The sequence below is a fragment of the Tinamus guttatus genome, unplaced genomic scaffold (assembly GCF_059628265.1).
Source record: "Tinamus guttatus ecotype Peru unplaced genomic scaffold, ASM5962826v1 Tinamus_guttatus_pri_ptg000716l, whole genome shotgun sequence".
Classification (NCBI taxonomy): Eukaryota; Metazoa; Chordata; class Aves; order Tinamiformes; family Tinamidae; genus Tinamus; species Tinamus guttatus.
This window is the reverse complement of record NW_028289250.1, coordinates 3,020,698-3,304,617: the sequence shown is the minus strand read 5'-3', so window position 1 is coordinate 3,304,617 and position 283,920 is coordinate 3,020,698. Positions and strand designations below refer to the sequence as shown.

General features: G+C 39.0%; 3 protein-coding genes across 5 annotated transcripts; 1 reads left to right on the top strand and 2 right to left on the bottom strand.

Annotated features, from left to right (window-relative positions):
- Window positions 1–4,010: 4,010 nt before the first annotated feature.
- On the bottom strand, window positions 4,011–15,836 carry FBXO30 (F-box protein 30). Its single transcript, XM_010224619.2, has 3 exons — window positions 15,575–15,836; window positions 6,856–8,941; window positions 4,011–5,952 (listed from the first exon to the last, which is right to left on the bottom strand). Exons 2-3 carry the CDS (start codon window positions 8,923–8,925, stop codon window positions 5,749–5,751), a joined length of 2,274 nt encoding a protein of 757 aa, XP_010222921.2. The 5' UTR covers window positions 8,926–8,941; window positions 15,575–15,836; the 3' UTR covers window positions 4,011–5,748.
- Window positions 15,837–47,703: 31,867 nt separating this feature from the next.
- On the bottom strand, window positions 47,704–87,223 carry SHPRH (SNF2 histone linker PHD RING helicase). Its single transcript, XM_088537059.1, has 29 exons — window positions 86,555–87,223; window positions 86,038–86,167; window positions 84,474–84,692; window positions 84,024–84,102; window positions 83,065–83,215; window positions 82,118–82,223; window positions 81,311–81,567; window positions 80,195–80,884; window positions 76,893–77,144; window positions 76,087–76,165; window positions 73,817–73,980; window positions 73,450–73,706; window positions 70,877–70,998; window positions 68,940–69,028; window positions 67,190–67,282; window positions 64,613–64,720; window positions 63,719–63,861; window positions 61,782–61,955; window positions 61,415–61,477; window positions 60,605–60,830; window positions 58,381–58,524; window positions 57,476–57,577; window positions 56,750–56,821; window positions 55,405–55,593; window positions 51,473–51,565; window positions 51,152–51,238; window positions 50,598–50,776; window positions 49,316–49,396; window positions 47,704–48,018 (listed from the first exon to the last, which is right to left on the bottom strand). The coding sequence occupies exons 1-29, from the start codon at window positions 87,194–87,196 to the stop codon at window positions 47,922–47,924; spliced, it is 5,088 nt and encodes a 1,695-aa protein (XP_088393185.1). The 5' UTR covers window positions 87,197–87,223; the 3' UTR covers window positions 47,704–47,921.
- A 16,624-nt stretch (window positions 87,224–103,847) lies between these two features.
- On the top strand, window positions 103,848–277,096 carry GRM1 (glutamate metabotropic receptor 1). 3 transcript variants are annotated; one of them, XM_010224617.2, is made up of 9 exons: window positions 103,848–104,779; window positions 139,969–140,218; window positions 215,123–215,358; window positions 235,741–235,987; window positions 241,458–241,626; window positions 243,391–243,517; window positions 249,558–250,488; window positions 266,002–266,086; window positions 276,213–276,393. In XM_010224617.2, exons 1-8 carry the CDS (start codon window positions 104,068–104,070, stop codon window positions 266,060–266,062), a joined length of 2,733 nt encoding a protein of 910 aa, XP_010222919.2. In that variant the 5' UTR covers window positions 103,848–104,067; the 3' UTR covers window positions 266,063–266,086; window positions 276,213–276,393. The 3 variants fall into 3 exon arrangements, with proteins under 3 accessions (XP_010222919.2, XP_088393162.1, XP_088393161.1); XM_088537036.1 differs by having other exon boundaries at window positions 276,178–276,393; XM_088537035.1 differs by lacking the exon at window positions 266,002–266,086 and having other exon boundaries at window positions 276,178–277,096.
- The last annotated feature ends 6,824 nt before the right edge of the window (window positions 277,097–283,920 follow it).

Here is a 283,920-nt window from a genome sequence, read left to right as displayed (position 1 = left end):
AACGTTTGCTATATTGCACCAGGCAGAGTAGTCTGATTTCAATGGAAGAATTAGAGAGTCAAGTATTAAAAAGTTAACTACATCTGAGGTCGGCAACAATGACCAGCATCTTAGAAGGACCTCCTAGGATTACAAATAAAATCAGTGGTAGAATCTTCTACTTGAAATGGTCTGAGCCCTCTAAGAAAGAAAACACTGAAAACAGTGGGATTTTTCTCTGCCATTCACATACTAGAGCTAGTCAAATAGAACAATGAACATCTGGATATTAAAAATAGTAATTCTGACATCGCCATTTAAGCTTCATTTGAAAACTAAAGGGACAGTTAATAATCACATAACTCTGCTTTGTTCAAATGAAGCTCACCCCACATAGACAAGAAAGTGCATCATTTTCATGCAAAATTACCATTTATATAAAGTTATTTATTTACTTGTCAGGTTCTCCTACAAGCATTAACGAACACACTTTATATATGGAAGCAGGGCAGAAATCCATGAATGATTGTTTTATTTGTTTTTTGACTCAATCATAAATGCTCCTGTGTTTACCCAAAATGGCATTAGTAGAAAAAATCCAATTGCAAATCGTGACTGCAGCCCGAGCGACGCTGCTCCACCGCAGAGGTGCGAGCAGCGGTGCCGGGCGCAGGGCCACGTGCTGCCCTGCGGCTCTTGCTGCCCTGCTAAGCCCAGGCCGCCCGCGCGCCCAGCGAGGCACCGCGCTACAAACTCCTGTTGCTGCCGGAGCGAGGCGGCACCGCATCCGTTCCCCTCTCGGGACATACAACAAAGCGAAATGCCTCAAACAACAGATGTTCATAAATACCTGCCATGCTACCCAACTGCTTCAAATGTTTCAAGCTTAACTACTCACTAAGCAACTATTCTCTCCGTTTGCTGCAGAGGCTTCCAGAGTTAGGTGTTAAACACAGCAGAATGATTCCAATACCAAAGAGCACATTCATGAAAGTATATTCCTAAAGATACATCATATATTAATTAACACTTCTCAACAAAGTCCAACATATATTTATGCCAGGTCCTGGACTGCTCATTTTACCTAAACAGTCATGGAATGGAGCAGACTAGTTTTGTTCTGCAGCCTACCCATTTGCTGGGATGTTCACATGAAAACAGTTTACCAATGTAACTTAACTTTCATCCTCCTAGGAGGATTTTACCCATTACACTCATAAGATCGAAGATGTATTTTCAAGCATATAACCAAAAAGCTATCTTTAGAGGGTGGGAAAGCTTCTCTTAAAGTCAAAAGCATGTACTTCACTCTGATTTGTTGTGTTCCCTTATTTGAAATCGCAAAATACTCCATTGATACTACATTCTGATACTGTCAAAATGAAGTTCTCCAATAAAGTCATTGCAATGTTTCCTGATACTTCCCCTCCCCATCTTCCCCACTTCAGTTTTTCATTCTTCTGCTTTGGTCACTTAAGTTTTTGTGACAATTTAGGATGAAGCTAAGTACAAGAAGAGTGGAATATCACTAGGGCAGAAATAATGTTTTTCCGATCAATTCTACGAATCCTGCCTTGTATGACCTTGGGAAATTCTGTTTTTTTTTTTTTTCCTGCACTTTGCAGTTAAAACCATACACTATCATTGTGTATATATTTTGCTATTACATGAGGCTATATATAAGCAGTGTGTAGATCTTCTGCTGCAGGTGTTGCAGAATTTGGTTTATCAGAGTGGCACGTGTGGTGTGAACTTCTGTTGTCCCATTTCACAGCGCATTTATCAGTGATAAAGAACGCCTCCTAGGCTGCTATTCCATTATCAAGATGCATTCAAACCTACCAGTCTATTTTGTGCCTTCCTTCTATCTCCTCACTTGTTTTTGTTTCCCTTCTTTGGGAAATACTGACGAAATATTCTCTGCATCAGAAGAACCTTATTTTCCTACCAGCCTTCCCACACACAGCCCGACACCCCCAGCACCCAGACTCTGCACCAAACCAGCATCTTGCAGCTCAGTAGCGAGGCCTAAATTTGCTTTACTGCTACAAGATTTACCGTGTGCAGAACAGCTCTCACCACAAAAGCAAAGCACCCAAAATATTCTTTAAACCCTGTCTTTAAGTGCCTTAACTTTTATAAGCACTCAGATATGCTATTCTCTCTCTGCACTGTAAAACAACCGCTGCCGTCTATGGATCACCTAAAGATGATCAAAAGACACTTCAACAGATTTCTGACTTAAGGAATTCAAATCAGCCTCCTGGTATCACAGAAAGCAAACTCCTCACTGACCTTAAATCACAGTTTAGTAAGAGCACTTGAAGATAGTTTACCAGTAGTATTCTTAATAATAATAATAATAAAAAAACAGGCTAAAACATTTGAAAAATAGCAACAGACAAATCCTCTGGAATATTCTGAACATCAAGAAACTTGAAAAGAAAGACACACACACACAAAAACTCCTTACACAGCAGAGTATCTAAATCCACTTATGGAGAATGGAAAAGCCAAGGGCCCACTCTGCACATTAGGCATGTCTGTCTAAACACTGTAATAGCCACAAGTTCGTAATGGTGGCTGAAATTAAACTATGAGTCACACCACATTACTCAGTACAGTTTAGACCCATTTATTAGATAACAGATTTATGGACTATAGGTACATTTTTATTTTTAAATACTATCAATACGCTCCCACTAAAAAAAGGCAGAGAAAAAGGTTAATGCCCAGACAGGATCTTCTGTTGTAACATTTTCTTTCGCATTTTGCAATTCCGCATACAGTCTGAACCACCATTCTCTGAAAACATCTTAAGTTGAAAGCACCTCCTTTTGGGCAATGGCTTTCTACAGAAAACTGGAAGCAATATACTCAGAAAGATTTTCACAAACTGGTAGCATGAGCGTATATTAATTTTTGACCATATTTCCTACTTATCAAGCAGGGAACCTCCCTCCCCCCCAAATCCCCAAGGTACAACTGGAACCCTTAGTGTTGAGCACTGAAGGACTGGTGATGAGCTTTAATTAAAAAAAAAAAAGAAAAAAAAAAAAAAAAAAGGTACAACTGTACTAAAAGAGAAACTCCAAAAGTTTTATTAGGATTTTAACAGACATTGCAAAAAATATTGCATAATGATTGAAAACATAATATTTTAAACAAAGTAGCAATGTGGTATCAAGTAAAAGAAAGTCTGGAACAACTGTCTACATATGCTGTAAGGAAGATGTACCAGGAAAGGGATATGACATTTTTAAAATTCAAGGGCAAATATTAACAAGAAGCCACATTTTGATAGACTGACTACACACCACAGATGTTTTACAAACTGCATAGCAGCGTTTAAAAAAAAAAAAAAGTGTTATCCTACTGTATTTCTGCGTTTGGAGCAGCTTACAAGGCAGAGATTTTGTTTATAACATTGATATTTTAATAGCTCTGGATTCTCATAAAAATAAACTACTTTAACAAAAAAAAAAAAAAAAAAAAAAAACCTGTATCTACATTTGAAAACAAAAGTGCATGTTCTGAGAAATAGTGTTATCTCTGAAGAAGAACACCGAGTACTTTAAAGGTTCATTTGAGTAGATGGTCAGTGGATGGTACTTTAGACATCGACCTGCACTGTGCTGCAAGCGCGGTTCTTCCAACACCAGCTCCTACAGCGGGGCACCCTCCTCTCCTAAGCAGCCAGGACACTGCTGCCTGCCCCGAGACAAGCGGGGTCTTGGGCAGCTACCAAAGCCCCCCGCGGCGCTGCCCCCTGGCCCAAGCACTCAAGAAAAGAAAAGGAAAAAAAATCAGTAACGCGTGACTGATACTTTGAAGTGGATTTAGTCCTAAAACTTCAACGTCCAGGAGCCTTCCAGTCGGACAACTGCTTTTAAACACGGCAGAGCAGCAGCAAGGAGCCGTTAGAGCTAAGAGACGAGAACTGCTGAAAGCTTCTCTCCTGCCTTGTGCTGAAGGATTTGTGGGTTTATGCATCACGTGTACTCCAGAGCACACGGTGGTTTCTTTATAAATCCACCTAAAATCCAGTTGGCGTGGCCAGCTGTACATAGACCCACATCCTCCTTTCCACATTACTGTGGTGACAGCGAAGAATTACCACCAATGCCAGCAACTTCTGTGGAGGGTTCACTCCCTTTCTCCCGCCAGCCAGAAAAATGAAATGGTGGGAAGAGGACAGAGAGTTTTAAGATCCAGGCAGAGCTTTGGCTTAAGCTCTCCAGTAATTTCAACTCATGGCACTAAAGAACGAGATTTAATTTCTTTCTGGGCACCCTTAGCACTCTGGATAGAAAAGGCAGTGCATGTTTAGCTGGACCAGCCCCAGGATGGGAAATGCACAGATACCGAAGTTGTGAACTGCAGCCAAACTAACCATAAACAAGTGTCCAGTACAGAAATTACGAGCAATAAATTCAGCTATTTTTGTAAACATCTCCTCCTTACCAATCTCTTTATTTTTTCCTATAATGGAAATATGTGCTGTATTTCTTTGTTCCAAGCACTGGTCTGTTTCTGTTTTAGCTTTGTGGCACAGTTGCTAAGTGCAACAGGCTAGAGACACTAACATTAATACAAACAAGGTGGAAAGTCAGTTCAAGTTACTACAGTCTGCTATACCAGGGCGTTTTCATAGCTCGTGTGCTCTATTCACAAATGCCTTGTAAGATCTTTCATTATGGAAGACTGGAAGCAAATTGGAGCCGCTTGTTTAAAAAGAAGTGGTTGAATATATATTTGTGATATGCCGTATGCAATTAATGAATCATGCCTCATCTTATGAAGACGATACATTTAATATTCATGTCAGTAATTTAAAATGCTCCTCAAAAGAGCAGCATTTTTATAGACAAATTAACAGAAAGGAGACAACACATTTCACGATACCATGAAACAAGTAAAGCCCTTTCGTTAGCTGCATTATAAATCCATAACTGTTAATCCCATACTTCAAATTCTGACTGCTCAAGCAATTTAACTCTCAGCCAACTGCAGGACAAGGAAAAAATGTTAAATCAGGTGTCACTGTAGGTGTGAGAGTAAAAACTAGCTTTCCATGTTTTAACTTTAAAAGTTTTGCTCCCAAAACTGAAATAACTGTTACTCGTTTTTAAAAAAAATAATAATTGTTCATAGGTCAAAAGCAAGTTTTACTAAGAATTAAGCTGCTGTAAATCAGAGTTCACTTAGCTCATGACTAACATTTTTAAATGCTTATCCTGGATCAGCTGTTAACCAGGAAGAGCACTAGAATACTGACTTCATGAGAAAAGATGAATGTTGGTCTGCTTTGACTTTTTCCTAATTTTTCAAATATTTGGATGATAATTTGTAATTAAAAAAAAGGACCTAATACAGAGAGCACTTTTGGTCAGGATCTTGTCCCACTGCAACTCAATGTTTTCTGTATAAATGTGCACACCATTAAGAGGTCACTTTTGAAATGCTATCAGTCAACAAAAACATGGGCACCGGTGAATCAGAAAACACACCTTAGGGTTTTGTTTTTAAATTATATAAGTTAGATAAAACTACCCTGTCCAGCAAGTTCTGAATTTTTCAAACGTTAAGGCAATTACTTTCCAGCTAAACAGTATTATAAAAAATAAATGTCACTTCAAACCTTATATACACAGTGACAGAATAGGTTTAGCTAGAAAGTATCTTTAGTACATTAATAAAGTGTCACATAGTATTACCGAGGTTATATCAGGTGCTTGAGTGGATGTGCAACTGGCGTGGCTTCAATGTTTAAAGTACAGGTTTCAAAACGGAGCGCAGGGACCGTCCCTCTTTAGTGAGCTCTCGTGTCACGCACATACAGGGCAGCGGAACAGCCTCCTCTCTCCTCTCCACAGCGTTATAGCTACACTTCTTCAGGTGGTCAGCCATGCTGACGATGTCCGCAAACTTCCACTCCTTCACGGTGCAGAAGGCTGTGCTGAATCGCCAGACCTAGGAAACAAGCCACACTTAGGCTCAAACATACCTAGACAGGTGCAGGATCAGGGAACTAAATGTTTGCTATCACCTTCAGACACACTTCGGGGCCTGCTAGAACTTTTGATGAGATTCAAAATGACAAAGGAACATACAATGCTATTTTCTGCATGGCCCTTTGCAGGCTCATTCCTATTCCATGTTGAAGGCGGGCACTCTTTTTTGTGTCTACAAATTAGATCTGATGAGCAGTTAAATGATAGTGCCACAAGACCATAAAACACAGGGGAAGTCCATTTCTGCAGTGATACATTTGTGCAATTCCAAATTACTGCTGCAGATACCCTGGCACTTCAGGGTGGAGGGCAGGCAATGGTGAAAAACCTGCTACACAGAAGTCACCACCAAAAGATTTAAGAATTATTTACATACTTGACTAAGGCACAGTATCATGTCAAGGGATCTTAGCAGATCATAGAAACAAAAAGAGAAAGAAAACTGCTTTAAACAGTATAAAAGCAAGAAATGCAAACTTTGTAAGTAACTTTCCTGCTTCAGGGAATATTAGCCTTAAAGAAAACCGTGACGTGCATATTGCTAGATAAACCTCCAATTTTCCCAATATTTTAAAATATTATTTTTACATCAAGTAAAAAAATCTGGACAGACTCCTACTCAACTCCTACTTGTGGAAACACAGAGAAAACTGAATATACCAGTAGCAACTGAAACAACCAGCAAGCATTCTTTGCAAAATGCTTTTCTATGAGACATCCTGTTTCCTGAATTGGTAGTACATCTAAAAACAGTATTACTAGTGGTGACCACACAAAATAATAATGCTCAGGGAAACAGCGGAGACACAGACAATTTAATAGCCTTTCCCTTTCATCTTCAAAGGAAAAAGAAACAGCTTACCTTTTCTTTTATTTGCCAAGAAGAACTTCCATCTGGGTACCTCCTCTTCTCCCAGAGCAGTATCACCATTCCTCGTGCTTGAAGCAAGCTTCCACACACATCTCTCATTAAACGTGACACTCTTGAAAGCTGACATAAGCTGAAGCCATCTAGAAAACTAGCAATATGCTGCAGAACCTCAAAAGGCAGACTACTCAGGTGGTCGTTGTGTAGTCCAATTAAGCAGCTTTTTGCTGGTTCTACTAATACTGTGGATATGCAGGGCTGAACTCCAAATGACCGTAGGTGGCGATCATGAATAATTTTTGCCCCTTGTGTTGAAGGGCAAAACCTACGTTGAGAATATGTGCACCCATAATACGCCAGCGGACACCTCTGCTCCATCCAGCCATTAAGGCCAGCATGAATGTCACCATGCACATTCTTAAAATGTGAAGAAAACTCATTCCTCCTAAACAACTGTCCACAAACAAATGTAAACATTGAACGCTGTTTTGTTTGGTATCTAGCCACATATTCCAAAACCAAATCCAGCCCAAGGGTCTGGAATGGACTTGGATTTGAGAGCTGTGGGTTGGCATGATCACACGCAGAAGCTGAAGCTATCTCCCCCACCATTGTGTTTGTGGCCAATATAGCAGATGGGAGAGAAAATGTTTGGGTCCCAAAGTCAACGTGATACACGTCGACACTGCGACTTTCTGATATCCCCCTGCCTCCGGGAGAGTCTCCTAGACAAAACAGCAAAGCTGCTGTGATTAGATCAATCCCTTGAAGACCCATGGGATCTTCTGTTATCTCCAAATCTGATGTATCAACAGCTTTGTCTTCTTTTGGTGCAGACCAATAGTGATTAACGAGGAATTTGTAGGATCGATGCCGTAAAAGCGAAAAGGGATCTACATTTCTCAATCTTTCTTGCTCCACCTGCCTCTCTAACATTTCTTCTTCATTAGCATGATGTGGTGCTACATGACTAACACTGCCATTAACTAAGTGATCAGATGGTCTTACTTCTCTAGGCTGTGCTGCTGCAGGGAAAGGACAGCAAGGCTGTAACATCTCACTCTCAGGAGACACGGTACATTCACCATTTGCTACACTGGATGGTTCTGAATTAGACACACCAAGATCTTCATCCTGGTCCAACACCTTTGAACTTTCATTTTCTACATGAAAGCCATTACACAAAAGTGAAGAATTACTGAGGTTTAAGTCATGTTTTTGCACTAAATCATAACAATTATCACTAGAACCATTTTGCTCCATTTGTGAGTTTTGACTCAGGCTATCGAAGTTGACTCCACCAACTGCTCCTATGTTATCTTCATCGGAATATTCATGGTCAGACTTTTTATCCTGAATAACTCCATTAGAAGCTTGTTCTTTACTCTCTGTGTCTTCTCTCCTTTCGTACGGCGAAACGCAGAGCCTGGAACTTAACATACTGATGTCCCGTGTAGCACTGTTCAGGATATCCAGGGCAGCAGCCAAGCTCCTTGTTGTTTCTACAGTAGCCTGATAAAGAGCACCGTAAGAATCTTCATCCACAGGCATCAGGCCGTTTGAATGCACTGCATCGGGGGCACTTGATCTGACAGGAGTTTGCTCTCTGGGTTCAGATATCTGATCTGCTGCTTTTGACATCATGGTTGCTACCTTAAGTGATTCTAGTAACATGCGTTGGTCTTGAAGGGCTAAAGCCATATCTAGCTGCTCCACTTCATCAACATCTTTACTCAGATTTTCATAAGATTTTCGGTCTGCGTAACTGACTGGCCATCTATTCCACTCCATGGTACAACATACCACGCTCGCGGGACAAACTTCTAGATGATCAGCAATTTTATTTCGGGCTACTATGAAGGGACACCCAAAGCCACTGTTCAAACAAGGCACTCTTTCAAGTGGACACAAAATGCGATGCTCCTCGGCTTTGCATGAGTGAAAAACTGCTCCACACACCAAAGGGCATCCAATCAAATCACAGGAGGTGCCAGGCTCTGGTCTGGTCATACAGCGACGACTGACGCAGTTTACACAGTGCAAATGCTGTTGATGCTCCTCCATGACTGTAAATCCAATTCTGAGAGAAGAGAAGGGAGACAGAAAGGGGAAAATATTAACTTAATATATCTCATAGTTACTAACACTTATTTGCAGTTTTGTATTCTCTGTATGAGTGGCAAGATGCACATTAACACAACATGACCTGACCAGTAGCTCTTTTAAGAGAACAAATATAACATTTTATAATAATAAAAATAATAATAATAATAATAATAATAATTAAAAAAGAGTGTTTAAAAGTTCCACTGAAGATTAAGGACACACATTTATACAAGAATTCAAGACATGTATTCACTAGATATGAAATATGCAACTCAAAAGTGTTCAGTACTTCCCTCTGAAGTGCCTCTTGTGCCCCTTTCCATTTCAAACAGATAACTTCAACTAAAACTGAAGCATCACCACTGACTCCCGTCACTAAGAAATCCTACACTACGTGATTTTACAAAGGAAGGGAAGAAACAGAGGAACTCAAATTCATTCTCACCCGTATTTCATCTTCAGCTCTCCAAAGAGGCACCCTGATTGACAGGCAGCTTGCGTGGCCGATGCCTCTTGGTCCCTTTTCACACAGTTCCATGTAAGGGAAACTGCAACGTGCACTGTGTGTCTCTAAACCTCCTTGTGTGCCACACTCCATCACACTCGCACACTTGTACACAGGCAGCACTGCTCTGCAATGCTTCTTACTTTTTTTTCCCCCTCTAGTCCATACTCTCTAGTTCCTCTTATTTTTATAGTAGCTATTGTACAAAGGTAGCAATTACAGCATGCATTAAAAAAGAAAAACTTCATTTCACTGAAAGATTTTACACTGAACCCCAGTGCCTGACATGGCTCTACGTGCACCTTCAGCTCTACCTGCAGAAAGACTCCCCCCTACACACTCTCTAATACAACAGGGGCTTACAATAGCTCAGAGTATAAGGGTAACATGGCAACTTCACGTAACCAGGCCAAACAGCAATAGGAAGCTAGTTAAAAATCCACGAGTAAACTATTAAAACAAACTGGCGCGCACACACACACAGAGAGACACAGAAAAGAGCAATGCTTGTGCCTTTGTACCATACTTCCAGAAGCCCTGATACTCTTTATTAGTCTGAGTGCACAAGTGTCCAAGCTCTCTTCTATGCTCTAATATGATACTACTCTCAGAAATGATTCCACTGGGGAGGACAGTTCAGGGATATCTGAATGAACTACACAGAGGCTGAGCTCAAAACATTTTGCTAAAATACATTGATCAGTTCCTGCTTTTGCTTATTGCCTACCTTCCAAAATTACTTTCCTTGAAAAATAAAATACTTGAAGAATTTTAACAGAAATATTTCCTTATTTTATTTTCCTGGTCTTTCCTATTCTCATGCAATGTCTTCAGTACAAACTGAATTAAATGAATTGAAACTTCTTAAACTAAAAATATTCAAAATTGACTGTAAAATAAAACCAATTAGTACCACTCATTTTACTCAAGCTGAAAATATGAAAAAAGAAAATAGGATTTTAGTCACTCATCTTTAAAGTTAAATAAATTTCCATGTAATGTAAAAGTCTATGTACATACCTCAGATGTATTCTTTTAAAGTTGGCATGAGTTTCAGAATATTAAGTAGCAATCAGACCTCATCCCTCTATCCCTTATAATGTAGATAGCTCAAATGTTTTAGCCACCCACTCTTCTGAACACTTCTAACAAAGAAGCATATGTACTATGCTTAGCAGGCAAAACACAGCTGAATTTATATAGTGAATAGCAAGTAAGTTTCCTCATCACACACTGGCAAGTGTGACACTCACTGAACTCCACGACTGATTTGCTAAAGGTTTTAGGAAATCTTCCTGCACACAACCCGCTTTAACCTTCATATTGAGTCAGAGAGCACCTACAGCCAAGAGCTGAACCATAGGGAAAACTACTGGGCTTTTGTGGGAGAGCAATCCTTATCCTAGTTCCTCTACCAAATACCTCCTTTAAACAATTCCTTCAAAATACATACACATCTGCACTAATTAATCTATTTTCTTCTATTAAGAAAACTTCTAATATTATGAAATAATACCCTTTTGCAATAATAAGTTACTTAATGCTAAAGATATTATTTTATCATATAGACTTTTTTTAAAAAAAACGCCAGCTCCTACCTAGGTCCTACAGCCTACATTCAACTTTTAATATTGTATAAACAATCCCACAAAGGACGGGTCTTGCAGATGGCCATACCGACAGTTTAGTTGCAAAGTCAAGAAACCTGCATCTGTTTTTTTTTTTTTTTTCTTTTTTTTTTAAACAAGGTAGTCATTGTACACTAGTCATCAAAAGTACATCAAAAGTACAAGATAAGTACTGGCAGAGATATACATTTCATATATGAAAGGTATAAGCCATTTATATATATATAAAAAATAAAATTGCTGAGATGATTTGGTTCCTACTGAAAAAACAGGGAAATTTATGGTGCCCTTTACTGAACAGTACAGAGTTATATACTAGTAACTGGGAAAAATGTACTGTCCATTCTGCTTTTATGATGCTTTGGTGGGCAGAATAGCATTGCAAAAAAGGGTTTTGTTAAAACTGCTGTGGAATTGACCACAGAGTATAGTCATGATAATAACACTCATTGAAAGCATGAGATACTTAAGAACACATACCTACAACTCGAACTCATCAACAATCCCAAGAAATTCTAACTAAATTCAAAAGCTTCCTTTTTTCTTTTTAGAGATAGTCCATACAATCCACAACTGAACATCTAGCAGCTATGAAGGCTCAAAAATATCAAACAAAAACATCCCTCCCACACACACACTCTTCCTCAGTCACTCAGGCCTTTTGAGTTTTGCATCAACACTGAAGTCAAACACTAGTTTTCTTGGAGTTAGCAAATGAATGGAGATAAGGAAAAAAAAAAGTTATCTGAGTATGTGCACATTTTAAAAATACTTGACACATAAAATGGAGATACACTGAGTCCAGAAAGACAATTGCTAATTGCTAACTCACAGGCCACATCATGCCCAGCACCCACTCCATCAACTTAAAAGCAGTCCCATGTCAGTAAAGCCGATTCAGTTTCCCACAATTACGTTTAAAGCTGAGGCCCACATGCACCACCACCTTGCCCGCTCGGAGCGGCCAGCCCGAGGCCGTGCAGGGCAGAGCTCAGGCCTGCCGAGCGGGGTCCGCTCTGCCGCTCCGGGGCCACGGCTGGCTCACGCTCACGGCTCCGAGCGCTCGTGTCCGCCCGCACCGTTTGTGCAGACATACCCTAAATTAGTCAACCATCATTAAATGCTGTCTTTAAATAGCCTGTGTGAGCTTACACAGAAGAACATTCTATTAAGACACTAAAACATCCTCCTCCCTAGCACACTATCTTGGTCTTTACAAGCCAGAATCTGAAACCCGAGTTGTGTGACTACAGCAGCTTTTATCAAACTCCAGGAACTCTTTCAGGCACTGGCTAATGCTCACCAAAACTTAATTGTCTCACACACAAAAATCAGAGTTTGAAGAGTAAAGAGATAACTGTTAAAGATGAAGAGTGTTGCTGACAGACAGTGTACAAAGGCCACATCAGACACTAAAAATACCATGTTTTAGTTAGGTAGATGCTAATTTAGTCCTGTAACAGATGCTTGTGTTTGTTTTTATAAAGTAGTTACGCATGTGATCAGTTAAATAGCTGAAGTAACCTATTCCCTTAGTTTGCTCAAATCAGAATATTATAGATCACTAAAAAGTTTGATACTAACTTCCCGTTAAATATTTTTTAAATCTCTTTGGACATCAGTAGAACATCTGCATGACATTTACCAAAATTTCTATGCCCTCCTCAGGCCTTAATTTCATAGCAGTTGCCATAGAACTGCAGTTTATTTAGTCAGAATATCACAGTTCAATTATCGCTTACTGTAAAAGCCCTTTAATGCTTTCTAAATGTCCTTCTCACACATTTTTTTTAGTGTCTGGCCTTCAAACCCCACAACTGCATTGTGGAGTCACGAGTTCCTGGACTGCTTAACTGGTTAAGGCTTTTCATACAATTAAGTTATTCAAACATAAGTTTTAAATCCAAATATAAAAGTCAATCAAATGACCATATCAAACAGGCACCAGGTGAAACAACTGGATGTTATCTCTAAAATGAGAATGCTCATCATTCAGCTAATGGTCACTTTCTTTAATTTTGTGAATTATGTATTCTTGTGAACCACAATTTAGCATCTTTTGGATTCACGGATTAAAAGCATCCACACATGAATCATTTTTCTTTGAATCAGCACATCTAATATATCCCTACTATGCCACGAACAACTATAAGGGGCACCTTCTTCCCAAACACTGCCTTGCAAAGAAGAAAAAAATAATGGGGGGCAAAGTAGAGCTCAAAAAAAATCTTGCTGCAGGTAACAATGTCTAAACTTGTACTTCAAGTTGCTCTGAGATTCAAACTGGAAAGAGCTAGCAGACACAGTAGCTGTTGACCAGAAGAAAAATACCAATCATTAAAGCAGGCTCTGAAGAGATTTACAGTGTTTATACCCTGTTGGGTTCCGTAGCAAAATTTGGTAAGAAGTTAGAGGGTAAAATCAATGACTATAGCAAGAAAGAACAGCTGTCCTTTCCTGATAGCCTAATGTCAGCAACTAGGCTGAGTTCATATGAGATGCTTAAGTATGCATACTTGACTGTTACTAGCAGAGAAACCTAAAAATACATCCAGTTCCTGTGAGGTGATCACTGCTCTCAGAATTTGGGCGATCACTTGATGTTATTGTACATGCTATACAGTCAGCTGACCAAATCAGCCAGAACATGCTTTGAAAATCTGTCATAATTAAAAGGATTAAAATTCCAGCTGCTATAGCCACATGATTTTCAGTTGCTGTTGTAACATAAATATTAAAATAGCATAATAAGGGTTTCAAGCAGTCACTACATAATACTTTAGCTGCAAGTGGGAGCTCTCACCATTTCCTCCACTGCAAAGCAGAAGACGCCAGACTACTTATTATTAAACTCAATTTCTGCTTACTTACTTTCCCCTGAATAAATTCCTTTGCACCAATAAGATATGAAATGACTGTTACTGCTGTTGGAATTCTCTGTTACTCAGCCACATTTTATGCACTGAACCTATAAAAGCTCAACTGTCTTTGAGACTCTTTCCTCTATCATATCTGATTAAATCGGCCAACAGTTTCTTAAATTACTGGCTTAAGGAAGCAGATGAACAGAGACACACAAACAGTGCTGCTACAGGTTAAATTCCTAGGGGCCCCTGAGACGTCGCATGGGCAGCCAGATACACACAAAACACTCAAAATGTTTTCGAAGGTGCAACAAACAAAAGGAGGCACTGCCAAATTACTGAAACTCTCACCTTTTACCCAACATGTGGGTGAAAGATTGGTAGCTGTGGCTAACCAGTCTTATAACATCTAGAAACTATGTGTTTTAGAGAGTTAAATGACAAGATCAAGTGACTTTAAGTGACATTAAGAGATCATCAGGACAGCCCCAGCCTCAGCTTCCATTACAGCAAGGCAGACTGAAGTGGTTAAAAACTATATTCAAAATATTTGTATAAAACATCATATGCTGTCTTCTTACATGGCATAAAGTGATTAATAACAAAGAGAGAATACTTAGAATACTTCAGCTGGTAGTGGCTGCAGATGTATGAAAAACTAATGTCACTAATGTTTTCTTTTTTTTTTCTTTTTTTTTCTTTTTTTTTGTCTGTTTGGTTTTAGATCACTGAATTTATAAGGAGCTTCAAATACTAAAGCACAAAGTATTACACAAGCAGCATGCTACTTTCACCATGATCATCACAGGCTATGATAACTGCTAGATGCTACACAAAAGCAGCAGAAAAAAAGGCACGCCCAAAACAGCTTCTTAGTGCAAGAAAATACACATGGGGATACACACTCTTGTTTTATCAGTGATCTAGCACCTGATGAATGAGCAGAGCATTCACACGTATTGACTGAAACACTTAAAAAGTTAAAAAGGACTAAAAAAAAAAAAAAAAAAAAGACAAAAAACCCACTCTATCTACAGCAAAAATAATGATCAGTAGAATTATAAAATGTAGCTTCTGTGATTTCAACCCTAAAAAGAATGAATTTTCCATATCTTACCCCCTACTCCATCCCAAACTTCCTAGTTATGGGAGCTGACTTGTATTCTTTTCAGTAACCCTTTAGAAGATCAATTTTCTCAGGGCTAAATTCTCCCTCACGTTCAAAGAATTCTGCTAGGTATTTCCTCCCAAATAATTTCAGTTAATTAAAAAAAAAAAGAATTTAAGGGAAAACAAAATAAAATACTGGTATAATTAAAGTCAAGCTCCAATGATGCTCCATCTATCTGACTTGTGTACCCTCCTTGCATCAGAGCTTGCATTTTGAAACAGAACTTCTCTCTATCCCTATCAAATCTATGAATGTTAGAGATAAAAAAGCTTTTCCTTCAAGTACTTTTGTGACAGATGTAGTATGGATTCTTGACTCTTTGACACCTTCCCCAAGCAAGATGGCCAGAAGTCTCAAAGAGCCTTTAGCAACTAGCACAGGACCCCCACACCAAGAACAGCTACGCCTGGTGCATGGCTCAGATACAAAAGCACTCTACCTGCTGAGATGGTGACAGGACAGAAATAGCTGGAGAGACAGCAGATTTCATGTGTAAAGCACCTCTGAAGCTGAATTCAGTACGACTCTGTGACTGCTGCAGACTCTGCAAGAAATGAGATTGGAAATAAAGTTTCATTTCAGGAGTACAGATTGCTTTCAATACATACAATCCTTTGAAAATATGACATGCTTACAATATCTGGAGCTGCAAGTGGTTAAATGTTTTGCAGTTCTAGGGAAACATAAAAAAAAAAAAGAAAAAACAACAGACGTTGTAACCACAATACGTGCTCTGTCATTCGAGTTCATTACCTGCTGTCAGTCAGACTAGATGGTTACTCATTACACTGAAGGCTCGAAGAGACTATTAAAAATTATTTACTATGACCTGCTTCACTTAGTTCTTCCCTATAACTCACCAGCAACCATTTAAGAAAAAGAAAAAAGCATCAAGACTCAAGACTAATTTTAATAACTAAAAAATTGTTTTCAACTTTAATGATTTTATAAACTGCATTTTATCTTCAATAAAATTTATTCATCTTCCATCTTGAGACAGGAGAATTTATTTAATAGCTGCTTCATGGCACCAAGTATCTTTTTTCCATGTGCTCATATCCATGGATTATTATTAAAACTTAATAGATACAGAACAGAGGTGAAATACCCTCAGAAAACCGACACCCTTATCCACGGATATCAGATCTCAAACATTCTAGAAAAAAAAGAAAAAAAAAAAGGAAAGGAAAACAATCAAAAGTTTCTCAAAAAAAAAAAAGAGGCAAAACAACTGCCAAAAATAATTCATTCTATTACAGTAAGCAGACTTAGCCACCCAAAAGAAGCCAAAAATAAATCCTTCATGTTATATAATATTTTAATTCATATATGCTGCAGCAGAACTCCTGACCTCTATATTTATAGCCATCAGGCCTGAACTCTTGCTGATGCACTGCTTCAGGTCTTACTACACAAGTTCACCTAGTTCACATAGCAAAATGAGAAAACAAATTTAAAATACATGGAACATGCACAGATCATATGCGGAAATACAGATGTAATACATTCTGTAGAGGCGAAGGTTTTGCTTTGTTTTGTTTTATTTAAAACATACCCTTGTTAGTAGCATAAGGCCTGACACACCAAAATATTTAGAAGACCAAAATTCTAACAGGATCCCAACTGGATCAGATATAACACTAAAATTGGAAATTATTTTAGGACAAAACTCTCTTCAATTTAAACGCACAATGGAAAAGGTAGAAAAACAAAAACATAGATGGCATTCAGAACATCAACCTTTTCTATTTTCAGACATTTAACTTTCAATGCAAGCAAAGACAAATTTTTTCAGCTCCTGTTAGGGCTTTTTTGTTCTTCCCATCTCCCAACTACTTGGCTTTTAGATTGTCTTAGATTAATTTTATGCCCTTTTTAAAAAAAAAAAACAAAAGAAAAAAAAATCCCAAACAGTTGGCAGGAAGCTGGGAGCATATCTTATAAAGAGCATGCACTGCTAACTTTCAAAACACCAGCTCTGCAATGTTTTGACTCAAACCAAGTAGTAGGGGGGCGGAAGGAGGGGGTAAGAACACACAGATCTGCACTACAACTTTGTAGTTTTGGGGCATACAATGAGTCATCAAGTTCTGATCTCTAATACAAATGTACACTGTCTTTTCCAAATGTCAACAGGCATGAAGCTAATATATTTTTTTAAAGGCTCCAGCTGAACTTTCCCATCCAAATATATTCCATAGCTGGTGATAATAGTGACTCAGCTAAAACAAGTTTTGTAAGAGCATTACAACTATAAAAAACCACACGCACAAGCACACCAAGCAAGATCTTATTTGCTAAGGACCTGTCACACTAACTAATTTCTCTCTTCCACAAGACTTTCAGACAACTACAGTTTCTACTGAAAATGCTTCTAAATAGACAAATAGGAAGTTTAACCTCAAAAGGCAAACAAACCAACCCACCATTCACCTTCAGGCACTTATATAAAAAATTTGAATCAGGTATCAGTATTCAGCGAAAATATGAACCACCAATTTAAGCTTTGTGGCATAGTTGTAACTGTGCCAATCAGAACTTTACTTCACTGTGTCTCTCCTGTGCTCATGCCTTGAGTTTAAACCTATCAGGTTTTCAGCACGATTTCACATTAAGAACTTAGCTCAATCTTTGGCATTTGGTAAAGAACAGTGCAATCTTCCAAACAGAGGTTCTATAGGTCCTAAGGAGTTGAAGGATATTTTAGATTCAGATCGTATGAACAGATTGCAATAAAATAAAAGCACACACCGAGAGTCACAAGAGCACGTAGTGCAGGACTTGCATCAAAAACTGCTCAAAAGGGTATGCTGCAAAGTAAGTCAAAATCTACATCTTCCCTTCAATTTTAATCATTATGTCCTGTTTTAGACCAGGTTAAATTTCATCATTTTTCCATCTTTTTGCTTTAGCCAATATAGAGACTAGATAGTGCTCAGAACCATAAGGAAGCCTGTCCAGAATTTCTTTTTAACCCTCAATAATATAGCTATTTATTTATGCTCCGTTCAGTAACATATTAATTATACAATCTAAATGACTCACCAGCAAAAACACCAGTTATCTTTACTCTTGCAGTGCAGAAAAGGAAATGGAAAGCTCCTTGTCACTAATGCACTGACCACTAATGAGGGCCTGATGCTCTGTTCCCATCTCTGTATCACTGGATCTCATTGCTAGAGGCAAACAGCATCTGCTTCACTGAGAGACAGCTCATCAAATAGACAGGTTCACCAATTTGTAAATAGATTTAATTTTTTATTTTAAGGCCAGGTCCATCTTATTGAATATAAAAGCATAGGTTTGTTACTGAGATGAAATCCACCACTCTTTCAATAATTTAATTGAAGACAGCAGTAACATTTCTGGGAACTTGCAGGAGGATCTTTAGTACCTAGGTCAAAACCTGGGTTTTCCAAAGACCAGCAGAAATCTTGCCAGAAAGTTTCCAAATAGACATTACTGGCTGGAATAAATGTAGGAGTTCTTTTGCTCATTAACTTCCCAACATCAAAGCAGAAGACAAGAAAAATAAAGAAAGATTAAGAAGCAAATTGACCAAAAGACCAATTTTGTGCCTAAGAGAGGAGCCAAGAGGCAGAACAAAAACATTGCTTTTGCCCATTCTGCTGGGATTCTCCTGTTCTCTGAGCACTTTCCAACTTGTGAAAAGACTGAGACAGAGATCTCAAAAAAAGACTCAGCTAGCTACATAACCCAAATTCAACCTATGAATCTATTTCTTTTCTGGATGAAACTGGGCTACCACAAAAAAAAAAAAAAAAAAAAAAAAAAAAAGGTGCATATTCATGTGTGAAAAGCACATGAAGGTTCCTGGTGCACTTTTGCATCTTCTTTAACTAGCCTACCAGTTGAAGTTCCTTTAATATTTTTGCAGTCTTGGGAGAGAGGGGGGAAAAAAAAAATCACACACACACACAAACAAGCACCACTATCATGCTCCTCATCACGCATCCCTGGAGAAGTGCAAGTCCTTCCAAACCACGGCTCCACGAGAGCACAGCAGCAGAGCACCGGCCGGGGAGGCGCTCACCTACCTGTGCCACCCGGCGAGGCCGGGAAGGCAGAGGCTTCCCCGGCAGCCGCAGCGAGGGGATGTTACGTTGCAGCAGCGCAGGCCCCGCTTCGGAGCCCTTTGCTAACGCACACTTTGGCACACTAACAATAAAGAGGGAAACGAGGATTATGAAAAGCTCCTCAGCCAAATCCGAGTAGAACTTTATGGAACAAAAGAAAAATGCCGCTCCAGCCCATGGCTTTTCCTCCCTGGAGCGCTCGAGCGCTCTGCTGCAGACAGCGGCGGCACCGGCAGCTCCAGGCGGGAGGCTGCAGGGCTGCTCGGAGGCGGGTGCCCTTCAAAGGGACTGTCACCTCCCGGGCTCGTCTGGCCGCTGGCCTTTCGGGGTGCGGGAGGACAGCGATGCCACCTGCGACACCTTCACAGAGGGGAAGGAGCTTCAGGCTCGCACCTACAACCCACCGAGAGGCACGGAGAAACAAAAGCCCCTAGAAAACACGTCCCCCCACACAGCCCGGGCGCAGCTCCGGGCACGACGGGCTCGGGGCTCCCGGCGCCACCTGCCCTCTCCCCCGGCACCGCAGCGCCGGCCCCTGCCCCTCGCCGGCCCCGGCAGCCGCAGGCCCGGCCCGCGGCGCGGTACCCGGCGGGACCCGTGCGGCCTCCGCGCCGCCATTTGTTTACCGCCCGGCTGCCAAGCAGCCGCGCCGCCACCGGCCGCGCCCGCCCGCCCGCCCGCCGCTCACCCGTCGCCGCTGCTCGGCGCGCGGAGGTGCCGCGGAGAGGCTGCGCGCGCGGCGCCCCGTCCCCGTCCCCGTCCCCGTCCCCGCCGTCCCCGTCGCCGCCGCGGCGCTCCCCTCGCCTCGCCCCGCCCGGCCTCGCCGCCAGCCGGGCCCGCGCGCGGCCCCGCGAGCCGCGCCCCCAGCGGCGGCGCGCGCGGCGGGGGGAAGGCGGGCGGCGGGAGCGCGCGCGGGCCTGGAGCGCGGCCCCGCGCGGCCGCTCCTGCCAGGCGGGGCGCGGCGCGGGGCCCGGATGTCGCCGCCGCGGCCGCCCGCGCGCATGCGCCCCGGCGGCGGCCCGGCGGGGGCGGGGGGTCTGCGCGTGCCCGCGCGGCCGCTGGGAGCGGGGCCGCCCGCGCTCCCTGCGCGGGGAGCGGGAAAGGGCCCTGGCCCCGGGGAGCCCCGCGGGCAGCGGCGTTAGCGCGTTCAGGGCTCTGTGAGGCCGCGGAGCGGGCACGGCTGCTGTTCTGTGTGCGAGCAAAGCCCGGCTGGCTTTGGCGGAGGCCGCGCTGCGCTAAAGCGGTTGCCTCAGCAGAACGCTTCCTGCCAGCCGGCTCAGAAACGCCTTTAACCTTGCTAGCGGAGCCTCGTAATGGCTTTCACAGTGAATCCTTGCCTTATGGTGATCCTGAGGGCTTTTAGAGCACTGCAGCGCTAAATTTTTTGTTTTGTTTCTGGAATCCAGGACTTGCTCCTAGAGGTGCAGAGTGCTGAGCCTGCCCATGCCAGCCAAGCTGTTCAGATTGGAGCCTAGATGTGCAGGGGGCTAAGGTAGAAACAGTGGTGAAGGTTACGGCTGCAGTAAGGGTTCTTCGAGCGTTATTTCTTCCTGATCAACCTGCCATGCTTTGAGGGGATATAGGGTATCATGTGCTCCTGGGAGAAAAGCAGTTTTAGGTTGACCTTACACCTGGTTCAAAAGGAACATACTGATATAAACATACTTCATAGCTACAAAACAAACAACAACAACAACAAAAAAAGGTTGTTAATACACGAGCAATAGTGGTATCTAGCTTTAAAGTTCTTTTTAAAAGCTATGTTTTTCTACACCCTGTTTCTGAAGGCCACATTCCTTTGCCGGCTGTGTAGACTTCTCTTTAAGGGCAAGCCTGCTGTTGGCAGGTGTGCTATGTTTCTTAGGGTTTAATACAAGTTCAGTGAAGAGTAAGGAAAAGAAATGTTGACTGCTAAACATCTAGAGTAGTAGAAGATTTACAAGATCTTTTCTTACTCTAGCTTGAAAGCAATATGCACATAAGCCACCATCTTCATGCAAGGCATGTATGAGAAAGCATTAGATGACCTTAATACTAAGCATCTGCTCTTACTATAATAAGTATTTTCAGGTTTGCCCCACCCTTGCATTATAGCCTTGATCTTCCTTGATCTCAAGCAGGTCCATTTCTTTCCTCATAGGTTTGATTATAGGATCAGGACATAATGATCTAGCTAAGGGAGTTCCAGAAGACATTAGGGATTTGCTTCATGACTCACAGAAGCCAAGCAAAAATATTTAATCTGCTCAGCAAGCAATTATACAAATTGCTGGGCAGAATCCATGCAGACGGTCGTTGCTTTCACAACTGCTTATTGGTACTGGCTTCCATGGGGCAAGTGGAGTTTGCTGTGCTCCTTGTTCTCGCCGTGGTAAGGTGTCCTCTGCAGCTGGCAGAGTTCAACCTGCATCAGCAGTATTTATTACACAGGGTGTTGTGCTGATATTTTTTTTCTCTAACCACCTGGGTACAGGGACCGACCTTTTGTGATAGAAGTGTGGTTTCTTATTTAAATTGATTTTTTTTAATTAAGAGTGAACTTCTATGGCTCGCACTTTTCTGATACCTCAGTTGATCTCATCTGATCACTGAGTCTTTCAGAGAAGAATCTGCTGCTTCTGTGCCATTAGTGAAGAGGCTTGCATACAGTCCCTGGGTTATCTCCGTCTACCCCACCTGATAATCACCCCACCTGATAATCATCATCCTTCTCATCAGCTGCCATTTAGGGTAATCAGGCAGGGTGGAAGCATGCAATTTGTCATAGTAGCAGTGCCCTACAAGCCAGAAGGCCTTTGAGGATTCAGTGGATGAACAACTGTAGAGACTCTCTTCTACTGGCTGCAGTCCAAGATGAATGAAACTTCATTCTGATTACTCACAAATGGAAAATGAGTATCTGTATCCGCTCCAGTATTGTGCTGTACACGATGCTGTCACTGAAGTCAATGGAAGACTGAAACATAAATTGATTCTCAATGCATTGCAATTCACTTCTTTCTCCTAGGCTGAAGTAAAGCCTATATCAAATGCCAAGACAGTTCCTGGCGCGTGCAGACAATTTCTTGTTAACTAGTAACTCTAGGTGAAATAAAATGCATATGTTTCTGTTGCTAGAAAAAGGTGTGGTTTGTTGACGCACTTTCTCATAAATGTGAATTATTTAAGCTCTTTCTAGTTTTGAGTCCTAGTGATCTCGGTGGTTTTTGGCTGGCAGGCATTTGTGCCTGGAAATTCTTTGTACATGGAGATAACGGGGAAAAAATTACAAATGTTTCCGAAACACATTTGCGAGTAGATGCATTAATGTGTGAGTGTTCTTATTTAGCAATGTGTAAAAATAAACAGCTGATCTGCCCACAAAGCCGCATGTGCAATTTACACTGCACAGATCTGAGAGCAGAATGTTTCCAAACAACAGAGACCTCAAAAGAAGTTGTTTGCATGCTAGGCTCACATTTTCTACCTCGGCATACCAAGATTTGATGCTTATTTTAAAAATTTTATGGTTATCCTTTTCCAAGCAAAGTCTCTCTTCTCTTACAGGGCACCTCTTCCACCATTAAAAAGTTGTAAATAACCTGGAAACTTGACCAAGGGGGAGTCAGACTGTCTCCTGTAAAGCCTGTGGAAAGTAGTAGCAGCTGAGTGCATCTGGCCCACAGATATTCTAAAAGAATCAGAGAAACTCTTGCATATTTGGGGTTTAGTGTTGTTTTGTCATATTCTACCTTTAATTAAGGGAAGGATTTTTTGGGGAAATGTACACTGACATGGTTCTCAGAGGGTCAGGAGTCTCAACTTCCACATGGTTGCCCACCTATGTACCACTCAGAACCATTCCAACCATCGTGGATGGAACCAGGTTGGTGTCCTAGTACTGCGCTATAATTACCTTCAAGTTCATCTAGTCATAATCTTACCAAACTGGACTTCCTTTATCAGTAATAGCACTATAAAGTAGCAAGATGGAAAGATCAAAGGATAAGCCAAGCTGAAAGCGGAAAAAGTGCATATGAAAACTTCTCTGAAGTGGATTTGTTTGTTGCCATTATGGTCTTTGAAGCTTAATCCTGCTAATGGTTTGAGTCGCTGATCCAAGGCTGCTCAGAGTCACTCAGCAGTGGCTCTGTGCAAAAGCACTTGCTCTTTGTGTTCAAAATTCAAGAGTTACATCTGTCAGTAGTAGCTTTTCATACATTAAAAAAAAAAGCACAACATAGATGTAATAAATTACAGTATTTACACCTCCTATTCTTCATAAACCAGCCTGGTCTGGAGATAAGCAAAACTGTGACACCATAGTTCTCCTAAGTCTTTATAAATAAAGCTGCTCCTAGTGAGCTATTGGATTGTGAAAGTAGAAGAGAGCCTAGCTAGATTGATTCAGTTGATTCAGAAAACTTGAAGATTCAGTGAACCACCAGTGCTTTTCCCATCATTGCTTTTCAGTATCCAGTTCAAAACCAAGTTGATGATAGTGTGATACATGTCACTCCAGTGCTAGAACCTGAGAGGGAGAGGAGCTGTAGGTCAGATCCCTATATCGGGTGATAGAACTGGACAGTGCCATGGAGGGCTGCAAGGGGAAGCAAGGGTCAAAATATCATATACCCCCTATTGCCTGTAGTGCAGCGTTGTCGCTTATTTCTGGCTTTGGCAGTAAGGAGAGGAGCAGCAGCAGCTAACTGGAACACATTTAGAGCTGATTGCTTCCCCAGTAAACTATCATAAAGTAACCACCATATGAGTAAAAAAACTTCAGTTTCAGTTTCAAGCACAGGTCACTCACAGGACGTGTGCATGGTAGCGCTCTGTAATTGAGCCTGGTCAGGAAGCAGTTTATTTGTAGTCATGCAGAAACATCTGGTTGGGTTGTGCACATACATGCTAAGCCAAAAGAGCACCCTGCAAAAAAGTCCAGATCCTTGAAGGCATGTGTGCATATGTGTGCATTTAAGTTCTCTGATTACAGGAAATTTCAACTTTAATCTCTTCAAACAGTGATTAGAATCAAACTTAAAGGCAGTGTGACATGCTTTGCTTTAAAAACATCAGTAAGTTGCACCAGGCTATGTAAAACAGTGTTTAAAATGAATCACTTTATGAATCCCTTACTTGGATTTGCTTCCCTGTTGTTTGCTGCCTTTTGCCTGACGGGGCCCTAGTAGACCATGTGAGTAGGAAATGCAATTGTGTCTCTCTTATTTTTGGCCATTCTGCCATAGTTACTACAGTTTAATAAAAAGAAGAAGAAGAAAGCAATATATTTCTCTAAAAATGGTCAAGCAATTTATGGACAACAGTGCTTGCTTAGAAACACAAGGTCACTAGTTAAAAGCAGGAACAGCTCTACCAGCTCTGTGAGGCCCTATGGAGGAACTGTTTTCTTTCTGACATGCATATATGCAAACAAATATATCATTACACCCCAGACACAAGACACAGCTTGTCCTGGAGCCGAAGGAGGAGTATCTGCTACTCGGAGGACTTGTTGTGGAACACTAACCTTTTCTGTATAGCGACTGATTCGGAGTCATCTGAGGTCAACAGTGGCCTGAACCTGCACACAAAGACCAGGAGCTTCTCCTTTTCCTGATGAGCTGTGTAAATAATTCAAAATTTGACCAGGGCTAGTCCTCCAGTAGCTAGTTGATAAACAAATGCAGTTAATTTAGACATCTCCACTTCCTCTACCAGACAAAACAAATCACAAAAATGCAATCCGTTCACTACTGCCAAACTGTTTTGTACTACTATTACTGATTGTCCTTTCAACCACAGAGGTGGGTCCACACAGGAACAAGAGCAACAAGGGAAAGTCACAAAGTTTTTAAAAGTTGGACATGTGACTGTAGCACCATGGGATTTTGACTGATTGCTCCATCCATAGTTATGTTTCAGAGCATTGTTATCAGCAATGCTAAATACATTTGCCAGTCACAATAAAAATGGGAAAGGTTTCTTGTATTTATTTTATATATATATTTATATAATTTTTTATATATATATATTTAGGTATTAGACAGTAGAATGATGAAAGATATACTAGAAAATGCATTAAGAATTAAGCTGAGGTTTGAAACATACACCTTCGTATGCTTGAAAGATTTCTGTTTCTTAGTCTCTAAATTGACAGATACGACAAAAAGAAATGTCCATACTGGTTTATCCATGTCAAATGTAGTTGTTTTGTTACAGTATATTCTCTCATGCATAATGAATATCTACAAATCTCTATGGATTAAGTTTTGGTGCAATAGCTGCTGTGGCTATTAGAAAGAACGGTTAGTTTCTCTTTGGCTCTCCATGGCAAAAGCGAAGCAGACATATCAAAAGCAGATAAATCAGTGGCAGCTTTGCTGTTGCAATGAAAGACACAGTGCTGTCAGTGCAATACTGAGAGAACAATTCTGCTAGGAAAAGGGTGTAGCTAGGAGAGGAATATTACAGAGAATGCTCAGATTTAGAAGCTTGCTGAGAAACAGATTTACATTAACGGTGTGTTTTTATGCTAATTGCAAATTTTGATCTTTTAATTGCCATCTTTCCTCGCCTTCTTTCCCAACAGGCTGACTGAGCCAGTACTGTCTGCAAAGAGAAGCTAGGCTACTTCTCCGTATTTAATACTTCTGACTACAATCCCAGGTCAAATCAGGCATCCTGCACACTCCCTTTTTCCAACAGCAAAACCTTCCCTCTGTCCAAGCCCCATATATAGTATCTAGTTCTTGAGAATGATGCTGGGGAACTCCACTGAGCAATGCCAGTGAATCTTATCATCCTGGTTGGAGTTGGGTAGGGAATTCCCAAAGTGTTCAGTCATCTGGGGAGAGACCTCGCAAAGCGTGGCATCGTCCCAGGACAAACTGGTCCAGGTCTCAAAAAAGAGTGAATTTCAAAAGCAAGGCTGGGGATTAAGGGAAAAACTTTCACCATCCATAATAAAACAGATCAGGATTCAGAAATTCTACCCGTTTCACACCCTTGCAACATACCCAGAACTGGACATCCAGGTCAGCTGCAGAGACGAAAATAAAACCTTGCTTCATTGGTCGGGCACCCAGCCCGTCAGTCACAGCTGTGCAGGGAAGTTACTAGGGCTGCAGCTTCATAAACACATGTACTGGAGGTTTGGGAATGTCCCAGTTAAAGATATTGTGCAATACACGTGGAAGAGGTCTGCAAAAGGAATCGATAGGTAGATCTTTATTTGTCGCCATAAAGTTCCTGTGGCAGGCCAGTTTTGTGACTGGGAGTAGGGAACTGCATCCTCTGAGATTTTTGGATGTAGCACATTGTAAACCCTAACAACGGGGTAAGCCACAGAAGGCCTTGTCATGTATTACATTAAGAACACTAAGAACACATATTACTGTTCCAAAACGAAAAAAAAAGGGCAAAAATCTATCTTGTTCTATCAAAGAGAAAATGAACATAACTGCAGAAGATAGATGCTGCCCTTAATGAGGCTGCACATTTCAAAGAAGTTCCGAGGCTGGCCATGTATTTTTAAGGCTTTCTTATCCTGCCTCATCATTTTTTCCCATGTGAGTGAGTAAATGCAACAGAGCTATGATTTATACTAACGCATATGAAGGGATTCAAGTCCCTCTTAAAAAACGCCAAAAAACCCGCTGCCGGATGACCCTCTAAGACCAACTGTGCGGGTTTATCCTGTGGGAAAGCTGAGGAGTTCTCCCATGACATCCTGCCCATCGCAGCAGTCACTGTGGTGGTCCTGGCTGTGGCTGTTTGGTCCTGCCTGCCCCCCACCATTAGATGAGATTAGATAAGATTAGGTCTAAACAAAATTCCTAAGAGCATTCAGGGAAAAAAAAATCAGGTGCAGTCATGAGTTATTTATGCTCTTTAAAATATTTTATTGATCTGGTGACATTGGGCTGCCAAGTTTTTGAATCACAAGATAAGCCAGGGGAGTAATTTAATAGGATCACTTGTTGCTTAAGGTTTGGTGCTTTTGTTTGCAAGAGAAGTCTGTGCTGTTGTGTGGGCAACTTTTATGATGAGGTCTGAAGCAATAGGTGACACTTGTTTCCAGAATCCAAAGCAAACCCGAACATTGTTTTGACAGACTTTGTTGGGTACATTTGCAGTCTTGTGACTTTCAGACTGAGCATCTGGTTTTGAGGCAGTTTCTGAAATGTCATACTGATTTCTGCTTCCAGGTCTTGCTTTGCTTAATGTCGGTCTGGTGGAATTTCAGAAACTTTCGTTTAAAGAAACAAACTAGTTCACAGAACATGGTTATCAGGAGGCAGTTGCCCTTAATGTCTAAACCTCCTGAAATCATCTGCAACCAGTCAAGTAGATACTGCATTTCATATCCTAATGCCTCACAAGCACTGAGAATATGATGTAATATTTTTCTTCAGATGTAAAACATATTTTTCCTCTTTGTTGTGAATAATAAATCTTCTTCCTATTACCGTAATGCTGTAGGATTCCACATCAGGAACACTTTGAAAGGAATCTCCTCTTCTGGAGGGAATATTATATTGCTCCCATTAGAAAACTTGTCTTCTATTTCAAGAGCCCATAATTCATTAGCTGAATGCTTGTAAATGTCGCCAAGTTACAGGTCCTCTAGGATCAAGTATTATTCCCAGCTTTCTGGTACCACATTACACTGCCTGATCAGGGAGAGACAAATTCTTTGCTATTTGTTTTCCTTCAGGATTACAAATGTGTAATTTAAGATGTAAACTGCCAGCAGCACAGAGTTTTTTTCTTTTTTTTTTTTTCTTATGCATAACACTGGACATGCGGCTCTAAAAATAGTATGAAATATCAGCCCAAACACTGTAGGCCAAACACAGATGGGTTCCAGTGGGACTTTTGCTTCTTCAATCATGATTAAATCCATTTGATTTCTAGCTCTGAGTGCAAGGCGACCACTGTGCCTGGGGATCGTGTCTGCAGGCCAGGCCGTGGGCTTGCAGGGCGAGTTGTTACTCCTGTTTCGTAGATGGGGATGCGACAGCCCTGTGGTTAAATGCCTCACTCAGGGCTACACATGGATTAAATGAGAGCAATTAGGATTCAGAAGCTCCCAAGAAAGGAGCCTGCACTCAGCCTTTTCAGGCTGGCTTCCTCATACCCTGCTTTCAGCTTTATCCTCCTGTTACAGGCTTGCAAAATGCACTGGCTTGCAAGCAGCAAACAGTTCGGTGACAGATCTGAACTGTGCAGCGGAAGAAACTCTAGTTGTAAGAGTCAAGAACAAATCTGAACATCTGCGTCCTACATGTTGCTTCTGCACCTTCTCCACTCAAGAATATAGACTGTTTCATCCTTGGCAACCCATGGCAGTTCTGTAAAATAAAGAGTATAACAGAGGTAGAGCCAAAGGTCACAGGTCTTTACTCTGTGGAACTGACAGTATCAGGCGTCAAAGGGGGCAGGATCTAGTGGCTAGACTTGACATTCAGGCATCCCCTGAAATAATGAAAATGGTTTGATACTGAACTAATCCATTTGAGAAAAGTAGAGGTCAGTGGGCGTGGGCTAATTTCTTAAATAATAAAATTGTTTCCTATTGATAAGGCTATTTAGAAAAGGATACGAGACCATTTCCATATTAAAAGTCCCAGTTAGCACTTCTTTTTTAAATAATATTTTTCATTCTCATAACATTTTAAGTATTTTTAATTTTTACAGACCTTCCAGGGATAGAAAAAATGACAGACTGCATTCTCTTATCCTTTCATCTGTTCTCTATGAGCCTTAGAATTAAGCGGAGAAAAGAGACTTAAGGGAGAAAATGTAAATGCTTTGAAATAAAAATAATAGTTTAATTTCACCAAAAAAGAAAAATCCTGTAAATGTTCAATTTAACTAAATTGTAAGACTGGGCAACACTGCAATTGCCAGAATGCTAATCATGAATGCAAAAATTATTTGAGCATTCCCACCAAGAAGTTACATTAAGGATTGTATGTATTCAGTCCCACTTCCTAAAGGAATGGTCATGGAAAGGGAATTGTATGTGGTAAAGAAATATATTGGGGACAGCCTCTGCTAGCTTACCAGTTTGTGTCTTCAATCATAAACCTGCTTCTGTACAGTGCTCCAAATTAAGGCCACCTATTAAGCTATTTAAAATGTTTGTTTTATTTCTTAACAGAGATTTTTATAGAGTTGTGCCAGGGAGCTCTCAGTTGAGCTGTTAAACCAGCAAAGATGAGGATTTGAAGAGGGAGCAGCTGGGAGAGAGCAAAATCTTAACCTGGATCAAGAGCAGCTGGTAGGATCTCAGCCTACTACCCACATCCCCAGACTCGCAGCCTGCAAACCCAGCTATTTGTCCATCCACAGCTTGTCATGCCATCCATTACTGGCAGATAAACACTTCAGCGTGGTGTTTCCGCTCAAATTATTGCCAGTGGAAAGGTAATTCATTTGAATTATTGTCAATCTTCATTTTACTAATTCATAGAGATGAACTACAAACTCCTTATAGTTGGTATATGGAGATATTACAGTGCAAATCTGTCCTTAGTTAACATGTTTAAGGCTTTTCTTTCCACCTGCATTAATGTTACTGTTTTAATTTAATTAATTTAATTATTGTTTAATGAATTCTTCAATTCTGGAAAAAAAATACACAGGACATTAAAGTCATATATAAGGCTGCATATCCTGACTATACCTACAGTTCAGCTAAGATACTTTTAATAGCATTGGTCAATATTTAGAATTTCTCTTCTCTGGAAAACTTGCAGTTTAACTGCAGCTGCAAAGAGGCTTCTGGGATGAAGAGGTCCTGGGAGCGCTGGACCCGCACTTGTCTGTGGAGTGAAGGGCAACAGGACATAGGAGATGGTGAAAGAGGGCTCCGTAGGGATGCAGCAAAATCTGAGCCTGTCTGTGCTGGGCCTTCTCCGCTTTGCTCCAGAGGAGCTGCGGGAGCTCTGACCCAGGGCAGCTCTTGCTCGTAGCTCCTGAGCAAGAGAAGACAGAGCCAAGGTGCTTCCACTGACCTAGCCAGGTCCGTCAGGATGGGAAAGTCACAGGGTCCAAACATGACTATGTTTGGCTACGTTGCTCCATCACTCACTGTGCACACCTAAAACATGACTTAATAACCAGCTTTCTTTTGAAAAGGGAAAGCTGGAGGTGCCAGAAAGGCCCATGAATAAGGGAAGAAGGAAAGGCCTAGAGGGACCTATGCAATGTGCTCTACGTGCCCCTGCTTGAGCAGGGGGGTTGGACTAGAGTTTTTAAAAAGAATCAATCACAAAACATACTAAATCAACTCAAGCAAAAACGTTGTCTTTCAGAGTTAAAATGAGTATAGTAATCCACCTGTCTTCAAATGTCAGATGTATGCACAACATGGATAGAGAATTTCCCATATTCTGTATTAAATGTGGTTGTTCTGTGAACAATTGAGATGAATCACATAGTTGCAGTGAGACAATTTGCAAACAGATGGTAAGAAGAAGCATGTGTGAACTAAACTACTCTTTGCATACCTTATAGCTATTCCTATTTGCATGATTTTAATTTTAATTTTGAATGTCTTTCTTGTGTCTTTGAAGAGCTTTTTCTTTTTGGAAATAAAATCACCACTTTTCAAAGCAGCTTATTTTCTGAAATATGGTGGTGCCAAACACACGGTGCTCCTGATGCTGTTATTTACCAGATGATACATGATGTGGACTTTCTTCCAGGGCCAAGTCCAGTTAAGCCATAAATTAAAACTCAAATCCTACTCAAGTCGCTGGGACACATACTCTTACTTTAACTGTGGCATGCACTCAGGGCTTTTCTGAATCAGGATCTGTGGTATGAAAAGCAACACCGAACTTTTCACAAAAATATGGAAGTTCGCCCAGGCCTGCCCACACTGTCAGATCTCAGTAGAGTACGGCCAGCCAGTCTTGCTGTCCTCGTATCACTGCCTGTGCGCACCCAGTAAAGCAGTCCAGTGCACAGGTCCAGCAGTCCCGAAGCATATTAGGACCTCGCATATTAGGTCATCCTTTATCCAGCAAGTGGCCAGAAGTTCCTTGTTGAACTGCAAGGCACCGGATTATTGCTCAGACGTGGTGGGTGTGCTGAGTGTTTCGGTCTTGGTCATGAGCAGTGTCTAGGGGTGAAGAGAATAGCACAGGGCAATGAAAGTGCCCCTGCAGTGTGGCCCAGCAGCTCAGCCATGTCCGTGTTGAAGGGGTGAGGGAGGTTTGGGGACTTTGGGACTTGTCTCTCCTACCCTAAGGGGGCAGATGTCTGACCAGCAGTTTGTAGATGTTTGTGTCAATCCTTCCAGCAAAATAAAGCATTATTTCAAGATCTTGTCTGGCTGTGAGACCTGGATCTGCAAGATCCCAATAAATGTACTGATAATTTGCAGGATAGATGCCATAACTGAAGCTGGAACCCTCCGTGCATTAGGCACCAGAAGTACTTAAAGCAATATCATAAAATCTTAAGTATGAAACAGACCAAAACAAATTTGATTAGCATTATACTTTATTATAGCAGATGGGGAGCTGAGTCATAGAATCACAGAGTGGTTGAGGTTGGAAGAGACCTTTAAAGATCAGCCTGCTCCAGGAGGGTCACCTAAAGCGCAGTACTCAGGCCCATGTGCTTTTGAGTATCTCCAAGGAAGGAGATGCCACAGCCTCTACCTTCACAGCAAAAAAAAAATGTTTTTCCTGATGTTCAGACAGAATTGCCTATGTTTCACTTTCTGCCCATTGCCTTTTGTCCTGTCGCTGAGCACCACTAAGGAGGGTCTGGTCTCACACTCTGCACTCTCGCTTTGTATATTTATACGCACTGATCTCCCCCTCAGTCTTCTCCAGGCTGAATAGCCCCAGTTATCTCAGCCTTTCCTCGCATGAGAGATGCTGCAGCCACTTCATCATCTCTGTGGCCCTTCACTGAACTCTCTCCAGTGGCTCCACGTCCCTCTTGTACTGGGGAGCCCAGCACTGGAGCTCCAGCTGTGGCCTCCCCAGGGCTGAGTAGAGGGGAGGGATCCCCTCCTTCAGCGTGTTGGCAACCCTCCTCCTAATGCTGATGAGGATGCCATTGGCAAGCACAGTAAGATTAAGCAATTCATTTTAAGCTAGACAGCAAATCTATAGTAGAGTTAGAGTGCAGACCTGAGACTCCATGCAGGCACTTAGCTGGAAAACTATTAGCCTACTCCAAACAGTATCAGTATATGTGATCTAGCACAAGAAGCTTCACACGGAGGCTGTGTAAAAAAGTACTCTTTTGTTGAGGAATATCCCAGACTTAATTTTGTTGGTGCATTTAGAGTCTTCAAACAGAGCGGTTTAAGAACTCAAGAAAAAAAATATTACCTGGTGTCTACAATGATCTTATTCTTCCCATTAGGCTGTTGCACTGTGTAACTAATGGGATATTGGCGAGCAAATGTCCTTTTGATAAAAGGTTCTTGCAACTATATCGGAAAATTACTTTGTATTGTGTTCACAGAGATGGCATGTGTACCATCAGAAGACCGACCGTGCCAGGAGACTTGTCAGCATGTGCTGTTTCTACAAACACAACATAATGGGGACATTTCTGTCATTGCGCACCACATAGCTCCATTAAAAGTCATTATCATTAATAATAGCTGTGTTTATTTGGGTAGCACTGAGACCCTGACAGAGAACTCTCCTCCCATGCGCCAGGCACTGTGCAGGCTGCCAGATGGTCCCTGTTCTGGACAGTTTACAGCCTTAGTGTACGGGCCTAGCCGTGACACTGCAAATGGAGAGTGAGTTTTGTCTCTCCCATGTTCACAAAAGGCAGTAATTTGAGGGAGGTCTCAGGCAATGGCCTTGCTTTTGCTTTCACACTAATACTTGTGATGGGGAACTTGGGTACATTGCAGTGATGAACCCAGAGATCTGGGCAAGAGCCGTAGGATGTCTCATTACGCTGTGCAAGTCATGCGATCCATCTGCCAACTCAGTCCATACAGCTTTTGAGCTTACAGGCTGGTCTGCCAAAGCTGACAGGAGCGGAGGTCCCAGAGACAGTTCAGGTTCCATGGAATAGCGTGTAATAGATGAGAAAAAGCACCCTTGTAAATGCTGAGAAGGACCATTATACTTACGGTTATTAATCCAAGGAATGTAACTGGAGAAATCTGTTGTGCTTTTTTGATTTTTCTCTAAGTTATTCTGAAGGTAAATCTGCTCAATTTGGACTTTTTATAGCTGTGACATTCCTTCTTTAAGGTATATTCTGAAACAGCATATATAGGGTTTTTTCCTTATCTGTGGGAAGATCTTTTCCCATGGAGTTGAAGCAGTGTTAGCTTTTTGATCAAAGTCATCACTTAAAAGAAAATTCACAAATTCACAAAATACACATAACTGCTTTCAATAGCTATTCAAACTATACATTAAGTTTATGCAAACTCTACATTATTGTAAAAATTCTTGGAGACATCAATACTCCTCAGGGATGATCGACTGAATAATGTCTAACTAGTACAGGGCAGCAGTAGCAATAAAAGACAGAAAATACAGAATTGTTTGTTCCACTATCAAACGTGTACTATTCTATAGCACAGCTGCAGCACCAGGAGGAGTAAACATGGCATTTAGGGAAAAAAAAAAAAAAGGTTCCTTCCCAACAGCAGGCTTTTGTGCACATCACGGCTCAAATTCCAGTCTGTCAAAGTGGTTTCATTGGTTGAAGTGCAAACGCTTCCGTCTGCAGCACCCCGGCTCGCAGCGTTGTTCAGATCTAAGATCTGGAGTTAAATAATAATTTTGTTCATCCACATTCATTATGTTTTTAGTGCCAGCTCATTCTGTATGTAGAAAGTCGCTACCCTGTCTAATACGTATTCCAGGCTCTGAAATAGTACATTACATTTCTGAAGACTAAAGCAAACAAGAAGCTGTTAATTTCAGGTATGTGCTAGAGCATAAAAGGCACCTGGCAGCGTCGTGCCAGGCACAGCGGCCTGGCTCTTCCGCTAGGCTCCAGCTCTTGGCTCTTGGGATGCAAAACAGAACACGCAGAGCTGGAGGAAGCACCTGAAGGCCAGGAGCCGCATTAGTGAAGACCACTAGGTAGCATTTTTATATCTCTGTTTACCCAGAATTGCTTTGGTAGCTGACTGGGGCGCCCAGTGAGGCGTATACAGCTCTGTGGTAATGCAGGCAGAAACACCGTGGTTTTCTCTTGCTGTTTTACTGTGGAATCACAAAGGGCAAAGTTTTTTCCTTTCTAATCATCTGCTGTGTTGGAAGGCTGCCATAATAAAATCCTCTGAATTTGAGTCAAGGACCTTGATCTTTTTGATCTCCTTTTTTTTTTTTTTTTAAACTGTTTGTTTTATGCTACAAAACACTGTCTTCTAACATAACAGTTTACTTGAGTGTTACCAGTATATTTGGACAAATAAAGTTTTTTTTTTTTTTTAATCAGTTACCAAGCTTAATAAAGAAAACTCCAAAAAGTTTTGGATAGATAAAATGGATTTTTATCTCTGATAAAATAAGCAGACCAACCGAAAGGAACATTTAGAGTCAATTTCAATGTTGATTTGTTCTTGTAGATCACTTACAACATGGGAAATATGTTTTTAAAAACATCTATTGTTTATTTATGAAGGCATTAGAATATTATTTTTACTTTACTGAAATGAAACAAGTCATCCAAAATGTCAAAGTATTTCAATATTTTCATAATTCTCTTCTCCTTGGTTTTGATTGAAGCACATTGCAAAAGTCAACCCAAACTTGCATATAATCTCTGTATCCTTCTCACACAAAATGGCATTTTTCATCTTGTTTAACATGCCAAGAGATTAATAAATTTCCCATCTCTAGGTAACAGATTTTGCTGCAGAATAGGGCTGCAAAAACATTTTTTTTACCATATTTGTCTTCTTTCTGCATTCTCTCTTCCTGTATCCTAGAATTTAAGTCACTCTATACTACTGACTGTAGGCAGTCAACAAACAGGAACTCAGGTCTTTCATAAGCCAGCAAAATATGTAGTAAAGTGGGAAAACAAGTCTTTTAGTCACCATCACATTGCATTCAGCTGTAGCATGACAGTATGACCGAGTGTTCATTGCAGACTCTCATGTATTTACAGGCTTGCGACATGCTTTCTTTGACATAATTTCCATCAAAATTAACAGCAAGCGAGCCAGGATCACTAACCGATGCTGGAGGGAACTGTGAGGCCCGATGATTCCTCCCTGGTGTTTCAGGAATCCAAACGTGGTTATAGGAATAACCATCATTGGTGCTGGAAGGAGCCCTTAGATTAGAGGTGCCTCACCTGGCTTCACTGGGGTTCTACTCCTTTACACCACATGAGAAATAGCACCTACTGTGTCCTATAAAGTCCCGGGGAAGATCAGATGACATTAAGTTATTTACAGCTGACATTAAAAATGTGACTCTCTTAATTTTTTTATTCTCATATATCCTATTCTTTCACTGAGTTGGTAGCCCAGAGTTGTCGTTTTCTGCTACCATCAGCAATTTTTATTTTCTTTATTACAGAAAAGGGATAATGGTAGAAAGAATCAAAGAGAAAATGGCTTAATTATCTCTGCTTTTTTTTTTTTCTTTTCTTTTTTGAGCTGAAGTGGTCTATTGAAACATACGAATTCAATTTAAATTTTAGAGAGCTCACTGACTTCAGCAAAATTTACGGTTTAACATTATTTGTCTACTAGAAACTGGAAGTTTTAATTCATTACAGGTATTTGGCAGATGTCATTGAGATCAGATGAAATGATATTGACTACAAGAAAAAACACACACACACACACAACTGAAGGCACAAAAATATCTAATTTGTTTTCATGTGCATTAATGTACAAGTACTTACTAGAATTGGAGGATTCTTTTTTAGAAATGAAATACTTTGAATCTTCAGTCAGGTCTTTGGTACAGACAAAGGTTGCTTTGGTTTCTGGGTAGACGTTAAAATTGAGTGTGAAGTTTTACATGGCCTAGTCTAACTTGATTCTTCATCATATTACATCCTAATTTAAATTTAATTAAAAAAACTAAAGATCAACAAAAGAATGCTTCTTTGAAAGCTATGTGAAAATAAAATGCTCTGTAGCTTGGTCACAAAAAATACAGTGAGATAAGTACCTGCTAAGACAAAAATTCAGAAGTTCCAATTATCATGATGTCCTGATACCTTGATCTTTATCTTCACCCTGAATAAGAAATGTGTGGTAGTTTAAACTAATGTGTATAGTTTAAACATCTGTTTTTAGTGTCAAGTGTGACTCAGATAAGCTCGTGGATACCAGAACACTTAAGGTTACAAGTATGCATGGCTTTTGATGGGAAGGAAAGTAGTGAAATGTCTACTGCAGCCTCTGCTACCAATGAGCCAGTCTTACCTCTCAATCTGAGGCACTACTTTTGATGAACTGAAGCATGATGGTGGCTGGAAGCAGAAGGCGCTGGAGGAGCTTACTGTGGCATCAAATGACTTTCTGGCACTGCTCTGCAGGATCGCACAGAGGCCCTAAACACCATCTTCCATTCACAGTTCACCCTGATTTACAGGTCAACCAGCAGAAAGGCCATCCAGCAGCGGAAGGCCTAATCTGAGAGTAGTCTCCTGAAGCACTACAAAAAAATAACATCCAGATGTTCCTGTCTGCCTGGAGGATACTGGAGGATCCTCCTCCTGTTTGTAAGCTTGAAAGAGTAGCCCCTAAACTGAAAAAATATCTGAGAGGAATTTCCTATTGTGCCTTTCCCCACCCTCAGCCTCGAGGAAGGGCAACCAGGAAACACAGAGTTTTGCGTCAGTAACAGACAGATGATAGTCAGCTTCACGTTGCGGCGATGGCTAATCCAGTTGGTTATGTGGAAGAGATGATGCCCAAATGCAGGTTTGCATTGGATGGTGACTAGTCTGCCACAGCTCAGAGCCAGAGCAAACAAAATAATGCCAGCAGGGTTGGCAAAACAGCATCTACCCTTAGTGAGAATTGCCCTTGTTGACAGGGTCCCAGCAAATATGCTTAGACTCGAGGCTGCTGTTAGCAGCCCAAGACGGCAGTCACAGCAGGGAGAATTTTGTACTGGGCAAGTTGAGGAAAATCTTGTGCTTTGTATAGTGACCTTTGGAATTGTTAATGAAAGCGGTGATATTTTGGAAAATGAAGAGATTATTCCTCGTGCTTGCAGGGTTTGCCCAGGGAGAGTCCCAGCTCTCTGTTTACAGCTGATTCATCAGCTTAGCAGCAGCCTGACCGACCCATGTGAGCTGGGGCCAGCTCATTCCACCTCAGCAGCAGCAGCTCCTTGGAGCTGCCAGCCAACCTCTGGCACAGAGCTGCGAACACGGCCGCCGCAGCGCAGGCAGGGAGGGCCTCCCAGCTTGTGAGCAAGCGCTTACTGTAACTCAAGCAGCTCGCGATGACTTTTTAATGCTAATGGTTCTCCAAAGTGGCACAGTTGTTGCTTGTTTTAAATTTGCATTAGGGAGAGGAAGCAAAAAACAAGCTAACGCTTCTGCTTTGGATGGATGTTGAGTATTTTACATGGTATTTAGGAAAAGGGTCTAGTGGAGGAGTACAAATGTGGTTCTCCCTTTCTAAAAATTCATTGTGTTTATTCTCCATTTCCATAGTACCTCTCTTAGGGTTCCCCCTGAACAGAAGCCACATGTTGGATTATCAAATCATGCATGCTCTGGCTCAGGGTAGACAAGAGTCTGGAATTGCCAAAGAAAGGGATGCAGTCACCCAGGTCCCATTGCAATTTCACTGACACCTAGGGAATTAGTGCAATTAGCAAATGCAGGACAGAGGAGGTTCTCAAGCCGGCATTTTTATACAAGAATCAAGGGAAGCTAATTTGCTGTCACGAGGAGAGAACAGAACACTGCAAGCAAATGCTGCCCTGAAGTTCTCAGGTTTTTTTTCCTGGAAGAAAGCCTATGCTCCTGAGAAATAGTTAGCAAGTACCCAATTCTTCTCTTGTATCTGTAAACAAGCTAGTGCTAACAGCAACATCCCAATGTTAAGTATTGCTGCACCAAATCCAGACATCCTAACACATGCAAAATTTGATGAAATCAATAGGAGTTCTTCTGTGGATAAGGCAAGCTGCAGCTTGCTGGAGAAGCACGTGACCAGACCCAAAGCTTATTTTCTGTTACACTGGCAACAGAAAATTCTGCAGAACTCCAGACAGCAGAATGTGTTCCAAGGCCCTGAAACATGCACGAAGGTACCAACTGCTTCAGACACCTCACTGGAAATGGCCTACTACATATGCTAACTTTCGACCTTTCCTTCAAGCTGTCATTTCTGTTCAGCTTTTATCTCCATCATATTAAAAAAAAATAAAATAGCCTCTATTTTTTATTATACACATTATGTAAATTATTAAAGTATTTAAAATTAAAAGGGACTCCCTCTGACATGTGAGAAAGAAATTAGTCAAAAAAAGAAAAAAAAAGGGAAAATAAAAGCTTATCCCAAGAAGACCATTATACAATACTGTCATGCTAAGATATTTTCTTTAAAGCTTGTGCACGACTCACCAGCTGTTTTTTTGATTCAAGGTTACCCCGCTGCAAACTTTCTGTGAGATCATTTTTTTTTTAGGAACTAGAATTCCCAAAGCCTTCATGCCTTCCTCGGAGGTAGCCCTGGTATCTGTTTATTCCAGAGTACAAGATGTCTGTAAAAACTTACTATCCTTCCAGGTTTTTGCTTGGATTAGTGCCTCTTGAGGAAGATTCAGTAGTCCCTGTGACCAGAGAGTTTATAGATATCCAAAGTCGTAAGCCAAGGGGTGGAGGAGAACACGAATGACCACCTTGTTCTGCCCGCGTGAGACACTCGGTAACGGGAAGCGTTGCGAGAAACAACCGCGCGAGTCACAAGCGCCTTTGTGGAGCGTCCTCAATGAACAATTCCGCCGGGAGCAGGCGGAGCGGGATCCCGTTGTTGTGCGGCCGCGCGGGCCGGTGTCAGCCCGTCAGCCCGCTTTGCCACGGGAGCGACTCGGTAACGCAGGCGTGCGGGTTCCGGCCACCCATGAGCGGACGGGACGCGGGAGGCCCCGGGTCCGGGCTCCTCTTTGCCAGTGACTGACTCCTGGCAAGCGCCTCCGCCATCCTCACGTCCTTTGCAGCTCGTGTGCAGCTTCTCTTACTGGATAACTCATTCGCAGATTACTTAATTCAACAGAAAATATCTTTTTTGAGGTTTTGGACTCCAGGTTATATCCCAAGCACATTAACAGTGTCCAGGAAAATAAGGCACCTTGCTGTGCCTCTTGAGCGCTGACAATACTAGTATTTAAAATATTTTATTTTTAATAGATTTTCTCATGCTTTGCCTTTTGCGACATATTAGCAATTTCCTCTTTGGAACTGGGGATTACAGTGAAAAAATATTATAGACTCTTACAGACTAGTGCTAGTTATTTGCAGAGGACAACAGTTTGTGAGCTGGGTTCAGCCTCCTGAAAGAGTCATTACAGACACCTAGGCCTCTGCATATACTATAAATGTAGTTTTGAATAACATTATTTTACACAGGCAGAGCATTTGTATTCTTTGAAATGACTTATGAGATATGTCTTTAGCAGTGACATGCTAAAGAAAATGACTCAGAACACAAATTATTAAGGACTGGCTCTCAGAATAGGTACCAACTATTTTTTCGAAAAAACAGGAAGACATAAAATAAAGGGTTATTTAATGAATATTAAAAAAAAAAACAGCATTACCTCAGTAGCAACATAATGCATTAAGACAAAAGTCTGTGTTCTCAAAGACTATGAAGTAGTTGCAAATCTTAAAGAGATAACGTAATGTAATTCTAAAAGCAAAGCGTGAATGCAAAATTAAAACTCTTGTCAGGAACACTAAGTTATTTGGAGACCAACAGAACATTTAGTACATTTATCCATCCCCAGTAATTTTCAAATAATAATTTCTAGATACCTTATTTCATTGAAATGGCACAGTCTCTATGATGTGAGGGAACAAAGCAGGTAACCACAGTAATCTTTCCTTCTTGATAAACGTTGAATTTCAGTTTTGGAACATGATTGAAAAATGCTGTTTTTCTCTCCCATGGGTTACTTTTTAAAAGTCATTAACTTGTCACTGCATAAGCTGATTAGTTTCACTATCACATTAACAGAGCGATTCAATTATCTTCTATTTCCACACTGAAATCTATCATTAAATTATATTATGAAGCATCAGCAAATAGCTGATGAAGTATTTTATAGTATCTATTTATTTAGAAGAAAACATTTCATATCAAAACAGTGGGTGATTTATTAACTTTATAGTAATTCAATGATTAAAGCAATATTTAAAACAAATGTAAACAAAATAAACATTAAAATAGATTCAGGGATCCACTTTCAGATTAATCTGCAAACAAGTTTTAAATGTGACAGTAAAATAAGTGAGGAAACTGAGCAGCTGACAATAAGGCAACTGATCATGGCATTTTAAAATCTATATCTATTTAGATTTAATACATTACAAAGGCTAACATTCATTTTTATAAGCAGCAAAGTTATAGTAAAAAAAAAAAAAAAAAAAAGGAAAACACACACACACACCCCACAGAGGTTACCCGATAATTTTTTTTGAAAAGATCTAAAATTATTCTGCATCACATTGCACATCAGCTTGATGCCACAGATGTACAACTTTCCTCTATTACATATATACAAAACATTCTGATCTGAGATTAAGTTTTAAAGCTAATGATTTCACCAGCATTCACAAAGAATTAGGCTTGCACAGCTTTTGTGCAAGCTTCTCCTCAGCGGAAACACCCTTTTCCAACAATAGCATTTTCCTCAAGGGAAAATGTACACTTCATCCTCTCCCTGGTCAGCAGCATCCACTGAAGTTAAAGAAAGCAGCAGAGAAACAACCAGTAATTGACCACACAACTTGTTGCAAAGCACAATTAGAACCGAAATTCCCTCTGTGGTTCAAAGTCTGAAGACCTCTCTTGGTATCTTTGCCCACTTAAATGCTTTCTTCAGCAGGACAAGATATTTTCAGATTTTTTCAATGGTGATTGCAAGGATCCCTCTGGATGTTAAACCTAGGGTCACGGTTTTGAGCTTTATGGTCTCTCCGCAGACACAAGTTCCTGTCCTCAAAAAGAACAAATTGTGCCCTGTGCCCCATGAAAGTATCGTCAAAGCACAGAGTCAGTGCAGGCCAGGATTACTCACAAAACCTTTTCTAACAATCACAGACTCACAGAATGGTTGAGGTTGGAAGGGACCTCTAGAGATCACCTAGTCCAACCCCCTGATCCAGCAGGGACACCCAGAGCACGGAGCACAGGGTGGCATCCAGGCGGGTATTGAAGATCTCCAGAGAAGGAGACTCCACAGCCTCTCTGGGCAGCCTGTTCCAGGGCTCTGTCACCCTCAAATCTCGGAACGATTCCCCAAGGAGAAGGTCCCACGCTCACCATGAGCGCACTCGCGCACTTTCCTCTTGTGCAACAGCAGCAGCACAGTGAATTTTTATTAGGCAGACGTTAAGTGCAGAACTTCCTCAAGAAGTGCCAGCTGCAAGGCCACACATACCGTATCCCATCAGAGACATTTGTGCACCTACAGTGAAAAGTGATTTCCTTTCCCTTTTCAAGAAATACTGTATTGCTTTTTTTAGTACATCAATATTGTAAGACCCTCTCCTTATTGAGCAATACTTGCCAGTTTGACACGTCTATAAATTTACACCATAGGAGTTTCAATTGTTATCCTTCACAGATCTCCAGTATAAATTCAGCTAATGAGTCCTACAACTTAAGGTAATTTACTGCAGGTGCACGTTAAAGCATGTACATTAATGCATGTATCGTGGTGCTAAAATTTCCCTCTTTCCTCAGCTACTATAGATTCAAACCCTGTGATTTTAATAACAAAGCAACTCTCCTCCCAAACCTTGAACACACCAACACAAAAGTACCACTGTATGTAGGTGAACATTAATATCCAATGAATCAGTTGCACTTCCAATCTTTCACCCATTGTTTATTCACTGCTTGTATCGGTGACTCATTTCTCCCACAGGAAAGCCAGCAGAAGGGCACTCAGGGAAAGGTTATTGCCAGTTATTCCCCACTCTTCTGCTGCTACATCAAGTGTAGCTTCTGCACCCACGGGAGAAGATGTGCCGGCAGATGCAAATGGACTTGGGGACATCCCTCCACATCTCTTTTTGGTATGTTTGCTGCTGAGAAAAAGAGTGCATACATTTTAAAAACTGCCTCTTATATATTACCTTCACACCTGCACTTCCATTTATTTTCCAGCCAGTTGATAGAAGTTGAAATAGCAATCAGTTTCTTCTATGCAGCTGCTGCATACACGCCTATATATAGAGTGCATGGATTTAAGTGGGAGAAGGAAGAATTAAGTTCACTACCTTCTGTGTAGGCAAATGTCCTTTTGTGAACAGGAATTGGTCTCAGCGTTAATGAAATCAGAAACTTCCTGCAATCACGACTTCTTTCACAGTACCTGGATTGCCAATGGGACAAGTGAAGAAACATTGCCAGAATGACTCTACAATATAGGAAATCAAGTAATGCTTGAAAATTAGAGGAAACAAAAACCCACGAGAGAGGCATAAGGACACTTTCACACTGCCTGTGTAAATTCTAGTTGGTTGATCTGAAAGTGTTCATCAGTTTAGTCAAATACCCTACATATTCCTTTAACAGCAGTACTAGCATTGCTTCAAATCCTAAGAAACAAAACGCAGAGTAAATTAATTGTGTGCACATGGGGAGGAAGGAAAGCAAGGAAAATCTCACAGATGTGGAATGAACAAGAAACATGTCAAATACAACGGCTTTGTCTGTTTTCTATAAATGGCATTCCTAGTCTTACTGATTTATCAAAAACTGACCTTCTGATGTAGGATATGTACATATGAAACACCCACTGAAGCAGTGGCAATGTGTCAACATATGGTTTTAATGGCAATCACACAGTTGTCCACGACCCTATAGGAAACACATATATTATGCTCCATTAGCACAGACCAAGCCATTTAAAACAGATGCTGGTATTTAAGTGCTACCCTCTTCTGCTCTGAGTGACGGTAAAAATCTCCATGAGGAGTATCAAGAAAAGCAATCTAGCTTTTCTTCCTTAACCTAGTGACAGAGCCAAGGGAAAGCCCAGATTCACCAGCAAATGGCAGCGACCTGTTAGCATAAAAAGGGGAAAAAAATCACAGCGCCAAGAGCATTAATTCTGCTAGTTCACCAGGCCCTTAACATGCTAAGAGGAAAAGGTCAGCCAGCCTACATTAAAGCTTCATTTCAAGAGACCCTCAAAGCAGTCAGACCTTAGACTTGATGAAATTTGGAAAGACAATTTCTACCTGATGTGAACATTTCTATCTAACCAAGAGATTAGGTGATTTCATGGAAACAATAGCATCTGTTTCAAAATTGACAGCATTTGGTAGGTGTCCAGCTGAACAAATGGGGCTGGACACTGTTTATGTGAAATCTGTAACTACTACACAAAACAAGAGAGACTTGAAATTTAACACGTGGAAGGCTGACATCTTGTATATACAAGGAACTAGAGCTGGAGTTTTACAGAAATCTCACACTGCCAATTTTCTAAGCAGATCTATCGTAGTACTTAGAAGCCCTGCTTCATTTACTTTCTCCCCTGACAACTTAATTCCTTAGCTACATTTGAAAGTTAAAAGCTCAACTAAACTGTCCTCTTTACAATGTAATATGCAGCACAACTACTTAGCATTTGAATTTAATAGTGCAGAGACATAACAGCTACCTCCCTCCTGCTTCTTCTTTACAGAGAAGGCAAGAAAGGACATTGGATGTAAGGACTTGTACTGGTGGTTCATGCATATTTTAGGAATCCCAAAGCTTTGCAACTAAAAACCTGGGGGGGCGGGAATGACAGAGCGAGGCAGACACACATGAACAGGAAAAGATTTCTTGGATCTCCCAGCATGAAATTCCTTTAATTTACATTTATAGCACACAATCTTGCAGAGGGCTTACTATTCTCAGACAACCAAAAAAGGAAGAAGAAAAGGCAGGCATGGTGGCTTTGCAACCAGCCTTTCAGTCTATAAAGACGTTCATCATAAAGAGCTCAAGCACTAAGTGTTTTGGCTAAACTTCAAAACCAGGTCCCACTCATAGCTGGAATAACAGATTTTTCTTCAGAAAGTCATCCAATTCCATACCTTGGGGGAGCAAAAATATCTTTTTTTTTTCCCCTTTATATATATTGGTCAATTCAAGAATGGTAAACACAAATTCTTTCTGATTCAGCTGAATCCTTGGTTACCTAAATGAATAATCCTCAGGCTCCTGGAAAGTATAAGGACTGCAGGAAGGCATGGAAAGAGGAAACCATATATTCTGTCAAGGCTCTGCATTGTTCGTGTCAGAAGAGACAGTCCTGGAGACCGAGCACTCAGTCCTTGCCCACTAATCCAGAATTTTACAGAAGGAAATAGGTCTATTTACAGTTATAACCAGAAACAACTTTGCATTCTTCCTTTCCTAAGATCTCACTTCTGAGCAAGTGCAACTACTTTTAGAGCAGAGGGCACCCTGCTGGCAGATAACTTGAGCACATCTACAGATACTGGCCAAAAAAAAAAAAGGGGGGGGGGGTCCTGCCAGACCCATCTAACGAGAAAAAAGGGGAAAGAAAGAAAAAAAAAGGTCATCAGCTCTTCTCCACACTCTATCGCTGTCTTCACTACATAAAACAGTTGTTCCTTGGATGGGAAGAAGAACCATGGAGCAATGATAACTTTAATATGCACGAGGTAAATATTCTTTTGTAGCATTTGACTTGCATGAAAAACAGACTATCATGGGTTTCCATCACATGCTGCTAACCTGTTAAGATGTAGCCTCGTGTAGCCTGATTTAGAGAGCAGAGGACTTCATATTACGAACTTATCTTAAAGATCCAAAGTATAATTCACAGGAGTCAATTCAACATCCTGATGGGATGCACAGCTTGCTGAGTTTCCAACATTTTTGCATATTGCATGGTTCAAGGAAGACTATTATTTGCATCAAGCCTTTACAGATGCCTCCTTGACATGACAGCTCTGTCATGTCATATTATTGCTGTTCAAATAGATATGAAAGTTTGACTTTCCAGCTTCACATACTTTAACACAACTTGTGTCCACATTTCAATGTTTCTGTATCAGTTAAAACTAATTCTAGAGGTAGTCTAGGTATTCGTCTTCCAGTGAAAAACAAACCTGCACAGGACTAAAGTCTTGAGCACCACTTGATGAGAAATTATGCTCTTGTTTAAGAATCCTAAAGCTGAATTTTTGTAAATATATAATGTAACCTCCATTTTTAGATCAACAAGCTAAAACTTTGCAGATCTGGAGAAAGTTCTCCTAGCAGATATTTTCCGCTTTGCTTCTCTGTCTTTACATTCACTGACAATCATTATTCCCACATCCAATTATTTAAAATGGGAGCTATGAATGGAAACACTAGTTGCTTCCAAACCTTATTCAACACAGATATGTAATTTCTTATAATGAACAGCAGATCCTTGTTCAGTCGCATTACACTGTAAAATATCAAAATTCTCTGCTGATGACCAAAAATCTGGAATGTTGCTGCCCTCTAAGTTCCAGGAGCGTTTGTACAGCATGATCTCCACTATCACTATAGAATAATTTAGGCTGGAAGGGATCCATGGAAGCCATCTGGTCCAAGAAACTGCTCACAGCAAGGCCAACTCTGAAGCTAGATCTTGCTGCTCAGAGTCATATTCAATGGAGTTAGAAATACATTTAAGGATGAAGCTTTCAGGGTCTCACTACACAAACGGTTTCATCACACTCGCCATGAAAAAAATTTCTACTACCTACTCAGAATTTCCCTTATTGCAAACTGCAATCAACGAAAAAAAGAAAATCAAACATCCCCAAAGCAAAGTATAAAAATCAAATTAACACATGTGACAAGAACAGGAAATAAAGATGCATGTCTGTAAACTTACTCAAATACTTTAGAATGAAGTATCTAATTGATCCAGAAGGCCCCAAAAATATAAATGCCAGAGAGACCTTTCTTTTGATTTTGATGCAGGTAAATTATATTCATATTTGCTATTAGCAGTAGGAAAAAAAAAAAAGTCTCCCATGCAGATACACTTAATACAAACAGCTGTATGATGCAACTCAAATGTAGCATGCTTGAAAACGGAAAGCAAGCACAAGAACCACATGACAAGTCAATACAGCGGACTAAGAAATCTCAGGGTATTAGAATTTTTATTCCTGGAAAGGGCACATTTTAGTTAATCTCAATTCCAAGTAAGATTTCCAAAATATAAAAAAATACATTTTCTGCTGAAATAGTAAATGCTGTGACTTAAGGGGAATAATTTATTGCTTAGTACACCGTTGCCTAGTGTTTAAATGCAAAATTGTGTTTCACGTCAAGTAACTGAGCTTGTCCATAATACCATTAGAAATGGCAGTAATGAAAGGTCCATCAATTACCTGTTCCAGCAGACTGAAAATCCATCTTCAGCAGTCAAAAGGTTACCCTAAGTTGATTTTCTAGACACTCTCTCTACAGTCAACAAACAGAGGCAACGTGATGCATCTCATGTATGTAAGGATGGAAAATTTCACAAAAGCTTCCTCCCTCTCCACTAACTTTGATTAGGTGCCTAATATTTACACTGCCTACCTTAATCTGATCTAGTTTGAATATTGCGGTACTTTTGAGGTGGGAAAATAGATTTAAATAAAAGGTAGAAAATGTACAAAAACAAATGACTACAGTGATCAGCAGCCTAGCCAATTGCTTTAAAAGAAAAAAAAAACCCACTTTAACACATTATTCTCCCAGTCTTTCCTACCCCATCCCAATTAAGCATCAATTTAATTATAGGTTCAAGAATAACTTAAAACATGTGGCATGTTTAACTCAAGTGTTTACCTGTGATTAAGAGCAACACATATACAAAACCCATTAATTTAATTTATCATCATTTTGCAGTAAGTGAACATTACCAATGACATTTAATTGTTACCTAAGTCTTATGAATAGCTAAACACCTAATACAAATATCCAAATGATTATTAAAGATGAAGCATTTAAAGTGTTACCAATAAGATGCTCAGCAATGCTAACAACCCTAGTAGCCCTTTCTAGAAGAATATTAATTTACAGTTGTTCTTTCTGAACAATGCTTTGTACAGTAAAAAACCCTAGATTTGTGTTTTTTGTGCTTCCCTTGCCCCACCTCAGTTACACCTCCCCGCCCCCCAGATAGCTTTGCTCTCAGACTGAACTACTAGACTGCCAAACTTGACGGTAGAAATCCCACCGACTTCAAGGGTCCATGATCTCAGCTTCAGAGTCCTGCTCAAATTCTCTTTGGGAATAAAATCCTTTTTTTTTGTGTAATGTGCAATGTGCAAGCTTTCTCCAGTGCTATCAAAAATGTGTGCGCCTAAGAACTTCACAGAATAAAATGCTAGCAATTGAAAGACTTTCTGATTTCCAAAAGCTCTAATAAGGACAGATGTTAGATAATTTTTACAGGAATTACAGTTGAAATGTGTTAAGTACAGATGCTGATTAGGTCAGGTAGCCTCCAATTTCACTAGGCATAACCAGTGTTTTTATTCAAGTTCTTCCACTTCATCTGTAAAAAGGTCAGCCAGATCTGCCACCGTCAGAACTGAGGCTTCCGACTGTTTCATGGAGGAGCTCGTGTGGCTATGGGGAAAAAGTTGAAATCAAGCATCAGCAAGAGAATGAACTTAAGCAATATGCTATATGCAGTGAAGACAGACATCAAATTGCATCAAACAACTGCTCAGCTACAAAGCTCAGCAGAAAAAACACACTTTCTACTAGGCAAAACACAAACATTGATAACATCCATCTCTTGCACAGCCTGAGCAAGATACAAAGTTTATCCCCTGTTCCTAGCAGTACTCCACCCCAGAGACCTCAGAGGCAGCACAACAAGGGGCAATCAGCTTTGTCCATTAACATTTAAGGGATTAGCTTCAGACTCCAAGAACCAGGTTTGATGTTGCTTTCGAGATTAAGTTTCGCTAGCTCATTCACCCACTGCACCTTTTATTGGAATTGAACATGCAAAAGTAGTGCTGCTTTACAGATGTGGAAACAAGCAAGACCATTCTTTCAATTTTAAGCTGAAATCCTTTGTAACTACAGCCAAAGACATGGAAGTAAATGTTAATTTCTTAAAAATTAACAGTCATAAAAAACTGTGGAAAAATAACTAGTTTTCCTTAAATATTGCCTCTTCCTAGACTTGTTGTGTGGATACAGTGTAGTTAGAGGAACAGAACTCTTGCACTTTCTGCACAAAGAATCTAAATATCACTTTAGTTCCAAGCCCCGTCTTTTTATTGCTTATAGTTTTTGGCAAGGAGAAACACAATGAAAACTGCTTTCTGTTTCCTCACACCAGACTGACTTATGAGCTGGCATCTGGACAGCTTTTACATTGACTGCAAAAACAACCAGTGTGACGCAGAAGCTACGCATCATATTTATGGAATTTAAAAATAATTAAGAAAGAACAAAAATCTTACAGTACTGCTTAAAACCCTCACTCTCTGGTGACAAACTCCGTTAATCTCAGTCCTTATATGCTAGTGGATACTAAAGGAAATGTGTGAACTGAAAGGTTTGATCAAGCCCCATGTTCATGCCCCTAAAGCATAATTTGTTATTTGGGTTTTCATATAATAACATAATTTGTTATTTGTTATTTTGGGTTATTGGGTTTGAAATAAAATATCTACAACATAGGCAAAATATTTCCCCGAAAATTAAAATTCTTAACCTGGCTCAAGTGTGTTGAAGGTTAAGAGATTCATTTTCAAGTCCTAAAGTTTTTTTTCAGTGCAAATAATTTGAAGCATAGCAAAAAACATTACATATAAGATACTTTCACTTAGTTGTAAAAAAAGTGTAGTTGAAGCCCACCTTTTCATTTTGATTGCAATACTAATGTTTTAAAAAATTCAACACATACCTTCTGTCTACAGTTTTCAGCATAGTCTGCATTTTCTCTTCTATTGTTGCTTTTATCAGGAACCGGTGAACAATGGTAGGCCTGAATGGATTTGAAAAAAGAAAACCAAAAGCGAGCAGAAGAAATGTCACTGTCAGAAGACCAAGAGCAAACTTTGTCTTGTACTAATCAATTTCGTATTACTGAAAAACACCACCTCTGGATTTTAAGAGGAACAATATCCCAAGGTGACTAGCAGTTTGCATTGGCATTTACTGGTGTTTAGTATGTCCACACATGTCCATGCAGGATCACATGCTAAATGAATATAAGCCTTAGCAAGTAAAATCCTGAAGCAGATGCTAAGCAAAGTTCAGCCTTCTGTATCCTTACTATAAACAAAAAGTCCTCAAGTGCCCAGCATGTGGTTTACAGTAACAACTTTGGTCCACTGATTGTATGCAATGTTTTATGCTGCATTGTCACAAGCTGATCCAAGATACAATGCTCAGCATAATGGGTAACAGAAGCTCAGAGTTTAAATAATATTGTTTTCAAAGATGGCAAATGCTATAAGGCTTTAAAAGTCTTTTTTGACATAAAAAAACAACAAAAATCCAGTCGCAAAATAAAAATTAACAAAAGAAAGCTAAAGTGAAAAGATAAAATGCTAGCCATTAAGAAAGTGAAACCGAAAACAGTCACCTTCAAGGCTGCCCCATATGCATATTTTTCAATGGTGTGAACCTTGAAGAACTTGGATGCCTTTCAAATCTTGAATTGAAATTTTCTGGGTAACAGTAGCAAACTTTTAAGTGTCCAGTACTACCCACTTAGCTCCTGTTAAGTGCAAAATGATTTTAAAGAGTTTCTCTAGACAACCTCATGTCAAGCAACCATTCAAACTGCAGGGACTATATAAACGTGTGTGTGTGTGTGTATATATATATATATATACACATATATATATATGTATGAAAAAAATGTGTGTGTATATAGCATTTATATGTACATAATACATAAAATATATATAGTACATATAAATACAGTCTTTTTAAAACAGTCAGAGCTTTTTCTCTAACCATAATAGATAGAGAACAGTACTCTGATCAAATGCAGCATGACACAAGAACAGCCCAAGTGAGTTAGACCAAAGGTCCATCTAAGAATAGCAGCAACAGAGTGTTTAAAAAAAAAATCAGTTCAGTCACCTAGACTGACAATTCATTCAGATTTTCAGATAACAACATACAGCTCTCTTCTGGGCCATATCTGAACAAGCTACAGTCATTTTAACTCTTACTTCGTTTGGCCAATACGATGAACTCTGCCAATAGCCTGAAGCTCGTGTGCAGGATTCAGAATGGGCTCCACAAGCAGAACGTGAGTTGCTTCAATTATGTTTAATCCATTGGAACCAGTATGAAGGGGCAGCAGCAAAATATTGATCTTGGGATCATATTTAAATGCAGACAGATTTTCCTAAGAGACAAACATCACAGCAGCATGACAAAATTTCCTCAATAAAGAATGTGGTGGACATCTGAGACACGACCATCCACTGGACAGACATCAGGAAGTCAAGACTTCTTGCAACATCAGGTCAGCATGCTTCATTCTTATCATCCGTACCAACAGTTCTTTCTTAAAACTGTTTATCTCCAGGGGTTTCATAATACTGGCTTTAACTGGTTAGGATTTTTTAAGAATTACTGAATACAGAGATCAAAAATTACGCCAAACAAATTTGCTGCTCTTTCACTTTCTCAAATGAAGCAAAAAAAGGAGGAAATTAACTTCTGTTAATTTTAACTTTCTCCGGCTACAATAGTTCAGATAAAAATATCCTTTACGTACCTGAAATTTATTAATTCCATTGATTTGAGAAAAAACCATGTTGTTGTCATACAATGCTTTTGAAATTATGTCCAATACATCTTGCCACTGCAAAACAAACACAATATAAGTCTATTAGAAATAGCAATGAAAAATAAAATGCACAAATAATGCACAAATAAATGCCTCAGCAGATAAAAAAGTGTTTTATAATATTAGCACTTCAAGTGACTGCACAGAGCTACTCGACATTTTGGTAGCTAAGCCAAATTTCTGAAATTATTACGATAGTCTTAAACTCACAGAACACACACACAAAAGACAGAAAATGGTGATTAATACCGTTGAGAAAACTAAGGATTTAGCTCCTGGGTCTTTAAATTGAATTCTCTTCAGTGTTCGGACCACAGCTTCTACTTTGGTGGAATGACTTCCCTTCAAAAAGTAAAAGAAAATCAGTAGATTATTATACAACAATCCCTTTCAAATTCTTTTTTTTTATATATAGCATTATATTAGGACTTATTTTACACATCTTTAAAGAGATCAGTAAAAACATTACACAACTGTCATGCTTCTTAAAAAAGAAGACAAAATTATACTTAGAGACTTGAAGAATCTTACCCTATTTAGATGGCAGCTTCCCACGCAGAGAGTAGGAACAAAACCCCCTAAGTGGCAACCGAAGGGAGGATGCGCTGCGGAGCCCCCAGCTGCTTTTCTACCTCCCTGCTGTAGCACCCGTGCGGCACTGCAGGCTGCCAGCACCACAGCCGGGCACCCATCTAGTGCTGCCAGGAGCTGTCCAGGCGCCTGCAGCAGCCGCAGCAGCCGCAGCAGTTGCAGCGCGGTTGCAGCAAATGCGGCAGTTGGATCTGCAGAGGTTTAACCTGCTCAGCAGCACAATCTCCAAAGAACCTTGCAGGTGCGCAGTTACTTTCCCCTCCCTTCATGCTTCTTGAAAGGGGATGAAAAAAGCTACCTGAAGCCTTGAATTTTTGCTTGTTTTCCCAGTTTGACAACACTAAACCTAAGCTCATACTGTTGCACTCGTGCTATTGAGTTGAGCTTGTTTAGTGTATCAAGTTAATTATCTTCAAAATATTGAGATACTGATAAATGTAATTAAATTAATCCTTGCAGGATTCTGCACTGTAGTGAAAATGTCTGTACATTCTGTCCATCTTCCACTCATCTGAAAGTATTTTACTGAAGTGCTTAATGAATTATCTCACATACCGAAACTGCAACAGACTCAAGGAAAAAAAAAAAAGAGAAAAGATAAAAAACTGGTCTGCTTGTACATTTTGATTTCTGTATTTCTCTCCTCTCTCCTCTTAATTCAGGGAGATGGTTCTGAGAAACAGTTCTTTACTATCTGCCTCTAATCCCTTCAGTATGCACTTTGTGTTACAATAATTTTACCTAACGTGTTCTTCCGCGAAGCCATTATTTAATTGCTTACTTGTTCTTACATGTTCAGTAATTTCATGCTGCAGTACTTTCAGCTGGACAAATATTGTTTTATTTCTGTCTGCACCTGTCCTCCGAATGCTGAATTAACTCTGTTGGCTTGCATCAATGCTGGATCAAATTTACTGAAGTTATGCTGCTTGCGGAGTTGGCAGAGGGGGACACCACCAGCCTAAGCACGAGCTGGGACCGAGGCCGGGCAGCTCGATCACTCCTGTTATGCAGCTGCATGAATGCCCCAGCAGAGCCGTGCAGGAGACCTTCTGTAGCCTCCTTTATTAAAGGCTGCACTAGGCAGCACCATTTTCCCCCCCACTTCAGGTCTTCTACAATTATTCCAATTCTATCATGGATTCAAAAGTAAAACATCTTTTTCATGACATCTCTGTTGCACCTGGTGGACATCAATGCCCTGTTTGCAAAAGTCAGATAGGCTATTAAAAATGCCTCAGTCAGAGGAGGACTTAGGATCTGCAAGGATGAATGTGACACATTTGCAATTTTGTGGCAGCTCATAACCATATGTAATATGGCACTCATAACCATCTTCAGTTAGACCCGAGACTGATTTTCAGCACTTCCTATGTATTCCCCAGGTCATCTTCCATGGTTATTTTTGTGTTTTCCCGATACCACTCCCCTCCAAATCAGACACAACAATTCCTGCTCATGTGTTCTGATGAGCTTTTCCTCTGAAACATTTTGCAAGAAGAGGACAAAAACAGGCACTCTGTCTGTGGACAGAGCACTGTCTTCTCAGGCTAACATTTTTTGAAAGCATGTAAAGAAAATTTTTTCAGAAAAAAGAAAATTAAAAAAAAGCAAGCTACATGTTCCGTGTTATCTGCCCAGAGGTGGTAACTGCCCAGATCATTCATAAACTGTGTTCACACAAAGGTATTTTGGCTACTATGTGCTCTGGGTTTTCAATTTGTCTTTAAAAAAGGTTGGTTGCCTGGTACCCATGCACCTTCATATTGTCTTTCTATTGAAGACCCAGACACTGCATTTATAAACAGAGCAGCGAGTTCCAATTAATTACAGAACAGCCCACACCAGAACCAGAACTCTCCAGCAAGCGGCTTCGCTCCGATGACAGGCTCGCCGGAGCCCCTGTAACACTAACCAGACACTGGAAGCTTTTACAGAGGCAACGTATACAGGGATGCCATTAATCTCTCTCCTAGTATAAAATGCTCCCTTTTACAGTAGTCCTTTTGTATCCAACTGAAGCATAAACTTAGCATAGATAATGCTGGTACAATAAAGAGCATGAGGTATTCAACACAAGAGGAAGAACAACAAAAACACGCACATACACGGGACAAAAAGAGACCAGAAACACAGCTGCCCACAGAGACTGCAAAATGTTGCTGTTAACCTCAGTATTCTACAAAAACTATGAAGTTGGTTAACTTTTGTTAACAACCATCCTTAAAGGAAGGAGATGAAAGACTTCACCTCCATTTTTAACACTCATGCTTTTTTTTTGACAGCACACAGGACAAAGCTGTAATATAAAGTGGATCAGAATGGACACAACTCTAGATGATATGCAAATTCATACTGAATTCATATTTTTGCTTAAAACTACAAGTTACTGACTTGATGCTGAAATCCAAGGCAACACTACAGCCCTTTATGCAGGCCAGCAGATGACAAGGCCCTTCTGTGTTTAAAACTTACGAAAGGGTTGTTTATATTTGTTAGAAAACCGCATGACGTCTCCTCTAAATCCTGAGGAAATAATCTGTTAAAAACTCCTGTAAAGTGTGGTCCCCAATCAGTAGCATTTCGGAAGTACAGCCCATTTACTCCCCCTTGTGTCAAACGCTGTCAACTACTTTGAATTTGATAGATTTACGATGCATCTGCACTTGAAATGCAATTGTGCAGGGAGGCTGATCTAGCTAGTGCAAATGTGGCAACCTCAGCTTCAGCAGAGGCCAGCAAACCTGTACAGAGACACAAGTCTCTACCTTTGTGCTTTGGGCCAGAACCCCCCTTTTTTTCCTCCTTCCCTCCACAACTACGGTGACCATGGATTAAGAATGTTTAAAATACAGGTGGGCAAGGAGCACTAATCAGTTTTCCAAAAAATATTCTTCTGATTTTTCAAGGGAAAAAAACCAAACTCCCAGAGACAATAGGGTCCTGAACACGAAAAGAAAACGGGTTACACTCTGAAACTGGATCAAAACCACAAGAGAGGAGCTCAAAGTAAGTGGTCTCACAATAACATTATAACAACATTACACATTCATATAGGTGAAAATAAGGGGAACATCTTCTTTCCATACCATGGAAATCTTTCCTCACAGAACATATCCACATATATTCCAAGAAAAAGCCCTGTTTTTAACAAATGTTGTTTTATGAGATAAACATTCTACTTTCTCTACCATGATATATTCCTGAATCAATTTCTTATTTAAAACAGTGTGTTTCTTTCCCAATTATAATTTGTCCAGGGAACAATATCTCATATATTTGCAAACTGCAGGTATGTGGAAAGCTAGAGAAGCATTTATTTTGAATAGAAGTTGAGAATCAGGATTTGTGTGGCTAAAAATGCAGATTTATCAATTTAAAATACTTATGTTACACTAACAATTTAGCTTTATGGTATACGTAGTTTTCTCAGACTTTACTTATTTTAGCCAAGGTAGCAATACTAGACCTTTTAAAAAACCCCTCAGCACTGCACTCCTATAAAAAAGCACAGCAAACAACAAAACGAACAAAGAGCACCCTCCAAAATCACCGTAGCCAAAACCAAACCCCCTACATAAGCAGCTTACCTTGACAGGAATATCATCCTCCTGATTTGCAGTTTCTGCAGTAAAGACATAGGATATTTCTTTATGCGACGTCGTCTGCCTGCAGATGGCACATTTAATGGAGCTGCGGCGGGTGCCCACGCTGTACTGCTCGATGATGATGGCTATGCACTCGTTACAGAAGCAGTGTCCGCATGTCAGCACTGCCCACTATGCAAGGAATTAGGAAAAACACAACCAAAATTCCACTATCACTTTCACATGAACACAAAAGAACAGTGTGCTTAAGCAGCATTAACTTACATTTTCACAGAAATATTATTTCATTAAACTCAGATTAAAATGAAGAATTTTAGAAATGTTTTCACCACTACAGCTGTTAAGAAGCCTAGATTTCAAAATTTACCAGGTGAAAGGGAGTAATCATCTGTAGAAGTTCTCTGCATTTATTGTTCATTTTTTGTTCATTTTTTTCCATTTTTGCAAGCAAGAATTACAGCCATTTATATATGAACGCAGTCTTAATGCATAGGTCAAATGCACAGCAAATATTTGCAATGTATTTTTAAACAAAATAATACAAATATTTGCACTGGCCACTTGTAAACACTCAGATTCAATCTTTATAAAAATTTCTGAAAGAAAATGCCTTAATTTTTTGCATATTAAGTCCTATGCACTACCTTTGAAATTAAAAATGAATTGAAGAAGATATTATACAGAGAATCTTATTTTTCCCCCACAGAACACAAGCAAATGCAAAAACTGTGTTGCAGAAGCTGTCCTTCCTTCAACGTGCTAGCCCACCTACGGTGCACTTGTAAAGCGTGGTTTTGCAGTTAGAAATGGTCTTTATCCTGTACTACACACTGCTGTACGTAACCAACAGACAAAAAGCCTGATAAAACTTCCTTGCAACAGGATGACTATTATCATCAAGTGGCAATCTCAGCCTTATTTAAAAAAAAAAAAAAAGTTTTCCTTTTAGGAAGCTTCTCCACCTCTGAGATGGCACAGGGCAAACAACTGCTCTGTAAAAGAACCTGCGTGGCAGGAGAGGTTTAGAAATGCGGCAGGAAACCAGCTCATGTGTCATGCCTGGAACGCTAGCTAAAGTGAAAATACCTTAAATAGTTTTTTTTTTTAAAAAATGCCTAAAAAGAGCCAGATTAGTTTGACTGCACAGGAAACCTTGCATGTTTTTTAACTAATACATAATCAAGTGTTAACTACAGTACATTACAGAAAGAGTCTTACTTTCTTTTACTATAAAGCTCAGGCTTATGTCAAGAAAATTTAACATAGAAATGGCTCAGATCTAGGTAAAGACTCTACAAAAGTGAAAAATGTTGACTGAACATCTTACCTGTTTTCCCAGTTGACGTGCACAGATTGGGCATGGTTCTGGATTAACTCCTCCAGTAGTTTTATCTTGAGACTATAAAGTAGGAAAAAAAATAGCACCATTTTTATTTCAACAAATAAAATGTTATTCTCTTTAAAAGAAGCTACTTGGAAAATGAATGCTGAAGTCAAAAACGATGGGAGAAGAGACCTGCAAATTTCTAAAATATTACGCAGGATGAAATAAGGGAATTTAGGAGCTACTAAATATTTAACCTGAAGTCGTTATATAAAAGGATTGCTGTTCATACTGCAGTCCTTCAGACAGTATCTGCATCTTTATGCTTTATTTAAGCATTGACGCACTTACTTGGACACTATGATTAAGTAATGTAACATAGAATTTAACCTATAATCCTATTCATGTGTGTTTCAGAAGCCAAGTTCTTTGTATACACATATCAAGGTCTATCATTTTACAAGGCATCTACTGAATGCAGACCAGTCACTTTAATGAAGATTTTCACCATCTAAAACTATTCCATAGTTTTATAACTAAAGAAATGGACAAAACATGTAAGGTAATAATACTGACTATGCAGTAAACCCAAAAAACACACTGAATTTCAACATGTAGTGAATCTTTATAGAAAAAAACATTTTCTTGAAAAAAATCTATTTTAAGTGAAAACATAGGCAGTTTTCTTCCACTTCAGTTTAGCAAACATCAAGAAACAATAAATCTCACCTTCTCCAAATTAGTGAGATACAGAAGTTGTCCTAATTTCTTCTGAAGCTGCGATTTGGCAACTGCCTTGTCATTCAAAAGTTTCACTCGATTTTGCTCTACCTATCAAAACAGCATTAAACGAATACATACAAACAAGAAATGAATACTTAAGTTTCTAAGTAAGGCTTAAATACATTTTTTTTTTCCAAATTTAAACCAAATAATATACTGGGAACAGCTCATTCTGTAAATTCAGCCTATTTCCCCCAGCAAAATGTCTATGAACTCCTTTTCTGTATCCAGTAGAAATACAGAACAGAGAAGGGATTGAGGCAAGAAATACCCATACAGCTACTTCCCTAGAGAAAAGCAGTATTTTGGTCTAACAGACAATCTCATAGAAAAAAAAATAGAAAACTTTTGTTTTTGTTGAAAGCATGTTTTTCTATCATTGAGAAGGGAAAAAAAAATCTCTAAGGCTGCTAAGGAATTCAAAAGTGCTGAAAAATGCTTTTCTTTCTTAGTTTTCACTGCTGCTTGAATCCTTAGAGAGGACAAAACAGGTGAGAAGTCATGTCAATTTAATCTTCCACCAGCTTGGAAAATTGAAGTCATAGAGAGGAGTCCCACTGCTCCTTGTTTAGTGTGGAACAGAATAGCCTTTTGGAAACATGTTGCTCTCACAGCCAGAAGACAGAGAAAATATATCAAGGTAGTAGTTCTAAGCTCCAAAAGGCCCGGACACTACATGTAAAAGTACGTAAGAACTGTTCTGTCACCTAGACTTTCAGCAAATAAAACAGACATGCTGCATATGAACAGATACAGATATTTATTTTACTTTTGTAGGACGCAGGAATCTAAAAAAAGCTGCTTTATTCTTTCAGAACAAAAAACCACCTCTTTCTCGCCAAGTACTCTACCTCGTGTGGTTCTATAATGTGGAGAAGTGGCGGGTTTGGTTTGGGCTCATCAGGATGACGCACTCTCAGCCGCTCTGTAGCCATTGCTAGTTCATCAATAGCAGACACATGATCCCTCAGCACCATCCAATATTCATGAAGCAACTAAAAGGAAAGCCTAGACTAATTAGTAGCAGAATTCTTGAGTTAGCCTTATTTGCCCCCTACTTAGGCAGCATAATGTGAAGATTCTTTTGGAGTAAGGGATAAGGTTGTAGCAATTCAGCAATAAGAAAAATTATCAAGGAAAACTAGACCAGTACCTAAATGATCTTACCTGCTGTCTTTTCCAGCATCTCTTTATGAAAAAATAGTTGTTTCTCACATTTTTTCCTACAGCTATTGGAGCAAGAAATTTAAAGTTCAGAAATCAAAATGCCCAGGACTAAGCACCAGGAACAAAGACTATACATTTTTTAAACACCTAATTAACATGACAGTAAGGCGGCAGCTTGAAGGTGATGTATTAGCTCACTTCTTTCTTTAAAAAGATTTTTTTTCTGATATTAACAGTTGTATGTTGAGTGTTCTTGATGACAAAGGAACAGACAGGAGTGACGTGATTAAATTCTCTGAACAAAAGTAATTGCTGGCATGAAAGAAATGGCTAAGACTGGAAGTATGCTACACATATAAATTGACAAATCTTGGTATTATTTTAAAAACTGATAATACTATATCATACTTCTTCCCAAGGAAGTTTTCTACATTTTTTAAGTATTGCACCTAAATACAGTCTTACTGAAATTTTAAGACCTTTTGCAAACTGTTTTGCAAAGGCCAAAAGTTATTGATGATGAAAATATTTGTTCCCTAATTGCAGCAAAAATATCCCCACCATGTAGTCTAAGCATCAGTAGCTGTTTACCTTGCATTATTTTCTTCCACGCAACAAGCCCAGGATGCAAAATATTGAAGCTCAAGAGCAGCAAGGGTTAATATTTTTCAATCAGCATTTTGGTACCATAATCAAATAACTTACATTTTTGCTGCTTTCAGAAGGTCATTATCTATTTAATAATTTTAACTATCAGATATCTAAACACTGATTAATGTCAATTTATTTACAAGGTTTTTACATTGTGTCAACCTTTTCTAAAAAAAAAAAAATAAGAAAAAAGGCAGCTGTAGTTTCACATTTAAAAGCAGCACCCCAGCCCCATTCCAATTTGAGGCACATAGGTGATCAGTAAATAAGTTTGCTAAAAAACAAAGATGGCCTGAGTTCAGTTAGTTTAGCTATCTTGGACTAGGTGAGTATCTTTTTCTCTAGAATATCTTTTCTTCTTCCGTGGACTAGATATAGTGCCAAAAGCTTCGTTCCTGGATGGCAAACTTCTTACAGAAGTAGCTCTCCTTTTTCCAAAGTCTCCTATGAATAATGACAACTCTCTTGACTCATGAAACAAAAGTCTTGGGAGAAAGGCCACAGAGACAAAAAAAAAAAACAACAAAAAAAAAACAACTTGCAAGGAACAGGGGTTTGCTCAGATGTCAGCCCACAGAAGATGAGTGCATAAAGGAACCACAAAGGAGATAATCCTGACAGCAGTGTAGCAAGAGTAACATACTGAAGTGGAAATATATGTAAATCAAAAAGAAGGAGAAGGATTTAAGAGAAACCATTTCTGATTACATTTATGTATAAAACAGGATGAGACCCTGTGCCCCAGTTCCTCTCCCTTCTCCATCACTGTTACTTGCAAAAATGAAGCCTGGCATACACCTTCATATTCCCAGGCCAGAAGAGACTAATGATTTCAGGTTACATTGTGTAGCACAGTTTGTTGTGCTGCAGTCTACTCGAAGTGAAAAAATCTTTACCTAGCCCAAGACAGAACGTGAACTAATTAAAGAACAGACCAGAATTGAACTGAATTAAAGAACAGCACTGGATTTGTTGATTCCTGTCACATTCTGATAAAACTAACCAGGAAAACAGATCTAATTATATCAGTATACTTTCCTAATAGATTAATTTATAGTACTTATGAATTTGCTTAACAATCACTAAAAGAGCTCTATTGGCTACTAAACCTTTTTTTTTTTTTTTTTTTTACTAAATTGTTTAAAGGACTGTGTAAACGCTTTGCATAAGTAAACCCCAATTTCAGACAACAACTTAGATTTGTTCATACATAAAATGCACCACGCAAATGTTTTTCCACAGCCTCATTTGCTGTACCTTATATTCCTTTTTCCACGCCTCGAAGAGCTCCAGAAAGAGGCTGCCTTCCTCAGTGAGCCTGGTGTCCATGCGGTGCGCTTTGGCAAAGGAGAGAACGGCTTTCAAGGCACGTTCCGTTTCACTGGTTGCCCACAGCCCTCGACTTGTGGTCGGTAGACGGTCATCAACGAGACCTTCTTCATCTTCTATCATCTCTTCAAATATAGCCATCTGGCCTTTAACACTTGGAAATAAGCCCAACATAGTTTTCATTACTTATTTTATACTTTCTTATCCATTTCTACATATTCATCATATACTTCAGTCTTCTAGCATTTCATTAAAGGAAAAAGGAAAACAAAACAAGACACACACACATACCATTCATAGAGCTGTTCTATTACTTGATATTCTGAAACTTGCTTAGAACACAGTGAACTTGCTACCAGAAATCCCTGTACAAGGCATTTTGTCAGCTCAAAGTCATCAACTTTTGCAAAGGCTTATGCATTTTTTTTTTCCAGTGGTTATAAAGGATTCTGCAACTATCACATACATTAAAACACTTTGCAAGTCTGACTTCTTAAATGAACATGAGAGTTGCAGTCAAAATCTGATGCAAAGACTGCTGCTGAGCATTAGACCATTTAAGAAATCTACAGCTTCCCAGTACCCTTTTGACAAAGCACACCAATTCAATCATTTTAGACATATTGGTCTTTAATTCTGTAATAAGATTGTTCTAAACAATCTGAAGTAGAAAACATAAAAGAATAACTTTCACTTTTAGTTTTCTAGTATGAAAAGTTTATAAAACTATGAACTTACGTGTGAGAAAAGAGCTTTGACTCATATTCTGTGAACAACTCGTCAGCTTTACAAAAGACACAACTGCAATACAGAAGAAAACAGAAGCACTCAGAATTTGACCAGAAAACAAAGCAATTCCTAAAAAGCGCTACTTCAACAACTATAAACACAAACCAAATCCTTAAAAAAAGTCTCATACATTACACTTGATACAAATGACTGCCAAAGATTTTATAAAAATAAGGTCATGTGTCTTAACAACTGCATCTGTCATGGCTGTCCAAATATAAATCTTTACTCTAGATTAAGGATACTATTCTTTTCTTTCTTCTCCTATTTCAAAGGAAAATACACCTTTAAAATACATTTCATTTTCTAGACATACTTGTTAAGTGGAAGCCTCACAGGTCGCAAGTGGCAGATAGTGGCAGCCTCAATGACCTGCTTAGAGGGAGGGCCTTCTAAATTTTTCACTGCTTCTCTTACAGTCTTCTGGAACTTCTTCACTTCATCCAGCTGGGTTGTGAGCAGGTACTGAAGGCCTCTGCAGTCACGGAATCTGATTTAAAGAAAGAGCGAAGTCACAGCGCATTGAATCACCGGGACAAAATTGAAAGAGTAGAGAAACAACTTTATATTGTCCTTTAATTTATACCTTGAAAATGCTTACTATGACATGCCATGTTAGCTGGTAGAGATCAGTCCCATGTACACGTGTACAGAGATTTTGCCTGATATTCATAGAAAACAAGGACAATCCAAGACCTGAGAGGCACAACTGTGTAAACAACCAGCAACATTATGACCCACAAGGATAATCTCCCTAAGTTCAACAAACCCTTAGCCTTATTTAATCTCTTGGACATCAAATTGACTTTCAAAGCACCCATGCAATTCATAGCAGACACGTGTAGCCACTGGGGGAAAAAAAAAAAAAAAAAAAAAAAGAAAGCTATTGCATTTTGCATCTTAGCTTTCAGCTTAAAAATGATTAAATTAATATGAAAGTGAACTATTTCCCTAAAACCTCATTATGTCTCTCAAGTAGGACTTGGAACATGGACACCAGTAAGAGCGTCTTCTATTGTACTTTTCCGGTGAACAGAGGTCTCACTGAAAACATGGTTCAGGATCTCTTTACAGAGTCTTATATGCATATACAAGACAATGTGTTGCAGGATGAGGTGGTTCTACCTCATAGAAAAAGCTTGATAGCTTGATCTGAAACATCCCTTTTGTAAAATGAAATAAAGTTAGAAAAAAGCAAGTTCAACAAGTTCAAATTTTAAAAAGACAGAGTTAAGCAATATAAATTTTGAAATAAAATAGACAAGTTTGCTTAACATGGAAGTCTGAAAATACATGAACTACAAGTAAAAGTCTGTTGTTAATACAATCAGTTGTCAAATATTCACACATTATACTCTGTTTAATCATTTCCAATACTCATCTATAATTTAGCACTGGCTCTTTCTATCACTGGCTGGTAAGCTAAATTAAAGAGAAAATAACCTCAAATTTAAACAAAAAGGGCATCATTCTCAAATGGTACTTCACAATTTCAGCCAAATTAAATACATAAAATATCTAGTTAAATCTAATAGTTGGCAAAGGCTTCCCATCTTTTGAGGTCATGGTAGCAGAGTAAGCAAATTGGAGGATATGTCTTTACAAGACTTTATTTCTGCACACACACACGCAGATTCTCCCTCAGTAATATGTATCTCACTGAAATAAGGGCAAGAGGCAATGGAGACGATACAGGATACACTGATTTAACAAAAGGAAAAATTCTTCACCGAGTGTGGGTCAAAGTTTGGAAAATGGAAGTATTTGGGTAATACCAGAGAGCAGCAGTTCCAGTAGAATTTGGTAGTACTGTTGTTTCCAATACAGAATTCTTTGGTCAGAAAAAACAGTAACATTATATTATGTTGTATCCAAGGATGTACTATAGCTTGATCATTTCCTATATATGTAAGTCAGTTTATTTTAGAGGTTACTCAATCATAATGCAATAAACTTTGAATTATTTTTTGCTCAGCAGTTGCACAGATGCAGAAAATCATGAAACCATCATAGATAATTCATAGGAGAGCATCCTAAAGAAAGCTTGTCTAGACAAAAACTGAAATTTCTCTTGCTTTTAAAGTTTCCTATTTAATTATCTCTCCTCTTTTTTGGAGTGCTTTTGAAACTAATTGCAGCCCAGATGGTCTGAAAAAAAAGTACCTGCCCTTTAATTGTAACTGTTAGTAAAGACTGAAATACTTGAGCAGATTTAACAGTATTCACTATCATATATTGCAGTTACTCTCTTACTTGTCTGCCATGGAGAGTTTACTAGTTTGCTGTTTGTAGTTGCAGTTTATCTCATTTTGCACACGCTGAACAAGCTCCTCATCGATGGCATACTGTATTGCTGTCTGGATGACATCCAGCCACCAAGGGGAACCGGAACGTATCTGTATGCCAAAGAACAGATTTATTTGTGAACATTCAATAAATAACCAGTTTACTCATTGCAGCAGAGACTTGTGTTGCTCTTTAGGCCTCAAACACAGAATATTGAATTCCATAGGAAGTTACCAGGCCATGGGGATATACTCATAACCTACCCCTTTTCCTAACAAGAGGATACATGAAGAAGGTGAATTAATATAGAAAAGACAATTTTGGTCATGCATTTTAATACAAATAACATTTAATCACATGCCTTCATCCAATCATTAATATTTTATAACTTCCCATTGAACCTGACTTGTCCCAAAGACTAAATGCAGTTAAGCATTAAGCCCAATGACTAAATGCATGTTAGAACAAACAACAAAAAAAGAACTTTTTTTTTTTAAATAACTGAAATCCTATCTGAAATATTTCAGAAATATTTCAAGGTCAAAACCTGTAACTTCTAGAACTAAACTATATATGAAAAATAGATAATATAAAGGTAAAAATTATGTTAAACTGTATCAGAATCATCCCACCATAACTCTGTACTTATCTTTCTAGACATCTGTTCATCATGTATTGTAGGTTCTTTTAAGTAAGGAACACAGAATACAATTTTAGGCTCTGTGTGCTTGCACTGTCCAACTCCCATTACCACTGAGGCTTGAAGGAATTGTTAGAGATCAATACTTGAAGTTCAGGATAAACAGATGAAAATTATTAAAAAAAAAAAAATCACAAGCTAAATATGCAAGAGATACCTGCCTTTCTCTGGAGATCCCGAATCGTCTGCAGAACTGGCTGTAAGGCCTGATGGGCTTCAGCAACTTCTGCATTGGATTTACTCATATAATGCTTCCGAAGTTGTTCTGCCTATATGAAGATGGCAATAAGTCTTGCATAACTTATTTATATTTATAGTGCCTAATTAAATATATAAAAATTCCTCAGCTACCATGCAATTTTAGAACGGCTAGTGACCTAAAGTGCATAATCTAGCTACCTACATTTCTGAGCAAAATATAGCACTATTTTTTTTTCCTCTAGAATTTGGCATTTATTAAGCCTAAAAAACTTTTAGGCTATTATTAAGCCTGACAAAAAAACTTGTGAAGACAAACTATTACAAAGACATTAACTATACAGTTTTAAAGTATACGTTACATTGAACCTGCAAAGTAAAAACATACTGGAATAATCTGAGTGCAGCATGATTTAACTATATATGCTACATGCCTATACACTAACAAGAAAAGCTGAAATTAAATTTAATTTTTTTAGGTGAAAGTATATTTAACAAAAATTACTTCTGACAGTGAAAATCCCTTGTGGCATCTGATGCTATAAAAGATTTAAATCACTACCAGTTCATCTGATATTTTAACATCTGCTGAACAAACAAATTATGCCTCAGATGTAATAGGTATGTACGTCTTCACCATTACGTTCATTAGATTTTGTGCTTTCAAGGGTGTGTTAAAGGCTTCATTTTGTTTGGTTCATTTTTCATTTTGCTTGCCAAAATCAAAATAATTATATTATTGTTATGGATGAAGCTTAGTTACTGAAAACAGAGAAGACTCAAGTATTAGATGAGCTGTTTGTGACAGATGGCTCTGAAGAGCTATCTCCATTTTTCATGTTTAAATAAAACACAAAATTTTCAACCCTGTTCCCCATAACCTCAGGAGAAGATGTAAATAAGTTGCTATGACTGCAGGACATAAAAAATTGACAGTCTTTCTACAAAGGCTGATAGAAACCTATTTAAATCTACCTATCCAAAGGGTTTAAATCAGTTTTTTGAGATGCTCAAACATAATTTTATCAATCTTTCCCTAAATACTCAGGATATTCCTATACCTGGAGATGTGCATTTGAAATAGTCATTCTTTACTCATGCAGATGACATTTGTAAGAACAATCTGTTAACATTTAACTATAGAAACTAGTTCAAAGAAAAGTTTTAACTACTTGTTACTATATTGAGACAAAAAGAAAAGGAAGAGGAATTTGGGCCAAAAATGGCCAAAAATCTTGTCTATTTGGGGTGACTAGTGTGCAGTAAATTAGGATGCAATTTAACACAGTAGATAATTCAGATGAAATTCCTCTGTCACACCTCCTCACACAAAAGAAGTGCACGGCAGGCACAAAGAGATTCAACACTAAGTTAGGAGACAGCAGCCAATATGTCAGTAATTTGCATACCTATAATTACAGCACATAAATAATTTCTAGAGGGAAGGACCACCAATCATGATCTTAGTGATGAAAGTTTCAGGAAATAAAAATGCCATATGTTTTCAGGTTTTATTATTTTTTATTCTGTACACAAAGAAAATCCCCAAAGAAGATCTTAAAAAGTCAAATGTTCAACCACTTTTGTCATTGTTGGATCGGTAAAAACTCACCCCCATTCATCAACTTAAGCAACTTGGGACTAGACGCAAAGATCTATTAGAATGTTTCTGGGAGAAAAAAAAATGCTGCCTAAACACAGAATTTGCATTAAAAAATATAACAAGATACCAATGAAACACAACACAAACTGATCCCTAGCACACAAGTGGAGAGGCTAGGAGAAATGGGTTTGTCCAGTCTGCGAAACAGAAGATTTTAGAGCACAAAAAACAACTTTCCAGCAGCTAAGAGAAGGTTACTGAGAAGCCAGGCACTTTTCTGAAGTGCATGGCTAGAGAACAAGTAACAAAGGTTATAAATTGGAATGGGAGGTTCCCAAAGGGAAATTTTTCTTTCGCTGTAAGGTTAATTAAGTATGGGAACAGCATGTCCATAGAAGCTGCAAAGCTTCTGTACTAGCAGATTTCAAAGTCCCAGCTGGAACAAAGGCCAGAGCTACACAGCCAGAAATCAGCACTGAGCCTGCACTGAGTAGGAAGCTGGACTAGAGACCTCCCCAAGGTCCTTTCCTGCCTTAATGACTCCACAATAACAATGATCTTTTGCAAACATGGGCCCTATGTCCACCAGAAGTAACCAGTGGGGAACAACGATACCAGCTATCTTAAAGAGATTTCATTGTTGAGGATATAGCTATACAGCCTGATGTAACCAGGAACTTATAGTGACTTGCTTTTCAAACTTTCCAGACACACAGGAAGTCAGAGAGTCAATGGGAAGAATCAGTTGCAACAGGGCATGTGACTGAGTAACACATGGAGGGACTGGGTAGACCCCAAGGATGAGATTCAGGCGATGAAAGAAACTGAAAATAAGACCTGAAACATGAAAGTTATTTATTGCTGTTTCTTTATGTAGATAAAACAATCAAGTATTTTTTTCTGAGATGTATTTATACAAAAATTGAGCAATATTTACCTCTTCTGCAAGTCGGCTATCACGCAAAGTTGGTGGAATTCCTGGGTGCTTTGCCAGCAACAATTCCATCAAATTGTGTGTAGAATGAAGTCTCTGAAAAAACAAAGTCAGCCATAATCACGAAAAAATATTCCATCACTTGTGACAGGAAAAGATTAATCAGCAACAAAATTCTATACCAAGAAATTAACATTCATTTAAAATAAGATTTTTTTCTCAAACTGAAGGGACCATAGTCCTCATTGTAGGTGGGGAAATAAAACACAGAACAACAACAACACAGTCTTCTAAGATCTGACAGCAAATCACCAGTAAAATCTGATATGAAGTCTTCTGATTCTGTTCTATAATCATCCTCTAATTGAAGCTGCCCTTGACTATTACAGGAAATAGTTATTTCCCTTAAGGCATATTCTTTTGTAATAATTTTCAGAATGTAATGCAAAAATAAGTCACTTAGACCATCTAAAGCAAACTAAAATATAAGGAAAAGACAGCTCCCAAAGCTTCAAACATCTTTATATTTTTCATTTTTCTGAAATAAAAGATAATTTGAAAACAAAAGACTTTTTGTTTATTTTTAGGAAGAATAAATTTGATCACTAATTATGCATATATTGGCTCATTCTCTCTATGGGTATGTATACAAATATATATAAATATATGCATGTCAGTGTATCACACCAAATCATACTGGATGTCTCCACCATTGGGATCTAGTACCCTTTTTACCTCCCTAATTCAACTTTGTCCTGTTACTGTGTCACCCCCCGAACAGCATTAACCAGTACTGGCTTTCCATGTTCTAAAACAGTCAGCGCTACACAACCAAGAAGCCCTCAACAACAGCTGAGTCTTACCACACAACAGCAATACACATTTTCAGGAAAAAAAAAAAAAGCTTTATATTCAATTCAGTATAATGGCGTCCTCATAATTAAAAAACTTATGCTGGTATAGGTAACCTGAGTGGAAAAATGCCTCTAGAATTCAAAAAGGAGAAGCGTGGGTAAAAGAACAGAATGGAATTATGAAAACGTAATGATCATGTGGAAGAATATTTTACTCCACTTAGTGAAGGAAAGAAAAAAAAACAGAAAACTGCTAACTTCTTATTTCCCTATCTAAATAACTACTACTAAGAAACCTAAAATATCTTGCTATGCTGAAAAATGCTAATTTTAATCATTTTAGAACTGATACTTCTTTGAAGAAATATAAAGATGCTGGTTACAGCATCATTATTTCTTCATTCATCTCATTTTTATTAAAGCACTCAAAAATATACAAGCTTCAGCTCTTTTTCACATTTTGATGTGCCTTCAGGAACATCTTCTGCCGCGTGACACCTTTTACTTCTTCAATGTGACATACTTGTATCATTCTGAATGCCACTCCAGCATCCTCTATTTGCACTAGTCTGTAACAAAGTGCTATTAATGTGAGTAGTCGCACAGGGAAGTCTAGGGATGCAGCTTGCTAAGTTTTATTACAGAACAGCAGGTGGAGATCATACACTGCTTCTGAGGTAGCATCAAGAATAACACGGAAAAGCTTTTTAGAAATAGCATGATTTGCAAAAAGAAGAAATGTGAAGGTCACAGAATACTATTTAAATATTGCGATGATGATAACAGCCTGAAAAAGTCATCTGGCATGCGCTAAGGGGAGGAATAAAAGACTAACCTGACAAAAAAATCTAGAGTATTCCAACTCTTAATTGTGTCTTTATATTTGGATTTTCACTCACTTGTAAGGAATCAGTTTTGAGCTTTTCTTTGTGTTCTTCAGAAGAACGCAACACTTCTCTGTACAGCTCTGCAGCCAGTGCATATTCTCCTGAATAAAATAAGTAAAAATTTTTAAAGCGCACACACATACACATTGTGTTGGTCTTTAAATACCCAAGCAGGCAGCACTCATACTTGCTATGTACTAAAATGTTTCTGGAAGGGCTGTTCTGTATATGCTTATCTCCACAAAATGTGTTACAAGTATTCTATTTACAAGAACTAAATCATCTTCCAAGATCAGTTGTCCATGGCTAATTTGCTTTACTTTTGTTTATCTTTGTGTGGTACGAATAAGGTTTTATGTAAGTAGCACTAACAAGTTATTCTATGTAAAATGAGATATTTAGGACTAACACGCAGCGAAGTGAAACGTAGGCGCAGCACAAATAGCAGAGGCCTTGAGGAAAGGGGAGACACAGGATGAATTAAAGAGGTGTATGAGCTATGAGATAGCGCACAGGCTTTGCACTGAAGACCCTGCAGCTATAAAAACTCACCCATAATCAGGTAATGAAATACAAAAATGGAGTTGAATAAAATTGGTTTTAGGAGTAACAAAGAGAACAAATAAATAGTATTTGACACATGCAAAAGCATCCTATGACAGTAAATTTGACTGTAACGCGGAACTGTGGACAAATGAAGACAGAAATGGGTAAAAGCATCTCAAACACAAAAACGACTCCAGGTGAATCACTGAGTGAGGAAGAAGAAACCATAAACACAAGCATCATTTTCCTCCTGGCAAAAAAAACCTTCGGATATTGACAACTCACATTCCCACCACTGGAATGAACCTGCCAACTCAAAAGATTACTGAAAGGGTGAACATAACACCAAGAAAAGGCAGAGCAACAAATTCTTAGCTTAAGGTGTGCTTCATCCTAGCTCATTAACAAGGTCTTGCATGTAACAAATAGGCAGAGATACAGGCAGCTCTTCTGGGAGCCTTACAGCATTTTAGGGGACAACCTTTATGGCAAGTTGGGGCAGTCCTTTTGTATATAGTCTAGAGATAAGTAATTGCTCTCCTGCTATTCTGTGAACATGAATTCCTTTGATCCTGGCAGTATTTCATTTGAAGTAAAACTGATTTATTGGCAACCTTGACAGAGCTTTTTACACTAATGCAAAATCTGAAGAGTGAATTAGAAGCTTTGAGCTATAGTAACCAGAGGTGCAGAGTTCTCTACCTCTGTCAGGGAGGAGAAGCAGTTCAAACCGGAACAGTGGGAAGCAAGTCTGCCAGATTTGTGTTTGTATTTATATAAGAGCGATAATATATTTGTAGAAGAAGTGTTTGTATTTATTGCCTTTTATTAAGGTAAGTAACAAAAGCAGTTTGTTCGTTACAGTCTTTCATGTTTATGATTAGATCATGTAAATATGTTAGTTTGCTTAGCAGGACATTTAAGCTTCATGTAATTATTTTTGTTTTCCTGTTCAGAACTTTTTTTTCCCCTCGAGTTCAATCCAAATACATATTGAGAGATTTGGATAGCAAGAAGCACTAATACAAGTGCTAGGCAAAAGCAAAGCCCCTCAGAACGCAGCCAACAGACAGACTGGAGTCAGCATGGCAAGAAGTATGAAGGAAACCCAGAAAGTAACACTGATTCAACACAAGTACTTTAAGCAGAATTAGAGTGTCATTTTTTATCTTCTCAGTACACAGGAAAACTGGAAATACTATGAGACATCTCGAGGATGCAACAAACCACATCTATTATTTTCTCCCTCATTCAAGAGGGAGAAAGATCCTCTCTAGTTTCCCAAGATTTCATTATGAGATTTTTCTTGAATGTAGAATGTCAACCACTTTTATGTGGTGTCCTCGAAGCCATAATTAGCCTCCTAGAAGGTGTGACGAGCAGCCTAAGCAGTCCAGTCTCACCTTTGATGATATGGATGCCTGCTAAGCCATTAAGAGCGCACACCAGCTGCCGGTGAGCTTCCTCGCACTCTGTTCGACACTTCTTCTGCAACGAAGTTAACAATTCCTCCATGGTCATGGTGCTGAAATACAGATCAAATGGCTAAAACTTGAAACAAAAAGACAGCAGCACACAAGTAAGACTATCATACTGTGCAGTATGATACAGTATGACTGTTACAACAAACATATTGTGCAAATGTTTACTAGACATTTTTAGAAACAACATAGTTCTGTCAGCTTCTGTTCCACCTGCAGCTATGCCCTATCTAACCTGAAAGAGTATTTCAAAAGGACGAAATCTCCTAAAAATAGAAACCAAAAAGCAACAAGGACAAAAAAAAAAGTTAAGAAAAATCTCTTCACGGTGCAGAATACTTTGCTCAATTTATTACAAGAAACAACTGAGAATAGATCTCATATTGCTAGAAGCTGTTCAAATGAAAACAGCAAGACAGCCTATATACTTTCCCTCTCAATGTAAACATGAAAAAGTGATGACTTAGAGAGGTAGAGAGAAATGTGTGGAGAATGAGAACAGTGAAATTACCAAGCATCCCTTAAAGATACTATTTTTCTACATTCATTATTATTTGTAATTCTACAGAGAAATTTAATTAGGAGAGAATTAGTTGGAAAGGAAGACATAAGAAACACAAGCAGGAACAGGGATGAGAAGAAAGAACGAAGATAGAAGAATGCCTTGGATAAGGCAAATGGGCGCAGAGGTCAAGCAGGAAGATGACTGATGCAAAGGGACAGGACATCAGTCTTCAACACCTGACCTGAGGCTGCTTTATGACCCACTGCTGCTTTGAGACCAGAGACTACCACTTTCCAGAGAGCTATTTACTATTTGAGATTTAGTGCTCTGAAATCAAGTGACATCACCCCCAAGCAGGATATCTTTGAAAAGGGCTTTATTGCCCCCTCTCATAACACCATTCTATGTACAGGAACTGGTCTCTGAGTTAGTGTTATACTAGAGCAGGCTTTTAATTAATAGCATCACTGTTTGAAATTAGCTCAATTCTGCAGATGCACTGGCAGATACACACACGTCACCTGCTGTTCGCACTTCAGTATTTCCACTCATTGCTCTTTATCTTTCATTTTCAAAGCCCTCAGCAGTTTCAAGGAAAAGTCTCTGCACATCCTTTTACAAACGACACAATTTGCTTTACTTAAAATCCGAGATTAGCAATTAAGACAAAAAGTTTTTGACTCGGTTTAACTATGGAACCTAAAAAATGCCCTTTTGAGGACTGTATTTTTGCCAAGTAGATGTTCTCACTTCTTTCACTAAGCAGGCAGGAAAAAGATCATCTAGTATAGAACATGTTCCAAGGTCTGTGTTTCAGTCCAGTTTCTTTTATCCCCATGTTCCAACACCATCTTTGTAGTTTCAGCTCAGTTTCTCTTATTCATCCTGGTACTGAATTTCTTGATTATTCTCACACACAACCACATTCAGGAGCCAAAATTTCTGCCTATTCTGGAAATGTCCATTACTGCAGTCAGGCTTGGTTCATGAGAAAGATATATCAAGAGTGCTTGGAAACAGCTTTTCCTTGCATGTATCTTTTTAAGAAAAAATAATTTTTACTGCTGTTATTCTTTCCACCAAAGTTACTATGCTGCTGTCCCCCTTGCAGGCATTCCAGTGAAATCGATGCAGTACTAAGACATCCCCAACATACTCAGCTTAACTCATGTTTCACTTGTACTCTGCTGGATCACTTTGCTGCAAAGGGTAATACTGTATGGGTGAATACTGATGTTTTTCCATGTTTCAGTCATTGCTTCCACATTAGTGGAAGATTTTCTGCCCGTCAGGCACAAAATGCTCCAGCATGATGCCTGTTATTGGTCCCTGCTGTAGTAGCTGCAAAGTTAGTTACGACTGCTTAGGCACATTCAAAGTGTCCTATAAGGAAAAGAAGGAGTAGGACACAAAACTTCATAAAAGGATAGAAGAAAAATGGACAGCATGGGCAATTAAGAGCAGGAAACAATAGAAACAGTAAGTGTAGTATGTATTAAGGTTAAGTTCTTCCCTGCCTGCTACTTAAACAAGAGAGGCAATGCTCTGAGAGCCTGGAATAGGCTTTCACTTTAAAGGCTTTCAAGGGTGGATCTCGATAAAAAATCTGTAACCTGATATTACATTTGATTTAATTCGAATTACTCTGTTCTATTTACTCTTTGTTCATTGTTCTCATTTTTTTTAACTGAATCTGTTTTGTTTAGTGCTATAAATATAAGCTGCAACATTTTAGAATCCATCAGCATCATGAGGTTAAAATACTAATGCACAAAAAGATGTCTTCTCTAACACAAGAATTATCCTAACTGCAATACTGCCTCCTATTAAATTCTAATATCCCATACCTTGGTGTGACATAGTTGCATGTGTTTTGCTGAACAAGCTTAAAATTAGACTTACTTTAAATTGCACAAGATCTTGCCCCAGTAGCAATAATTGGACTTTTGCTTTGAATAAGCACACCATTTAGGACGTGAAAAATAATCACCTTTTCTGTAACGGCAAAAACTCTCCCCGAACAGCTTGGGGATGACAGCAGGCCTGCCTCAGCCGCAGCAAAGGGTACAGAATAGAAGTCACGGTCCTTCTATCTAGGCTGCTGAGCTTAAGGGTCCAATCTGAAATCTTCCTCAGTTTTGCCAGGGCATCCTGGCAGCACACATCGTGCTGGCGATGATAGAAGTGTCTCTCCACAGGAGAAAAGTGAAGCCAGTGTACGTTTTCTGTCTGGGGGGGGATTTGAATCTGTAAGTGAGAAAGAAAATAAGTAATTTGCAAATAAAACTATCGATTAATGTTATTAAGAAACTTAAAAAAAAACAAACAAAAACAAACAAACAAAAAAAAACATTTACTTGATCAATCACATCCTCCTTTGCTGATCTCCACATTATCTTGGCAATTAGGCTGTAGAGAGGCCGAGAATTTTTTCTACAGTAAGGTCGATATAACAGTTGGTCCCACCAATGTTTGACCCAGTAAGGATCAACTCCAAGAAAAAGGACTAAGCCATAGAGATCTGCCAAGAAAAGAAGCTCTTTTAATACAACACTGTAATGTTTTAAAACTGCAGGACATGCCTCCAAAAGATAACTTTTCACAGAAAGGTTATCAGACATAAATTAGCTACTATTTAGCCATCTTTTCCATTTGTTTTCCAATCATTTCCTCATCTAAGAGTAGCTGGAGGCAGGGGAATGGGGTGGGGAGAAGTTATCTCCTTCGGTTAGGTACTGATTTTCCCAGAATTTTTAGAAATATGACTGTTCTTGAGATTTTCTTTTTAAAAAAAATAGTTTAGCTGAACTAAATAATTCTAAACCTAACTGGAACAAGGACATGAGGCAGAAATTGCATGATTACATATGGTTAGCTTGGGGTGCCAGGTTTTTGTAAAATTATATTGCTCAGTATCATTGCTTTGCAGCCTGCTGTGTGCCAACTGTCTACTGTTCACTATCCTAAAAGTGATTGCAATTCAGAAGGTTTCACTTCTCTATCACGGCAGAAGAAATTAATTAAAAAAAAAATCACTTTTATTCTTTACTTACCAACTGAGGGAATACAGCTTACCAATTCTCCCCAATTCAGAAGGCCACCATTTTTCAGGGACTAAATTTAAAGAATAAAGCTAACCTTAAGTTTGTACCTAAAACTCATTAGAAGACTACAAAACCACATGTTTAAGTGCTGCATGTGAATGGTGCAAAAATAGATGGCAACATATGATGGTATCCTCAAGGTGTAAATGATCTCAGGCATAAACTCTGTTAGCTTTATGTTGATTCTGGCAATCAGCTGAGAGCTACTAAACATAATACCACACAAAACTGAGCCCAGAGAGAAGGAAAATCCTGACAGTTTTTTTCATATGCAGGAAGCACAAGTTCCTGCAGAGGTCCTATCCCACTTCACTATAGCAGCTCAGAAATCAGTCAGTGGTTCCCTTGTCCCGCATATGAAGGGGACTGCCTCTGTACAGCCTGAGAGGCTGACCAATGTGTACTACTGAAAACAAGGCATTTTAGAGTTAGCACTACCACAGGTAAGGACTTCAACAAGTTGATCACGATAATCAACTCAATCTCTTCTTCCCACAGTATTTCCTTTATGACTATGTATTCTGACACCTCTTGTACGTAAAACTAAAAATTCATACTCAATTCCATAACGGTTTAATCCACAATACTGACTTTTATAATAATTTGGATCTGAACAGCAGTTCACAAATGTACACAGATTCATCCCCTTTCAAAACTATGGCCTCAGTTTGATGTCCTTTCCTTTCTCTCACCTGTCTGGAAACTGCTTACAGAAACGGGGCACCTCATGAAAATGACAAGATAAATGAGGTCTGCTTACATACATTCCCCTGCTTCACACCAGCATCTCAATTTATCAAGTCCTCAAATAAGGATTTATAACAGTTTCATAAAGCTTTAATATGATTTTTAGGATTTTTTAATCACTGTTGGTAAGTACATGGAAATTGACGGCCACAGCAGTTTTAGAAGGCTATGCAAGATACAGCAGCACATCTGTATTTGATAGTTAGAAGGTTTCTGCAAAAGGAGCCTGCTGTCTTAAGCTGCAAGAGAAGGGGATAATATTTTCCCACTCTGCTGTGGAAAGGCAAAGGACAGAGTTGAGTCAGCTGTTCAACACAGATCTCCACTCCTGCAAGCATTTGCTTAATTCGGATAGAAGAGAAAATTTCAGACCTGCAATTTTAGTATCAGTGACATTTATTGATGACTGTCTTCAAAGCAAAATAACGTGCCAGTAATTTGCAGTTCTATAAGTACATCTTCAGCTAGGAGATGTAGGCCACAAAATCAGCTACATTAACATCACTCAAAGGAAACTCTGCTATGCTGAAAAGATATAGTCAACATTTTGTATAGAAAGTTAAAATAAGTGAAAACAGACTATCTTTTTGAACCTGCTTACACTGCATTTACTTGAATTTACTTGCATTTACTTTACTGAATTTTTCTGTTCTTAAAAAAGGCCTAAGTGAATGCAGTCCATAGTATTTTAAGTGCTGTAACCTAAGTTACTAGACTTTTTAACTCCTCCAAAGCAGCTGCCTAATCATCAGCACCAATGAAAACCCAAGGCTTACCTTCTAATCCTCGCTGCACAGGAGTGCCACTCACACACCAACGATTGACTCCACTTAAACGGAGTGCCATTTCAGCAGCCTAGCACAAGAAGACAGAACCAGCGGTAGGAAAATGAAAAAGACGACAGCGGAACAGACTCTAAAACAATATATATATGTTTTTCTGAGTTCTAATATCTTTCAGTATAAAAGACTAGCAAACTTATAGACAGTAATTTTGCAATATATTTTAAGTATGTATATAAAGGTATTGGACTTTCTTGAAGGCAACTGAAAGCTGCTAAAATCGTATCTACCTTCAAATACATCTGCAAAAAAGCACACATAAAAAAAATAAAAAAAAAAAAGGAGAGAGAGAGAGACACACTAATTAAAATAATCTCTACAGACTGCCGACTTAGAGACATTTTGGACTATTTTAGCTTCTAGACCCAAAGGCTATATGCATGCCTCTGAACCATGCCACTGAACAGGGCAGCATCTTGTTTGAAACTATCAAACACCATACACAACATGCTGACCTATGTCCTTAAGCTGTCGGTATAGATTATGTTAAGTATTTTTTGAGCTGAATATACTTCAGTTTGCCAAAATTTCAACAGGAGAAACACATGATAGTAAATATCTCCAAGGGAAAATAGACTACTAGTCACTTCTAAAGAACAAGCTACAAGGACAAGTTACACAAGTACATCCAATGTTAAGAGGAGGAAAAAAAAATAGCAGCTCTATTTTCTTTTACTATTTACAACAAGCTTGTCAAAAGCTTTTCCAGTTCAATAAAGGCATGACTGGGAATAGCAAACCTTTGCAGTAGTGCACTCAACCATCTGTGCCTCGTCAAGGCAGATCCTCCACCACTCCACTGCTACCAAGGGGCTGGGGATGGCCATGTACCGCTTCTGGTTCCTGAAGCGGCGCCCGTCCTCGCTGTTACTGTGCGGGATGTCCACGTAGTTGAGCTCGGTGCGCAGAACATCGTACGTGGTGATGACCACCTCCTGTTCTGCCAGCATGTGGGGCTGCAGAAAGCCATGCTTCTTCACGCCTTGATACACCTGCACAGGCGACAGGGCAACAGGAAAGGGGGAACTTGAGAAACGCTCGTATGAAATGCAAAAATTTCCAGACAGCCTATTATGGCGTGCACTTTCAAAAGTGCCCCTAATATAATATTAAATAATTCAGACAACCTACATTTGTGTAATAACACAGGGGGAAATCCAAATAAGTAATACAGTTGATAAGTACAATAGATATTGATGTAAAATTTATATATGTATTTAACTCTATACAAAATATCAAATACTGATTTTTTCTTCTCTGAAGGTGTCTTTAGTATTTGCCACAACAGGTATATGTGATATTAAGTGTTCTGTAAAGCTGTACGGGGCAACATTACAGAAGTCAGTGTTACATGTTGACACTTCCATTGCACATTACCTTCCTTTTTTGTTTTATTCCCCCTAATAATCTCATCAAATATTACACAAGGATAGGAATATATATAAAAATAATTAAAAGCAAAAGCATTAACCAGATTATCATTTTTATTTGCAACTTAGTGACAAAAAATCCACATCTACCAACAGAATACATACGCCTTTCATAATGATATTCATTGCAATATCTAAAGTATTTTTATCTGCCTCCTCACTTCAAACATAATGGAAACACATAACAGTTTAATACTAAAAAAATTACAAGCTAAACTTTTTACTGTATTTCCCCACGTTAGCATGTGATATCTCAATAGAATGGAGCAAATGCAAATTATGAGTTCAACTAATACTTTTTAAAAGATCAAACAGGGTGTGATACAGGCATAATTTAACCAATAACATCCACTGAAAAAGGGGCATTTTGCCACCACTAGGATTTTTAGCTACTAAGGACAATTGCTACCAGAGCAATATGCCAAACATCTTTTTCCCCTCTCTCATACAAATTAATTTCCCTGCCTCCCAGTTTACCTCTGGAACTAGTTTCAAAATTACACACATCTTGCTTACTTACAATTTTTTTTTTTTTTAAATCACAGGCTACTTCTTATCGCTCACCCATATGAATGTCAATGTTAAAATGGATACGATTTATTTCTAAAGATTGGGATATTCATATATGCCACCAAAGAAATCTATATTCCAGGCTTATTTTCAAATATCTGGACTTTTTTCCCCTATTCTTCTCTCACTCTATTATTTTCTGCTCTATTATAGGAACAGTCTAGATCTTTAAGGATAAGAACAGACCAACAAATTTTTGTTTTGGCTATAAACACTTCTTTTTAATCATTTAAGAAAAAAACACACTATCCTACTCTGAATCAGAGTGTCAAAACCTTTAACATTCACTTTCATGGTTAACATCCCTGTTACTGTACTTTTTCTCTGTTGATGTCCTTACTTTATATTTCTCGTTATGGTAATATAGCATTTTTTAATCAATTGAAAGAAACATTTACAGAAAATTCCTGCTCTGCCCTAGAACGTGTGACAACAGAGCACATGCAACCAGGTTACTGCACAAGAGCTGGAAGAGCAGAGAGAGGGAAAGCAGCTCAGTGAAGCAACTGAAAAATAGCTCTTGAAGTCTAATGATCTCTTGCAAGTATTTGTGAACAGATTTTCTGGAGGTTTATAACTCAGCCAAGTATGGGTTGTTCTCACATCAGCACAAAAAGACAAACTGCTACACAGAGAGCTCTATTGATAAATTCCTTGTTTTAAAACACAAAAGAGTTAGACTCTCCCACGGGTCATAAGCAGTTGAAAGAATTAAAAAACCACGCTCACATGCAAAACCTGCTAACGGAGGACATTGATTCTTTGAAGCTTCTAAACTATTTTCATTTCACTGAAAGTCAGTCTGGATGACTCACAGTTGGCAGTGAAAAAGAAAAAATCAAAATGGTGCCTTAGACTGGAACGTGTCACACAGTCTCAAGTGCTGACATCAGTTTTTAAGCTATTTTTACCATTATCATGTAAATTTATTTCTGACAGTTTTCACCAAAGCTGGTAAAAGCTGAGTAAGGTCCTATGAAAACAGTGCAAGTTTTACACATCTGTGAGCTGTTCCACTGAACCTAGGGAGATTACCAACACAAATGCTTAGCAGGGAAACTGGGATTCATGTGTGTGTTTTACTTCCATGCAAGATAGAAGAAAATATAAGATATACTTCTGAATGCAAAGATTTCCCTCTTTCCCTCTCACTATTACTGCTGCTGCTCTTTCCTCAGAATATACACAACCTAGAATTTACGAATCTCAGAGCACTCTGTCCTTACTAAGGTCCTTTCTTCCCAAAGGTAAAAAGGACAAGACTCGAGTATGTTATTAATAAGACAACAGTGGCCACCCTTCATTCCTAAAGTAATAGATATATGGCTATCCTGGAATTTTTAAAACATTTACTGTATTTATAATCAGGTTTGATTTAGTTACAGAGCTGTTCAGAACAAAGTAGGAGGTCAATATGTGATCTCCAGATAAAATCTTCTGCATTTATCAGGATGCTGCTTACCTAGACCCCAACCCAAGTTTTTAAAATGTTCCTTTAAGTCAACAGCAAGGCCTAGCCTAAGATTTCTTAGGTACATTCTGAAAAGAAGAAATTCAGCAGCACACTTTTAATCTATTTAAACATTCATTTTATCTAGAAAGAGTTGAAAGGCAACTGTGAGGAAGTTGTTAAAACACAGATGAACAGACAGATGGGACCCTGCTAAGGTATCTATAGTTAGGCTTTCCCAAGATTCTCGATAATCTTTTTGAAGGGAAGAGACCTTTACTTCTCAGAAATCATGCTTTGCTGCTACTGCTCAAAACATATTGCCCTTTCATAAACATATCCAAGTCCACTATGTTGTCTCCTGATAAGCTCATAAGACAAAACAAAAACTGAAGTATTAAATTGAGATAACCCTTTGGGGGAATCAGTGAACAACTGAGTCCAAAGCGTAAGTGCTGGTCTACCAGTCAGAAAAGTGAAATTCTGTAACAGTGAATGAAAAGGCCTCAGAATTTCATGCGAGGCAGAGAGACTCTGACAGGAATCCCAGAGCCCTGAAGAATAATTATAATATGAAGCAATACAATCATACCAGAACTCGAAGAGAAGACGATCTCACATGCCTGTTGATCTCATCTACCCACTGATGACAAATAGAACTTGGAGAAATTATCAGTGTTGCTCCTGTGGAAACAGGTTTCATTGCCACAAGGCAATGGGGACAGTAAAACGGCTTGATCTTCAGATTTTCCTCTTTGTAGTTAACACACTCTGCATGCTGCCATAAATAACACTTCAGGCACTGCACACGGGCTTTGCAGTCCACTAAGCCAAGCTCACCACAGATGCATTCAAAACGATATTCAGAGGTGTTGAACGGAAACACAGAACTGGTATGTTGCACACTACTGCCAGCATGTTCCTGGGAATCTGAGGACTGCTCCTTTCGAATGTCCTGTTGGGCATCAGCTGTACTTTTAGAAACCTCAAAATCAGGCTGACTCATAATATCAGTGGAAACAGGGTTACCATACATGTCGGGATTCTTCGTTCTCACAGATTCTTGCTGAGTAGCATTCTCTTTTACACAGTTGCTGCGATCTGTTGTTGACTTCCTTCTACTTTTGCTAGTTGCACAATAATCATGTTCTTCTGTGGTGATATCCACCTGTAAAGGGGTTTTAATGACATTTTCGGAAGTAAGACCACTATTTCTTGATTCTTTGGTTTCAGTTTTAGCATCGGTCAAATACTTCTGAATCCTTTCTGAAGACGTTGCTATCTACAAAACAAAATTAACCAAGATAGTCAGACTTCCTCTCACCTTTTTTGAAAGGAAGCATAAATACCTCAAGACAGATAACATTTTATAAAATTTTGGTTTAGGTATTTAGTTACTGTTTACCAGCGTTTAAAACACCACTTTCAATGTAACATGAAAACATGTGTCAGCTCCTGCAGCAGTATTTTAAAAGATTTATGACAGAGTTAATGTTTCAGTCCTAAGATTTGACCTACTTTTGTCATCTTCTGCTTTGTGAAGCTCAAAGCAAATGCTGAAGTTCTGTTTTCTGTAAGCCAGCCAGCACCCACTAAAGCAGCATGCACAAACATGTGCAAACTGCACACCTGGCAGTAACATGCATTTAGCATAAGTAAGGCCTGCTTTTTCAATACACTCACAATTAGCTAATGAAGCAAATTTTACCTGCTCTTTGGGTCTTTCTCGCTTCTTCTTTTCCTTGTAATTCTTTCCCAGCTTGAAAGAACCAGCCAGACCATGGCCTTTGACTTGCTCCACTACTTGTTCTGCAATTAGTTTTTCCAGAGTTCTTTTGAGAAGCCGTCTATTTCTCTGTACGTCATACCTATATATAGCACTGATATACTTAAATATTGCAATAATGGAAGCTCCTTTCTTCACATTCATCTCCTTTATAGCCGCTAATATCATAACTCGCAAGCCTATATGCAGAACAGCAAGAAAAAAAACAGCTCAGATCTAATAGAAATTACTTGGAGAAAGCACATTAGAGAATCTCTAAACAAAAGCACTCCCCATCTCCATCCAAAAAATGCAGAAAAATACAGCCAATAGCTTTGGTGATATATTACTTCAGTTAGCCCTACAAATCACTACAATCTACCAGTTTTCAGTGAAGAAGAGTAACAAAAGAAATAAGTCACTCAATTCTCTTACTGGAATGTATATAAATACATTATATTTCAGCCTGACAGAAATCTCTCCCACAAAACTACCTTCAATGACACAGAGCCCTGCAGGACAAGTACTGGTCTGGTGACTTCACATTGAAAACTGATCACCTGTTTCCAGCATGGAGTCCTACACTCTCGCACTCACCTCTGATGCGGGGCCAGCACCGTGGTTATCAAAAGCATCAGCCCGTGCTATGGCAGTGAGGCCCAGCCTTCAACTCAGTCAGTGGCCAACACAAGCCACAAGTACTGTTTCTTGGACTTCTGCTGAAAGCAAAATATAAAATAAAATACTTACTGGGATATTGTATTTTTTCCTTCAATTTAAGCTCCAATTTCTTTGTTTTTTTCTTTTTATTTCCTTCTAAAGGCTGAGGTGGAACAAAGAAGTTCACAAGTTTACCCTAGTACAGACAACATTAAATAGCATTAGAAGTTCACATCTCTTCAATGCAATTCTGCAGTTCTTTAATAATCTTTTCACATTTGAAAATAAGCATGAACTGCTACAGAAATGTGCAATCTAATTATAAAAAAAACACTAAGAAAAAAAAAATCCAGCATTTTACAATCTGAAGCCGCCAGTTACCCATTGACTTTTGTAGGATATGTTACCTAGATACCTCATTTTGGGGGTACAGAATGATGCCTATACAGCTCAGCTTCTTGACCACTGGTGTTCAGCACTACGCTTATAACAGAAAGCAAAGAGCAGCTAAACAAGCTGCTTCACAGAACGTGTGAGGAGGAAAGTGAAGACATGATGAAAAATTGTTGTTAAATATATTCTAAACAAGCCAATAAACAAATGTATTCCTAACATGAAATAAACGGTGAGTAGACGCTTCTATTCACAGAGTAATCTTCCCTATTTTGGTATAGAAGGTTTGTCTAATGGATATTTGGCATTCTCCAATAACATGACAGGGGAAAACAGTTTCCAATATGTTAGACTAAGGCACAGATTTATACACTCAGGGAGGGTATCCAAACTACCAAGAGCCTACTGACAGCATATTGGCCTCCCAACCCCATATATCAGTGGTAAACAATATCAGTTGCTACTTGAGTATATGTGACAAATATCACACATGAGAAAGCAGAATATTTCATTGTAATTTTAGTCCAATTTAAATTCTGGACTTCTATAAAACAGAGAGCAATAAACTCACTAGGAGAAATACATTTCACTATTTTCTATGGAAAATACTTTCTTCATATTAAATCTTACTTTAGTTTTCTTACCTCTGGTAATGACAGAACATCCTGTTTAATGTCTTGTCGGGTGTGAGTCAGAATAAGAGCCAGCACCTCTACTGTCTTCCCAAGACCCATCTCATCTGCCAAAATACCTCCAGGCCACTGAGGTCCAGCAATTGGATATTCACGGATAATACTAGAATTCAAGCACAGTTGCAAACCAAAATCAGTGAGTGTAGAATAGCATGGCAGAGTAGCACGCGTTCAGGGACACACAGTTTCAGCAAGGCAAAGGTTTGAGGAAAAGGCAGTGCCTTTGATATCAGCTAAGCTTGATAATAAAACAGCAAGCACTTGCATGTACAATCCTGGTTTGAAGAACAATGTGCACGCCAGCAAGTTCTGGGGTCTCTGCACCTCTTAACTTGCTGTCACTTGCTAATCTTTGGCCATCACAGATACTTGCCTTTCAGAGACTAGTGTCTCTATTTATAGTTTCATGAAAAAGAACTGAAATTTATGTTTGTTAAAAACAGGGAAAAAATAAAGAGCAAAACAGAAATTGAAAGATTCTGTTCTAACCAACTTCATGAGACAACTGAAGCAAAACTAGTGCATGCAGACAGCTAGTATTCATGAAAAGGTGCCTCCTTTCTTTAGCTTTTAAAAACCTTAGAACAAAAAGACAAAACTGTCAAGGATCTAATTTAAAAAGAACGTTAATCCTAATCTTAAAAAAAAAAAATTTGTATTGAATAATAAAAATTAATTTTAAAAAGCTTAAGAATTAAATCTTACATTCAAAATTTATGTATTTACTTCTACATTGGATATTTGTTTCACTTTCTGTTCAGTCATATATATCCCTTTTCAAATTCTTTAGTTGCTAACTGAAAAACTACAATTATGGATTACTTTACATTCTCCAGGTAAAAGATGCTAATAAGGCTTCACAAAGTACAACTTTGAGATGTTGTCAGAAAGAGATAACCACAGAACCATACCAGCCAGTATATGGATTATAGTAGATTTTTGCTCCATCTGGCGTGATGATCTCTCGCCATAAGAAGTGCAGTGCGTTTTCTACGGAGAAAGAGATTATATTATTAGCTTTCTCTATAAAGAGCACAATACTTAGAATTGCTCCATCTCACTGTGACATTTAAAGAGAAAACAAAACCAAATCAACAAAATAAATGCATTAAAAAACACCCACGGACCTCTACCTTCACAGAATTTCATGACCAACAAGCTAGACAACCAGCTGATCAAAGTTTGTTTAATTTATCATTTATTCGACAAACAACTTTTACAAAACAAGAAATGAAGTGACTAACAAAGCTTCTAAAGGAACAGCAAGGAAGTGTTACTGCTGACAATGCAACAGCACCTTCTTCCCAATTTTGAGCAGTATTTTTATTGGGAAATAAATTTTCCAGACACATAATACTTGCCATTGCTAGGAGAGTTTATGAAGTTCTCCCGTCGAAGCATCCAGTTTACAGCCTCCCTTTGGTACGGCCTCAGAACAGGAATTAATGCAGGATGCTGCACATCCTCTCTCAGTAATGGGATGTCCTGCTGATGAGTACGCCTTACAAAGTCATAAAGTTCTTCGATATTTTGTCGCTCTAATTCCATGTCAGATTCTTCATCATCTTCATTCAGCACATCTATATACACCAAGTTATATATATGAAACTGTCTTAATCACTGCACCTGACATTTTTTTGTACATACCTAGGAATAATTGCACAACATTACAGTCAAAGAATATTAACCATAACTAATAATGTAGAAAGAAACAGCTTGCAGCATTTTTCCCAAACAGAAGTGCCAAATGGTTTCCATAAGAAAAGGCATGATACAATGTGCCTGTATAAAACAGGCATCAATACCTTCCCTAATGATTTTTAGTCAATGGACCAATTTTAATACATTCTACAAGGGGGCAGAGAATTCTGAAAGACATTAAATTCCTATCAATTCAAGAGAATAGGCAACTAGATCTAACACCTGTAAGGCAAGTGAGGCAACTAGAGTGCACGTCATGTTATTAATGCCCAGCCAAGGTAAAAATCACTAGATGAGCATGCAGCTTTAGATATCACAGAAGCCAGGCAGAGAGGCCCACTCACACAGATTCCTTGCAGAAACTACAGTTTCTGGTCTATCATTTTGAACAACTAAGTTCATCAGTAATGACATCTGTGGTAACATTCAGTGATATGTAACAGTTGAAGTCTCACATTTCAGAGCATAATAAATTGACTTTTGTATAAATTAAGCCTATCTGTAATTTTATGGGGAAACAAAGACAAAAAAATAATAAAAAAGGTACTTTAATTTCTCTTTTAAACAACTGGGTATATCCTGTCCACCCCCGTCCTGCTTTTATCATACCTTCACTGCTTTCAATCATACTCTCATTTCAAACATTTTTTTTCCTGATTAAGTAACTCTATACACCACAGAGAATTTTAAAAGGATGCTAAAGAAGTTAACCTCTCTCCCAATTGCTTATTAAGTATCAAATATTATGTTTTCAATTTCAAAAATGTAATTCAATTATAAAGCTTTCACCCCTGTACTCTTTACCTTTCAGAAACAGATGGCATCTTCATTGTTCAATTCAATTGTTCTAATTGTGTTTCAGAAGCAAGTATTCTAATTAGTTCTTTTAATTACTGAAAGCTGCTATTGCATCTGTAGTATAACCTTTTAATATCATATGTAGTTTGCTGGTTCTTTTAACATTGAAAATACCTTTAAGTTGAATGTAAAATACTGACATCAATAACAATTTAATATTGCCTTTATTCTAGATTAAATGAAAACCTGTTGGCTTTCATTTCAGGGTTAAAAAAGCAATAAAAATATTAAAAACTTCAGCTTAAGAAGAATTTCTCTCTTTTTTAATTAAAAAAAAGAAAAAGGCAAAACAAAACAAAGCAAGACTCAATCTACTAACTTATTTATCAGCATTCAACTGAACGTGATTCAACTGAATCACATTACCTGGAATTATAAAACTATAGAACTTTTCCATGAGTTTCTGAATCAGCTGATTTGCTTTTTTGGGTCTTCCACCTCCATCACTGAGAAACTCTGGTTTGCTTAATCCAGCTTCCAGAAGGTAAATTCCAACCTGTGAAACGTTTGTAGACATAATTACTTAATTTATTGAAGTACTAAGAACACTATAAACAGAAAAACACGAAAATGGACAGTGTTTTTATACCAAAAAAAACATAATCACCATGTTTTGAAAATTATCAGTTACTAAATCTGCAAATATCACCATGCAGAACATCCAGTATGTTGCAAGCAAGACTTCGATTCCTTCTAATAATGCATCAGTAACAGAGCAACAGTAAAGGGTCTTTGTTTAGAAAAAAAATACACTCTGAAAGCATTTGCACAGTCATGTGGAAACTGTGTTGTGAACTGCTGTTCACAAAAATTATTTTAGAATTCATAAAAAAGGAGAACTTTAAAATACGTAGCAAAGAAAATAAAACACACAAACAAATACCTTTAGAGCCTGACCCTCTCTCGGGCATTGATAAAGTCCAATTATCCTTTTCTTCTGCAGCCACCTCAAGCCTTCCAATATCTCACCACCCAAAGATGGTTCCACCAAAATGCTTTGTTCGTAAGCACCCAAGTATTCTTTTGTATCATTATTGTTCGCTTCTTCACTTCTTGCATGGACACAGATCTGCAGCTGATCATCAGATTCTCCTCTCATCAAAGTAAAACTCCTTTCATGGAAGTCCTCAGTTAGACTTTGCTCAGGAGGAAGATGAAGCGCAAGTTCTCCTAGCAAAACTTTCCAGGAAGCATCCTCGCGGTACGGCAAGACTATGATATTTAGCTGCACTGTTAGAGGAGTCAAGACAGAACACGAGTCTTCCTCATCATTAGCTGTCAAAAACGTAACGGATTTTGAACCATTCTGCTTTTTCTGAACAAGCTCTTCATCAACACTATCATCATTTATAACGATGAAGGATGCTGAAGAAGTGCTTGTACCGGGAAGGGGATCCTCATCAGTCATATCATCATCTAATGTTATCACCTCAAATCTCCGGTCTTCATGCATGTTCCAGCAGAGCTGCTTCTTCTTCTCATCATCTACTTTGGATGGAGGCGCACGTTTTCGACGACTACTCATTTTGTCCTGTCTCAACAGTATTTCTAGTCTCTGTAAAACAGGCTCACATTAGTCAATGATAAATGTTACAAAAAGTAAACACCCACATTTATTTTTTTTGCTGTGCAGTAGCTGCTGAACTTGCAAAAGTTTTGGACACAACCTATATATGCCAAGAAATCTAAATGCTGAGTAGCCACATAGTTTTACAGATCAATTTCTGTCTTAATGGAAAAGCATTATGCAAAGCTAGGCTTGGAGCACTTGTCTCAAACTGTATCTTCCCATTTTGTCAGACAGCTAGATGGAGAACAACAAGAACACTGCATGTCATAGCTGTTGCTCAGAAGAGACCTCCTGATTCTGGGCACTTCACAGGTGAGAGCTTAAACCACTGGTCTCCAGAGCCAGCCCAACCCCATGAATATGTGATATTTATAAGTGAAACAACTCTAGCAGAGACATTAATGGACAAACTGCACATGGGCACTAACAGCTCACAAATGGAGTCAGGTCAGGTCCACATTGTAGGTATGGAGCTTTTGTATGGTTCTTGCACTTAATTTTTTTTTCTTCAACAGTATCATTAGCAGAACTCATTATAGCTCGTAGAAAACATGCTAATTTCACACAACTGCAAACAACAACAACAACAAATCCCTCTGCCAATCAGGTCTGCACGTGCAGAGATTACAACTGCCGATACACAAACTAGAGGGACACTCTTTGCTCACGGGGGTTCAAAGCGCCGCGGCTACGACAGCCGCAGGTGAGAGAGGTGACGGGGCGACAGAGCCTCACCCCTCGCCCGTTACCCTCCAGGTCGCGCGGAGCGGCCCGCGGGGGCCGGCCGAGGCCCCGCCAGGAAGGCGGCCCCGCCAGGAAGGCGGCCCTGCCAGGCCGGGGCCGCCCCCATCGCCCCCCGCCCGCCGCGTTCCCCGGGGGCGCGCGGCCGCCCCAACGGCCGCCGCGGGGCTCCCCCAGGTCCCCACGTACCTGCGCGACTCGGCCCGTCTGGCGTCACGTGACGTCCGCACGGGGGGGAGCGGGCGGGGCTGCCGCGCACGCGCAGACACGCCCGAGACGCTGTCAGGGGCAAAGGGGGCGGGAAGGAGCGGCCGCCTGCCCTCACTGGGGCGGGGCCTGAGGGAGGCGCCGGAGGGAGGCCGCGGCGGTGGCGGGGTGCGCATGCGTGCGCCTCCCGCCGGGCGGCGCGGTTTTGTGGGGAAGCCCCTGCAGGTCTCAGTGCGTTTCGGGGGAGAGGACGCGCTGCGTTATAGCCATGAGGCGAAAAATCCGCACGTTCCGTTTGTGACGCTGTTCATTTGCTTTCCACGGATAGTCACAGGAAGGGCAGTGGAAAAATCCCGTTTGGGAGGAACGTAAGGACAACTTTTGGAACGTGTACTCACACCACAAGTATTTCTTTGTGGCTTTAAAGCACTTTCACACTTAGAAACTGTCAAGGAGCAGAGGAAGTACCGTGTTATTTCCCTAGCCCAGACCAAAAAAAAAAAAAAAAAGAATTGGAGAAATGATTTCCTCAGAATAGTGGAGACGATGGAAATTTGAGGGAAACCTCGAGCTGAGTATATTAGCTCTGTTGGTGGTTGCTGATGTGAAAGCGCCATCAGTCTAGGGCAGCGTAGGTTCCTCCACGAGGGATCTCAGGCTGGGGCTTCTGGTGCAAGTGCTTTGCACCCACTGATGATCCCCTGAACCTGTGAAGGTGAAGAAGTCCCACCAACAGCATCTGCTCCTCTGCCTGCTCTGCTTGATGAAGTCTGGGTACTCCAGTAATGGGAGATGGGAATTAAAATAGAAGTCTGCTAGCCAGAACAATTCCTCTTGTCTTCAGTCTCTGGCCTGTGGTGTATAGACTTTACGTAGCCCATTGTGCATCACTAGTCTTCTTCTGAGTTTGGACGGCCTGGAGAGGGGCTAGAGTGTGTGGAGGTCATTACAGATTTGAGTAGAGCAGAGATGGATGCAAAAGGCTACAGGATACCCATGAGGCTGAAGATCAGTCCTGCTGAAATGCAGAATGTCTTCTTCCAGAAAGCCTTGGACACAAGCTAGACCACTTGCTTGGCCACTTGACTACCCTCTATTCATGTATGTACCTGATGGAGGCCATGCTGATAAAGCCTATAGGCCTACCTACAAGGACCTATTATTGCCATCAAATATAGTAGCAAAGATAGTAATCAGGAAGCATCTTTATTAATATCCAAGGATCTACGATTTTCAATAAGAAGTGAGCAATGATCACTGTGATGTCCTCCATCACTATATATCTGAGAAGTCTATTTAAACATGATGGATCTCCCCTGACAACAACTGGTGTTTTTACTGTTCAGACTCGTAAGCCTCCTGTAGATCCCTTTGTGCATGGGAGAGCTCTGAACTTCTGACGGAGCTCTGAACTCTCTGAACTTTGGATATAGACTCTACTTCTGCATCTTGAAGCTAATGAATCTCCGAATTTATTTGGAGAATAAATTTTCCCATTTACCTTCAAAATGAAAAAAACAAGGCAGATGTGCCAGCTCTAGCAGAAACTGCTTCACGTCTCAGACCAGTGGAACAGGCTTCACAGGGAACTGAGGTCTCCCTTCTCTCCAAAAGTGCAAGGAACATGTATATGGCAGCACACACAAACACACACACACACACAAAAAAAGATAACTTCTCAGAGATTCACAGCCTGTTAGTCTGTGCGCAAAGCTTGCCGAAAAACATGACAGCTGGCTAGTCTGATCTCACGTCTATATGGATTCTTATACTAGTTATTAGAAACTGCTCAAACAGCATATAGTATAAGAATCCATATAGACGTGGCAGACTGCAGTTCATGCTTCGGCAAGCTTTGCGCACAGACTAAAGGCTGTGAATCTCTGAGAAGTTATCTTTTTGTGTGTGTTAGTTTTGTGTTGCTGTATTATGCATGCTGTCTGTTTAATTTCCTACGGCTGCTCTCCAGGGTCTGGATTTGTGCTTTGTTTGATGGTGATGGCATTTTCTTAAGGCTTTCAATACAAATCACTGGTGAAAGTGAACTTCGTTTATGTTCTTCTTTGGATGTTATAAAAATTCGTAAGCTAGAAAGGAACATTTCTATTTTCACAAGGAGAAAATACAATGGCACCGAGAGGGTGCCTTTCCTGCCTTGTGTTGTCTGTTTGAGCCTCTCATTTTCTCTGTCTCCCTTTCAGTAGCAAATATCTTCTTCAGTTCTCAGGACAAATGGGCTTTGTTTTGAAACAGGGGTCAAGAGCAGGTGGAAGGATGCCCGTTTCTATTCAGCAGCTAATGACAAAGGAGTCTAGTGATTAGTACCTGGTAATTTCCCTCCTGTTCTAAAAAGCTAGACTGCTTGAAAGAAGATAATTGCCATTTAATTTAATGAAATAGGAAGGAATGGTATAAAGGGAAGAGAATATAACATAAAAAGCAATCGTGTGGTTTTTTTGACCACACTTCAGAACATAGGCTCTGCTGTTTATGGATGCAGATTCCCCTTTGCTCTCAGTAGTAACTCTTAAATCCAGGGAGAGTAAGCAAATAAAAGCAGAAGACATGCTTGAGGGAGGATGGAGAAGAGAGAGAATAGCAGTCAACAATGGAAATTTTAAAGCCCTTCCCACCAACATTTTAACTGCAAAAGCAAATAGAAAATATTCCTGGAGAAAGTCAGAACTCTGTTTGTCTCATGACTGGTTCCACTGGTTACAAAAAAAAAGAATAAAACTGACAGTAACTGGGCTATATTCACTTTTCTACAATGGTTGCACATTATGTTGAACAGTTACCTGAGTACAGAACACCATTCAGTGTGTAAAAAATCTTTGCATTCTAGAGATAAATTTATTCCGGATTGGTAAAATCATTGTCTATAATCTGCTCATTCGTGGAAAATGATATTGCTAGGTTTTACTGTTCCCCATTTCTTTAGTGTTGGTGTCGTAACTTAGCTGTGATAATGGGACTTCCAAAGTGTTCAACATATAATTGCTACCATCTACAGTGCGATATGGCTTTAGGCAAGAGAGTAGAAGATTTCTATTTCTCACAGAGCTACAAAGAGCAGAATATTTTTTTTGTGCCGAAAGCAATCATGTGAATCAGTGGGCCAACTCCCCAGCTTGCACAGATTAATATGATGTAGCCACAGGATTCTACACCTCCTTCTCCGCCCCACCCCCTCCCAGCTTCTTCAGTTCTCCAAAATAATAAAGTTTAATATATCAGTAATGCAGTTTTACCTCTTACCACAGCATCTCCTGGAGGAATCTACCTACACCCCACGGAATCACACTCCTCAGGCCATCTGTCTCACATCACGTGCATACAGGATTCTTCTACACCCTTGTCCATCTGCCACTCAGCTGAGCTACGTGCTGGTTTTGTGGAAATCAGGTGGTAGACCTGACCTCAACACTGACTGTGGCAGCTGAGCAGCCACTGGTGGGAGTTAAGACCATCTCCCTTTTTCCAGGAGAAGAGGACAATTAAAAAGACATCTAAATATAGAGCAGAAGAAAAAAAAATATGTCATTGCATCTAGGACATAATCTACAGTTACTATCTAGGATTTGGAATCCAGTTCTTGAAGTTATTTAAATATATACCTAGACAAGGCATATCGTAGCGTTCTAAAAGAAGTATTAATAATATTTCTCTTCAGAAAAGTGTTACAATTAATTATCTACTCAAAATTCATCTTTGAACCAATGTAGATTGTTACATTGACTCAGAAAAAAAGCACAAAGCTTTCTATAGTGGTAATATGTGCTTTTAACACAATCCAGCCTTTGAGCTTAGGGAATTCTGAGCTTAGGGAGCGGACAAATGTCAAATCGCTGTAAAATGCTTGAAAGAGACAAGGAGATGCTACAAAGCTGCCAATAAACTACTCTCATTAATAGGTTTGTTGCTGTTCTTCAGGGTAGTAGCACTTAATCTGTGTAAAGCCAAACAGCATTTCTTGTACAAGATATAAGGATAATTGTAACCTCAATATATGATGTAATTAGATAAAGAAGCATATGTAGCACTGAGCTAGGGGGGATTACAGTAAAGTTGTCTGCCAGGTAGCACAACTGGGTTTAGGCTGCTTTGTGCTGCTAAGGCAATGGGATCTGTGTCATTATATCTGTGTCAATATAAATTATAACAAATTAGAACTTTACCTGCTGTTCAGGCAGAAGTGTGAAGAAGTCAGTACCCCCAAGCACACCATGCCGTATGAGACCATGTGAATCCCTAGAGTAAATCTCTCTCATTTGATCTAGTAGAGAGGAGCTGGAGGCGTCCCTGAGCTGACCTTTCACTTTAGCTTGGGGCACTTACTCACTAAGGCAGCAATTTTAGCTAATGAGAAAAGATATTTTCTCTGGATATAGATGTCATTTTACTTCCAATGTACACATACACTTTAGTTAATCCAACCATGTTTATCTATGGTTTTGGTGTAAAAAAAAAAATGGAAATGCAACAAGAAATAAGCAATAAGTTGGTTAGAGGCCCCAAATTTGTGTTTGTTGCTTCTGACATGGCATCACAGGGGACTAGAACCCAACCTAGAGCAGACCTAGAATGGCCTGAGCAAAGCAGCAGCTCTAATTTGTGGCTTATAAGTACATGTAATTTAAGTACTCTGTTTTGGGACTTCTAAACAGTGGCCTTTTCTGGTTACCGAAGATCTTTTTGTTTGGCAGACTTACTTTGATACTCTGATCCTCTTTGAGTCTTTATATATTTATTAAATCTTTAGGATTCACAGATATTTCCTTCTCATCGCAGAATCACAGAATGGTTGAGGTTGGAAAGGGCCTCACGAGATCACCTGGTTCAATCCCCTGCTGCAGCAGGGTGCCCAAGACCTTGTCCAGACTTTTGAATATTCTGTCCAGAATTTTTAATATCTCCAAGGATGGAGACTCTACAACCTCTCCGGACAACCTGTTCCAGTGTTCTGTTACCTTCACAGTGTTCATGAGGAGTTTCCTGTGTTTTGATTTGGGTCCATTCCTCTTGTCTTGGCAGTGGGCAGCACTGAGAAGAGTCTTGCCCCATCCTCTTTGCAGCCTCCCATCATATCCCACCAGATATTTGGCCCAGGCAGCCTAATATTTCAGCTGAGCATGACGGGCCTCATTGGTGGTTGATGTTGTCCAGGCTTGGTTTGGTCTGACTTTTTGGTTCTACCTTGCCTTGGCAATAACTGCCTCCTGCAATCTGCCTTGCATCAAAGCAATTCCCTCGGGAGCATGTGAGTTCTTCCCTCTCCTCTCCTTCCCGCTCCTTGCATCTTTCTGAGATCCTGGTGGGGTTGTTTGGCAGCTCCCAGCTGAGTGGTCATTAAGACATCTGCAAAGTAGGATAATGCAAAGGATAATCTGCTGCAAAGTAAAATCTGCTGCTCTTCATTGTTCATTTTCTGCATCTAGACACTTCATTATTTCACCGTGCTGAAATGGTATGTACTAAACAGGTAGCTTTTCCCTGTGTAGCCAGCTTCCAATATGCAGTTATTATCATCATTGTACATTATTATGCATTTTTTTCCATAAAGCAAGAACTTCATCTAACCTAAATTATCCCATAAGCCTTATAAAGATTTGATACTTTCTAACATTATCAAATGCAGACTTCTTTCAAAGAAAAGGTTTCAGAATATATTATCTACACTGTAATATTAAAGATAGCATTGAACTGAGTAACAGCCTCCTCTCACCCACATTTCATGTATCCAACCAAGACAGTTAAAATGGGCAAAGAGAAAATACAGCTTAGTCTGAGCACCCAGGGAGCACAATTTACAACTGAGAAATGTGCAGAGGCTCTTGTGTAACAGTCCTTGGAGCTCCTCCACACTCTCCTATGTGCTCTGTATCCTCAAGGAGCCAATATGAAATCCGACCAGGCAGCATCAGGTCTTCCTTGCAGCAACAAACAGCCCCAAGTGTCTCTCTCCTCACCTTTGAAGATTTTTAACAAGGAAATATATACAACAGTGGAAAATTAGCTGTGTTGCTCAGAAAGCATATGAGCTGTTTTCCACATAAAATAGTAGTTTGTTTGTGTATTTACTATGCAGATTTTCTTAGGGTTTATTTATTCATGAGGCTTTTACTGCATTAGAAATGAATAAACCAAAGCAAAAATGGACTAGGCAACTGAAGCTGGAGGCTGTCTTCTCACCTTGTATCACTGAATTCTTACCCTTACCCTCATTACCCTCCTCATTTTCTAAAAAGCAAAAACAAACAGAAAGCTATGGTGGCACAAATGTAAAAGATACGTTAAATGAGAATGGAGTTAAACATATGCCTGAATACTCCTTATAATTAGGTTCTGTATGTTGTGTCATGAGTCTATTTGCATGTAGTTGCAAAAAGTAAGCAAGCAAGTCAGGAAAGGCTTTTCATGCAGTTTTAGGCTGAACATTCAAATTTTAGGGTGATATAGAAAATAGAAAGTCTGAAAATGTCATATAAGTGATTTCAGTGGAATGTATTGAATTGTTGATTAGAAAAGAGTAAGAAAGAAGAATGATGTGTATTTGCTTCCTCTTTGGCTGTGGTTAAAAAAATAGAGGCAAATAAAAGCCCAGTAGGAATAAGATGTTCTTTTAGGCTAAAAGATCTGCTGATAGAGCTGATCAAGCCAGTTTTCTGACATATGAACACAATGCAGTGAAGACGAACTAAGTAGAGGTACCATCTGAACATCAAAGACACGATAGGAATTGAGATGTTTCAGACTTAGCACTATCAAGAGCTTGTTGAATTTAAATAAAAACGTGGAAATCAATATCTGCCCATCATTGTAGAGACAGCAGCTTAAATCACTTGAACTGCTCTGAGGTAATTTATGGGGGAACTTATGGTCTGCAGCTAAAGAGAACTTGCAGTGGTGATGAAGAAGAGTGTTTTCAGAAGCTGCAGCCTCCCCCCCCCCCAAAAAAAAGGGAAAACAAAATCAAAAATATTTACTACCAAGAACATGTCCTCAATTTTAAAATAAATGTCTATGTCAGGAGATTAATAAGCGCTTATGCAACAGGCTTTTACACCCACATTATTGATCTGAAAGCTATGAGGCCATCTCGTTCTGAATTCACCAGCATGACTATGTGGATATGCTTGAAATGGTATAACTAACTGCTATTTAGGAAAAAAATTAATTCTAAAATTCTCTTAATTTACTGCAACAAAAATCCATTGCCCATATGCTTTTTGACTGACAGTGTGTGATGGCATAACAATTCAGCCATGTAGTTTTCCTCTCCTTTCAGCCGTTAGGGGTCAGCTTGCAAGAATGATAATAAAATTTATTATTAATAATCTATACACACAGTTCACAAGCATAAACTGATTAGTGGTTCCATAAGGACCTCTCTTTCCTACCTCTAGTAATTGCATTCTGCCTGCCTCTCTTCCAGGGAGGTATTTACATAAGTCCACCTCATGCGGTTGTGGTTACTGTACAAATTTAGATATCTTAAAGACTTTTTTAAGTATCGTTGATTTCTCCTCCACTTTTTGACTTGTTGATGTTTTAAGTTTTTCTTTCTTTCTTTGAAAAAAAGAAAATAAAACTGTTAGCTTCTTAAAAAAATCTTATTGTCTGTAGCCACATGATTGAATGGAAAACAATCAAAAAAGATCAAAAGCAAGAAATAAAAAATAGTTCATACAGCCTTCATTAAAATCAGATATACCTTGGTTGTCCATGACAATAAAGCTGGGAGCTGAAAGCTCTCTCAATAAGAGAGAGAGAGAAAGAAAGAAAAAGAAAAAGAAAAAGGAAAAGGAAAAGGAAAAGGAAAAGGAAAAGGAAAAGGAAAAGGAAAAGGAAAGGAAAGGATCAGATTTGCTTATTTTATTGACAACCATTAATGATGTGGAAAAAAAAATCTTGTCTGATTCTATGTGCTTAGACTCTCAGTTCCTTAACATCACTGAATATACAGTAAGTAAATGTAGACTTGCTGCCCTTTGGTTGCACAAGATGGTCAGCAGGTGACCTAGGCAGCCACCTGGTTTCTTCATTATTTTTTCATATCTTCATTATGAAGCACCAAGACCAGCTGGATGCTGCTAGAAATGTAACAGGGCCCTACGGAAGTCCCAGTCAGCAGTGGTCTAGGAAGGACAATGCCCAAGGAGGCGGTTTGCCTGGATTGCTAGAACTTCCCAGCTCCATTAATTTTCAAAAATGGGCTATTAAAAAAAAATAGCCTGGGATCTGACCTGTCTTAGTAATGCAGGTGGAAATCATGTACACAGTATGTGCAGAGGAGCACACATGCAAATGCAGTGTATGAAGAAGTAGGACCTAATGTATGACCCAGATGGGAACCACTGATTCTAGTTGGGCTGGAGCAACAAATGAAGAGAATAGATGGCAAAAGGTTAATAACTAATGGAAATGCAAGATAGGAAGTGTTTTATTGTAAATATATATAGAGAGAGAACCAGCATTCACAGTCAATAAATTCATACTTCTGGGTCCACTTAATCACTAGCAGCAGTGTTACACTTGGTGTTTACTATCCTGCCCTTAAAAAGGCGTTTTCATGATAGACTGAAATCAGCAAAACCACAGCAGCACAGTGTCAGGGAAGAGAGAGGAAAGAGCGCCAGGATAATGACTCTCATAGATCCTGGAGTAATGAAATGTTTCTGGAAGCGCTCTGCCTCGCTAGAGAGCCAAATGAGAAAGGCTGTGTGCGAATTCTGTGGGCAAGGCAGTGCCCCACGAAGACGGTAAATAAAAGAAGCTTAGAGCACGGAAGATGTCAGGACACAAACACTTGTCGGGAACTGCTTTTGAAATGCTCTGAACTAACATCTCATTTCGGGGTGCAGTGCTTTGCATATCGTTTTTTTGAACAAAAGAATGAACGAGACTGCAAATACTTGGAAGAGCAAAGTTTGCACATCGCATCCTCCTGCCTCATCTGAGTATCGCATCCTTTATTCCATATTTCTTTGTTAGAGTAATAGCTAAGTTCTACAAATACATACACTATTACTTAATTTCCTTGCAGATTTCCTTGCCCTCTCTGAGGAAACCTTTGGGTTCAGACCAAAGAATGGAAAGTGTGTAGGCTGCACATATCTAAATAAACAGTGTTATAAAACACAGCTATAAGCAGTGTTATAAAACATATAAATGCTCTTCTTTCCTCTTTTGAGTATGTGCTAGTTGTGTCCACAGCTGCAGACAGGATGCAGAGGGATCTCTGTTAACCCGAAGCACAGATATGTTCTGAAACTTCTTCTCTACTCCTCTAAGAGATGTTTCCTATTGTCCTGAGGGGTCAGTACGTAGCCATGTGTTATTCCATTAACACTACCCACGTTAAGGAAAATAATGATTACAAAACTAGAACAATAGGGCTGTATTTCCCCTAATGGACATAACCATACATCGAGAGCAAGGTGAAGAAAAGATACGAGTCTTACATCAGGCATATGGGCATATTTTCCAGCCTTTCTGAGAAAATGTGAATTCATCAAAAAGGGACAAGGTGGAAAATGAGATAATTTTAGATAAAGGTCACCACAAAATCCTACTGATCTTTAAGGTGTTCCATTCTCCCATGTTTTATTTGCTGCTGCAGACTCTGAGAGGGGGTATTTGTGGAAGCTCATAAAGTATCGGGTACACTGCGCTACAAAACCAGGAATAGAGTGTAAATGGCAAAAGCAACTTTCTGGAGGCTTCAGCATAAATCACTGTGTATCTTTTTGATCCATTAATAATGGGGGAGGGGGTGGAGGAGGGGGTTGCAGGTCACTAGAACGTTTCCTTAAAATGTATCAGACATTTGTTATGCATGGTTTGATTGCGACTCTGACATTTGTAAAAACTCCATCGTACTTCAGTCATGTGTAAAAATAATCCGGTTTTGGAAAGACTATGAGCCTTTTCTGCCTCTGACATTTTTTTTATTTTAAACAGGACTTTTATCTCTTTCTTTCTCTTATGCTCTTGCATTCTTTAGGTTTTTTTTTTTTCCTAGTAAAATATATGGAAAGAAAACATACAGTGAAATAAAGGATACAAATAACTGCTGGTAAATAAAGACCTGCTTTTTTCAGTGCTAACTGTAGGCGCTGGGGAGAAAAAAAAAATACCAGAAATGAGTGTGTACCTGCAGGTTTTCCTCTGGCCAGTGCAGAGATGTGTTGTCTTGGCATGGCCGCAGAGTAAACTTTCTGTCTTCCCGAGTCACCGGCTTCTTTTGTTACTAAAATTTGCAGCATTTGGTCTCAGCGACCCGGGGCTCCTGTCTGAAAGCACAGATGGCAGAAGTGAGCAAGAATACCTTTTATTCATCCACACTGCAAAGATTTCTTTATTATTTTCTTTTTTCTTTTCTTGAATTTTATCAGTTTTCTATACTTACAAACCAGTTTCCTTGAGACATCTTTACAAAGAGCTGTCCTTGAAAATCACTACAAAATCTCAGCTAGCAGGTGCTTTAACTGTAGTGTTTCACCCAAACCAACTCCTATAACTTTACTCCATAGGCTATAGTGACTTGTAGTTATTTTCTGTGTCCTGTATGTTAGTTAAAATCTACATTAAGTAGATCTACCTAGTTCATCTGCATTAAATCCTATATATCTAAGATGCCTGCTCTTCATTATTGTCACCAGCAAGTTCAGCCAGAATGATTCAAAGCGACATTTTCCGTTCAGCTGGGGTCTGTGTGCTTCTAACACACACACACAAAAAAATCTGAAGCTGGGAAATTGCAGACCTTACACCTTGAAATGGGCTTTTCTCATTGGTCTGGTGTTGCTTAAGCTAGTTGGCATGCAGGTCCCAGTGTACATTTATCTATTTACTCAGGTTGTTTTGCAGAGCATGATTTCAGGGGAATCAGAGGATTTTAGAGCAAGAGGATTCTATCAAAATTGATTGAGTTGGATAGAAATGATGTGTATAACACGGTATTGTAAATGCAGTACAGCATTTTGGCCTAAAGGGCACGATACATACATTTTATAGCAAAGAAGTGAGTAAATACAGAACAGCTTGAAACACCATCAAGGACTGGGTAGCCACATTGTCCTGCAAAGGAGACATTCGTCTGCCTTCTCAGCTACTCCTCCTGATTTTCTTCCTAGCTATGAGCGCTCCCAAATTGTTTATTCAGTTTCACAGCCTTGTGCGCCTGCGAAACGCCCAAGTTAGGCACGTCGCCTCTGGGACAAGGGCCAGGGTGTGCAGTGAAGGGACATGGGGCATTCGAGGCTCTCACGTGCTGCTGTCGGGGGGTGCATTTTGTTCGGCAGAAACCCCGGCTGAGATGCTCCCTTCAGCAAAGGGCTGGCCCTTCCTCTTCTGGCTCTTCCAGGCTCTCTCTTCCAGCCCGCATGAAGATACTCTACTGATTTTCTGTTTTTTTTTTTTTTTACTGTAGTATGGTAAAGGAATCAATTACTTATTTAAATATGTAGACTGAATTAATTAGAATATTAACAGAAGAAAGAATTTGATTATTAACAACTCTGTTATTTGGAGACCAGCGCTGCTGAAAATATGAATAAATATAGTCTGTTCGTCCCTTCATGGAGCCTATAATCCTTAGAGACTAACAAAAATCCACATGACATCCCCAAATGCTGAATTTTGCATTGATTTGGATCTCACGCTTATTTGAAAGACATTTAAAATCGCAACCAGGCAGACAACTCCCCCCTGACTAAGTCTCTGAGGAGGTTTTTGGGTTATTTTCCAAGGCTGCAAAATCATGTAAGCCTGTAAAATATAATGACAAGCGATGGAATGAAATTTCAAATTTCTGGAGACCTTGGGCAAAGAAATATGTAGCTTGTCAAAAAAGAGCAGGAGGGAGAAAGCCAGGACAGTCATAACAGCTACTGCTAGTTTCTAAGTATCATGGCAGTGAGGCCTAAAGTTCATGGGTTAATCTTATCTGATTTTTATGGATCTGCTAATATGAAGAACAGCTGAGCAATCAGACCCTTACAAAGCCACGTATATTTGGATGTTGATCCACTAATGCTCATTTCCTAGCAGTTGAAACAAATAAGTGTCAGTAATCAAACTGCTAAAAATGCCATTTCTTTGTTTCTGAACAAATAGTGTAACTTAATAAAAATATAAGACAGGGTGAAAATGATGCTGTAGCTGGCACAATTTTTGAAGTGAAAACCTATGACAAGCATTTGCTTTGCTAAAGGGAGAGAAAATATGACACACGGAATATTTTTGGAAGATCAAAATCCTTGTTTCGACAGAACAAGCCTGCTAGATGATGAGCTGAGTATGAATCCTTGTTTACGAACAAACATGTCAGTATTTACTACAGAAGGATACCTATGCATGTGCTGCATGCTTACTGTGTACATACTGCAGGTAGCTTTTGCAGAGCTAAAGGAAAAGTGTATGAGCAAGCAGAATAGAAAGGACAATTTATAAAATAGCTAGTACAAGTTTTAACTGATTTCAGACTGGAATATATGAGCTTGCTAGTTGTTTCCAGGATGGAATAAATATAAATTATGTAATTCTAGTGGTCACAATCCTTGCAGAATAGCTTTAAGTCTTCCCAATAATTTAGCCAGAGATTCTGCAAAATTCTCCTGGTCGGGAATGGAGGAGGCAGGAATTGTGTTTCTCAGCAAACCAAAAGTAGGATCTCAGCAAATGAGGTTTCTGAGGTTCAGTCTTCACTGTTTCAGACCGCTCTCCTGGCGAACTGTTTTCTCCAGTTAACTGTATTCCCCCACTACAGCTGAGCAGAACTTTGCCAGTAGTAGATTTTCCATTAAAATAAGATGTTTTACCAAGAACATTTAGCAGGACTGGATAAATAAATAAATAAATAAATAAATAAATACCTTCTGAAGAAACACTGGGGCTGAATTTCCATTTCAAGTTGGATTCATTTCATCTGAAGTAACATAATGGTGCACTGTGCTGCAGAGGATGCAATGCTTAAACCAGAATCTGAACAAAATATTTTTTATTTCAATCAACCTCCAAGCGATTTTTAAATTGTGTTTCATAGGAGAGTGGAAAATTGTTCACTTTTCCTCCATTTCAGGAATAAAAACTGTTCAACATCAGATGGGACAGCAGGGCCTTGGCTCTGGTCATCGGTGCTGCATCCTGATGGAAGCCAGCCCAGCACCGCAGGGAGAGCAGTTGCCTCTGTGTGACAGCCCGACATCAGCCTCAGCAGAAAGAGTCATCATCCTAGTCCATCGAGGTTGGGAGCTCCAACATTAAACTGAGGGAAAACCCAGAGAAACGCTTGCAAATGCTTCCTCTGCTAGAGCTAGTGGCAGCAAAGCTTTTACTTAGGCAACCACAGGGATCGTTCGCTGGCACGTTGTAGGCTCACTGTGCCAAGGACAGGGACCAAAGTTGAATTATTAAAGTGTGAACCAAGGGGGATTTATCCCTCCTTTCCATACACAAGTGAGTGCAGCTCCAGGCCTGGTGCTGGCAGAGCTGCCCTTGGGCCAGGCCGCGGGGCTGGCAGGGGCCCTATGCCTGGCACTGCCCCCATGGGCTCGCCCCAATACTGCTTCGTTTAGATCCAGCTTGACCCAAAAACTGTAACGCGCCCCTGGCTCCCTCTCTGGTTGCCTCAACTGCCGGCAAAGCCAGGCAGGCACGAGCTCCCGCGTCCGCTCACCCTGCATGAGGGGGCCTCACACACGGACACACAGCACAGGCAACCCACAAGCTGGCGGCTCTCAAAAAGCCCCAGTGTTGACGTGGGGAAGGACATTCCCCACAAACCCTTCTCCGAAAAGGCAATAGTTAAATGTTTGTCCTTGCCTCTTTCTTTAGAAAGTAGGACAAATATCTATAGAGTTCCCAGCGGGAAGGTAATCTAACTTTAACTTTCACACAGCCAAGGAAAGCACCGGAGACCTGTGTGAGGGATGCAAGCAGGTCGTCTGAATTATGATTATTCAATCCGGCATTATTTTAATCTGACGCGCCTCTCGCGTGCTTCACAGAGATTCGTCTTGACTTGAAAACTGCAATTTCGATGCCTCTGTATTTACACGCAATTTACCTTATCTCAGTCCCCTTAAAACATATATATATACACTATATGTATACACACATACAGCGATAGCAAAGCCCTCCCCGCGCGGCAGGCGGGCACGTCGCAGGCCCCACTCCCAGAGCACGGCCCCGGGCAGCCTCCTGCTCGCCGTGGCCACCGGCACCGGAGCCGCCGGGCCAGACGCGCGTCCCGCTCGCTCGCGGCCGAAGGCAGCAGCCGGGCGCGGGGCTAGCATGGCTGGTCCCGCCGCGGGAGGGGATGGATGAGCCCGGCGTGACCTGTTTTCCTCCCTGCCGTGGAGCGGCGCGGAAGACAGAGGGCACTCGCGCCCAGCCCGCAGCCGCCTCCGGCTCGGGGCGCCCGCGGAGCCGCCGCCGCCGCCGCTGCCCGCGCACGGAGCCGCCGCCTCTCCGCGCAGGTAGCGCCGGAGCCGCCGGCAGCGCCCGGGGCGCGGGGAAGCGGCGCGGGCGCCGCGCGGGGCCGCCTCCCGCCGCGGACGGGGCCGGGGTCGGTGCGGGGTGCGGGGCGCGGGTGCGGGGGCACCGCAGCGGCGGCAGCGGCAGCGGGCGGAAGGCAGAAGTTTGGGGGGGATCGGGACAGCGAGACACAGCGGGGCGCCGAGACACAGGAGCACCGCGGCTCCGGGGCACCGCGATCGGGACAGCGAGACGCAGCGCGGCTCTGGGGTACCGACACACAGCGGGGCACCGAGACACGGGCGCGCCGCGGCTCCGAGGCGCCGGGGATCCGGGTACCGAGACGCGGGGGCTCCGAGGCACCGGAGCACCGAGACACCGGAGCACCGGGCTCCAACACACCGGGACTGCCGGCTCCGAGGCACCGGGGCACCGGGGCACGGCGACGGCCCCGGGCGCTGTCCCAGGTACTGACGGCTCCGCCGCGCAACAGGGAGAGCCGCGGGCCGCGCCGCCCGTGTTGCCGCCGGTGCAGCCGCCGGTGCAGCCGCCGGTGCGGCCGCCGGTGTGGCCGCTGCTGTGACCGCCGGTGCAGCCGCCGGTGTCGCCGCCGGTGCGGCCGCGCGCGCGCCGCGGGCGAGGCGGGGACGCGCCGCGGGGCTTGGCCGCGGTTGCTGTAGTAACTCGCCGGTGTCTGGCCGGTTCTGCCCCCTGCCCCGGCCGCACCGCAGCTTTGCCCCGTGCGCGGGGATGCCATGCGAAGGGCAGGGAAGCCCTTTCCTGCTGCCCTCCGCCGCCCTTCAATGACATCTCCCCGCGAGGATGCTCGCCCTCTCCCGTCGGGAAGGGCAGCTCTGCAGCATGGAAAGGGGCCTCTGGAGCACGCAAGGGCACCAGGAGAAGGGAGTGCTTCTGGCCACCACCCCACGAAACTTCCCAAACTTCTGAGTCGGGTCGTGGTGGGGTGGTTGGTAGCAAGGAGAGCATGGGCTGCAAGCGCCTTGCTGCATAAAGCCGACCTGCGTGCCCCAAAAGGAGCCCGTGAGCTGGCATGGCAAGACAAGCAAGCAGGCATTTTTAATTGTGAATCCCTCTTGAAACTTCCTCTTGAGAGCCTTTGCTGGAGCAAACTGACTCGGGCATTTGCAAAAGTAAAAACTGTGTGCTTCTGTTTCTTTTTTTTCCCCCTTAATTTAATTTTTATATCTCATTTGATGCCGATTCCCTGACCAGCGCCTTCTCTCCCTTATTCCCATGCCTGCAGGCAGAAGCCCCTAACATGACGGCTGCCTTGGCCCGGCGGAGCGTGCTGCTTTGAGCCCTCGCTGCGATGGTGCCCGGAGCGAGCTGAGAGGCGGCCGGCCGGAGCGGGCGCCCTTTGCCCCCGCGCCGGTGCCATGGGCCGGCCGGGGGAGCCTGCAGGGTGCCGGGGCGGCTGGCGCGGCGCCGCGCTGCCCGCGCTGCTCGCCCTCGTCCCCGCCGTGCTCATGGAGCTTGCAGCAGCCTCGTCGGCGCGCTCCGTGGCGCGCACGGACGGCGATGTCATCATCGGCGCCCTCTTCTCCGTCCACCACCAGCCGCCGGCCGAGAAGGTGCCCGAGAGGAAGTGCGGAGAGGTGCGCGAGCAGTACGGCATCCAGAGGGTCGAGGCCATGTTCCACACCCTGGATAAAATCAACGCCGACCCCGTGCTGCTGCCCAACATCACCCTGGGCAGCGAGATCAGGGACTCGTGCTGGCACTCCTCCGTGGCCCTGGAGCAGAGCATCGAGTTCATCCGTGACTCCCTCATCTCCATCCGGGACGACAGGGAGGGTGGCAGCCGCTGCGTGTCCGACCCGCAAGCGCAGCCGCTGGGCCGGGCCAAGAAGCCCATTGCGGGTGTCATCGGCCCTGGCTCCAGCTCCGTGGCCATCCAAGTGCAGAACCTGCTGCAGCTCTTCGACATCCCGCAGATCGCCTACTCGGCCACGAGCATCGACCTGAGCGACAAGACGCTCTACAAGTACTTCCTCAGGGTGGTCCCCTCCGACACGCTGCAGGCCCGCGCCATGCTCGACATCGTCAAGCGCTACAACTGGACCTACGTCTCCGCCGTGCACACGGAAGGTAGGGAAGGAAACAGGGAAGCAGGAAGGGAAGCAAGGGTGGAGGCAAGGAAGGAAGCAGGGAGGGAAGCTGGCCCTTGGGGCTTCCATTCAGCTTGAACAATCCTAAAAAAAAAAAAAAAAGAAAAAAGTATTGCTCTGTTCAGTTTGCTTATAATCAACTGTTTTTTATCAATTTTAATTTATTTAATTTAAAATTAAATAAGAGAATGTGCCTTGGCTTAGAACCTTGATTTACAACAAGCTAGATGAACCGACATAAATTATGGGAGTAATTGCATTTGAGAGAAGGTGCACTCCTGTGATATATTGCTGTGACATTTCTATAGTCCAGTTATGGTTTGGAAAATGGGTGTTTTAAGTTCAGAATTACACACCTGATCGTATTATTGCTGTATCTTTGCAGTTACTCTATCTGACTACATTTTTTTTTTATTAAATTTGATTTATGATTCCCTCTAGTAACTGAGCTGACTCTGCTCCTTTTTTAAAAAGAGATGGCTAAGTAAAAAGTGTTAGGAATACACACTGGTATGAATAATATAAAAGAATCTTCAGTAAGCATCGCAAATGCAACATTCAAAGGGGAATTGAATTAAACTGGACTTTTAAAACATGAATGTGCTGCAATTTGGAAAGAAAATGTTTAAGAATGGAAGCAATGACCTGGCTCTGGCAGTTCATTTTCTGCCCTGTCACAGAGGAAAAACGACCTGCTCTAAAGAGTTAAACTTGAGCTATTGAGATTCTTTGCTGCTGACAGAAGTGATCAGGTCTTGTGGCAAGCCAGGGTGGAAAATAAGCATCAAAGGGGTGAATTTTCTATTGAGGTAAATTGCTGTATCTTCCTCCAAGCTGTATCTCCCTTCAATGCGCTTCCGGGGAGCTCTGCTAATTCGCACCGGTTGGGGGTCTGCCTTAGGGGATCTGCGCTCTCTGTTCTCTGTGTGTAGATGCAACTCTCATTACCATTAGTGAGACTTATCTCTTTTGGAAAAGACAATAGATTATGAGGGATTTTGTTCATTTTTAAAAGGTCATTGTAAGGAGCAATTTGTAAGTAGCATTGCTTGTGAGAAATTTTGGTTAATTATCCATTTTTACAAATACGTTGCTGAGTGACAAGGAATGCTGGTTGCAATGTATTCTTCTACTATTCAGCCTGATGCTTTTGAAAATAATAGCTCAGTTCTATCCTGCAAGACAGTCTCCTCATGCTGCAGATCATGCAGCTCCAGTTTCATATATATGCATATATATATATATATTTAAATCTGTACCTACCAAAACTTTATTACATCTGCTAAGATGCAAACTGTCCTGGAAATATGTAGTAAATATACATATTTGCTTTCCAAAAGAATAAGCTAATGACTCCACCGCAACGGCTATTGCACGGATTCCAAGGACTCTTTTTTTTTCTTTTTAAAGTGAAAATAGTGCTTGGGAAAATCGGTCTAAGTTGTTTATATTTCTGTTGTTTAAAATCTCATGCAATCTCAGTGAGGGACCTGCTTGCTGGTGTATTAACAGTGGACTCATTCTAGGTAGACAATTCAAAAGCACGCTGAATAAATAATCTGTGTGAGCAGGGGCTGCTCCATCCATGCTGTGTTTGCCATTACAGGTATTAAGTGTGGTTAGAGACATGTCCCTGTTCCTCCACCGTACTCACTCGTAGGCCTCTTCGTCGTCTTTGTGGTGAGCTGCAAAATGTGCTGGGAGGAATCCTACAGTGTCATGGGCTTGGAGAACCGCTTTGGATGTGAAAAATGGGCATATTTCTAGGAAATGCGGTTTTTCACTGAGAAAAAAAAAAGAGTTATTTTTTCCACCTTTTGAATGTTTCAGATCTTGCCTGATTGCTTCCTGGGAAGAGAACTGCTGTTCGGTTTCTACCCAATCCCTAGTTCTTCTGGGCATGGACAAACCTCAGCTCCTGTAGCCGCCCAACCACAAGGGGATGCAATGAGACCACTAACTAACCTGGCTACCTGTGTCGGGTAGCAGAGCTCCCTCCTTAACACTGACCCACAGGAGGGATCTTGGAAATAGCCCAAAGGTGATAATGTCTATCTCAGACAGTCCCACGCCTCCATTCCCCTTCCAACTATATCCTAGTTGGAATTATTGGAATCTGAAAAACAACACCACTATGCAAGATTTCACTTTTAATAAAATTCAGAAATAAATCCCACGCAGTTCAGTGCCCATGTTCCTTAATCTGAAGTCTAAACCTGCAGTCAGAATACAGTGAATAAAAGTCACCCTGTCTGCAGCATAGTGTTTTTGATTAGTTCTGAGCACTCATCTTCACATTTAACAACAAAAAAATCATCCTCCATGTGTTCATGCCATTAGTGGTGACAGCTACATACAATCTTTGCACGCAGGTTCATGAAGTTGCATGGAAGCATGCCATGCCTGTATTTTGCACTGTTAGTTACTGAGATGTAAAGACATTGTGCTTGGGTAGAAACTTCTATGCTAGTGAAGAAAATGTGTTTTTCAAAGGCCAACATTGTTCTTTTTAGAATAAAATTGGCGTGTAAAGCTATGCATGCAAGAACAGACAGGCTCCTATGGCAAGCTACTATGTTTGATTACGATATATCTCAGCTGAGCATAGTTGCACATCGCGAAAGTGCATTTTTTAAGCACTCATGAAATGTTGTGAGAAAACTGTCCTTGCGGAAATCAGTGTGACTGTAGAGTAGCTGCAAGGCATTTTCAAGGCCACATTTTTAAGCACTCTTTAAAAATAATTCAGTGATGGAGTTCTTGGCATGTGTTCATCTTCTCAGCTCTTGTAATGAGAAGTCATTCTTATCCAGAAGTGTGTGCAAGTGGATACCTAGCTCTAAGCAGAGACATCCTACTGAAATCAAAAGCACCAAAAGCACATGCATTAAACTGCACACAATCTGCTGTGTTTTCCCCATGTTTAGGTCTGATTGACCTCTACTGGGTGTGGTGAATATTCAGGGCATATTTTGCCACCCTTACTAAGGGCTATTTTCCAAGAGAGATATTTTGGTCTTCAGTGAGACAGCATCTGAGTCAGGCATTGATGAGAACCTATTCCTCATGTTTAGCCATTCCCTTATGCAAAAAGCAGCAGAGGTTATGGTGTAAGAAGCCTTTTTGCTACCCTATTTCCAAGAAGATAACTCTGCATAAGCAGATAGAAATGACTAGTGCTTGTCCCAGTGAAAGAAACCTGACTTTTCATTTCAATCACTGCGTATGTGTTAGCCTTATAAAATATATGTAAGATCTTTGATTCTCTGTGTGCAAAATCTGAATGTGCAGAACAGATCCATTTAGGTGTCTTTTGGTGTTTATAGATTGCTCTTGCCATGCAGTATGCAAAGACCCATTTATAAATAAAATTTTCGTTCCAACAGGTTAATGTACGAACTTTGTAGAAATGTCTTTGGAAATGTGCCACTTGTGTTAACTTCCACCAATTCTCGTTGCTTCTAGGTTAATTTTACTCACATCACTAAGACGCTTCTGGTCTCGATCAATTTTGTCAAATTTCTATTACAAGGCTGTTTCTTTTACTTGAATAAAAGGCTCAGAATGAGCTTTAATGAAACAGATGGTAGAATTATAAAGATTTTCAGATCAAAGTAGTGGGTAGGAGATTTAATTATCTTCACAATGATTTTTGATAACCAGACTGCCACACACTCTCCACTGTAGTGACATACAGGAGACTCATAAACATGCTTCTACTTGTTAGGGATTAATCTTTGCATTTAATTGCAAATAGCACAGGTAAACAAGTTTTGGGGGCAGGAGTCACCAAAGTAGTTCTGGATGTGCTGGTAAATAATATTTCTGTTTAAACATATGCAGGGTAATATGTCAAAATGCATTAAGTATGTACTTTCCCAAGGAAAGCATGCTTTCCCAGAGGAACCAATTTCTATTCCTTGGTACAAAACATAAATACACAACACATTAAATATTATAATTAAATATATATTAAACAGGAATTATTCTTGATATCTGCATATATGTATTTGCATTTTTTTTTCATATACATAGCTTCAAAGCAATTACACTAATTCTAACCACTGGAGACCTTAGTCCAATAGTTTTAAGTATCCACTAAATGGCTTGGGGAATAACTTTCCTATAAGAGGTCTGTGTTTAATTTATCATGAGGTGTTCCTACAGCCATCTTTAATTCTATGTATCATTAATTCTATGGTATCACTGAATGATACTTTCTAATAAAACTGTGGTCAAATAATAGTGAACAGCAGTTCCATTTCAAATGTTTGAAATTTCAGAGGTCACAAACAGTTCTATTGGTAGCTGTGAACATTCTGTTAAAAGTTAGGAAGTATGATTTGTGTTTGAATGTGTGCTAAAAAAGGCATACCCCAGTCTATTTTTTTCTTTATTTAATCACCTTCCCTAACCATCACCAGAGGTTTTGTGATAGGGAAAAAGTAAATAAATAAGTCCGAAGGGAAACAGTAAATAAATAAGTCTGAAGGGAAACAGAAATTTTTCTTTAAAACAACTGGTAACTAGAATCTTCCCTGCGCTGGACAAATTAATTATATTTGTTGCACTGGGAGAATCACTTATTTTGATTTATGCTAGCCAAAATATTACATGTGAAAAACGCCATTGAGGTTCAATAGAAACTTCTTTTTGAAAATATATTGTTTTGCAACATTACTAATAATCTAGGTTTTCAGCAGCACAACTCTCAACAGTATGAGTTAAATCAACTCAAAAGACTCATCTAACTTCTGTCTCTGCCTTCTCAGGATTATTGCTAAAGTTCATGTACATCAGTTGACACCCTAGGTTCATTTGTACCATTACTTCTTTTCTTCTGTGTTATCCCCCTGCATTTAGAATTGTATGTCCCATGGCCCTTGTAAACTGCGGGATTCTTCTCCCAGTTAAAATTGCTGTAAAAAAAAGCTAAATGACCTCGGCTTTCTGAACAAGCTGTGTGAAAATGCTGCTATAATACCCCTTGAACATATGGTTCATATCTTTGCTTATGCTTAAAGTTTCTCAGACAGAAAACCCAAAGCTATATGACATCTGACTAGGTAACTACAAATAGTGACACCTGTTGAGAAAGGCTCCTCAGGGGACTGTGGGGTCCACAAGTGGTACCTACAGCAGGAGAGCAGAAGTGTCCTGCTGGCAGCCACTGCTCCAGACCCAAATCCAGGATCAAAGTCGTCACTAACTGGTGCCTGCTGACCGGTGGGAAGCAACCTGGTGGTTGCAGTATATTTTCCAGGTGGCAGGTGTTCACAGCAGAAGCCACCATCGCAGATGGCACTAATTAACACGCTCGCTGGCAGCCTGCACAGCAAGGCCAGCGGCTGGCTGGACATGAACTTCAATTGCTTTTCACCTAACGAAGCGATCCTGCTGTCTCGGGGCTGTGCAGCATTACAAGAGCCAGGTGGGGAAACGTGCACAGCAAAAAAAAACGTCCAGACGGGATAATCAGCTCAGTTTTGCTGGTAACATTTTCAGACCTGCTCCTTTCCCAAGCACTAATATTGTGGTCATTATCATTATGACTAATATAAAGTTGAAAGACACTCTCAGGAGAATCAGCCACTTTGCCTGTTGATCCAGGACCAACGTGGCAGCTGACAGAGGTGACAGGAAAGGTTTGAAGCAATTCTAACTTTTCCTGCTCAATGGGCCCTGATTCTTGTCTAGCAGAAGGAGTTCTCCACAGGCAGCTGCTCATGGACCCTAGAGCAGCATAAAGTCCACTGAGGTTAGCAGAGTTAAGCCAACCTTAATACTCTGCCAGTGAAGAAATATTTACAGGAGGAAGAACTTTATGCAAAAATCTCTCCTAATTAGAATAACTCACTCTGTTGAAAATGATGTACAACAAGTATGTCCTCAAGAACCTCAAATATAAAGGCAGTAATACTAGTTCTAGAAGTAGCAAATGTTTTGAGAAAAAAAAAGTCTTTGGCTGAAGAGAACCATGAAATATCATGAAATAATAAAACTACTGTGTTGGTTCTGTAATCGTGAGCATGGTGAATATTAGAAGATGAGAATAAGAGCAGGGCATCCATAGAGCGAACCTTCACAGCTTCAGGGTACAGAAACATCCTAAGATCCAGGCTTTCTAGCCACTGTTCGACTTTTCTCTTTATGAATCTGACTAATCCTTTTTTTGGATCTATTTATACTTTGTACCTTATACTTTGGATCAGTGTCATGTAACATTGAATTCTATAATTTAATTATATTTTGTGTGAACAGATGTTCACTGTTATTTACTGAAATTTATTCCTTGATGACTTTATTAGCTGCTCTGGTTTTGTTTTTCTGTTTTGAAAAATAATGCATTCAAGATGATTAGTGTTTTATAGGGAAGCAGTGCAAAATTTCTGATCATCTATCAATTCCTGTTCATTTCTCCATACTTCTGATTTCAATATGAAATGTGGGGCAACAGAGCTATGTTTAGTGTTCAATGTGAAGGAACACCATGGTTAAACAGAATAGTAAAGTACCATTTCCCATATTGCTCTCAGATCTTTTATAGAATACTAGTAGTCTATTGTCTTTTTAGCTACTACTGTGTAAACGTGTAATGAGGCATCAGAAAATGCTTTGAAATTATTGAAAATCCTTTTTCTTAAATGGTAAAAACTACTTTAGGGGTCATTATTCACACTTATTTTTTCCTCATGTACATTACCACCCATTAATTAACACAAAATTTGTTTAATAAACAGTGCTTCCTAACTGTTAGCCAATTATTAATCCATGGCAGGGTCTTCTATCTTATCCAATATTAACTATATTTCTGTGAATGCTATTAGTAAGGGAACTAATCAAAGTCTCTCTGAAATTCCAAGTACCTTATAGTGACTGCATCATTTGTGTGATTATTCTTTCTACTAAAGAGCTCAAGAACAGTAGTTTTTTTTTTTTTCCTGAAAATAAACTGTGCTGGTTCTTCCCTAATATGCCATATTTATTCACTTGTCCATTAACGCTGCTTTTTGTTACAGTTCCTACCAGCTAGCCTCGTGAAGAAATCTTAACTTTGTTGTTCATTGGAGTACGCTCTGTGCCTTTTGAAACAATAAATTATTTTAAAAAATAAAATTCACATGTGAAAATATAAATTTAATTGGTAATAATTAGCTGGTACTAGCAATTTGTTAAAGACCATCTTATTGGTTTGTTCTGAAGTATAATCTATTGACACTCTGAGTTAACTGCTCAGACTTACCCTATATTAGAGATGACATCTGTTTTTAATGAGAAACGGCCTAGCTCTTTTCATAAGCAGCACAGATTCAAAGAATTAAACTTTCCTGTTATGGTTTTAGCTTCCCTGAGTACTGCTTTTATGTAATTGGTTATCACTGAATTTCAGGCAAGTTTTCTTTTCTTTTCTTTTCTTTTCTTTTCTTTTCTTTTCTTTTCTTTTCTTTTCTTTTCTTTTCTTTTCTTTTCTTTTCTTTTCTTTTCTTTTCTTTTCATATTTGCAGAATGTTAGTGTATTAGATTCTATGCATTTATGTCTCAAAATTCTTTCATCGTGTTTTATTATGGCTTTATATTTCATTTGGCAAAGTGTACTCTGTTCTATCTTGCTCATTAGGTCAAAACTTCCATTCCTTTAAGTACTTGTTCTTTTTCTTCTATTCTAATAACTTTAGGAAATTTGCTTTTCTATTTAACCATGCTATATTTTTATTCTTTGTTTTTTTTTTCTAACAGCAATAGAAAAAATCCTCTCAGCCTCTCACGTCTAAGTAGTCTTTATGTAATATGTTAGTATTCTATTCTTTTAGCTGCTGTTCTTAATTAATTGAAACTACTTTTTGAGTTTAAATATAATTTCTTGTCTTTTAAACTCAATATTATTGATTACTGATTTTATTCCATATGCATCTTTTTCTATCCAAAGATGAAAGAATTATATTCATACTTACAGACTTTTTTTGATCATTAACTCTTAATGCTTGTATATTGCTCAAGACTAAATCAAGAATTGATTCTTATTTGTGGATTCAGTGAGCAGATGAGTCAACAAGCACATGGAAAGGAAATCAATACACAATATGCAAGATTTTCTTTCATTTTCTGTATCTAACCTATAGTCCAATAGTACTCCATATAGAGCCAGGGTGTGTTATTAGCTTCTTGTGGCACATGGCGTGCTTTTTAATGAAAAGTACTGTTTATCGCAAGCTGTCCTTTCCTCATGTGATATGCCGCTACTTGGATGGATAACATCTATCAAAAACCAGTGTGACAGATGTTTCATTTTACTTTAAAATCATACTGTGTGTTACACAATACTTTTATATTCTTTATATTCTTTATAGTCTATATAATCTTTTATATTACATTTATATTCTTTATCGGATGTTTTTAATCAAATTGCATAAGATATATCCGCATTCTATTAACATCCAGCAATGATTTATGAGTCTCTCTGAAATCTCATAGAAATGTTGAGATTGCAGACATTTTACTGTTGTGGTAGACAAAGCAGAGAAGATCATTATTTTTTGTTGGTGCAGAGAATAAATGCAGCTGCATGGCTCTTGGTCCAGTGCACCTTGAAGGTAGCTGGTGCTTCTCTGTTGAGGTTCATGGACCTTGCATGGGGTTCACCATGACTCTCAGATAATGAACTCCTTGATTATGGAGATGATACTCGCTTATGGAGATAGTATTCCCCACAGGGCACTAAAATATGCAGGGTTTAGGCATCCTACAGTTCAGAAGGATCTCATAGTTAATTGAAAGTATTCTAAAATCGCATGAAGGCAGGCAATGTTGGATTTGTCTAGATATTTAAGAATATTCATATGCATAAATCTTTCTTTCCAACTACAAGGCTGAATCTAGTTGACTTCCTTCCAAATTAATTCCTCAGTGAATATAACCCTTCTTTCTGTTTGCAAGTCATTTCAGAGCAAACTTTCATTTTTTAAATGGCAGTCGCAATTTGCAGTTGTTTGAGCAACAACTTACATTCTTATTCATCTGTGGATATGTATATTTGTACAAGCTAGTAATTCCCCAAACATTTATTCAAACTAAACTCATCCAAGCAAACAGCATTAAGAGCCAAGCATGAATATTGCTGAAGTGACAGCCATTTGAAATCCGAATGAACGTTCTTAAATACTTCCTTACAATGTCTGGCCAAGCTCCACTGAACATTGAATATCTCCTCCTATATAGAGTGGAGGATATAAGATGAATTTTTAATTAATTATCAGCCACGGAGAAAACCTTTCATGCTTATTTGTGTAAGCCTTTTTTACCTGCATAGTGCTGGTGGAGAGGCTTGAGCACAAGGAAATTTGGCATGGGGAACATAGTAGCAATTGTATCAACTGCTGAGCAGTGAAAGATCACAATTCTCCTAATGAGTATGTGTTTCCCTAGCTGCTGCTCCACATGTATGAATCTAGGAGCCTGAGTAGCGAATACATGAAACTGGATATTGATGGCGCTGTTAAAGAATGCTACATTAGCAGCATTGCTAAAACTGGTAGACTGAATTGTGAGACTTGTGAAAGTTAAAACTCATAATTATTGAGTTGGATAGAATGGGTTAAAGTACTGCAGCCACAGCCTTCTCACAGAGGATGGCCCTATTTGTTAGGCCATAATTCCAAAAGATCAAAAGCTCAGTTCTAGGATCAGATAGAAAGTTCCATTGGTTTCTGAAATGCAAAGTACTGAGTTGATGCAGTCACTCTGATGGAACAAATGTGTACAAAATTGTGAGAATAAGGAGCTAGACAGGCAGTATTCCCAGGGGCCTGGGTATCATGCAGGCATAGCACACCATTCGGTAGTTACTTCAGTTCTTCCCCAGGCAGGTGTCATCTGTGTCCCTTCTCATTAGTCCTTTTCTCATTCCCTCCCCCTCCAAGACCATGGTCCTCAGGTGTCAATGCATTCCCTTGTAAATAGGAGTCACCTGGGCCTTAGACTTTCTGTTCTTTCTGTTTCAAGTGGATATCCACCTGACAAGAACCGTTCTGTGTCCACTGTCAGATGTGATAGACTCCAACACCAGGCAGCTCAGTCCATGCATACTAAATAATAGTGTGACAGTCACCCAGATCGAGAATCCAGTCTGCGTGTACCCGGCACCTGCCACAACGAAGACCACATATTCACTGTCCAAAGTGATTCTGGATAGACAGCAAATGCAATGACCCTGTGCAAGTGTGCAGGTCTGTAAAGTGTTTACATGCTCGTTTCTTGGAAATCTATGTATGACTTCATCTGCTGTTTTTTTTTTTTTTCCCCTTGCACTTTTTGCTTGCTTCAGCAGGCAAGTCTCTGTTAGCATTTCAGAAATAACAGGAGCCTGTGGGCCTGGCTGTGGCAGTGGTAGAGAGAGGTAGGAAATAGAAAGTCAAGGCCAGAGACTCTGAGCATCAGGAGCTGCTGTGCATGTAGAAATAAGGCACCTGGACCTGTTGCACAGGACTCAGATTGCACCTCTGAAAGGGAAAGTCTTAAATATAGTTTACAGTCACTAAGGGGAAGCAACTCAACAGGAACTCTCTTCAAAATGCTGCATCAAAAAAAAAGCACCACCAGCAACAAAGAACAATAACTACAAAATGCTAATGTCATCCTTGAGGTAATGGCAACTTTGCATCAACATAAAGCCTTCATTTAGTTTAGTTGTTATTTTCTGTTCAGTTCTGTTATTAACACTTCAAAAAAAAAAAAAAAAAGGGAAGTTAAAATATTGAAAAAGGATGGGGATAAAATCTCTAAAATTATTTGAACGCTGCAAAAGAGTTTATATCAAGGAGTCTAAAAGAGCTTAGTCAATTTGGTTTATCAAAAAGAGACCCAGGTTGGTTAATCAAAAATGTTTAGTATCCCTGAAACAAACAAAAATAAAAGGAACTAAAAGGCTATGTAACCTAACAGTAAAATGCAGAACAAGTACTAAGTACTAGTGAGTGACCGAATGCCATTACAAACAAGACATAAATTAATCATTTGTGAAGGTGATTAACTACTGGGATAAATGACTGAGAAAAGTGATAAATTTTCAGTCTTTTGATGTCATCTAACCAAGATTTGTTCCAGAACAGTTTTAGTCAAATACAAGTCCCTTTTATCTTGAGTTAATGTATAGGCTGGCTTTATACAGGTGGTTCAAATACAAAGAGCTGATGGTTCTTTCTGGCTTTAAATCCTATTCATTTATGAATAGTTTTGATTATGTAAGCAGGCAGGGGAAAAAAGTGCTTAATTCAAACAGTAGCTTAATATTCATGTGTTTCTTCATCTGTTCAGCTGCGTAAGAAAATTCAAAGTATGCTGTGGTGCTGATATTGATTATATGGGAAAAGAAACGCAAGAATAAATGATTCCCTAAGTCAAAGTTATTCCATTGATGTTGCAATTTGCATGCATTATTTTAAGTTAGCATTTTCTCAGTATTCACTGGCATGGAGCATTTTGTCAGTATTCACGGCATGGAGTAATCAGTCTGGATTTAATGCTGAGTTACATATCCTGTAATTCCATTTATATCAGCAGAGTAGCAAAAGGAGACATTTGGATTGATTTAAAAATTATTTCAGAGTGACAAAATTTAATGTCACTCTGTGACATTACTGTCCTTAATGTTTACATTACTGTCCTTACCTTTTCTTATTTCACCTCTGTTTCTCTGCTCTTGCCTTATTTTATCCATAAACCTTCCTTTTAACCTCATTTTTCCTTCTGCGGTGAACAGCTTAATGTGCTCTTACAAGGCATTTTAGAATACAGTCATTTTTGAAAAACTCAGTGTCCTTGTCACACATTCTTGTGTCTTTTATAATGAGTTGAAATATACGTGAAATAATGAATTCCACTTTTGTCAAAGCCATAGTGTTGCCTGTGAAGTGTGAAGCAGAAATGTGCTGGTACCACAAATATCCTAAGACACATCACTGCTTTTTATAGTTCATATCCTGAGGACACATGAATAATAAAATACTCTTTATAATTCTGGCAATACATCCATGTTTACATTCAGAACAATGATTCTGCTTTAGTGGAGTCAATGTGAGTTTAGCCATTGACGGAAATTTAGCTATACACCTGGCTCTATGGGAAAGTCCTTTAGGCTGTACAATACTCTATCTTGATTCAAAAAGGCATGTGAGCCCTGACTTAGCTTTGAGCACTTGAATTATGGAAGGCAAGAATTAACTGTATAATCACAGGATGTATTTTCTGAGGGTTGCCCACATTCCAGCCCTGTCCACTGCCTTACAAGATTAACCATGATGTGCTTAATCTCACATTAAGGACAGGCTTTTTATAGATAAAACAAATATCTGAATTAGGCTAAAGGGAAACTGAAGAGCCTCAGAAATATGCACTTCAGAAGATTATGAAAACTGATGAGTGGGCTGACAAAAGGCTGCAGACAGCTGGAGAAAAAAGGCAAAATTTTGGATTTGCTGCTTTGAAAAGGCATATAAAAGTTAGTTACCTCTGTCTTAATTTAAAGTGGAATACTGAAATATCTGATTAGCTAGGTTATCTTATTTAAGTCTGTAAATAGAAGATCAAGGTAATTGGATAGCTAATTGAATGCTGAAACTTCATTGTATTTGCTCATGTAGGAATTAAGATTTATTTTTAAGTATTTGTTTTGCTTGTATTATCTATCCACTCACTAGAACCTGAATTACATTAGGGTAAATTTCACCCGGATTTTTTTTCCATTCCTTTTTAATGAATTTTATTTGAGAGCTAATGGCCTTAAATTCACAAGCTGATACAAAAATTGAAGGAAAATAATGCAAACAGCGGAAATAGCGAGAAAGAGTTTTTCTGTGCCTCTGTCACACAAAGTTTCTCTTATAAAAGACTACTGGCATTTTGGTACTGGTAGCCTCGTTGTACTAATACAAACTTTCTTAACTTTCAGGGAAGCTGTATCATGTTGTCTAACCTCTAACAAATGCCAACTTAAATTAAAGAATGCTTAGTATTTTTTGAACCAGAAATAAAAATAAAATGCAAGTAACAGCTTATGTTCAGAATAAATACTATATATGCTTCGTCACTCAATAGGCGGGATTCACACAGAGCCTTGTAGGTAGCTGACTCGGAGGCTGCAGGTGACAACTGGGTAACCTGTTTTGGATGAGATATTTCTTGAAATAAGAATGACAAATGACAAAATGATTTGATTTCATTGAATCTACGTCTTTCAACAAGACAATATATTCTGCAGGAAACTTCTAACCAGCACTGTCTCCAATTCTGGGTCTCATCAAACCTTCCTCTAAAAGCTGTAGCCTTTACATTCCCATACCAAGTTATAGCCTTTGTTGCAGCTTCTTCTCCCAGGCTTATTCTTCATAATCTACACTGATATCTGGAACACTTCCTGAAAAGCTCAGTTACCATTTATTATTTTCAAAAGCTATTGCTTTGTAGAAAGCACATACATATTGCCAAATCTCTCTCCTTCAGCACTATTCTTTTCATGTTTTCACCACGGGCTGTCGTATTTCAGTAATTTGAACAACCAGATGTTGCATCTGCATCTCTGCATCATGCAGAATTGATAGTCATGTCCTCTGTCACTGGGAAGTGCATGTCATTTAGAGTGGAAAAAAGAGACTGAGCTGACCTGAAAGCTTAGTTTTCAGGCAGGCAAAGGCAAAGAGTTTGAAAACAGGTTTGCAGTCATTACAAGTAGATCATAATTAGCCTTTTAGTCTTGCAAGTTATTTTAATCTAAAAATATAATTCATTTTCAAGCATATCACAGCGATGTCAATGGAAGATTTGCCACTATTTCTGTAGGAACAGGTTGTGGGTATAATTATTATACCATTTCAATGCAAATGAACACGTGTATGTATATGGGGGAAGTCTACATTCCTATACATAGAAGAATTTCAAGGACACATTTAAAAAAATGCAAATCTTTACAAAGAAATGCTTCCCAGTAATGTGAATTTGAATTTCTGTCTCAGGGAAACTTGGCTTTATGCTGCTGCTAATTATCTTTGTGGTGACAAAGGCCATTGGTATTTAGAAGAAAAGGAAAAGAATGTTCTTCCTGTTTTAATCTGCAGCACCAATAGGCAAAGGCACATGTTTTAATGAACAAGAGGGTGAGAATAATGTGCACCTGCAAACACAGATGTTTTACCCTTAATTCCTGCAGTTGTGTTTTTACTCAGAGTATATGGATTATTAATCAGGAGATTCTGCTTCACTGCTAATTAGAGAATATGAACCAGTAGACAACAGGGATACAAATATGATCCACACTTACGTGGGGGAAATTAAAAAAAGGCAAGAGGCATTTACCTTTAGTTGGCTCACTGCAAAAGAATGATTGCCTACAGCTCTGCTGGAAAGCTGGGCAGTTTATTTAGTTATTTCATTAAAAAAATGCTTTGGGGACAACAGAAAAAATATTCCAACAAAATGTTTTATTTTGCAGCACTTTAGATATGGTGTAAAACATGATGGTACTTCTTATTCTGTATGTTATGTCACCAATCACACTAAATGAAAGAGGTTGCAGATTAACCTTTCCTCTGCAAAATCTGGAATATTGTTTTTTTGTGAAGCATCTCTACAATCATTATTCCACTGCATTTTGCAAACACCATTGGAAAGCTCAAGAAATATCCTCTTGCTGCGTGGTCAGGTCGTTCTTCTGAGAGGCAGGAGATGTGGTGTTATAGCCCTTCATGTCAAGAGTAGTGCCAGGTCACCAGCTTCCTTGCTGAGAGCTGGACTCGAGCTCTTACCTCTGTGAAGGCCTTGCCAAACGTGCAGTGCTGGCATGCTGAGGCTTGCAGAACGAGCAGGTCATGGGTAAGAGCACTAACATTTCAAATGGCAGCCAGTCAAGTACCGAGAAATGTAATACTGCTTAATCTGGATTCACAGCACTGAGCCCTCTCATGAGAAGTCCTCTGCTTGGATATTTCTTGATCGAGTAGCCTGGCAGCTCTGCCACATTTAGGTTGAAAGTTTCCTCATTTGAAAGTAAGAGTTCTAGAAACCATGATTACATGACGACATTAAATTTCTGTTTTGAAATAAAGCATATTTTAGGAACTTCAGGCAGAGGCATAGGTCCAGCCTTCCGTCACCTGAACAGAAGGTCCCTGAGATGCAGTTCAACTCAAAATCCTGTCATACTTCAAGCATCCTCTTCATGGACTACCCACATTGTATAATTATGTGTATACACTTAACCTATTTAAAAATCTATCCTGGGTAACAGGTTCCAGGTAAAAGCTGTCTGATGGTCACTTTTGGTTCTTGCTCTGGATATCAGGGAAGCAGACATGATTTCCATGACTACTCCTTCAAAAGTCACCAGTTTCTCAGTGTTTGTGGTACTGGACATTATTGCAGTAGCTGTCATACCAGTGTCAGATAGAAAGAAGGCAGTATAATCTCTCAATTGATACAATATTGAACTTGTTTTCATATGTAAAAATATTTCTATTAATCTTTTTAGCCACAGCACCACATTCAATGTCCATCTATTATAACCCCCAAGCCAGTAACTGCAACCCAGAATGGAGGCAGATATTCTGTGTGAGCTGCATTTTCACTTCCTCAGAGTTTATTTTTATGTGTATTTAACTGTAGATTTATTTGTTTACACCTAGTTAGATGAAAGATGTAGATCATGTTGCATTTGTAACTTACTTCCCAATCTTACTGTCACTTGCAAATGTTATTAGGTATGATTTTGCATATTTATTTTTTTCAGGTCATTGATTAAATGTTAACTCGTAAAACCTGAGAACAGATCCTTGTGGAACACAATAAAAAGACACCAATTCAATGAGTGTTCCCTCACTGCAAGCATATGTTGGAATCTTCCAGCCAGATTTTAATTTATTTAATATATGCAGTGCTGATTTTTTATCATTCCAGCAGAATGTCATGCAATATGAAGGCAGATGTCCTGTAGAAATCTAAGCCTATTGCAGAAACATTATTACCTTTAGTAACAAAACTTGTAAATCTGATGATAACAGATATGTCAGATAACTGAATTTGAAAGATCTGGTTTCAACATGCTGATTGGCAGCAACTATATTGTCCACTTCCATCTTTTTTTTTCTTACTGAAGTCCTTTGTCAGCTCCTAAGTTATTTTTTTCCAGAACGGATGTCAGGCTTACACATCTGTAATTACTCAGGTCAGCTCACCTGTTCTTTTAAAGTAAAGCACAGCATTTCTTTTGAAACTGCCCTCTAGCACTTCAGACAGCCGTTCAAAAACACTTCTAATAGCTCAGAGAGCTCCTCAGACATTTCTTTCAGAAGTTATCTGAACATATCCATTTTAAAATGCTTGCCTTTTGGAAACGCCACTTGATTTTCTTCTCAGTTGGGAGGGGAAATTATTCCATTCATCATCACCATCAACACTGTCATCATCTTCCTGTACGTATATGCTATCCGTCTCTTCTGTGAAGTACAGAACATAAATATTTATTGACTGCTTCTTCCTGTTCTGCAGACTCTAGCAGTGACCCAACTCATTGCTCATGCTTCGGGCAAGCTTTGGGACAGCCCTAGCAGCTGAGCTCCTTGCTTAGGAGGGAGGATCTGTTGTGGGGCACCTTTGGAAGACCACACGTAGTTGGCGGTGTGGCTCACAGAGGCACTACTCCCATGCAGTCTTATGGACCTGCATATAATAAAAAGAAAGGCAAAAGGTCATTTATGACTAAATAATAGTTCTTCACAACACCTCATAGTTAAGTAACAAAAAAGTTTGTTCCTCTCTTGTTTATGCCTCATCCCAATGTATTCAACTACATGTATATGTATATGTGCATATAAGCATACAAAAGCCTTTCAAATGTTTTTTATTGACGTTCTGTTTTGTGTTCATTAATTTCTGCTATGTCCACTGAAAGTAAGGGAAGTAAGAGGGCAGAAAAAAAGCAATGAATCCATTTACAATAAGTCATTAGGCTTGAAATAGCATGCAGAGATCTCAAGAAAAGAGAATTCTTTCTGCCTTTGGCTTTCTCTAGATCTGCTCAAGTGGAGTGCAGGCAACATGTCAGAAGAGCAGCAGTGCTTGTGAGGGAACATTTATCAAGTGCTAACAAGAGGATGAAGGAAAATTGAAATGCCATTACAAGCTTATTCTTCATTAAAAGTGGAGTACTAAATTCTCCACTAATTCGTTTTGACAGATGATATTCTGACAAAGTTGACACTTATAAGAAAATGTGACTAAAGTGGATGCAATTCAGGAAGCGATGCTTTAATTTTTTCTTCCTAAAACTACAATGTTAGTGGAGTAGATAATCCACATCTAGCATTCTTATTTTAAATCCATTTATTTTTGACCATCAATACTTTATGTCACAGGCATATGACATACCTGCAAAAATGGCAAAATATTACGTTCCTAATGTATTGGTAAAAAGAGTAATTAGTTTGATTAACGTTGTCAAGGAAAACTGTAATGTCTAACTTCCTTTTCTAGACAGTGTGTAAGGCGACATTTTAAAGTATTCCTTCTGTTAACATCCTTTTCTGTCTCTATTTGGAGATTTTTTACTGAATATTCAGACATTATCTTGTAACTATTGATGAGATCTATCAGAAAATGGATTATAATGGGTCGATCTCTTTGCAAATTACAAAAATTTGCAAATTACTTGCCTGTAAAATGTCGCTATAGCACAGCCATGTTTGGGAGATGGAGGGCTGAAATTAAAGCTGGTAGAAGTATTCCAACAAGATATTTCACAGATATTGTGGCAAGGTGCTTCAGAGGTAATTATCAGCCATAGTGTTTTGTTTCGTTGTTAATTAATAACCTAATCTCATGCTGTGGCCGAGAAGTGCCCAGGGAGACTCACCATATCGGTAGGATTTAAGTCTTGATCAAGTTCCTGCTGCTCCTGAGCTTTTCTTTATGCGTCTCCATTAAGCTTCACTATACTGGCTGGATGACACTGATTTGTCAAGGAAAACCTCAACCACAGATGCTTTTGGCTGGTAATGAGGAAGAGAAGGGAGAAAAGTCACCTCACTAGGACTGAATAACTCCATGGATTAACATCATTCTCCCTGTCAGGGACCTTGGCAGTGTGTCACTTGTCCCAGCACCATCAGAACTTGTCCAATTATCTTTTGGATAGTTTTTTTTTTTTTTTTTTTTTTGGTCCACAACTGAATGCATGAATATGCTTGGGGAGCAGAAAAGAGAGAGGAAAAGAAGAGCCACCAAGTCAAGTTCCTCTACTTACAGTGTATGCAATAAATATTTATTTCAGAAAATCCTGTGTATTCATTCAGTGAATGAACTGTCTGCTTTTCCTTTTCTAAAAAAAATCACCAAGCCAGGTGGTTTCTTAAAAATATTGTCCTTATATAACATCTTGAAATAAGAGGTTAAATTTATCTCTAGCAGAGTGGGAGATTTACATTTTTCATCAGATCATGTTTTGTTTGCTTTCTAATCTCTTCATTTCATTTTTACCATGTCTTATTGGATTGATATGCCCTCTTTGTAAGCTCAGGAAAATGCAATAAAATGTCTTGGAAATATTGGCATTCTGTATTGTAAGCAGTCTCAGAGGTATTGTATGAGCCAGAAACCCTCTAGTCTTTCAGTCATTTGTCTGAATCCCTCTTCTTTACAATTAAAAGCATATAAATTCACTCCAGATCACTCCAATTACTTCTTTTAAATGGATAAATTTTCAAAGTTTGGTTTTAAGCTGACAAGAGCTTAGAACTTCTCAAAAAGCATTCATCTAAGATTAGGGTGAGCAAACTAGCTCGTTACAAATGGAAGTTCTTATGTAAAAATCTATAACAATTGTCGTCAGATGAAATAAAGCCTTTCAGGTGTTCCAAAAATGAATACAGTGAAACACCTCTCCCTTCACCTCACCCTTAGCAAGCTTCCAAATCCTCTTGCAGGGCCTTTTCCTTTTTCTAATTCCTGATAATTCTAATAATTTTTCCTTGACCATTCCACTCCAGTGAGGAGTAGACGATGTTTTTCCACAGTTCAATAGCCTCTTATGTTTTCTTAATCCACTCTTAGGGTTTTTTTCCCACTCCATACACCTTTTTTCCATACACCTCTTTTCACCTTTTTTTTTTTTTTAGATTAAATTCTGAGATCAGTTTATCTCAGAAGATAATTCTGGCTCCCCAAAGGGCAGGAGCACACCTTGTCTGCTGGACATTCTGGCTTTGATACGTGATCCTTCTGCACTGCTGTGGCTTTGTGGCTTTCTTGGTTATGTGACCACTTCACAGAATCACAGAATGGTTGAGGTTGGAAGGGACCTCTAGAGATCGTCTAGTCCAACCCCCCTGCTCCAGCAGGGACACCTAGAGCACGTGGCACAGGGCGGCATCCAGGTGGGTTTGGAAGATCTCCAGAGAAGGAGACTCCACAACCTCTCTGGGCAGCCTGTTCACCTCTGTGCAAACGAAATGCACCCCATGGGTCAAGGTTGCTGGGGCCCCTTGAAGCCTCAGCCAGGACACTCACGCCTTCCAGGAGGTGCCAGGGCTGCTGGCAGAGCCATGCTCAGCCCTGAGCCCAGGCTCGTTGCTCCCCCTGCCTGCGCTGACCCTGTGCACGCACATCCCTGCATGGCCCGATGGTGGCTGGTGGCTGGGCCTGCAGCCTTCCCCGCCTCTGCTAGGTCGGAGTAGTAGTACTCTGGGGAACTATAAGTTGCAACAGCATTTTTAAGACTATCAAAAGCAAGACCTGTGTGCCCATATATATACCCTTTTATATTCACAAAACTTGGTGTATCCTGTACTGTGTTTTCTAAGGGAATATAGTCAAGTTATGAAAGCTGAAAACTGAGGTTTGCCTAAAGCATCCCCTTTCTCACAATAAATTAATATGCATAACCATATGCTTTTCTGATTATATTAAAACTTCTACAGATGTATATGATAAGACTGTAGTTTCTTCGACAACACCATAGCAATGTGGGGTGGTATTTTAAGCACAGAATTGATCTGAGACACAAAATCTCATACACATAAAGTACAAATCTTATTCAAACACAGTTTTAGCACAAGTAGGATGACTATAAAAAAGTCTAACAATTGCCCTAAAGCTGTATCTGTTTTTACAAAATCTGACCATGATGCTGGTTCTTTACTACCTGGAGATTTTGCAAGAACGAACTTTCTCACAGTAGTAGCACTGGTCATTCCTGTCATCAGGCAGGTCCTTCCACAGCATCTGTCTGTGTTTGTACTCATCCTCCTCAACACAACAGCGAAAGCAGCATGGGGCTGGAGCAGAGGTGTTGCCAGGCTGCCAATGATCACATTGCCAGGCCTGGATGGGCACTTTTTTTCCATCTCCGCTTTGAAGAGCAGCTTGGCGTCGCTTGTATTGCACTGCTCACAGGAGCTTCTGCATGCTACATACCTGAGGGAGCTTCTTAACTCTGTCTACTCCTAGAGGGGTCTGAGCTGAGGCCATCAAGAAAACACACTCAACTCTGTGACAGCAGTTTGTGTCTACTGTAAATTGCTAATAGCAGACTCTCGATCCTTTTCCTCTTGGCCTGTTACGTCTACACAGCCAGGAAAAGTCCTGAGCTGAAATTGTGATGGCACCAAAGGAAATCAGTGATGACTGATTTCAAAATTACCTTCCAAGTCTTCAAACAGTTGCAAAGAACAGAAGAAAAAAGTTGCTTTCAGACCACATTTTAAATAAAAGCACAGTCTTTTCTTTTTTTTTTAACTGACATGAATGGTGGAAAATATAGCTGTATTTTAGAAACAAGGAAATCCTGATGGTATTAAAGCAGCTAAACAGTGGGTGCACTTACATACTGAAGGGTGTCCCTTCAGTATGTAAGTATGAAGAATGTATGTAGTATATAACGAGCTTTTCTCTGTTCCTGAGCTTCTCTGCTACCATATGTTACAGACTAGCAGATTCCTAAAACCTTATTCCAAGCAGCTGTGATTTTGTTTCTATTTAGAAGTACATAGATTTAGAAGCATCACTTGTTTAATGTAGTCTAATCACAGGCTTTAATAGGAGAGGCTCTTCACAACAGTTTACCTGAGGCAAACTCCTTTTATTAGAGGTGTCACAGCTTCAGGAGCATCTTCTCAAATAGACAAGTCCATGCAGTTCTTACAAACAAATTCCTTAGCTGCATGAAAAAAAAAAGAGAAAAAATTTAGGATTACTACAAGAAACATGGGAGTACTATTCAAAGTGATATATGACTATGTGTATTCTGTTTGTGTCCTAAGAATAGTTCTTAGCTTCTTTCTCCAGAAGTATGGGAAACTTCAAAGTTTTCTATACTGTCTTGGTAAAATATCGGTCCTGTAATAACGACCATAAAATCTAACTTAACCTTCTGCTTGCTGTGGAGGGGAGGACATTATGTGGGACTCATACAGAGGACCACCAATCTTCACTTAAGTGCTGCATATTCTTTTCTTGGAGTTAGAGGCTTTCTGTGGGACTTCAGTAGTATGAAGAATTTACAGCGACCTGTGCATTTTCTTGAAGAAGATTCACTCATCTCCAGATATTTAACACTTTTATGAACCTTTTAGGAGCTTGTTGTTGTAAATAGCCTTGCTGTTGTGTTTTGTTTTTTTAACACTCTGCTAACTTAACACCTATGCTTAATATCAATTTGGCTTCTGAAATTTAGAAAATGAACTGTTCAGTCCATATGCCAAAAAAAAAAGCCCAATATACTTAGCAACTGAAAATTCGTTTACTTTTGGAACACATCTGTTTGGTATCTACTTCAATTCTGTATTTGGCTGTGTATTTGGCTTACACACAGAGAGGCAGATGATATGTGGCCTGAGAACATTCTATGTGTCTGAAGGATTCAGTATCTTTTCGCTGTATATTGCTTCTATCTTGTCACAGAGCATTATGTTATTTCATGCCAGAGGCATGTCAGTGATGCTAGGTTATGCAATGCCAAAATGGAATTTGTAATATCTAGAGATTTTGGATTGTACATTCAAGGTGTCCAGTTAGGATTTCAGAGACAGATCTTCTAATACTCTGAATTATAAAGTACATCTTTTCTTTGTCAAAAGTAGATTTTCTGAGTTGCTGGAGTAAAATATTTTGAGTATTTTAGTGCACTCTCCTTTTGCTATGTTTGCACAGATCACATTACTCTTACTGTCACAAGATAACAGAGACATCCATATACTGTTTCAGTCAAGGCAGATATATAGCACACCTTGAAAAACTTATTTAGTCCTCTATACATCTGATGGAGACCCTTGTCAAAAATTTCTGGCCTGCATGGGTTTCCTGTAGCCCACAGAACAACTGCGCAGGCAAAAAATGCTTCACAGAATCAGCCTGCTTCAAATGATCACCAGGCTGGAAGACATATAGCTATATCTGCACACTGATCCTTCTTCGTTGGTACAACCACAGTAGCAGACCCAGCTGCACTAGTGCAGCTTTTTGGCTCTTGCAGATAGTATGTGTCTCTGCCAAGACCCTTGCTCTTATGTTGGCAGCTGAGTGCCGAAACCAAGGCTGATAGGCAACCCAAATTGGCCCTGCAGTCTGCCATCTCATAGCCTACTTTGACAGTGGTTAATTACAGTGTTCCTGGAGAAAAGCATATATGAACAGTTGTCTTGTCTCTCAGTAGCTTCTGTATTTGGATATGTTCAATATGTGCTCAGTCTCAGCCTCTCTCCTCCTATTTTCCACTAGCCCTCAGAAGCAGATTCAGACAAGCAATGTAATTTTTATAGTGGTACTAACTTTGTTGGCAGACCTGATTCTACAAGAATACATACAAGAAGAAAAGCCTCACACATGTGTTGATCATTGATCACCCTTCTTTCCTGGTGTTCCGCCCTGTATAAGCCCTGAAAGACCGTGGTGAATTTGTGGGACATCTGCAAAGGGCTTCTTCCCTTAATGTAGTATGTCTTTCAAGGAGTACGTTTTTTTTGAAGGCCCAGTAAATGAGCCTTTGCTTTCTGTTAAGTGCTTAGATTCAGATTATTTTAACTTGAGGACAAGAGCTCTTAGGTTTTCTCAGTGATAATACTCATCACAACAAAGAGTTATGAGCAGAGAGATGATGTTCTTCAGGAACTCTACTGTGAGTGTAGGGAATGCAAAATCACAGTGTCTTAGATGAAAACAGTGTTCTACATGAACTCTGTATGTGTTTTTGACAATACATCTTTTCTTCCATTTCATAACCCAGGAAATGGTCATTCTTGTCCACCTCCAACCAATCTTTTCAAAACTGTTACATCTCTCTACCTAAAGACACATGATGCTAGAAGAACCTTATCAGGAGCGATGCAAAGGCCAGTTATGCCTATAGAGACTCCCATTTGGCGCCTGGAGTAGAGCATACAGGCGGACATCTGAGAGAAGGCTTATGGCTCAAGCACGGTTGCAGGAGGAGTTGGCCTGCAACCTTTTTATCTTGGGTCTTTTTATCTCAAGCCATGCCAAGGTGCAACCTAGTAAAGCTGTACAGACACAGTTAAGCTATGTGTCTCTATTAGTCTCCAAAGCACCATCAGACAGGTGTTTGAAGTCCATGACTATCAAGTTCAGATAACTGTTGTGCCATTTCCTTATTTTTCCCAATTTGCCTTGAGGCTATGCTTCTAAGAAACCTCCTTTGCTAGGATGGGATAAAGGGTAGGGATTTTTGATGTGAAAACAAGTGTGTACACTTGATGTGTACAAATGCAGAAGTTGAAATTTGTATTCAGTTTCTTGGAGCTTCTAGTGCACAAGAAAGCAATCAATAAAAATATAGGAAAAATTCTACGTTGTGGTTAATAAATTAGAAATAAACAAGCCAAATGTTTGATAAAACCCTGTTTTGATCCTGTTAATTTTTAATTTCAATTTTTCTTGAATTTATATTATTGATCGTAATGAGCAAATAAAAATTCAGCAAAGAGGACATAGCATAAGGACATAAAGAATAAGGTGTCTGATTGTTCTGGAGCACCTGCTGAGATGACATCTCTCATTTGTCTTCATGCAATTTTCACATCTTTTTATTTTTTTTCCAGGACAGAAAAGACTTCATCTCCTTTTTTAAAACAGAAGAAAGTCAAGGAGAACCATGCAATGTTCTTTTGTTCCTTTTTCTTTATTTACCCAGGGGACTCATCTATAAAGTTCCTTGCCACACCTTAGTAAAAAGTCATGATAACAGATGTATCTGACTCTAAGAACTTTCTGAATGACACCCTGATTTCAGCATTTAGAGGTCAAAAACAGTAAACAAAAGAGATGCTTAGCTTGTTCCAGAAAAGTGCCTGCTAAAAAATAAGATATATTTTTACATGGTCTGGCCACAGTTATTTTGGTGACTAAGTAGATGCATTAGGTCTTTATATTACTTGGATAGGGCTTTTTGTTTGTTTGTTTCTTTCCTTCTTTTGAAATGTAATGTTTTTTCAATACAGAAAAAGTAGAGTTGAAGGGTTGTGTTTCAGTTTGAAATTTTTAACTTTCCTGAGTAGTTTAGTTTTGCTATTCTGGACCCATTTTACCCTAGAGCTAAGATAAAAAAATAGAGATGAAAGCAAACTAATCAGGAATGCCAGACTGTCAGTTTTAGAGTTTGTTGCCGTAAATAATCTCACTGTTATGTTTTGCTCTTTTGTGTCTTCTCTAGCTTAATATCTATGCTTAAAACCAGTTTGTGTTTCTGAGGCTTAACAGGAACTTAGAAAAGAGAATCTGAACTGTTCACTTTTGCTCTTGATTTACAAGTGGGTTTTTCAAGGGGTCTACAATAGCTCCCATATTTTTAGGCTTATAATTTTGCTCTTCTACTTGTGTTTAGCAGTTTTTTTCTATCTATCTCACAGGTCTGCCCTTCTAAAGTCCATCTCTGTGGGAGATACACAAAGCAAAATAATAGTTTGTTTTGTTTGTAGTAATCCATCTTTTACATTCATTTCCTGTGCTAGCGCTGCCTGCATTCCCCGCATTAAAGTCACCTTTTCATCTACAGACACGACAGTAGCCTGTGGAGAAAGGTATTTCAGACATTTCACTGAACAGCACCGGATACTCGTTTTAACATTATGGAATTTAAACATTTATAGTGTGTTAACCCTTGAGGTTATGAAATCAATTGCATATCAATTGGCAGAAATGAATATCTCACCTCTGCTTTACTGATAGGAGGACTCTCTGAAAATAGAATTTGATCTATTTGTTTTGATTTCTTCCCTGTTAGGCTCAAATTCTACAAACGCTTGTGCTATGTCCTTAACTTTTCCACTTTTCTTCTAAAGCATCACTATGAGTAGTCAAGTTGCCATCTGTGACAGTGTTTGCAGAACTGGGACTTCAGTTTAGGGGTGATTGATTGGAAATATTTTGACTAAACGCTTTTTGTAGGGGGATTGTTACTGAAAAAATATTCATAATGTTAAACTCAGTCTTTTTGAAAGTGTTCATTCTCTGAAACTGAAACACTTCTGCTTAGATAAATTTTATTTTTGCTTATTCATTCCAGTTTTCTTAAGCCTTGTTCTTAAATTATTAAAAATATGTTTTCACTCCTTATCTCCAACTTTTTTTACTAAATACTAAATACTAAATGCATAAATACATAAATACTAAATACTAAATACATACTAAATGTTTCAGTATCAACATTTAAACCTTTCTGGCTTGCTTTCTTTTTGTATCAGATCGAGAGCTAGGATTGTTGACTATGCTATCCTGGGTTTCTTCCAGCTGTGCTGAGATTACTGGTTATAGGTAATTGGTCATAATAGTTAAAATTAAAAACAAGCTGTTAGTGAGAGTAATTGATTCAGATAACATTAGAAAATGACTGTTTTCACTGAATTTTTAAGGGACCTACACTTCCAATCCGCTGTCTTTATCAAAATGCCATCGTTTTAAAATATCACCTTGTTTTCCTCTGAATGATATTATAATATCCAAGCATACCTCAAAATAATCTATCATTTGCATTAAAAAAAATCATTCTATTGAGATGGCCAGTTTCTCTGGTGATGGACAAACTATGGTTAAGTATTGTTGTGTAGGAATAAGATATACCTGATATAATTCAGATCTGGAACCGTGGCCCACATGAAGAGAAAGTATTGATGCCTAAAGTCTCATATAAATCAGAACTACCTTAAAGGCCTTGAGGATTTGGAAATAAGGATATTGCACAGTGAGTTGTTTTTTGGAGTAGTGTTTTCAAAGGTGCATGTTCACAAACAGAATTTAATATGGTGTTTGGCCTGCGTAATAAACCTCTGGTTGTGTGACCTCTGAAGTCCTTGACTTCAGTAAGTCAAAGCACAAACTTCTCTTTAACAAGAAAAAGAGAAGAAAATATACTTTGAAAAGTAACCTCATTTCTAATGTACTTTCCAGACAACTCCTGAAGCTGTTGGCAATGTAGGTTACCAGGAAACATTTATAGACTTACCGACTCTTTATGGAGTATCTCGTGATGTTTAGTCTTTGAAAACATATGATTTCTTAGTTTCTTTGTCCACAAAAACAAAGCAAGCAAGCTATTTATAACTGTCAAGATTGTAGAGAAAGGTCAAAACATGATCTCTCTGTGTCTTCAGGGTCAGAAATCAGAAGGCCAATAAGAATATACATTTTAAATCTTCATTAAATCCATTACATTCAACCTTTGTTCATATTTGGGTCTTTGTGTTTATGATTCTTAATTGCTTGAGATTAGCATGAATGTTCTAAACCTTGTGCTTGAAGTGTCAGCTATGGTAAACATATAACTGCAAGGGATGGACAAAACCAGGCACATATACACCTTCCCTTTGAAACTTACACTATATATAAAGAAAAAAAAAAAGAAAATAGAATGTAGCTCATATATTTTGGTGCCCCTTTGGGGTATTCCTTCTGTGATTATTTTTCAGAATTAGTTTACTAACTGTAAGATCCACTCAAGCTTTGATAAAAAACAATAGAGGTTATTAATTGGAGAGTATTCCCATTGAAAATTTATTATTCCAATTAATTTCTCCAGCCTCGTCAAGAAATGGAAAACGCTTGTGACCTGTTGTCTAACCAATGCCAACCAACAGAATAAACCAGCAATTAATGATAGGCTTCAGTAGAATACTTTAATATAGTCTGAAGAATATGGAAAGATATGTACTGATAATTCATGAACAGAAAGGCCAAATTCACCAAACAAATTTGTTGAATATATTGCTACAAATAGTGTTTGACTTGAAATAGTTCCACTAAAATAGAAATAAATCTTTACAACTCCTTGCTGTTTACAGACTAAATAAAAATTGAATGCTATCTCTGAATATACTTGGAAAAAGATATTGGTATAAATAAAGATAGAGCACTTGACCATATTTTGATTTTACTCAAAATTTACTGAAATTTAGTAATAGTACTCTCATTCCTTCAGGTCTGGCTTCAGCCTGTTCTTGCTTCTCTCTCTCTTTTTTTTTGTTTGTTTGGAATACAGTTCCAAACAGTTCAGTTCACACACATGCCTCATTCAAGAGAATGGCTTAAATATAACCACTTTATACAGTAGCAAAATTTTAGTGAAATTGAGATCTTCCTTACTGACCTAATGCATATCTATGGTGAGCTCTTGACAGAATAAACCTACTTTGTGATTAATGACAGAAGGTAGGCAAACATTTATTAAAATTATTTGGAATTTTAATCTAAAGTGTAGATCAATTTCTTTGAAAAGTTCCACTTTAAAAGTGGAGTTTTACCACTATAATAATCATCAAATTCCATTTTTCAGTTTTACTTTTATTTTCTCCCTTGTCTTCAATTTTATATGAATTCAGAAGATGAAAATACTAGTCTGGTCTCAACAGTTCAGTTTCTTCATTTCTAAAATGGCTTAAGTTTGGAAAAAAATAAGCTGTAAGCACAGATGGCAGAGTTCTATAGCATACAAAAAATGACTCAGTTCATTCATCTAACGCATCATTCTGTGTTTCGTCAGGCTAGATTGCTATTGCTCTGAAGTCTGTGGTGAACACAGGGAGTTTTGCCAAAATAGTTTAAAAGAACACTGTGTTTACACTACAAATTTGATTTCTAATTGTTACAAAGTGTATTCTCTGTCATAAGGGGCAGTAAGCCTTTTGCCCAATGCAAAATCTGGTTTGCAAAGAACACTTAGGGCTTAGCTCTCCTACTTACAACTTGTCCCTTAAAAATCAATAAATAAACAAACAAACCTGTGATGTGAGATGGGATAAATTCAGTGAAGAAAGGATGATGTTGAGAAAGCTATTTGGAGTCTGAAAGGAAAATATGTGGTTAAAGGCTTTAGACAGCAAAGTCCATGTTTGGAGAAAAGTAGTTACTGAAATTCTCTGGAAAAAGAAAAGGCAAATCCTATTTGGAGCAAAATGCAGTCCCTTCTGACATCAATGCAGTTTTAGCCGTGACACAGATATTTAGGGGAAGCATGAGAATATTTGAGCTCTGCCCTTTTCACAGTTGCAGAGATGGTGTTGGGTCAGCTCAAGCACCCTGGAAGTCATATGCCAATAGGGCTTCTTATGTTTCTCCAGCCGAAGGGATAACTGTTGTTACGGGTATCTGTATAACTGGGGTGTATGAAAATAACTCAGGCAGAACACTTCTATAATATTTCCAGATTTATTTTATTTCGTTTTATTTTATTTTGTTTTATTTTATTTTATTTTATTTTATTTTATTTTATTTTAATCATTTTGCTTCTTGACTGAACAGCTTTGGATCATGACTTTTATTTTTAACTCTCTGAAATAATTTTGCAAATATGCATGATCAAAGATGTGGACATATATCTAGAAATGGTTACGTTACTTCAGCTTAGAAAGTTATTGCTCTCAGTTGAGGATCCCAAACCGATTATATGTGTGTTTCCAGACTGTTAGAAGCAAATCAATTAAAAGGAAAGTTAAACTTTTTCATTCTAGTTTAGACTTACAGTGGGCACATGATTAAGATTGAACTGATAAGAAATACATTAAGATGAGGAAACACAGTCATTTTCTTATTAACTTGTCCTATCCAAAGATGCCCTGCTGGTGCAGGGAAATATTGGTCTGATGTGATAAGGGAGGAAATTGGAACAGGAATGTTAATTGCTGTTTTGTCTTTTTTAAAAGACTATTCAGCAGTCTGAAACCTTCCAGTTCCCCAAGGCTTTTAATTTGAAAACTGGACCTTAGTGCCATGTTTAACATTATCATACTCTTTATAAAATAGCTATTGGAACGTCTGGGGAACTAGTGTAATAATCAGATCGTGTCCTTGCTCCACTCTTCATGGATGATGTTTGCAGTCGTGAAGCTTTGTACAGTTTTCCTTGCTGTTATGTCAGGAGAGTCCGTTGTTCTGCTTATTTTCTCCCTCCTTGCCAAAAAGCAGTTAATTAGCTGAAGAAAAGAGATATTTTTTATAGTGAATCAATACTGAAGACTGAAACAGCGTATCTACAAGTTTGGGAAAGGTGAAGTAGGAACTCTGAGGAAAAATGAGACAGAGAACATTTTATGACCGGTTATTTGTGAAAAGGGGGCCCTCCCTGTGATAAAATTGGTGTCTGGTACCCTGCAGTCAAGCTACACCTGATGGTTGTCTTATTTATTGGTGCACTTCCTTCCCTGTGTGTTTGTGGGGCATGTGTTTGGGGATTTTTACCTTGCATCTGAACTGTGGGTGCTGATGCTGTTGACAGGAAGGAGATGTTGCAAATCAGCCCTTAATGACAAGGTGTAGATTGTCTCACCTGCAGGTGTTGCGCCTGTCTGGAAGATTAAGCCTCTCTTGCCTCCTGCCTTTTGTTATCCAGTTTAAGTGCATTGGAACAGTCTTCTACATGCTGTCCTGTTTCCTTTTGTAGGTGTATCTCTAAAGGGGGTCTCTAGGAAAAGTACTTTTTATTTTCCATTGAATTTGAAAGCAAAGTAGGAAGACAGATTCTATCTTCCTCATTCGCCATTGTGGTTTTTCTTTAAGTTTTTTTTTTTTTTAAAGTTCTAGCATATATTTCAAAGGCCGCTTTCTGTAGCACACGTATAAGCAATCCATATTTCCTTGTGCTGCACCAGAGATAAGCCTTGAACTTCAAACACAAATAATGTTTGAACTGAACTTGCCACTGACTTATGGGGGAAATTTTTACTTTAGTCCTCTGCAAAGGCAGCATTTTTCATCACGTGGCTTGGGAAGCCCTACACAACCATTCCGTGCCTCCCTCAAGCAGGCAGTTTTCAAGATTCTAATAAGCATCTGACTGCTGAGACTACATACCCACTTCATTTCAAAAATGAGGGAGAAATCATTCTCTTGACAGAGAAAATAGTGGCTAAATTTGCCAAACAACCATAATAAGAAGAATAATATAAACCTTTTATATGGTCTTTGCTCCCCATGCTGTTGAAATGTTACCACAAGCAAATAGTGTAACTTCGTTTATCAGACATGACAAGGCTTCAATGCTCAGAAGGGCAGTTTATGAGGCTAAATATTTGAAATACTTTGGGCATATTTGAAGCCAAGTATTATACTAGTTAAGTGCTAAGCGTACATATGAAAAATGACTTTATTTTGCTGATCAAGATGATTATGTATATATTTAGCTAAAACATCATCTTAATATTTTTGTTAAAATATTTAATACATTTGTCGTATGAGGACAGACTAAGCGAGCTGGGCCTGTTTAGTCTGGAGAAGAGAAGACTGAGAGGAGATTTGATCAACATGTTCAGGTACCTGAGGGGTGATTGTAGGGAGGATGGGACCAGGCTCTTCTCCATAGTGGCTGGTGACAGGGCAAGGGGTAATGGGTGTAAGTTGAAACACAGGAAATTCCATCTCCATATGAGGAAGAACTTCTTTCCTGTGAGGGTGACAGAGCCCTGGAACAGGCTGCCCAGAGAGGCTGTGGAGTCTCCTTCTCTGGAGATCTTCCAAATCCGCCTGCACACCACCCTGTGCCACGTGCTCTAGGTGTCCCTGTTGGAGCAGAGGGGTTGGACTAGGTGATCTCTAGAGGTCCCTTCCAACCTCAACCATTCTATGATTCTGTGATAAGAATGCCATGACTTAGAGTAATTCCCTCTTAGCTTGCTGATCAGGTACATGGATACCTGCAGCAGGAATGGCCTTATCTTTAGGGCAGCGAAGCAAAGTTATCTTTGGCACTGAGCGTACTGTGACATGAAAAAAGGTCTTAGTAACACTGCAGCTATAATACAGGTCACATTTACATTTTTTAGTGATGTGCAGGTTCTGCTTAAAACACACTGAGTTTGGAGTTCTCTGAATAAGATAAAGTTCAACACAACTAAGAAAACAGAGCAAAAAGCAAAAATCTTTAAAAAATAGCCTGACATTGGGGAGTGCAGAATATGTTATTGGCTCACTCAGCATCTGGGTACATGTCACAACGAATATCTGTTGCTGATAGCCTCAAAATAATAAATTCATAGCTTATTCTGATTATAAAAGGACAGTGCAGGAAAGATCGGATCTTTGGTTCAATTCCATTTTCAAAGGAAAAGAGATGCTAAGGCCACATCCTGATCCTGTGGTAACTCTTTGCTGACTGCCATCTCGTGCAGATTTCTTGCACTACATGTCCCCATCTCCACAGTTGCATGCATGGATTAAAAGGGATGCACCAAGCATGCTGGTACAGATGGATATGTTCTTGGCTGCTGCACAGAATTAATTAGTGTTTTCTGTACTCTATATGCTCTTATACTGTGCTTACCCTAGTAGCTGCGTGCACTGAACAATGTGTCTAACATCTGTCACATACTCACCTTCCTCCTTGCCTTTTCCCCTTGAGGAGGAAGGTGTGCAGCATGCCATCTAGTCGGGGAAGGTAAGAAATAGACTTTGAAAGGATATTCTGGGTCATCAAGTTTCATCTCTGGTTGTTATAGACATCTACATTATGTAATGCTCTCAGCGTGACCATATCAAGCTTCATTCTGAAAATGGCTTTTATTTTGTACTTCCATTAGAAAGCCATTTCTCTACTCTTCTTAGTTTAATGTGACAGTTACAAAGTCTTCAGTTTCCAGCCTCAGGTTGTTTCTGCCTTGTGTTTAACTATTTGATTGTGTGTCAGTGTTGTTCTTAATTTTAACTAGCTTTTTTTCTTCTGTGATCTTTGTTGCATTTTAATGAATTTATAGGTCCCTTCCAACCTTAAGCATTCTATGATTCTATGATTCTATAGGCAGCAATCCTACTTCCTTTTAATTTGTGTTTTGGTAAACTGTTGTATTATAAGTGTATCTGTGTATTTAAGATAGTTGTTATTACATTAAAATTAAAGCTAGGCAAAAGCATTCCACATGGGTTTAATTTTACTTTTGTTGAAAATCTTAACTCTAATTGCAGCCGAGTTAATGCTGTACGAAATGTATGAAAAAAATCCCATACTACCCTTATATTTAGGTCAATAACAATTTAGGTAGGGAACATATTACGTTTGTTATTCAATACGCATTGCCTAACTATCTAATAAGATTCACTTTGCTCCCCTGGTTCACCCTGGATAACACTTAATTGCAGGAATAATCCTACTTATCTTAAATGAGACCTTGTTGCATAAAGCTCCAGAAGAAGTTGGACAACATGTTGTAATTTACTCCCAAAGCATAAGGCGGTTGCTAATGGCAGTCAGTAATGAAGCTTCCTGCTCCAGCCTGGGGATGGAGGCAAATCACAAAAGCAGAACTGCCCTAACTGCCCAGCCTCAAAACTTGGGGCAAATCCCTTGGCCCCTGCAGATTAAAACCTATAAATATATAGAAAACTTGTGTCCATCTCACTGTGTGGCAGCCTGCATGCAAAGGGCCATGTGATGGGATGGGCTGCAGCGAAGGGCAGAACCTAGCAAAGATCCTCCAAGGGTGCCATACCTCTGGGGGCATCTACTCTCCCTGCAGCAGTACTGGGCTCACTCCTCTTCTCCAGGACGTCCAGGCAGACTGGCCTGCTGCATCTGCTATAGGGACACAGACTGCATGAGAGATCATGCTGCTGCACTGAAAAATGCCTGAGAAACCAGAGCAGTTTGATGCAAAAGGCAGTGGGATGTGTGAATTTTGAGTGGGATGCACGAGACCTGACAGGTTTGTCTATATCATATTATGACTGTATGAAACTCCTTAGTAATATCTGCTGCAAATCTAATTTTCTGGAAGAAAATGCATTATTTCACTGGATGTATAAAGAATGCCTTAACGTTCCCTGCTGTTCCTTGTTCCTTTGATAGCTTTGCCTTTTGAAGTGGTGTGTGGTTCAGGAGTCCTTTGTATTTGATATTATTCCCTTAAGAACCAGTGCTGAACTTAAGGAAACATTGAAAATAGGAATAGCATTCATGCTTCTCTTTTTGAACGACCTATTGTTACTCTTAATAAATATGTTTTGTCATCCACCTTGCCTTATTGACATTCATCATAAATTCAGTCCTCATGGCAGGCATATTCAAAGAAAAACTGGTGTTTTCACCCATCTCCATAGCTGAAGGCAGTTTAAGCTTTGTAAAATTTGTAAAAAAAAATAAGGCTTCCAAATGTATAAATAGAAAAAGAATTTGAGAATTTGCTTCTACTAGCTGAAACACAAAGTTTAAATATTCCTAAATTAAGCTACTTTATAAATTCTTATAGATAGAAAGTTTCTGCTCCAAAAAGAAACATCAGGCCTGATTTTGACATGCACACTGGTCAGGCAGATTACTGCAAATGACCTTTGACATGCATCTAAATCACAGTGCTTCAAATTTGCATCCGTCTTTCAGTCACTGTTAATAGGACTGCTCGTGCTACAGAATGTCTTAGAATGTCTACTTGTCCTTACTTAGAAAGTCTACTTTTCCTTTGTTCCAATCCAATTCCTTTGGATTATTATAAACTCAGCAGGAAAATGATAATATGTCTACCAACTTGTAGTAGTCTCTGTTGGTCTTCTCTCTAGATTGGATTTCACTTTTCTGATGCTCTGTCCTCTGGCTGAACCAATGCTACTGGTGCTTAAATTGTCCTTCCATTTGGAGAGAGATTAACCCCAAAATAAGCTTCTCTTCAATTTTATGTGCTACCCTCAACTGCTAATAAGGTAGTTTTTCTAGAGGACACACCATTATTACAGACCATTGCCATAAAAAATTATTGGAGCAGTAGAAGCAGTAGAAAGGCCTCTTCACACTGTTCTCCAGTGCCATTATAGAAAGAGAATTGCTTAAAAAAATACTACATTTTATGTGGTATAGCTGCTCTAAGATGAAAAAGGCAGTGCTATTTAGTGCTACTAAACATATTGTGAGTCAGAAACAACAGCAGGTACCTCTCATTTCTTCTAATAGATCAGAGAAGAAACAAGTTAAATTGTACCACAAAGGTATAAAACTGTTTTTGACTGTTTTCCTGGAAAAGTGCAACGATTGCTTTTGCTATAGAAATATAGAGGAATGGTTAGAGAGCCGTGGACATGGCTGCCCAGCAGGCCTGCTCAATTCAGGCTTTCAGGTTTCAGTGAAAGAACAAAGGGACTGCTAACTAGGAGATAAGGAAGTAGACCAAGGTCAGAGGGAATAAAAGAGCTGTTGAACTAAAAGGATGAGCTAAACAAGTAAGGGGGGGCTGTAAGGGTCTTAGTTAGATCATTGTCTACCAATTAGGAGCCTGTGTAATTACATCACTAACTGTTAGAATCATATAAATGTACTGCATGTAAGCTAAGGAAAAAGGAAGTCAGTTCCAGCTTCTATGAAGTTGTTGTCTGGCATTCCTGACCTGCTCCAAGCTGCTACACAGAAATGTTAACAAAGCTTAATCCTTACTGTGTGAGCCTCTTTTTAGCTTCTTCTACCTCTCCACCCTTTTTTTTTTTTTTTTGTCTTTATGGTCCAATGGTAAATCAGTATAAGAGAAGAAGCTTGGCATCCTTGGGTCAGTAAAGACCAAGCACGTAGTATCCTGTTGTTCTGCTGAATCCTGAGCATGTTGGCTGTGATGGACTCTCACCTTCTTCTAACGATGATTTTTGAGGGAAGAACTAGCCCTTTTCTATCCTGGACTGCCTTAATTTATTAGATGTGTGATGTAATATCAGCTTTTGTTTAAACAGGCAATTATGGGGAAAGTGGAATGGAAGCCTTCAAAGAGTTGGCTGCTCAAGAAGGTCTCTGCATCGCTCACTCTGACAAGATCTACAGCAACGCTGGGGAAAAGAGCTTTGACCGCCTGCTTCGAAAGCTGCGGGAGAGGCTTCCCAAGGCGAGAGTGGTGGTCTGCTTCTGCGAGGGGATGACAGTGAGAGGGATCCTCATTGCCATGAGGCGCCTGGGGGTGCTCGGCGAGTTCCTGCTAATCGGAAGGTAAGGCTCGGGCGCTGATTTTATCGCACACCCTCTCCCCTGCAGGAGAGGCACAGGCTGAAGGCAGCACTTTTGTTTCAGAACGGTGCAATCCGGCTATTTGCTATTTAGATATTTACCTGAAGGGGGTGGCAGAATGGCAGAGCTGATTGGAGGAAACAAATAGCAAGATGTATGACATCTTCATCAGTGTTGCTTAACATAATTGACATTTACTTCAGCAGAAGTTATTGTCTGTGTTTTTAATATATGACCTTTGCTTTTGTGCTTTCACATACTCTCAAGGAATTTTTCATACTCGAGTTTTCTGTAAAATACAAGAAAATTTAAAGTGTTTTAATAATGCTAGGGACACTGAATGCATCCCAATAGTTTTAACCCCCAAATTATTAAGTGGTTTTGATTACTTGAAATTCTTCTACAGTTTTATGATTACAGTCTGGCATTTTCAGCTACATACTTTATTCTGACCTTTAATATTGAGCACTAGGGCACTGATATTATGCAGACTTGTTTGTTTATAAAATATCAGGCTTGCTGATGGCTAAGTCAGTGTGTATATGCATTTTGATATTTCCAGAATAATTTCCAGTGCAGAGATGATATTGGATAGGCAAAGACCATTTTAGCAAAATGAGAATAGTTCCTTATTTCTTCTACAATTCACCAATCCTTTGTAGAAATGGAAATATGGTCATTCTAGTTCTCTCGCTCTGGTCTATCTGTATTTCCATATTTGTGATAGTTTTTATTTTAAGGCTTTTTTGACTTTAACCTTGACTTTTGCAATATCTTTGCCTGGCTTTCTGTTTAGATCAAGTCTGTTCAAATGATGAGAACTGACATTTTCTGTCTTGTCTGTTAGATTGATCGTGTCCTTTTTAATCCTTCTGTTCACTCTTTGTTTCTTTCATATTTCTTGCTTGAACACCATTCCTTCAAGGCCTTTAACAATTGTCTCCTTACCTCCTTAGCTTCTGTTGTCTTTTTATTCTTATCGTCATTCTGATCTGTCAGCCACCTTCTTGCCCAATTCTCTCCATAAGGTCTTGCTGCCTTTCTCTGTTGTGACTGGAATGCTCTCTGTTAGCTTTGAGCTGTAATATCGGTCTCTATTCAACCACATCTATCCCTCTTTGAAACCACAATATTATGATTTCTGTAAGTCAGATAACTATTCTAGCCTGGATAATTTTTGCAGTTTTTGGACTTATTTCCTTTCATCATTTTTTGTTGTTGTTGTAATTTCTGATTTATTTGAAGCAAAGACTTTATCCCCAGAAGTTTGTGTAGATAAGATTTGGAAAACCATCAGCATTAAAATAAAATAAATAAATTGGTTATGAAAATGGTACTATGTTTTAGAACTGTGAATATACTTTTCATCTGCATCATCCAAAATGCTCTACTTGAATAATGGAATGTTTCTGGACTGACATGGCTTAAGTAGGTTATTTTTTAATGAGCAGAGGAACCTAACTGTAATAGAATTAGCCTGTGTCATGTTATCCTTCCTCACTTGGTAAATGTCTAACAGCTTTAGGCAGTGCTATGTTTTCTTCATGTTTTGCTGTAGCACTTACTAGTGTCTTATTCTTCGGACTGATTTAGGTGCTCTCTCTTGAAACTGGCCATATAGAGGTAGAAGGAAACAGATGCCTACATTAAGCCCCCAACTAAACCAAGGTTGGGCCTTTTGCTTGTCTCCCTCCTTTACGGATAGATGGAATATTTTCACTTCATACTTTGAATAAAAGCTTTAGCCAGGCAGCATACTACTCTACTCTGTTCAAGCATTTGACTTGGAAACTCCCCAACAACATTGCCCTGAATTTTTTAATCAGATCTTCTCACCTATATAATAGCTGGAAACATATTTGAAAATCACAGAGTATTTTTTGCACAGGCATTCATGTAATCTTCTTGTTTTATTTCGTGTAAGTTTTGGGTGTGAGAGATTGCTTCCTAGAGCTGGATAGGCTGATCTGCTTGTAAAAAAAATCTGTCTATTGCTGTACATAGTCTGGATTGTGCCCAACAGCTGGTTGAAATAAAAAAAAAATATCATAGGGCTTGCACATGTTTTATAAGTGCTTACAGATCTAAAAGAAAAAACACTTTCTTTGAACTGTCCTAATTACATGATTTTTTTAAAAACGGCAGACCTAGCAATCTTATTCAGGGGTACTTTGCAGTCAAAATGCAGTATTATGAATTTGGTCATCTGAATATAAGTGTGAACCAAGGCATGGATCAGCATTATTCTGATATACTATTGAGTTGTTTCTATTCAAATACTCAGCTAAGAAAAAAAAGTCTTTCAAGATCATTCTTTTACTTGAGGGAAGTGGGAGTGAATGTGAAATCAAGATTTTTCTTTTCCTTTTTTCAATAGTGAGCTAAACAAAGCCTTTAATTTACCCACAGGTGTATTATCAGCCACAGTGTATGAACCCCACACTCTGCTCTGACTCACTATGTAGAGGGAGCCTTTATAAAGGGACACCTGGATAACTAGCTCTCTTCCTGTTATATTGTCAACATTGCTGTTGATCAAAGCAGACAGGCAGAGCTTAGCTTAATCAAATTCTAGATATTAGAAAGAGAGCTGGGAGATAAATTTGACTTTGGTGTAATTTGAGAGTGATAGATTACGCTGAGCCAGGGCTCAGTCATCAAATACTGGGGCGATTTTTTCAGGATAGGCGAACTCTTGTAAGGCACGGAGTTAGGATATATTTGTGCCATTTCTAAGCAAGTGTTCCCAAACTCAGGCTGACTAGAAATTCAGCTAACTTTACTACTGCAAGTATCTGTCCTGCTAATGAGGAAGGGAACAAAAGGAATTTCTATTTCTGAAACTAGAAGGAAGGCAGGATATTGTTGCCGTTCAAGCGGCGTGGCGACCTGGTTCAGGAACGGCACGGCGACCACCCCCAGGCCGCTCGGGCCATCAGCACGCTGACACCAGTGTGGTAGACGGCAAATGGCCTTTATTGATGGGTAACAAGGTGTTATATAGCTAGGCTTACAACGTCACATCCGTCTGCTTACACCATAGACTAAACACTATTGGCTATTAGGGGCCCTATCTTTCCGTACAGCACGATATCTTCCGGCCGCCATTCCCTAACTATCTGCAACAGGATATGGTAGGATTAGAGGAGAAGTTATGGTCTTACTGAAGAGAGAATGGGAGATGATTCTCATTCTGCTGCAACATCAGAATGTAGTAGAGAGTCCAGTAAGAAAATTTATTAAGCTGTGAAAGTAAGGACCATAAGAGAAAGGAGAAGAAAAAACATCATCGTTTTGCTTAAAAAGAAGAGGGTGTTTGAAACAGTGTTGCATCAAGCAGAGCTGGTAAAAATTACACTAAGGAAGCAAGCTGTAGCCTTCAAGAAATTCAGGTGATAGCTCTTTTAACACAAAGTAATTATGATGTGAAATTATTATGTAGAAAGATACTCAGCATGTTGATAAACAAAATAGTTTCTGCAAAACCTTTCAAGATAGGTGACTCTCCTGTATGTACTCTGGAATGGCGTATCGAAACAAAATCATGCAAATGACTTGTCGGCATCTGAACAGGTAATGCAAAGCAAGAGAAAGACATGGAAATAGAATTTTAACTACTGATCTGAGATCAGTGGAGGAGAGACATGCTAGATAAATAGTTGGAAATGAAAATCCTATTTAGTAAATCAAAACTCTCTAAAACTTCCATATGTAATAGTTTGTGTAAATGTATCAGGAATCTGAAAAGGAAAGGGAGATGCTAGTATATAGGCTGTTTTTCATTATAATACTTTGTTATGAAATGAGTACTTCACTTCTGTAAGTTTTGCAATGTGTTAGTATTGCTCTATTTGCTGTTGTAGAACTATGAATTTTAAGTGTGGGTAGGGCGGCTTCTGAAAATACGGGCACTTGGCAAGGGCAATACATTTTATGTGAGCCTAGTGGATGTCATTGGACAAATCAGTTCTCCTTTTGTATCTAATAAAACCCTTTGCATAGGATGGCATAAACTTATGTAAAAACATATGTATATGCAGTGTGACAATAATTTCCATAACTGTCCTCCCTTCACCAGCCAGGATTAACAACTATTTTTTGCCATTTAATTTCACACTTTTTAAAATATTGGCATGTTAAGTGGGAAAAAAAAACAAGTTTTGTGGTCATATGTGATATTGGGGACCAAAGAAAATCTAGTTAGGACATAAAAGTGGAGATCCTAATGACTACGACTGTCTTTGCAAGTTGACTGCTACATTACATCACAGGAAATGGAGACAGTTTATAGTCTTCAGTTTTTTGGGGGTGTGAACACATATTTGGGAAGACGTCATTTAGCAGACACTGCTGGTTGATATGCTGGAGCCAATTCAATTTTGCTTTGATGCAAGGTGTAGCACTAGAGTAAAACTGGCCAGATCTGAGATAGCCTAGATAATAATGGCATATAATTCAGCTTGTATCACTGATCAAAAGTCCTGTTGATCTAGCAACATGCCTTGGTAATAGTTCAGAAATTTCTTAAGCTGGCTTCACTTATTTGTTTCCAGCAAGTCTGAGTTGTGATGGGCAACATCTCCTTCTGACAGACTCCTTAGGGTCTTAATTCTGTCAGCACTTTTGTTTATCATCCTCTTGTCACCTTTAGGAAATGTAATGAGATGGCATGGGTTGTGCTGCCCATAGGATGATGACAAGTAGCTCTATCCCTTTCAGTCAGTTCTGATTTCACTTTTTGCAATGGTGAATAGGTGCACAAAGGCATCTGGAGCTCGGAAGAACAGCTGACTCTAATCTGCTAGTAGAGTCCAAGATAGTGTAAAGCAGAAATTGTTTCAGGGTGTTTATAAAAATCCCAGTTTCTGATGGTTGTTGGACCTTGACCTTTGTCACCAAGTACAGTGTTGAGATACTGAGAAATAATGTCATGATCACCAAAAAAATGCAAGCGGTATCAAAAATACCATGTTCCATAACTGTCTAAAATGACTTCCTGCTTCTTTCTCACTGTCTTTAGTGCTAGTGGCTCATATGTTACTTATGAAGTGACTGAGAATATTCTACTCCTAGTTCGATAGTTTGGTCACAAGGATAATGTCAGCTGAGAGTATTGCCCTTTTAAGTTAGACTGGCTGAACAGAATACATTGCACTCTCTCTACAGTGCACAGTGTTTTCATTTACCACAGGTTCTCCTTGAGCCCATGAAAATTTTATGGGAAACATCCACCTTCTCCCACAGGAATTTAGGTAATTTGCAGTCGAATTCCAATTTCAAAATATGTAGCTAATTTTTCTTAGGTGTGTAAGATATGCAAAGAAATAAGTAACAGCTAACAGTATATTGGCAGTGAAAAAATCACTTTGTGCTAGCCTAACGTATGTAGAATAGGTATCAGGCCTAGTAAATCTGGCATAAATAGTAGACTTCATATTCTGTTGCTAATGCTAGTGTTTTTCATCAACTTGCTATGAGTGGAAGTGTAGTGTTAGGAAAACTGGTAGTAATCCAGTACTGACAAATGTATGATGGAAATCAAACTACTAGAATACCAACTATTTAGCTTTCTTGTTTGCTTATTTTTTGTGGAATGGGGGGAGAAACACTTCAGTAAGAAAACTAAATGCTTCAAAAGCCTGAAGTAAAGGTAGCAATAAGTTGAATGCTAACAAATAGGAAGCTATTCATTTAAGCAAAAGGAGACTTAATCAGTATGCTGTTTACAGTAGGAAGAGAACAGATCCACTTGTCTTGCCTCACTCCTCGCCTACCCTCAAAGTCCAAGATACTCTGAGTGACTGGTATTGGTTTCATCATTGATGTTGATGCTCCAAGTCACTGGAAGATTCTGTATTTAATTATATCTTTCGTGAAGACACAATCAGAAGTCCAGCTGGGTTTAGATCCAGATTATCAGAATAAAATTCAGTTAACTGCCGTGAAAAACAGAAATCCTCCCCAGTTGATCCTCAAATACTTTTATAGTCAGTCATATACAAAAGCTGGGTGCAGAGTTGGCAATATGCAAAGTATTGGCAATGAAGATAGTCCCAACTGGCATAATCTCCTGAGCATTATCAAGTCTGGTAATAGGATCCACTGACAATTTTACATTTTAAAGTCTGGAACCATGGCACGTGTCAGTCAGCCTGAATTTGTAGTATTTATTATGTTATGGTTCAATTTGTAGTCATAATTCAGCATTTGCTAACTGTCACAGCAGTGTGGATGAAAATGTTATATGACACAGGAAGGCTATGAACAAGTGTGTTTTGTGTAAGCTCTAACCCAAAACAACATCAATCTATGTTAAAATGTGATTACATTTCAAGTGTAAAATGCAACTGTTGTAGTAGAACTGCATTTGATTTGCAGCAATTTAGAATTTCTCTATGGTTTACATTTAGAGCTCATCAATAGCCCTTCCATGACTTTTGCTTGGTGATAGTGATGATGAATTAGCTACAAGACTATGGATTATTTAGCTGAGATTTTTAGAGAGCACTTTTATGCTGATAACAACGGGAATGCTGTCCACTTATTCAGAGACAAGGGCCAAGAAAACAACATCTAATTGCTGTCTAGACTCCTGTATCAATTATAATCGATTCTTTTTCTTTTTTTTTTTTTTTTCCTTTCATTCCAGGGGACCACAGCATTCCTTATACACACTCTGAGCTGTCCTTCTCATCACTTTCATTGTCTGAAATACAAGAAATGAACCCATTGTTTTTGGTGGTAAAATGTGATTTAAATATTACAAAATATAAAGCTCCATATATTTCTTCAAGCTTAATATGATGATTCTAAACAGCAAATTTTTCCATTTTCCATTTCTATTTTTCCATTATAAAGCAGAAATTAAAGATAATCATGTACTGAAATAGTTTATTCATTTTCATATGAATATTTAATATAGTTTTCATGTTTCCTGCACTCTCTTCTTGTCTTAAAATTAGTTTTCTCCACTTAGTATGGAATTATGTAAAATCACTGATAACTGTTCCAGTCGTTGTATCTCTAGGGAAAAAAAAATGTCTTTAGGTGTAAGCAAGCAACAGAATATCAGTGATCAGGAATTGGCTAAGCTGAGTTCTTACAAACAACTCATGTTTTGGTGGAGACAGGAGCAATCGAGGAAAAGATATTTTAGGTTGCGATTTAAAAACTTTTGTCCTGAATCCTGGAAGGCAGTGACTGGAAAGCTTTAGAGCTCCTGTGAAAAATCAGCTGACCATATTTTTAGTGCAGCAGTTAACTGAAGAGAACTGAAAAAGACTCTTGTCTGTTTAAAGAGAAACTTAAGGAGATAAAGAGGAGGTCAAACATGGGGTATATAACTCTAGTGAAATTACAAAATTACTTCCAGAATTGCTTGTTAAAGACTTCGACTCTCTGGCCAGGGAAAGGAAGACAAAGAGCAGGGTATGATTTGTAGGGAAAGGCCACATCTTTCCTCACATTATCAATTTTTGTTCACCTTTCCTTTTATAAACATCTTCACCTAATGGCCTTGCTGGACAACCCTCGCTACTTTTTTTAAGGATGGAAAATATGCCCAACATCCAGCACTCATAGGAACTAAATTTATTTGAGGGGAAGCTAGCTGTGAAGTATCTTGAAGTATTTTGATGTTACTGGTTTCTCTTCAGCACCACCAGTTTTGCTGGAAGACTAAAAGATTCCAGTTTTGGTGATCTGGCTGATTTTTGCCCACATTTCAATTCAGTTATTAGTGTGTGTTTAGTTTGCTTACTTGTACCTCAGAGAGGGATAAATAAAATTAAAAAAAAAAAATTAAAGAAGAATTTTGTTTCAAAGCCTGCTGTCTAATAACTGACCTGGCACTTATTTTAACTGGCTTTAAACCAAATGTATTATTCACTATGAACTATTTGCATGTTAGCTTTGGTACTCTGGGCTTATGCAATTATTTTCCATGCTAGTGATTTGGCTGTATGTATTAATTCCGTGGAGATTATGTTTAAGTTTTCATCCTGTCTGTCTTTTCCTCAATATCTGGAGGGTTGCTATACAAGTCAGATTTAGTTAGAAAGAAAAATGTTGTTTTTGTTTGTTGAAAAATATTGTATTGTTGTGTAGTTCAGTAGAAATTGAATGTGTTATTTTTCTGCTTTACAGAATAAAACAGAAGTGTTTGGTTTCACTCTAAAGAGGGCTTCACTAAGAAGAGGCTAAATGATCATTTCTTGCAAATTAACATGATGATTAGGAAAACCGCACAATAGGTCAGATTTAAGCCCTTCCGTATGCAGGAATGACAGCCTGAATGAGACTCCAGTTATGATTTCTGCTGATTTCTCACAGCAGGTTGAATCACTGTAAACATTTATATAATGGAGAAACTTTCACATTTTACCTAGTCTTCCTTTAATGCATTTTTGAAAATACACTTAAAAAAATCTCCTTTCTGTTTTATATTTATTGTATTCTTCAGTTTTTCCTTGCATGTTGCATCCTGTTCATTGCACCTTCATCAATCTGTTTTTGTTCTACCATTTGCATGAGCCCCAAGACCTCCTTGCCAATTATAACACTGGGACTGTTCAGCACCTGTCACTGCTACAGGACTTGCACTCTTTGTAGTATAAAGTCCTCATTGCTGGCATAACTTCCTTTCCGTGAAGTCAGGAGATGTTTTAGCATTTCTTCATTGTCAATGGAGATGACCAGAACATGCTCTTGAAAGTCCTTAACATATTACTGTGATCCTTGAGGAACAGATTGATTTGACAACTTGTCTGCTCCATCTATTTGATCCTATCATGTCAGGCAGATCTCTATGCACTTCACAGAATCACAGAATGGTTGAGGTTGGAAGGGACCTCTAGAGATCGTCTAGTCCATTCCCCTTACTCAAGCAGGGACACCTAAACTTCTGTGAAAGTCTCCCTCAGTGCTGTATTTAAGCAAACCTAACAATGATGTTCTTATTTGTGAATATAACTCATACTGTGACAACAGTCAGAAAAATCCCCCTTTTTTTCCCTCCTCCTTGCCATCCCCCACCAACAAATATAGCTACACAGTTTTGTAAAGCTAGCACCTTTATTTTATTTGTCTGTTCTTAATGGGGACCTTGTATTGTTATTGCCATGAAAAAAAATGTATGAAACACTGATTATTATTAATTATTTTAACCAGTATTAGCTGTGCAGCTTGAAATGCTATCAGGGTAACTGACTTCAATCTGGTCTCATACATCATCATCAAAATTTTAAATTAAATTCTGAGGATTGACAGTAATACAAAGGGAAAGATCAGGCAGGTGTTCTGATTTTGCAGGCTTGCAGTTGATCATTTTATGAATTACAAACAGAGTAAATGTGAGGACTTGCTAAGAGGGAATATAATGTAAGCAAATGAAATGGATGCTGAAATCTACTGAAAATGCTGCGGCTGTTAAGACCATTGCCAAGATTGATTTTCTGTGGAACACCTAGAGTACAAAATTAGATGCGTTAATCTGCATGCATTATAAATGAATTCATCTCAGCAGCGTGGTAGCAATGTATATTAAATGAACCCAGAAAAGGGATGGAGAGTTTAAAGTCTTCACAAGAAATTTCCCAGCCCCTCTCCAGTAAGACTCAGAATAAGAACAGATGATAGAGCATAGCAAAATCTCTTAATTGTCCACATATTTTTTTTCTTTCCTGTATTCCATTATAGTTTTTAAAAAACTTCTTAGATGGGAAGCATACACTCAAGTAATTGTGCAACCTGCTACTCCAGCGAAAGTGAATTGCAGTCTTAGCAGAGAGATGCAGGAAGAATTTAAGAAGCACGAAAGCTAAAAGGCTAAGAAGGAAGAGGTGGTGACAAAATGTGGAAAGAAATGACACAATATAGGGAAGCTGGCATAGAATGTGGAAGCAGGAGTGTGTGAGTTAAAAGAAAAGACATAACAAGTGCATAAGAAGATAGAGTTATTTTGGTGTCAGGCAATGATCATTATTCTGTGATTCAGAGTGAGGTGGCTTGGATATATGAATTGGGTAAAGCCAGGCACAGTTTCTATAAATTGCTCAGATGCAGTGGAAGCAGAATCATGACTCCAGGCTGGAGAAAGTAGTGGACTACTAGCCCATCAGGATTCAATACGGGAGAGCTACCATTGTTACTAAACCTCCTCAGTAAAGCACTGAGGACTGAATTTTTGTGAATAGTTTTGTGAATCCTGAGGAACTGTCTGCGCCACAATGCAGTTAAAGTGAGTGTGAACTGAAAATAATATTCCAATACTACATGCTGACCTATTAAAACAAGAAAATGACCATGTATTGAAGGACTGTTTCTGTCTGTGCTGAACATCCAAAGCTCATAATCCAAAGGAATGTATTTTCCTTCTATACTCCCTACTCTGTTGAAAAAAACATCTCTTTTCCAGAGAGTATCTGCTGACTGGCTGATTTGTCTCAAGCCAGATGATTGACATTTCTTATAATGTTCATCCTCAGTGCGGGAATTGCAGATGTTATGCTTGTTTGTTAATGTCTGATTCTTGTTTAAAGCTTACTAAGCTATTTACTTCAAGAATAACTCAGTGGCGCCTGTGAGATCCACACATTAGTCTGAAAAGTACATCTTCTGCATTCTTTATGTTTGTTGACTTTCAATTTATTCAAGTCTTCTGGATGCAAAAGGGAACCAGAGTCTACCTGGATTCATTTGTCACTGTCTGTCAGACATAGCATCTTGTTTGTCCTGATGTCTCCCTAACTAATGGCAGTGTTTCAAGGCTTCTGAAGGCTACAGGGGCAGTTTTTTAGGTCTGTGAGTGTGCTGTGCCCAGTGCCACACACACAGTGGGGCCTTGGCTCCTAGCTGTATTTACTGGTCGCTACTGCAACTCAAGGGAATGATATTTCCAAACTGACCAAAAATGATGGAGGGAGGGATATGCAAGCAAAATGCCACACCCCCTTTTTTTTTTTTTTTTTTTTTTCTTCTAGTATAGACTCTACCTACTTGATAGAGGCCTGTTTCGACTTTGCCTGGGGCAGCAACACCCTTCCCAATGAACATGGCAAGGGGCATGGTTAGGTATCCGGAGGAGGAAGTGTCCATACTGAAAAGTTTGTTTGTGTGTTTTGTTTGCTTGTTTGTTTTGAATTTTTCCTCCCAAGACTGTATAGGAACACTGAATAACGTTTCAGTTTCTCTCAGAGAGCTGCAAAAACAGATGCTGTGAAGTGACAGTGACCTACTAAAAGTCCTTCTTCCTCTGGCTTGTACCAGTGGGAGTTACAATCCCTTCATCTTTAAAAATGTTGTTTTCTTTATACTGGAGTCCTTAGATTGAGGAAAACTACTTGTATGAGTCAGTTGTAATATCCAAAGCTCTGTGTGAACTGTGACTTTGGGACTCCAGTTCTTACTGCAGGCTTTACAAACTGGGAGCTACTGTTTCTTTGCTTGCTATTTTAACAGATTCAAATGTACTTTTCCTGTTAGCCCCAAATCACTTTTATGCGACCCCAGGCAACAAGAACTTCATGAACTCACCTTCTGCTTGTCCAGATTCTCCAGGTCTCCGCTTCTGGTAGCCTCATGCATTATTAATGCCCAAATCTACAGCATACTGAAAAACAGAATAGTGGAGACATTGTAAAAATAAATTGAATTTAACATACAAATAAGACATCAACTCTTGTGCTGACTGCATTATTCCATGTTGTTTGTAACATAATAAAAACCAAATGAAACTATTTCATTCAAATGAAACCAGCACAAATATTCAGTCTGAGAAGCTGAGAAGAAGGAGTCCTGCTGTAGCTGAAATCCCTCTTGTCCCCCACAGTAAGGTAGATACTGATTTACACACCTCTTGAAGAAGTCCAATTCTATTGACTGTTCTGGAGTAAATGGGGAGCTAAATCACAGGGGAGAATGGACAGAAGGAGAAACAGCTGGACAGTGCTCTGGATTACATGTATCTGCCTTTCTTGGATTTACTGTACAGGAGCCCAGTTCATGTGTTGGAGTAGTAGCCAGGGGAAAAAAAAAACAAGACACAGTACTTGGGTCTGTGAAAAGTATGTGTCTTCAACTGCAGGTTTTTGGGTTTTGTTTTTCTGTCAGTGTAGGAGGAATGATGCATTTATTCTCCTTTCAAAAAGTTCAATGGCTGAACTAAACATTTTGGAGGAAATGTTTATAACAAACTGAAACACCTTTTAACAAGTTTAATAGTTTGTTTTCTCTTCCCAGCAGGAAGAAAATACTGTTCTTTGCCAATCTGAAACATTTTTGGTAAAACCAGAACAATGTCACGTCAATTTCAAAACAAATATGCTATTTCAAAATAGAAAGGCAAAATGTGTTTATTTTGAAAATATTGAAACTATTCTTTCTAGAAAATGCCAAAATAAAATGTCACAATATTTAACCTCCATGCTTTCCAAATTGGTGAATAATTTTGATCTCTCCCCAAGCGTAGTTTTCTGCAGATGTGCTATTCATTGGTTTCGTTATAGTTTTAATAATGCTTCTGAAGTCACTGCTGAAAGTGGCTCCATATACCAAAAATCTCCCATCATCTTCTATAGTCTGTAAGACTGTTCTATTCTTATGGATGACATCTTTAATAAATCCATTCAAATTGTTCCTTTCTGCACTAAAGCAATACAATATAATAATTATATATACTCAAGTGCTTAGGAGTATGGGACTTTGAAAAGCTTTTCCTCAGCAGCACTGGATGCCACACAGCCACACCAAAACCATCATCTTCTCTATGTATTGCATCCCCACAGGATATTGACTCAGTTTCAAAAGCTACTCAAGACCAACTTTCTCTTTATCTTTAAGGATGTCGTCTTTCACCAGAATAGCTACAAGATACCTTAAACATCCGGACGTCAGTGATTTGGACAAAGTGTCAAGGGGTTTTCTGTGACAGTGTAAAGCTGTTTTGTGTGAAAGATGGAGCTTCTCTCTGAGCTTGGCTGTAGAGTGTAAGGTATGAGGCTTCTTCATTCTATCTACCAATGCTCAGATAGAATATACATGTGAGGAGAACATAAAGTGAATGTCTCCAAAACAACACCATAGTAAACAGCTATGAATGCGTATTAATGGAAAAGCTCCGTGTTATATACATTTCTCCATCAGAAAAGAGGAGGAACTCTATTGGAAGATGCTCTGCCCGCAACCGTCCTGTTAGAGGCTCTTTCCCCAGGCACTTGAGTGAGGAGTACCTGACCTCCCTGTGGAGGTCTGCATCACCTCCAAAGGCGTGCTCTAGATGTCACTTTACCTTGAATCGCCTCACCCTTCCATAATATATGGCTATTCCTTCTGTGGGCATCCAACTACAGTCCTTTTGTTTTTTACAGGGGCTGTACGGTTCAGGGAGGCCGGGCAATATGATTATTTTAAAATGACATGCAAAGAGTCAGAAACCAGATCAGGGATTCTGTAAATAGCCTCACACACCTTCCAAGCTGAACTTCATAGGGGGGTTTCATTATTCTGAATTTTGTTGAACTCTCTTCTTTTCCTTTCTTGATGCATGTGTGTGTGCATATGTGTCTCCATCTGTCCTCTGACTTGGTCATTTTCCCATTATGTTGAATGACTCCTTTGCCCTTCACAAAAATTTCCTCAGATAACTGTATTTTACCTTGCATTGAATTCTTCTGTTTGATACCTCTGTTCCCTCACTAACTTCACTGCTTTTCACAAAATCCAGGTTACTAAACCCGCACTACCCTTCACATTGATCCACAGTCTGAGATGATTAGAGCCACCTCAATACAGAACCCTGGGGAGACTGCTGATAGGCAAAGCTAGTGTTTCTGTTGGTGATGATCCTGCTGTGATATGCTAGTAGTGTTTAAATGAAGTCAGACACCATCCAATATGAAGCAGGCTACAGACAATGCTCTTTAGCAGAGATCCCTGAACTATAAAGCTAGTCATACAGAGTCTGCTGCTCTTTGAATTTCAAATCCTAGTTCCTTTAACTAAAAATTGAAAAACTGATTCCGTTTCTACTCATTACTAAGTAGCATGTATAGCATTTAAATGATCTTCAGGGTGGTTGTTAAAATTAAATAGTACAAGATATAAGTGAGAACAAAAGATTATAGTATAAGATAAAGCATAGGATAACATATTTAGTAGCTTAGCAAAGAATGAGTAAAAAATTATAGCTAGTATACCTCTAGCTTGGCTTTCATCATACTAATTAAAGATGACTGGAAAACATAGAAGGGAAGAAGATTCAGAAACAAGAACTGAACTGACAGTTTCCAATGGCAAAGGCAAGAAAATCAACATGATCACAAAAAAAGCCAGTGGCTATTTTTGTTAGCCTTCAGTGGAATTAGGTGACTTTGTGTTAAGCATAGGTATATTTGTTAACTTACACATTCAAGGGTAAATAAGTATTTATAATATGTGGTAGGCATGGAATAGAGTCATGGTTTTATATCAGTGATTGAATGTTAAGAAAATGCACAGTCTGAAAATAGTATTACTCAAGCTCTGAATTTACATTTATGTCTGGGTTTCTGGTTCTGGTTATGTTCTGGTTTATGTAAGGTTCATCAAGGCTTTGTTATATCACTCCTTATTTGGGGTGAATGAGGAAATATTCCTTTGTAATAAGCTTGCCACATATTTTTGATTTTCAAGACAGAATGGTCTAAACTTCTTTTTCTCTTGTATTTTCCATATATAGACACATATTCTTACTGCTGCCATTTGCTAGCTGCTTGTCTTAATTTTCACTGTTCTTTTTCTCAGTAATCTCATACTATATTTAAGACTTTATTTACTTATTCATTTTTATCTCATGCTGTAAGAAATACATTTCTTTGGGGATAAGACCCTGGAACTCTAAGAGATTCCAGGCTGGTGACCAAAAAACTGATGACATTATGAGAAGAGGATGTTTGTTCGCCAAAATGCGTATTAGCAAGCAAGTTGGTGTCAGTAGCACATCCCATCAAATCTACAGAAGCGAGAAAGTAGCCACTTAGCAGATTTTCATCTCTCATATCTCAAGCTATATACTTCTTATGTTTTATATGTTTTTATGTTCCTTCAAAAATAAGTTTTATTTTGGAATAGATATGTGTATAATTCTCATTATATCTTCGTCAGAAGACAAGACCGCTATTGATACGTCAACAGAAAAAGAAATTCTCATATGAAATACTTTTACCCTGGATGATTTTAAATTACTTGTGAGGTTTTTTAAATTATTATTTTCTAAGAAATAAGAAATAATCTCTGAAAGGTAAAGACGTACCTGTGAGTTCCCCCCAAAAGAAGTAGAAGCTGAAGCTTCTAGAAAGTAAAGCGCTGGTGTCCCTAGTGAGCTCACTGGGTGCTGTGGGGCTGAGGAGCTCTGGTGCCCAGTTGGTGATGAGAAGTTGGACTGGTTCTGGACTCCAGCTAGGGATGGTAGCATTGGAGGTACACTGTCCTTGCAAAAGCTCAAGAGAGGATTTCTGGAAGTTCGGCAAACCTCCCAGGCATTGGTATCTCTGGACTCTTTGATTGTTTGTTTGTTTGTGATTAAGATGTTAAGAAACATCAGTTGTTTTGATGTACTTGTGTTCAAAGGGATGGGGCTCCTCAAGGTTGTGAGCCTGCAGGTACAGAACTTGTCACTGATGTGGAATACTAAACTTTCCTGCAGTTCACTTTTTTTTTTTTTTAACCTGAAAGATACTAGGTATTTTATCCTGGCTTTTAAAATTTAGTATTTGAAGTTTCTCAAAGGGTTTGAATGTTAGAAATAACCTTGGGATGATTCTACAGAGACAATGAGACCTAGATTCATGATTTAGGTTTTATCTACATCAGAGTTAAGGACTGTTTTCATATTTGTGGTAAGTATAAAAGCAATTTGGCTTCATGCTGACAATAGCCTATGGGATGAATACACATTGCAAATTATTAAACAGAATAGTGCCCTGAGTTTTTGATTTAAAATGACTAATTTTCTGAATCTATTATTTGTATTAGAAAATTTGATGACGTACTTCTCGTCGACATTGGCACATGGTCTGTGCACACTTGATGGAATTAATATAGCTGAATGAAAGGAATATATATTTGATACAAAGGCAGATGTGAGTCAGTGTTTTTTTTTTCTGTGATAAAAGGATGTAATTAAGTAATCTTCTGCTCTGACCTATAGCAGAAACTGAACTTTGGCTGCAACAAACATGTAAATAGCAGCAAAGGGTGGCATTTGCAACAAAGGCAGCATATCATCAGTGTCATCATCTCGCCAGAGTTAGCAGCAGTTGTTTCCGGTTGCTCCCCCAGTATTATAATTTCACCAATCAAAATCTGGAACACACCGTTTGGTGTTTTACTTTTTTTTTTTGTATTTGGAGTAGAAAGACTTCCATAGCCTGTGATAAGAGCTTATTACAGATTTGCATAAAATCTTTTAATGACATTTTAAAGTATCAGTGGTTCATGTGTGGCTGGCCAGCACAGAACCTGCCCAGGTTCCTCGTCCCCAAGCAGAGGTCTCCTCTTCCCAGCACCAGTTTCCTTTACAGAGAACCCTGCACAGTCCCTTTTTGCTATACTGCTAGAGCCAGAAAATAGGTTTGAGTGGCAGATATTGCTGTGTCACAAATATTTCAGAATAATTCTGTTCTTCTACTTTCTGAGAAGGAAAACCATCACTTCCAATGCGCCTATGTCACCCTGGTCAGGACTTTAGTTGTGCGGGACTGCCCAGCATCCACAAGTAGGGCTATTTTTTCTCTTTTTTTCTAAAGAGCTTATTTCTCGATATGTTTAGCTCTTTTGTAAGTCTTCAGTAAAGGTCACAGTGGGAGCTGCTGTGCTCTGAGCAAGAAGCTTAATAGCTATCGAAAAAGCCTACAAGTTACCTGGAGAGTTGGAAAGGTAGCAGTAGGGAGGCTATCCTGAAAGAAACTACAGATGATCACCTCTACTGTTATTGCATTTTTCAGGACTCCTGATTTTCTGATTTCCATTTCTTCCTTCTTCTTCCATCTTGGTTTCTTCTCTACGGCAAGCAGGAAAACCTTGCTAAGCGCTTTCTTGATCATGAGCTGACACTCTCCATAGATGTATCAAACTAAAAAACTCTGTTCTTTGATACATTATTACTGAGATATTTGATTAAGTGTGATGAATTTAAACCAAAAATAGTCGAGCATCACTTCCTCATTGTGTATGTGTTAATTTATAAGGTGAATTAACACCTATTTTCAATTTTTTTTTCTCCTACGTGCCAGCAAGAGTATCAGAGGAAAAAACAGAGCATGTACTAATTAACATGTTCTAATAATGGAGTGAGGCTGTCAGAGTCTCAAGCACAGAGGATTAGATAACTATCAGTTTCTTCCACAATTGTGATTATTCCACATCATCTGTTCCCCCACTTTTCTTTCTCCTCAGACCGTTGTGTAGAAGCAGAACTGGGTGCGAGGCCTGCTGTGTGCCAGCCAGGTGCATCTGGTACATGTTCAGGTGATGAAAGAGGCATTGCGGTGCACTTGGTGAGCAGAGAAGCAAAGTTGCTCTTACAGAAAGTTACTTAGTGTCTGTAGACATAATGCAGTATATGGATAAGGTAAGGACTACTCACCATACTTTGCAGACCACAGTTTAGGAACAACTGCTGGGTATGAACAGGTCTCTCTAAAGGTATTTTTTTTCTTCACAAAGTGGAGTCTTAATGCCTTACTATCTGGTAGATTTTTCTGTTATTCTAGATAAAGTTGTGTGTTGAGACAAACAGTGAATCCTGAATTTTGTTTTTGTTGCACTACCTGTGAACACTTTCTGAAGAACTGCTTGACATTTCTAGCACGTCTGACTTTCAGAATATGTCTGAATTAAAAAATTGACATGAAAATTCATGGAGGAAGTGTTACTGAGGGAATAGAAACTAGTACTAGATTTCATCCTTGTCCCCATTACCACAAACACCTGTTTCCTATTTTCCCAGAACATTCTGAAACAATAATGTTCTATGACTTTACCTATATCAGACTATAGGGTACATTAGTGGCCTATTTTTCCCGATAGGTTTTATAATTGTATTGCTGCATCTTCTTGATGAATTTTTGAGCGCAGAATGGGAACTGCATGCTGTTTTAAGCTTAGAGTAGGGAGATGAAGAGTGGGAAGAGTAGAAGCTTGGTAGGAAGAATTCGCAGTGTTATTCATTATTATTTCCACTCTGTGACCCCGAACAAATCAATTTTGTAAATGTCTTGTCTTTCTGTAGGCTGTGAAACGGGAATCATAACGCTTTCTTGTCTTTCTCTCTCTACAAGAACGTTGTGATAATTAATGCATTAACATTTTACTGTTGTTTTGTAGATTAAAGGGTCTCTGTATATTCAGGTGTACCTATCAATACTGATTGCTTCTGTATATTTCTCTCAGTAGTAATGAAGTAAAACCATGCTGAAAGTCAAATGATAGTTCAGTTATATAAGGAAGGTCACGAGGGATAAATGTGTGCTAACTAATTTGAGTATATTCATTAGTTTTGAATATAATTTTGGGAAAGTGAAGTTGATATTCATATGGCATACTGGAGGGACAAAAGGAGAAAACTCTGTCCTTTTTATGGACAGAACAGATGTAGTATAACACTTAACAATATTATGCTCCACATGAGAAGACAACCATCTTTGGCCTCCTGCGTCATGATATCAAATGATGTCAACTGCATTTATGGTTCAATGCTACTCTCAATGCTGGTCAGAAACTATATTCAGATCAAATCTCCAATACCAGGTAATCACTGGCATGGTAATCTACTCAATAAATTTGTAGTTCCAGCAGTTAGGCTTAAAACCTGTCTTCACATCTCATTACCAATACCATGAACGATGCAATTCTGGCAGATGTTGATTTTTAAAAGAAATTGTTTGGAAGTGCTCAGATTACTTTGTCTTCTTCACCAGTGTTTGAAGTTTTTTCAGACTTTATATGCTGTTAATCAAAAATCACTTTTTATCAAAGGAGAAGAGAGAGAGAAAAGACAGAGAACAAATATAGACGTATAACTTGTTTTGAACAAGAAATGTATCATCAGTCAGTAATAGGAAATATTCAGGGTAAAATAATTGTGTAAAAGGTTGTAATTTCAGATAATGGTGAGAGAGCCAGAAATAGATACGTAGCCATTTGGGATCCATTTGACATAAAAAAAAAAGCAGCTTAGCATCCTGGAGAAGCTTAAGAATCTGGGATGTGTTTCATTAGCTAGGTTAATAGCATTTATAAGATTGCTGATGTTCTTATTTCACGTATCTGCTGGAACACTTAAGCATAATGTATACTTCCCTTTCACAAGAAAACGAGATTAGAAAAACTTCTGAGTGCATTTTTGATAGTATATAGTATAAAATGCATATTTGTCTACTCTGCTTTGTATATACAAATAGTCCATGGCAAGATGGCAATCTTCCAGTCTTCCTAGACTTCATGCAAAATCAGGTTGGCTGTGTTTGTGAACAGATAGCTACTTCTGAATCTGCATGTAATGAGAGCAAACTTTTGGTTATAAAAATGAATGTGAAAGGCAATGAACTCATCTGAAGTTCTTTGTTAACGAAAGACACTATGTGACCGGGTCATTTGCCTGTCTGCGAGGCAGATGAGAATGAAACTGGTCAAGCAGTTCAATGCTTATATTGATTTGTTAGAGGAATAAAGCTCTTCAGGTTTTCGGCTCCTAACAGTCTTACTACAGTCAGTATCTGTGGAAAGTCCCAAACCAATGCTCTCTTTGAAGAGAAGCGTGCACTGCAACCTGAAGCTACATCTTCTGCCATCCTGGCTTTCCTAGCAGCACATCTGCGTTGGGTCTGTGCCTGGAAGCAGCCACACAACCCGGTCCTCTTTTTCAGCTGTAGGAACCAAGGCCTTGGGGAAGCAGGAGGTACTGCTTGATGAAAAGGCTTCAGGAAGGGGAATCAGAGGTACTTCGGCTGAGAATGAAGTGAGAGAACAGATGGGTTTAATGGAGAAAATGCACCTACTTACTGGGGACTGAGATAGCAATGCAGAATGCAAATATGTAGGGGTTCAGAGTTTTGTTACTTGTGCTCGTGCAATAATTTGTTACCAAAATAGAATGGTGCAAATGATTTAATGCTGTGTACCATTAGGAAATAAGACGTTTGCACTGCGTGATGTGAAAAGTACTGTGAATTCTGGTATAACGAGCATACATGAAAAGATAAACAATATTTTTCTTTAATACGGCACAATTAGTGTTGGAAATATTTTTCTGTTTTTGTTTTGGTTTGGTTTTGGTTTCAGTTTTTGTTTCTTTTGTTTGCTTGTTCATTGAGTTTTCCGGAATTGTATTCTCAGTTTAAAAATGACCTTCGCTGGAGTTATTTTTAACTCTCTCTCACAAAAAGTTGGCAAATTCTTTCTTTTCACTGTTAACACTTAAAAACCTCAGTAAGGCCTGCTAAACCTAAAAGGAAGTAATTGGTGTACACACAGATTGACACAAAGTGAAGTCAAATATCGTAACAGCATTGGTCAAAGTGATGTGGCAGATGAATACTTTGTTTCAAATAATAAAACATGACCTTGGCCACAATAAATGAGATTTACTGTGCTGCTCAGAAATGGTATCTGCCCACTGTGGCATAAGCAGGATGAATATGATTTAATAAAGTAAGTGGTTGATGACTCTCAGGAGGTTTTTTGTTGGAACATCCTAGTAAGGATTCAGCTTAATTGCAGAGTGTAATGTCAACTGATCACTAAAACAGAGTCCACCAGAAAGTTTGCTGGGGGCAGAGGGGAACCCTATACTGAGAACATGTAGGTAATGAAATTAAATTTCTTTCAACAAATTAACTCTGAAATGAATGAAATGTCTCTTGATTTGTTTTTCTGTTTTTTTTTTCCATCTGAAAATGATTTCCCTTCACATAATGCTTTCTTTTGCCACACAGCACAAAATCTATCTTTTGATAGTTTTCTTGGAGTTTTTCCATTACTGTAAAGTGAAGTAATGTAACATTAACGTAACAGTGAAGTAAGACTTATTCCCACTGAACAAATATGAGCTAGAGAGGTAGAATGGTGGTCTGTGATGAACAGGAGATTATCTGTCATAGCACTGCTGCTGCTTCAGTAATAATATCTGGATTTGGGTATGTTAAGAGCTCTGTCAGGCATACCTAGCTGAAGTTAGTTTGGGGATCTTTCTCAGTAGGGCACATGGACATTACAGCACATATCTAAGCATCATATATTTGAGCATCTGGTGGTGCTCTGTCACTGTAGGAGTAATTCAGATGTTGGATTTTATAATTTACTCTTGAAGACGCTCTCTTTCATTGATAGGAAAAGACAGTGACCCAGGTGGGATCAGCCTGTGTACAGGACACAGTTTTTGGACTATCCTTAAAAGTGGCACTGATTGCTATAGTTTCACCAAGCTGGGGAGCTGGCTGCTCTGCTCAGGACTGGGAAACCATCATGTGTGCCTGGGTGACATCTTCTTCATGCTTCTAGTTTCTGAATGAGAATCGTTCATTTCAGCTTCTGTCGATGTGTCTTCTTGCTACAACCATGAACAACAAAATGTTCCTCTTTATTATCAGATGACTATAAATGATACCCTGCTGAAATCCTTGGCATCTTTTACTTCAACATTTTATTTCAGCCATGCATGCCCTCATGCATGGAATAGCATATAGCTGAGACCATCACAGAGACCATCCAGATGAGCTTTGTGGTTCATCAGCAGGAAAAGTTTTTGTATGTCAGGCTGTTTAAGGTGATCTGAACCATTTAATAGGCTGCTTTTCATAACTGCCTTTTCTGTTTGATATTCAAAATTGCTTCATCTTATTAGGTCTGGGCTTGTATGCTGTATACTATTTTAATGTCAGATTCCACTGCAGTGAAATTTGAGAAGCTGTTCCAGAAAAGAGAATACATACAAGTTCTGTTCTCAAGTGTGTAGGAGCAAATGCATGGGGCTGGTCAGAAAATAATTCCTTTTATTGTGTGGGGAGAGGTAATCATTTAAGATCATGTGTTGGAGGAATTTAATTGGATCTATGGGGCAGAGAAAATACGCACCAAGGCACATCTGCCTTAAAAAATAATCAGAAACCAGAAGCTTTAAAATGTTTTTTTTGTGTGTGTGTGTGTATGGTACTTTCTGTATTATCAGCTCTCCCTTTGAACTGTGGAAGTGTTTTTGTTGCCATACCAACAGTTTGTTTGAAAGTTCAAATATGCTAGACGTGCTGTCTTAGTTGTGAAGGACTTCTCGATACGTTTGGATTCCTATTCATGTTTCATATGATCACCTTCTGTGAAATCCTGTATTCTCCTTACAAAGGAGAACATCAAAATGTGAAAATAAACTCATTCTTTCAGCTAGTGTGAATAGAATAGGGAATATTATGATGCAAGAAGTTGGAGCCTTTAGCAGTGTTCTTTTTGTTGTTATTATACTTACCCTGCACCTAAAGATAAAGCTTTACAGAGTTTAGAATAAAATATTCTTATCTGAAAACCTATAGGCTGAAAACTTATAGGCTTCCTTTCCATAGGGGGCTGTAGCTTCCCTAAAGCTTTTTTGCAGTGATGCACTCTGTAATAGAAAAGCTCTTTCTTTGCTTAGCAACTCCATGTATATACAAATCACAGCTTCACTTTGTGGTTCCCATGGCTCTACGCAACCCTCATAAATCTTTTAATCACAAGCCAAACTTTGTATTGGGTTTGTTTTAAAATTTTATGCGTAAACAATGACAGTGGAGATGGACATAGATAAAAGGTGATGCAAAAAGCTGGAAGAAAACAATCTTGTATAGAAAATGTCATAGGATATTAACAAAAACATATACTGATCAAGGTAAGAAGCTTCCTGCGTGCAAACTTGCAGATCTTACCTCTTACACTGGAGAAACACAGCAACATTTTGCATCATCAGTTTGGTATCTTGAAATGAGGTAAATTGTGCTGGATATGTTGTGACTACATAGAAATGTAAGTAGAATATCAGACCAGAAAGTTTCCTTTTATATTTCTGAAACTGGGATTTAAAATCCTGTTTTAGCTGGAGCATCATCTGTTGGACTCTTCAGGGCCAAGAAGGATTAAGGAGAGAATGAGTAGGCAAATATTATACAAATATAGCGTGTTACTCTGTAGTGATATGTAAAAACTGGCATATTCTCATGTATTTAGTAGAGCACAACTCTTATTTCCTCGACATGACATGGACATGTAACTTCAGTACACTTACTTCCATCACGTTATTCCCTTAACTTTATCACTCATGGGGTTCAGATGTACAGATTTCACGTTTACTATAATAAAGAAAAGTCCAGATGAACTTCTGCTCTAGTAACTACCAGTTAAGCTGATCTCTAGTCTTTCAGGTTACCTGTTTAGTCCGGTAAATCTGGTGCTGTTACTGCTTCTTACGGGCCTTGGGCTTTGTGTCAGGCTAACAACACAGGCTTTGTCCAAATTTCTCTTAGTCTTCTATGAGGCCAAGCTCCTCATAGATTTGTTTTAGCTTGTAATAACATTTCTCTAATGACAAGGTGACTATTACCTATATTATTTTAGCTCTTGTTTAGCTCTGTGTGACTGTGAGGCTGGAATGCTTATTGTTGTATTTTTACAACTAGTCATTAGTAATAACAAGAGTTGTTTTGTGTGGAAAGACCTGCTGTGAACCTAGAATATGCTGTGTCTCAGAAAGAAAGACATGGGATGACAGCAGAGGTCAACATGAAAGCACAGGCATGGGATGATACTGGAAGCACTGAGACTATAAACAGCTCACCAGTGGTTAACTACTGGTCAGCAAAGCAGTGCAACCTTGGGAGCTTGCTCTTTCAGGCATAGCAGAGCAAAGAGTAATACTATCAATACAGGAAATCTCATCTTCATATGAGGAAGAACTTCTTTCCTGTGGGGGCAGCAGAGCACTGGAACAGGCTGCCCAGAGAGGTTGTGGAGCCTCCTCTGGAGATCTTCTAAACCCACCCAGGTTCCACCCTGTGCCACGTTCTCTAGGTGTCCCTGCTTGAGCAGAGAGGTTGGACTAGATGATCTCTAGAGGTCCCTTCCAACCTCAAGCATCCTGTGATTCTGTGAATTTACACATATATGTGGACTTGCAGACCAAAAAAGAAGCATCAATGTGTAGAGGGTGTTAACAAACATGTGCAAAGGTCTGCAAGAATATCTTAGAGTGAGGTGGAGGAAACCATAAACATTATTTTCCTGGAAAAGTTTCTGGGATGCTGAAGACTTGCTGTAACTCCCTGTCCTCTGCCTGAAGTATCTGACATTTTTAGGGCAAGCAGAATATCAAAGAAAGGTATATACAGTAGAAAGTGTGGGTGCATAACACTTTATATGTAATTTAATATATGTAATGAAAAATTGCAATGATACAAATAACAAAGGTACATTTTATAATATCATTAATGAATTCCTAGCTTTATATGTAAAGTGTATTCCTTTAATCTATAACAGGATTTTGAATATAACTGGAAGGCGTTCAACAAATCTGTTTTGTAATTTGGAAACAACAAACTAGCCACACACAGCCATGGTGAAGAGGGTTATAACCAATGGGCAGTGTGATGCATCTGAACCCCTGTATGTCTGCTTTTTTAAAAAGAAAAATTACGTGCTCCTATTTGGGTCACAGTTCAAGAATTCATTGCACTTGTGTAGATCTCGGGGCCAGGTGGCTTGAGTAGAGCTCCCTATGGACACAGATGCTCTCATGTACAATTCACCTCTGGTTTAGTTAAATAACCTCTATTATAAATAAAATACCTGCACAACCCTATTTAAATAAAAGATTCAGCATTGAATAAAACATGTGAACAAATCAGAAAGCAGAAAATGATGGGATTTGGATGGTTTTAATTGAACTACAGAGAAGAAATATGTTTTGCAAAAGGATTTTTAATTGATTTATTTTATTTTATTTTATTTTATTTTATTTTTGGACATGTTCTGTGAAGTCACCCTATGCTATTCCCTTTGGGAGACTACATTGCTTAAGTACCATATTAAATGCATGGTTACACAGGAATGACATCATTGCAACTCCATCTGTGTTAATATTTTCAATTTAAATCCTTCTCTGTAGGTACTTAGAATTTTCAAAAAAGTTTTGCATGGGACAAAACTTTTCATCTTTCATCAATGTACAAAACTGGTCACAGTGTTAATCATTTTTATTGTAAAAAAAGGTCTGAGCAGTTGATATTGAGCTAACTCAGTAGGCTTTCCTTGCATTAATGCAAAAGACAGCAAATTACACAGTCTTGCCATTGCTCATTTAGATGAATATTTACCTTACTTAAGTAGTCATGATGTCTTCAGTAGGAACATTAATATAAATGGTCATCAGCCCAAGAGTAACACCTAACAGCCAATAGCATTTAATATAGGCTATCTTCCTTAATGCATTTTTAAAACTTCTTACATTATCCCTTCAAGCAAGGAAATAATTACCTGCTGTATTTTACAGAATGGTTTAAAGCCTGTTAGCTCTTAATAAGCTACTGAGGGCTACTGTGCTAGCACGCAGCTTGTAGTGTAAAAGGTTTTCTCCATTTTAAAATCCTAATAAGCTGCTTTTAGTAACTTGTTAATTAAGCAAATATGATTGTGTTTGTTCAGTCTTAAACCTGAGCATTTAAGTCTGCTCATACAAAAGGAAATGCAGCCCTTCCCTTAGACATTTCTGAGCTAAATATAGTGGAGATGTGCTGGTGTGGTTGCTGATTTTAATTACTGAATGTTTCCTCTGCATTCCAGATCCATTTCTGGACTAGGCAAAAGCCAGTGCCTGCACTGGTACTGTATTCTTTCCTCTGTAAAGAAATGTGCATTTGGCAAGCTTCTTAACATTTACTTTTGGAAAAAAATGAATTTGAACATCATCAAGGTGTCAGAACTTGAAACATATGTGCTTGATTTTCTACTGCTTTTTCTTTTGACATGAAATTGAGCTGTGGAGGTAAATGAACATACCCTGGGGTAGAACTGGGCAGTGGGGGAAAGGACAGAAAGGCTAACCAGTAGCTTGGTCATGACAAGACATAAATTTATTTTATAGCATGGTCCCATTGGTCTCTTTGCCCAGTAAAACTATCCTTGAAAGAGGGCAACTCCAAGGCCACTCTTCTGTAGACTTCAGTGCACAAACAATTGCCTGGGGTATCACACGCTGAAATCCAACTCTTTCAAATGAAAACGTTATGCATCACTGTACAAGGAAGGAACAACTACCAAACATAAGCACCAGTGTTCTCTCCTGCTGCATCAGCCCCTTATTATTTTTATTTTAACATGGGTCTATTTGATCATATTTTTAAAGTATATGATTGAGATGTATCTCCAGATTAAGACTTGTAAACTATGCAGGTGTCTGTGCCATAGTTTCTTTGTGTAGGTGTCTATGCCATATGACAAGATCCTATATAGTAGTTACTGGAGAGCAATTCAGTCCAACCTGGAAACCTGTTCAGTCCCTGTACAGCAGTCACATGCTGCCAGACTGTCAAAACAACTCTCCATCCTCCCTTTACTGCATTTGGTTACATTTTCTTTGACTATAATGGCAAATTTGACACTTCACTCTGATGTCTATATGAGCTAACATGCCTTCATATAAAGTCATAAATTAAGGTTTCATACTTTGAGTCTGAATCCCAAACAGTATGTCTATTTTGAGACTGTGCAGCATTAAGTACGGAATTTAATTTGCACCACTTTTGTTGAAAATATTTATGAAATATATGTGAAGAAATTGACAAAAGTGACTTTTTGACCTTCAATGGAATCATGAACTTTCTTTCATTCTTTCTTCCAGAGCAGCTTTGATTTTTTAAATTACTACTTACTTTAAAAATATCAAAGTCAAAATGAATTTGTTTAGTTAGTTGTGGTTTTTCTCACGAAGTAAAATTTCAAAATGTTTTTTCCCATAGAGTGTTTTTGTGTTCTTAAATTTCAAACCAACCTAGTCTGTAAGCAAATTCTGAAGTGATGTGTATAATTGTCTTCTCACAATTGTCATTGCAATTTCTGTACCTGCAAACATAAAAATATACTTGCATTTGTAACATATCTTAAAGAGTCCAACTCAGGTCTTGCAGTTTATTTATTGTCTTTTCTTCTGAACTGCAATTGTCAAATGTTGCATATCCACAAAATATGGCATACTCAGGAGTACAGACCCAGAGCGCAGGCAATTTGAGCCTTATAAAAATTCAAGGTGTAGTGGCAGAGTGAAGAAGAAACCCTTGTGGAGTTTCACTTTCATGTGAGATTTAAACAGGAATTCAGTTGCCTGTCTGAATTAGCTTGGATTTAAATTTTTCTTCTAAAAGCAAAGGAGATGTAATATAGTGATTGTATATAACATAAACATGACATTTTAAATGCCGAAGAGATTTGTAAGAGGCATGACTTGAACTTTCCCATTTAACCCAGCACAAGGGTACAAGCATTTAGGAGCACTCTGTTCACTTCGAGTAAGGAAGCAAGTTCCATCCCAGTCAGAGCCCAGTCAGAGCCATGGTAACACAAGAAAAATTTGACGTGGATCTTCTGAAATCCATACTACTTAGGATATAGCTAACACTGCAAAAAAATAAAAGGCATTAGAAGTTAACACTTTGGCTGAAAACCTTTGATCAAACGTGGAAACAAGCAGATCTTTTAAACTCCTTGGCCTGTGAAAAATCCAGTTGTTTCTATAGCAACTGCAGTGAACTAGTAATGATGTCATCAGGCAACAACCAGCCAAAATGCATGCCACCTGTTCCAAGGACGGGATAGAAATAAACATCGAATCACCTAATTGCTAGTTATGAATAATGTTCCCATATTCCTTAATAACTTACTGCAAGGAAGAAAAGGACTCATACCTGACTGGTCAAAATAGTAGCTACACTCAGTAATTTGACAGAGGGGGAAAATGTCTTTGTTGTCAAACTCTGTTCTTTTCAAGCATGTGCAATGTCGATAATTACTGAAAATATTTCTTGTGTGAAAGAACAACTTTCTGTGGTGGTATATATAAATTCTGGGAGATGTTTGCACTTCTTTTGCTGAATGGTCTATCCAGATGAATGACTATTTTTCTTCAGAATTTGTGTAGAAGTGTCCAGTAACACCTCTAGTAGGCAGACTTCAACTTTCGCTCTTAGATCATGTGTTTCATCTTTGGTTCTATCCTCTCACTGTCTGATAGGATTTTCAGCTGCTTCTAATGTGATTCAGATGAGGCAGGAAATGTATAGGCCTCCTTTTCCAAACAGACGGATGCTATCAAAAACTCTCAGCCCTTCTTCTAAGACATGTTCACTATCAGATACCTATGTTTTTCTTGTGTCAAAAAAAAAAAATCAGTTTCTCAGCTTTCTTTCTTATTATTAAGAAAAAAAGGGTACTTAACAGTGAAAGCCTGCTTCCTCTTCCAGGTTTGTCCTTCTTTTGTATATCCACTCATGGAAAATTAATTTCCTGATGAATGTGTAGTACACTCAGTCTCAGCCTCCTCAGTGACTATAAAGCGATCATAAATCTGTAGTACTCTCAGCCTCCTCAATGATTATAAAGTACCGTAATTGAAGGAATTGCATTGAATCTAAGCAGTAGGTTGGTAAAATATTTACATATAGGTATGTGAATTGCACAATCAATAAAGAATAAGTAAAAAATGAGAAGAGTCTGAAGAAAAAAGTCTGGACGGAAAATTGTTTCTGTAGGATAATTGTTTCTGAAGGATAAGCGTTTCACTCACTGGGCTGTGAATGTTTTATAGCATATCATCAGGCCCTGGTCATGTTCTTCAAGCTGCAGTTACTGCTTTTCAGCTGCTGTTGCAGATAAGCAGTTATGCTGCTGCTAACTGGTGCTACAGAGCTGTGAAAATAAACTCGGACTGAGAATATATTTACAAATATGGCTGTTGCCTTTCCTTTTCTAACATCAGAGAATCAGGGATAAGTTGAACAGGCTGCTGAGCATTTCCAGAGGCACATTCTTTGGCGATTCTTCCCTCTTTCCAACATCTGTCCTTACTTCACACACGCTTCTAAGGATTTCCTTCAGGATCATAATAGCAGTAATATCCGCTATAGAGAGCAAAGAATTCCTTACTTTTTTTTACCTGTAATTTTGTGTGAATTTGGCTTGGGCTGGGCTTGAAGTCTGCCATTTGATAGGTCTCATCACAGAAATGTTTTTATAGAAGGCTACTGTAGAAAGCAGTCTTCAGAGAGGCACAAATCCAATTCCCATCCAAAGACCCTGTGGTTTCCTGTTTTACATGTTTCCATGATACAGCTGTTGGTCTATACATTTGCATCTCACCTGCCCATCCTTCATCAAAGGATGAGGTCCCAATGGAACACTTTCATTTTCTCTATCTGGTAATGCTTTTTTTCTTTGAATGTTTCCCCAATTCACTTCAGGAAATTGAGATCTGTCAGCTGCGACAATTTTCAATGAAAGTTCATTTTCATTTTTAAACCAGCACTCTTAAGAGTTTCTTGTTGCAGCCTAATTTCTCTTGCTGAGAAGAATGCACTAAAATAGGAACAGAAACAAAGACACAAGGACTTTAAATTGAGGATAGCAGTGAATCTCAGAAACATATCACTTATATGTATACTGATAATCAACCTCTTTATGTCTGGAAACAGAAATTAAAATTATCCTGCAACCTCATGTTGTGGCAGCGAAGGCTCACTACGTTCTTTGTCTTTCCTTTGGCTTCCCAAAATCATGCATAAATCTCAAGGAAAAAAATCAATAGCGTGATATAATGTCTTTCTGCCTGTGGTTTAAGATCTGATCAAGCCACTAGTGAATCTTGAGTTATATCTCTCCTACAGAGGAGGTCTGCTATGGGAAAAATATCTCCCCTTCAAAAATATGCAAGTTTAAAGTTAATATGTGGATGAGACTTGCGAAAAAAGCTCTGAAAATAAATGTCTATGTTCCATACATTACAATACATCTTCTCATGTCTTCTAGCTCCTATCAGTTTTTTTTTTTTTTTTTTTTTTTCAGCCTGGAAACTTATTCTAAATGAAATTCGTAACATGTGCTTTCACCTTAGGCCAAAGATAGGTGAGAGGTTTATTCTTCCTGATATTGACTTTTTAATTCATTTGTTATAATTGTTTTAGCAAGTTAAACAAGCATTCCTCCTCTGACTAAGTATCAAGCCAGCTGTTAGGAGCCCAGTAGGTTTTAGGATGAAGCAAGTCATGTCTTCAGTTTTAGATAGCCAAAGCATAAGTTCTTTGTATTGATCTCACTATTTTAGCTGAAACTATTATCTTACTTTTAGCTGATGCTTTATGCTTTTGTCTCTGAGGGATAAGAGGAGAGCTATTGATGTATATTTTCCCTCATTGCCGGTGTTCGTACCCAGTATGAGTTTTTTTTTTCTCTCTCTCTGAGAGACACATTGAAATAGAAATGCTGTTTTACAGTCTTCATGATCATGAGCACAAATTTAAATGAGAAAAGTTTTCTGCATTTACTTGGAAGTTTTCACTGTCCCAGTGAACAGCCCATGAATCTGCCCCACTCTGAAGACAAAGGAACCGTCCAGAGATTGGGCTCGTTGACACATGCCAGAGTTTTCTGCATGCACTGTACTTTTAACTCTGAAAAGAGTTAACCTTGTGGTAAATTGGAAATGATCCTACCTATGCTACTTGCTTCAAATCATGAATATATTCAGTACAATAATTCCATTACTCCTTGCAGAAATACTAGTATTCTATTATACTCTTGTGGACAAGAGTATCTAGAAAATCATTTTTTTCAGAAACATTTTTTCATTCCATTCTGCTGTAGACGCTACAGTAACAAAAAGCCACACATGAAGATGGCCATGAATGGAGAAAGTTACAAATAAAAAGCAAACCTGGCTTGAATCATTCCAAGCAATGGCTTTGCTGCTTTCTGCCATTTCCCTTGAACTGAGCTGTCGGATGCTTATGATATACATTTCAATTCTTTTCCGGTCTAGCTGTTCATTTGCAATTAGAGTTAATGCAGAGTGTAAGCTCTGTAAGTGTGACATTCTTCCATAAAGGCACTAATCTCCTGATTTGTTTGTTTTTACAAGCTCTTTGTGGTGAATAAAAAATTCCCACTAATAATGGTGGACATGTATTGTGTATTTCACATCTATTTCTTCTTTTCTGATCTGTCTAGAAGTTTGAAACTACTGCTAGATTTTGTGATGCTGTGTCCTTTTAAAATCTTTTTCTTTCTAGTTTGATTTTCACTGCTGTTTTATATTCACATTGTAATAACTCCTATTTATGTAGTATTAATTTTCTAACTTAACTAGCATTTGTAAAGCTTTCTCCCAACTCATCATTTTCAATTTTCATTAATAAGTTCTTGACCTTTTCTCTGAGTTTATTAGTGAATATGCTGATTAACACTACTTTTTTTGGTTTATGTATGCCCTCTTTGTCCTCTGTATTGACAGATATTTAAATTTATTATACTTAAAACTATAACATTACATTTTTACTTGTCATAACAGTAGAGTATTAATTTGAATAAAAAAGACTTTGAAAGGTAAAGTATGTTATGACTTCCAGTTGTTATGTAAATGTCTCTTGAATGTTTGTGTAACATACGGTAAAAATAAGAGATTGATATTTCTTCCCGAGTATAAATATTGCAAAATGAGAGCTATTTACAAACCTATGCTGATATAAAAATATCACTGAATATATATTTTGATAGATTCATTCAACTGCATTGATTAAATCACTCTAAAAGTATTCCCTCATATTCCATAAGAGTACCTAATATTTAAGAACATGATTGCAATTGATGAATGTCTGGCTTTTCAATTTTAGGAAATGCTATATAACCTAGATGGTGAATCTTCACTTTCTCTGAATTAAAAAGAGATAGGTGAAGATATAAACACTGTGTCATTTTTGTTGTCTCCTGCACAATGAGAATGCTGGATGCTCCCTGGATTTACGGACACTAAATTAATCATAAAAGAGCTCAGAATGAATCTCTAGCTATGAAAATGCAAGCACAACAATTATAGGTTTATTTATTGATGCACTTCACACCAGCCTAGGCCAGAAGCAAAATGAAAAAGTAAATCCTATCTTTGGAATAGTTGCAAGATGAGGCTGAAATTAATCAAGAGATCGTCTTTTTTTTTTTTTTTCCTGCTACAGCAGGCCTAAGCTGAAGGAGACCTAAGCTGAAGTAGGCAACTGCCAACGTATTTTTATCTGATAGTGTTTAGAAATGAAAGAAAATCCATTACTTCCAATGTTAATTTGCCCCAGTGTTTTGCAATGCTTATTATTTAAAATAACTTTCTTGGTACCTAATCTAAATCATATAAATTATGTTGATTAATCATATAAATTAAGCAAAATTTTGAGTTCTGTTTTTATTAGCAGAGTTTAGATACTGGATATCATCTTTCTCTAATTTTCAGTTTTCAAAGATGAAGGAAAATGGTACCTCAAACATTTGCTCATGGATCATAACTTGAATTTTTCCTATTGCTCTCCCCTGGAGCACTACAGTTTTTGACAGTATTAAACATTATGGCCATGCCTGAATGAGTGCTTTGGTAAGAAATTTGTTAAATAGCAGGCAGGCTACAGTAAGTTATGGTATCATACATGCAAGATTCCAGTTATTGTCCTAGAAATATTTTCCTGCATCACTTGATTTCGTTGTCCTATTTTCAGTATTTTATTCACTTTATATTCACTAGATTCATTTTTTTGCAGTTGCGGTAGATTTTTTTTCCAGTATTTGCTTTGACATTTGATTTCTCCCTCAGGACATTACTTTGAGTTTGTAATTAGTGACTGATTTTTATTTTGTCAAGATTATTTTGGATTTTGATTCTGTTCTCAAATGTACCTGCAATACTTAACAGTCTGATATAGCCATAAATTATAGACTTATTTTCTCTTCTCCAGTCTAAACTAAAAAATAAAAATAAATAAAAGGAATATCACAGAATTCTGAACATAGAGTGTCTGTGGAAGCACCTAAAGCATAAAGTTTGCATGAGCTTATGACAATGTCAATTAGTTTTTATACGTTAGTATTATAAAGGAGACTGCCAAAAGCCTTATTAATATGAATATATCGTATGTACAATTAACCTGTCAAAATAGGAAACCTAATTTCCTGAAAATTTTGTTCCTAGCAAACACATGTTGTCTCAGAGAGAAATATCTGCCTCAACTCTGGAATATATTTTACAGTATATTTTCAATTCTGTCTTCATCATAAATCAGAAAGGGGACAGAATTATCAAGTTTCAACTTCCAAAATATTTTAAGATAAGAGATAGTTTTCCTTTATCTACAATATACAAGGAAAACCTAAAAATGCTTAATTTCAAGCAGGATATCCTACTTATCCTCAGTAAATATTCCGATTCTGTAGTGCAGAAGGTTTAGTGAGCGAGTTACATTCCTGTATGACGATGACATTTGTTCTAATCAAATATAATTTGATGGTTATATGAGTCTCAACACAGTGTTAGTCAGTGCCTGTTCTTTACTGTCATGCAAATGTTGATGTCAGCAGGAGAAATCCTTAAGAAGAGAAGCAGAATGCTCTTGAATGGCTTATCCTGAAAGGGTAAAACATGGCAGTTAAGAAAAACTAGTGGGGCACTTTGGTAGTATCACCTCAGTAGCATTTTCAACAATTACTTCTACAATGGAGTCGTGAAAGAAAGGAAAATCTGCTCCACTGAGCACTCAGCAAAAGTTAGCATTCGATACAAGCAGAGTATGAACAGCGGCTGTTTTCTGTGAAATGGACTTCCAGTTGATGAATTGGCTGTGCTTTGCCAAATACTTCATTTTGATTTAGATTCTTTTAAAGCTGGTTCCCTAATCTGGGTGCCTTCAGACAGTCACACTCTGGTGCTGTTGTCCACTTGGTACTTGCTTGTTTCTACTGTGCTATGTACTGCATGCACTGCTAAAATTTCAGGTGGGAGGAGGAAGGGACTTTATTATAAACGGAGATTGGATGGCTGGAGAGGGTCTATGTAGTTTCTATTTTGTGCTGGAAAACTGACGAGCATTTCAAAACTGGCAAGTGGATTGCAGAGAAGAACAGCCACCCCTGAAAGATACAGCAGTCAGGGAAACTTTCACTTCATTCTGCTGCTCTGTGGCCCCAGCAGGTCGGAGTCTCCCCTGGTTTGGAAGCAGCACTACGTCCTTCTGTACTCTGATGGAATATTAACTCAGAAGCCTGGAAAATGATCCCCTTTTTTTCAAGAAAAAAGCGAAGGGTGCTTTTTAAGGGTCTGATCAACTTAGGGATTTGTCATCCTTTTTCCCCTTAATCACTCAAATTAAATGATTTTTATATCATCAGAAAATGCTTCAGTCCATACTTTGCAAACAAATATATTATAGATCATTACTTATGCACTGTGTTAATTCAAGTGTCTTTTTTTCCTATGTGTTTTTCATTATCAACAGACAGTGCCTGTTACCACCTTTTACTTAACCTGAAGTGCAAATCCATGTTCAGTATAGCCTGTGACTGGTGAGATAAGTACAACAGCCACATTGCAGTCAGGCATGGTATTTCACTATAAAATATCTAGTAAGTCTGAATGTCATCCAAAAGTCAAAACAGTATCAAAACATAAAACCTTTATGTAAGCTTCAAGTGGAATCACTGTAGTAGTACAAAATGTGTTTGCTAATAAATATGCTTGCTATTGGAAGAAGGTTAAGTTAACTGCACGTAATTAATGACTTCCAATGAATATTAATGTTTTTGGAGTAGGCATGTAGTGCACATTGAGGTCATTTGTTTTTTTTTTATTCCAAAGAAGGTACTTTATAGTTTTACTGCTGCAGTTCAGCTGCAGTCCTTTGAACTACAGAAGCCCCAGTTGTTGATTGATCTTGCCATTTGAGAAGGAATTAGTTTTCAAGTAGAAACAAAACACTGCCAAGTGAAAATGGTAAAAAACTTTACATCTATGTTGTGCAATGCCAAGTGACTATCATTAGATTAATTTTTTTTTCTGTTCAATCAGTGCTGACTTTAAAATAAAGGTACATAAGCATCTGAAACAATTTATAAATGTAGGTTAAGCCAGATACACAATTTCAGCCTAAAGGAAAATGAAATTTCTGAAACTTTCTGTCCAATCACTCTCTTTTCCCACTCTATGTACTTTCCCCTTGGAGACACAATAGCAGAAAGGACACAAAGGGACACAGGATTCATGAACCTGCCAGCAAGTGGTGTGGAGACCCAAAGGCCTGCTGCATCTAAGCACTCAGCAGTTAGGGAACTTGTTTTGAATGTAGCAGATGTTTATTACTTCTCTTCTTTGCCTGGCTGGATTTTGAATCTTCCACACAGGCACCTTTTCCACTTTCTATAAATATGTCCCAAATCTCATGCTATGGAGAGCTGCGCAATTTCTATGATTTTCTCCTTCTGCTGTAGTGAATACATAATTGGAAAGTTCAATGTGGAATAGTTTTAATTAAAAAAAATCCTGGCTTGTTTCATTTTTCACGTAATGTGTTATAAAATGTCTAAGCCATCCAAGAGGTAGGGAGCAAAACCTAGTAGTCTTTCTCTTTCAGTTTAGCAGCTTAATTCCAGGTGGAGTCCATTTCTGTACTTGCCTGTGTGATCTCCTTTTCAGACTCTTTCTCAGACCTTGTTGTATCTGAAGCTCCTGAAGTTGAGCATACCCAGTATTTGACTTCATCAAGGGCTTGAAACACACCTCAAATGGAGCACAGGGCTTTACAATCTCTTAGGCTGAGAAACATCATGAAGCTAAGTTTCTTTCCCTCCCTAAGTGTGAGTGCCCTTACCAGTAGGTTACTGTGCACAGATGGATATAGTCCATGGAGGATTAGCCTCCTGCCAAGACTGGTGCTCCAGGTCCTGCCTGGATTGGCACCCCAGAGCAGGTGCCCTAATTTACACCTATTTCGACTACACTTGAAGACTAATCTGGGTACTTATAATCACCCTAGCCTTTGTCTATTTTTTGGTCTTTTTGTCTTTTGACTCTTGTCTTTTTCATCTTTATCTATCTTCTTCCTTCTCTTTCCCTTAAGGCAAAACAATGCGAAGGTTAAATGAATAATATAAGTGGTCTTAATCTGACCCTTACTATAACGTACATGCGTACATGTATAGAGCTGAGCAGACTAAAGAGATGCATATTTGCATAATTCCAGCTCTATGGAAGAACTGTGTAACTTGGGCAAACTGATTCTGGTAATAACTGTAGAAATATGAATTGCTTTCTGAAAAAGTAAGTGCTTTTCACATTATGTTTTTCCTAATGTTTTTGACAGTTCTAGCAAAGAAGAAGCATATCTGGGATGAGGGTGCCTGCTATTTGATTGACTGACACAAGGGCCACACTGATGAAACACTGCTGGCATTATTGGAGTCAGTTATGACTTGCACAGAAGGAAAAGCAGTTCATTATTTCTCACCAGAGGCCCTCATACACCTCTGTTGCATATTGCTTTAGATTAAAACAAAATTGAATGGAAATATCCCTTTAACTTTACCACTGCTGTGTTTAGAGGCCTGGCAGCAGCCCAGCTGCTCGGTTGCCCATCTGATGCATATGTGCCTCTCCATTCTGCTAATTTCTGGAATAACCATTAAATACTTACAAAACACACAAACAAATTAAAAGTTGGCTGTGGTGATTATAGATGCTGTGCTATTAACAGTGGTTATAAAAAGCTTTTCTAGTGGCACTGTTGTTGGTTGTCACTGGTGCAAGGATGACAAAACTACATAGGCGCACAGCTATATAAATTCATGCTTCAGTCTTTGATGTTGTCTCTTGTAGTTGCAGAAAACTTTTTTTTTTTTTGGTAGGGATATAAAAAATAATTTCTGAATGACAACTAAAAAGCCCAGCCTGTACCGTTGGAATGCAAATGTATGTTTCACATGATCTTCTCTTTAACAGTGCTGTTGGGCATTCTGCATGTTTTTAATATCAAAAAGAAAAGAAATCAAATCTCTGGGACATTCGTGTAAGAAGCATTTTGTAATGTATATCAGAAAACATGTTATTTCTTTTACTGTTGGAACCAGATCAGGAAAGACATTTCATTTAATCCGTTATCTGAGGTGAGTGAATCTTAATTTTTCACTTCAGGAGAAAATTCTATCCTAAAACGACTGTCATCTCCAAAAATTGGTTGAAAATATGAAGGATGGGAATCAGAATCTGTTTTTGGTGTCCATCAAAGAAACTAAAAATGTTTAAGAAGTTCTGGCTATAAAATTATTCTTTTATTGAGGGATTAAAAAGAAACAAAGATCAATTAAGATATGCAGTCAAATTGACTTGTGATGAAGAGACTCCACTTTGGACTTGTGAGAGCTATACCAGCCCATCACTCTAATACAGATTTTTCTCCAATGCAGCACAACTGGAATAAGCGATGATGCAAAATTTATTTGAATCACTTTATGATCCCTTAAGCAGCCTATTATTTTTTTTTTTGGACAACCAAGTATAGCCAAGATTTGGCATAATGCTAGATGTCTGAGCAAAAACAAATCATGCAGAATTCAGGTAAAGCTGCTGTTCATTTGCTAAGGAGAAGAAGGGAGGCAGAGGAAAGTAATGGCACTGACAGTCATGCGACATATTTGCCTGGAGCAGCCATTTTCGGTGCACTTTTTGTGGGTTTCAATTTCAGGTGACATTTTGTTGAGACACAACCTTAACACAGGGGATAGGGCAAAGATAAAGGCGTCCCCAGTTCTCTATTCCTGTGACGCCATTGCAGAGGGGCGAAGAAGAAGATAAACAGTTGCAGGGGCTCTTCAACCCCAACAGTGTGTTGTGTTGTTTTTACCACTAAAAAAGTTGTTCCCTCTCCATAAACCTAAGAACCCGTGGGATTTTTATTAAACGGCCAGTAGGCTTGCAGTTACAAATCACAATACTTACAATGCTGACACCAGTGATTTAGAGTTCATTTTTCAGCTGCTCCAACAGTGATGCTATTAGTCCTGGTGCACGCTGCACATCAGTGAGGTACCACTACCAGAATCCTCTAGGGTTCAGCAAGTTATAAGCAGTGAATGACTCACAGAAAAAGTGGTTTCATTCAACCCCAAATTAATTTAGGTCCGATTTAAATTGGGCAAGCTAAATTTGATTAATAATTTCAAGTTGACTAAAGTATTTGAGGAATTGGGTGCTATTCACAAAGACAGGTAGGGTTAACAGATAATGCTCCTTATACTCCAGTCATCAGGTTAGTCATCTAAGATTAGCAGGAAAGCCTCCATGCATGTTTGAGTCAGTGAAAGTACTTGAACCAGTGTTTCTCTGTTGGGGCTTTTTGATGTTTTTCAGGGATGAAATTTAGCTGTGTTAAAAAACTTAATGTTCTGTCTCACAGGTAATGGCTTGGCCTGGCCCATCACTCTCTCCAGCTGAGATGATTGTTTCATTTTGTACAAACACCTTAGAAAGTAATTAGAAAGGAGCCTGGTGTCCTGGCCAATCTACCAGGGTTTACAGTAAATCTCATTTAGTCAGTGAGCATTTACTTCTAACGTTCAGTTGAACATAATAAACAGCATGAGTTAAAGAAAAAGAAATCTATCCTGCTGGTGAAATTTCTTTCTGCATGTGACAGTTTGCTAAATAGTATTCTGTTCTGAACTGAAACAGGTGACATTTAGAACCCAGGTCTTCTTATGGCAAGTTAGTGCCCTAATCGTATATCATGTCCTCTTCTACATCCAATATTGTGCTTTTATTAACAAAATACAGAAGCAAGTACTATTTTACTCAAAAAATATTTTAAGTTTTAGGATATTCCTGAAATACATTTATATATTTTTGGCTTTTAAACCTTTCTTATTTAGGTGGCATGTTGTAAGGATGGATACTTGTAAGTTACTCCTTCCTAAAGTAAAAAGGCTCCAAGGAATTGATCTTTATAGAAAAGGCCAAGAAGAGAGACAAAATATCATTTTAACAGAAATATTTTAAAATGTGCTTATAATTTAATTTCTTCACCCCATATCTGGAATACCACATATGCTAAAAGAGACAAATAGACCTTTGTTTATTTTTTTGTTGATGAGCCAGAAAACAGACTTATGCATCTATTAGCTTTTAGATCAAGCTAGGAACACCTACTGGTGTTGTCAAACCATGGCTGGAGTCAGACTTGCTTGCTGAACTGCTGGTGACTGCAGCTCCTTTAACTGGATTGCTTGTACAGTGCTTGCATCTGCTGCAACAGGGTTAGGGCCATCTCCACGGCAATGCTTGGAGAAAAGGAAAAGAATGAAAAGGGTGTTAGTGTGGTTGTGCTTGGACTATTTTTATCCTGTAGAAACAGATAGGTCAATGAGGGGCAGATAGAGTAGGTGCAGGAGAGGGTGGAAAGCTCTCCAGGAGTGGAGTTTATGGGTTTTATGCTGGGCAAAAAGAGACACAGGCCATACCTAGAGAAACCCTTTGTGTGGGTGGATCACGCTTGAACAAGAACACAAATAACTTCAAACAGGGAGTGAAGCAGGAGGCAACGGGGCTGAATCCCTGCAGAAAGAGGCTCCTGTGGGAAGGCTTTCCTGGTGCTCTGCAAGCCTCCCGCCGCTTCCACCCTGGCTGTGCCCTTGCAATGTGCCTGGATGGCCGTCCTGCCTCATCCAGGGTATTGAAAAGTTTCCAAAGAATTAATCCGGATTCCGCTGAAGCTCCTCACTGTCTGTGACTTGTTCAGTGCTTCCTCCTCGGCAGCTGCTTCGCAGTCACCCATCAGATGCTACAGCGAGACCTTTCCTAGAAACAGCCCATGTGGCTCATGTTTGGCCAGGCTGCTGCATGACCCCTGGCAGGGAGCTGGCAGAGAAACGTGTTGTGCTACGGCGCGGTCTGGATGGGTGTGAAGGGATGGTGCTGGCTGACACAGACACAGCAGGACCGGGGACCGTTGCAGCTGCGTTGCAGCACAGGGCGCCTCTGTGCACATCCTCGGCACCTGCCCTGGCAGCTGCATTTACTGGGGTTGACCTTGATTTTGCTCATATTTTATTACAGTTGAAAAGCAATTATGAAAATGTTTTTTTAAAAAACTTTTGTTAAGATGCTGAAAAAAAACAGAGAACTGCTGCTGTAGTTATCCGCATTTGTTAGAAGCTATATTACAAGGAAAGGTTGAAACATGGTAGCAGGATGCAGGGTGCTGAAAAAATCTATATTGTTAACTCTTAGCATGGAAGGCCCCGCCACCTGCTCTCTTCCTTTATTTCCTTATATTCCCTTGCGATACTGTTTCTGCAATATATGCTTTAGAACACCATGTTTTTGAAGAATGATGGTCGTTTTCCTTGAGGACCAAAATCGCATCTTAAGAAATAATACACACTGGTGCAAAAGTGGTGTCCATGATTCAGACTGGCCTGAGCTTGTTTAAGGTCCATGCTTTGGATTTGTATGCTAGATATGAGCTAATGCCAAGAAGATGCCACTTCATACTCTCTTCTGAGCTGAGGAATTAAACAGTTAAGTGGGGTGTTAAGGAGAGGAGTTACAGCTTTTCCTCAAGCAGCTGTTAGTGAGCTTTTTGGAAAAGAAAATTCTAAACTCATTTAACCATTGCCCTCCAGTATTGTTTTTTTTCCCCCCGTGAATTATATTATCTTGCATATAATTTATTTTTCTGAGAGTTGGTGTGAGATGTCAGTTCCACTTGACTGCACTTCTTGTAAAAACAACTTAGTTGCTACCGGTTCACTATTGGAAATCATATTATGGTAACAAGGAAGACCTTGCACGTCATCACTCTGTATGTATAATAAGCCATCTACACTATTATTTGGTGAAGCAATTACCTTATTCCTTTTCCTGATGTTAATCCTGTTTTCTCTTCTTTTATGTTTTCGTTTTAAAAAAGAAAGAAATAACAGCTTGTCTCTTTGAGAGCAAATAACACTCTTTAAAAGCAGTTGCCAAGCAACCTACATTTACAGTTTTGGTGGGCTGCTGCATTTGTACTAAGCTCTGAAGAGCAATGAACCCTCCCCTTCCAGCCCCCAAAATAAAATAAAGTTGAAATAATGGAGCTACAGAAGACAAATCATTCTACTGTTCAACACATTTTGAGTGCTACAGAGTGTATCCCTTTACAATGATATTCAGAGTGGAGCAACATATAAATGCTGTGGAACAACACATCCAGTCCAGTAAAGAAAGATTTTTTTTTCTCTTCATAAATTCACTTGTTTACCACAAGTTTGAGATCAGAAGCAGCAAAACTGCTGATGTTTTTTTTTCAGTCAAACCTATAGAAGATAAAAATTGCATAGCAAACCCCAAGAAATACAGTGAGTCATGACTCCTTCTGGGAGTTGCTAGTAGAGCCTAAGCAGCTCTCAGGATTTAGCTTGCATCTCTGGGTCACACATTTTTCCCCAACAGCAAATGTGAGCACCTTGCACACCCCAGTGCCATGTGGGAACTGGCTGGGAGCCGTCGGTGGGAGCGCATTGCTGATCCAGATGTTTTGAGCATGTAAAGATTTTCAGCAGAACCTTAGATAGAAATGCAAATAAATCTTTAGATAGAAATGCAAATTGATGTTTAGATAGAAATATAAATAGATGTTTAGATGTAACTAGTATGAGAAAATTGTTTGGCTATAGCATTTCCAAGCGAACCTGTGCTATCCAACACAGACATTCTAGAGGTAGCTATGAGTTCAGGCATACAGCTCCTGTATTCAGTCATGTAACTGGGGTAATTCAGTTCTGCATGTATCCCAAAGACTCCAGGATGTGAGAAACAGATGTTTGTATGTATATTTTTGCTCTTCCAAAAAGTAGAGCAGAAGGACTAAGATCACTCCTTTTTTTTCTGATTGAGAATATCCCATCAGTTGGTTAGTTTTCTTGGATCTTTCTTTGGCTGCTTGATAACTCGAATTAGTATAATCCAGTGCCCAGTAGTAAAATTTGAAATTGTCTGCTTTTGATTGGACCATTGTCCCTGAAGCTCATTTCTCACCTGCGCTCACTGGATGTTTTCTCTTTTTTGCTGTGGCTTTGTGAGCTTAGACACTTTAGAGTGTGTCTAAACCGCATGACAGGAGCCCGCTAAGGTTCATCCTGGGTTTTGTCCCCATTGCAAGCAGGACACGAGCAGCATATTCAGCCAAGTACTGGAGCTCAAACACCTTCCTGGCTCTTGCAGGTTAGATGGAGCACCAGGACTCTCCTAGATTTATGCTCTGAACTGCCATTTCTGTGCTGTGCACAGGGAAATAAGCTTGTGCAGAGCCCATACAATACGCTTTTAGCTCTCAGTATGAACACCGAGGCTTTATGTACCTATATGCCCTTGTTATTGAATGTGATTTCCTTCTCCACTTTCTCTTTCAAACCTCTGTAAAGTGTTTCAGTGTATGACTAAAAACTGTTTACTGCATCCTAGAAGAACGTTTTGGCTGGGAGGGAGTTTATTACAGTTCCTGGCAGTTTCTTAGCCATTTTAGACTGGTTAGCAGTGAGCTCTGCAAAGGTGATGGTTTGCAAGTCCTTGAGTTATCAGACTACCAGAAAGAAAATATTGAAACAAAGGGATTGAAGAGGACTAAAAGGATCTTGATTTGTATTTCTGTCCAGTGCTCTCTGTTAATGTCAGAGGAGTGTCTTTTTGAATATATTCTTTCACAATTTCATTTTATTGTCAGTCCTCTCTGTGCTCTTTTTCACAACAGGAAGCCCTACAGAGTTGCATCGATTTTAATTCTTCATTGGATCGGACAATGAAAGACAGAGGAACTGTTCCTTAGGACAGAGGAACTGGATGGATGTAGCTCATTGCTCTTCCTTCCTTTGAGCTTGTTTTTGTATGTAAAATATAAGAAGCAAAAGGATGTTGCTGTTTTGGTGCTCCCTCCTGTTTCAGTCAGGAAGCAGGAAGCCGTGTTGTTTGTACAGTTACATAAAGGCGAACAGTGTTCTGCACATTTGCTCTCATTGTCTTCTCTAAATGACTTCTCTATGTTCCTTGCTACCTCTGCTGGAATAGTTCCTACCAATATCCTACACATGGCAAATAGGAGGGAAATATAGAAATGTGAGCCTGATAAAATATTCAAGAAGCTCATGTGGCAATCTGGCAGCAAGGGCTCTTGAAGCACCCCCAAAGCACAGTGCTAACGTGCCTTCTGGTGTCAGCAGTGCAAAAGCAATTAATAGCCTCTTCAGAGGCCCGTGTTCTTGACAGCAGCTGTAGGCTTAGGCTTCTTTCTTCTTCTTGCTCAGTAGAAAAAAAGGAAGATGTGAGGGAGAGATCAGAGACAGAATCTGTATTGCATGAAAAGATTTTTGCTCAAGAACTTTTCTGAGAAGTTTAGTGACATATTCATGAAAGACAAGAAACGCTGTAACTCTGTGTAACACAGTTCTTGTACACAATACCATGCAGGGGTGAGGAGTACAGCTCAGTGAACAGCTTGTTAAAAACTGTTGTATCACACCTTTAATAACTCTACAGATCTTGCTGCTGCTACAAGGGTTTGGAAATGCCAACAGTCTCTTGGGATTTCTTGTTTCAGCTAAGCTAAGCTCTTTCTGTATGTTATAACAATACTTAGAAAAAAAAAAAGCTCTCCTGGGAAGTTATGTAATTAAGACAAATCAATTAGTTGTTTGAAAACAACTTTCTCCTGGCTCTTTAGCAGTTCTGTATTCTGTGGTGATCTAGTATTCATGGAAAGTTTCAAATAAATGAAGTATTTTTTTTTTCCAAAGATTTTCAATGATGCCAATTTTATATAAATAATCTGTGATTAGAGAGCTTTGTCTGTTTTTCTAGAATTAAACCAAATATTTTTACCTCATCTCGCAGCCAGAATGGACTTTGTCCCAGGTTTTTCGAAAGTTCTGGGAGGAGTGCTACAGGAGGAATGGGCCTGCTGTAAGCGGTGGCGGATCCTTGCCTCACTCTGGGATGCTCACTGCATGGCTAGGTGCTACCTCAGCCTCTTGCCATGGGACAACAAATGAACTCTGTGCAGCGTCAATTTGGCAGCGTCACTATTGCTATTAATGTTATATAACACAGAGTTTTTCCTACTGCTGACAGTATAATATTGGCTAGAAGCTATGGTCTTTTAAGGACTCTTCAGCTGTACCTACAGACTGCAATTTTTTTCCCAGCTATTCTAATACTCCCAAATACTATAGTATTTTAGCAGGAATAGGCAAATTGTAGTTCTGTGTATTATTTACAGTGAGGTACTCCTATTGCTATTACTATCAAAACTGCTGCCACTACTAATACTACTACTACAGAAATGCCGTCAAAATATTAACAACTCCACATGAAATGTCATAGATGCAAGAAGCATCGCTAAAGTGCTTATACAGGTTTTAGAACTGCAGAATCTGTTTCACTGGGAAGTTTCTGAAACACAATCAGATAAAACCTGTCTTTAGGCTTGTGCTGTGACTAATGCAAGTGATTTTTGTAGAGACTTTGGCTATATTATTATATAAAGGAATAAAACTGCTTTTGATGTTTATCCCGAACAAAGGACAGTTGTTTTACTCCACTTCCACTGCAGTTTTATTCAATTTATAGCAGAATCATATAAAGCTGAAAGACTCCTTTATTTTTTGGCTGTTTACGGATTATTTGTTTTGAAATGTTCTCATAGTTTTTTGGTCTGTCTTTCCAAAGCTTTTTCTGTTTCATTGACTGATGCAGTCTTCCTTATCCCCTGGCTACAAACCAGTTGTATTAAAAATATATAAACCACAAGATAAGTATTGTGGTATTGTACCTTCCACTTCCCTTACCAATAGTAATAATGCATTCTCTCAACCTCTATATATGTTCTTTGTTTTTAAGATGTTCTGTGAGTAACCTCTTCTAGTAATCCGTTAAAAACCATTCATACTGAAAATTGCAATGAAAGATTTTACTTTTTTGGTTCTATATTTAACTAGTCAAATGAAATCTATTCAAATTAACACTCGTAAACAGGTTTTGTCTGTGTCCTAATCTATTTTCATCCCTATGTATTCCGTTACTCTCAGAAGAGATAATTTAAAACCAGATTAAATCACTCTTGACTCAGCTTAAAATATGCTATTTTTTTCAACTATTACAATATACTTTTCTATATGGATGAATTTTGAGAATAGGTATTTATTTTAAAGGGGACTGAAAATTTTCATATGGAAGTCCAGGTCCACCTCCAGGTCGACCTTCATCTCCAGATCAAGGGAGGTGATCCTCCCCCTCTACTCAGCTCTGGTGAGATCGTACCTGGAGTACTGTGTGCAGTTCTGGGCTCCCCAGTACAAGAAGGATATTTTGCTTCTAGAGAGGGTCCAGTGTAGATCCACAAAGATGATAAGGGGAGTGTTGCATCTATCATGTGAGGAAAGACTAAGAGAGCTGGGCCTGTCTAGTCTGGAGAAGAGAAGGCTGAGAGGAGATTTGATCAACATGTTCAATTACTTGAGGGGTGATTGCAGGGAGCATGAGGCCAAACTCTTTTCGGTGGTGGCTGGTGACAGGACAGGGGGTAACAGGTGCAAGTTGAGACACAGGAAGTTCCATCTCCATGTGAGGAAGAATTCCCTTACTGTGAGGGTGACAGAGCCCTGGAACAGGCTGCCCAGAGAGGTTGTGGAGTCTCCTTCTCTGGAGATTTTCCAAACCCGCCTGGATGCCACCCTGTGCCACGTGCTCTGGGTGTCCCTGCTGGAGCAGGGGGGTTGGACTAGATGATCTTTAGAGGCCCCTTCCAACTTTAACCATTCTGTGATTCTGTGAAGTGCTGTGAAAAGCATCATAGAAATGTTATATTAGACTTACATTTTCAGTAAACCTTTTGGACATTAAGAATATAAATATATTGGATACAAATGCTATCTACCTTTTTAATTTTTTTTTTTTTTTACCAAATGCAACATTATTAGCAGTATGAGTCACAATGGCAATAAATATTCCATATTCCCAACTGCAGAACAGAAACAAGATGTGTTGGCATATAGAGCCAGTGTACCAGCTGAGATGTATATCCATAATCAGTGAGACATTTAAGTCATATTGATTTTGGAAGGGCTTGAATATTTGCCTAAAGTTAAGTGGTCTGATGAATAAGTATGGATTTAAGTGTGCTCTTAAATATTCTGCTGAATAGTGACCTGAACTTGTAATGTAATAATGGTCTAAAGGGAAACTACTGAAAGCAGCTAGTCTCTGGAGGGCTATAAAGGCCTGTCTATGTAGATTTTTTTTTCAGCACTGGCTCAATATCAGAAGTGACAAGTCTCCATCTTGCAAATTTCTCAGTTAGTTGCAAAAGTGCCATAATACTCACATTTGGTAATATATTTAAAATTCCTGTAGTAATAAATACCTGTACTCTCTGCAAATTCTCTAACAAGACTTCCTCAGAAATATAAAAATTGGCTAGTATTTTCTGACTCTAAAATTTGTTGGTGTAGGATAGGGTCTAAGTTGAAGCTGTGGCATATTATGATTCAGCAGAAGTTCTCTTTTAGTATTTAATTTTTACTTTTTGCATTCAGGTATTTTTGAAAGAGGAAAGAGTTTGGTATAAATACTTCCACTGGAGTTATTGGTAGATTATGACTTTCCTTTTCAACTTGATGTTCACTTCCTTTTCTTCACTCCATGCCTTCACCAGAAACTGAATATCGCTTACTGTTTGCATTGTGAAAAGCTGGGGAGGACAACCAAAAGAGGAAAAAGGGATCCTTCAGTTTTAGACTGTTAGGTGCTATTGGGTTCTCAAGCAGATCCACATCCCTCAGAAAACAATAGGAAAACACCATATAGATTTTGAGTTAGGCTCCATATCATCATATTCTTTAGCATTTATTCCTGATTAGATGCTACTAATGTAGTCTGTTATTCAATCAAAAAATTCATGACGATTTGTATAAATTAGGGAAGAGCATCTGTCTAAGAAAAGGCATCTAATTTTCTCTCTGTGAAAAAAGTCTACAAAATGGCCATATGAGCCACATAATTTATAGATTTCAAGCATTTCTATGATTGTGTTAAAATGTTTAACAGAAAGAGTAAGTTCTTTGTGGGGCAAACAGACAGGGAGCAATTTTTCTCCTTAAAATATCTTATGTTTTTAACCAACCATATTATTTCTTTTTTGGAATATAGCACTTTCCAACCTCACACAAGGTATTTTTTGTGGGTGCATTATTGTTCAGAATTCATTATTGTTCAATATTGTATTATATTTCTCATATGGCATGGTGTTTGCCAACACAAAATTAGAGTATTTTAAGGGATAAGCAGTCTCATTGTGGTATCATAGAACTGTAGGATCATATCAAATGTCAGGATACAACTAAAAAAATGATGCTGCAGACTTCTTTCTCTCTTTCACATGCAAAGAATTATTCTGTTTTTTTGTGTGTAAGAAAAGTTTACAAGGGTAAGTCCACCTTGGAAATCACTCTGCTTCTGTGACTTCATTTTCAATTTATCCTTTCCCCAGATAAAGAAGGGAGCAACTATCCATAAATATCTGCCTGCTCTGGTATTATCCAGAAATCATTTTTATCAGATAGAGAATTCTATATACTTACCCCATTTGATAAATTGATTCTGACTCACAGAGACCACTGCAGGGAGTATAACAGTGCCGCAAGTTTTACTCATTTGATTGCTGAGTGATATGGGCGTTTCACAGGGGGAAGAGTTCAAGTAGCAGGGTTTGTCCCAAAAATGGATTCTGTGGGATGGCTATTGCACTGGGTGATCCCTGGTTGAACTCACTGCAATTTAGTGTTCAGAGAACTCATGCTGTCTCAATTATCTTCAAATTCAGATCCTTTGCCAGACACAAGTGGTAACCATTCAACTGATTCTCACCCCAACATTTTCAAAGTAGTGCCCAATGTTTTAGCACTTTGATTCCTGGTGATTTGAATGAAAGTACAATAGCTTAATTTCTTCTCATTTTCCATGTGCTATTTTGAAAATTCCTCCCTACGGACAGAACAGCAAACATAGGAAGGAAATTTGCTTGCCAGATAATAGAAAATATTCAAAATTACTGGATTTTTCTACTCTTGTGAGAAATAGTGAATTTGTGGGCATTACCATTAGGAAAGGTAAAGGTCAGTGTGAGAAAAAGACATGAGCTCTGTTTTGAGTGGTAGCAAGGGATTTCAGTCTGATAACAGTACCCTGCTCTGACTTTCTTCCATTTCAATTGTTTCCTAAAATCAAAAAGCAAATATATTGCCTCTGTTAGATATCAGACATTAAATGAACTGGAAGTGATCAGATGGTATCCACACTTTATTTCCATTCTTAGGAGCTGAAATAGTACAAGCCACCACCTAGCACATGGAATGTACTTGTTCTTTTTTTTTTTTTTTAACTCCTGTTGATAACGAACAGAAGATATCAATAAATTCTGTGGTTTTTTTAAGTTAGGCTGTTCACTTATACAACTCACCCGAAAATCAATTTCTTTAGCATAGCCATAAGCAATATGACAAAGGTGTACATTTGTCAACCATAATCTCCTGTTGGATCCCTTCCTTAAATATCCCTGTATTGATGAAAGTAGCTAGAATTTGATTTTCTTCTCACAATATTACTGTGAGTCAAGACCAGCAGCTTTAAATTTGTGCTGAGGAGGTGGAAGTACATAGCAACAAAGTCATGCAAGCAGTCTGTAGCAGTCAATACAGAGAGACAGGAAAAATATTTCTGGACAACGCTACTTATGAATTATTTAGCATAAGTTTTGCAAAATTATCACACAAATTTATCAGCGTAAGCATGGTACCTATTTTACAGTAATTTACTACAGCAAACATTTAACTCACTTACTAGAAATCTTACTTGTTAAGAAAAAACAAAGCAGGAGAAAATGGTGGTAGACCATCAACACACATGGTACAGAAAAGCATGAAAGCAAACATCCTAATCTCATGGACTGTTTAAATGTCTGTTATGTTAAATGTTAAAAAGAAAATCTGTGTGTTAACTTCAGTGGTATTGAAGATGGATCTGAAAGAGATGAGCTCCTACCACTTTATCAAATCTGATCTAGTAAAACACACAGCACCCTACATCAACGTTTAAACTGGCATTTCTTCTATTTTTCTCTAATTTTGTATTTTGAAGAAAATGACTGTTAAATTTTTAATGAGAATCAAAATTCATCAATGAAAAGGAAGTTGAAAGAAAAAAGAAAACAAATAAAACCCAACTCCTAATTGCTATCCCCTAAGCAGTACTTTCTTTGCTCTGTACTTCTCACACAGATAATTAAATCAACATTTTTCTAAACTGAGTTGATCTTCAGGAAAAAAATACACAATATCCTTGAGAATTTTTATATCTAATTCAGAAAATGAAACTAAATCTCCTGAGGTCTTGAGATCTGCATTTTACTTCTATGTAGCTCTATTTCCCCTTTCATTTCACTTACATTTTCTGAGCTTACTCTTTCCTGCCATCAGTGGAAATCAGCTCCAGACTTCTTTCAGACATTAATGCTGAGAGTTTTGAGAGCACCTCATAGTATTAGCAAAGAAATAAAAAAAGATTATTAAAGCTGAGAATATCAGAGGTCCTTAGAGTGATAATATGGAGAAAGAAATATTCATCTGATAAGAGGAAATTGGGGATTTTATTTCAGGGACTTTGTGCTTAGAAAGCATTTCTAGATAATGACAGAACTTTAATTAAGGAGACCTGCATTTAGGGACCTGCGTTCCCTCCTATAGGGATCATATGACACCGGCAGGCAGCATATGCAAGGCACATTTTTCACAAGTCCAAGCTGAGGCACCTGTAAATAAGAACACTTAGTTATTAATTCTAGCATGGAGCAATCCCTGGGAATCAATTAAATGCTCAATGAACAGTGAAAACCAAACCAAGCCCAACATTACTTCCCTCCCGGCCAATATCTTGAAGCTGTCCATGGAGATAGGGGTTAACTACCTCTTCTCCAAAGCGTGCCGGTACCAGCCACAGCCTCTGGAGCCTGGCAGACATTTTCATAGGAATAAGCTTTCCATTTTAGTTTTCTGAACTGTCAAATCTATGTCATTCACCAAATGATTATATTTACAAATGAAAAGGATTTCCCATGGAATACAGAGCAAAACCTGCATATGCAATGTCATAGACTTATTTATCCTATTCGTTATAAAATTGGCCTGATTTCTTTCTAAGAGGATCTTTTCTTGGAGATGTAAAAATAATGAAAGCAAGAAAAGATCTGTGCAGGAATAGAAAAGTGCATGAATCATCAAAGCTGTGTTCAGGTATGGATTCCTAAGAGGAGATAACATGCAGCTTATTGTATTCCATTACAAAGGGAGGGCTGCTGTTCTTAAAAAGAGGAGATCTATAACACACACACACAATCCTATGCACACACATACAGACATGGCAGGCTACTTTAAAGGTTCATTCCTAAGGTTATGGAAGTTAGTAATAGCTCGCCTTAAAACCATATGCCATGAAGTAATGTTTAATTACATAACCACAAGCTTTTTTTTTTTTTTTTTTTTTTTTTTCTTCATAAGACACTGTCTTATTTATTGCATGCCACAGACCTCCTCTGGGTATGGACAAGTCTGTGTCAGAAAGGAATTGTTATTTGGACAATTCTGCCTCAGGGATTACTGAAATATCAGGTATAGAGCAAGCAAAAGCACAGGACAAAATGACAAGGAGGGAGAGTGTCTTACTTAAGATAGTGTGACCATTTATGCTAAAGCTTTTTGTAAATCCCTGTGTCTCCCAAAATACTTACATATGACACTGACCAAGTCATTTAGAATAACATTTTAGCAGGTGGCCACGTTTTGAAGCTTTGGGCACTTTACAAAAGTGCTGAGTGCATTCAGTGGTGATTGAAATCCACGGAAAATATATACAGAACATAAAATGTTATATAATCCTAGGTAGTGTAAAGGATCAGGCCATAGGCATTATATTGGGCACCTGGATTACTCTACTTATTGCCTTATTAACCTCGCTTATGTTCAGTGTCTTAATCTCACCCTCATCAAGTAGGGGTGTTGGGAAGAAAAAAATCGTTGTTATTAAGATTTCATTCACATTCTGTAACTATTCAAACTGGGGAAAATAATGTAGTTTTAGCAGGATTTTTTCTAATACTTGAAGCTGCCATTTTGGGGGGAACCAAAAATATTCGGAAATTTGGGAAGATTTGATTATTGGTGTTAGATGAAAATTGTTTTTATGTTATCAAAGTAAATTGTCTTTGTCATTTTCTAACTGAAATATTTTCTCCATGAAATGTTGTAATCTTTTTGCTCAAAATTTTATAACTACCTGAAACACTCGTCTTTTGTTTTGTTCTGAGAGAAATTTGTGTTTTAAAAATGATCCTAGTTAGAATGGCGAGGAGAGGGAAGTTAATAAAAAGTTAGCCTAAAACTGAAACCAAACATTTACGTTTGAACAGCATTTTAGGTTGACCTCATAAGAATTTTCTTTGTCTTTGGCACATCTTAAAAATCTGATCTCGGCATCGCCCCTTCCCTGGTGTTCGGCCTCCTGACCCCTCTGTTGGAGCTGCCTTGAGCTGGGAGCCAGACCAGAGCACTCCAAGGGCCCTTCCCAGCTGCGGGACTCGGGGATCATCAACTGTGCTCAGTGAGCAGAGAAAAGAAGAAAAGATAGTCTGAGGTAAACTGTAGTTAAACAAAATGTCCATCTACACAGATTTTGTCCAAGTTACACATTACTGTAAACAAAATCTTACCCCAGGAAGTAACTCACAATTTCAGTAATAGGCAGAGATATTAGCCTGAGTTTTCGTAAATGTTCAGGACGTGCTAAGCAGGCAAAAGGACTTGTGGATGCTGTTACCAGTGGGATTACAAAGTGTCAAGCAATTCAACCAATCTGTTTGCTTAAACTAGGGCCGGTTTAGCAGAGTTTCCTCATCTTGAGTCTGGAAGATTTGTTTGATTGGTTTTTTACATTTTTATTCCATCTCCTTATCTGGACAGTTTGACAGATTTTTTATTGAACATGGTGCAAAGTGAGGTCTTGTTGACTGGGGACAGTTATTAGTAACTGATTCAGACAGAAAATAAATTTGACCGTTAGGAGTAAAGTGTCAGAAATAAAAGCCTGAATAAAAAGGATTAAGGAAAAGCTTTGTTTCCTCCTAACCCTCATCCTCATGCACGTGCAATCTAGTGGAACTGTTAGGAGCTGAAGACAGGATGCTTTTGGAAGTATGTAACCCAAGGAAGTGTAGTCACAGTAACTTTATCACAATTACAGATTGATAAATTCAACAAATGATATTGTTGATCTTCATACATGATGGCTACCATGCTCATACATTTGCATATACACGTTACATTACAGGCATACATACGGGCGAATATACTAGAGAGTGAAGGCTTCTTTTCATAAACTCTTATCTATGTGACCATCAATGACAGAAAAAAAAACAAAAATGAGATATTGTTTTTCTGTAATTTGAAAATACATCAATATATTAAGAGAGAGGACACTTGTCTTTGGATTCTTTTTTCCCCAATACTTAATGTGTTGAAAAACTTACTGTTTTCCACTACTACTACACGGCATGACTATTTTTCTAATACAATGTTAGTATGGCTTATTATAATCCTTTGCTTTTCATGGGCTTGGATTTGGCCATGTTGGTGCCTCTCATATTCTGAGGCACCTGCTCTACTTTGCATCTTGCCACGAAGGTTGTATTCTCTTATGTCCTTCTCCTTAGCTTCAGTATGTTGCAGTCAGATTCAGTTATGCTGCATTAAAGGTAACACTTAAAATCACAATTTATCTGGTTCTGTTACATTTTGACTTTATTGTGATGGGTTTGGGTGTTAAGTTTTCCTTGGGCTAAGCTACAAGCATCTCATAATGGTACAAAATTAAAACAGAAGTAATGTTGCTCATCTCTAAGTATTTAAATAATACTTTTCTCAGGCATTACATCTTTATGTTTTACAAGGCTGATCAGGTCTTGCGGACCTTGCATCTACATGTTCTCTTTTGCTATTATCAATGATACAAAGAGTTACGGTATAAAAGCAAGATCTCTGATGGTTAAAAATGACATTGTGAGTAAATTAACACTTCTGTTTTTTAAAGGTCAGACTAAGGCAATTCTGCCTTTCTGGGTTCCCTGTGATTATGTTGTTTATAAAATTCCATTTATACAAAATGACAATATCTGAAATATTAGTGGCGCTTGACTGTCTTAACACATTATAACCATTTTAAAATCTTTACCTTGGCTCCTTGTTATATCTCATATTGACATCTCATTTTGACTTTAAAAGCTTATCAATGCTACAAAGAGGCCTCTAGCAGTTGTGCTCCAAATAGCTGGCTGCATTTTATCACCTCAGACCTGCTGATGCTTCAGCTTGCTCTATTTTTTTTTCTGTTTTTTTTTTTTTTTTTTTTCCTGCGGAAATAGCTGTTTCCAACTGTTCTATGTTGGTATCTTAGATCTTCTTTTTCTAAAAAAGAATTTTAGAAGATAAATTTGTTATTGATTTTCAAGTAGGCATTGGTAAAACAGGTGAAATATCTATTCCATATCTCTGTTTTTCTTAAGTTGGAAATGTTTAGTAAATTTAGTTCTGCATTATTTGCATGTGTCTGCAATACTACTTATAATCTTAACAAGACAGAACAAGAGTATTTTACTATATTCACTGTATTATATATTTATATTACATTTATTTATTTTTATTATATTTTCTATCAATCCAAAGCAAACCTAAACCTTCAAAGTTCATTTTGAGACCCAGTTTGTAAGGTTTACAAGATTTGCACTATTTCAGTAGATTTTTATCCAAAGAAATGCTTGTTCCACACAACCTTCAACCCTCTGCCCCTATTTTTTACAGTGACTTTTTATCATATAGCTACCAGAGATTTTACTGGCCTGCTCTATACACCAGGTATATTCTGTTTTGTCCTTGGGACTGTCAGACAGTGCTTTGTCTTGGACTATAAATTAGTTCAACCATGAAACTTGTAGCAATTCCTGTCAGCACTCACTAAAATGGTTTTTCAAGCCTTACAATAAGGGTCTGGTGTGTGGACTGTAATCTGGAATAAATAATGTGAGGAAGTAGAAGGAACAGTAAAACTGTCTTTAGCGAGTTGTCATACATTTGCTTGGTGGGAATAGTTCCATTTAAAGATGAAAAAATGAGCAACCACACACAGACCCACCATCTTGGAAAAAAAAAATCATGTGGTGGCTCTGTGTGTTTTAGCTTCATTTAGACAAACACATATATATATAGTAACATGTACACAATTCAGTACTGACTCTAGACTGTTTTAATGTTTCTGGCAGGAAGCTCTTCTTCTCAAGCATGTTTTCTATTCAATTTCACATTTCAGTGACTAGATTAAGTACATATTCAGCACTTCATAACCTAATGTGATGCTCCCTGGGACAGGGCAGGACAAAATACATCATTACGCATAGTAATTTTCTCTCAGGGGTTATTTTTTTGCTCCTTTCCCTAGAATTCCTGCTGCTAATACATAATGTAACTGCAACTTAAGTTCATTAATTCTGGATTTAATCATCAGATAGTTATAATTTATGATCTTCTTCAGGTTAAAAGTGAAAGGCTCTGCTTCCTTGACAACATAGTTAAGAATTTGTTGAGTCTTTGCAAACTCTTTTGAGCCTCCAGGAAGCTCTATGTTTGAGATAGGAGACTCAACACTGTTACTTGAAAAATAACAGAAGTGGATTAGGCAACCTCTTTCACATGCAGTCTCCAACAGCTATAGAAGATCTGGCTGATGGAGGGTCTGAGGATTGTCTCACTCAAAAAGAAATTAAAAAACTAAGAGTAGATGAAATATGCATGTCTCTGAAAAGTCTGAAACTAGAGATAGGGGCTGGCTGTAAGTATGGATGTTTGTGAATTTCATTTTGGTTTAATTCGCTACCAGACTAGTCTTTTATTTGTTTCCCTTCACTTGCTGCAGGAAGCTATATTAGATTTTAAGTGTGCCAAGTAATCATGGAATTCTATTTCACAAGGGACAATAAATACAGGAAAACATTTATTTCTCCAAATTTACATTATTTGCCATCTATTATTAAATAAAGCATGACATTATAGATATAGTACTTGTTGCTGCTGTCTTTTCACATCCAAAGGTCATTAAATGAATTTTGACAGATTCTGTGACTTTCTTCAGTCATGATGTATGTGAAGGTCTTTAGTCCAGTGCATACTCAGTTATACCTACATGCTGTCTTTCTGATCTCCAGCTTCCTATGCTAAGATTTTAGTAATTCATCCTACCGGTCACTTTCAGGAAAGTGGGACACTTATTCCTGTAAGGTTATTCTGCTATTTTCAAATTTCATGAGATGGTATTTATATCACAAATCTTTTATGAGGGCTGGGTAGTTTTTTGACATTTACTTATCCTGACACTACCCAATAAAACATTTTCCTCCCTCTCTCCCTATTTTGTATGCCTGGCTGCTATTTTTCATGATGTCAGAAGTAACACTGTCCCGGTTTCTTCTCTTTTTAAGATTATACACTCTTCCATGTTCTGAAGTTTTTCTGCTTATTATATCATCTCAGTTTTGTTGTCAACTTTTTTGAGAACTGATGTAGTTCTGAGGGATGTGGTGAGATATTTTTTTCAAGGCAGTGTGAGGAGCATCCCCACTCTTCATCTCTACTTAATATTCACATTACCTCACTATCCCACAGATAGCATACACACATAATGCCCACAAAGAAAATGTCATGTTGATGAGAAAACATATTTTTTAAGTGCCACACAAGGGCCAAAGAGTGGTGGCCATCATCATCTGCCCCATTGTCTGCTTACTGTCTTTGAATGGTGTCACCCCTTGGCTCTGGTCTATCCTGAGCAGAGATGGACTAGAAAACTGCTTCTGTGCCACGGAAAACCAAACACTAGGGACTAATATCTTCCCTGTATATTGTTTTACCTTCGCCTCCAGGAGTTTTTGAAAGTCTAAATTTAAAACAAATCCTATTCTAAAGACAGATATGAGTCCTGATACAATTTCTTTTACTACGTTGTTCTGTAACCCCTTTAGATTTAACCGCTCCTGGGTAACTCCAGTCTCAGTGAGGTGAGAATTCAACCTACATTTGCACAGGGAATTAAGGTAATTGCACAGAGATCATGGCTATTTTTCGTCTCCCAGAATTTCTGAATGAAAACCATCTGGATAATTATTGCACAATTGTTTGGATCCATCCTTTTTTACCTTTCCACAACTGCCTGATCCCTGCCCATGAGGCACGGCTGAGATGCCCAATGGAGTTTCACTGGGTGAGAGGACTGGCTTGGTGGCGGTTGTTCTAGTCACTTGTATGCAAGACGTCTACCTACTGCTAAGGTCCAAGTGGATCTGCACTGATGGCTGCATGCAAAATTATATGTTTATATTCTGTGTTTGATCCAGCCTTTGTGTTTCGATGTGCTCTCTCTACAAGCAAGTGGTCAAATACACAGCTTAGCAGGCAGGGAGTGACTAATAGTGGGGAAGCAGCAAAAAGTGTTTTTCTTCCCACGTTCATTGCTGTGTGAACACAGCTCACCTGCTCCATTCCAATGGAAAGTCATAAAGAAGTGTTTAAATATTCTCACTTTGCAGAAACAGGGAGGAATAAAAGCACTTAAATAGTTAGGCCAGTCTCAGCTGGCAGCTGGCAACTAGAAGTCAGCAGGCACTTGAAGAAATTGTTCCTCCTCAGATCTCCACTATGAGATCTACTCTTTTCTGTGAAATTTCACTATCTAGGCTTGCTCTTTTCTGGATCTAACTTCTTTCTGCCCAAGACTCCCTATTTTAATTGTCTCAGTCTGCACACTTTGTTCTTTTTTGTTTTACTCTCAAAGGTCCAGTATATAAATAAATTAATTATAGAAAGTGATACATTTTGTTTTAGAGGGATCAAGAGGAAAACATTAAATTATTTTAGTAGCATTCTACGTATTTTCATTGATCATCTAATAGTACTTCAGATTTTGTCCCATTTTGTGCAATTCCAATCCTCCAGCAGCTCTGCTTCCAGTTTGCTTTTAGGGACTACTTCTGCAGCTTCTGTCTGCCCTCCCCTTTTTTTGAGAAAAGACATCGCAATGACTTCCAGTTTCCCATAAGTATGTTTTCCTGAATTTGTATTTTAGATGAACAAACCAGTTTCTCTAGTTGCTGCAGCTCTGGGTCCACCAAATGCCATTAAGCATGCAACCTGCAGCTCCAAGCTCCAGAAACTCTAATATCTGTACACTCCAGTCATAATAAACCTTATCATTTTACAGTGAGATCTGTTTTGCTTTCCACTATGTTTTTGACTAGGCTAGGAAGTCTGATCTTGATATTTCTGTTAAAACAAAATTTCACCTGATAATAGACCATGTTTTAGAGATGATACTCACATAGTCATTGGCATAAGCATACACCTGTTCTACAGCTCCTTGTGAATAGACTGAACTCCATTTTCCTTTGCATCATTCAGTTCAGAGGGTCTGGGACTGGATGTGCTCCTTTAGAAATTCGTAATTCTGTGCAATGGTTCTGCCTATTGAGCTGAAGACTGTGATAAGACATAAAAATTTCTAGAACTCCGTGCCTGGCAAATACAGATTTAATGTTTCCTGTGGAAATATTCGGATACATTTCTCCCTAAAGTAGCTTTGTGATAACAGAAATAATAATCAATAGTAATGCAAGGGAAATATCTGACATGGTTAGGTATGTATAACTAAAAAGAGCTGTAAATAAGTCTGTTTTAGACTATGGTTCCAGAATATTCTGACTTGCCAGGAAGATTTTCCTTCCTTTTTCTACAGTGAACTCTTATATGTACATTTTCAATTTCTGCTGTATCCGTTTTTTTTTTTCTGTTCACTTATGGCATATCTTGGGATTACCTTTAATATATTCATATGATTCTGGTGTATAGTCAGAAGTTAATCTAACCACAAAATTTGGCACCACAGTTCTACTGCCTCTGAATAGAAAGTTATAATTGTTACTAGTTTCACTCTGAACTGCTAATATTGATCTGGGTGTGAGTGCATACATAAATATTTGTGAATATTCGTAAGAATGACTGCAATGATTACTGCAGTATCTTCTGTTTTACTCCACCTCTGATTATCCAATCCATGTAATTTCCGAGATTATTTTATTTAATATTCACACATACAATAGGACTTTATTTTAATTCAACTAACCAACATGTCTATCAGTACTTTTCCTGATTTGTACTACATTTGCAAATATTGTAATTGAAGTTGAAAAAAAAAACACCATTATTTTGCAATTATATTTACTGCTACCACCTTTGCTATTGGCACAAGTGTTATGTGATTAGTTCCTGTTATTGACAATTTTCCATTAGTGAAAGTGTGAAACTTCTTTCATCTAAATTCTTGCTCTCTATAATGCATAGGGACATTCTAATTTGGTAACTATCCAACATTCAAAATATTCTGTATGCAGCATCTGCTTTCTATAAGCAGATGCGTTAGCTACTTTCTAAAGCATCCAGAAATTACTAGGTTTGAGTATTACTATCAACATACCTGAAGAAAAGAGTTTTATTAAGCCTTTAAGCTTTGAAACTGCCCATCCAGGCCGACATTCATGTAATGTTGTGCATTCTTCTGTACAAGTGTTTGGCATCCATGAATAAAGGTTGTCAAGTTTGAAATTAATTTTCCAACAGATTTTTACATCCCTGTCCATCCTTGCATACTCCTTTGTCTTTTGATTTGTCATATTTAGAATAGCCTGGAATTGACTGCCGCTTTTGCATTTTCTACTTTAGCCCTTCTTTCAAATATTTTATTGAGTCTGAAGTTTCATATTTGCCTATGCAGTCTGGGTCCTGTTTTGTACCCCTGTCAAATGCACAATTTAGCCTTTTATGATGCTCTGCTACTGCTTTCTCACATGTCAGAATGTTACCAACATGTATTTCAATAGGTTCAGTTTCTTCAAATAATATGTAGCACTTCTTAGTGAAAAATCCCTAGAGTATATTTTAAGCCAAGTAAGTCTGTGAAAGCCCTACATCCTGCATAGTGCATTGGAAGCGGCCCTCTTTGAACTTCTCTTATCCAAGGAGATTTGTAAGAACTAGGCAGATACATTTAAAGTAGTTAAAAGAATAAAATGTGCCATTTCCTGGAAAGTGTTCATTTTTAACAAACTATTTACTTCCCTTAGATCAAAGCACAAACTGATTAATGCACCCTTGCTTTCAGTGTTAGTAGTACACCTCAGATACAAGCTTTTCTATTCTTTCACTTTGCTTTTGCTACTCAGTAGTCAACTTTGTGTTTGAGCTTCTGTCTCATGACCCAAAGATTATTTCTGGGGTACAGATTTCTAAATGAACAAATTATATGGCAAGTGTGCCTATACTGTTAAGGAAATCTGGTCAGAAGACTGGAATAAATTGCCCTTTCTGGGTGAAGGCTGTGATCACCCAATTCCCACAAACAGTATGTCTTAAATCATGAACATGGAGATGCTAACATAGGAGAGTTCAGTCCAGAATGTTTCCATGTTCCCTGACCCTCTTCTCAGGAGCCCATAGAGATGCTATCTGCCATCTCTATCAGGAGTTTAGTGTACATTTTGGGTCAATAGCAATGAGAATTCAGCAGGTTAAATTCTGTAGCTTAGGGATGTGCTCTTTACAGGAGATACGCTGGCCGACTAGAAGCCTTCTCCTCTAGTTTCTTTTTCCTTCTCCTTTGAAATGGCTAGTCTGTTTGAGCCTGTGGACTGCACAGCAGGACCTGCACTAGCACTTGACTACTCCTGCCTTGGGAAAGGAGTTAGCTGAGTTAGCAGGAACTGAGCTAAAAGGGTAGGGAAGATCTTGATGCAGCTAAAGAAAGTAGTGACTGTTCTCAAAGAAGTGACTGCATTAAGTAACAAAGCCACACATATCTTATAAGACAGAGATGTTTACAAGGAGAAGACTAAAGGGTCGGGTGAGAACCCATTCAGCTGGAGCATGCACGACCTAAATAGTGAGGAGCAAAATCTCCCTGTGTGCTACCTGGAAACAGCGTCACCTCAATACCGATATTCTCTCACATTATACTGAACAGAGAAATGCAATGAATACATTTTGAGTCTTTGTATTTAGTTCACATGAATAGAAATATGTATACAAAGACATAAGAAAACACATTTGGAGCTATAAAATTCATGCAAAAAATAAAATTAATGTGTCAAGGCCAGTATGATAATTGTGAAATTATTTACTTATAGCGTACAATGCTTAATCTGTGCTGATAGCTGCTCAGATTACCTGTCCCATCAAGCGCTAAGTAATGTACACATGCCTGAACATTAAAACGCGTGTGTATTAGAAACTATGCTTCTGACTTCTTACATTATTTCAAATTTAAAATATACTGAAATTCCAAAGAGAGTTTTTTCCTCCTAGGAACTTGCTCTATAATTTACAAGAGCAATTATTTCAGGAGGTATGTGAGAAATGAATGCTAAAAATGTGCTATGCATATTGCAGAATATTGTTTGATTTGACCGTTCTAATTTTCTGCTGAGTGGAGAATGTGACAGCAAGACAAACAAGAACAATGTGCAAAGCAAGGAAATTACAACACATAGAGAATGAGATAGCTAGTGTGGTAAGAAAAATCAGAGAGGCTTATGCAATTACAATGGAGAAAAATAAATAACAGGAAGGAAATAAACTCCCAAACAATGATAGAAAATAATGAGTTTAAAATGACTAATCTAGCTGCTGTTTAAATCCATCTTAAAGAAAATGACGATGAGGTACACAGGCATCCAAAAAGTATTGAAGCTATATTGTAAATATAGCTGCTGATACAAGATAAGGAAATGAAATGTAGAAATAAATAAATAAACAAATAATATCCAGGACATAAACTGTTTAACATAGGCAGGAAATGGAAATTTATGTTTTGCATGTAAACAAAATACTCTGGGAGGCCATTTAGAGCTGACATAACATACAAGTCCATGTAAAGAGAGGGAATGAGCAGGATTCTGTGTGTATTTCTATGTGAATGTGAAGAGTGAAATCAACAAAATCATTTCAGCTTAATCTTTCAAGCAGCAGTCAGTGGGTCCCAGTGAAGAATTTAAAAAAATCACTAACAGTTTTTTCCTTTGTCCCATAACTCCCCTAACTCCTATATGTCAGACCTCAGATGCACTCTCAGTTCCAAAGATTACTTTTTTTTCTTGTCAACTCAGGAAGATAAACAGGTTGCTCTTTATCCCAGAAGCCATGTCTCTCTTGGGATATTGTAAGCTTTTGTCTGCCTGTAATGCCTGGACTCTGGCAGTTCTTTCAGACAGCTGTTCAAAAGGAATTCCCATTCTACGTACCATATCCCAGAGGGCTGTGCTGACAGTCAGATGGACCCTGACAGGATGGAGAGATGAGCAGAGTGGAACCTCACTGTGTTCAACAAATGCAAGTGCAGAGTCATGCACTGAAGAAGGAATAACCCCGTGCATCACTACAGACTGGGAACTGATGTGCTGAAAAGCAGCTCTGTGGAGAAGATAGACCACAAGCCAGCAATATTCCCTGGTAGCCCAGAATGCCATTGGTACCTGAGAAGCATTAGGAGGAGTGTTGCCAGCAGGTTGAGGGAGGTGGTCTTGTCCCTCTACTCAGGCATCTAGAGTGTTGTGTCCAGTGCTGGACTCCCCAGTACAAGAGAGAGGGTACAAGAGTCCAAGAGGGACGTGAAACTACTAGAAGGAGTCCAGCATAGAGCTACAAAGATGAAGAAGCATCTGTCCTATGAGAAGAGGCTGACAGGCTTCGGCCTGCTAAGCCTGGAGAAGGGAAGGGTGAGAGGGGATATTATCAGTGTGTACAGATACCTTAAGGTAGAGTGTCAAGAGGATGGGACCAGATATTTTTCAGTGGTGGTCAGTGATAGGACCAGAGGCAATGTTCACAAACCAAATCACAGAAAGTTCCATCTGAATATGGGGAAAAACCTTCCTTACTGTGAGGCTAACAGAGCACTGGAACAGGTTGCCCAAGAGAGGTTGTGTAGTCTCCATGCCAAGACACATTCAAAATCCATCTGGACATGATCCTAGGTGTTCTAAGTGACACTGCTTGAGTAGGGAGGTTGGACTAGATGATCTGCAGAGGTCCCTTCCAAACTCAACCACTCTGTGATACTGTGATTAAATTTTTTAATAATTAGGTCTTTTGTAACACACTGGAGAAGCATGTTTCCCATCTTCCTGGTTTGCAAAGCTGTGATGAGTATATAAGATCAGACATAGGATGTAAGCTGCTTAGTACTACTTTGAAGATGCAAAGCTAAGATAGATTTACGATGACTTTACATAGTCAGTGCAGTTCAGAGCAAAGTGTTGCACTTGTATATCTTGCACAAAAATTTTCTGCTATTTTTGCACAGATTTTCTGAGCAAATTGTGCAATAAACCACTAGCTTTTGTTTTGTGTCTGTACTTGATTTACTAAGCATGCTTCTCTTGGTGGGGAGGGAAAAGGGAAAGAAAAAGAGGAGAAATTTGCAATTTTGTGCATGCATGCTTTAGGGGTTATCTGTTATTTTATTCAGTTCTAGTTCCTAACGGCAAGGAAAAGGACTAAAATCTTCATTTCCATTTAACCAAAAATACTGGTTTGACTGATAGAATTTCAGAAATAGCTTGGAAAAGAAATATGTAACCTATGAAGACTTTTTAAAAAGTCTCTGAAAAATATTGTATATTGTAGTATCTCCTCATTTGTAAATCTGTCTTGTAATTTTCTTAGTGTGAGTTTATCAAATATGTGGATTATTGGTAGTGTAAAAATTCACAGAAACAATCTGCTAGGTAGGATGTGAAGAAGTGACAATGAATAGACTAAGTACCCAATTTTTCCAAAACACTTTTATCACCTAAGCATTGTATCTTCAGCTACTATGCATTAGAATAGAAGCAGAAGAGAAAGAAAAGGATATTCTGAGGTTATTCTGTCATACCATATAAATTTCCCCACCTCAGCTTCCAGGGTAGTAAAAAAGAATATTTTTTCCTTTCCTTTTTTTTTTTTTTAATAAATGAGAAGTTCTGTGCAAAGCAGTTAATGACCAGTTAATGACCAGTTAAGGGCTAATAAAATTGGTTGGTTTACATTGATGAGATGGCGGGTGGTAAAGAAGGTCTAGGAGAGGAGAAAGGAGGAACCTACCCATTTCCATTGTTGTTAAAGGGTTTTTGTCTTTAAATGAGCTCGTATTTCACTACTGCTACACAACAAGATCTGGTTAATTAAGCTGTGGGATTTCATTTAGAAAAAAAAAAAAGATAAAACAAATCTGTCCCTATGCAGCTTCATTACTTTTATTTTTATTTTCTTTTAAGAAAAAGAAAGAAAAACTTCTGCAGAAGAGGCTGTCAAATTAACACTGGTACATGCTTCTCTGGGGATTTCTTGAATATACCATTTAAAAAGGTTATCTTATTAAACCAGTTCCCATCAGACACCTGCCTGTCAAACCTTCCCTACCAAATAATCCTTACTATTCCTGGCCATTGATTAGAGAGCCATATAATAAAGAAATAGCTCTCCTGTCTTCCGTTATTAGACAACATAGTCTCAAGCTTGTATTCATTGATGTCTGCAGATTTAGAGTCCTGAGGTAAGGAAGGACTTCCCCACAACAGCAATAAAAACTGAGGTAGAAAATATTACTTTTGTTGTCTGCTAACTTCATTGCTTTTTCTTCAAATACTTTCTTACCTTTCTTTTTTCTTGTTTGTCAGAACTACACAGCACACACATATAATGTGACTAATTTGGCAGAAGGCTGTCTCTTTTGGGGGGTTGATATTTCAGTTCCACCCTGATGGCAGCTCCACTTCCCCTCATATTTTCCGTGCAAAAATATGGTTTCCTAGTTCTATCTCAGTTTCCAGTGAAAGCATTATGATGTTCTGATACATTAATTTATGGTAGTTCAAGCTTTATATCTCCTTGTCCAGTACTGGGTCAAGTTCTACTTTTTGTTGAACAGATTTGGATTTGTTTCCTTGTTTGCTTATTTTTTATTTTTAAATGTAGAATGCATTTCTTATAAGACCAATGGTAGCAATGAGGAAACACACAAAATTAATACAAAGCCTGTAGCACAGCTATGCTTGTGCTAATACAGCAAAGGAAATAAGTAATAACTTTCTTATAATGATCGTATTCTTTATATTAGCTCAGTCTCCCAGGAATAGCTTTGTTTGTCTTGTGTCAAAACTATATAGTTCCCATTAATACAACATCAGTCCTTCTCAGCTATTTCTTTTTAAGCAATCTTCTGGTTTCCCGTATTTCTGTGGGGATTAAAACACAGTTACCAGTGTCCAAGCACCTGCTATGCATATGAAGATACTGTCTGCCATCCAAAAATTAGTAACTATCAAAGATTTGCTTTCTCTTCATGTAGCTAGTGAAGCATTTTATGTTTCTCTATCATTTATATGGTGGTAATATCTAGAAGCCTTCATCGAATGAAGCCCCATTGGCTAGGAAGGGGTGGAGAGGGTGAGGTGTAGAAAGGAAAAGTAACTGGGGAGATAAGGAATAAGAAATGGGAAAGAGAAAAGGACAAGGTGTCAAGGAGATGCTTGGCCGTATATGGATGACATTGCAGGGTGGGAGATATATAGCCAAGTGTCACAGGATGCAGCCTGGGTGGCAAAAAAGAGTTCATTCCCATTCACGTGTAGTCTCTCTTTGGCTTATGTAATAGTTACTGCAGGTTTGTAAATACAGCTGTCTACCCACTCCCACACACCCCCTACCCACACGGTCATGGTAGCAACCACAAAGTGAAGCATACTGAACAAAATTAAAAAATATACAACCATTCCAAAACTAATTAGTAAACAAAAGTGAGTATAAATAAGGGTTTGTTTGCTGAAGAACCATGTTTTGACTCTGATTTCAATTAAAAAACACCAGTTGCATTTCATAAAGACATTGTAAAAATAAGATGTTGAGTTTTTTTCCATCTATCAGCATTGTTTCCTAAATATTGTTAATGTTAGGCACGGGTTTAAATATTTTTCCTTTCTTACTGTTGGGAATAGGTGTAATACCTATTGGATGGATTATGAATTATTTATGCTACAGATAGCATTCTCTTCCCCACAGTAATTTCCTTCTTTCCCTCCATTCTTCTTCCTCCCTATCAACTATAACATCTTTCCAAAAGTTACGATATCACCCATATATCTGCTCCTAGCAACTCTTCTTACTTAAAAACTCTCCAAATATCTTCACAATAGTATTCCTCCTGAACAGTTGCATGCTTTGCCTCTCATGGACCTTTGGAAAGTTAAATGATGAATGTGACCTTGCTCCTCACTTCATATTTCTGCCTTTTTCTAACTGAACAGGGTTCATGAATGTTGAGCTATCATCTCATTTGTTTTCTGTTATATTATTCAAATGAGTAAGTGCTACCAGATGAAAGTTAGAGGATTCAGTATCAATACTATAGTACTCGCTAAAGATGAGTCATTTGCTCCATACAGAATAGGTGATCCCCCAAACAGAAATGACTCAGGCTAATATCAGACTTCCCTCCATTTCACCCGTGCACATTGAGTCTATCCATGCTTTAGCTCCGAGGAGGGTTGAAAATAAGGAGTTTTAAAGCACCAGGAAGCAAGTAGGTAAGCATGGGTGGCTGTCAGCAGAAGGTAAAATTCACCCTGCAAAACTTAAAATTATTTTCCATCCTAACACAACAGGAAACACCTAGAAGTGCAGTGCCCATTTGACTTTTAATCACACCGTAAGTTTCTCCTGAGGTAGTACCAGCCATGCCGTCTTCCTTTACATATTTGACAAAACCTGCAGAGCTCTTCATCTGGCCCTGTCCTCCCCATCAGTTTTCCTTCCTTCATCTCTTCTGTCTTCTAGCGAGCAGCAGTCCATCTTATACCCCTGCTATTCAAAGCTTCAGTCTGCTCTTCTTACATGTGCGCCACAACAGTATTATGCCTGAAGAAGCTATTCTCATTTCTTTTTCGTAACTAGGTTCTATTTTTGAGTGTGAATATGACTTCTCTTGGATAAGGTAGATTTTATCCATTTTTCAGTGGATGAATACAAGAAAGTAGTTTGTATTTTTAATGCTTCTGAAGAACTCCTTCATAGAACATAGAACATAGAACATAGAACATAGGGTTAAAGTTTTGCTTTTAGACTTTGTTGCTAGACACAGACTTGATTTAGTTTCTTTGAGATGGGTTCCTAACTTTTTATATATCATTAATCCATAAGGTAAAAGGAAATAATAAAACTAGAGACTTTTCCATTTGTCCATGATTTGGGATTTCAAGAAATGCTCATCAAGAAATGCTAAGTGGTCCAGTTAGTTGTCATGGTGGTTATCTCTTGTCTGCACGTTTCTGGTATGTATGTTTTATGTGTGGAATAGGAACACTTGGAAAGTAATGTTTCCTGTTTTACCCTCTCAAGACCAGCAAGAAACTCACTTGAATCAGCTTGAAAAGGTGCAAGTTAAGAAAATTCTCTGGGGAGGAAAGATGGATAGAAAAGATGGCAGAAAGGGAGATTTCTTGTAGGGAAGGTTAGTCACATGAGCATGTGAAGATTGAGATCTCATTCCAGTCACCAAATAACAGCTTCATTGTCAGGAGTAAAATTTATGAACTCGCTCTTTGGGTGGATTCTGTGCCTCCTTACTGATCAAAGGATTTAAATAATAAATCCTCAAAGTACTCTTGCTACCACCGAGAAGTCCAATATAAGGAAAGATATCCATTGCTATCGCCTAACAATTCTTCCAACTCAAATGTAGTTTGAAGTCTTGGAGGAAACAGATGCCCTTTCCATCTCCAGCACAGAATGGACAAAGAATGATTCTTGTTCTATCAGTCTTGAGAATTAATCTGGTTACCTTGCGCATTTTTGTCAAGTTGGTACTTTAGACCCTTTGAAGTATTGAGTCCTTGTCAGTTATGACTTCGTATTCCTATTTAGTCTAACAAAATGTCAGTACTTTTTTCAATGGTATATTTACTTAGTTATAGCATAACTTGCTTTTAGCATACCTTGCTTTGTCCATAACTTGCATTGTATATGCAGTATAAAAATTATAAAAAACTATTTCATTCTTACACTTTTAAGCATGTTCCAAGTACTTATCAGAATATGCATAATCTATGGAAGATTTTGGACAACACTCTTTTCTAAATGTACCTCTCTTCTTCTCACAATTTAATTAATAAAGTTTATAACAAATTTGTGATTTTTTGCTCTTTTTTATAATATCTTTGATATAAATTTCTAATTAGCATAACTTAAAATGAAACCTGTAGCTTTTATTAATTCTTGACTTATGTTAGAACTCTCTTGAACACATGGATAGGTCTGTATATTATTCAATTTTTTTGTAGAAGAAAATAATTCTGTGAGTGCTTTTTCTTTTTCAATTCCTAGATTACTACTCTAGTACTGTTCTTGAGCTGTGTTTTTAAGTATATATCTAATTGCAGCTTCCCAAGTCCTTGATGGCACAAAACAAAGTTACTGTGGGATGTGCTGTAAAACCACCCAGTTGCTGCACGCTAGTGAGAGCCTGCATCAATGAGTATCTGTCAGCCTGGTATTTTCATTGAAGCCTGTTAGTGTGAGTAATACTTAAACAACGAGTGACAAATTTACAATCTAATCTTTAATAAGAAGCATTTAAAGCTCATTTCCAGATAAATTATTCATATTTTTATATGGTTTTCAAGTGCTTCAAAACAGTTGCTTTTAATCAGGGTTATATAGCAATATTCCCTGAAAGAACTGTTTTTTCAAAAAAAAGATATTACCCAAGAAGTGGTCTGTGCATTTTCAGGTTCTATGCACCTTGGTGTTAGCAAGTACCCAAGTGAAATAATTTTACTTTATTCCTTCTGTGGAAAACTTAAGTCACTCACTGGAAGATTTACATGCTTAGGTGACACACTAGCATAAAATGAATTAGATATTTTACACATTAATAGATAATTTCATTTTTTTTTGTAAATTTTTGTATGGCAAATATCACTTTTTGTAAACTACCGCAGTAACCTGGGTATTCAAGCATCCACATTAAGTGTAAAAAAAAAAATCAAAGATGGCCACATTTAAATTAGCTTTTGCACAAACAGCTGCTTATGAACATTTTCTTCTATGTTTATCCTTGATTAACAGCTTAACAGGTTCTGAGATTCTATTATGATTTTCATCATAATTCACCTTTTGCACAGCTGCAAAAGAGGATTTAAAAAAATCCTCTGGAGCTGACATAGAGAATCAAAGGTAAAATTCTCTATTTTCAGGTTTCAGTTTATTAATGAGATGTTAAAATCCAACTTCCCATGCTGGATCCAAGAACACCTTCCATGAGTCACAGAGCTAAGACCATTAGCGTGTGCTTGTGCAGAAATCCTCCCCCCTCTCTTTCTCCTGACACTTATTTTCATTCGGAAAACAGATTGTACATTCATGATGCTTCATATTGTGAATTTCAAATATGCAGAAAACGGATTCAGTCCTCTTGACAGAGTGGGGTAGAAGCATGTGTACACCTTGTGAAAACTCAGCTTTTGCCTTGGAGAATACATGTACAGTTGCTGATTTTCCAGGATATGCACCAGTGTGTACCCTGGAGAATGGTAAAACCCTTTCTGCATATAAGCAGCAACCACGATTACAAAAAGCCGTACATGCCAACCGTGTCAAGAATTTTCCAAGCAAACCTCCCCAAGATCACGCCTTCATGATAGACAGTTAAATTACATTATGCAAATTTCATGCAAATACATGCACTGCATATGATAATTAAAACCTTCCTAAATACATATTTACAAAATAGACGATCCATCATGGTCCATGAGGTTGTACTCTACATTTTTTTTAAAATAAACAGTGCAAAACCTCTGAAAATTCACACAAAAAAACAATGTTGATCACCCGAAACAGAATGACCTATCATTTGTCTACTTAAGTTCTTTACAGAGTATCATTCATTCAAAAAAAATCCACCGATTTGCCAACTAAATATTGGAAGTCCTTAGCAACAGTTTTTGCTGGTGTTAAGTACAAAAGCTAATGCACTAGTAGGATTGTGGGCCGTTCTTAATCACAGATAGGAAGTGAAAATTTCACTGCAGCTTTATGTGACAGAACCTGGCATGAACAGAAAACTTATCATGAAATATGACTATGGGAAGTGGCCTTGAGAATATATTTGGGCATCATTTTTCTATTTCACTTAGAAAATGGCACGTTTTGTAGGACCTTGGAGTTCATACTGTGATGTGTACACATAGAGAGCTTCAGTTTTCTAGCTCAGGACTGCTCCAGCCCAAGTCCTGACCAGGTTTGACATGAGCCTGGCCATAGCAGGTTGCCCACAGTGGCATACTAACACTGCAGGAATTACAAGTCTAAAATACGTAACTGAACAGCCTAGCAGCAAATGCTCCTTAGTTGCTCCCCTGTGCTCAGGATGGTAGTCTTCTCTCCCCCTCTTACTTTTCACTACTTTTCAAGAAAGAGCCTTTGTAGTTTTCTCCTCCTGCTTCCAGTTCTTCAGGCTAGTATTTTCATGATGTTTTCACTGGAAAAGTGATAATTCCTGCCTACTCCATCTATGGCTGCATGAGCAAAAGTCATGAATGAGCAAACAGGCAATGGGGCCTGTTTACACCATTTCTCTTTCAGCTGACAGGACTTGGTAAACTCCTCATTCTGAGTCTTCTAGTTTTGAGAAGATCAGTCAGTGCTCTGCAAACCCCTGACCACAGCATGACAACATGCAGCCTTCTCGCCTGGCATTGCCAGCAGTGAAATGCAGCTTTAAATTTATTCAGGAGACTAATTTTAATAAGATAACCAGGATTATTCACACATATAGAGGTAACACTTATGGGTTTGGAACTCAGGAACGCTGTCACACTCTTCAAGGCAAGTATACTGTACCAGTGATTTAGCTGAATGCAAAAATGAGTGGTCTTTTGTGTTTTTAGTTTTGATTTAGTATTCATTGACAATATTTTTCAGCATTATTCAATTTCCTCTTTGCCAGTTGCAGACACATGAATTCTGGGCAGTCTCCCTTTTCTTTCCATGCGGACTTTGGTGTGTAGCATAGGCACTGTATATTTTTGATAGTGTTCTTTGCCAGATAATTGTTTCCATCCTCTTTCACCATGAGCTAGTATTGTTTTCTCTTTTCATTATACCAGCCTGATGAAATAAGGATTTTTTTTAAAATCTACTGTCAGAAGACAATCTCCGAGCAGCCACTCAGAGTGGATTTTTGCAGATTACTCAGAGTCTGATTCTACTACCCTTGCTCATATCAAGTAGCAATAAGATACAATAACTTTTTTTTTTTTTTGGTGGAGCTGCCTATTAAGTGATCTCACCTGACATCCTGGTACTTTCTGGATTAGTCTCATGCTGGGCTCTGAATTCTGTCAGAATAGCACTGATGAGGCCATTAAAATTGTATTCCTGCAGGCAGGTATGAGAATCTGTGATGGATTTGCCAGTTGGGCTCTATCAGAGCAAAATTTTTATAAGCAGCTAGAGAAACAAAAGTAGCAGGTTTTCTGCTCTGACCGGCTATCCAGAACATTGGCATTTATCAGAACCAAGCTGCAGACTATTTGAACTCCACTTATCACTACTTTGGGATTTGTAGCATTTTGAAATGTCTCCCAGTAAGCAGTGTCTGATCGCCACCCAGAAGAGTGGTTCTGCAAAAGGGCACTTTCCAAAGAAAATGTAAAAATATTCCTGAGTATAATCATTTTGCTTTAAAGTAAAGATACTGACATAAATAGCAGAATGGTCTTGGCACATTATCAATTGTTGATGTTTTTGAGCGATGCTGTCCTCATATTTAAATCTATTAGAAGTTTCATATCACAGCAGGCCAGCTGGCAGGCTTGAGAGTAATGACAAGAAGGCATCCAGAAACATGCTCTGTGGGAGTGGAAGCAACGTATATTGACATGTGCTTTAGTTTTGTGGAAGGGAGAGAAAAGCCATTCACCTGATTCACCTGAGCAGGACTGCACATCTGCAGGGAACTTCTGTGCAGCAGTTCTTGGAAGCCAGAAACTAATATTCCTAATTTAATTTTCTGATTCCTAATAATTGCATGTAACACTTTTTATAAAAGTGAGAGAAAAATATCCCCTAGCACTGGAATAGAACCCATACAAAAAGAGATGAAACTATTTTAGTGTGACTGATTTATTTAGCTTTACAATAATAACATCTTTTCTAGGTAGAAGGACTATTGCAAAAGAAATTCATGCAGCATTTATAAAAGGCTTTTTACTCTTCATTTCTTTTATGTGTTTTTTTGTGTTTTGACCAGCATAGAGGGGAAAAAAAAGTGTAATCACCAATGCAAATATCATAAGAACATTGTATTTGCTAATGCTGAGGGCTTTGATAGAGCTACTGATGAGGCAGACCTTCAGACACAGATATCTAAATCAGTTTGCCCTTATGATATTGTGCCATGCCTTGTAAGGGTGCAAAGATCAAATTGCCACTTGCAGTTTTCCGGGCTGACAAACATGTTTCATTTTCTTTAACTGTGAAGGAATGATATCTGCCACAAAAATCACAGCTTCCAAGTGTTCTCCATAAACATGTAAATGTTGTCTCTTTCTTGCTTGTTTGCCTGTTTGGAAATAAACATCTGGAAAAGCAATGACCTGAATGTTGTACTGAGAAGCAGAGTAGAACTGTAACTGTACCATTTAGAGTTAAAGTCCTGAAGAGATGAAAATAGACTGCTTGATTGCTGGTTGTCTCATCAGCCCTTGTGAAAAGCAGCTGACAGTGTTCATGTTCAGGAGAGGAGAGGAAATTGGAATCCATTGTATTTTAACTGGTATTTTGGTCACAAGAATGTATGTGTTCAAAAAATATAGTGAGTTTTTTCGCTACAGTTCAGAAATGTCCGGTATAATATTCATCATCAGGAGAGTAAATTGGTTAAGAAATCACTTAATTTCTTCAAACTCAGTCTGTGCTAATGGGAAATAGGAAATCTGAAGATGGATGGGCCACCCTGGGGTTTTTGCCCTTTTGCCTGATTACTGCTTGTGATTGAGTGCTGGCATTTGGGTTTGCCTTTGTAAGCTCAGCCACCAGACTGGGCTTAAACTGAGAGTAGCTTGCAGAAAATTGGTGACCACTTTGAGCACAATGAACACCACAAACTGTATCAAAAGCAGGTGGTTCTTTCTGTGCTAGCAGTGTACAGTGGCTGGTTTGATGCCAACACACTTGTCCCTCCCTCACTGCTTCTGTCTTCACATTATAAACACCCCCAAAGAGCTTCAGCTCAACCGGGTCGTGGTTGATACCGGCCTAATAATACTTTGAAGCGCTGGCCGTGCTCCAAACCTAGACTGTGCTGGGTCACCTTGTCTTGCCTGTAAGCAGCTCTGCTATTTCAGCCAGGCACTACAGGCACATGAGAGAAATGCACAGGCAACATTCAGCTTTACTTGCCACTCAGCAGGATAAAAAAAGGGAAAGTAGGTGGAAAACACTAGGTTCTCACAATAAAAGAATAGTATGCACTGCCTTTTAATGAGATTTCATTTTTACCTTTGTATCAGCTGTTGGTTTTATGATAGTATCACTGATGTGCACACTGTCATCTGGCCTTTAGTATCACGGTGTTGCTCTTCATTAGAAACATCAAAATTTTTAACACTGTCTTCTGGCATGCTATTCATTCATTCATACAGCACTAATGATGCGCGTTGTTCAGGCAATGTTTTTCCACAGAGTAAAAAGAAATGTTGTCAGAGATTATAAAAAGATCTTGGGTTTCTGATAATTGTTCTCCTACCACTGCTTGTTAAGCTGCTCCAGGTTCCCTAGGGCAACTTTAAGCACTGGCAAGAATTTGCAGCTACTGGGACAGTCCCCTAGGAAATCAGAGAGAGACTCTTCTTGGCCCCTTGACTTTACTGGAAGTAAAGCAAAGTTACCATATTCTGATTCCAGTGTCTTTCCTTCACATTTGATTGGGCACATGATTTTGCAGGCAGTTTTAATAATTTTAGGAAGGTGAAGAGAGAACAAACAAGCTAAAAAACAGCATTCGTGGGCTATAAGGAGCCAAAGAAACATGAGAAGACAGTCTATGTTCCAATTTAGACATGTTTTTTCACCAGCTGCACTGTAAGAGCTTGAGATACATTTTTTTCACCTTTGCAGAAAAGCTCTTCTTCATTTTCGGAGTTAATGTGGCAATCTTCCAAGCCAAACTCACAGAGGAGAGGAAATAAATCATTCTAATGGCTGCCTGATAGGAATCTCAGCACTAGAGAAACTACCTCCTTTCCAGAAAGTCTTGTAAAAAATGACCCGATTTACTTAATCTTTTTGACTCACTAATGTTCCTGCTTGATTCTACAGTCCGCAAGGCATAAACGTTGTGACATCAGGTGAAGTAATCATGCAATTACAAGACAGTTAATTATTCTTCAACTGACCTCTTGCTGTTTTTCCCCACACACAGAACAAGTAAATATTATGTCTTTCGATAATTTTTGCTAGTTTGTGACTTGAACTATGTGAAATTTAAATAGCTGAAGTACTTCAGTATTTCTGTCTGCTTTTCACAGCAGCACTGCTACCAGTTTGATTATGAATGGATATAGATAGATCAGAGAACCAAAATAAACTATTATTTCTCTCATGATATTAGAATTAATCATAGAATTAATCATGATTTATACTTGTACTTAAATCAGACTGTAATACCACTGCACTTAGGAAACCTTAAAAGAATTGGATAATGACACTAAATAAATGGACTTCTAGTTAAGAGAACTAAACTAAAATGTGGATGCTAAACCCAAAGCCTTTTAAAATAGAAATTCCATCAACTAATATCCTCAGAAATTATTTTTATCTTCAAATCTGTAAGACTGACTCTGTGCTTTGGCATGGCTTAAATTGGCAACAGAGTAAACAAATGAACAGAAAAGTACAATAGAAAGGCATTGGTCAGTAAAACAAGCAAACAAACAGCATGTTTTCACAGATCCCTTATGATGTAAGAATAGCATGTGGTTTTCTTTTTGGTCTATTTGGTTTTATCAAGTATTCTAATTGCATTTTCCCCAACAAGATGCATTTCTAAGATCATGTTTGATTTGAATTACTCTTCTGCTGTAAGATGAATATACGCAGAGATGTCTTCTTTAGAATACCTAGAATTCTGGTTTGGTTTCCTTTCTATCAATATTAATTCTTCCAGTTTCTACCCTTTGCAGGAGAATACAGTCTGCCTCTGAATAAGGCAGAATCTCCTCAGTCATAAAGACACTATGTCATGTCCAGAACTCCTCTCCAGGGGGACAAAGATGGGTCTTCTTCATTTCAAAATTGCTAATGCGGGCTCGATGTAAAATCAGCCAGAATTGCTCATACAACAGCCTCCATTACTATTCTTTCTTATTTCTCTCTTTGCCTGAATTTTAAATTTGTCTGGAATTTGTTTTAGATTTCCTTGTAATGACATTTCTGAGGGTGCTGGCTTGCCTTTGCCTAGCTACTTTTTCAAAGTGAGCTTCCTGTCTCTGTGTAACAGGTTTTTCCTCTTTCCAGTGATGGCTGGGCAGACAGGGATGAAGTCATTGAAGGTTATGAACCTGAAGCCAACGGAGGCATCACTATCAAACTGCAGTCTCCAGAAGTTTTGTCATTTGACGACTACTATCTGAAGTTGCGTCTGGACACAAACACACGCAACCCCTGGTTCCCCGAGTTCTGGCAGCACAGATTCCAGTGCCGTATTCCGGGGCATCCGCTGGAGAACCCCAACTTCCAGAAGAACTGCACCGGTAACCTCTCAGCTACTTTCCTCATTCAGTCTGTCTGTGCTCTGGGGAAAATTTGTTTCCATGTGTTTGGAGAAGGGGAGCTTTTTTTTTTTTTTTGCATGTTTTTTGTTTTCAAGTGTATAAATCGTTGGTGAAAAGTGCCAGTCTCAGCTATGTAAACCCCAGCCCTGGTAGGAGTATGTCTGACATTGACTGCACAGTACGTATGTCAATACAACTCTGCTCTGTCACAGAGTGACTTGTTCCCCTCCCAGGTTTTAGGGCTATGCTGAGGTTGACAAGAATGCCTGAGTTGTTTGTAATACGGATGCCTGGCCCCCAGGGAACTGGAAAAATCACAGGAAAATCACATTTTGAAATCTAGGCCTGGAGAAGACCTCAATCCACGGCCAGATAAACAACCTTATTCTTAGGTTAGAAAAGGTGTAGGTAGAAACTGACATAAAATAAGAAATGAACTTTTCTGGTGTAGCCCACCAAAAATAGACAACAATGAATTTTCAAAAAGAATAGGAACAAACATTTTTTTCCAGCACCAGTTTTTCTGACCAGGTAAATAATCATGCAATTTATTGAAGCTATTATGGCAGAAAATAATTTTAAGGAAAGTTGATAGGCCTTAAAACTGGCCAAACAATCATCTGATTCACCCTTCCTCTTCCTTACCAATCAAAATAAGTATAGTTGATTTCCATTACATAACACTCATATAAAAAGCATACAGTCCTACAGGTAGAAGTGACTATCATCTCATAGCAAGAGAATCATATCTATGCATAGGCAGCTTTCTTGTTCCATGGCAGAAATAGAGGTAATAAATTAAAAAATATTTCAGGAAGATTATCAAGATTAATTTTATTAATAAATCATGAGGGATTTGTTTTTTATGTAAAGCATTTCTGAGTATTTTCTGCAAATATGTTCTGTGTAGTTTATGAATATTTTGTCTGTAGTAAAAAAAAATATCTTGATAGTGAGGCAGATACTTCATTTTAAGCAACAAATCTGACTTCTCATGAGTCTGTGTCCTGTTTTTTACAACTGCACGCCCTCTGCCCCTCTACCCGATATTAGCAGTAATCTCATTTGATCTTCCTGTTCCCCCTGGGCCGACCTACATTGTATTTCTAGTTCATCCTTTCCCTATAATCAACACCTCTTAAAAACACCTTCCACATTGCCTCTGTTTTTCTTTTAATCCCTGCTATTAGCAGCTGAGTCATAGCAACAAATATTGTGACTGACTCAAGAATGAACCGATGTGCTGGCTGACACACTGCCCGGCCCTTTCTGTGTTCTGGGGACCTAATGGCATGCCAAATTAGACAAATAATTATTGAGCTTATCTGATATATTTTCTTCAGTTGGATCACTAAATTCATGTCTACCAAAATGATGTTTTACATTATACATCTATTAGTTATTGAAACTACTTCAGCGCAGTCTGAAGGAGTTAATATTGGCCAAAATTGTAGAAATTGCTACCTGCAGATTGAATAATGGACACATACCGCAAATGTATAGCTTTTTTTCTTAAGAAAAGAACCTTAAAACTGTGTTGTTTGGTCATTCTGGTCACAGAAATTGAGTTAGTACCCTATAAAAATGTGTAGTTTCTGAGGATTTTCAGCAGCTCTTTTAACCACAGATAATTGACCATCCACATCACACGTTAAACAGTAAGTGCTAATATTTGAAATTCGTTAGAAGTACACTCAGTTTTGGCTTCTTTGTGGTACTACAGATTAAAGTATTACTGCTATTACTTTGTCACCCTGGGAAAATTATCAGTATTGAAAACTTCCTCAACTCTATTTCACCTAATATTAATTCTAATGAGGTATATAGGATCCCACATCATGGAAAATGCAGATTCCCCTTTGATCTCATGAGTACATGCACATTATTTGCATGCACCGTGATCTGTGACTGTCTCTGGGGACCCGATTTTTTCAGTATTCTAGAAATGCTATGGTATTTTCTACCAAGAACAGAGCACACTTGCATCTTCGCATAAACAGAAATTGATTTAAAAGTAGACTGCTTAGGTTCAGCTTCCATCTCTGGAGAGTTATCATATCTGAAAATATCTAATGAGAAAGAAAACCAAAGGACAAAAGACACTTTTATTGTCTAGAAGAGAATAATGTGTTTGTATTTACACAGCAAGGGCAAGTTACCTAGGAGCAACTGCTAGGTAGAAGACAGTGTTGTTCTCATTCAAAAATACATTCAAAACCCTTGGATCTATCAGATTTTTGAAAATAAGAATACCTACAGAGTCTATATTTCAGAATCTTTGGTTACTGCTAACACAAATTGCTCATATTACAAGCTAATCACTTTACTGAGTGATTAGCTGAAATGCAATTTTCAATTTTTAGCATTCATGGATAAAAGGTAAATAGCAAGGACTTCTCTACAAGCAATTCCATCTGCTACCTTTGCAGCGTCTCAGCCAGCATTACTCTTGACTCAGCACTAGTTTGGGATTCCAGCCTCTCCAGGAAGCAAGGAAAAGCAAGCCCTACCGGTCCCCCTTCCCTGATAACAGGAATTACTGCTGTACCCTCCAATTCAACACCTGAGAAGAGTGATTTTGTCCTTTAGGAATTTTCATTTACATTGTACTCTTTGAGTGTGTACACATATTTGTAGGAGAAAAGGTCTATGTGATCAAAGAATGATTTGAAATAAGCAAATCCAACTTTCCACTCCATGAAGTTTACTGGCTGCCTTAATAATTGGCAGCATTTTCAGAAAAGCTTATCTGGATTTACCAGTATTTATATGGTTGTAGCAAAAATCTGTGGGAAGACAAGATAGAATCATCAAGAGCTATGAAATGACTGCTCTTTTGGATATTTCCTTCTTGCAAAACTTTGGAAACTTTTTTTCCCCACTTGGGTGAAAGAAAATGGGAGTCATTTAAAACTTACTCTTTGCTAATACTGCCTTCTCATCTATAGCTAGGTGCCTCCCATAAGCCTCTGCCTCCATCCATTTTTCTCCCTCTCTCTCTTTCTCATCAATGCAGATGTTCTTCCTCAACACAATAAGATTCAAGTTCAGAAATTTTCCTATATGTGAAAGCAAGATATTTTTATATGACTATTCTTTCATAATTTCCTTGATTTCTTACAAGTCAAAACTGCTTCCAGGACTGAGTTCTTCTTCTCAGACTGTTCATATAACTGAGGTATTTTCAATGCTTTCTGTATAATAGCTTCATTCTTAAGAAAACAAAGCTTATACAAAATCTGTAATTGGACCACTAACTTGTTAGTGGCTTCAGAACCTCACATTATTCTTAACCTGTACATGGCTTTCAGGTGAAATGTCAGAACGAAGAATTCCATTTTAATGTCACTAAAAAAAAAAAAAAAAAAGAAAAGCTGTTTCTGCATCTGAGATAATAATAAGCTAGCTAGATAATAAGAAAGACCATCATTCAGGATGGACTTTACATGTTCATTTAGCTCTCCATCTCAGGCACTGTCCCAAGCAGCACTTAGAAGAAATTGTTTTTCTTCATGAGGCCGTTCAGCAATTTCCACATTTTGGACATTGCATGCTGGCAGAAAATTTAGGTAATAGACTGTATATTCTACAACAGTTCTGTGGGCAGTTTTCCTTCTTGATTTAATAAAAAAGTGTTGTTCCCCTTTCTTTTTTTTTTTAATAAAACCTACAGTGACACATATTTGTTTGGTGAGTTCACATATAATTAAATGTATGTTATGCTTACACATAAATAGCATAGAACTCAATGCAATTCAGTTCTTCTTTGGATGTCTAACTACTCTTTTATAAAGTGCCTGTTCACCTCCTGACAGATAATACAAGAGCTTCAGTTCATATAAACTGGGAGGGAGGAGTACTTTTCTGCGCAAGAGACAATTATAAAATTGGTTATGGAACTGATGCAAACATCAGATTATGTCTGCAGCAGTTCATCTATTGGAACAACAAAATATATTGGCAAGAAATCAGCACAGACTTTTTTCAGCAGAGGAAAGTGGAACAAAGTGGGCAATTCATGATTCATTCATTGATTCAATTGATCTTTGAGGAGAAGGATTACTTGTCAGTGAACCTATTTGTGGCAGATAAGAACAAGAAATGTAGAATTTTCTGATCCAAAGAAGATTGCAGTCCAGGTTCCCTGTAGGATGCTTGCTCATACCCTGGTCGTGTTGTGAGGGCTGCTTGCTTCATCCATTAATTCCTGTCTGTTTTTGCGAAAACCAATCAGACTGAGTGCAGACAGAGACATAGACTCACCAAACCACAGGATAATTCAGGTTGGAAGGAAACTTAGGAAACCTCCTGTTCAAAGGAGAGACAACTGTATGTCTGGAACAGGTTGCTCAGGGATTTATCAATTTAGGTCTTTAAAAGCCTCCAAGGACTGCACGACCTCTCTGGGAAATCTACACTAGTGCTTGTCCTAATGGTGAAAAACTTTTCTGTAAACCTCTCTTGTTTCAAGTTATGTGTTCTGTCTTTTGTCCTCCCAAAGCTTGGCTCTCTCTTCTCAATAACCATCCCCTAGATGAGTGGCACCTGCTCTTAAGTATCCTTGAAGTTGTCTCTTCCCTAGGCTGAACAAGCCTTCAGCATCTCCTTGCAGGGCAAGAGCTGGATCCCCCAGTCGCCTGCTGAATTTGCTCCAGGTTATCAATCAACACAGTGCTAGATGCTGTTGGCCATCATTCATGTCAAGGAACTATATGGCCACCAAATTCTTGGATTCTCCCTTACAAACTGTCTTGCTGCGTTATCAGACTCTCAGAAACAGAACATAGGCCTTCATCCCATCTAAAAAATCCTGGATTTCTGTAAGGGATCCACATAGCATGTCAGACTATGGGTAGAACACACTAATGATAGGAGACAAAAAGTACAGAAGCATTTCCAGAAAGTAAGTAAGTTTGTGATTTGGTATGAATAATGCAGAGTCATGCTTGAGAAACAAATTACAATGAATATAGACTAATTTCTCACCGTAAAGACTTGTGCCATTCACTTTGCTTGGTATAGACATGCCTGACATAGATGTGGAGGACTCTGCAGAGGTGTCTTAGATATCAGAGACCCACACAGCAACTTACACAAAGAGCAGTGCAGTGTTACGTGAACATAGCAGCTCGAGTCTGGAGACAGTATGGCTATGTATGTGGGACGTAATGTCCAAACAACTAAATCAGATAATTTCTACAAGTGCTTCTGAAGCCGGCTTGATTTGTATGCCTCTAGCTAGTATGTTTATGAACATCCTTGAGTGCTTGCAACCATTATCACCCACCTATTAAAAAGCATTTTGTTTTATCTCATTCAGCCATCCCAGATTCTTTATAGGTTTAGTGAGGTGTTTTCATCTCTGACACAGGATAATAATGTCTTTTTAGAAGATCCACAGGGTGCCTAATCAGGTTTGTGGTGTTGTCTGTTTTCCTGTATCAGTCTGTGAAGTTTTCCTTAATTTTGCTTATTATACCAGATAGGCTAACAAGAGAAGACTCTTGTCTAACCTATTCCCATCCTCAGATAGTTTCATATGCAGTTAATGCCTACTTCAAACTACATCCAGACCACCAGAAAAGAACTTCCGGACGACTCTTAATCAAGGAATTTCCACACATTTTTTCTCAAGACTCATTTTAGTTTTGATTAATTGAGATAGCAAGGGATTTTCTCATATCCGTGAATAAAATACTTTAGGCTGCACATTTGGTCACATCTATCCTTGGCTGAAAGGCAAATGCTTTTTCAAGCAGAGGCGATATGAGTGGTTTTCAGAACATTTTAGATTATATTGTGAGTTGCAAAAATTGTGAGTTGGACAAAGTCTTTTGATACTATCAGGGCTCATTCTACCAGAGGTGCCAGAGGTGACCAGAGGTGCTTTTCTGAGAACTGAGCTTTAATCTTGACATCAGCCAGTCTCCCTCATAGATCACCTTTCCCATGAGATGCTGCTTCAGCAGAAGCTTCTACAGTGGGAAGTGCTTGCGCTACAGTACAGAAAAAGATTATTATAAAATAAGAGATTTTAAAGCTTAAAGGAGATTATCTGTGAAAAATCACAGGAATTATTAGCAAAGATAATATCTATGGCAAGATTTTTGTTCATTTGCTTCTAGTTTCTTATTTCTGAATGTGGAATAAAATCAGCTACTGTTATTTGATACTTTATATTTCCACAAATACCTATTTTCTAACCAGGCTGTCTATCAAAATAAGTATACTCTCTCTTTTTTTTTAATTTAATTATGCTAATCTTATTTTAGTGGATACTTAAAAGTATTCTTTTTTTCTTTGAGTATTCACTAACTAAGATTAGTATAATAAAGGAGACATCATACACACCTTTGTAAATAACATAATATACGGTGCTGAACAGGAGGATGTGACAAAAGTTCTCTGAATCTCATGTTTACCCTTACATTTTCCATTGTGGGTTTAATAGTCAAAGTTTCAACTTCTGGGATTAAAAGAATTCTCTGGTAGGTTTGTGACATTCAGTTTTCCCCATTCCATGAGTAAAACAATGAAGCAGCAAAGGAACAGGGCATATAAATCACATTCCCCTGTGCCTCCTCAGTGCTCATTTCTCCACTGCTTGGAAAACATCAGGGCCTGCTCAGGCTGTTGTAGATGCTTTGAAGTTTAGTCAGGAGTGTGGTAAGGACGAAGGTACATACTGAAAATTAATTGACTCATTCCTAGAAATCGATTTTGTGTTCAGGTCACACATCAGAGCAATTAGCCTAGCTATAAGCATTTAGCCAAGGCAAAATGCCTTCACTCAAATTTCCTTGTCTTTTATTAGGTGGTATCTTCTCTGCTTTCATACACCTCAAGTTGTTAGCTTGCAATTTCACATGTTGTCATTACTGCTATCATTATCTCATAAGTAGAGATGCAAAGGAGCTACTGCAGGAGCTAACCTGTTCAGGTGCACATGTGCACACTCACACTTGTCTGGCTGCAGCCTAGGGATAGCCTTTGTGCACAGAGGATGTTTGCCAAAAAAGAGGCAGTAGAATTCTTAAAATGAATGAGAGCCTTTTACTGTATCTTGGATAAGCAGTGGTGCAAAGAACAGTAAATTATGAGCCCGAGGAGTAAAATTTGAACCATGAAAATTGGTACTGCTGTGTTCAATGTGCTACAAAAGGTAGGGTCACCAGTACAGCCTGCAGCAGCTTAGTCATCCTAGGAGGTTTGAGGAGAGAGCAAAGTCTACTACTGTGAAAGCAGCTAAGGGAAAATCATAACAGCAGCTACATCATTTAGGCATGGGCTGCTGGCTAAAACAGGGAGGGCCACAGGAGCACAAGTTGAGAGATAAGATGATTTCTAGAGATTTCCTCCAGCTCAAGAAGTTTTGTGATTCCTATAATAGAAAGTAGCCTTGGAGGAACCTTCAAGTCAAAACTTTTAATTTAGTTCTGGATTCTCCCTAGGCTCAGCTTCACAGGGACAAAAAATCAGGCACACTGTCTTCAAAGTAATAGCACTGTACAGTGTACTTTCTACTTTCCCCAGTGGCCAGTTTGCTCAGCCTGGTTTTCTGGGTTAGTTTTGTCTAAAAAATCATATTGAAAGATTCATTTTTTCTGTGAGAACTCAAGTACATCAGCAATTTGAGTTTGGATGGGCTGACTGGCCCTTTTTGCTGTACTGCTTCATGTCACATCTGGTTACACACTGGAAATAAAGAAGCTTACTAAAATGACTGTTTCTCAAATACTTTCAGATCTAAAAGATTGGCTTCTGATTTTGTTTTTGTTTGTTTTTGGGTATATTGTTTTCTTCATTTTCTATTGATTTGCATGTGCAAATAAAGATTTGGGCCATTTATTTTTTTTTCTGATTTGCTTAGCTCTGGTTCACTTCTAATCACTGATATATTTTCCTTGTGTTGACATTATTCAGAAGCTTTTGATCTGGCTTGTTTTAAATGAATCTTTATTTCCTCTTTTTCTGTAGTACTGGAGAACTCTAGACATAAGTCCAGTCAGTTTTTTAAAAGGAAAGTAAAGTGGATCTTTACCATGTATGTATTTGTGATTAATGTATTGCATGGTACAAGGGAATATTCCTCCTACCAATCACTTGAAGATTATCCTAAATTTAAACCAAAAACTGTGAGCATGCTCTGCTAAATTATAACATGGTCTAATGAGGCATTATTTAGGATGGATAAGACAACTTTGCTCCTCAGCTTCTAAGTAGACATAGGGGCTGCCCTTGATGCCAGCAAATGAGAGAAGTCTCAGGGAGTGACTGCACAGCTGCAATGTGGCTGTGTTGTCTCATGTGTGTGGCAGATACCTGTCACACATGAAATCCATCCCATCAGCTTTCTTGCCTTTGAAACAGAAAGTTTCTTGTCTGAGGACATGGTCTATTAAAAACACTGTGTTAAGCTGGGGAGAAATGATGGGGGAGTTGTATTTATGAAATACAGTGATGTTCACACTACTTTATATCCAGTTAGCTAATGCTGGTGTTCCTCATACCACATTAGAGAATGGCGAAATTAGTGACTTGATCTTCTAAAATAATTATAAAAGAAAAAAACTAACAATTGTGGCTGATGGGAGGTACACTGTATTGCAGCTCAATATGTATCTCCTACTGCTTTTATATACTGCAAAACCCATCTTGAATCAATATTGTTTTAAAGTATGCTTAATATTAGATATCTTTCTTGACTCTCCTTCAGACTCATCTAGAAACACTGGAATATAAAATAGGAGAAGATCAGTTAGGTCAGCTAGTCTGTGTCTGCCAACTACAGAGTGTTTCCTATCATATAGGAAGAGCTTTGTCCAATGGTAAAAGGAGGTATTGACTGAAGCCTTCAAAGTCCTCAGGATCTCTTGCTGGTATATTGACAAGTGTAGATTGCTACTTAAATATTTACAGGTCTAGATTAATGGATCAAGAAGAGATTATATGATGGATTCTGTTTGCCATCTCTATACTACATCAGAACAGAGATCCTCAGAGCGGATTGTTTAATCAAGGAATTTTATTAATTCCATCCTTGTTTTCCCCCCAGTCTAGAGACCCTGATGAAAGTTTGGGGTATTGAATTGGTATTGAATATTTAACATAATGGCATGAGATTCCAATTCCTTGCCCTATTCTGTGCTCATACATTTTATAATTAATATGAGGATTTTCCATTGAAGATGCCCAGAATTAGGCTCCTGAAATCCGTGCTCTCAGACCTGAATAAATTGGCCTGATTTTCAAGTGTACCTTATCTCCCATAATTCCCCTGGAATTCAGCAGCAACTAGAGAAGTTCACATATTAATCAAGTCAGCTAATTAGGTGTCTGAGTATGTATTCAATAATATAAGAATCCAAGGTGTTTAACACTAGAAAAGCTACAGTACGATTACTGAGTCTGTCTCTCTTACAGATAAATTCTCAGACTTCATATGAAAAACATGACACTTGAAATGTAATCAGTCTTATTTCCTGCGCTTTTCATTTTGCCAGTCATTCTGTGTTACAATAGGATGTCTGTTAGGGTATCTGATACAACAATTGTATTTATTAACTGTGAAAATCATGATTAAACCTCGGCAGAAAACATTAAAAATCTGCAAATATTTCTTTAAATTTGTAAATCAATTTGATTTTAATTGTATTCATTCCTGTCTCTTTTAAGAATAGCTGCAACTCATTATCTGCTAGACTTGTTCCAAATAACAGATCCATTAAGAAAGTTCTAAATCTGTCTTTAATAGAGTGTGTGAATAAGACAGCAAGGTTACATATTTACCTGAGGGAAATGGAAGGCTGTTTTTATACACACACATATATATGTATGTATACCTATATGTATGTATATAGGTGTGTATATATATGTGCTTTCTCCACAAATGTCCAGATCATGTAGTACAAAGACTCTAACAAATCCTGACCTTGAATAGACTAGTCGTGATTCAGGATTGCCCTGAAGGAATAAATTAGCTGAAAAATTTGGAAAGAAAGCAAGGAAAGCAGACAGATTCCAGGTCCCTGGGATGTTAAAGGATCGTGTTAGAATGGTGTCTGAGGCATTGAGGCCTGGGGCTTCGGCAGAACTCTGCAGAGACTGGAGAAGAGGTTTGTAGATAGTTTAGCACTAAACTGAGAATGATGAAAGGAGCTATAATGTGTATCATAAGAGTAACTAAATGATGCCATATTCCCAAGAAAAGGGCATGGAAGAAATGAAGATAAAACAATTGAAGTAAAGAAAAATAATGTAGTCAGAGAATAGCTTGGGGCTGGGAGACTGTGATAGAGTATGGCCTGTGCTGGAACGGCTATGGTATAAGCCCACCTTTCCATCCATATTGTTTGTAAATCTCACATTAAATTAACCAAGCTATTTCCTATACTCTTGAAACATGAAGGATGATCTTGACATTTCGAATGGCTTTGTCAGCATCAGATTTGAGTTAGATAGTTAAATAATAACGGGGATTTCAAATGTTATATCTGGATTTGACATCACTATTCGTGATTGTTACATGTACAAATCTTTCAATCAAGGAAAAAAAATCAACTGGTGCATGTTATTCCTATCTAGAAGATTATATATTCATCTCTAATTAAAACAGGAACTAAGAAATAATGATCTGCTGTGGAATTTAAATAATAATTTCAAATAAGTAATAGGACATGTTGTGGTCATTTTACAGGCAGTTTGTAAACCATCCAGCTTTAAGAAGAACAAATTAATCATAATAATGATTTGTCAAGATCTCATAATAATTATTTATCAGGCTCATGTAATAATTATTGTCTGTCTCTGCAAGAAAACCACTAGAATCACTTCATTTTATCTTCTGCATTGCCTGTTTCTAGAATAAATGTATCATTTAGTGTTAGTAACAAATAAAATCTTAATTTCCTAACTAGCTGAATTGGAATATAATTGAAGACTAAAGACTAAACTGTTGGCAGCTTGATGGATTCCTCTAGCTCAGAATCATGAGTGGAGTCCTTGCTTTCTAGTTTTCAGACTTGAATATGACCACCATGAATTATGGTTGAGTATTTGACCTTAGATAATGAAAAGTCACTGCCGTTTTATGCCAAATTCCTAGTCAATTCCAGCAACCTTCCAATAGATATTCATACCATTTTGAGAGCCATGTATAAACCTTTCTGATCATCAAATATATTTACAGCTTTCTGTGTTTGGGATAGATTAATGTCAAGCATCTGCATTAGAATGTACATAACAATGAAAGTTGATAATTTTATGTGCATTACAGCAGTTGCATCTAGAAGTCTCAATGTGGTGTAAGAATGCAGCTGTTAAAACAGTAGTACATAAATACACATGGATGTTTCTTTTCAAATCATTTGAATTGATACTGAAAATATGAACAGTGATTGTCTGGAAATCCAAGATATATAGACTGATTTATCCCAAATAAGGACATTTATTTTCTTCTGCTGTTTTCCAGTCTGTAAATTCCAAAGTACAGGAAATAAGATAATAGCCAAAATTAGATAATCAGAACCTTAAAACTTAACCTTCTTGTCAATTTTTTGGTAATGTTCTGCAACTGTTGGAAATTCTGTTAATCGTATTTCTCATGTTGATCATATTGCAACAGCACATACAGGTATCACAGATTTGGGGAGAGAGATTTTTTTTCTCCCTACACTGAGGCACATTCTGAATTTTCATCAATTTCTTTTTCATTAAAAAAAATAGTCTTCCAACCATAGCCATTTCATCAGGATCATTCCACTGAAGGCTAGGAAAAAGAAAGAAGCAACATCCAAATTTCCTGCCAAGTCTTTAACAGCTTACAGCACTGAATCTGTACATCATAACAGGGGAGGTTTCAAACATCAGTTTGTCAGTGCAATTGGAGTAGAAAGAATCACAACAGCTCATGTTCATATGGCCATACATGTTAAGATTTCTGTTAGGTGAAATTCTATATAAAGTCAAAGGAATTTTAGCCCAGAAGAAAGAAACACACAGACTTCTGGCCATACTGCGTTCCTCTGCAGAAGCTTTATTAGGTTGGTGAGCTTCTGTCAAGCCATCTGCTATAACCAGATTTTTCCAGACCCTTGTTTAAAGGCAAAAGAGTTCTGTAACTGTTTGCAGTACAAGAAGTGAAGTTCTCCAGTACAAGAGGGATGTGGAAGTTCTAGAGAGCATAAAGATGATTAAGGGACTGGAGCATCAATCTTATGAGGAGAGACCAAGTGAGCTGTTAAAGTGGAAAAGAGGAATCTTCTCTGTCACGGTTCTGTTTTGCATCTTTCTGCCTACCACTCCAGTGATGCAGAGATGGCAAACTCATTTTAAATATCTGAATACAACCTTGCCATCTCACATGGTGTAAGCCTGACTTACATGCATTGTAACTTGTTTTCTCCACCTTAAATCTACATTTCTGAGAATCAGGTAGTTGTGTGAAGTGCCAAATGTCCATGGAGAGAGGCAGAAGGGGCAGATGGGGAAGAGAGCATTGTAGCTCTTGTAGTTGATAAGCAAAGTTTGCAGACTGGGAAAGACAGAAGCAGCTGGGAAGACAACTGGTTCCTGTTGTTTCATTCCTAAGTTGGGTTGTGCAGGGGCTGGACCTGCAAGTTTAGACTGGGTTATAGTTGGCAGCGCTGCTTGATTTTCCTTCTCCTGCACAGTGTATAGCGACATTGAGACTCTCTGTGCATCTAATTAATGTGTGAGTCAGCAGCTTGTGCAGTTGTTCCTCCTCATAACATTGAAGTTTCGCTGTGGCACTGTTGTATTTGTGCACATCAGCTTCATTCCAGAGTGTTTGACACTAAGCATTTAAAGCCCTCATGAATTACATAACATGATTCAGAGAACCAAGACGGTAAATTTAATTAAAATTTTTCCCACTGCTTCTGACACACAGGGAGAGACAAAAGGATAGATACTTCTACTGGAATAGTGAGGAAAAAATGTGGCATCCTCACAGAACGAGACAAGGAAGTTTAAGATACTGATGGTACATAGTGTGTCTAAAAAGGCGAGTGATCTTGTAAAGTTTAGGTGTTAGACATCTAAAGTGAGGGGGAACCTGTGCTTCTAGATGGCTAAGCTCACATTTTGCTTTCCTTTTGCAGTATCTCTGTTAAAATTATTCAGGGGAAAGCACAAAAAAAACCCCAAAGAAACAAACAAACAAACAAAAAACCTCCTAAATTCAAGTAGCTTTATTTAAGAAGGGTCAATAGTTATTCATCCAACTTTGCTAGTGAAAATACATAACCCCTTGTATAGAAATACTGCTGCAATAATTGCTCTGTTAATGTTTTGGATATAGTTGGAGAGAACATTTTTTGAGGCTTTTGCTGAATGCCAAATTTTAGAACTGCTTTCCCTTCTTTCTGTACTTTTATACAAAACTGGAAGTATACTAATCCCAATTAAAAGGCAGCATTCACAGAATCTAACAAAACAGTATTATCTAGGAGACCCATAGATCTTACTGGGTTCTGAAAGAAAATAGCAGGGTATCTCAACTGGTAGCTGTAATTGTATCCTGGTATTTCAGGGGAAAATACATCAAAATAATTGCATGAATAGAATCTCTTTGCTTGGGGAAATAAAAAACATTTGAAGAATGGAAGTGAAACCTTTCTGATTTAATGACATCCTGAAAATGAAGTCTGCAACCCTCTGAACTCCATTTATTGCTTCATGAGTACTGTAAGATTTCAAATATTTATCAGAGTGTTTTCAAATATAGTGTAAGACACTATAGTGTATAGTGTAAGAAGGTAAGATATTCACTCCTTTTTGCTATCCCAGTGCAACCTCTTCCTGTAATCTTGCCAAAAAGCAGAGTAACTTGTTACCCTATAGAAAGCATTACATTATTTTGTACAGATCAGTGACATGATTTTCAGGAACTGTGAAAGAAAGATCCCCATTTTTAAATAACGCATCCTTCCTCACCCTTAGCTGACAAGCAGTGTTTCATCCAGTCAAACAAATAGTTCACATACAAAGGGAATTGAGTTAGCTGTTTTAGCTTGTGTCTTCCTGATCGCTCTCCTGCCGTCTTCTCTCTCTGTCAGAACCCTCTCATCTCTCAGTGTATTTAACCAGTTCTTGAGCCTGCTTCCCTACTGCCAAGGCAAAGACATCAAAGCAGGCAGTGAAGAGGTAACCATTACACATAACGTCTGCTTTGGTTAAGTAAAACAGTAAAATACTTTGTTATTATGGGATAGAAAAGATACTAGAACCAAGAATTTACCTCAATCTGTTGAACTTTGAATAATTTATTATGGCCTGTGAGTAATTTTTCAGTCTATCACTCTGGTATGAAAAATACAAACCATTTTTAATCCATTTTGAATCAAAGCCTCTTTTGTCTTAACCTCTTTTGGCTTGGTAGAAAAAAAAATCATTTCCCTGCAAATTATTTGCAGTCCTTCTAGCTTGCACATAGAGACACCAAGATAGTTAAGATAGTCCATGATAATAACACAAGTGAAGCCCTAACTAACAATTCCTTGCTCTTATCACTAGATAGCAATCACCAGGCCCTCCTTCGTGTGCTCTCCAGCTACAGCTGGAATTACCTGGATAACAGGCATTTACCTCTGAAAATACAAGAAATTGTCATAGCTATGTGTGAAAGAGATGGGCATTTGGTAGTTTTCATATAAAAATAAATGCCTTTATTTACACTAACCTATTGGTTCTGATCATATTGACCATATTTGGGCATAGAGAGCTCAGTGGACTCAACAATGCTTCTCTACCACTTTTCTAATAGATGAGAATTTAATCTGGCTTTCATTTCATGAAATAGAATGAATAGAACACACTTCTTTTAAAAAGACTATGGAATCTATGGAATTCATTTTGCAATACCTTACAATGAAGTTTGTAAAATAATTATGTTGTTATCTTTGTAAGAGATCATAGAATCATAGAATCATAGAATGCTTAGGGTTGGAAGGGACCTCTAGAGATCATCTAGTCCAACCCCCCTGCATACGCAGGGACACCTAAAGCACGTGGCACAGGACTGCATCCAAGCGGGTTTTGAAGATCTCCAGGGAAGGAGCCTCCACAACCTCTCTGGGCAGCCTGTTCCAGTGCTCTGTCACCCTCACTGTTAAGAAATTTTTCCTTAAGTTCCTATGGAATTTTTGATGTTTCAGTTTCCGGCCATTTCCTCTAGTCCTATCAGTGGCCACCACTGAAAAGATACCATGACCGTCCTCTGCACTCCCTCCCTTGAGGTATTTATATACACTGATTAGATCCCCTCTCAGCCTTCTCTTCTCCAGGCTGAACAGGCCCAGCTCCCTCAGCCTCTCCTCATAGGGCAGATGTTCCAGGCCCCTGATCATCCTGGTGGCCCTGCGCTGGACTCTCTCCAGCAGCTCCACATCCCTCTTGTACTGTGGAGCCCAGAACTGGACACAGTACTCCAGATGCGGCCTCACCAGGGCTGAGTAGAGGGATGCTAGAATGCTAGAATGCTAGAATGAAAGAACTGTCAATATTTACAAAATAGCTAGACTGGCAATGCTAAATGATTTTAAACAAAAGAAGCATTTTGCAAAAATCATTTATTTATATTATTTATTTTCTTAAAAGTAATTATGAAACTAAAATGTATAATTGGTTACATTTTCTCCCATAGTTGTCCAAAAAAGAAACCCTAATTATAGTTAAGCATTCAAATGGAAGTGGCCTATTTTATTCCAGAGAGCCAAATATCCATAAATACTACTTAAATCAAGTCTACGAAGTCTGCTCATCATCTTTTGTGTGTCATTTCGATGTCAAAGCAATCACTGGCTGTTACCTTTAGGGACCCAGATTTGAAATGACTGATCCGTTTAGCATGCTGGCCTTCTGTGCCACGCACTGTGAGGTCCTCTGGTTGCCACAGAATAAAACAAATACATCATGCCCCAGGTCTGCCAGCTCTTCTCTAGTACGAGGTATTGCGAGCTATGCTGCTGCTGTTATTTTCCAAGGATGTGTTGTGTCATTGGCATATCTCTGCAGAGCCAGGCGGGCATGTTAACTCAGAGTAGTGGGTTATGGCTGAGTACATCGGTACCAAAGAAGAGCATGAAAAATCTGTCTCCAAAATGTCTTCAGTTTGCTGAAAGCCTGGATGCTGCTCTACCAGGTGACAGTAGCTGAAATCTGATATGAGCCACCCACAAAGCATTTCAATCCTAAGAATGACTGACACACACACAAAAAAATTAGGCCATCTATACCGTATCTACCTTTAGAGGACCTTTAGACCTCTGTTTGCACTGCCAGAAAAGATGGGAGCTTTCATAGTAGCTGCTAACTTAACCAAAGCAAGAAAATCTCTTTTCAATATGACATTGAATATCCAGCAGAGAGCTAGTTTTGCTCTGTAACAAACACTATTAGTATCTGTGATTCCAGAGCAAACAGTATCATTTATAACAATTTTGTTCAGCAGATTTTGGCTTTTTGTTCTAATCAAGAGTCATCTGTGAACAGACTGTGTTCTTTCTCAAATGTGTGTGTTTGTTCAAAATTTACCAACTGGTTAGGTTTTGATCAGAGTTCTAGACGAAAATGTTTTTACAGTTCTTTCCTCCCCATAATCCTTTCTGCTCTAACCTCTCTGAGGACTGCAAACAAATAATCCTTTGTTGTTAAACTCTTATTGAACGTTACCATATAATTTTCCTATCTTTACCTTATTTGTTATAGTTTAGCTGACTTCTAGGCATAACTTTAATAGTGTAGTCTCTTCTTAATTGCAGTTTGCCAAGTCTAATATGTACAAGTATCCATTCTGCTCTCCAGAACACAGGCAACTTCATACCTACTTTATAGCAAAGGTATTGGGTTCTGTTCATGGTTGCTTTATATTCAGTTCCTTGTAAGTATCTATTTGAAGATAATATTTCTTAGATTTGAGGTATGTTATGGTCAACTGTGGTCACACTGTGTTGCATGAAATTTTGATCTTATCTTTCTCCCTCTACCTAGGTATTATTTTTAGTACAGTTAGAAGCATCTTCTGGTTCTGGCCACTAAGGTTTTTTATTTAATTAATTAATTATTTAAGTAGTCCATGTAGTCCATGTGTGTATATATAGAAACAAAGAATGCAAAAAAAAGGAACCAGGGTATCCATAACAGGAAGATTTGTATTGCATCCTGCCCTCCTCTCCCCCCCCCCCCAAAAAAAAAGTTAGGATGAAATTTAGGACAGCTGAATTCTTCAAGGTCATTCAAACAGTTAATGGCCTAATTAGAGATTAATTGGCTTGCAAATTTTCTTTGCTTAGTGAAAACTAATGTCCCTAAAAATAAGAAACTTAACAAAATACCTCATACTTTTTTATTTTTAATATTAATTCACCCAGTAGTTCAGAGTAGCCTCTGTAGCTCAATGATTTTTTTTTCCATGGATGAGAGGGAAACAAAAAATGAAGATGTCTGGCAATCCAGAGTTCTACTTTGCCTTTTTTTTTTTTTTGGTATCTTTAAAAGGCATATAGTTGTTACATTTGTCAAAAAGCTGTTCTGTGAAAACTTAAGTGAACATAGATTGCCTCTGTTTATCTCTGGCTAAACATAATTGCATCATTGCAATTGTTTAAAAAAATCATAGTTTGTTACTTGATTGTCATAAGTGAATTTTAAAAGCACTAATATATGAAGTATATCAATAATTTATAATGGTGAAAATGAAGCAAAATAGATTTTGCCGGGAGGAAGTTAAGTTTAGGTAAGCCACGTGACTTCTCTGTTGGATGTACTGGGAAATATTTTACTTTTACATAGGGAAATTTATGTTACTGATCTGCGAATTGTTTATTGCCATAATGAGGCTTTATATATTAGTTTCAATTAGAATAACATTATTTCTATAAGTGAAACCTTTCTATAAGTGTCACCTTTCCAGCATGTAACTATGTGCTCATAGCCTCAATGTAAGCTAGATATTTACTCCTAACTAGTCAAAAACAAATCCTCCCCCAGTAAAATATTTATTTTCTTTGGTGGCATGCATATTATATTTAAATATGAACAACCAAATTTATACTTTTCTGACTTAATACATAATTGAGGAAAATGGCTTCTTTTTGAAACACTGGCAAATTCTGTTACATTTAGGCTTCTATCTCTGGCAGCCGTAAGAATATTTGCCTCAGGAAAAGGATATGGATGCTTTGCCTCCTGCAAGAGTCATCAATACTGAAATGTTTACATTTTTTTAAAAAAAAAATAATTAATTGAAAAATTAAAGAGGTATCTGGGATAAACTGGCAGGAAGAAAATCGTTCACATTGAGTGCTGTGACTTAGCAGACATTTTGTGACCTTTTCAGCTATTTGCTTCCTAGAAGTTTCATAGACAGGAGAGAACTGCTGTGCCAAGCCCAGGAACTTTCCACCTCCCTCAGTGGAAATGAGGAACACATTCATTGATAAATTCATAGTGTGTTAGTTCTAAGAGGCTAATCAGACAAATCACGCCTAAATCAGACAAAACACACCTAAAGATAATATATTCAGACCCTACATTAACGTCTTGATCCAACTAACGCCTAGACTAGTCCACATATACTGTATGCAGTACATCGTGTGCATTTTGTTTCCCGGGTATTTCTGACCGTGGACCTGAATGGTTCCAGTTTCATGTGGACTGCTATGAAGTGTAGGGAAGCTATGAACCTTCTACTACAAGGGAAGTGGCAAGTGTGTAGTCCTTGGGAAGCATTTCTCTGCAGTTTGGTGGTGCTGATGCTGGTGTTGGTGTTGGTGAAGGTAAGGTAGGGTGAACAGCAGACGAGCTAGTTCAGTCAAATCATGAGATTTTCACAAGGCTTTTTTCTTCACCATCAGAACTGTTTGCTATGCTTAAATTGTATGGAAAAGAGCTGTTGCAGCAGAACTTTCTTGCCCAGCTGCCACCAATGACACGTGTCTGGTGTTCTGGGTCAGGAAGACCCAGAAAGAAATCTAGACTTTGTCCAGCAGATTTGTGCTGTCCTAATGAATCCAGAGATGACATTTCTGAGTTTTAGGGCAAGCAAGCTGAAAATAACTACAAGATCAAAATGTTTTCCGAGGATAAATTTGAGGATCACCTTCATTGCCCAGTTTGAAAGCTATTACATATCTACATTACGACAAAGAGCTATTTTTTTTTAAACCTGAAAGTTGTAGTGAACCTGTACATTTGCCTCTTTTCTTCATATTAAAGTGACAACTACCTTTCTCAACCCAGATTTTAAAAGTGCCAGTTAGCACCTAGTCTCTCACACATCCTACTTTTCTAGTACAGACAAGGTGTTACTTAGACAAAGTAAGAGAGACTGGATGGCAAATGCCTGAGAAGTGCTGAGTGATGTGGGAGGTCTACAGATAAAAGCATATTGCAGCTTTGAGCATATTGAGATAGAATGACTCAGGGGGGTAGAAAGAAAATAGAGAGGTTTCTTAATTCTGGCTTGCCCAGGAACTGTGTGGTTAGGTCCTCTGTGACTAGGGGTCGTTGCTGACAGCATTCAGCAGCTCATGATGGCAAACAGGGGAATAGCCCAGTCCCCCTGGGGTTTTGACTTAAAATGCAACCACAAATAGCACCCTTTGGCTACACCTGAATGTCAGATCAGAGTCAAAAGCTACTCCTGGGAAAAGCTTTTCGCTACCACCTTGCTTCTGTTCGACAGCCAGGGACTTCAGTATGTGTTAATACAGAATCTTTTAAGCTGCAGTTATATAAAAATCTTTTAGTGTTACAACTTTTATTTAACTTTCTGCAGCAATTCCAAATTGGCATATATGCTGCTACTTTTTCCTAGAGTGATCAGTTCTGATAACCTGGTGGGTGGCACTGTTTGCTTATTAACAGTGAGAGAGAATATGTTATCTTGGCCCTCAAAAATCTGAGATTTCAAAAAACAAACCCTTGAAATATGACAAAAAGTCAAAATTTATGTCAAATTACCTTTAAGGAACTGTTGTAGATGGAATGTTTTGTTCTGATGTTCAGATGTTTAATTCTTTTTAACATAAATGCTTTTGTGAAGCATTTCATATTGTGAAATCACAAACAAAAATTCTCCAAAGAGCAAATGAAAGCTGACAATTTGTTGAAACTGGTGCTTTATTTTAAGCCAATTTGAAGAATTATAGATTTCTGACAAAAACTGTTTTATTTAAAATTCATTGTTAGTCCCTTCTGTATGCTTCTCAAACTTTATATAAGAATTTAAAAAACCGACTTTTTAATTTCTCACTGCTGCTTTGTATTTTCACGTTATGATTTCATCTTTGTTTATAACTCTTTTTTTTTTTTCCCCTTCTTTTTTTCTCATTATTGTAGGCAACGAAAGCCTAGAAGAAAACTATGTGCAGGACAGTAAAATGGGATTTGTTATCAATGCTATATATGCCATGGCTCATGGCCTCCAAAACATGCATCATTCCCTTTGCCCTGGGCATGTTGGGCTGTGTGATGCTATGAAGCCAATTGATGGCAGCAAACTATTGGAATTCCTCCTCAAGTCCTCCTTCATTGGTGTTTCTGGAGAAGAAGTTTGGTTTGATGAAAAGGGAGATGCCCCTGGAAGGTAACGAGATGTTTCATCCCTGCTATTTGCACCAGCTGTTGAGGAGGGAAGGAGGCAGTTTGTTGCTTTTGGCAATGGAGATTTCTTTGTCTGTTTTGCTGAAGCAGGCAGCACGTATACTGTGAAACAGAAATCAAGTTTTCTGGGTTAGTCTTACTAGTAGGCAGGCATAACACTGGTAACACATGATAAATTGATAGCTACAGCTTGTACTGGCGTTGGGGTTACGGTGCAACGTGAAACATCTCAAGTGTTTCCAGAGAGACCTTGTATCTTGCAGAGTTTTGGCATATGAGCTACCACTGGGGTTCAGAACCAGGGTTCCAGCATGAGCAAAGCTTAATACAAGTGCATGGAATTTAATGAAGCATTTGCTGGCTAAGGTTTTTAAGGTAGGGCTGCAGAGCACATCCTTTTCCAACTGTATCTCAGCTGCTCCAAGCACCCCTGGGACTTAGCACAGCATCCGTGCCAGAAACAGTTTAGCTCTGCTTGCTGAATGCCGGTACACATTCCTTCACTTACCTCACTCCAGATAAGCCCAGCTGTGCCAGAATCTAAAGGCAAGTCTGAGTAAAGCTGGACATGCAATTTTATTTGCCAGAAGGTAGTATGTTTTGCTCATTTTGTGTCCAGTAAATTGAAGCATTGGGAACTGCTACTGTCCCTCCTTCTCTAGTAGACACAGTATGAACCCAAGAGGTAGGAGAGACAGCAATTTCGTGGACTCCCACGTCACCTGTGTTTCAGTTAAGAGAGTCAGACAACAGAAATCATTTCCCCTTTGTTTAGTAATGATAGCTTTGTCCAACTATTTTAACCGAGATACCCCACAGACACATTTATTTTTGAGTGTTTGTTTTTAATAAATTTAATTCAACTGCTGAAGCACACAATCCTTTATTAATTGATCCTTACTCAGGAGTTACCCCATTTAATCTGTTTTTTCTTCTAAGCTATTAAAGCATTACTAAAGACTCTCTCACTCCATCTTTGGGCATATTGAATAAATGCATCTGAGTGACAACACTGCATAAGGAGAGTGCTCTGGAGTAAACAAGATTCTGCAGACTAGCACATGTCTTCAAAGAATAGTTCTATTGTTAACCCTTGCTATTAAAAATTACTACTTTTGTACCATTTGCTCTTTGCATTGCTTGTTATATTTGAGCAGTATGTGTATTCAAACAGCTTCTTACAATGAAATATTAGAGGAAAAATGGTCATTTTGATCTTGTTTCTCACTGAGTGCTGCTTATTTTGTATTTGTATATATAGAAATATAACTGGGAAATTACTGCTTATTGTAGCTGTAACTTTATTACATACAATTTCTCTCTGTAACATTACACCAGCTTTCTGTATGGTGCATTGTCTGCCTGTTAGCTAGTTGATTTGATATTTAGGTGTATTTTTTCAGTTTTTGCGGACAACTTGTTTATTACCTTATTATGTGAGAATATTTATGCAACTGTGAAAAGATAGGAAAGTTTATATCAGGATATTTTTCTGAGTAGGTCAGGATGATAGATCTTATTCCTTCCATTACTTTGGTCTATAGCAAGGTTCATTTCTTTTCCTTCTCTGGCCTATTTAGAATTTTAGGTAGGGTTTCTTCTGTTTCTCTTTTACATTATCACACCTGGAGCTAGCGTGTTTGGACAAGAAAGTTCCTTCTTATCCATACCTTAATCTTTGTACTGTCTGTGGCACCTATGACATGGGCAATAGCACATCAGTGAGTGGTGGCATATGCATCAGCAATGAAATATCAGTTGTACAGCTGCTAAAAACTTCAGAAGCCAGCAGTAATTTATGTCTATGCAAAACTATAGTTAGGGGTACATGACTTCAGACTTGTACCAGTGTTTTCACAGACTCAGAGAGGAGCCCTTTTTGTGGCTGGGTGAATGTACTGTCCTGCTGCATCACTACCCAAAAACTATTTTTATACTTTAATGAAACAAAAAGCTAAACATCACATACAACACTAAAATAAAACAAGAAGTACCTGGTATGGAATTGTTCAGTATTCCATCTTTTCTATCTCAGTGAAAGAATGACAAACCAATATGTAAACTTTTCAAAATTATGCTGCTATATTGTCTAAGCAAATCAACTTAAAAGATAGAATAAAGAAATGTTCCTACTTAGAAGACATAAAACTTTAACATACTTTATGATCAAAATCTTTGATGATCTTTGAGCAAGAGAAGCTTTTAAGTTCCTAGTTACACTTGAAAGGGATAGAGCAGATGGAGATGCCGGTAGTGTTTGCCTGACGTTCATATCATTCTCTGTCTTAAATTCCTTACAGCTTTGTCAAACCTTGTTTTGATAATTCTTTTTTACTATTTCAGATTCAATTCATGGTAGCAAAGCTTTGTCAAAATTATATTAAAAACTTGAGGCAGCTTTTTCCAGGGCCTATTTCTTTTGTTATGAATCTCTTCTTTGAAGAGGTTTAATTCAAAAATGTAAAACAGAACTTTGTTAGAAGAGCACAAAATATAGTCACTTAACTGTCTGCACTGTCTCCAGCACAAGTGACTTGAATTTGGCTTTTGAAAATCAACAGCTGTATGTGCTCACTACAGCATCATTAAGAACAATCTGGTAAAAATCCTGAACTTTTTTGCTTTCATTGAATACATCCCATTTGCTTTCTCCATTGTAATCATTTCACTTAAATTCCTAGATATGGTTAGAGAGGGACACAGTGTTCCACCCCAATTCTTTCTTTTGTCCTATGAAAGATGCATCCATGTATTTTAGATCTTTGTATTTTAGGAGAACATTTCAAACTATTATCTTTTCTAGGGTAATCGTCTGCTTTTAGCTTGAGGCAAGCAAGAAGAAGCTAAGCCCTCCTGGACAGACAGTTTGCACAGTACTCTAATCATAAAAAATTAATGTGACAACTGTCGGGTGAACTCTGAACCCTTACACAAGACATCTTCTGTGCTACGTAATGCTGATGTTCGCAGGTTAACAGAGACTAGGGACCCCTTGGTCCTAACGAGATTCGGAGGCAGACCTATATAGCAATACCCAATTCAAAAGCTTCAGTAACTTTTTTTAGGCTACATACATGACAACTCTATCAACTCCAATGCTTTGAGAAAATTATCAAACATATAACACAAAGACTTAAAATTTATGTAGTATATAAAGGAAAGTTTGGCTGTTTGGGAGCTTGGCTCCATAGGTGATAGTTGGGGCCATGATCCTCATTTGTCTCCATGGTCCTCATTTTCTTAGTGCTTCACAACTCTTTTGAAACCTACTTCTCTTGAGATGGCCATTTTTGGCTTGGATGGCGCTGTGGAAAACTGTTGGGGATATAACATGTGTGCGATATGGTATAGGGAGAGATATCCCAGCAGTGGTCTGTAACTCTTTCTTACTCAAGGCAGAAATATTTCACTAAGGAAAAGGAGAGGATGAAGAACATGGGTCCATTTCCATACACCAATTGTATCTGCTGGATCACATTTCCTTTTACTTAAAATTCAAGTTGAATCTCAAAGCTGCATACATCTTACCACAACTTTGCAAAACTGTGTGAGAGCTCTTAGTCTGGGTACTTCACTTATTGACAGCTAACTGATAGAGAAGGGGCAGTATTACAAGAAAACATAAGGTTGGCTTTCAATTTAAAATCGTATCTCTGCATTAATCTATTCTGTGTCTAGTAATAGGTTTTTGCAAAAATGAAAACAATCTGTGCAGGCTGAAAAATTCCATTAGGGAATGTGAGCTTTTAGTAATCTTTTATACTTCTTCCTGAATTCATTTTCCAGCTCAAAGAAACTGATTGCATATCAGTCTAATTCAAGGGCACACTAAAAACCAAGTTGTTTCTGCTTGCTAGGAAAAGGCAGGTACATTCCTGCTCAATTTTACTCCTGTCTGTCACATCTGCATTAAAAAGTATCCTGTAGTTATTTTTTCTTGTTTTCATGATTTTTCACAGTGCTTCCTGAGGACAGCATTCATTCCTCAGGCCTTCCTTTATAAGAGCTCAGAGATGAGAAACAAGGAGGAATTGCTTTCTGGCGACCTAGAATTTTTCAAGGAACTCTTCCATTAGCAGCCGGTTGCCAAGCATGAAGCTGTACCTCCTTGGAGCTCCTTTGAAGTCAGTAGCATGAGTCTCTTTTCACATGTTATTCTCTGGTGACTTCAGTGGAGCTCTGCTGTGGCACAGATGTTGTCTGTGCATAGAGGCATATATACAAAGCTGGGATTACATAGCTGTAAATATGCACTTCTTTAAATTATCTTTCACTAGGGACATTCCAAAACCCACAGAAGGTACACATTTAGAGAGTTCTGCTGCTGCCTCTTCCCTTAGTGAATTGCAGTGAGCTGAACCTTGGCAGAGAAAAGGAAAAATTGAATATAGTAATCCTTTGTTAGCATCCCAGTTGTTCTTTATGGCTCATAATTTGTTTAGCTTTCATTTCTATGCCCATGCAGATTAACAATATTCATTACAAACTAAAGATATTTTTTTTCCCCAGAACACAAAGCCGTAACTCCCAGGCTTGTAAAGCAGAAGATCCTTTTGATTTTCAGCCCAAACTATGATTTCTGGTTTGCAGCCTTCTTTCCCATGTCCATTTTTAATCAAGGCACTGCTCTGTCTATCAACCACCCCCTTCCCTTCTGAAGAGTTCAGCACGTAGGTCCATCTTCCTTCGTGGTCCTTTCTCCCTCTGCTCTTTCCACTCTTCACTCTCCCACTCTTGCTTATTTTCTTCTATGAATTTGCCCTACTTAATCATTGCTTTGCACAAGCCACATTCAGGGGATGAAAGCAGGAGCCAAGCAGTTAGTAGTAAGGGATGTGCACACACATCAGTCCCAGCTCCCAAGTGCAATGATAAAGCTAAGGAAGCTGAATGTTAATTGTAGCACTGTTCTAGGCTTCCTTTACATGACCCTTGCTTAGTTCTGCTCCACTTGCCTGGGACTAGGAAGTGTATTTTGTGCCTGGGCTGCTAAATTCCCTGACAGTCTCACTAGGCAGTTTAGTTGAACTAGTGCTTATGGCTAACTTATAGCACAGTAGTTTGGGTGTTTCCAGTGAGTGATTATTTCAGATTTGCCAGTCAGGGCTATTCTGCAAGCAGCCTGCAATCCACCAAGTGCCTACAGGGGCATCTGCAGCAGAGCTTCTTCCCTTAGAGATAAGGTTCTTCCCATACACTCACCTCTTCTTTTTCCAGGATTGCATGTTAGTGGGGCAAGCAGTCAGTAATTATGTGACGATCATTTCCCATAATCCTACTGCAAATCCTAAAATATTTGGTGTTTTCTTGAAACCAGTTCATGGAGTTAGATGATGATGTGAAACACGAATTTGGAGGAAGGCAGAAGGAGATGTGCAAGGTGAATTTTTAGTCTTCATTTAGCAAGGAAGTGCTTGAGGATGCCATTTGTTCTCTCCTCCTCTTGTTTGCAGGTATGACATCATGAACCTGCAGTACATAGAGCAGAACCGCTATGACTACGTCCTCATTGGCACCTGGCATGAGGGCGTGCTCAACATTGATGACGACCGGATCCAGATGAACAAGAGCGGGATGGTGCGCTCCGTGTGCAGTGAGCCCTGCTGGAAGGGGCAGATCAAGGTGTGCATCCAGGAAAAAAAAATCCAATAGTGAGGGGTAAATAACCAGGGAGTGTTTTTTCACCAGTTCCAAACAGGCTTCATGGATGAAGCTTGCAGGAAGCTTGTTTGAGTCTGGAATTCCTTAAGACTTCCTTTTCTTTAGGAAAACCAAAACAATAGAAAAACTCCTAGATCAAGTACTCTTATGACCTCATATATGGACCTATGTTTTCTGCAACTGCCATTGACAGTGATGCAAAATCTTATAGCATCCCAGGATTTTAATTCAATTTTGCCTGATGTGGAAATGAAGAAATTTCTTAGTCATTGCCTACAACTTTCAGTGGCCACTCGAGGGCTGATTTTTAAAACCTTTTGCCCGTGGTAATCCAGTACTTTGTTCCAGCAATAACAATTGCAAGAGAAAGGAAAAAAAAAAAAAAAGAAGTCTGTATCTAATGTTTACAAAAGGAGGTGTGAAAATACAAATGAAATGACACTCTGTTTATCAAACAGTAGCACTTGTATGAAGGAACAAGTATTTTGCCACTTGACATTCCTAGGTGAGGTAAAGACGTGTTTCACCAGTAGAAAAATGGTATGGCTGCACTAAGCTTAAAAGGACAATAGGCCCAGTGAGAAAAATGAGCTTTTTAGAAAATACTTACATTTCTAATTTCATTTTATAAACACATTTGCAGCTTTTTAGCATTTTTTTTTGCAGAAATAGCTGATTTATGATTTGGCAAAGGTTTAGTGACATGTTCAGACAATCTTGGAGGGGTAACAGTATCATTACTTACTGTACTCCAAAACATCTTGTCCCTGTTTTTGAGATTGTGCATTTTGTGCATGTGTGTACATGTAAATAACATGCATGCTGCAGGAGGAAATATTAAAAAAGAAAAAGAGCCCACAAAGGCAGCATTCAAGAAAATGAACACTTTGCATTTCACTTGGCTCTGCATAGAGATAGATGGGCAGATCCTGGAGAGGAGACTGTATTCCTCCTTTCCGACAAGCAGAGCTAGAGTCCTCGTCAGAGCCCTGTGAGCAGAAAAAATCCCTAATCTTTCTTTCAGCCTCAGCATAATGAAATGAGCAGACGAGATGAGGAAACAACCTTTTCATTATGGGATCATTACACATAGCAGTGCTCACAGTAGAGCAAAATACATCATTCAGTGACATTTATCTCTATGAGAGCTGTTCCAGACCATGTTCTTGGTCACTGCAATTTGGTTTTATTTTCTACAATGCCCCATTATGTCATCTAACAGTGTACTTTTTTATCTGTATTTTTTCAAAAAAATTCTGTTTACATTTGTGGAATGACACCCAAAGAGACTTCAGTGCAAATGAAAGTGTATGTGTGTGTGTATGTTTATTCCATATATATGCACATATATATCTGTGTGTATGAATCATAAATCACTCTCTGTTCTAACGTTTACCTTTGTTTACGCCTTTTTACTATGAAATGGATATCAAATGTGGGCTGAGCTGCTCATTGTGCCTCTGTGCTAAAAGGGAAAATGAGGCCTTTCAACTCTTAAAGAAACAAAGAGGCTTTTTTTGGGGGGGGGGATTGTTTTTAGCTCCTAAGAATAAATCTTATTACAAAGAAGTAGTGAGAGAATCAGGATTCATGTTTTCTAGTCATTAGAAATGTCCCATATGCATGTCTCCCGTGATGTTTTTAACAGTGCAAATGGTACTTATCTGCTGTGGGGCTTTATCATCCTACAGAGGATCATAGCTGAGGATATATTGTGCTTTACAGGTGATCAGGAAAGGAGAAGTGAGCTGCTGCTGGATTTGCACTGCTTGCAAGGAGAATGAATTTGTTCAGGACGAATTCACATGCAAAGCCTGTGAGCTTGGCTGGTGGCCGAACGCTGACCTGACAGGTAGGGACATCTCCCCGCAAACACATCACCATTCACCAGGACACAGAGAGAGCAGTGTGCAGTGGAGAGGAAGGTGGCAGTATGCAAAGATAGTAAAAGGGCATATTTAAACACACATCCCAGTGCAGTGTAGGGTGAGTGAAAATACACTATTGTCTGACACTTTGAGAGCAGGAGGGAGACGATTCAAGTGACAATAATAACAGGGGAATTTATACAAAAAAAAAGAAATATGTTTTGTTTGTCTTTGGTTAAAAAGAGCATTGACTGAGCTGTTAAAACTACTGATGAACTTAGCAGTGTGTGCTACAATACAATGTTGACTGATTATTACCACAGGAGCTTGGTGCGCCATTGAGAGACTGACTTGATACTCTCTTTGCACATTCTACTATGCAATACGTAATTGTAAAGCTTTGTTATGGATTTCTGAGCATTCAGTAACTGATTGCTAGATTTCCTTTTAGCACAGAGATCATTCCAACTGTACCCACCACCAAGGGAAATTGCAAGTCCCAAGAAAGGCTGGTGGAAAGAAAGAACCCAGTTGGAATTTGTCTCTTCTGTGCATATGCTTTGCATGGGCTATATGTTATGGCACCCTTCTCAGTTACCTGTCAAGGACAAACCTAGTCCTTGTAAGTACTAAACAGTGGGCTTTCTCCACCCCTTTAGGCTCTGCAGTAACTGTTACCCCAAGAAAACAGATTTAATATGTTGAGAAGTGCCACATTGACCTTGATGTTTACTTTGCCTTTCTGCAAAAGACTACTGGCACCTCTGCCCTACACTGCATCTGCGTGTCTTGGCTGCCAGTATTCACCGGGCACCATTCTCGTCCAAGAAACACTCCAGTTACCCAGCTGAAGATCAAACGTGCAGCTTGTCACATCCTTGTCCTTTAACATGACTGACTGGCAGACTAGACTTCTCTAAAGCACTAAACACATAGGCAAAGTACGTGATCCTTGGTTAGATGGGTCCAAGAGATACTGTTAAGCTACTGTTAAGTTGGTGAAGCCACAGGAGATTTGAGAGGAATTTCTTTGGGAAGGGAATGCTGGACATTTCTCCAGTTTTCTCCAGTTCCGACTTAATTTTTATCAATTGCAATAAATTGGTAAACCTGGTTCATTATCCACCTTGGTTTTCTACAGAAAATAAGCTATGGTCATGCCTCAGATACATGCGTGTCTGCTTATATCCTATACCTCTGACCCACAACACATTCTCTCTCTCTCTCTCTTTTTCTATAATGTGCAATTGAACTTATATCAACCATTTGGTCAGGATACAGAGATCTCAGTGATTATTCAGTTCCCACAAGTTTCATAAGAATGAGTTGTAGGAAGATCATAAAAATGCCTTCTGTGAGGACTCTGGTTTTGGAAAAAAAAGTCTTGCATTGCTAGACATCAGAAAAGCTGCAGCAACCTTTATAAATGTCCTGGCCTCCGGAAAAGCTTAAATTCTAGCCCCACGTCTTTTACCACCAAAGTCTGTCTACTAACTACAAAACAGATATCCATAGAGAACCAGATGCTGTTAGCTTTGGAGGCTCACAGGATTATTTGTATCTCCTATTCAGTTAGGAAAACTGGGACTTCTTTTTAGTCAATAAAGCAGAACAAGAACATAGTGAGAGATCAATGTGCACTTGAGCGAATATGGTTCAGTGCTACCAGCTGCCCAAAATAACTTAAAAGGGAGCATGTCAAAATGACAGGCACTGCTGAAAGGAGTTGAGCAAAGCATCAGTTCTGGAAAAAAATCTCAGGGGCATGTTGCAATCTATTAACTTTTAATGAAATCAGTAAGGACCTGTTGATTTGTATTTCATCTCAGCAAGGAGACTGGGCTGCTGCTCTTCTAAAATCACAGAGACACCAGTTGAATGACAGTGAATGGCAATTCACTGACTAGAGAATGGCAAAATGGCAATCTGCTCCTGCAGATCTTTGCCCTGTCTAACTGAGGACTTTCCTTTTTTTTTCTAATCCCTGTGCCATTGACCTGAAGTGCAAAAAGTGCAAAACTGTGAAGAGAAGCTTAAGGGCATCCCGAACTTTAGAAAAGTGAAATTGATCTAGATAAATTCTGACTCTTCATCTTTGCTAGAGTCATCATGTGTACAATTTGGTTCGAACATCTTTTACCTTGCCAGCATTTCCCTCATCAAATATGTTTTTATAGCTTCACTTTGTATGTTGTATTTATACCCTGCCAGTCACCATAGCATCTAGACACAGACATTAACATCTCGCATTCCAGATTGTTTTTCCCTTTGCCTTAAATCTTAAATGCTAAAAATGAATATAATTCTAATCCCATTTTCTGTCATAGAATCCTTAGGCTAAAATCCTTAGTTCCTTTAAGAAACGCAGAGTGCATACTAATCCCATGCCCTAAGATGTGCTTCTCAAGATATTCATGTCTCTTTTGACATGGGTTTCTGTGGCTCTGCAGTCTTTCTATGATGTTTAATCTTATTTTCAAATGTAAAATATTTCTAGATTGCTTTCCCTGTACATGTGTTTACTGAAATAGAAGTCACCAGACATAAAGAATTTCTCCCCATAAATGATATAAACCATCCATTCTACCTGACCTGAGAAATAGTCACTAAAATCAGACATCTTGAGGCATGAGCCAAGAAGAAGAGATATCTTTTATAGTATCAGAATCTGTAGAAGAAGAATGAATGTCAGTCTAGTAAGCCTAATTTTCTTCATCTTAAATAAGCAAAAAAACAAGGGAGGACAGTAAGTTTTATAGAGCTGTTATGAAATGAATCTTAGAGGTTTGTGACCATCAGTTCCCTGGGATGTATTAATGACCTCAGAAAACATTCTGGGGTATCTTACTGGCCTTGCAATATGACTATCATTTTAAAAAAAATCAATTAGCCTTCTGCTTTGGTAAAATGTTCACAGTAAAATTGTAGAGAAAATACTAGATAAAAATTATAAAACAGCTTTTTACTAACAACAACCTTTTCTTTGAAAGTTTTTCTACTAATTTTCTGGGGTTTGTTTAGTTTTTGTTTTTTGTTTTAACCTGTAAGTATATGATTTCCTGGGCACCTTCCCCCTACCTCAACAAGCTTCCTCAGCACACTTTCCCCTAGCTGGGAAATGACCCACCTTCCCAGGTGCTGACAACCAACAACCGTCTGCTCATAAAAGCACTGCAGGCAGGTTTATTTTTAATGATTGTGACACATGTAGCTTGCCTGTGCACAATAATTGCACAGATTTAGCTAAATACATTTCTAAAACCTTACACAATATAAACTTAAGCAAATGATAAGGGTTTAACTACCATGCTAAATCAGCACTCAGGCTTTAAACGTATCATATAACACGGAAAAACAAGAGTGTGGCTTGATGCTGCTAAGCTCAAAGTATAATTTAAGCTTATAATTTAAAACTTAACCCTTCCAGCATCCCCAGAGTGGCTTCTTGGTTAAATAAAAAGTTTTGTGGGTATTAACCAAAAAGCAGCAGCTCCTGAACATTATTTGACTATTGAAATAGGACAGGAGCTGAATCCAGTCCAGGATTGCTGTGGCGAACAGCCAGAAGATCACAGTTCTGATAAAAAGCTTTTTCTTCAGTTACATTTCACCATAAAAATAATGATTAGAAAGACTGTTCTCCTTCCTCAGAGTCTTGAACAAACCACACTGCATAAAACAGAACTGCTTCTCTTTACAACATAAGACCTTCAGCTGTCCACAGTATCGTTTCCATTACTTTTGGTGTTACAAGTGATAGACAGCATTACCTGTCAATAAGTCAGCTCAGTACCCTCAGAGTGAGACTGAGAGAGAGTACAGAATTATAAGGCATTCTTTCACTTCATATGACATTGGCAAACTTTAAAAGTTTGGGAAGAAATTTTCCATGTCAGGACTTTGCCTCAGGCTTTTTTTTTTTTAATTTAAACAAAAATGTTTTTCTGGTTCTCACAATGAGGTTACGGCTGAACTGTGTTTGCTCAGCCTTGATCCACACCTTTAACTATTTCTCCTGTACTTGGAAACAAGGACTTTACATTTTAGCAGAGGTGTAACTTTGTGATGTTTTTGTCACCTTACAATAGATGCCACTAAACTGAGCAAAATTCTGGGCTCCAGAAACTCTTCTTTCATTCAGGTTGATCTCTGTAGACACACTCCGTCCTCCAGGAAGGAGGAGCTGAACATGACTTTGCTGATCACATGCTAGGATTTAACAGCAAAGATTATTATTATCATCATTATTATTATTATCATTATTATTAATTATTATTATTATTAATTATTATTATTATAATTATTAGTTATTATTATTATTGATTAATAATAATAATAATAATAAGCCTCTTTTACAAGTTCCCTGACTCCAGAGCCTTTTTCCCTCTCTTGCCATACATATCCAACAACCCTGATGGGCAGAGAAAACAGCAGCCGTTATTGCTGGCCATTACTGCATAGTGTTCATATCCAGCATATGAACCAAGCAGTGGTTGTGGTGGGGGCAGCTGGGTGGAGAGATGACTGAGTTGAAGAAAAAGCCTGAAAGGGACGGGGCACAGAGATGGGGAGGTTGAAGGATTGAGAGGGGAGGTACTTGCGAAGCAGGGAAAAGGTACATGAAGCTGGAAGATAAGCTGAGTCCAAGAGAAACGGGAGGAAGACAGAGATCAGAGAAGATGGGCGCTTAGCATGGGATACAAGCTAAGCGGGACTATGATTGCAGGTCTGCAGAATCTGGGCAGAGAGGACTAACCATTAAGGAAGATGATTATTGAGTGTGCCCTTCCTTAGTGTTGGACCAGTCGGCTCTGAACGCAGCTGATGCCTCTGAGGCAGGCAGAGGCTGCCCAGCTCCTGCTGCTGTCGCTCACTTCAGTGGCTCCTCAGCATGAGTCCAAGCCGTTCCAAAGGTCCCGGCTTTGCTGATGACCCACAGAGGCACTCTTCTGTCACTCATTCCGATCTGCTGCTTAACGGCAGAAAAATACCCGGGAACACACTAAAAGTACTAAAAGTACCTTGACATCAAGTCGGCGGAAAATATTAGGAAATATTAGAACGAATGTTCCGAGTAATTTGACTTCATAACCTTATCATGCTGTTAACATAGAAGATTTTATTTGCTACATAATTTAATGCTGATTTTATATCTCCAGTCCAGTGAGTAGCTATAAATACCTCTTTCACCTGAGTTTGGGAGAGCTGTGCTGGTTAAGTACTGACTCTCTGTGGCACCTGCTTTTGTACTAACAGTACAGGAATGCCTTGGTAGTTACTTTTTAAACCATGCATATTTTGTAGGTTTGACTTTTCCAGAAGATTTGAATCACATTAATTAGTGGAGATGGTAAAAGGAGTGTAGAGGAAAAACAGTGAGCCCTTTGCCCTTTTGTTTGACAAAGTGGAGACAAGATCTTGTGGAGAAAATTAAACTGCAGAAATATAATGGGAAGATACAGCATCTGTCATTTAATTCCATTACAACTTTGGGTTTTTTTATATTTTTCTGTTGATAACAGATCTCTAATTAATTTCTTTTACTGTTAAAATCACCCTTAAAAAATACAGCAGGTCAAATTATGCTGATTTTATTAAAGATTAAAATAAGTTAGTCTGAACTGCCCATTCTGACAGGTAGCAGCCAGTAACAATCTCTTCCCTGCTGAAATTAAGGGATGGTGCTGAGTTTATCTATCTGATATCTCTTGCCATTTCTGCCTTTGATAGGCCAGGCTTGTCAGCAGGTCTCCCACAAGTAAAAATTAGAAGAAAATTTGCAAAGCTCATTTCCATTTATAGCATCATGAGCAAATATTTGGGACACTCAAAATTAATAGCAGGTTTTGAAAATAATTCATTTGAAGCTTCCCATACTGCAGTTCACTCATTTGTAAAATGGTTTTAATAAGCTATGCCATAGAGGCATAAACAAATGTTTAGATTATTTTGGGAGCCAGAAAAATTGTTCTTCCCTCGAGCAGATACCTTTCTAACACTCTGTTTCTTTTCTGTACACTGCAGGCTGTGAACCCATCCCTGTAAAGTATCTCCAGTGGAGCAATATAGAGTCTATTGTGGCTGTGGTCTTTTCCTGCCTGGGGATCCTGGTCACCATGTTTGTCACACTTATCTTTGTGCTCTACAGGGACACCCCTGTTGTCAAATCCTCCAGTCGGGAGCTCTGCTACATAATCCTTGCTGGCATCTTTCTGGGTTACATCTGTCCTTTCACCCTTATAGCTAAACCCACCACCACATCCTGCTACCTCCAGCGCCTTCTGGTGGGCCTCTCCTCAGCCATGTGCTACTCTGCTCTCGTGACCAAAACCAACCGTATTGCACGCATCCTGGCGGGCAGCAAAAAGAAGATCTGCACTCGCAAGCCACGTTTCATGAGTGCATGGGCTCAAGTGGTCATTGCCTCCATCTTGATCAGTGTGCAGCTGACACTGGTGGTCACGCTCATCATCCTGGAGCCCCCGATGCCCATTCTCTCCTACCCTAGTATTAAGGAAGTTTACCTTATTTGCAACACCAGCAACTTAGGTGTCGTGGCTCCCGTGGGCTACAATGGACTCCTCATCATGAGCTGCACATACTATGCCTTCAAGACTCGCAATGTGCCTGCCAATTTCAACGAGGCCAAGTACATTGCCTTCACCATGTACACCACTTGTATCATCTGGCTGGCCTTTGTGCCTATTTATTTTGGAAGCAACTACAAGATCATCACCACCTGTTTTGCGGTGAGCCTGAGTGTGACAGTGGCCCTGGGGTGCATGTTCACTCCCAAGATGTACATCATCATAGCCAAGCCTGAGAGGAACGTTCGCAGTGCCTTCACCACCTCAGACGTGGTGCGTATGCATGTCGGGGATGGCAAGGCACCTTGCAAGTCCAACACTTTCCTCAACATATTCCGGAGAAAGAAACCAGGGGCTGGAAATCCAAAGTAAGTGATTGACTGCAGGTACACATCTACCTGTATATGTTCCTCTCTTGCCATCCTCTCTTGATCAACCATAGTTTGCTGAATAGAAAGGTATGTAACGTTTCTTCATCTCACATGTAGCAGAAAAGGCAGAAAGGATCCTTTAGGGGTAAGCCTCAGATGGATGTTGATGGATGTATTTTCTCTCTTGCTTAAAGGCAGCCCTGTACACCTGCCTTTACCTCTGGGGCAAGTCAGGCAGTGGTAGAATGACCAGACTTCATTTTCAGCTTCTCTCATCTCTCGTGCATGTGACTGGGGCCTCACACTCCCATGTGCAATTGCTCTGCATTACTGTCCAAACTGAGGTACAAATGTAGTCTTCTGGGGAACGGAGCAGAAATCTGTGTCTGAGTGGTCGTAAATCACATGTATTTGTCTAAGACCCCTGGGGTCTATGTGTGAAAGTAAGGGGCCAAACATAGTTTGTAAGACAGAGTCTCGTGACACTCTTCATAACTGTCATTCGAAAGCACCCTTCATAATATCCCCATGCTCTATTTAATAAGCAGGATCATGAGCAAGACTTTCAGCCATCAGCCGTGTAAGTCTGAGAAGTCCATGCTCCCAAACACAGCACTGGTATGAAAAGTTTCAGAGGCCAAGTGGTGAAGATGGACTTGGACCCACAACTACTGAGCCTGCTCTTCTCCTTGCTGATGATTAGAAACAACCAAGCTGCAGCAGAGGGGGAGAGGGAACTGTCACTTCAAACATATTCCTGTGAGCAGATGTCTGAACACTGGCATTCTCTATTTTCTTACTGCTTTGTTAATCTTTAAAGAAGCACCATGAGGCTAGATGTGAGCCTAGGTTACTGTTGTCACAATTTGAAAAAATGTCAAAATGTGTGATGGAAATAAGAACCAGTGAAGTCCACCCTTGTAAGCTTCTTGCCAGAATCGAAGCTCAGTTGATTTCCGTCTCTCTGGCTGTAGTGAAGGGTTTGTAGGTGTCTCTGAATTCTTCGTGTTGGTTTCAGTTCAATTTGCACAGGAGCCATTGTCGCATATCCTAGAGATGGAAGGGAAAAGGATAAAGGCAATACCATAGAAAACCCATGCTGTGCTCTATTTTATCTTTATGCTAGTTCAATGCCTTTTTATTTTGTTGCCAGACAGAAGCTCAGAGGAGAAGGAACTGAGGCATAGACAATACAAGTACATGGTTAAGTCTATGGCATGTGGTGGCAGCAGAAAGATTATTCCAGCTCACAAGCTAAAGAGCAAGTGATCTGGTAGTGGCAGCAGTACAGGGAGCCTCCTCTTGCAGGAGAGCCGGCTCCCTGTCATGGTGGATGGACAAAAATCTCTAGCCCATGAGCTTGGTTGCTATGCCAATAGGGAGATAAGGCTTGATCTGACTTTCCTTTACTCTGCAAATGTTGGATAGTGTCTTACACATGTCTAAGAAAATGGTGTGGTGTCTCTGCTGCACAGTCTCTGGCTGACACTGGTGGCTTTGGGATGAGATGAAGCAGAAAAAGGGTTAGTGGGTATTTAAGATCATGAGCAAATTAGCAGCTAACACTTTGTTGTCCTCACCATTTTTCTAGTCTCAAAAAAGAAACTGTGCTGTAAAAGATCTATATATTGAACACAAGTGCAGTATATTTGGAACACAATTCACTTTATGAGATACTTCTTGTTGAAAAGCCCAGCTTCCCCCTCTATATTGTCATCTTATAAGAACAACAGAGCTTCAGGGAGCTTCCTAGCAACTTGTTCATTACATAATTTTAGTAAGCCATTTGCGACATTTAATTCCTTTCTGTTCAGCTTATGCAAGAGGTATGGAGAAAAAAAAGACTCCACAGAGTTTTAAGGTGCTTTTTTTCTGAACTCAGTGTTTGACACATAGTTAATACCCATTCTGCATTTTGTCTCAGGTCAAGCCTCTGCATCTTTCACAGAGCAAAATCCCGACTTCTGACCGAATCCTCTCATGCAGTTTCTGCTCTGTTCTTCGTATAAACCAGCAGAGATGTGGCTGCAGGCAACACTTGCTTATGGAGACAGAGCAGAGCGCAGCAAACCTTACCATACGTGGACACAAGGGACTGCGAACAGTGCAGTGTGCAAGCGTGCAGCTTTGGAAATAGTCAGAAAGGTCATTTCAGGGTTATGGAGAGTAATTGTGGTTCCTAGCAGGGCCATTGCAAAGCTTGTAAGGACACTGCACTCATACAGATAAAGAACGAGAAGGCACTGAGCAATGCAAGAAATAAAAAGAATTTTCTGGAGCCTTTGAAGCTCCTATATAATTCAAATGTGTGTTCAGATCCTTCCCGAAAATATTAAAACTTGCTTACTGTTCAGAGAAAAGGCCTCCAGACTGTTTTTCAATCCTTTTCATTTCCTACATCTCCTATCCTATCACAATCATTTTTTTTTCTTTTTTTTTTCCCTTCAGTAATTCAGATACCAGAGAATCTTGCTCTGCTTCTTGCTGGCCACGTGGAAAGCAGCATTTCTCTCAAAAGATCTTTTTTTTCTAGTTATCTTCCAAAAGCTCTCCATTCATTTTCTTGTTACCTCTTTTCTTGCCAGCTTGTTTCCCTTTTTCTGCTTTTCAATTTTCATCTCTCTATCTCTGTCTGCATTGAACTGCTCTGTTACTCATTGAGTCAATTCCAATTCCTTTGCCTAAACAAAAAAATGGCATCCATTTAATTTAAATTGATATGCAGATATAAACTGAGTTAGCTTTAAAAATGGAAACTAGTTTACATTTCCAAGGGCAAGACAAACTTATATAAGCCTTGTGAAAGAGCTCGCACACAGTGTTGTGCTGTTTGCTTCACCAGTAGAGCTTTGGGAGTAGAACAAGCCAACCAGCTCTTCCCTTCTCCTTTTTAAACTGGAGCAGAAATAACCAGGGAAGTCTGTTAGTGCAGCCTTCAGCAACATTCAGTGCTGATACAGAGGCCAGGAATTTTCCAGAAAAATGTTTGTCACAGACAGTTTTGATGAAAATAAATTGGTTAGTAACATTGGTCTTCACTTAATAATAAAGTCATGTTGCCTTTACTGAGCTGTTGCACTCTTGAGGTATAATGTAAGATCATGAAGGGTTGAACTCTCTCGTATTTGGTTAAGCTGTGAGCAATTACTGAGGTTATGGCTTTAAATAAAGGAGGCTGGTAACTTTCCAGTGGAATGCATTTTCCATCAGAAAATTCTGGCCTTTCAAAATCAGGAGGACATTTATGACTTGCCCTGCCTTGGAGGGTTGAAGGGATTGGGAACTTTTGTGTGAGGGAACTTCACATTGATAGCCACTAGGATGATGGTTAGGGCATCCATCTAGGTGAAGGGCATCTCCTTCACATCCCAGGTGGATACTCTAAAATTGGACTACTCGTTCCAAGGAAAGTCTCAGGCTTTCTCTGTTTCTTGAACAGCAATATGTCCTGGAATGGGGGAAAAAAATCCTGATGCAAACCCTAGAGAAATGCTCTGTATTATTTTGTGTGAGAATTCAAATCTGGGTCTGAGAGATCCCTCATGAGAGTCTTCAGTGCTGAACTATAGTCAGCCTATCTGTCTTGTCAAATGAATATTTAAATATTTATAAAAAGTGGAACAGCTCCATCAGGAGAGATTGAGAGAGACTGATATCTTTTATTGAAGCGGTGTAGAGCCATTTATCACCAGAGTTTGCTGTTTGGTGACATTATGAGATCCTAGCTGTTAAAGGATGCTGGTCTAGCAGCAGTATTTAGGAGGGGTTTTCCCATCCTTTTCCAGATATTAGATTGTAGCTTTCAGATAAAGATCTTGCAGCAATCATTAGACTAGTTCTTGACCTTGAATGTTACTCTGGTCTGTAAGGGTTAATCAATTTGAAGAGTAAAGTGCATGTAAGATAGCAAGGAGTGATGGAGTGGAGAGAGGGCTTTGGAGACATGAAGGCCTACCCAGTGTGACTCACTCTCAGTTGTGCATATCCATACTGCAACTGCTTCCTGCCCTTTCCAGGGATGTATCTCCCTTGGGAAGCAATACTGCTTTCTGGCCAATGTCCAGAAAAAATCACCACCAACATTTGAGAAGTTGCTCTTGAAAATGGTTCATGAACTGACTTCTCTAGCCACTGCTTCAAATTGACCCCACTCAGGTACAGGAGACTGGAGCCAGGTTTGCAGACTGCAAGTCCGTTAAGTGGCTTTGGCTTGTAGTCCTCCTGCTGCCTGAGCCATGCAGCAAGGCTCACCTCTTTGCTCACAGTTTCAGAGGGCTGCAGCAGTGTGAGAAGAATTAGTGGTTGCTGAGGAGTGGATAGCAATTCTTTCTCAGTCTTTGTGTCATTAGTTCCATTTATAGTAAAGAGTCCAGGCTCTGGACACTATTCTAGGGAATTGTGGTTCAGAATAAATAGACAAGATGTGTGGCAAGACACGAGTTGATGGGAAGGCCAACTTGCAAGATTCTGAGCGGCCAGGGCTCCACATTAGTGCTTGGCCACCTACATACCTCCTTCTAATTTTGAAGTACATGCATCCAGTTTTTCTTTCTCCAGCTTTTTGCACTCAGAACTGGGTGGTTATTTTAAAATATTTCCAAACATGGAATTTTTATTTATCCCTTCAACATGTTTGGGCAGTTCATGCCTCTAGGCTGCTTTCCCAGGTGTCTACTCAAGGCAATGAATCCCACAGACACCTGGGCTGTGGGATCACTCAACATGGCTTTATTCTACTCTCCTCAAAAATGTCAGGGTAACTCAATATCCCTTGGTATATTGAGTTGGATATCCCTCTGTGGCTTCTTTCAAAGGAGCTTGCTCTTGTGCTTCATCCTTTCTTCCACTGCATCAGATTCCAAAATTCTTTAGCTTGAAACTGGCTACCTCAGTTACCTAGAGGTAACACGTTTGATGTCTTACCAGAACTTAGAAAAAAAAACAAAACAACAGCTATTCTTTGGTCTTTCCATCTATAAAAGTCTCTCAAGGTATTCCTCAATTACTCTTTCTGAGAATTTCAGATATTACTATTTCATCATGAGGAAGCTGCACTGACCTGCCATGTTTCCAGGAGGTCTCATTTCACCTGGAAGCTCACAGCCCATGAAGGCCTTTGGCTCTTCATCGCACTCCTTTCCTTTAAAGCCTCCCCTAGCCAAGCAGAAAGCATCTTAGTATAAGTGCGTGCTGTAGGCAGGATGTTTTGTTTAACTCTTTTCGTGGTGGAGGGAGGCAAAAGCACAGCACAGTATGGCAAAAATTGCAGCTTCCAGAAACTATGTTCAGCATGTTCAATTGCTGTCACACAAATGCAAATCTTTTAGAGCCCCTTACTTGATCTAACTTGAGTGCCTCGTCACAGGAGAAGGGGCTCAGGAGTATTCCTTCTTCCCTTTCTCAAGTTACTACTCCATGCAGTCAATATGCTACTTTTAGTTAGAGGGTTAGAAAGGCAGAAAGGAGAGAGGTCTGAATGAATTTTTTTTTTAAATAGTAAGTAAAACAATAGTTTTTGTTATGGCTTCTTCAGGCTAAAGTATAGAGATCAAACAAAAAAAATCTTAACCTAGTACAGCCGCACTGGGAATATTTCACTCTACCTCACTGAAATGCATCAAAACATCTGAAACAAGGATATAGTGAAAAGCATCAAGGAGGATTATTAATAACTGGTCACTGTTGTATCATCTGTTATAAAAGAGAACATATTGTTAACCTTCAGTCCTGTGCTTTAGAATACAAGTCCAAGCTGAGATATCTACAACAAGTCTACAAGTATTTTCTCTTCTCCCAAATTGTGTCACCTAGCCTGCAGCGTATGAAGGTTATCTTTAAATATTTGTTGTACAGATTACTGTTTGCTGTAGTTTTATTTTCTGATAGCATTGCCAAAACATTATAAAGACAAATCACTGTATCTAATAATAAATGATAGCTGACTTGCTTTGTAATTTAGAAAATTGATGCATTAGGTAAACTTCTCATGCACTGCAGTAGTGCTGTGTGCACAGTAAGGCAGCCCTCTATTTCAGCAGTAACAATTCTTGAAAGACACTAAATTCCAAGGTACTTTCAAAAAGACCTTTGAATATGTTGATCAGCATGAGCCACCCTAAGACTTACCAGAGGGTTATAGTATATCATGGAACAGAGTTTTAAATCTCCACAAAGATCGTAAGGTCATGCAAACAGGACATAATATGAAAGTTAAAAGGAATTTAAAAAAAAAAAAGAAGAAGAAAAAAAAAGGGGGGAGTAAATATTTTCACAGTACAGCTGGAGATAGATCATCTTTTGATTTAAATTAACTAGTGCCACGGTGGTAAGCAGGAAGGCAGGTTGCACTTGCCTGACCTGACTCCTTCCCCTGCCTGCTGCAGCCCTCCCTGCCATTTCTGTGCAAGTCTGTATGCAAGATTTTTCTGAGACTGCAGTGTGTTTTTAAGAAAGAATCTCATATGCTCACAAGAATAATTGAAGGTTTTAACACCAAACCTCTCTCTCTGTTAGCAGTTGGTACATTTGCTGGCTTTGCTGGGCTTAAACCATTAATGATTTTGTGGACACATAGTGCAATGGCAGGTAACAGCTCTTACCCAGCTCCTTCGTGTGTGATGTGCATTTCAAATAAGAAAATTCAACAAACTCAGTCAAGCTGTTCAGCCCATGTCAGTGTATTGATTTAAGTGAATATTTAAAACTCCCAGAAGATAGCTATGTATGTCTAAAGAGGCTCTTACAACTGAAGTGAAAAAATGTGGAAAGAAACACCGAATAAGGGAGTCTGAATCCTAATAATGCAAGAGCAACGTCCTATAGCCCTGCTGAAGCTTTGTTCATTAAATCTGGGCTATTAATTATATCTATTTTTGTCCTCTGTAGCCTTTAATTTGCATTTGCTTTAATAAATTTAATCCAGTTCCGTCCCAGGCATCGAAAGGTGATAAATACTGAAATATTTCTTATGCTATTCCCACCTTACTTTTTCTTAGAGATTTAAATAAATACTAGAAATCATATTTATTTAAATAAAAAAGGCATGGTAAATATCTGAAGCCACTGTGCAAACCATATGTGAGATAAAGTGAAACATTGACCAAACTAGTTCTTATGTAACGAATTATGTACCAAATTGTGTGTCTGTCCACATATGTGCAAAATATGTGCAGTAGATATGTAATATAAGCAATCTGGAGATAGAGAATTTATTTTTTACTTCTATTAGGAAATAAGGAGCAAGGCTCTCTAAGTAACTCTAAGGCTTCCTTAGAAATCATCCCGGCTAAGGGGAGTCCCAGGATGTGCACAACGAAGTACATGTCACTCCCAAGACAAGCTGAGAAGAAGAAAAGCAGTGTCAGATATCCAGTGTCATCAGGACTACTGCCATTAAGTAGAAGCTTACGGGTAGCACAAGGGGTCTGAGCATTTAGTGTTATTCCTCTGGGTTTCCCTCTGTGGCCAAACAGTGGCTGACCAAGGCTACATTAAAGAGAAAGAAATTAGAAAAGCCACGAGGCTTTGCAGTAGACTCCCAGTACAAGCAGTGGGTACAAAATTGTCTCAAACACAACCCGGATAATTTTGAATTATTTTATAGGACATGGCACCTGTATCTCAGGCTCCCATCCAGACTTCTTTGTCACTTGTCAGAACTGTTTTTTATTTGGATAAAAGAGCTGTTGTGTAAGATTTTATACAATTTCCTCCGTTTCTCAGAAGTAACATTGCATAACGAATCTCAGTAGTTAAACACAGGGATGCATAGATAATAATATCAGAGGGTAGCTTTACAGTTACGTATCGCTTCCTGACTTAAAGGAAACAAAAACAGGACTGCTGAAAGTCTGAGGAAGGTTAGCATCTTTTCTGGCACATAAGACACAGGAATAAGAATTCCAGTTGTAATTTAATTTCTTGCTTGACTGGATCACTTATTACATTTTCTTGTTTTTTTTCTGTATTTATTATTTATTACATTTTTATTCTGAAAAGCACTCATAACAATCCAGTTAGGATACTATAAAATACACCAACTCAATAGTGTGTGATACAAACACCTACATTCACATGCAGGTATAAGCAGATGATGTTTATCTACCTAGTGCCATAATCTCATGTTGTTTTGGTTAGAAGTGTCTCTGTGATAAAAATAAGAGAGGAATCTTCTCCTGTTAAGAATGTCAGGTAAATAAAATGTGTTGAAGGTTGCCTTCTGATCAGTATCTAAATGCCTGGATATTTCTCTATTTTACATGTAGAAATCAGACTCCAATTCCCCTAAGCATATAAGTAATATAATTTGGGGTGGGAGAGTCTGAGATATCATTTAAAAACATACATTTCTTTATCTAATTCAGTGTTTAAAGTGGAAATGGAATAAAGAACTAAAATGCAAAGTCTGATAGAAGCTACTGCAAAATTTTGGAGTCAAGACTGCATTTACTTCCTTCCTGTCCCCCAAGGTGTGATGTTTCAGCACTGTGTTTCAGTTATTCACCTCCTTTTAGCAGAAGCAAGTAGAACTGTGACATTTCATGAACACATGATAAATCATGTACATATACTTGCTAGAATAAACACACAGGATATTCTATGGGGATCTCTGAGTCACATTGCGATTTTATAAATCTTGAGCTAATTTAGAGATAAACATAAAATGAAGTACTGAAGGACAACACTTGGATCTATTATATTCTTTAGATGAGAATAAGGCTATAAAACAATAAAGGACTATTCATATATGTGTATATATAATGTTAGCCTTTTTTTTCCCTATAACTAATAGTGGTTTTCAAAAATTCTTAAATCACCCCAGCAATTCAGTGTAGAGTTACTAGCATGAAATGCAGGACTACTGCTTATTTACTTAATCCTTTTTCATGCTCAAGGAGGTAGGAGCACATAAGAGCTCAGGAGCAGATGAGCACTCTTTGACTTCACCTCTTTGGCTGCTGTGAAAAGGCTTAGTCTGGCTCATCTGTGGAGCTCAGGCCTGCCTGCAGTGGGAGATCCTTTTTGCTCCCACATAACAAAATGCTGCAAGCAACACTGTAGATGCTGCAGAAACACACCAAGAGGGAGCCTGTATTTTGGCAAACCTTTGCAATTTGCAGGAAAATCACACTCCTAGTGAGAGAGGATAGTCAATTTCTCTTAACGGATTGTAGAGTTCCCTGGTCAGATATATATGGTTTTCCATACTGTGGGAATTTAATCTTCTGAGCAAGATTTTATCCTGATTACATAATGTGAGCCTCAGTGCTGCATTGCTTTACATCTCACAGTACCTGTAAGCCCTCAGTGTGTGACATTAGCACATACGCTGTGTTTGCTCTGTGAGGAGGCCCACACATTGGTGTGTTGACTGGTAATGTTTCAAAGCAAATTAGTGAAGATGATGCCTGCTGTCACCATGGCTCATCGTTACTTATCTTATTAAGTGTATTTGTATTTTAAGTATAATCTGGTGATGTTCTGCAAGGCTCTTTCCTAGGAGGAGGAAGGTTTTGAAACAACCCCACTATCTGTCCTACCAGATCAAGGAATATTTTTGAAAATAGGAAAATAGCTTCCAGAATTCTTACAGATTTTATGGTAAATTTAACATCCACATAGAAGACATCCACTGTCAAAGAACCGCTAATAATTATGGCCAACAGAAAAAAAAAGTGGTTATTTTCTCTGCTTTTTCAAAGACTCTAAATGTGGGCTGAAGAGGAAAGCAAAGTATATTGTATCAGCAGAACATCTGTCTCTACTTTAAAATTCTCAAAGAATACTTAATTTTGAAATACAAGTTAGCTAATTTTTCAAAGCATATGTGTGCTCTGGCATTCAGCCTCCCACACTTGACAAGCATAGGTTAAAAGACATTATCATTGCAAGCAGCAAACAACTGTGCAGTCTAGAAGTAATCACACACTTTGTTTCTTTAAAGCCCACCTGAAAACTAAAAACTCTAGGTTTCTTATTGCTGTATTATAAACAACCTAACATTTCTAGCATACTAGCTTCAATACTCTCTCCTAATGCTGTTTCTCCTTCTCTACTTTATGATTTTTTTTTTGGGGGGGGGGGGCATGCAGGATGTGGCTTTCTTCCACTTTATAAAATAAATTTACAGGAAAAAAAAAAAAAAAAGTGAATCATTGCCTGCTTGCTTGCACCAGATCTCCTCAAGATCAGACATACACTAACGCCAGCACCAGAGAAGCTGCCCTTGCCCTCCCTGGTCTTGAGGACAGCACTGAGAATTGTCCCTTTCCTCAGGAAACCACTGGGTTCGCTCTGCCGTGTTGCAACGCCATAAGCCAGAGATGTCAAAGCTGATTCTAAACTCTAACAAAACAGGCACAAAACCATGATCAGATTCTAGCAACTCTTCATTAGTAGAATAGAAAATTTGTTTTTTTTTTTTCCCCCCCATTTTACTCTGGTCAGTCCTACATATCCCCAGAGACTCACAAGCCCGACCACCTTCTAGCTAGTAAGACTGTCTTCTCTCTACATTGCACTGTGTTTGCAAACTATTAATCTTTCATTAGTCTTAGTGGGTTCAAGTTTGGAACTTTAGACGCTCTTTATTTTCTTACTTAAAGCTCCTCCGAGTCTTTCTCTCTATGTCCATAGCAAATATTTTTTCTTTACTTTCCCTTCTGACCATTTTGACAGTCTTCTCTTTCTTTCCATGGCAGAACCTAGATCATTTCAGGTGGTTCAATTCAGCCTGTTTCATCTGAGTGTTTGGAAAATGGAACTTATTGAACTTACTGCTCTTCACATTGCCCATTTTTCTGCATCCAAAAAACCACCAAAACAATCAACCAGACAGAAAATCAGCAGCAAAACACATGCAAACAAAAAAGCAAATCCCGGGTCTGAGCAAGGCCCCAGAGCATTTTTTTTTTATCTCTTTAGAGCAGACTGGGGACTGAGAAGGGGCTATTCTTGAGAGGGTGTGTGCTATGCGAGCAGGAGTCTCTGTGCCATCTCAGGGGTCTTCACTCCTTCACTTTCTCATGTTATTCAAAACCAAGTTATATGCGTTTTTTACGTTTCTTAATTGTTAGGTTTATCCAGGTTATCTCAGCTACCTCTCCCCCACTAGCCTGGATAGCTGAGAGATTTGCATGCAGCTGATTTGAGCTATCATAGCCTGTAAGCCCACAAATGCTTTAAGCTGCTGCAAACCAGAAATGGCATCCAAAGCTTTCCTCACCCTATGTGGTGCAAGGACAAGTGGCTGGGTAGCCTTGCGCATCTAGGAGCAGGGAAGCAGTCCTGGTTAAAACCAACATTTTCCTTTGCCTTAATTTTGACCCAGATTAGTGACCCCTGTCACTCCCGGCCAGTTCACTGAGCAGTTGCACCTGCACTTATGCAGGCGCCCAGGGCTGTGCAGGAGCAGCCACAGGAGGGCAGGGATGCTGCGTTTGACAAATGACCCTAGAACCTCCCTCCCGCTCTCAGCTCCCTTTGCTCCACAGCTGTTTGTGATTCTTCATTAGCATAATTGTGTTAAAACATTGAGCAATTATTCCAGTCTTACCCTAGCTCCAAACTAACGGCTTTTGTTTTAAAAATGAATTTTTGCACTGAAAACTTGTCTATGTTCCCAGCTTTACCAGTCAGTTTAATGAAATATATTGCAGAGATCTTCTATCAGATCCTGGCTCTGCGCAAAAGGTATTGAAATTCAGTTCCAAATCTTGCAGAAGGAGAGCATGGGCTTGCTTCTTTTTGTACTTATATCTTTTAATCTGGCCATGACAACCATACATAAAGCCTGAACTTTCAAGAGAATAAACATCAGAAAATGAACCACTTCTTCTTGGGAAGATGCAAGGTTTAGCGAGGATTAGAGTTGAGTATTTAGTCGAGCACATCACCCATCTGATTCTATGACATGAAATGAATGCTCACCTCCCCTGTCACCTTGTAGACTGCTAGAGTGCCAAAGAAAGAAAAAGTGGGCCAGAAAGCTCATATTTTTGCCAACTCATCTTATGGGAGTGGAGAGGGCAGTTGCTTTGAATGCCAGTATATGAAGTAAGCGTGGGGAATGGTAAGGTCCAGAGGATAAGATGACGCAAAGCTTCTCCCCTGCCATGTTAAATCTAAGGCTTATATAAAAGTTATTAAATCCTAGGGAATGATTCAGGGCTATCATGCCACTGTAAGTATCAGCATGATGTTATCACTGCTCCTCTTGAAATCCCTTCTCACTTTGCTGTCTTCCTGATGTTGTTGATGCTCAGTGGTCTCAAACTCAATTGCAGAAAAAATGAGGGCGTGCTTTTCTGTATGTTTTTGACTATGGGGAATGTGGAAGTATTTCTCAGAGGGGCAGCATCCAGTGAGGAGGTCCTCTGGCTGTGGGCTCAGATGATAGCTAACACAGCGTCCTATATTTCAGTTATTTTGGATGCCAGACAGATTCATTCAATTTGTGTCTGTTTGGGGAGTCTGGATGAGCAGAGAGAATAATTCCAGAGCAGTAGGTGAATGTCTCTAGTTTCATAGCTGCTCAGACATAAAACATTACGGATAGCAATTTATACTTTCCTACAGCCCTGACACAGATGTTGGCCTCATGGGATGATTCATTTACACTTTTTCCAAAAAAAAAAAAAAAAAAAGTGGCAAGAGCAAGTCTTCCCTCAGACCCTTTATATTCTTTGCTGCAGATTTCATCAGGCCTGTTACCTTGTCTGAATTCTGACCAACTGGCTAGGAACATTTTTTTTTCTGCTTCAAAGAACATAAAGTTAAGCAATTAATCAGCATCCTTCAGGGACCCTCTGCACTGCCACAGTGGTTTCTCTGACAGAGGCTGTGTTACTGCACCCTGGGGTTCATTAAAAAGCATTCATTATGATATGCCTAGTCCTCATTCAAATGCACAGAAAGTCCACTTGCCTGGGTCCAGGACACAAATAAGTGTCATTGACTCAGCAGGAATTATACATATCTTTGAGAAGACTGCTCCAAAAATGGCCTTTTAATGACTGTTTTGTAAAGATGGGCAGATTAATTTTCTGGTAACCAGGAAAAAATATATATGAAGTACCATTACTGCCCGCAAGACTGGGAGAAGGAGAGAAAATATTATCATAAATGAAAATAGAGCAGTCCAGAGATTCAAGCACCAATCCTGGATCAGAATTCTGTAGCATTACCACACATTAGAAAAAAAGCAAGCCTGGAAGAATGTTTCAAATTTAACACAGCAAAAGTTTTTATCATTATTTATGCATTTGACAAAGATTTGATAATTGGAAAAATAATCCACTGAGATATAATCAACACTACATTTTCTGTATCAGTATGTATATCCAAATTTCCCTGTAAGTACAAAATCCAAATTCTGCCGAAGCCCGAGCCCTGGGATGTAGAGATGATTTCAGCAGTGTATATGCCCTTGGGTGTATCACCATATGGGGATCCCTCTTGATCTTGGCTAAGAGACATGCCACTGATTTGGTGGAGCATTTTAATGACAGGACGCAATCCTGACGGGGCATCTACGGGGTAATGTAATGTACATGTAACAGCAATATTTGATTTGGGCTGAGGAGAGCAGCTGCGGCCACAGTGAGAAAAGAGTTCACTGGTTTGTGAACACACAAAGATGTTTTTCTGGAGCGTCTAGGAAGCAACTTATTTCCTCCTTTCATGTTGGAGTAACTCATAACAAGAACGGCACATGCCCAGAGACCAGAGAGCAAAATGTTGTTAGCTCACTGTGGGGATATATCGGAATAAGAAGAAAGACAGGGAAGGAAGCACAGGATGCGTTTAAAGAAGCCAAAAGTGATGGCAAAGGGACTCCTGGTAAAGGTGGTAGAGACTCATCAGGATCAGGGATCCAGGTGGTGCTCTGAAATGAAAGATTTCTACCTTTATCATTGTCCCTGGAAAAGGCTCACTGGAGCTGTGTGCCTTCGGATGCACATATATCTCTCACGCCTGTGTGAAATACATTTGGGGCTGGATTTTTCTCTCCAATTAACTGACTGCAAGTTGCTACTTGTTTTGTGGCATTAGCTGCTGTGACTGAATAAACTACTCTTTTCTCATTTTTTAACAAGCAGGAATAACATGACTCACAATTTTCACAAAAAGTAAAAAGTTCTTGTTCTGTCAATAAATGAAGAAAACTGAAGATCTATAGAAATGCTGGGTATTCGTTTAATCGGAAGCTCTATAATCTCTATAAGTTTAATAGGGTGTAGGAGCAGTCATGGTAGCTAAGTTCCTAAGTATTATCGCCTTTATCAGGTATTTCAGGTATCTCAGCTATCTCATTACTGCTGGTAAGGAACTGAATTATTCTAGAGACCTCAAAGTGGGTAGGTTTACAAAATTGCTCGGTAGTGTCTTATTTGTGTTTTATTTATCATAGTTCACAACAAAGTTCCCACTTCAATTTGCATCTCCGAAATGAGTATGCATGTATTTCTGTGTACATCACTCTGTACTGTTCATTACTATGTGGTGAGAAGAATGGCTTTTTTGGGCTCATTAGCAGTTTTACTTAGCATGTAGTACATGTACATACCATCCATTAATCTGTTGTTTGGAGATAAACAGAAGTCTGGCAAGCATGCATTATGAGTGTTGGATTGGGAGAAATGCTGAATTGTGATTTGCATTTTATTTGCAATACAGTGACTTTTTTTTTCGCAGAAATTCATTGATACATTCCATATGCAAAAATACCTGAGATTTTTGTCAAAGCACATGCATATGTGTGTATCTTTATACTGATACCGGGAAAGGCAAATGACAGCTTACATCCATTTCCAAGGTTAAGATAGAGAATAAACTAGAAATTATCTTATATTAGCAGCTGAAAACTGCAATCTGAAATCCCTTTTGGAATTACCGAATTGCATATAAGAGTGTCTAGGAGACCCTTTAATTTGTGTCTATCTAAATAAGGCCAATGTATCAATGAGAAAAAAGAGACACGTGTGGGGAAATCACATATAATGAAAGCTAGTGACTATTCAGCTACAGCCTGCATTAAAAGAAACATTTAGAAAAGCAGAATAAGCAAATGAGAGTCACAGAGAAAAGGCAGGAATTGAGCATATACTAAAAACTCCACTGACAAAAACTTGCAGTAATGTTGCTAGATGAGAAAGACAGATGCTCCTTTTTTAACATTTTATCCTGCACAGAGAATGCCAGGGGAGAATTCCCACTGACAGCTAAATGCACTGCAACCCTTGCCATCTGGCAGAGGAGTCCGTCAGGGTTCAGCAGCGAGAGTAGGGAGAAACCCATGAGAACCTAATTTAACTAATACCATGTTGGGCAAATGGGAACCACTATGAAAGCTGAGGTGGCTGCCACCATGACCAAGACGAGGAAAGACGGGGAAGGACACAGCGACATTTAGAAGCAGGCGAGAGACAGGCACCCTACTGAGTGGTCTAGCCACCATGTGTGCACATGTGTATAACCACTCATGGGTGTCTTTTTCTTTTCCATCTTCAGGAAGAGGCAGCCAGAGTTCTCGCCCACCAGCCAGTGTCCGTCGGCACATGTGCAGCTTTGAAAAATCCCACACTGCAGTGAATGTGTAAGAGAAGCTGCATGACAAAGAGTGGTTTTACCCCTTGCTTTCTCTTTCTGATTGGTTTATAATGTCTAATGATGGGACAAATGTGGTGCATGTCATTAAAGATGGGAAATTTGCTTATGTTCCCTGTTTCACACAATGCCTTAATTTGATTGTCCAGATCTAATGAAGAGGATACTGGACAATTTTTTTTGTAGCTTTAATTCATTTTTTTTAAGCCTGTGCTTTCATTTGGAAATGCCTGCAACTTTGAAAATACATCTTTTTTGTACTAACTTTATCCTCTTTTTCCTTTTATCCAACTTACTTTTTTTTTTTTTTCAGTTTTGCGGTTTTGCATGGAGATACTATTATCCTGAGTGCTATAAGCAGCAATCTAGTGGCTGTCCCATGGCAAGACACTTGTGCTGTGCCCAGCTCTTGCTAACTGCGCTTGTTAGTGAGCTGCTGCTGCAGAGCCAGCAGAGGGAACACAGAAAACGCTGCTTTGGTGGGATTCACAGGACAGGGAAATCACGAGCAGGCACATGTAAAAGAAAATTGCAGAACCTGACCTAGGGAAAAACAGTTGCCCTAAACAATCTTTAAGTATAGCAGATAAATTTTGGCTAATATATACTTGTATATACAAGACATTCAAAATCTGAAACATTCCCCACTGAGTGAACAATAGCAAAATTCAACTGCTCAGAAAAAAAGCATAACAATGGCCCATCCTAAGCAAACACAAGGCCAGCAGAGAAACCACACTAGCTGTTGCAAAAATGGAAAGACTTCTCGTCTCTTCCAGGACAGATTTATGCTCTTTCCCATCTGAGAAATTACAGATGCAAAGCAACCCTCTCCCTGCCCCAGGGAAGGTTATGCAGTGACTAGGTGGAAACCTGCTTCTGATATACTTACACAGCATTTTGAGCAATATCATATTTGTACAGCTGGAGCGGCTGTTTAGTCCCTCTAATCAGTGACGCGTTCTTGCCCTAGATATGCTTTTGACAGTCAATGCTATTTGCAGACAGACAGCAATAATGTTAATTCAATCTGCCCTGTGGTTTGCAGATTAGAAGAAACATATATATTTGATGCAGTAGCGATGTTTTGCATGGTCTGGGCAGCAACTGTATTTACTCCTAAGAAAGTCAAGTTTACAAAGCCAATATAAAGAGCAGGACAAACATTTTGTTATTAACTTCCAGTGCAACAACAATGTGCCCTTCTTTTCTGATATGGAACAAACGCTACAGTTTCCCAGGGCACAGTCTGCCAATTGTTCGTCCAGAAAGATGGATTGTGAAGTGGAAATCCAACACAGACATGCCATTGGGAGGCAAAGAAAGGAGAATTCAACAGCAGATACTATTCAGAAAGTTTGGAGATGAGCTGTAGAAACCCTGAGCACAGGGAAGGCAGAAATTCCTGCTCTTTGCATGACCACTTGGGATTTTTTTTCTTTTTTAAGTTTGGAAGAAAAAAAAAACCTCATCCATAAGAATGCCTGAGAAACACCTCTAGTGTGTCTCAACCTAATGGATGTGGCTTTGAATGCTTGTGGCAGATGGACAGATAAGAAAGGCTTTAAAAAGCAGCTGTTTTCCCAGACCTGTTAATTCAGACCTGCTGAGCATGAAGCTTGCTATTTTGGCATATTCCTCCTTCCTCTGCCCTCTCTGTCCTGCTAGGGCTTGTGCTTTCCATTGACCATCAGTGCTACACTGCAGCCAGGGAACAGGCACATCCTCCATCAGCAGTCTCATGCCACAAGCTTTCTGGGGCTGCCAGCCTAGGATAAGCAGTGCAAGGCATGGGTCCGTCATGCCCCTGGATGCCCATCACCACCACATGGCCTCATATCCCAGTTCATCAGGATTGCAGCAACTAGCAAGTCTGGGTGTTCTCAGGGAAGCCCTGCTTTGCTATCCCAACATGCTAGAAATCATGACTGGTGTTACAGTGTACCTTGCTTTCCAGCTATAAAAAAATAGATGTAGGAATATGAAACACTTTTCTGTTGCTGTGCACCATAGTTGCAATTGGTTGTTCTTCTAAGAGCGATCTCCATTCCTCATATCTTCCTGGAGAAATCAAGAAATGCAGAAGAATGAAAATGGGATAATGAAAACTGATAATCACATGAAGAAACTCATAAATATCATGTTTGAGTTTTAGGGCTCTTTTCTTCCAAATTTGTCTAATCACTATCTTGGAAACTTCCAGATGCACCCATAAAACCCACTAGCCTTACTGGCTGAATAAGCTAATATAGCATGCTAGGAAGAGTTATATATGGCAAGTGAGGTGCTTCCTGGCTAAGCTTCTAGTGGCAACTGAGTGAAGTACGCTTTCAAAATAGGGCAAGAGCACTGGTAGCATGTTAGGGCAAGTCTGATGGCTCTTTGAGTGCTGTTTAAACTGAAAGAACCGTTCTCAAGCATATCAAAAAGTCTGAGAAGCTAAAGCGGGAGAAAGGTTTCACTGATTGCTATCTCCATAAAAGTGCATGTGCTGCACATTTTCTTTCAACAAATGTCCAGAGCAACAGGCTTTTACCTTAAGGCTCCTTAAGGAACAGTTAATACAGCTAGAATATATTCTGGATTTTCAATACAATTTTTCCCTTTTGTAATTTCACCTAGGTCTTTCTGTTGTGCATTTGTATACAGTATGAAATACCTGCCATCCTTGGTATTAATGCCTTTCAGAAGTTCTTTTTTTTTTTTCTTGTGGAGTTCCATCAAATTAAATATATTTTGCTATTTTGCCTTCCCCCCCTATACCCTCTTCTTTGCCCCCAGATGCTTTTTTCTTGTTGCTGTTCGTTATACAGCTTCCAGTTTGTCAACATCTTTCTGGTAATATGGTGTCCCAAACACTTTTGCATCAAAATCATAAAGGGATTACAGAAAGCAAGAACTAATTTCTCATTATCTTAATTACCATGAAACTACATTTACAGGAAAAGCATCCTAATATGTGTGCCATAGCATGGTGCTTTCGAGCACAAAATACAAAATCCATGGGGTATTTTTGTGCTTTATCATATTAAAAATGTATTAATGAGTGTTTCTTATTCAAAAGCAGCTCTAGAGCTTTTCCAACAATATTGCTCCTGTTGAAATACTTTGCAGCATGTTGCTAATCTTTGCAGTTTTCCAGTGTTACAGATTATTTTGCCTTAGTTGCATCTACCTGAACTATTCCTAAATTAATTTTGTTCTATCATTTTCTTCCCATGCTCCTAAGCTTTCCAGGTTCCTTTGCTCAACACATTGCAATATTCAGGTTGTACTTACTATGTTCCTTTTCAAGCCTGCCTGAAAAAAATGTTTCAGTTCAGGTATTGTCATTGACTGCGCTGTCATACCCATTTATTGGAATGTGCAGCATGAGGCACATCTCCAGATAATACAGACTGGCTTCTCCGTTGACATCAAAGTATCTATAATGATCTGCACTGCATTTTTTCTGTGCATTGACTTTATAATCCTTAAAAAAATACAAGGATGATCCAGTAAGATATTCTCATTATGAAGATTTTCCAGTTGTTATTTACCATTAGCAACAAAATAAACAGATTCATTTTTTTTCCTGGTAAAAGCATTGTTTTAATTTCAATTTAATTCACAGGTTTCTCATCTTAATTTCTTGAACACCAGCAGAATTTGCCTACCATTCAGGAAAAGTTAATTATCCTGAACTTTGTATCATCTATTAAAATAAGTCGCTTTGTCCAAGCCACACATTACTAATGTCATGTTAGAGGTATGCCAGTAATTATTAGTATTCAGTCCTTTATACACTTAACAGGTGTAATATTCCCATACCTTTGCTGAACTAGGTAAGTATGATCTGTGACATATACTAAAGTTGTCACTCTTAAAGTACATTGAAGCAATGCCTTCAGTGATATAAAAGTGCCTACATAGTCATTATACCTAATTGTTTTGCTCACAAGTAAGTCCATTTATTTCAGGACAGTTGCCTATACCTGAACTGCTGGACGTGGACGTGCTCTCCTGCTCTTGGGACCATACACAAGCCTGGTAGCAGCCCAGCTCCATGCTAGTGTGGGTACGAAGCCTCTGCCGCCAGCCCTGGCTCCGCTTACCCCCTGGAGAGCCCCCCAGGTCATAGAGGCCAGGGGAGCTCTGGGGTCCGGCCTAGGGTTTCTGGCCCAGGCCTTGGGGCTCCTGTGAAGAAGGAGCAAGTCACAGTGCCCCTCAGACATGGGTGGGTGCAGGGGGTGCTACTGCACCCACTTTACTGTTACTATTTCAATTTAAAAAAGAAAGAAGAAACAAACAGTGCGTTACCAATAGGACCATGCATATTAAAAAGCTTGTGTGTATCTAAGATTGAAGTAATGTTACACTTTCGCTGTATAATAACTAATGAAGGAAATAATTAGGTAAGAAGATATATTTGAGTAAGCCTTGGCAAGGCAGAGGGTGAGAACAGGCACTTCTTGGCTTGTGCTCTCTCATACTAACCCTAATATCTTCAGGCTGTGCCTCTGTGATAACATCTTGTGTTTTCCTGTATTTCGTGCCTACCTACTCTTAGTGTTAACAGTTGCCATGATACATTTAAAGTAGCCATCCAATTTATATAGAACAAGATATCCCATGTGCAAGGGAAGGGAAGGAGGGAGGAGTAAGAAGTTAGTTCAGTCCTTTAAATTTTCAAAAACTCTGGTGGGAGGTTAAACTTTAGTTATACAGTACCACAGCGAGAACAGGAGTCACATTCTGAGAAGTGCTGCTACATTCTCTTATCAGTGAGAAGGGGATTACACTGTAAATGAACTAAAACTGAAATTGTGTGTGATTTTTTTTCCTTTAGGTGATAGTAAATGTGACTTACCAGGCAAAACCCTGAGCATACACTTTAATGGGGCTGTGGTAGATGATGGATCCCAGTCCTGGATGATCCATAGGGAGGTTAAACCTGGGTTAGAAAAGCAGACAAATCCCTGGAAGTAACGCTTCAAATAACTGCCCTTGCAGGAACATGCTAACCCATGCAGCTTCCTTGGTTACTGAGTGGTAGAGGTGCCAGCTGCAGCTCACTGAATAGCCCTGAGAAGATGGTCCCATTCAGCACAGGGAGATATTACTATGCTGAGTTTAAAACATGTTATGCCCTTGATCAAATCCAATGCCATGGTGGCTCTATTAAAGTACATACAATAATGGAAGAGACCTTCAAGACACCAGCGAAGCATCCACAGCACACTGCAGCACAGGCACTAGCCTTAAGATTTAAACTGGTTAGCTTGGCTCCTGGGAATTAGGGCAGAGCCTGGCTCAGGTGAATTACTGCTGCTTATGTGACTGCAAAGGTGACAGAAATCTTGTCGACGGTTAACTGCCCTGCTTTAAATGTGACTGCAAAGGTGACAGAAATCTTGTTGATGGTTAACTGCCCTGCTTTAATCAGGATAGGAACTTCCCTGCTGGCTTTCCTAGCCTGGGACCCATGAAAAAAAGTGTTGTTTGGGCTGAGAAAGGCTTTGCAGCATGCAAGACTTCTGGACAAGCTGCTGCTTTTGCCCTACTGTCCTTCCTTTTAAACCGGAGGAGCTCTTTGTCAATCACTGTGCTTGGCGGCTTCTCCAGCTGTGGCACAGAGACAAGCACCTTGTTGCCTAGATGCCGAGCCATTTTCCCAATATGTCCTTTTCTAAAGTTAATATAATCAAAGCACCCTGTAAGTATTGTACTGCTTAACCATTTCATATGGTGTTATTTACAGACTACTATGTGTAAAACAATCAAGGCAAAAGAGACATCTGTTCAGGCACACAGGACTGAAAGTTCACCTAATTCACTGCATTCTTGGTCTCAGGCCACAGCTTCACTGGTGAGAAATAATCAGGACCAGAGCTGCATGGGCAGTACCTTGACGACCTTAGACCATCAATTCATGTCTTCACCTCTACTCTTTCTTCAAGTAATTGTTAAGGCCTAAAGTTCTTTACTGGGTTATCTGGTGTCTGTATTCATCAGTCTTATGCAGAGAATATGTTATAAAGCTTGATGTATGTGCTAAAGACAACACCTTTAGTTAACAAAGAAAAGTAGTGACAGACAGATCTGCACAGGGAACTCAGATACTTAAAGGAATCCCACAGAAGAATTATACTGCTGTTTATTCTTCCCACATACGAAAAGCCTGGAAAAAACCGTTGTGAAAACTGAGAAACTTCAGCTAAACTCAATGTACATCCTTACCTATAAAACACAAAAAATTCCATCTTTTATGTGTTGATAGGATATCCATGAAGACGTCTGAATATTTGGGCTAGATGCAAGGATATGAGGAAGTTAGACTTCGGGAGTTACATTGGATAGATTTTGCTATAAACCTTAAGTTCCCTTGACTCTGTCACTCCTCAGTGACTCTGAGGAGTTGTCATCAAAGTTTTACAGCAAGGCACTGAGCTCAATCCTGTCTAAGCATGCCTGCATTTTCTTAGCCAGATCTATCTGTCTGACAAGAGCTGTGGGGCTACAGCTATATAATTCAAGGGTGAAAGGCCATCAGTGAGAGTAATGTCCTCACCATCAGTTTATGAACTCCACAAAAGGACCCTGCTGGTTGTGGAACAGTTGGATTAAACCAGAGCTCTCTGCACTGAGACCTGTGCTGCAGTCTGTGTAGATGGATCATAGACCAGGCAAAAGAGACATTTCTTTCTGATAGCTGGCTTTGGTTCTAAAACCAGCATCCTACACTTTTATTCACTTCTTGACAAAAGACAACAAGGGAAGGAGGAACTCTTGGGGGTCAAATCACAGAAGATCTGTAATGTCTTTTTTGTGAAAAGTTTCAGGGAACCATTTTGCCTCACTTGATTCCCCAGGCGAAATTAAGACTGTCCTTTTAGATACCATATTCACTGCCAGAGGAATGTCACACTGTCCTTTCAAGCACAGATCACCTGCTCTTCTTCACTAGTTTTCTTTTTCATGGAAGTGGAATTTGCATCATATCCGAGCAGTCAGCATGAAGTCTAAATTCTGAAAAAGCTGTATAAAAAAAACAGAGAGGAAGTTAAAGGAGATGAATAAATACACAGTGGACATGAAATGGGTAACCTTTTAATTGGCAAAATCAATATAACACCAGTCAGTCTCATCTCCCTGTCAGGCAAGAGAGCATCATGTTTTCATTACCCCAACTGCAATCTGCTTTGATGTTCTCTCCTGCGTATGTGTGGAACAAAACATTTTTCCTCCCATTTTAACGGGTTGATTATTCTGATTTTAGTCTTTTCTCATTGACACTTCCTTCATAAAGAAGGTGACGCTCACTTAATAAATAGTGATCATGCCTCCCAGGAGAGGCGCTGTGCCTTACAAGTTAGTCATCATGAAGCGGACGAGGTCAGGAGGAGTAAGCCCTGGCAAGCAGAGGCAAGGCACTCCAGCAGCACAGGCTTTCCTCCTGGAGCACATCAGGAACAGGAGGATCTGGAATGAGCAGTTTGCTTGCGGTTGGATATTGTGTTCTCAGTGTAACTGCATGGAGCGCAGCAGCTGGCTTGGGCCCCCTTAGGCACATGATAGAGCGTGCTAGGGAAGAAGGGAGTCCGAACAGAAGAACTTCAGGGTGAGGGGGAGGCTAACAGAAGAGGGGGAAGTTTTATCCGAAGAAAGAGATAGTCAGCTCCTTAGAATAGCAGTGTTTACTCTGATGCAAAATACAAAATCTTGCAAACAAAATGAAATAAGCACTAAACAGATGGTATGAGGGGGTTTTTCTCATTCAAAAGTGAGATAATGCACCAGAGCTAGATACAAAGAAGAAAGTGTTGCTGAAGTGGACTTAGCACAAGCTGGTAATCATGACTTTTTTTTGGTTTGTTTCAGAAAAGCTTTTTGCGGTATTTGTTAAGATATAGCATCAGCAAAATACAGCATGGGAGCACTTGACTTATGTTAATGTCTACAAGCAGGGACTTGTTTTGAGCTGCAAGGAGACAAAACACATTTCTGTGTGAAGTGTTTGTAAATCTTGATATGTTAAAATGTGACTTTAAAAATCTTTTACTTCCAATGGTTACATACATTTACTTATCTTTATAAATCTTCAAAAAGAAAGTCATATCACAGCTCATTCTGATCAAAATTGGAATGCTTCTAAACCTTCACTTTTATCTTTTCATTGATCAATATAATATAGAGGCTTCATTCTTCAGCAAGAACTTTTTTCTCCCCTAGGTGAAAGCTCTAAATCCAAACAGCTCCAGATCCTACCAAGCTTTAGAGAGTTATGAATCTTTCAGATTGGTCTTTTCTTGTGGGCCGTTTCCCAGAGAGGATGAGCCCAGAGATCCAGTGTTGGAGTCCAGCATTGGAACTGACCTTCACAGTTTGGATCCATCTCAAATTCTTTTTTTTTTTCCTCCAAGAATATTTATTGCTCAACAGAAAAGTGCCTATGTATATTTTTTCCCTCTTGACTGTAGATTTACCAGACTATCTAAATTGTACCGGTTTCTGCAAGCTTTCAAAGTTGGCCACTAATTATAAAAGTCAACAGGTAATTATTTACTCCCTGAAAATGAGGAGGACTGCAGTTCAATCAGGAAAAGCAAACTATTTAGGCAGGTACCTGAGATTGTATGCAAGACAAGTGATCTCCCTTGGCATTTGCGATAAGAACAGGCAGCACAACTATGCCATCCTCTCACCCGTATCGTCTCCTTCTGCACTGCAATCACAGCACCCCGAATTCAGTCCTTTGTTTCCTTTTACCCTCTAAGGGATGAAACCCTGAGATAAGGCTGCTTTGTGCAGATAATCTCACAATTTCTCTCTGGTTTGCACTCAGATGATATATGTTATAATTTGTGAATGATGTCTACTGGTTTGACCTGCAATTAAACAATTGTTTGGTCCTCTTACCTGGCATTCAGCTCTCTACCCTACCTGCTTTGAGGGGAATCTGTGATGTTCCCTGTGAAAGTGCAGAGAAAGTAAAGCAAACAAACAAACAAACAACAACAAACAAACACTGTAGTTCCTGAGATACAGCCTTAACCCTCAGGTTCTCACTCAACCAAACAGCCTAGCGTTTCGAAGGGAGCTAACCCACATGAGGAGTTGGAAGGTTCGACTCACCATGATCCTGTTGCTGTTTGTTCCCCACCCACACCAACTGTGTTAAGTCCCAGCATTTCCTCCTTTTTTGTAAATAACGGTCACTTGGGAAGAGTTGTATTTGGTCTGCCCTAACTGTACAGAAGGAATCTCTACGGCAAAAGAAGCTCAGGGGACCCGTGAGTGCTCTCTGTAGCCTTAGTCATGCATATGAAAACAAGAGGTGGCCAACAAACTGAATGAGCAGCCAGAAGACCTAAGTGTACTTTGCCTCCTACCTGAAAGAGGCCCTGGGCCTCCTTCTTTTCTGTAGTGGCTGATATATTTCAAAGTGTGAATGGTGGCCAGAGAATGAAAAGGAAAGGGGGAATCATTAACAGCTCCTCCTGCTACCTTGAGTGCCAAAAGCTAGGGCTGTGCATTGTTTTTCCTCCAACAATTTGGAAATATTTCCTATAAACTGTAATCAGGCTTAATTAAAGCTCTTCCTGTGACTTGTTTTCTTTGCCTCCCCCCTACAAGGTACAGTGAATGAACCTAGATACAAACCAAAAGAGTCCTCAAAACACAGCCAACTTTCCTTGAACCCTTCCCATGCACTGGGCTTTCTACAACAACTGTGGGGTGGGCAACCAGGAGGATGAAAATTGCTGTAACTGCTGCTGTTAAGAGATGTTTTTACTTTCCTCTGCAATATTTCTCCCTGCTTCCTTTTGGGAGGGCAAAACCCGCCTGGATGCGACTGGGTGCTCTGTGCTCTGGGTATCCCTGCTGGAGCAGGGGGGTTGGACTAGATGATCTCTAGAGGTTCCTTCCAACCTTAACCATTCTGTGATGCTGTGTGATGCTGTGACATGAAGAACTGGGGGTGGAGGGAGAGATGATTAATGAAGCAAAGCAAAGCAGCCAGTATTTCTGTAGGCTTGTTATATTGTCCATGTGTGCATAATGTAAATGCAAATAAACCCATCTTTATTTTATTCATAGTTCTAATGGAAAGTCTGTGTCATGGTCTGAACCAGGTGGAAGCGAAGTTCCCAAGGGACAACACATGTGGCACAGACTCTCAGTGCATGTGAAGAGCCAGGAGGCAGGGTGCAATCAGACTGCAGTGATCAAACCCCTCACTAAAAGCTTCCATGGCCAAGGCAAGAGCCTGACTTTTTCCGACATCAGCAGTAAGACTCTGTACAACGTGGTGGAGGAACAGGAGAGCGAACCCGTCCGCTTCGCGCAGCCCGGCAGCCCCTCCATGGTGGTGCACAGGCGGGTGGCCATGACGCCGCCCCTGCCGGCCACAGCGGAGGAGACCCGCCTCTTCCTGCCCGAGCAGTCCCCCAAGAACCTGCCTCTGCAGCCGCGCTCCCTCATGGAGCAGCTGCAAGGAGTGGTCAACAAGTTTGCCCCCAGCATCCCTGACTTCAATGGTGCGCTCCCCTCACCCGGCTCGGGCAACAGTGTGCGGCCCGCACACCAGGGGCAGTCCCCACCGCCTCCTGTCCAGGAGGCCGTCACCTTCAGCCAGGAACCTGCATCCCCCCTGCCCGAGGACGTGCAGAGCGAGAAGCTGAAGCTCATCCAGGGCTACGTCTACGAGAAGAACCCAGAGGATGAGGAGGACGAGGAGGATGAGCCGGCAACCAGCAAACTGACTTTGGAGGACTCTCCGGCACTGACGCCCCCTTCCCCTTTTCGGGATTCAGTGGCTTCGGGCAGCTCCGTGCCCAGCTCCCCTGTGTCAGAATCGGTGCTTTGCACCCCCCCAGACATGACCTATGCCTCTGTCATCCTGAGGGATTACAAGCAAAGCTCATCCACCCTGTAGAGAGGGATGCTGCCAAGATGGGACAAGGAGGACTACAGCATCTGCCCTTTGGGAGATCCTGGGGGAAAAAGTCTCCCGAGGGTGCGGGAGAGGGGGAAAGCAGAAAATGAAATGACAAAAACTTTATCCTGAATTCAAAAAAAAAAAAATCCATTCTGAGGGCTCAACATTCTCTAGTTGTTAAAAATATTTTACTTTGAGAAGATGATAGGAAAATGTAACAAAGCACAAACCCAATAGACAATTTCTATAGCAAAAAAATGAATAAACACACAGGAAAAAAAAAGTCACAGTCACATCCTCTCTTGGCAATGTTTGAAAAGGACTCTGGGAAGCGTGACCTCGGAGGAGTCGTTAGCACATCTCGTGACTGTAATCTGTCTGCTACAGAAGCAACAAATCCAGGCACCAGGAAGGTGACTGTGGCAAGGAGAAATGGAGCTATTTGTATATGAGACACATATGCATAAATGATTTTTTTTCTCGTTTCTATAGCTGGTATAATAATGTGTAATATTTTGGGGGATGAGGAGTACAGGAAATCATATGGCTCAGTGATTTTTGTCTAAATGATTTGTTCCTCGTAATAGATTTCTTTTGGTGGTGGTGGTGGAGAGGTGTCTTCTTGAACGATGATTGTGAAGAAAGGCAGGACTATTATCAAGTTGAGACTTGAGAAGGTATTGGGGAAACTCCTTTCGGTGGTATTTTTGATGTGATAAGGACTTAAAAGAACATCCTTTTGTATAAGATTGTAAACCATGTGGCTAAACTGTTACACAACGTTCACTGTAGCAGAACAATATTTATTGACTAACTTTTCATAATATACTTACCATGTGATTACATCTTTCCTTTATGTTACTTTTGAATCAAATACATTGGGAAGCAGCTGTATACTCAGAGCAACCACTACTACACTGAAGCAAAGGCGATTCCATACTGGGGATTACAGAGCCAGTCCAGAAGCAAGAGAGTGAGCAAACATTTGTGTCTCTGTATGCGTGTGTACAGTATGTGTGAACTGTAGTGTCTAATAACTACTAACTACCACTGGAAGATTGTCTTATGAATATACTATGAATATTTTTATGTTTCAATCATGTTTTATATCACATTGTTACAAATATTCAATAGATCTTTGGAGATTTGTATGCTGTGCTACCACATTTTTTCATATAAAGCTCAGACAATTGTTACCCTTATAATGGGGTGCTTTAGTTTGCAGATATTTTATGAAGTAGACATATGGTACTAATAACTAGTGCATTGAGAACTTGTTATTTTAAGTGTTTGCAGCCAAGTGTGGTTAAGAAACAAAAGAAAGAAAACAAAAAAGAGGAAGTCTGTTTTAGAAATCTTGTGCCAGTATAAACCTATACAGGTAGGGCAGGGAAATGTATTGAAACTATTGAGTTGCTTCTGATAATTAAAAATAAAATTATGTCCAGGCAGAAATTTTCATCAGTGCTTAATGTGTACATAAATATCCAGGTTTTGTTCTAAACTGTTCTTTTAATCTGTTTATTACGTTTAGTTGTATGTTCTTTTTACACACTTCCACTTCTTCAAATAAATATAGAATCTTGTTATCTTAAAAGTCACTTGTAGGTAGTTGTAGCGCTGTCATTCATTCCTCCTCCTCTGACCTTCATATGTTTCCTGGATATGGACCTACTCCAACGCACCTTGGTGGCATGTTCAAAGTCCAGATCTAATTGCTGTGGTTTGAACTTAATTATATTTAATATTATCTTACATATGTATATGACATATATTCAGATAGCATTTTAGCTCCTGTGAACTTTGATAGTGGTGCTGGATTTAGCTGAGGGTCTGTCCCACGTTTTTACTTTATTTTGCACTATTTCCAAAGGAATCTTTTCATGTTAAAATAGTTGCAAAAAATGATTTTTAATTATGCTCATTGTGTAAATTCTGTCAGAGTTTTTCTGAGTTCATTATATTTCTACTCTTCTTTCTTTCCATTTGTATTTTAAGAAGTTCTGTTGCCAGTCATCGTGTTTTCTCCTAAGATCCAAATTTCGTTACTTTAGTATATAGCAGAGGTGTTGGAAGATTTGGCTGCTGTTCCAAATCAGATGTAATCTCTATTCCTGATGCTCTTTTCATGGTGTTTGTTACTTTCAATGCGACTAGTAGCCAATTGTTATCATCATCCCAATGTGGAAAGCATGAATTGACTTTGCCCAAAGTTACATTTTTGTTTTTGTCAGCAGATTGATGCTCTATAATGAACTAAAAACACCTGGGGGGTTGGTTGATTTTTGTCTGCTTGGTGCTTTGGGGATTTTGTTGTTATTAGTTTCTTTTTTTAATGCTAATTATGTATTGAAGTGATGATAAAATACGATGTTTTCTTTGCTGATCACCACATTAGCAATGAATTTTATCTTCTTATAATCTTAGTATAAGATGCTTCGTGCTGTTTCTGAAAAGCACAGGGCTGGTACTATGAAGTACAGTCTTTGAAGAAATGAGGTAGATAAGAAAAAGAAACACAATAGGCTAATATAGTCAGGGAGATGGCAATATGGCTGGGTACTGTAGTTTTCATAGCTGTCTGTTTTGAACATATTAAGCACTGACTTTATTACTGCAATGTAATTATATCATGAGTAGTTTTCTTGAGATTTAGTATATTAACTCTTAGTTTGTAATTGTTAAAACTGAAAACATACACATACATAAATATATATAAAGAGCAAGAACTCACCTCGTGTATGTAGTTGTATGATCTATGAAGCTTCCTGTAAAAGTACCTTCTTTGGGTCTGTCAAATGCTTGATGAAAACTGCCTTTTTGTCAAAATGATCTTGAAAATGCTGTAAAATAAATATTTTCTATTTATTATTTAAAAATAGAATACCAAGATTATTAATTTTTGCTTCCTAAGTTGAAAAACACCCATGTCTAGTAGTATTTGTTCCAGAGCTTTTCAGCATCGTGTTCAAAATGCTCTAATGGAGGTAGGTATTGGCTAGCCTTGGCATGTACATGAGGCGATGGAGAGATTTTTGTTTAGAAAACAGAAAATGGCTTTCTGCGTTGCTGGTAAAGATCAGGAGTACCATGGGTAGGTGTCAAGGTTGGCAAGTTGTAGAAAAAATTTACTGGGAAATGTTGGGAAATTTTGCTTTCCAAGGAACTGGGGAAATCCCAGCCCTTCACTGGAACTACTCCATGAATTTTTGACTCTGTGGGATGCCAACTTCTCCCATTCTAGAAACTCATTCATGCTTTTTTAAGGCTATTAGTTACAGGCACTGATCCATCCCTGGCATTTTGTGCTTCAACTGCCTCTGCTTATAGCAAAGTACTGGGACTCCTGACTCCTGTTCAGCTCTGTGATTTCCTCACATGGTGGCTTTTTAGGGGCCACTGGATTGCCGTGTGCCTCAGGAATGTGGGATGTGTTAAGAGAAAATGTCTTCTGGTGCCCTAGTTCAAACCCAAATAACTCTAAACATAAAAAACCTAGCTCTCCTCTTTCTGCTTGGGAATAGGATTGTTTCTAGCGGCTCCGTTTTGCATCTGACCTTGTAAGAGCATTCATGTGAGGGGTTATGCCACTTGTAGCTACTGCATGGCAGGAATACTTCCACGGAGTGCTGTTACATTTCGCGGTAAGCGCTAACAAGTTTCGTCCCTTCGCATATGGAAGAGTTTCTGTCTGCTTGTTTTGGAGGCAGGCTGAATAAAATCTAAACGAGCCATTTCTTAGTGAAGGTTGTGCTGACCATATGGCCTTGATCACTAAAACACTCTCTGGGTAACACAGCAGAGTTACTCCTCCCTAGAGCATGTGGTCCAAGATTGCAGCCACCATTAATCTTGCAATTACTTTTTGCAGGACCCACACCACAGCGTCTGATCCTGTCCCTGCTACCTCGGTTGTGCTGGTTTATGCCTAATCTTGCTTTCATCCTACCTATGCTGGAAAGTTTACAACCTAATTCAATATCGACATCGTTCCCGCAGGCCAGAATACTTTTACTATACAAACAGATCATTATCTGTAAGAACAACTGTATAAACTCCCATCAAAATGAATAGCACTATATATCGACCCTGCTGCATTAAACATTCAAAATATAAGGTGATTTTTATGGACAGGATTTTTTATTTCAGTTTCTATTTTCTTTAAATATTTTTTTTTCAAAATTAAGTCATGGACCTGGTCCTTTTTCACTTACCCAAAAACATGTTATACTAATTCTGTGAAGTAGACCTTCTGTGAAGTCCAGTACAATGGACATGGGAGTAAGAGCCATGGTAACATTTGAGAACCATCTAAAAATATTACGAGAATTGTTTTCTAGTTTCTAGCTACACAGATGCTGTGGAAATAATTTCGTTTACAGATTGCAATATTGACATAGGAGGTTAGTACTAATTATTTTATGCCTGTCTTTCCAAACAGCCTGACTAACCTAACGAGCCCTGCAAGTCTTTCTTTCTTTTTTTTTTTTTTTTGAGTCACTTTCAGTTTTCATATTGTTGTGCTTTGTGCTTTCAGCATGGATCAAGATCATCTCAGTTTATGTCATTTCAGACCACATAAATATTTCAGTACATTTTTTTTCTTCACATAAACACACAACAATATGAACATTACCAGAAAGAGCAGATTGGGCAAAATCTATATAAACAGAATCCAGGAGATATGAGCAAACAACAGTTGGTGGAAGTGCTAAAGGAAAATATGTAGAAAGCCAGATGCTCCAGCCTGCCGAAGCTGCTTTATTAGTCCCTAGAATTACACAGGAGTTCATGTGCTTTTGTGTGATGATGGGAAGGACTGCTGCTTCAGTGCTGAAGGGTCTTTCTAAAGGCCTTTTTCCCCAATCTCAAAGACAGATAATGTGAAAGTTGGAAAAGCAGCAGAGCTATATGCTTGCGACAGCATCTCTCTTAATCTAGCACAAGATAGGCATACAAAATCCAAGACCGGAGAGGCATAAGGCTGAAAGCTTTAAATTAGAAGCAAGCAATTCTGAATTGCCAGGATAATTGAGCGCTGTAGCAGATGGTTGCGCGATTAAGCAAATTTCCTTTAAGTCTTCAAACCAGTGCAGAATTCACAGGGCAAAATTGTTAGGCTTCTGCTATGCAGGAGGTCAGATTAAATGATCATAATATTTGCAAGCTGTCAAGAAAGTCTGTGTAAAATAGCTGAGTAAACGGATGCAGTGGTCCAGGACCAGAGAGTGGCAAAGCAGATGAGCATACTTCTGCTTTAGTCTCTGGACTCGTGCTAAGGATGGATCATGCCTGGACAGAATATTGGCACCTCCATCAGCTCGGCCCATGCCTGTCACCAAACCTCTCCTCGCTAAGCTGGGTTTCTGGACTAGCTTGTGTGTCACATCCACTTTGCTGAAAGTGAGTGACTACCAAAACCAAAAGTAAATGGGAAATGGCGCCCTGCAACTGTGTCACTCTTCAGGAAAGAACAGATAAATAGGTTGCTACTAGCTGTTCTGCCCAAGGTCTGGGCAACCGTAGAAAATGTTTCTTACATAGGAGTGGGAAAAGCATGGTTTTGCGGATTACATTGTGGTGGTTCTTTTTTTTTTCCCAAATAAATGAGTCACTAGACACTTGGCATGCACCCATCTGCAAATCAGTTGGAGGGAGAAGCAGGCTCTGTAGTGAATATCAGGGCCTATTTTTATCAACATAAGATTTTCAACAAGGACAAAAGAAAAAAAGGCAGATAAGGAATGTCAGACAGTCAAGAGAGTAGCATGGTCACATGCCCCATTTCCGGACCTGGGCCCCAGTTTGGTAAACCCTGCTAACTTCCAATCAGAGATGGTAACAGAGCAACAAGAGTAGGAGAGACCATTTGCCATTTGCAATGCTACAGGTAAAACTTACCCAGTTCAAAAAAATAAGCAAGGTATTCTTTGTGTTCGCTTAATTCAGCTTCCAGTTCTCAGTAAATCACACAAAGGACTGCTCCCTACCTTAGAAAGCAGGTCATGGGTACCAAGAAAAAGCATCTATTACAGACTCTACTTCAAAGGTGGATGTAAGCAGTATATTTCTACAGGAGTAAAATATCCTTGTGAGTTGTGGGTTCCCATAACCAAAAGGCCTTTGGGTAGGTGGAAAAGCAGCTGGCACAGACAACAGTGCAGTCAGATAAGAGCTTAGGAGTGCTGTGTATGTATGACATTCAATCCACCTACTTATTTATTGCACACCATGCAGCATGTAGGTGGCATGAGATCCATCCCCCAACCCACACCAAAGTATGTTGTATAGGACTCCTACCTCCTTGTCTTGCTCTGCATCCACATTAGGAATGCAGATCTTTGACCCCTCCTTGTCGAAAACGTGCTATGCCCATGGGACTGCTTTGGGGCACACCAGGCTCTGCATCCATATTAGGACTACAGATCTTTGACTCCTCCTCGTCGGAAACATGCTGTGCCCATGGGACTGGTTTGGGTCTGCTCCCTGCTTTCACAGAGCTTCTTTACAATTCACCACCAGATTTCAGTACCATGGAGGGCCTCAAATGAAGTAAATATCTTAACAAGAACTTTTTTTTTTTTCCCTGCTCCCTTCCAGCAGGCTCCATGAGGGCTGAGGTAAGACTAGCCTTCTCCACTATGATTAAGAAATCCTGAAAGAACCACTCTCCTGTTCCATAGGGTTATGAACTGCCACTTTTCTGAATGCCCAGCAGCACATGCTATCAAGTGACCGGAGGCTGAAACATCAGGTCTGCCCCCCTCAAAGCTGCCACCACCAGCAGGCCTGAGGGAGCACAGAGGGCTATCGCTATCCTTCGCTGTCCTTAATGAGAGAGAGAACTTATTACGGGGAAAGCAAGTAGGACTCTACTGACTAACCAGCGGGCAATGTATCCC

Bases quoted from the DNA above. Each gene is read 5' to 3' on its own strand.
- SHPRH (XM_088537059.1), bottom strand. From the start codon at position 87,196: ATGAGTAGTCGTCGAAAACGTGCGCCTCCATCCAAAGTAGATGATGAG. The intron at 69,029-70,876 runs GTGAGACTGGAC...TATTTTATTCAG, and splicing joins AGGCATCCATATCATCAAAG to GAGAATATGCACTGGCTGCA. The intron at 48,019-49,315 runs GTATGTGTTGAA...TTTTCCCCATAG, and splicing joins CTGAAAACTGTAGACAGAAG to CCACACGAGCTCCTCCATGA.
- FBXO30 (XM_010224619.2), bottom strand. From the start codon at position 8,925: ATGGAGGAGCATCAACAGCATTTGCACTGTGTAAACTGCGTCAGTCGT. The intron at 5,953-6,855 runs GTAAGCTGTTTC...CTTGTTTCCTAG, and splicing joins CTTGGCAAATAAAAGAAAAG to GTCTGGCGATTCAGCACAGC.
- GRM1 (XM_088537035.1), top strand. From the start codon at position 104,068: ATGGGCCGGCCGGGGGAGCCTGCAGGGTGCCGGGGCGGCTGGCGCGGC. The intron at 241,627-243,390 runs GTGTGCATCCAG...TGTGCTTTACAG, and splicing joins GCTGGAAGGGGCAGATCAAG to GTGATCAGGAAAGGAGAAGT. The intron at 250,489-276,177 runs GTAAGTGATTGA...TTTTATTCATAG, and splicing joins CCAGGGGCTGGAAATCCAAA to TTCTAATGGAAAGTCTGTGT.